A 260,281-nucleotide genomic window follows, 5' to 3' on the forward strand; every position below is an offset into this window, starting at 1 on the left:
CTGCAACAGATGAGGAAATGGTGGCTCCAGGAGTTTATCCAAGGTCAGGCCCAGGTCAGTTGCCACACCAAGCTTCCTACCCACATCTGTCCAGAGTTCACAAACATGTTGCTTTGACAAGTCCCAGGCCCTCTGCTCTGTGATTCTCTGTCTGTAACAGAAAGGGGCTGAGTACCAAGGACTCAGGGTCCCTTCCAGAAATAGCAAACTGTGATTCTAGGGTTTCACTGGTCCCTTAAAACTCAGTTTTAGCACACACAAACGCCACAGCGGTAACAAAGGGGCCCTTTAAAAGGATTTACCCACCTATAAAATCCATCGGGTTTTATTTCCCACTATGAGCAAAGAACAGCAAAATAAATGTGTTAGGACATCAAATCCCCTTTAAAATTTAGGACGGGGTGGGGGGCAAGGAGATTCTGGACGTGTTATGGGGTAGTGAGATGGCATCTGCAGCAGAGAGTGGTCCTCAGCCAAAGGGGGGGGGGGAGGAGGCTTTGCTTATCTGGAGTACTGGCCTCCAGGGCTAATTGCATTCTGACAATTGTTTAGACTTGATAAACACAGCAGTTTATCTGGCTACCGGTTCGGATCTGGACAGAAGTAGACAGAGGCTCTTTGCAATAACCTCAGAGATAAAGCTTTCCTATCTGAGGCCGTTGATCTCCTCCTTCAAGGGTCCTGTTGTCCAGCAACTGCCACTCTGAAAGAAGGAAGTACAGTGGGCCTGGCCTGTCTAGAATGTTCCCTCACTACTAACCCCTACAGGGCAGCCAGCCTAAGGCATCGGAGAGTTCAGTAAATCGAGCCAGGGAATGTGAAACTGGACCCCAAAGCCACGGTCACCTACCACAGGTCCCTTCACCTCAGGAATCTTTCCTCAGCTTGCTTGCACGGAGGAAAAGGGGAATGTTAAGCCTTAACCAACAAAACCAGGACGCAAACCATCCACAGCTCAGCAGGCACTGCTGGGCCACAAGCTCACCACGTGACCAAATGCAAGTCAAAGCTTTCCAGACCGACTTTTTGCCTCTGGCACCACGGTGGTCTGTGCTGAACATCTAAAACCTTCTGGACATATGGCATAGCCCTCAGCTGAACCCGCTGGGCCCTCACGTGTATCACAAGAGGCCAGAGGGTTCACCAGTAGCCGTTGTCCCTGTTTCCCTCGCCTTCAGGTCTGCTTTGTCCCTCCTCACGCAGCCTCTCATTTCCTAGCTACATCTCCATCCTCATTACCACGTGCTCCTTACCTTATAAAGACCAGTTCTACTGAGGGGACCCCTGAATACGTCCTCTGGGTTCATTGGACACCTATCTGCCACTTGTCATGAAGATGTGAGGCCAGACTTGGAGTGTAGCTCACGATAGCATGCAGAGATCCTGGGTTCCAGCCCCTACCACCATTGTTATAAAAATAAGCTGAACATAAGACACCATGGCTGGTCCCCTCCCTCCCATCTCCTGCCTTCCACCAGAAGCTCCTCAGCTTCCAGATGTCCTAATGGAGGACAGTAGGAGTTTTCATCAAACAAGAATGTTGTGGGTGAAATATTGAGACTCAGCTCCATCCCTCCTCAACCTCCAACCTGGGAGCAACTGTCCCCACTAGCAAAGCCATTAGTTCAACAGGATAGCAACCAAGAGTTACAGTCTAATCATTCCAAAATGCTGGCCGGACACCACCTCGCTCTTCTGAAAACCCTTCAGGAGAACTTTGGAGGCATGCGGCTCAGCGGCATCATGGGAAGAACAAGCGTGAAGAAAGCGGGTCCTGCAATGCGACCTTTCTACCCCAGGAAGGTCCAACTAGGAATCTGCCCTTATGTTCACTTCGGGTCAATGAGGAGAAGGAAGGGAAGGATTTCCATGGCAGGAGGCCTCCCAGTTAAAGTAATCCCTCTATTGGGGGTGGGCTGGTAATCATCACTCCTCCAAACTCCTGGCTGTTCGGGACTCACATTAGGAACTAATAGGTGCTGGCAAAGTGAGTGGGTACCAGTGCTGATGGATTTACACAGTGTGTGTAATTAAGGTTACAAAACTCGATGTCAGTCAAGGCTAGCCCCCCAACCCCACCCTTTAGGGAAGCCCTACCTCCCACTCTACCCAGCCTCTGGCAATGCCATCTGATCCCCACCCCCATGGCAGCCCTGTCCCTCACCTCTACACCGGTGTCTGCTTTCTGTCTTCCTTTTGGGCTGTGATTCATGGCAGATATTAGAAAGGAAATGGCGCCCTTTGTTCTTTCGGACCGATGCTCTTATCTTTACGGGGTTCTTCCAACTCATTTATGTGATGTCACATGGGGAAGTAGTGTTGCCAATCTGCCTCAGGCACTGACTTCAGTATAGGAAAGCTCCAAACAAATGCCAGTCTCGGAGCGGTATCTCTCGGGCGCAACTAGGGAACGCCTAAAGATAATGGGAGGTAGGGGTGTCCACTTCCTGGGGCAGGTGGAAAGTTCTTACCCTCTTGTCCTCCCAGGTCAGAGAAGTCAGATTCCTGCTGGGCACAGCCCCAAGGAGATGTCAGCTCAGGTCCTGAAGGGTTGTCCACAGCCAAGGGGATGGATGGTTATCTCTCATGTCCTTCAAAACAAAACAAAACAAAACCAGGGTTGGTTGCCCATAGCCCAGGCTGGCCTCAAAGTCACCATATTAACAAGCCTGATTTTGAACTTCTGATGTTTCTACCTCTGCTCCCGAGCACTAGGAATGAGGCATGAGCTGCTATGCCCAGTTTTGAAGTCCTTTTTGAAAATGTCATAAAAGACATGCAGTGTGCATCTTTCATTTCTGTTGAATACAGTTCAATTCCTATTCCTATTGAAACCAGGGCTGGTAACAAATTCTCTCTCTCTCTCTCTCTCTCCCTCCCTCCCTCCCTTTCCTCCCCTCCCTTTCTCTTTCTTCTTCTAGACAGGGTCTCCCTTTGCAGCCCTAGGTGGCCTGCAACTTTACCTGTAGACCAGGCTGACCTTGAAACCACAGAGATTCACCTGCATCCTCCTCCCAGGTGCTAAGGTTAAAGTCACGAGCCTCTCTGCCTGGTCTGAAAAGTTCTTTCTTCTCTTTGGACGGACACCCTCCCCATCCTCGTCTTCCTTAACCATGCTATCCGTGTGCCTCCAATGGCCTCAGAGTCCCCACACCCATCCCCCACCCATTCTCAAGATCCACCGAGCCAGTCTTCTGTTATTGTAGCAAGTGCGTGAGATGACCAGCTCAGAAGCAGAAAACATCTGTTTAGACTCGGTTTGGAGTATTGGGTTCATGTTTGGTTGGCCCTCCTTGAGCTTATGGTAGTACATTATGATGAGCAATCTAATTGGAATTAATTACTAATTTTTTAAAAGATTTTACTTTTTATTATGTATAGTGTTCTGCCTGCATGTATGCCTAAGGGCCAGAAGAGGGCGCCAGATCTCATTACAGATGATTGTGAGCCACCATGTGGTTGCTGGGAATTGAAATCAGGACCTCTGGAAGAGCAGCCAGTGTTTTTAACCACTGAGCCATCTCTCCAGCCCTGGAATTAATTACTATTGGCATGATGAAGCACCATGACCAAAAGCAACTTGGGGAGGAAAGGATTTGTTTGGCTTAAATATCCAGAGTCACAGCCCATTAAGGGAAGTCACAGTCCACTGGGGCAGGAACTCAAACTAGGCAGGAGCTGATGCAGAGGCCATGGAGGATGCTGCTTACTGACTTGCTCATCATGGCTTACTCAGCCTGTTTTCTATAGAACCCAGGACCACCAAATCTGGGATGGCACTAACCACAGTGGGGCCTCCCACATCCATCACTAACTAAGAAAATGCCCTACATCTGGATCTTATGGAGACACTTTCTCAAATGAGGTTCCCTCCTTTCAGATGGCAAACTAGCCAGGGCAGTGGGAGTGTGGGATGGAGCGATATTGCTTACATCATGGATAGCAACCAAACCAGAGAGAGGAAGAGACTGGCTTCCCACAAGCACCCTTTTGAGGGAGCACCCCAAGAAAGGCCTCCCACTCCACTAAGTCTGGTCTCTTCCCCCTAGCTCCCAATAACTCCAAGCAGAAACCAAGCCCGGACCTTGGAAGGACACTTAAGAGACAGACCTGTAACAGTCATCTCCTTAGGAAAGCCTGGGTCTCCTGCTGCTTACTCAGGTGGATAGGGACCATGCAGCCAGGTCTACAGACTGTGCTTGCAGGGACTGTTCTTTCACTGTGTTGTTGGGATGCTCAATGCTCAGCTTAACTGCCTTCCTTGGTGACTGACAGCTTTTTGGTTCTCTCTGTCTCTTTCCCTCTCCCTCCCTCCCCCCCATTATAATTGGTAATTAGAATATAACTATAGAAGTCACTTTTCTCTTTCCATCATGGGACACAGGGACTGAACTCAGCAGGTTTGGGTAAGTTCTTTACCCATCAAGTCATCTCATCAGCCTTTGAGAGGCTTCCCCCCACCCACACACAAGATGAGGTTTCTCTTTTGGATCCTGTCCTATAACTCACTCTGTAGAGCAGGCTGGCCTCGAACTCACAGAGATCTGCCTATCTTTGCCTCCTGAGTTCTGGGATAAAAAGCGCATGCCACTACCACCCAGCCTTTCAGAGTTTTTTACTGGCTAGCATCTCTTGGTTGAAGTCTAGGCTGATAGCCCCTCTGTGTTCCAAGAAAGAAGACGTCCTTATTGAAAGAACACTGACCCACCCCCTCCTCATCCCTGAATGTACTATTGACCCCCAAGCAAGGCCCTTTTGTTGAAGGTGGCAAAGGATGCAGGAGCTGGATTTCTGCGTCTACCGATGTACTTGCCTCCTAGGAACCTGTTCAACCATACTGGATGACCCTGGTCTAATCAATCACTTGATCTGAGAGTGGTACCTGACTTTGCCTGGCCTGTGACTTAGATTCCAAGACACCAGACTGGTTTTCTTTTCTGCTGCTTACTATTTATCCCTTGCCTAGCCACACCTACTCTCAAGGGGAAAACCTACGGTGTCTCTGCAGGCCCAATACTGCACGGAACCCTAACACAGAACCCAAACTGAGTGTCTGAAGATCCAGTACTCCAAAGAGTAAGAACACTCAGGCCAGGAAGAGGGCAGCTGAGGCTGAGAAGGCCCTGTTTCTTCCAGGTCTGTTTCTAACTCAGTTCTGGCTGGGCACGTGGGTTCATTTACATGGCTGGTTTGGAGCTTTTGGCAGATGAAAGTGCTGGAATAACTTTATATGTGTTGCTTGTCATTAAACCTCCCCTTCAGGCTTTCTTGCCGCCTTTGGTTTGTGTCTCAATCTGGAGCGAATTTAAGCAAAGTTTTGGGCCTCTGCATTTCCTTGGTTTAATTAATAATTCATAATAAAAATTTAATCAAGGCATAAGCTTTTGTTAAAGGTTATAAAACACTCTTATTTGCCCTGGAGATCAGAATGACCACTTTTAAAATCTGTGAAATGATGGGTTTTTCCCAAATGAGGAAATTTTACTCTCGACTGTAAATCTCAGCTGTTTGCCATATGTAACCACAGAGAATCTGTTTATTGACTTAGTATATTAGAAGTAGTTAGGCAGGAAGAAAAATAAGCCCAGACTCCAGACGGGAGAAAGTGGAGGGAAGGAATGAAGAGCTGGAGTCCAAGTTGCAGAAAACATGAGCTTCAAAGAACATCAAGAAACAGATGACAAGGCCACCATGAGGAGAGGTCGGTGATGGGAACCAGGGAGACCCGGAAGCTGCCGCCAGGTGATCGCGAGCCACTCACAATCTTAGCAGAGGGAAGCACACCTCAGTAAGTGGAGATAGGACTCAAAGGGGCCTTCATAGTTGGGGAGAGCCCTGGCTGAGTCTGTAAACACGGATGGTCAACACCTCCTCGGAACACCAGAGCGACCTGCCTGCCCATGGCAGAGAGTTGTCTAGACCAGTACTCACCCGCACACCCGCCATGAAAGCAATGCCAAACCACCAGGAAAGCTACCCAAAACAGATTCTTCAGCCTCCACTTGAAATATCTCTCATGTCTCTCTGGTGGGGAACAAGTCTGTGATCCGAGCCCTCAGGAAATCGAAGCAGGGGGGATCATGAGTTCAAGAGCAGCCTGAGTTACATAGGATGCCCTTGTCTCAAAAATAAACAACAAACAAACAAACAAACCTCAAAAGAAATGAAAAATAAATGACATTCACTGTTTTTCACATGGTGCTCCTATGCGGTCAGCCTTTAAAGTCACTGGCTCTGACCACATTTTAGGAGCCTTCAGCACTAACTAATTCTTTGGGCTTTTTAAATTTTTTTAAATAATAATAGGTGAAGAGAGAATCAGAGTTGATGTAGAAGAATGGGCACCAACCACATTCTCCAGAGATCAGGTAAAATAATGGGTGGATCTCTGTCTTAATCAGTGCAATGACATCATATTAAGTGTGTGGTTCCCCCACTCCCCCGGCACTTCATCTGTCAGCACTGAAAGAAGGGTACTCACAGTGTGGGGAAGAAGAGAGGTGAGGTGAGGCAGCCTGCATCCTGCATCCTGCCAGCAACATCAGGACCAGTTTTCAGACCGCAAATGGCAAATGCAACCCTTACAGCCCACAGACACCTGTCCTTGACCGAGGTCTTAGGTAGGAAGGGGTATGAGAAGAAGTCCCAGAAAATTCTGCTGCCACCAGTTCAGGGTTCTGAAGATGAACCAGCCCTGTATATAGGTCAAAAGGCATGGACTCCTCAGGGCCTGAAGCCACCATCAAACTCCCCATGTGGAAGAATAGCCCCAAGAAAAATAACTTGGATCTGGTTGGCTAGCATTAGCTTTAAACTTAAAACTGTTTGGGCACCTTCTCACTCAAGCTGTGCCTCCCATCTATAGCTCTGTCCTCAACCCAGGCGGGGGTCTCCAGAAATTCTGTGTATCCCACACCCAGATAAAAAGCCATTGTAGGAGCAGGTGCTGCCCTCGGTGGCATCCCTAAAGGACCTAGATGTCCCTGCATGGTTTCAGAGAGTCAGTAGTTTAGATCAGTACACATTAGGTTAAGAAAGTCTCTGGGAACACACCATGATCTGAGCAGAGAGACTTGAAATGTGAATGACCCCAAAGGCTCACATATTTGAATGTTTGGTCCCTAGTTGGTGAACTACTTTGTCAAGGATTCGAAGATACGGCCTTTTTGGAAAAGGAGTGTTGCTGGAGGTGGGCTTTGGGGTTTCAAAAGCCCTTGCCAGCCCAGTCCCCACCTTCCCCCACCACCTCTTTCTCCCCACAACTTGTGGATCAGGAAGTAAGTTCTTAGCTGCCCCAGCTCCATGCTTGCCTACTGTCATGCTCCCCGCTATGACGACCATGAACTCACCCTCTGAAACTGCAAGCACCCAATTAAATGCTTTCATATTATATAAGTTGGTCATGGAGTTTCTTCACAGCAATAGTAGCCCTAAGACAGCGACTTCATAGGAGAAGCATCTAGAAGAAGAGACTAGCAGCAAAGGTGTCTGCTGCCTGAGCCAGCAACAGTGAGGTCTAGTCATCAGGATGAACAAATGGGTGAGCATGCCACTGGCTCTAAGTAAGAACCCACTTTCTCAAGCACTAGGTCCAGTCCCCTAAGGCTGATGAATGAATTGAAATTTATGCCCTGGCCCTGCTGAAGCGTGCATGGGCAGCCTGTTTATGGTGGTTCTGCTGTACTTGTTCATATTGGGTTTCATGGTCTAAATTGATGAGGACAACTGACCAGGTCTCTTCCTCAAGAGGGCACCAGATCTCATTACAGATGGTTGTGAGCCACCATGTGGTTGCGGGGGGAATTGAACTCAGGACTTTTGGAAGAGCAGGCAGTGCTCTTAATGGCTGAGCCATCTCAAACCCTCCTCTATTACCAAGAGTTTGGGGGTGCCTTACAGAAAGGCCTACAGTGTGAAGGGATGTATGAGAATTATCAGTAGTTAGAAGTTAAAAGGGAAATGCTAGGCCTTAAACAGACTACAGAATGAAGAACGGGGCTGTGACGATGGCTGCCACCCACTGTTTCGGGTAAGTCACAGTTCTGGTTTTGTTTTCTAGTTGCAGTTTCAAAATAAATGAGTAGGGGAGGAGCAACATCTGATTCATCAGGGAACTTGGGGGCTGTAAGATAAAAACATAGCAGAGCCACAAAACAGACCAACTGGCAAATGCTGTGGGATTCCATCTACACAAGGCCTCTGGAATAGTCACATTCAGGGACAGACAGTAGAATGACAGCCCTAGAGGTCAGGGGCCGGGTATGAGCTTGGGGAGGGAGGAGAAGGTGTTGCCTGGTAGGTAGAGGCTTCAGATACCCACGTTCAGGTTGGGAAGAAAACCACGCTGGAGATAAGTGGGTGACAGCTGACAACTATAGCACTGTCATTAATGCAGCTGATGGACTAAAGTGGGGGACGGCCAACAACCACAGTATTGCATTTAATGCAAACTGAACTCCACATATGAAGAGGTCTAAGATGGTACATTGGACAGAATGTACATCTTTATTGAAATTTTAAAAACTCACAACTTAAAGATGAAAAAGACAGAAACAAACAAAAAACAAAATAGGACCCTAGGAGCCACTGGGTGACTCTGACTGTAAGAGGAGGAATTTCTCCTCTGAGCCCTTAGGAGGTCTGAAGTGATGAATGACAGACAGCACAGCCTCCACTGCTGGGCACACACCCCTTGGCTTCAGTGCAGCTGAGAGTCTCACACACGCATGTGCTCAGAGCACTGCTGGGGGAAGGGATGTAACAAAGCCGGGTACCACACTGATCACTCTGGCTGCTGAAAAGGCCATCATCTCACGGGGTGTAGAAGAGTAGTCTACCTATCCCTTGGTTTGGTTCAACTCAGTATCGTGCATAAAATCACCCATATCCCCACGTGAGTCTTGCAAGGATTCCCATGGGCTGTCGCAAGAGCTAACAAAGATATGATGCCGATAGTCCCATGGTTCCAGGCTTCAAGACCTGGCTCTCCCCTAATGCTCAAATAGTTGGGCACATTTAGAGAAGCCAGTCCGCGAGCATTCTCCTTCCATGTACCGATGAGGATTCCTGAGGCTCTCATCCACATGACAGAGACTGGGCTTCTTAGCCACTTGTCACATTGCCCTGGATGGTCCAGTGCCCTCTTCAAGTCTCTGACTCCTCCAGGTCGCTGGAGGGATCCACAGAATTAACTCAGATGCCTTCCTCGGTCTGCCATAAAAATAATCAAGACCAAAGTATTAATTAATACTGATTAAGATTTTTTTTCCTGTGGCTAGCAAGATGACATATGGTGCTTGATACCAAGCCTGATTACTTAAGTTCAAACCCAGGACAAAGATGGTGGAAAAAGAGACCCAACTCCTGGAATTTGACCTCTGACCTTCAAAGGCATACCATGGAGCACCTGTTCAACGTGTGTGTGTGTGTGTGTGTGCATGTGTGCGTGTGTGCGCACACATGCACACACATACAAATTAGATAATAAATAAATTAATTAATTAAAAGCCTTTTAAAACTTCATGGGTATAGAAAGGAATTAAATATAAGAGACAACAATCCTTAGCCCTGTGATAGGGGACCCTGGCTGTCTTTTGTCCTTGTCCCCTTTCGCTGTGACATGTCAGGGCCTACGCTCCCCACCCTCCCTCTTCCCCATTAAATACTTCAACATCCCCTCTACTCAGGACATGTTTCCCAATACCTTTCGGTGCCTAAAGCACATCAGACATATGTCAGACTGTGTCCCCCCAACAAGTGATCACAGCAGAGACAAAACTGAGCATTGAGAAATCAATGTCATATCATTGAGTTCTTCATCTCAAATATGCCCATAAACAAGATCGGCTTGCATGTGCCTCAATCCTCGGCTAAGTACTGCCTCCAAAGGAACCCTCCTTTTCCCTCCATGGTGCATGACAAAGTTGCAGTGAGTCTGTCCCCGTTCCTGTCCTCTTGACACAACTCCAGGCACCATATGAATTCAAACGCCCTGCCTATCCATTCCACAAGGGCGGAGCGGTGTGCTTACTCCCCCACGTGTACTCAATCCTTCTGGCACTGGGCAGGATGGCTTTAAATGGTTGTGGTTTAGTAATTTGGGGGCTCATTTGCAAGGCAAATGCAAACTACCTAAAATTAGGGGCTCCGCGGTGTAGAGCACTCACTGAAGATTGCTTTTGTTTGGTTTGAAAACCACAGTCTTGCTTGACAAGATTGTTATCACCAATCTGGCCAGAGACTCGGAGAATTGGGTCTCTTTGTTCATGGTAGAAAATCTATTCCATTCTTCTGAGTGACAGGGTCCTATGGGAAGAGACAATGGAGGTAGGTCACTGGCCAGTCACAGCTGAGAACAGGACTGAGCGGGAAAGGGCTGGGCCAGAAAGCTGGCAGCCCTGGGGGGTGGTGTCAGCAAGAGTACCCCTCCCAGCAGGGATGCATTGGGCTCCAATTCCTCTTAATGAAGTATGCAGCAGTGTTTGGTCAACTTCAAACACAGCTTCTTCAGATCTTTATTTCAGATTCAACCTGAGTCTGTTCCAAACTTGGGGGGTATAGGCGGGAGGGGCAACAGGGTGGTTCAACTTAGTTTATTCTTGGCAAAACAGATCTTCCTGAGTCTCGGAGGGGGGGGAAAGCAGTTTAGACAGATGTAAACAGGCTCTGAGGCCCTTTGGACATCAAATAACACTAGCAAAGCAACGTTTAGATGAGTTAAGTGTAAATCAATCAGAAACATATGGACTACATTTCCCTGAAAATACACAGAGGTTTACAAATTGCAGGCACAGGGGCTTGGCAAGACACAATGCTCGTTTTGCCAAACCTAAAGTGTTTGGAGAAGATTTAAAGAAAGCAGACTGACCCAGTGCCACCCCTGACACTGGTCACATCCCACACGACCGCAAACATTTAAGTGCATGGGTTTTAAGAGATTTGTGTGTTGGATAAACTTAACTACTCACAACAAACGGCGATTCCTTTCCAGATAACTGCCCACAGGAAGGTGAAACCGCCAAGAACGGGTGTTTACAAAAGGCAGGACATCTACCTGCGTCATGCTGAGCAGACTGACACATTGAAACAGAACAGAACGGCCACGCTGAGGTTCCACGCCAGCTGCATAGGTTCATGGAGGGCAGACTCTGCTGGCCCCAGCTTGGGTCTCTCTTTGAACTAGGAGGAGGCTGCAGCTCGGACTCACTTGTTTGGGGACAACACATTCACTGACACGGTCACTGGTATCTTGCATCAGGATTACAACACACGGCTGGCCTGGCGAGCTAAGACGTATTTCCAGCCCACAGCAAGGAGGTCTAAAAGGAAATGAAGCACCCAAGATTCATTCGTGTGCTTATGCTTTAAGATTCAAAGGTAAAGTCCTGGACTGGGGAGATGGCTCACTTATTAAAGCACTTGCCATACAAGCACCCACATGCAAAGCTGGTGGCACACACCTGCAATCCCAGCACCAGGGAGGAGGAAACAAGAGGGTCCCTGTGACTCGCTGGCCAGCCAGTCTAGCTGGAACAGTGAACTTCAGTGAGTCTCTGTCTCAAAAATTAAGGTAGAGGGCTGGGGGTGTAGCTCCATGGCAGAGAGCTTACCAAGAATGCATGAGGTCCTGGATTGGATCCATACTATGCCATAAACTAGGTAGGAGAGCACCTATAATCCTAGCATCAAGGGGGGGGGTAGGTCGAGGAGGGTCAGGAGTTCAAGATCATCCATAGCTACAAGCAAATTTGAGGCCAGCCTGGCTGATATGAGACCCTGTCTCAGGATGGGGGGCTGGGGGTAGGAAGAGGAGGAAGAGAAAAGGTGAAGGGCAACTGAGGAAGATTCTGGCTTACACACACACACACACACACACACACACACACAGTCAGGTATAGTGACACTCATCTATAGTCCCAGAAATGGAGGCCAAGTGAGACCTTGTTTCAAAAGGGGAGAGTTTGGTGCTATTAAAGATGAAAAGATTTTTTGGCTTCCCCCGAGATGGCATCAAATACTCAGACTGAAGCCATCCAGAAAGAGACAGCAGCTCAGGATAGCCATTGCTGGCATTCCATGGCTAGTGCCTCTTGAAGGCAGCAGGAAATGAGAAAGCCTCCAAAGAGATTCAAGGGTTCTTCTGTCCTTCAGGTGCCACATAGGCAGAAACACGAATTCATCCAGTACCTCCAGATCTGGAGCCTGAATCAGTTCCCTGAGTCCCCATAGCACTAGGGAAGTGCAGGAGGTCTCTGGGTCTTCACTGATGCCCAGAAGAATTGAACAAAAACTATCTGCTGTGTCTGATATTAGGATCAGTAAACAATGATGGGACTTGGCAGTAAGATCTGCGCCCATAGGCCACATACATCCCAAGATAGCTAGGAGCCAGCCATACACACCGTGAATGACAATGCCATGGTTGCAAGGCCAACAGTTTGAATATCCCTGGTAGACGTAGGAGGTGAGGGTGGGGTGACCTGGCTCAAAGGCCACTGCCCCCTCCTTCTCCTTCCTTTCTCTCTCTCCTCTCTCATCTGTGACAATAAGCCACCCAAAATGAAGGACAGCCCCAAGGCTTAAATATATAACCTAGTAGTACGATTATCAGGCTCTAGCCAGGTAACAGAGGACTAGGAAGTACATCCATCCCCTAAGAGAGCACACATCCTTGGCTACCCTCTGCAGCCCTTGCCTTCTCCTCGGGTACTGGAGGTTATAACGCTGGTTAGATGTGACTTGTCTTTTAGACCATCCTTTGAAGCAAAGAGCTTTCCCCACCTTATCCTATCCCAAGGGAAAAGGGACCTAGATGAGGTCATCAGGATGGGCTGACAAGGAAGGGGTGGGGAGGAATGCAGATTTGAAAGGAACAAAAAGATGGTCACTGGAATTGGGTGAGTAGGACATCTTACACTGGTGAGTGACTAATGATGGCAATGGGGGTCCAGAGACACTTGGGGGCAGCCAAATGCTTCTCATCCTGCCCTAGAGAAGGCAAGAGGGTCCCAGAGACAGCTCCCCAGTGTGAGGCCTGTGCACAGGCAAGGCAGGGTGACAGTCTCCTTGGAATCACAGTCCTCCCTCATCTCTCCCCACCCCCAGCCTGCCTCCCCCTCCCCTACCCCCTTTTGGAGTTGGCATCTGTTGTCAGAAGCCTAAGAGGCCCTTTTTGTACAGCACAAAGGGTGAGGGGGGCAGGCAACTGCCTGCATCAGGGGTGACAAGCACTTAGTCTTTCTTGCTATGACAGGGTACTGTTTGCTTTCCAAGCAAAGAGATGCAGATAATGGCAATGAAAAATACAAGGGATGTAAACGTGTCTCTGAAGCAGAGGTTCCCTTTGTTCTAGAGATTTCCTTCAGTGACACTCCTGTCAGGCAGATGCATGTTAAATGCCCTACCCTGGTCCTGACCTTGTGACGCTGGCTGGCTGTCCGCATGCAGAGTACAGTATAGACCCTGATGCTCCCAGCAGAGCATCTTCGGTATTTAATTCTCAGACAGGCCACTTAATAGAAAAATATCTGAAAGACTCCATTTTATACAAAATAGGAGCAAGGGGGGGGGGAAGGTGTGAACTTGAAAACTATGAGGCAAAACTCATAGAATTGAGCTCTTCAAGTTTTATATTTAAAGTAACCTAAATTATAATTATAAACACGCATTGATTCTTAGTTTGAACAAAGAAATACATCATTTGCTTTGGAAAATTTTAGCCAAGTGATTGCATAACATCATTACAGTCTTTGCTTTTACAGTCAACAATATAAACAAGGCATTTTAATTTCTTTCAACTAATTTTGTATGCATAGTATGTTAGTATGTGTTCATATGTGCATAACATGTATGTGTATGTGCAGATGAGACTAAAAGTCAACCTCAAGTGTTTGCCTCAGTCACTCTCTTTATTTTTCTCAGTATTTTTAACATGTAGAAGTATTTTGCCTGTATGTGTCTATGTGCACCATATGCATGCCGGGAGCCCATGAGGTCAGAAGAGAGCATCTAATCCTCTAGAACCAGAGTTACGGATGGTTGTGAGCTACCAGGAGGGGACCAGGACCCTGGTCCTCTGCAAGTACTCTTAACCTCTCAGCCATCCCTCCAGGGCTTCCATCTGACTTTTTGAAATACTGAACCTGAAATGCCAGGAATCCACCCGTCTCTGCCTCCTTAGACCTAGGGTTACAGACATGCACCACCAGCCCAGGTTTTGCACAGGTCCCGGGGAGCTGAACCCAGGTCCTCGTGTTTACACGACAAGCTCTTTACTGACTAAACCCTCTCTTCAGAAGGAGCATCTCATAAAGTATTCAAGAGCTCTCTAAATTTCCCCTACAATGTCTCTTGTTTGATTCATTTATTTTCCTCAGGGTCACTATTTTAATTTCTTGTTTGTCCCATTGTGACCTGGAGCTTCCACCATTTAGCAGTTTGCTGGGGGTTGAGCAGTTCTTCAACTTCAGCTGTCCTCAATGCCATGCCATTAGGTGTTTGGAAGATCTGAAACTGGACGAAATAGTTTGCGTTGTTCTGTCTGCCAGATGTTCACCGTATCCCACTCAGTACACAGGAGACTGGACTGAAAGGGGCTTCCTGAGGTAGGTGAGGGCGGTGACGGAGAGAGGATGGAAGCGCACACAAAACAGTTTTATATCATTGTGACTTTTGTTCCTAAACCTTGAAACTATGAGGATGTGGCTAATTCGTACTTGGATAATCTCTATCAATCCAGTTATTAAGACGGGGGAAGAATCAGGAAAGGAAGTTTTTGATCGACTGCTCTCTCCTTTCCTCTTCTCAGGGCTGCTCCTCGTGAGTTGTCCTCGGGAAGATGCTCTGTTTCACGTAAGGGCTGTGCACATGTATCGAATGGCTGGTGCCTGGACAATGTGCTATTTTGGGACATTCTAGGAACTTTAGGAGGTAGGGCCTGCGGAAAGAAGTAGACCATTGTGTGTCCTTAGATACTGTTCCTTGTTCCCAACTCCTCTTTGTCTGAGCTGCTTCCTCGTCACATTCTCCCACAGCTGTGATGTTCTACCTCATCATGGCCCAGAACCAAAGGAGCCATGGATGACAGACTGAGAGCTATGAAATCATGTCTTTACTCCCCAAAGTCGCCTTTCTTGGGTGTTTGGAGACATGCAGCCTAAAGATGAAGACTCTTTTGATTGTATTGCCTTTCTGGTCTGCTCCCCTTTACCTAGCTTTAAAAGAATTTTGTACCCTGAAATCCTCAAGGAGAATTGCTCTGTGTTCTAAGATGCCTTTGATTAATCCTGATTCCTTCCATAGAACTCACACCTCCCAAATGTTGATCCTTGAGTCGTGAGCAGCCCAAACCTAACTCTGCTAATATGCTTTCTTTTCTTCCTTCTTCATTCTTTTTCTTTCCTCTTCTTCTCCTCCTCCTCTTCCTTCTGCTTCTTCCTCCTCTTTCATTTTTTTTGGATTTGTGAGACAACATAGTCCTAACTGTTCTGGAACTCACTATGTAGCCTTGTACTCAAAGAGATCTGCGGGCCTCTGCCTCCAGAGTGCTAGGATTAAAGGTGTGCATCAGGCTCTATTTTTGTTGTTGTTTTGCTTTTTCTTTCTTCCTATTTTGTTTTGTTTGGAGATAGTATTTCTCTGCATTTCAGCTATCCTGCAACTCACTCTACAGACCAGGCTGGCCTTGAACCCAAGAGATCTGCCTGTCTCTATCCCCCACCCAAATGCTGGGACTAAAGGCGTGCACCACCACCACTTAGCTCTCTCTCTTTTTCTTAATCCTTAAAGAGAATATCAGCATTTTAAAGCTTCAGTCTATACCTTACATTTTCAGTTCAAAATAATTCTTAGATATTTTCATAAAGTCCATGGCATCCCAGAAGAATAGAAGGTGAAAAAAAATAATTTGAGGTCAAAATTCTTGTGAAAAATCATGTCTATTTGCTTTGATGCCAACATAGCTAAAAATACTGAGGAAGATCTGTGACACCACAAACACTGTCTTTAACTAGCAGACTAGAAAGGGTGTCATGATAAATGACTGCATGTACCTGTAGTCCTTGTTACTCAGGCTGAGGCAGGAGAATCACCTGAACATAGGAGCTCAAGGCCAGTCCAGGCAACATAATGACAACACTATCTGAAAGGAAAGAGAGGTGGGAAGGAAGGGAGAAATAAAGAGAAAGGGTAGTGGAGAAAGAACATAGGGAAGCAAGGAAAGAAGAAAAAAGAAGGGAAGAAGCGAATGAGGGAGAAAAGAATGAAAGAAGGAAGAAAGGGAGGGAGGAAGGAAGAAAGGAAGAAGGAAAAAGGAGGAAAGGAAGAAAGGAGGGAAGAAAGGAGGGAAAAGAGAGGAAGGAAGGAAGGAAGGATGATAGAAGGGCTGACTTTATTTGCTCAGCTCACACTGCCCAATCAAACTGACTGTCATCTAGCATGTCCCATAAGTTCAGGCTTTCAGACAGGTAATGAAAATTTTCCTCACTTTTGGTCATTTCATTTCTAACCACAGTCCAAGAATGAGCATATCAAGTAAGAATACTAATTAAAAAAGAAACAAAAACCCAACTGTCTTGGTTTGGTTTCTGTTGCAGTGGTAAAACACCAAAAATCAACGTGGAGGAGGGAAAAATTTTATTTTGTTGGGGTGTACTGTTTTCAGGTGTGTGACTTTTGTTTATGCTGCATTTGTTTAACTCTGTGAAGCTGTGTTACTGTGCCTGTCTAAAACACCTGATGAGCTAATGAAGAGATGAATGGCCAATAGCGAGGCAGGAGCAAAGATAGGCGAGGCTGGGAGGAGAGAACAAGGAGAGGAGAACATCGGGGGCCAGCCACCTAGTCACCCAGCCAGCCATGGAGAAAGACGCAAAGAAAGGTATTCAGAAACATAGAACAATAAATCCAGTAAGGGACAGACATACATAGCAGTCACACCCACTTAGCCATAACTTTACCTGGAGGAACTTCTGGTGGGGACCCTCTTCCTCCTCAGCCCAGCTGCCCACACCCCTCCCTCCTCTGCACTCGATGTCACACAGCCACCACCTCAGGTGCCAGACACACAGACTCCTTCTGGGCCACCCACCCAGTCCTATTAAGAGCATCTACTGTCCTACATGTTAGGTCTGAAGGAAAGCCTCAAGTACCCCAAAAGTTCACTGGCTACGTCCAAGAAGGCAGCCTTGGCTGAGTTCAGTCAGGACGGTGGCGGGAGAAATGCAAGGATTGCGGGTGGGTACTTTCAGCCTTCCCCAGGAGCCTGTGAAACTTCTCTCTGCCAGGAAGAGCCACTCCCGTCTCCCTTCCTCTGGGGGATGAGGCATCGGGATGACTACTGAAGTATACCTATAGTGTATGTCAAAGCCAACACTGACCGCCAAGCTGCTCAGGTCCCTACCAGGCTGCTCAAGCACCCTGAAGTTGCTTTTTTTTTTTCTTTCTCTACAACCCACAAGGTTTCTCCCTTGCTCCACTGTTCACTCTGCTTCTAAGACAGAGAGCCTTGGCCCTTGCCAATCTGCCTCTCCCACTGCTCTGCCCAGAGAGGCAGCCACATTGCTGTAGACTTCCCCCAAGGCCTCGAGCTATTGTCTTTCTCCTACCTATAATAAAAACCTTCTTCCCACCCATGGATCAGTCCTTTGGTGGCCTCCCTGCTTACACTGCATAGAAAGGGGAGGATGCCACAGACCAGGGTGTTCTCAGACTCACAGAGACCTACCTGATTCTGGCTTTCCAGGGTTGGGATTGAGGGAAAGCACCACCACACCCTGCCAGTTCATGCTCTTAACCCAGTGAGCCAACTCTCTAGCCGGCCTTGCCCTCTTTTTCTAAAGCTGATTTCTTGACTAATGTTGCATGCTTTGTCTCATGACCTCCTACTGCATCCTGATTGGCCATTCATGGGGCAGGTGGCCAAAATGTAATTTCAGTCCCATTAAGGGTTCAGCTGAAACTACAATGACAAGGGTCCAGCTTACTGGTGTTTTACAACAACAGAAATAGAAACCATAGGAGCTGTTCTCCTTTTTGCTGATGTGGCTAATATATAAGGAACTTACTCTTTCAACTCAGTTGATCATGAGGACAACCCCAACAGGTAGCTACTACTTTACCCATAGTCTAAAGATGCAACTGAAGTTTGCAGTGGTCAATCATAACTGTAGGGGCAAAATTAATCACACACCCTCCCCCCCCAGTGTAGGTTTAGACCCCGTCCAGGGCCAAAAGAACATCTATTCTTGAAAGCTAGGTTGGGAAAGGAAGCAGGCTAAACCACAGTTTTGCCTCGTTGCCTTCTGAGCTGATCGTACCGACCACACCTCTACTTACTAGCAGGATAGACATGGCTTAAATGCACTGGCGATGTGAGGGAGACACAGGAGGGAGGCAAGGAGCAGTGGGACATCCGGCAGTCACCCCACATGGGGATGGTGTTGTTGTCTGTCACTGAAGCCAGCCAGCTTACAGAATCTAGCTGCTTGGCAGGGACAGAGGGGTAGGCCAAGAGACAGGAGTTCTGAAATGCTGACCAGTGAGAACCAGAGTGGACAGAAAGCTCCTGCAGCCTGAAGAGGGTCCAGACACTGTAGGGAGAAAGCTGAGATAGTTCATACAGGTGCCAGTGACTCTGAGGGGGTCTTCCCTAAGAGTAGAGCATCACCTGGAAGATGATAGTCATCGTCAGGAGAATCCTTGGCCTTTGACCTGCTTACATAGTTCAGAAGAAGATTCAAGGGGACAGTTCAGAACACTTCCTGCTTTGTAGTTAGAAGTGTGGTTTAGGTTCATTGGGCCTAAAGCATTTGTGAAATTGTATCCAGCTTCAGACAAACATTTTTAAGACAGGGTCGCACTATGTATCCCTGGCTCGCCTGGAACTCACTGGGTTGATCAGACTATAAACCCACAGATACCTTCCTGTCTCTGCCTTCACAGTGCTGGGATTAGTTAAAGGTGTGCATGACTCCAGAGAACTTTTTTTATAGGTCTCACCAAAACAAATATGAGGGGAAGCTATGATAACGCCGTTCCCCCTTCACTCCTTTTCTGTGCCTTCCATAAAAACAGAACTACACACACTTAACACCTCTCAGCTTCTGAAGTCAGAAGACTGAGAAAAGGTTCCTGTGGGCTGGAATCAAATCTCGGTAGAGCTCATTTCTTCCTGGAAGCCTAGGAGAGGTGGTTTCATTGTTTGTCTTTTCTAGCTTCTAGGAGAGGAGATGCTCGCACTCCTCGGCTCACGTTTCCCATCTATCATTTCTCCCTCTACGAGTAAACTGCCCGACAAGAAGCAACTTAAAGAATGAAGAAGTTTGAGAGGCCACAGTCCTGCATGGCAGCGCTTAGTAGGGAAACATGGGGGCTGCTTGCTCACCTTTCAGAAAGCAGAGAGGCCTGGAAGTCTCCCTGAAGACTCACTTCCTCCAGTTCCTCCAGCTGGTTCTCACCACCACTTCTCCTCCTTCAGAGACAGGGGCTCTTGATGTAGACCGGGCTGGTTTTGAACCTATAGAGATCCTCCTGAGTGCTGGGATTAAGGGTGTGTGCCTCCACACCTGGGCTCTAGATCCAAATTCTTAAGCCAACTGTGCAACCACCTGGGCGTACACCAATGCTTGGGAAATCTGTACTGAAAAAGTAACACGGGCAATGCGCAGTTCCCATGACATCACTAGCAGCATTCTTTCCCCGACTTCTGCCTTTCTCTATAAACATATGCGAGTGCACACGCATGTGGAGACCGGAGGACAGCCTTGGGTGCCATCTACCTTCTCCGAAACAGGATCTCTCATTGGCCTGGAGCTCACCAAAAGGACACACTGGCTGGCCAATGAACCCAGGGAATCCTTCTGTCTCTACCTTCACAGTGACTCATTTTTGGTATCCTGGGGATCAAACTCAGGTTCTTTTTTTTTTTTTTTTGGTTTTTCGAGACAGGGTTTCCCTGTAGTTTCTAGAGCCTGTCCTGGATCTAGCTCTTGTAGACCAGGCTGGTCTCGAACTCAGAGATCCGCCTGCCTCTGCCTCCCGAGTGCTGGGATTAAAGGCGTGCGCCACCACCGCCCGGCCCAAACTCAGGTTCTTGTTGCTGAATGAGACATTACCCCAGTTCTCACCTTTGAAAGACTCTCACGGTTACACTGTGTGATCCAGGCCGTCTGGATAATCAAGGATACAATCACCATATCTTAGGGCCAGTTGCTAAACAGAGTTAATCCTATCCACAGTCGTCACTTGTCCTCACCAGTAACAGCACATTTGCAGCTTCTGGAGATCAGGTATGAAGTGTGCGGTTTTTTGGGGTTGTGGGTCTTCTGACCAGCACATTGCACTCAACCCAGCCAAGCAAGCGCTGTTCGCTATGCATGTGTGGCTACGCTCACGCACTTACTTCTACACACTCAGTGCTCCCAGACACAAACACGGAACAATGAGCACACTCAATTTCTCCGGCCTTCTGGAGTCACCAGATTTTGTCTTTCCTCTCTAAGGCTCTTCCACAGACATCAGAGAGCCTCTAGTACTGACTTTTCATCTATTAACTTGGAAATATTTCAGCCTAATGAGGAGCAGCGTATAGCGTTGAGTTCAGCAGCGGCCTTGAGCCAGGTGTTGGTTTCCACCAGGCGACAGCTGCCAGCCCAGTCTCCCTGCCGCCGCCGCTCCACCGCTAGAGCGGGCTCAGGAGACTCTGCCCGCCGCCGCCTCAGCAACAGCTGTAGTTCTCTGGGATGCTCCCTAGCACCGGAAGTGTTAACTGCATGGCTGAGATGATGAGAATAATTGTTTTGTATTTTTAAAACCCCACAGTTATCGATCTTTATTATAGAAAACATATGTGCTCCTCCTTCTGTAATAGACTGCTCCTGACTGGGTATATGTAAATCAAAATCTTTGTAAATTGAGTCATATTTTAAATGCCCCAGGGGAGCTGGCTATTTAAAGGGATCCTGCTGTGAATCTTTCTGTCAAGCCAAGAGGCTGTTTGTGATGCTAATTTTCACCCCTTAATTTGCCTGTTTGGTAGGTTCACATTTTCATAAGGTCCCCCAAATTCACAAGTCAAAGCAAAGCACACCTGGATCCTGGATTTCAAGGGTGTCTTTCCCAGGGAGCTTAAGAGCTGTCAGGTGTATTGTCTCATTTGTCTCCCTAAGGAAAGCGTTAGGGGCAGTCACTATTATCCTCAAAGGAGGTGTAACTGTCTCTCAGTGCACCTCACAGGGGGGTCCTTGAAAGGAGGAGTGAGCTCAGGGAGAGCTATTTATTTTCCAATTAACAATAGGTTCTGTTCCAGGAGCTCTCTTCAGAGCCCAGAATGTTCTTTTCTGCTTGCTTCTGAAATCACTGTCCAGATAGAGAAACCGAGAAATCATGAAATTTGGTGCTTCCATGCTTTATGCTTTTGGGAAGTGGCTGCCTATACAGAGATGATATTGAGATTAGACGAGGAATGTCAACGTGATCAGAACTGGCGCCCTGCCAAGCAAGTCATTAGTGAGACAGACAGGCAGGCAGGCAGGCACGATCCAGCAGGTGTGTGTAACCCACAACCACAGGTCGCTATGAATGAGACCCAACACAAAACCATAAACTTACTTAAAACATCAAGATTTTTTCTTTTCCTTTTTTTTTTTTTTTTGCCACGCATGGTGGCACGTCTTTAATCCTGGCACCAGGAAGGCTGAGGTAGGTTGATATCTGAGTTTGAGGCCAAACTGGACTACACAGCAAGTTCCAGGACAGCCAGAGCTACACACAGAGAGAACCTATCTCAAAAGATAGTACAACTAAAAAACAAAAGCAAGCAAAACTATTTTAAAAAAAAGTATTTTGTTTTATTGTTGTTACTTTTGTTTTGTGACTGGATTGTGAGGTTCCATTTGTTTGCTTGTTTTGAGAGAGGGTCTCACTGTCTTACTATGCAGCCCAGGCTGGCCTGGAACAGAGGCTCCTGCCTAGGGTCGAGGCATGTGCTATCAGGCCAGGCCAATTTCGTGGTTCTTGAGCATGAACTTTGTGGGTGATGATGTCATGTCTCAGCATCAACATGCTGGACGCCCTTGATCGGGAAGCATGCGGCGACACCATCACCGTAGGGTCCTTCAGCTCACCCACAGTTCTCTGAAGAATCTTACAGATGTGACATCACTCAGTCTGTTTATAAGGTCAAGTAAGGTTTGGTCTTAACTTTCTGCAGGTCAAGTAAACAAATTAGTGCTTTTCTAAAAGTGGCATGGCAGGTGAGTGACAGACTAGGGACACTGATCCAAGTCTGTCTCTTTTAATTGTGACATGTAAGGCGGCCCTTTAGAATTCACAGTGTGCAGCCTGGCATGTGTGCTTACATGTATTTCAATTATGAAGGATTTTCAAGTTTAGGTGTTCAGTTGGGAAGCTCAGTTTATGTAAATGGCACTCTTTCTCCCAACAGAAAGAAAACAAAGCCTTGTGGGCACTGCTCCCCAGATTGAATGACTGGGAAGGTCCTGATCAGACTTTCCTGGAGAAGAATCTCCGGCACCTCTCTTGCTGGGCATGGGAAGGGAGCTGGTCTGTATGAACCCTGAGATCTTCACAGATGTAGAACGGAGCATGGAGTCCGGCTCTTGTCTTTTAGACTGATGCTGCCTTTCCAGGCATCTGCCATTCTTGTTTGTCCTGAGCCATGTGACAAGCTGGGCTTGGGAGCATCTGGAAGGCCTCCACATGAGCAAGCCGGTGGGTTATGTGGTCATCAAACTGCCTTCTAAATACCTGTATTTCTGCCCAAGGTCAGTGCTACTGCCAGCTTTGGTCGGGGAACTTCTTTTTGCAATGGGTAACTATTCCTTCAGAGACTCATAACCTACCAAGATGCCTAGAAATGACTGTTGAGAGCACAACCCTAAACAGGACACACAAAATGGGAATGGCAGTAGAAGCAGAGACTATTTGGGAAGGGGTACAGAATCAGCAACAGTCAGAGGGAGACAAGAGAGGGTAATGAGGATGAACATGACCAAAAATGTTTGAAAATTCATAAAGAAACCTAGTTATAGAAAAATTAGTACATGCTGGGGAATTGGCTTAGAAAGTATTCACTGTACAGGCACAAGGACCCGGGTTCAAATCCCCAGAACCTATGTTTAAAGAACAAAAACAAAAAGCTGTGTGTGGTATCATGCATGCTTGTAACCCCTGCACTGTGAGGAGGTGGACACGGAGGGTGGCTGGGACTTGCTACCTCCAGGCTCAGTGAGAGTCTCTGACTTGAGAGAACGAGGCTGAAAGCAACAGAGCAGGATACAGGCACCATCCTCTCGCTCCTGTGTGTACATCCTCAGACATACTGATGTTGAACGCGACTTCGCAGGTCCAGTCATTAGCTCATCCAGATGCAACACCGAAGATGCTCAACTGCAAAACCACACAAAAGGATGCTAAAAGCTGAAAGGGGACAAGAAGTAACAAGAAAGCCTCTGGTTTCCTTTCATCCACCCCATTCACCACCCAGGTTTATAAATCTTTAAAGATCCAGCCCTGAAAGTAAGTAGGCCAAGCCATTGAAAGAACAGACTTGGAATGAGGTGTCTACTTTCCTTCAGTTTCTAATTTGGGGCCTATAGCATCATTCTTGCCTTTGTTAAAGACCTTGGGGCTGCTGGAAGAAAAGAAATTTAAGTACAAAAGCCATGATAATAGTACTGCTATTAGCAGGAGTGGCTTTGGCAGGAAGCCTTGGCCACCCGGACTCTAGAGGCCTAAGTGACTAAATGGGAGGTTTGAAGTGACTCAGAGGGATCAGAACTGTAAGCCAGAGAGAATCTGGGAAATTGCCATTAAACCCATAAAGGTTTCTGGGGCAGGGGTCCCTCCTACTAACTGGCCCCTGTGCCACCCTTCCCTGCTCTAGGATGCCTGCTTCCTGGACATGGTTAAATGTCTCCCTGCCTCCTTGGGGGAGGTTAGGTGGTATGGGTCTCTCAGGACTTCCTTCAGCACGTGACAAGACAGCATGGAGAGAGACAGCAGACACAGGGAGGGTCTCTGGACCGCAAGCACTCTGCTGGGTGCCCACACTGAAGCTGGGCCCAGTCTACTTCATGCAGTACCCAGGACCTCAGTACCTCCCAGCTCTGAGAGCAGCCTGGATATCCTCCTGCCTCACGACTGCTTAAGGTTAAGTTCTGAATATAGAGATCTGGATAAAACCGGAGCACTGGAAGAATCCTTAAACTGACCCTGGGAATCAGGAGCTTGGACTCAACCCCGCCCCCCATCTGGGTCAGCAGACTAGAGCATAGAGCCATTTCCCTGCCCTGACATCTTGGACAGCAGCAAAATAATGCTCTCATCTACTCACCTGTGGAAGATGTGTGACACTAGAAACAGACTGGAGAGAAGATGACAAGAAAATACAGTGCCCGCATGTTACGTGTTATCCTCCGGACTCCCCACTCCTTCCACCTGGAGGAGGACAATAGCAAGCGACAGCCCCAGCTGGAACCCATGCAACTAAGTTACCACAGCAATGGGTCCTAGTTCTGTGGCCAAGCCCTGTGGGGTTGAGGGGGAAAAAAAAGGCTTGTAGGAAGACTTTCAAAGCCAAGTGTCCCCACTGCACCTCACAGCTGTCAGAGCCTGTACGGCACAATAGTGAAGAGTTACAAATTTGCCGTCAGATCCTGGGTTTGAAACCCGCCTCCACCACTTCCTAGCGATGTGACTGAGACAGCGTCTGGCATTGTGCGAGCCTAGTTAGCCTTACCTGTCTAGTGCGGTGGATGCTGCATTCTCCTCAGGAGATGAAGAAGGTGGAGTGAGATGTGAAAGGCATGGTACCAGCACGTGAGAAGGGCCTACACCTGCTCAAACGCTGACGATACACACTGCTCCTGAGGCGGCTCGCCTCTCTGGGATCTCCCCTGAAAATGTGGAAAAGGGTGTGCTGGTGGAGTGGGGACAACTCTGAGTTACCTGGCAGCTCCTGGAGCTGTGGACTAAGCCTCAGATTGTAGGCTTTCATACAAGAAACAAAAACCAAAACAAAGCAGAACAAAAGCAACCGACCAACAACAAAACTAACCAACAAAAAACAAAGGCAGGTGAAATCTAGAGAACCAGGGAGCAGTGCTGTGTAAGCCACACAACTGTAAGACTCTCCTGTGACCAGAGCTGAGAACACGAGCAGGGGGACAGCATTTCCAAGCAGCTGTCAACTCAGAGCTCTATGGACATTGCCAAGACCAGGCCACAAAATCCACCACCATCAAACAGTAGGTACAGCCAAGGGACAACAGCCTCAGCCACCACAGGGAAGACATGGGTGTAATGTGCTTAGAACGGGGGGGGGGGGGAAGGGAGGGTCGCCGTATTCTTGGCTGTCTACCTGGCCTTCCACAGATGTACTAGACACTGTGTGGGGTCTATTCCAACTCATAAGAAAGGGTGAAACTTACAAATCACTCTAGAAGAACACAGAGATATTTTTATTTTAATTACTTGCTTCTTCTCCAGCTCGTGTTTTAGAAAGCCGGTGCCAAGAATGCATTATGTAGGATGGACTACATCTTGTTCAGCAGCCTTGAGATGGAAGCAGATGATTCTGGGGCAGACAGATCTGGGTTCACATCACAGCTCACTACCTCTGCTATGAGCGGTCTTACTTAACCAACAAAGTTAAGCTTGCTAAACTTTAGGTTTTCCCATTTGAACTGCTGTTTTGATCCAGCAGTTCCTGAACTTCAGCATGGATCAGAACCACCTAACTGGCAGGGTCTTCTCATGACAACACGAATTCCCAGGAGATGGTGATGTGGCCAGCATCAGAGCCCTTGCACTCTCATGGGTTGAACCTAACAAGCAGGGCAAAATCACCCTCTGTTTGACAGCAGTTGTAAAACAAAAAAGGACAGTGGAATTCATTTGCCATGAGAATGGATTGCAAGTACGTGAAAGTGCCCTGTGAGCTTATAAAGCTCCACAGAATCACACTGGAGTGAATATGAGGATTATTTAAACATTAAAGGGCATGGTGTAGAGTCTGCACTGCAGTGCCCAGCACATAGTAGGGTTATTAACACACAAAACCCACCAGTAACTAAAGATAGCCATTCGCTCTATGTTGGAGATGCCAGCTTTTGTCATATATTACAATAAAAAATGGAAATAAAGTTATAACACAAGAAGCTCATATTGCAATCGTGGGTGGCAGGGACCTCCTTCTCGGCTTCTGATCCAATTCATTATTCAAATCCTTTTACCACGGTCTGTTCCATGGCTCAGTGCGGAAGCAGCTGTGGATCTTGATAAGAGGAGAAAGGCAGACTGTTTCCACTTTGCTCCTGGCAGTCCTCAGGCCTCCAACAGAACTTTCTTGCAAAATGAATAGGGCTGGCTCCCAGAGAGACCAATCTAATCTCATCTTGTCCACTCAGAAGATCCATATCAAACATCACAGACTGTCTGACTGCAGGCTTGCAGCAGAGGGGGCATCTAATTCCATCTGGGTTTGCATCTGCCTTTCAATGACCATGCATGGAGCCGTCAGTGTGTAGGAGCAATACATAACCGGCTGGCGTTTAAACTGCTCCTGTCCACAGTGTTCTTTAAAGAGCCCCAAGACGAAATGATGACGGAAACAGAGCAAGTATGAGAGGTAATCACAGCCTCCTCTAAACGGCCCAGGATGGACTGACAGCCCGAGTTCCACTGTTTAGAGTCTCCATATTCTGATCAGATTACCATGCTATGCCGAGAGACCTAATTTACTAATTCCCGGGAGAACTTGAAATTACTTTAAATGGGGAAAAGTAAGTCCCTGGTTACTCGTATTTGAACAATACGCCATTTATTCCCTCTCAGCCATTTTCTGAAGGCTTGACCTACTTCAAATGAAATTACTGGTGAGGTTGGTTACCTAGCATTTTTTCACCTTTTTTTCAGCTAGTCAATATTAACAGAAGCCTAAAAACATGAACAGTATAGCATACCTAAAACTTCAAAAATATTCTACATTTCTTATGGCCCAATCTGGCTACATTATCCAGAGAACCTTCAGATTCAACACAATATTTACAAACTGACTGTCACTACCACACACGCTTTGAAACTTAGGGATGCGACATGAAATACCCAGTTAGGTCAACTCATGTTTGTGAAATTAACATTTGAACTGTTAGGTACTTTTTATTTTTCTTCTTTTTTTCTTTTTTGCACATTGGTCCTCCATGATTCTAACCATATTTTAACACCCATTAGCATATATTCTAAGTTGACTTGGTAACAAGGGGAGAAGCCTGGTCACCTGTGAGATTAGGACTGGGTATATTGCTTTGGAGTTGAAACTCCAGATGCAAGAGAGGTCTTGGTGAACCAAGGGGTTCATTGAGCTTACTTACAGGAACCTGGGAGACCAACAAACGGTAGTACCAGCTAAAAGTCCAACCCCAACACGGATGACCTTTCCAAGGCTGTGGAGTCTTGGTTCCCCCTGCAGATAACACTCTATGTCCCAAGTGTCCCACCATGTCCCAAGACTCCACACAGCTGGGGTGAGGAAATATAAGAAAGAGGGAGAGGTCAGACTCTCAGGCGAGGCTCTAGTTACCTTCTCTCTCCTCATTCCCTCCAAGAAGTCAAATTCAAAGTGTGACCTTGGGACTGGAGCGATGGATGAGGGGTTAACAGCACTTGCTGTTCTTGCAGATGGTCCAAGCTCAATCCCCAAGCCCCACATGGCAGCTTAGAACTATCTGTAAACTTCAGTTCCAGAGGACCTGATGCTCTCTCCTCAGACACAGAAGCACACACAGACACGTACACATGCACGCATGCACACATGTGCTGACATACAGACACATGCACAAAAGAAAACAAAGAAATCTTATTATTTCTTATTTAAAGGAAAGGTATTGGGGCTGGAGAGATGGCTTAGGAGTTAAATGCAGTTGTTCTTTCAGAACACTGGTTCAGTTCCCAGCATTCACAGAGCCAGGGGCCCTGATGTCCTCTTCTGGTCTTTGTGGGCATCAGGTATGCACAAGGTGCACAAACGTACATACATCCAGGCAAAATACTCATACATAAAAAGTCTTACTGCCAAAAAAAAAAAAAAAGAAAAGAAAAAAGAAAAAATCGGAGTATAGCTGGGCGGTGGTGGCGCACGCCTTTAATCCCAAGCACTCGGGAGGCAGAGGCAGACGGATCTCTGTGAGTTCGAGGCCAGCCTGGTCTACAAGAGCTAGTTCCAGGACAGGCTCTAAAAAAGCTGCAGAGAAACCCTGTCTCGAAAAACCAAAAAAAAAAAGAAAAAAAAAAGAAAAAAAAAAAAAGAAAAAGTCTTACTGCTGTGGAGCAATCTTTGTATACTGCAAAAATGAATTACTCTTAATGGTTAATAAAGAGCTGATTGGCCCTACAGCTGGGCAGGAAGATATTAGGCAGGAAAGCCAAATTAAGAAGGACCCTGGGAAGAAGGGTGGAGTCTGAGAAGTGGTCAGGAGACACCCAGCATGAGAGGCAGAGTGAGCAGGATGGGAAGTATGTACATGAGGTAGGCAGCACAAAGATTAATAGAAAGGGGTTAAGTCTTAAGTCTCTGTGTGATTATCTGGGAACTGGCTGGTAGGACACACAGAAATTCTGCCTAAATCTTACAACACAGCCTTGGCTGTTCTGAAACTCTCTATGTAGACCAGGGTGGCCTTGAACTCTCAGAGCTCCACCTGCCTCTGCTTCCCAAGTGCTGGAATTAAAGGGAATTAAAGTCATGCACCACCATACCAGACAAAATTAATAAATCTTTATTTTAGTTTTTGGTTTCGATTTTTTCAAGACAGGATCTCACTATGTAATCCTGGATGTCCTGGAACTTACTCTATAGACCAGGAAACTCAGAACCTGTCTCTACCTCCCAAATGCTGGGATAAAGGTGTGTGCCACTATGCCTTGCTAAAACTAATAAGCTTTAAAAAAACAAACAAGCAAAAAACCCCAAATGCCTGATCTTGTGAGGGTCTCTTGAGGTGGCACTCATGTTTTCAAGATGTGACAGCCATGTCATGCCTGAAGAGACTTCCACAAGTGCTGACCAGATTCACACACCCATCTCCTCTCATCTGAACAGCCTGCCTTATTTTACTTTTCTCTCTTGTTAACCACATACCTAAGTATACCTTATAAATTTCCTATAGGAAATGTCAACACCAATGACTAATAAATGCAGAGGCAATGTAAGTCAAAACACATAAAAACCTGTCAAGAATTAGACTGGGAACGCACCGCGGAAGTCACCCTGGAAGCTGTCGCTCACCATCAATGCAGCAGCAGAAAATATTTAGTCAGGACACCAAGCCACACCCCATCCCCACAGTTGATAGCTTTTGCTCCAGGTAGGGGGCTGGGACACTTTAACAGCAGAGAGCCGCAAGAATGCCGAGGGAAAGGGGGTTAACTCTCCAAGAGATATGAGAAGATGGTTTCAAGTTAGAAAGTCTAGCTAAGTGATAGTGGTGGGCCAAGAGGGCAGGGTGAGGCGAGCAGGGGATGGGAACAGAGGAGAGAGGAGGGACGTTTCCCCAAAAGTTGGGGGTGGGTAGGCACTGATTAACTAAGTCAAAATCTACCTGGTCTGCTTCATTAAAATGCACTCAACACTGATTTACAGACGCTCACACACATTTACACACGCGTGTCACACAAGCACTAGAATTCTTTTCTAACAGATCGGAACCATCAGGGTCTATTTCACAGACAGCACTGCAAAGGTCGCCACGTCATATAACCTTAAAGTATGAATCTGACCAAATGACACCCAATTCCTCAAATCCCTGCTCCAGGAGATTCCCGAGAAGCCAAGGTGGCAGTACATTTGGGACCCGGAGGCTCTCCTCTCAGGAGAAAGGCTTAGCAGCACCTGCACTAACACCATGACGCAGAAGTATGTGAACCTCCTAAACCAAGTCTCATGCACGGCTTAGGTACCAGAGAGTCCTAATAAAGGCTCCCGAGACCACAGCGATGTCTGAAAACGATGGCTGGAAAAGCTGGCAAGGTAACTCACCCAGACGGTCTCTGAGCACAATTTCAACATAAATTAAAACACCAGCTATATATTAGGGAACTAGGCTTCAGTTAAGCTCTCTAGTGCTTTCAGATTTTTAGAAAATTTCCTTTTATTAAAAAAGAAAGAATTATCATCTACAAACTACTTTGTTTCTAACTATGCAAATACAACATCAAAATACTCTGATAAATTTCCTGATGGAGCTAATGATTTTACGAATTTCCAACAGGACATATAATGAGGAAGATCAATAGTTCAAATTATAGGCATTAGCTGAATTTTCAGAATAAAAAGTAAAGCTCAGCATTTAAAAAATCTGCAATGTATAGTTTTGTGGGTCTGATAATTTGAATCCAGTCATCAGGAATCCAGAAGCAACAGGATGTCAGGGACCATAGGACTGTACTGGGGACACAAAAGCAGCTTCCATGCAGGACTTCAAGTGTTGCTATCAGATATATTTAAGTGACACTTTACAGAATAAAGCCGGTAAAAACCAAATATACCCTCCCACAGCATTTTAAACACAATGGTTTATCAACAGTTGCCACTTCACAGCAATAAGAAAACAGTTGGTACAAGCTGAACACAAAGCTACCTCTTGTCTTATAGGAAATAAACATAGATACAGAGATACATGTACACATATACATTACCTTCAAAATTCAAATCTGTTAGTTTGTTTTACTGTCATATAAAAACAATCTCCCTATGGTCAAATTACTGAAAAAACACAAAGGCTAAAAAAAGGAAAAGCACATTTGCCACATTTAAAAAATACACATCGATTCAGAGGTTCTATTTATTTGATTATAAAGTTATATACTCTAAGAACTCAGACTCCTAGGATTAAACTGAATCAACAGAAGTAAATCCACCTTTTCCCAGTCCTTGGAAAGGACACTCTGAACCCATTCACTCCAAAAAGAGATAAAAGAAATGTCCCAGTTTTGAACTGGTAAACTAGGAAATCGCGGTCACCTGGAAGCGACGGACATAAAATGGAAGGACCCATAGGTGAGACTGAGACAGAACGCAGTTCTTGGGTCGGAATCTGGGAGCTCTGGGTGCTAGAGAAACTCACTGGGAACTTGGGTCAGACACAGACACAGCTTCCCCGTGATGACTCCTCACAGCGCAGGGGCCTGCAGCTCATCTCCACACTCAGGCTGTCTGTTTTGTAAACGAAGGTTTAACTGGGCTGCAGCCATGGTCGTTGGTCTCTATACTGTCCGTGAAGTTTCTGCAACACTGAGAGCCAAGGGCTGCAACAGATGCCTGACGTATCTCCTCTAGGCTTTTACGAGAACATCTTACGGAATGCCCTGGCTAGTTTACTACGTGTTACCCTAATTACCTAAAAGATTTTTGCTACGACTCCCAAGAATAACCTCAGATTTACTCAACAGCCAAATGTATACCTGAAAATAGTTCTTTACCTTTGGGGGGAAAAAAAAGAAAAAACAAAATAAAAAAACTTTTTTAGCAGCTACCTGGAAACTTTCGCTGGGAAGGAGGGGTAGGGAAAAAAGGAAAAAATGCTGCTATGTTCTCTGAACATTTTCATGTTGGTGGGCAGGGCGACACTGTCATTCCTTTAGTCTTTTTAAGTGCTTTCTGATGCCGTGCTTTTTGCCCCTCTTATTAAACAATAAATAACCTTTAAAGCCTTCTGTTGAAAATGCTTTGTTTGATGGGGTGCTGTGCAGGAAAGTTTAAACATATAAGTAGGTACTCCCCTTTAGAAAAGTCTGGCTGAGAGGACTCTGAATTCTGAATCTGCAGAGGGAGAAGGTGAAGAATTAATATGGAAAATTTAACTCTACAAAGCATACTTTAGAAACCATAGGTGTAAAACAGCCACCATTTTTGAACAACAAGGTCAAATGAAAACAGGGATGTCTTTCAAGTTTGAGGACGGGTTTCCTGCTCCTCGTCAGCTAAGAAAGATCCTGAGTCGCTAGAGTTCACAGGTGTTTCACATTTCAATAGTTGCTAAAGCACAAAAGATAAAACACGGAGAGGATATTTGTCAAACAAAAACATACCAAGATAAAGGTCTTTTTTTCTCATAAAGCTTAAAAGTAGATTTTCCCTTTTGTTGTTAAAAGAATGGAAAGTATGAAACGATACGTTAGGGACAGTTCCATTTAAACAGCACTGGGCAGTCCTGTGCTCTCACCATGCCAGCCGAGTCCTCACAGCAGCCCTGTGAGGTAGACACGGCAGCCAGTAGAATCCTAATCTCAAGATAGGAAACTGAGGCAGAGAGAGGCCAAATGACTTGCCTAACAGCACACAGCTAGAAGACACGGAGCGGGAACCAGTGTTGAAAGGCTCAGGCTGTCCAGTACGCTTCCGTTATCGCTACTGCCTCGGGGTTAGTAATGTTCTCTATCAAAATTGGAAGGCTACGTTAGTTCATTTCAGTGACATCGTAACAGTAAAGTTAAATGAGAAATACAAGAATAGTAGGTCTGATGACTTTACTCGACATAATAAAATTGGTGCAAAACCACTTCTGTCTACTTACTTGTAACTTTTTGGTCCAAATACATAAAATATGCAATATTTACAGCACTTTCCTTTTTTCTTTTGTAAATGCAATGCTTTAAAACACATTATAAAGCACCGTAGTAAAAATAGTCTACAGGTAAAAGTCCAGAAGTAGGGAGTCCTACCGTGTCACAGCTCTCCGACGGATTGCGCACCATCAGGATCACCGACACTTCAGTGTACTGGGTACAGACAATTCATGGAGAAACAAATACTAAACTCACTTTTTGATAGTAATGTGTGGAAATCCCTAAGAAAGCTTCAGATAATGCCAACATTCTTAGAAATCGCACCCCAATATTAGATACTGGGGAGACAGGAATCAGGAATACTGCTTTAGCATTTTGTCTTTTTTTACAGTGTTATTCATGGTTTTAAGTTGATTTCTTTAACACTAATGATCATCCAAAATATAAAGCCTACATAAATATGGGAAAACCCAACTACAGCAGAAATAGTTCTGAGAAACCATGATCAAACACTCCAATAAACTTTGTGAGACCCAGTTCACAGAAACAAATCAGATAATGGCAAAGTTATTAGCACTATCCAGCAGAGGTGTGCGACACAAACCTCTAGGAGGTGAAGTGGCAAACAGATTCCTCTTCATCCAAAGAGAGGTGAAAAAAGGCTTTATCAAAGCAAGAGAATCATAGAACCTCTTCTGAAATGGTATTCGGCCTCCTGATTCAACTTGCATTCGTGTATTTTAGGTGATATGAGATCTCCCTCACCTGGAGGAGATTCTAATTATCACGGAAATAAAAACAAAATAACAAAAAAATATCAATGCCTTACACTTAAAAACTCCTTAGAACACTGACATCCCACTCAGTATCTAGTTTCTTGACATTCATGTGTTCCCTAGCTCAGCCCAACAAGAACGGGCTCGGACACATTATCAGCAAAGCAGGTGGGGAGCTGAGGACGAGGTGACGCCGGAGCCCAGTTCAGGTTCAAGACTGCTTTGGCCACACTTGTACTCAGTTCGACTTCGGGTAAATCTTTTCATAGAAAAAGTTCTGTGTCAGGATGTAGAGGTCTCCGTCCTTCTCACGGACAGCGTGGGCTCTGATGAATTGGAACTGCTCCAGGGCAAACTCATAGAACTCGTTCTCCATCTTCCAGATGTCGGACTGCTGCAGCTTTGCGATGGTTTGCTTGGTGGGCAGTTTCTTCTCTGTGGTTTTCCTAAGGTGGGATTTCTTTCCTACTTACAATGGAAAATAAGAAAAGTAAATAATTCTTATAGAATACACACAGACAATGCCTCTTTACTTGAAAAATGGCTTATGTTACCATGACACACTGAAGGGCAAGTAACACGCTGCTTTCTGACATTAATACAACCCAGCAAAAACCAGAAACTCAACATCAGCTGAGGCTTGCTCTGTTAGGGGGTGAAGAGGCAAGGAATGTCCACACAAAAAACACAGGCTCAACGCTCGGTGAGTGGAGGCTGTCACAGTGCTCTGAGGATCAACACTGGGTGAGTGGAGGCTGTCACAGTGTTCTGAGGATCAACACTGGGTAAGTGGAGGCTGTCACAGTGCTCTGAGGATCAACGCTGGGTGAGTGGGGGCTGTCACAGTGTTCTGAGGATCAACACTGAGTGAGTGGAGGCCGTCACTCACAGTGTTCTTAGGATCAACGCTGGGTGAGTGGAGGCCGTCACAGTGTTCTGAGGATCAACACTGAGTGAGTGGAGGCTGTCACAGTGTTCTGAGGATCAACACTGAGTGAGTGGAGGCTGTCACTCACAGTGTTCTTAGGATCAACGCTGGGTGAGTGGAGGCTGTCACTCACAGTGTTCTGAGGCTCGGGTCCTGGACTCAGCTTCTGCTGATCTAGGCATCTAACTCAGATCAGGCTCATGCAGCGAGAGCTTTCACTTGCTTGAGCCATCTTGCTGGCCTTTGTTTATTTAAAAACTATGATAAAACATGTATCACCAAACTCAGTTCTACCATCATGGAGAACCGAGGGCAGGTGTAAGCTCTAGGAAGACTCTCAGTGATGGCATGCTACTGAATTACTAAAAGGAAGCCATCAGTACAGGACTGACTCACAAAGGCCGGGAGGCACAGCATGATGACTGTTCATGTGTTCAGTATTCCCATCAGAGCCCATTCTAGAACACGTCTAATTTATTATAGAGTCAACTTGTAAACAAACAAGTTAGGATCTGCTTTAGAAAGAAACCTATTGTGTACATACCTGTACGATAGAGATCTGTAGCACCCCGGAAAAACCGGGGCAAAGCGGCCTCGAGTAACATGATGAAGTCTTCCAGCTCCTCAGTCACTCCCACCAGGAAGTACTCATTGATTAGGTTATACTTAGCTTGATCCATAGCCCATCTGCTTCCCACATTCCTGAAACCACAGAAAAAGAACTAAGCACTGGGTTGTGAAATGGGTTAAGTGTTCTCATGCTCCTGATCCTCCGTGTTATGGAGGAAGAAGGTGAACACGTAGCCCCAGCTACAGCAGGCATTACAACAGCATCTTAGGGAGGTACCAGTTTCCAATTTCCTTCCACATCCTGCTCCCGCTCCCATGTAGTTACTTAGACTCTACTACAGGGTTCTGAATATGAACACATTTTAAGGACAATTTTAAACATTCACGTTTGTGTTATATATATTCTCTTTTCTGACTTAGTGTGCATTCATGCTTTAAACTACTCTAAAACTTTGTTTATTCTGAGAGCCCCTACGGTAAAGGCGAAGCGATTTGTATTTAGTGTTTATCTGAATTTGTAAATTCTGTTTCTTTTCTTTCCATAAACTTTAGTATTTTCTGAAATACCAGAAAGAGAAAATAAGTAAGAAACAGCTCTACAAAAATCTCTTTGTTTACAGTGTCAGCTAATGCTTCGACAGGCTTCATCCCACACAGACTACACTTGTGGGATCTAATTAGCACTAACGCTCTTCCTGCTTTGCTCTAGCTCTGCGTCTTAAGTGCCAATGTGACCTGCGGTGGTGCCTTCACTTTTTGTTTTCTCAACTATTTGAAGAAAGTCAAAACCACAGATCAAGAAAGTGATGTGGTAGTACATTTCTGTCATCCTGGCACTTGGAAGGGAAGACAGGAGGGTCAAGAGTTCAAGGCCAGCCTGTACTACAAGAGATTCTGTCTCTAAAAAAAACTAAGGAGAGGATGAGGAAGTAGATTAGTTGATTTCTAAAATCTCCCCAATATATTTCATTGTGTATGAAATATATGAACTACCCTCTCTAATTAAAACAACTAAGCAATACTTTTTATTATTCAAAAGCAAGGCTGGCAAACTTTTTCTGTGATAGGTAGAAAGTAATGTAAATATTCTACACTTTGCAGGCTATATGGTTTAAATCATAATTATTGAATTCTGCTATCTCGGCAGACAGTAAATGCACCAACATTAGTGCTGTGCTCTAATAAAGCTTTATTCACAAAGAACAAGTGCTCAGCCATATTTAGGCCATAGGCTGGGTTCCTTTCCAGGGGAAATGTCTAAATCAGACACTTTTCTAATGCTCTGATTCATCTTCAACAATGACACTTTGGTCTACAAGCAGGACCTTAAACTTTATGTCAATTTCTGAGGCTCAAATAATTAAGAAATCCTTTGAATTTCCCAGTACAGTGTAAAAAAATACTAATTTTGAATGGACTTTTTGTTTCTCCATTTTCTATCAAAATAACTGAATAACCAGTTATGGTAATGCACTTCTGTATTCCCCGCACTGGAGAACCCGAGGTAGGAGAATCTCAAATTGAGGCCAGCTGTCAGTACTTGCCCAGCCTGTCAAAGCCCCAAATCTGATCCTCAGTGCCTCAAAACAATAGATTGACTAGAATAAATAAATATGCACAATTATTATAAAACAGAACATTCTGGGGAAAGTTTTTATTAGTAAAATCTTTTGTATTTCATGTTCACTAGCAGACTAAATAGAACTCTACTTTAAAAGAATATTGTTAGATACTCTTGAACTCAAAATAAGGTTTATGTAATGATCTCTTACCTTTAAGGTCTCTGCTGGAATACAGCAAAACAGAAGGCCAAAGCCAAAATAACAACTGCATTTGATAAGACGACACACTGTGAGGATGTGTACACAATATCTCTTAAGAACAGTTAAGGAAAAACAGAGCTAAATTTATGTGTAGACGACCACATTCCTGCTCATGAGACGTGGGTTACACAGATATGGAAGATGAGCACCTTAATTAAGCTTATTTTCCTACCAGCACTCTGAGCTGTGGCCACAGAAAAATGGGATCTGAAGCCAGAGCTTCTCTGGAGCGCAGTCTGAGCCGCCCTCAGCCACACATTCATCGAAGGTCTGCAGCAAAGAGAAAAAGAGCACGGTCAGCCAGAAACCCAAGTCTCAAGTTAAAAGACAGATTTTTAATCTCTGTATATCTATGTCTTTGAGAGTTTTCTATCTTGCTTTAGAATTTAGTATTTAGCCCACACTACCCTCCCTTTTCCTCCATTTTGGAATGGTAATGTTCATCCTGTGCCATTATATGTTGGAAATATGTGATCTGCTTTGATTTTGATTTTATAGGGGATTATAGTTAAGACAGTACATAAGTCTCACAAGAGACTCTGAACTTTTAAATAAGTCTGAGACTGTTATAGACTATGGAGACTTTTGAGATGGACTAAATGCATTTTGCATTATGTCATGGCTACAAGCCTACGAGGGCCAAGGAATGGAATGTGTTGGTTTGAATAGATATGGCCTCCATACTCATGTGCTTGAATGCCTGGCCCATAGGGCACTATTAGGACATATGGCTTTGTTGGAAAAGATGTGACCATGTTGGAGGGAGTGTGTCACTGTGGAGGCAGGCTTTGTGGTCTCAGAAGCACAAGCCAGTTCACTTCCTGCTGTCTGCTGATGAGGATGTAGAATTCTCAGATCCTTCTCCAACACTATGTCTGCCTGCATGCTGTCATGCTTCCCACTATGACAATAATGAACTAAATGTCTGAAACTTTAAGTGAGCCCCAATTAAATATTTTCCTTTATAAGAGTTGTCATGGTCATGGTATCTCTTCACAGCAATAGAAACCCTAACTAAGAAAGAGGGTGAAATTTTTTGTTGTTGTTGTTTTTAGACACGATCTCACTGTGTAGATCAGGCTGCCTTGAATTCTCAGAGATCTTCCAGCTTCTGCCTCCCAAGTGTTAGGATTAAAGGTGTTTAAATTAAGCTGGTCTGTAGCTATTCTTATGAGGGATTTTCTCTGCTGCATAACTGAGGTAGGAAGACTTGCTGACTACTGAAAGGGAGGGGAACAGGTACAAGGGAGGAAACATAAAGGGGAAAATATTACTTATTGAAAATAGACAAAGTGAGCTGAAAACAAGTATGAGTACATTAATTATTCTCTGCGGGTGACTAAAGACACTGAGTAGCTGCTTCCAGTCCCTGTTACCTTGACTCCCCTGAGCTTATGGGTCTGGTCTAGAACAATGAGTCAAGAAAACTTTTTCCCTTTAAGTCACTTTCATCAGGGCATTTTGTTACAGCAACAGGACAGAGACTAAGGCATTTTGAGCGAGAGATTTCCTGACCAAAGCTTACTTTTAAAAAAGTGGCTTTACCAAACAGGGTGGGCAGCAAGCACACATTACTTCTCCACTTATTTCTAGTAGACCCCAATTTTTATGAAGACTGTGGCTCAAGGAACTAAGTGCAACAGGTCAGGAAGTTTCTGATTTCATACCTCTTTCTAACAGGCCCAGCACATGGCGTGTTCCCTATAGCTCAGTAGAGGACTCTGCTTCTTCAGGCCTCTACCAGATTAGAGTGCAAGCCAGAAGACAAGTTACTAAATAAGCTCAAAATCTCCACTACTAGCCAGTGTGTGCACATGATCGTGTGTGTGAAATCCAAAGACATTAAAAAGATTGGCTTAAGTATAAGAAAGCAGCATGGTAGGAGACTGTAATATTAAAAGTTTCCATAATTTACTATGTATACAATGTAGACTATATGCAGACAACTCTGGGGATTTCATGCATACTATTTGAATTAAAACTGAATAATCATACCGGATGGCTATTTTAACTCAATTCTTTAATTAGCATCCTCCTGGTTCCTGTGTTCTTCAAGTATTTTAGTCTTTCAGGCAAAGAAAATTTAGAAGATCTTCAGATCTGTTTTTAGGCAGTAGCTTTAAAACTGCTATCAGACTCAGACAGACTAAAGTTACCACCCCAACTAAAGCCTCCATAGGTCAAACTGTCAGTGTCTCTTGCAGGGTCAGTGTGGCCATTCCACCACGGGCTTGCTAATGGACTGAAGGCAGAAGGAATGTGGGCAACTTTTGGGTGACTTGTTCAGAAGGAAAAAGCTTGCTTTCCCTTCCCTTTTCCCAATGGGGGAAGGTGGCCCCATGGTGGCCCAAGGAATGGCTCTATTCAGCAAAGACATGCTCTTTTGTCTGCCAGGGCTGCACTCCTGTACTTGATGGTATTTCCTTTGAACAAGTCAACTGTGCCACTTGAAAGGAAATAACTGAGCGTCCTTGCCTGAAGGCTGCTCTGGTCTTGATGGCATCAGTCATGCTTGGAGACAGGGTGAGCTCTCTATCTGAGGTCTGGAAGATGCTAAGTAGAGGCCGCAACCTCTTTAAACAGCCTCCAATCTACAGGAAGTGCACCGGATAAATGGCCAACTCCAGACAGAGAAATCTACAGTAGCCTGTGTAAAAGTTAAGTTTCCAAGTGAGAAATAACATTTTGGAAATGTGTATTTGACACCATAAGTCTATAAGCTGTTGCTGACAATGTCTGTAACTGGGTTAATAAATATGAATTTTTGATACTGTATGATGAAAATGCATTAACCCTTGGGAGCTCAATGTAACTGTAGGAAACAATGCAGGATGTCTGGAAACTTCCTGACTAAAAGGCCAATTTCATATACAGCATCAAACATATCAAAGGATTTTTACTGTGAAAAGTTCTTTGTGACTCCACATCCTACACTTGGACCTTCCACTTGTCTAATTCAGTGTCATATTAAAAATAGCCTCAATTTGGGGGAAAGGCTATTAAATTTTTCTTTTCAAAATACATATTTGCATATAGCTGGATTTCTTTATAGACTTTATCCAAAGGGAAAAAAAGTGCAACTGATTGGACTGAATTAAGAAATATGAAAATCAGGCTACTTTATTAAATTAGATATTGGAGGGTTTTCTGAAATGTAAAATGATGCCACTTTGTTTTTTTTTTTTTCTTTTTTGGAAAGATGATTAAACAAAAATATTCTTAGTTAACATAAGACAGTTTCCTAAAATGAACATTTAAAAACATTTTCTGGCTAATGAGATGGCTCAGCAGTGAAAGTGCTTGTCCCTAGACTGAGGACCAAAGTTTGATCCCGGAAACCCACACTGAAAGGAGAGAATCAACTTCCACAGCTGTCCTCTGGCATGTGCACCACCACCCAAAATAAACAGGAAAATAAAATAAGCTAAAATTTTCTATGTCAACTATGACACTTACTTATATTAGTAAATATTAACAAATGGCAACATAAACAAAAGTTCTCTGGGGTCCTTAATTTTCTTTAAGATGTGTGTATACACGTGTGTGCTTACGCACTCAGATGTGTGCACCAAACATGCATGCACATTGCACACACTTGAACATGTTTGCTGAGGCCAAGAGAAGGCATCTGATCCCCTGGAGTTGAAGTTACAAACAGCTGTAAACTGCACAGCATAGGTTCTGGGAACCAAACTGGGCCCTCCATAAGTGTTTTTAACCACTGAGCCATCTCTCTAGCCCTGGGAAGCTTGAAAAGAATGTGACTAACTCAGTCTGGGAACATCAGAGACAAATCCATGGCAGAGGTAACGACAAAGTTTGATCTTAAATGTAAAAAAAAAAAAAAAGAGCTTTTTAAAGAGAAGAAAAAGCACTCTAAGCATGAGGGACAACACGTGCAAAAAGTATGAAGCAATAATGAGTTCCACGGGCACGTGCATTTCACGTGGCTGAAACACTGGGCTGGGCATATGGGTAATTAAGCTACAGAGGCAGATAGGTATAAGATCATATTAGATTGTGTCTCCTAAGCCTTAGGTAATTAAATAAATTTACATTTATTTATTATTTGTGGTGATATGAAGGGTGTACGTGTGTTTGTGTGTGTACGTGCGCACAGTGAGAAACCAGTTCTGTCCTCCTACCATGTGGGGCCCAGAAACCAAGCTCAGGTTGTGAGGCACGGCAGCAGGCACCTTCACTGGCCAAGATATCTCTCTGCCCTTCCCTTACCTCAGGGGATGTGTGAGCATGAAATCTAGAAAGGTGTTCCACTAAAAAGGCACAGATCAGCGTGGTTCTGAGAACCTGACTCTGATGACACCACAGAGGACATGCTATAGACAGCCACACTTGCTTCACCCATCACTCTCTCCTTGCTTAAAGCTGGCTTTGTGTTCCAGAACAGTCTTCATAAACGGATGACACAAGCAAATGTAGACCGCCATCTGCGGTAGTGTGAATGTAACTGGCCCCCATAATCTCATAGGGAGTGGCACAATTAGAAGGGTGTGGCTTTGATGGAGAGGGTAGGCCTTGTTGAAGAAAATGTGTCGCTGTGGAAACAGGAGTTGAGGTTTTCTATGCTCGTGATGCCAGCCAGTGTCTCAGTCGACTTGCTATGGCTTACGGATGCAAGCCACATTATCAGTTGCAGCACCATGTCTGTCTGTCTGTCTGCGTGCTCCCATCACATGATGATGGACTGAACCTCTGAAACTGTAAGCTGCCACTCCAATTAAACGTTTTTCTTTGTAAGATTTGTCATGGGGCTGGAGAGATGGCTCAGCGGTTAAGAGCATTGACTGATCTTCCAGAGGTCCTGAGTTCAATTCCCAGCAACCACATGGTGGCTCACAACCACCTGTAATGAGATCTAGTGCCCTCTTCTGGCCTACAGGCAGGATACTGTATAAATAAATAAATAAAAAGATTTGTCATGGTCATGGTATCTCTTCACAGCAACAGAAACCCTAAGACACCATCATTAAGACAAAGAAAATATATACAAAAATAGATTCATCAACAATGATCCTCTAGAAGATTGTCAGTAAGTATAATGGTTAATATTGATTGTCAACTTAACTTAGAGTCACCTTGGAGACAAAGTTGGGCTTTGTTTGTGGGAGGCATTTCCAGAGATGTATAACTGAACATGTGTGTGTGCTCGCATGCGTGCTGAGTACAGCTGCCTCTCCCTCCCACTACCAAGCCTCCCGCCCGGATGAGCAGCTTCAAACCATGTACTGAAATAAACCATGACACAGCGGCAAGAACAGAAACTAATACAGCAGGGCTGTAATAAAATAACATGTATGTTGAGACAGTTCACAGCCACAGAATTGTGCCTGTTACATTTCACCATTGCTTCTCTGCAGTCCTGAGCTCCCTGCAAAATGCTAACACTGGACAAGGAGGACGCTTACGAGCAACAGCAAGCACATTACCTTTTTGTCTCCTTGTTTCCGTCTCCTTAGTCCTGGTCTGTAATCATCGCCAAACCTCAGAAAGTAATAGTAGGAAACTAGCCTCTCAATAGGGTCCCTGATGACATTAATATAAATGGGCTTCTTCTTCACACCGAACCTGAAACAGCAGAATTCCAGTGGTGAGGTCAGCATTTTCATTAGTGCAGGCATGCCCTGCAATTATATACAGAAGTCTGAAGTACTGATGGTATATGGAAGTAATAAAATGAATTAAAGTGAAATTGAGTATGTGAAAACTGGGGAATATTTCATATCTAGGATGCCACAAAGTAAACAAGGAACAATTCAAGAAATGATGGAGAATACCCACCTATGCCCTCAAGGAGTAAGGAGGCAATCTGTCCTGAGGGGCCCTGGAGGTGTGGATCTGGCAGGCCCTGTCTATGAGGGCTCTGCTTTCTGAGGAGTTTAAGCAGCCACACAGCCTGTGTTTAGACACTGCACAGTGAGGCTCTGAGAACAGTTCCTAGATGCACGAACTGGCCACTGTGACCCTTGGAGCTGATCAGTGTGGCACTCAGACACAGACACGTGCCCCAGCCACACCTTGACAATGCCAACCCCATGCTGCCTTAAGAACTCATGGGTGCCAGCCAAACGTTTGCTGGGCCTCATCTACACAGGCCTACCAGGGTGATGTTTCTACCATGTCATCTGTGGCAATGACGGGTATTCTATGCCTGAAGCCACATGCACTATACACAGATTACCAGGGTACCTGCCCCAGCCTTCTTAAGAAAACTGTATTCCATCGGCTCTATCTCATAACCTCTGCAGGACACACAGGGCAACACACATTGATTAGCTGAAATAGCAACATCAACACTACATTTAGAGTCTACCTAGAACTAGACAAACAGCCTACGAGACACACACCTTGGGACACATTGCCAGTAACAGTCTTACCCCGCAGAATGGGGGAGGGGAACGGACCTTTCCAGTATCCAGCTCATCTTCTTTCCCAACAACTGACAGTAATGCTCTAGTTGGTTTTCTTGTGTCTAACTGGTCTACCTCAAATACCAATTCTCCTAGCACACCATTTGCTAGCTCGCCAGCTCTTCAGAACCTGAAATAAACTTCACTGATAGCTGAAGTCAAAACTAAGCTTCTGGTATTTGAGGTGCAGCTTGGCTAGCATGTTCAGGGCCCCAGGATGCACTCCTAGCACCTCAAAAGTAACAATGGTGACAGCCTCACCCACCTCCTTGGTTATCTTACGTTGGTCCTTTTATAGCTTAGATGTCACCTTATTGTTTCCTTCAATTCTACTCAAGGCAGAAGCTTCCAGTTATAGGCAGGCCTGCCTTTGCACCACACCTCAAAACCCACACAGTCATCCTGATCTACAATGCTCGTCTTGTTTTTTTCCCCTCCAACACTTCTCTCCATTTGTGTGTGTGTGTATACCAAATGCATGCCAGGCAGTAATCTAGATTATACGGATACAGCAGTGTGTGGGGAGGGAGGCAGTGAACAGTATGTATCGGTGAGCTCAGAGGGTAAAGTGCAGAGACTAGTACTTCAGGAAAATGAAAGGATGCCAAGGGCAGGTGACAGACACACAGGTCATGTACCACCAAGTCACCACTGATGTTACATACAAAAGGGACACATCCAGATATGTGGGGGAAAGCATTCTGGAAGAGGAAATCTCAGAGGCTGAAGGTCTTGAAGGGTCTAGTGCCAATGTTGGAGACACAGAAAGACAGCTGCAGCATGAAGAAGGAGAGTAAAGGAAGATGGGAGCAGAGAGGCCGCAGGCTTCGGGGAGTCAAGCACATGGCCCTGCAGATGAGTCTAATCACCCATTTCTAGGAGACATGTGAGAGGGCCACTGGAGGGTTTCGGTAGAGACGTGCAATGAGTCATCTTTCAAAGGCAAGTGGCTGTTTCGGGATGAAGAGATGTGACACGCTCTTGTATCCCCAACACCCACTGCATACAAAGCTATCTGCTTTCATCTGACACCTGTGGTACCCATATGCTATTAGGCTCAGGTAAAATCAACTCTGAGCTTGTCTTACTAATCCCCCGCTGTATGAGTCTGAGGATCCATAAATCAGCAAGGTTTAAAGAGGAAAATGTGATGTTGCAAACATAGCAAGCACCTGATGAAAGGACTCAATAGAGGCTACAAAGAGGCTGCAGCTGCTTTCCTTCTCTGGAACTTCATCACCAGTGCCGAGGGCCCAGAGAGCACAGAGGCGGAGGTATTAATTAGGGTGGGCAGACTGCGGGCACTACCCACTTACACTGCTCTGTATAAGAGGGCACTCGGCAGGAAGGCACTGTAAAGCTCACATACCATTTCAGCTTAAGAGACTAGCGTAGAAGCTACTAGGAGGGGAAAGTGCATGGCACCAACAGCATCCCTTAGACTGAGGGCTCCCCAGAAACAGACCATACTTTCCATCAGCTGCTGCCCCACTGTGAGCCAGGCCCTCAGTGCTTCTGAGCACCTCTCAGAATGTCTGTGCTTTCCCTAGTCTCGGACACATGGGCCAGCAGGGCAGCAAACAGAGTACGACACTGTACAAACCTTTGCAGCACCTAGCGCACAGCTGTCTGTGGACACTTCGGGTGGCACTCATCATGTGTGAAGCGCGATTTTAATGAGCTAATCTGTGGGCTCATTCTGAAAATAGAAATGAGTTCTTACTTGTAGCTGCAGAAGGGCTATGGAGGCATAAAGGGCTGGAAGCAGGGGAGCGGAACAGAAAACGGGCATGATAAAAATGGCACCTGGGCCACACTCCACAGCTGGGTAAGAAACAAAGCTAACAAGTTCTGTTGGTTTAACTCTGCTAACCTTATAACCTACTGGGAGAAAACCAAATTCAGTAGTTGAAGACTTTTTCACGGGTTGTTCCTTAGGAAGACCTGGGTGGAAGGACAGGAAACCTGCTCCCGTTCAAGGAGAATAAACGACTGACTGGCGAAAGAGGTGCACACTTGGCGGGGTCTGCAGACGAGTATTTCAGAGCACGCTTAAGTCTACATCTAGCTGCCCACCAGCAGGCCTGTTAACAGATACTTTAGAAATCTATGCCATGTCACCATATGTGGTACAAAAGGAACAAACACTAGAATTACTTCTTTACAACTACATTGGGTGGAATAATCAAACTGTCTGAAGAACAAGGGGCATATGACAGGCATTTGTAAGGAACCTAATCTACTGGTCAAAGTCTAAAGGAGAGATGAAGAAACTGTGAAGAGGGGTGACAGTCTTTGGAAAATACTATACTTTGAGACTTCTGTAACATAGTTCCCATTTTTATGTAAGCACCAGCTTAAAAAAAATATTATTATTGCTGTTGTGTGTGTGCATGTGCCCTGTGCCTGTGTGTTTAGGCCAGAGAATAGTTTGCAGGAGAAGCATCTCTCCTTTATCATGTGGGTGGTTCCCAGGGGTCAAACTCAGGTCATCCATCAGTCTTGGTGATGTGCCTTTACCTGCTAAGCAATCTTGCCAGTTTGTTGCAGAATGTTTGTTCAACTATGCAAGTGTGTTGCATTTCTCTATGTTGCAGAATTATTTGTTTAACTATGTAAAGATGTGTTACATTTGTGTTGCAGAATATTTGTTTAACTACATAAAGATATATTGCACTTGTTTGATTATGTAAACATGTGGTACTGTTTTATCCTGCCTCCTTAAGGCACCTGACTGGTCTAATAAAAAGTGGAATCAATAGTGAGGAAGGAGTTATAGGTGGGATCTGTGGGCAGGGAGAATAAGTAGAAAGAAGACTTTAGGCTCAAAGAGAAAGAAAAGGAGACAAGTGCCAGACAGACACAAAGGAAGCAGGAAGATAGGACATACAGAATGAAAGAAAGGTAAAAGGTCCCAAGGCAAAATGTAGATGAATAGAAACAGCTTAAGTTAAAAGAGCTAGTGGGACAAGCCTAAGCTAAGGTCAAGCTTTCCTAATTAGTAAGTCTCTGTGTCTTTATTTGGGAGCCAGGTGGTGACCCAAAGAACATGCCAACTACACCAGCCATTAAGTCTGCATAAGTCTGGCCGTAGTGGCAGATCACCTTGGTTTAGTTCCAAAGAAGTGAATGACCTGTTGGCATCTGTTGGTCTCACTGATGACACTGTGGCATCAAGGACATTCATCTGTTAGGATGACTCCCAGTCAATAAATGCTACTGATAAATGAACAACATACATTTAAATAGAATGGTTATGAGTATTTTCAGTTTTCAAGAGACAAAATCTTCACTGTAGAAAGAAAGGGGATGTCAATGACCTCATTAGTCAAGAACTGCAGCTTATCAATTTTATATTCACGCTGGCATCTTGAAAATGTCCAACCTATATAATTTTAAAATAGAAAATATTGGAGCCAATGGCATTAATTTGTCATATCTAAACTATCTGAAAACTGTTCCTCATTAAGAAAACAAACAGCAACTGAGCACTTACAGGAAAAGTAGGACTAGGTAAAGTAATTTAAAAAATCAAAAAGGGTTAAGACAAAGGGTGGAAAATAGAACAAGAAATCAACTGCTAGATAAGAAACATTTCTTTTTTCTATCCTAAAACTGCAGAAAAATTGCAAAGCCAGGACTCGACTTGAGAGGTTTTTACGCAGAAGATGCGCACTCCTTACAAGTCAGTCTGAACTGGAAAGGATTTTTCACCTATTTCCCCACATTTTCCCTGGGTTCTCAGAAAACTCAATTATGCTTCAGTCTTTTATTATCTGGTAAAAAAACTGAAAACATTTCCACCATGAATTGACCATTGTTCCTCTAACAGCAAGTAATTTATGGAACTCTACCAAGCAGAGGATGATTCCAGCCAAGGACACAGGAGCCTGTTTTTGCATCTTTATCCTATTTTGAGGCCTTATTATTTTATGTGTATGGTGTTTTGCCTAAATGGATGTCTGTGCACCATGCCTGTGCATCGGATCCCTTGGAACTGCAGTGATGGTCATGAGCCACCATATGGATTCTGAAAGCCAAATCCAGGTTCTCTGGAAGAGCAGCCGGTACTCTGAACCACTTAACCAGCTGTTCTCAACCTGCAGGTCATGACCCCTTTGGGGGGTTGAATGAGCCTATCACAGGAGTTACCTAAGACCATTGGAAAACACAGATATTTACATTACAATTCATAACTGTGGTAAGATTATAGTTATGAAGTACCAACAAAAATAACTGTATGGTTGGGGGTCACCACAACATGAGGAAATGTGTGAAAGGGTTGCAGCATTAGGAAGGTTGAGAACCACTGGCTTAAACCATCTCTCCACCCCCATGGTGCCTTTGTTGTTGTGGTTAACAGGGACTGAATGAACCCAGGTCTCCCACCATAACTAGATGACATTCTCCTACAGAACCACATAATAAATTTGTTTTTAAACATTAAGAATTACCTGTTTGTTCTGTAAAATGAGCTGTGTGTGTGAACATGGGTGCATGTGTCATGTATGGTGGTTATCAGAGGACAGGCATGGATGTCAATCCTCTTTTCCATTTCCTTTGAGCCAGGGTTTCCCTGCTGCTGCCAGTAGGCTAGCTGGCTGCTGGGTTTCCAGGGACTCCACTGCCCCTCCTCCCCAACATGAGCACTTTTACTACAAACCTGGTTTCTCCAAAGATTTAGGGATTCAAACTTCGGTCCTCACAATTTTACCTACAGGGTCATCTTCCTAAACTCTCATTTTAAAATGTGAGAAGGGATATCGCTAAGTTGTCTGGGCTGGCTTCAAACATATAATCCTCCTGTACCAGCTCCCAGGTAACTAAAACTACAGCATTTGCCAGCATTCTCAGCTCAGTGTTTTGAAAAATAAAGTACTAAAATCAGCAAGTGATGTTTCTTACTTCCCTCCTTAGTCACAGAGTCTATGACTATCAAGCTAAGGGATAATCACATCTATAGAATTTCTTTACTATATACATTAAGATACATCAAACAGTTTCCTCTAATTGACTGTTTAGCTATTTTTTTAAAATGTTGTTAGTTTATTAAAATTTTCACAATATATTACTTTTACCAACAACATAAGCCAATATGAAAATATTCAAACCCAGAGTTGCTGTCAATATTTAATAAGACTATTCTTTAAAAAGCCTTATATACTTCAAGTTCAAGTATCTCAGCAAACCAGAGCTTTGCTCTACGTACAACACTGTGCCCAAAGCAAAAACACTCAATATATAATTTTAATAATGAAAACCTACAGTATTAGAAACCAGGCCATGGAGAGAAAAAAACAAATCATTTAGGTGAAAGGGTAACAAACACTCATTGAAGGATAATGCAGCCTTCAGGGGAAATATGCATATGAATAAAGTTTATGAAACTGGTTCAGTGCCTCTGCAACGAAAAATTTTAGTTTATTTTAAAGCTGCCTATAAAATGCTTTCAATATTGCAACATGAATTATTTATAGAAAAGTATAAATTTAACTTGAAAGTTTACAATTTTATTGAAGGATCTTAGGAATTATGAGGGGGAGTCAGGAATACATCACTTTATGTATGTAATATTTGGGCAATTCTTTAATTATATAATTTCCAGAGAAGTTAAGATTTTCTATTATCTGACCCAGGGGCAAACCTTTCTGTTCTTTTTCCTTCTCAGCCTTAAAAAAGGAGACTGAGATACTTCTTTCATTTTAAAATTTACACAGAATGGCTCTTAAAGTTGACAGTTGATAAACACATTCCTGTAAGACACAAGCTCTAGTTTAAAAACCAGGAACATGCCTCAAAATAGTAAGCCATTTCCTGATGTTCCTGAAGTTAACAGAGTATTATGAGCAGAGCGTTTGATGTGAGGTTTGCTGGAGTAGAACCACGTGTTCCACTGAGAACATTCAAACAGATGCTGTATTTAGACGACTCCTTTTAACCAATTTTCTGATTAGTCCTTAATGATGCGAGGGCTCTCAAGGGGGCCACGGAATGCTTGAGCATTGTTTGTAGTCTATAGTCTTTGAGCTTTTCTATTAAGAGAATTAAGAGAAAATTACCCTGACTTACACAATCACGTTCAAACATAAAATAAAATTCTTATTTTTTAAGACGTCTCCCCCTGCAGCAGCTCAAGGGAAAACACATTGCAGTACCAAAACTGAGTGAGAGTTTCTTTGTTTTCTCGGTCAGTGACCTGGAGAGGCATGGTGACTGACTAGGCTAGAACTTGGATGCTCCCAGATAGTCAGTCGGCTTCAGTTGTATATGAGAAAGTGCTCCATATCCCCTAACTTAACAGAACATGAATTCCTTAATTAGCATGAGAAGTGTCAATTTATGAACACTAGAGGGCAGTAAAGCACTGGAAGGAATATTTAAATTACAGGTTTAAAAGAGGTGTGTCAGTATATTCTTTTTTTAAAACCAAAATCCTAACATAATAACTTTAATGAAGTTATTCGGTTTTATGCTGATGACATATAAAGCATTCTTTAGTACATCATTTTGGATGCTACTTACTTTGCAAAATCCAAATAAGAAATGTGTCCGTGATAAAACCCTGGCTTCATCTCGTTCCAGGTGGTTATGTTCTTTACAAAGCGTACCTAAAAGAGGAGGGCACACTCATTACCTCACTGCAACGTAAAGGAAACGGTATCCGAGAACAGCAAAACTGCCCACGCAGAAGCAGGATCGAGTCCCAGAATTTCCACAATTACAGAGCTGGAAGACGCGTTTGAAGTAAAGGCAATGAGTGACATCGGTATGTACTAATTTACCACACCCAGGAACAGTGGAGTGCGCTTACACCGGGGGGGGGGGGGGGGGGGGAGGTGCAGGGGTAAATCATGGATGCCAACTTGACTAAATTGGAATCAACTAGTAAGCACAGCTGTAAGGGATTCTCTTGGCCAGCTTATCTGCAGTGGGAAGATCCATACTAGATGTAGGCAGCACCCTTGGGTGGCACCCAGACAGGAGGAAGATGGGGAGAAGGCTGTATTCGCCTTTCTGCCTCACCTGTTAGTTCATTTACCCTGTAGCTGTCTGTACCACTGCCACTACTGTAACTGCCTGTAGCTACTGTAGCTGCTGCCTTCTTTTGCAGATGTCAGAACCCAGATTCTTCGGGCTTCGAATCTGGACTGAAGATTAATTGCTCTAGGCCCTTAGGGCCAAGCTGGAACTCCTCGTGGACTCAACAGTTACAGGGTCAGCTACTCCAGGATTTAGACAGATAATGTTGAACTACTTGAGCAGCATCACATAAGACATTCTAATACTTGCTCTCTTTGATAGTTTATATGGTTGAATGGGTCTGTATCTATGTGTTTCTGTGAATATGTGTGCAGAAGCCATAAGAGGGTGTTGGGTCTCATGAAGCTACGGTTATAGGTGATATGACCTGCCCCATGTGGGTGCTGGGAACCAAACTCAGGTTTTCTGAAGAGGAGCAAGCACTCCTAACCAAAGACCCACACCAACACAATTCACTTCACTTTTACTATACATGTATATACATAAGTGTATGTGTGTGTGTGTGTGTTCATTTTGCTGATTCTGTTCCTCTAGAGAACCCTGGCTGCCTTAATTAGGGTTTCTACTGTTGTATAATATAAAACAGCACGACCATAAACATCTTCGGGAGGAAAGGGTTTATGTCACAGACATTTCCACACTACAGTCCATCATCAAAGGAAGTCAGTGCAGGAACTCAGCACAGCAGTAGCTGAAGCAGAGGCCATGAAGATTGCTGCTTACCGACTTGGTCCTTCTGACTTCCTTGGTTTGCTTTCTTAGACACCCTAGGACCACCTGCCCAGGTGTGGTGCTGCCCACAATGGGGTAGGCCTGCACACATCATCATGAATCAAGTAAATGCGCCCACATCCCCAGACTTGCCTACAGGCCAATCATGGAGGTGTTGTTCCCAATGAGCCTACCCTATGTCAAGTTGACATAAAAGTATCAACAATATCCCATCAACAACATGCACTGAAGTTTGCAAGCAACATTTATTTCAATGTAAGAAATTCAGTGGGGTGTGTGTGTGTGTAAATTTAAAAAGGGGGGATCTCATGAAACCAAGGTGAGCCCGAAGCTCATTGTGTACCCAAGGATGACTCTGAGTTCTTGACACTTCTGCTACTGCCTTCCAAGGGGTTCCAGTTGTTTTTCACCGTATCCTGCTCATTCCATATAGTAAATGTTTTCTTTTCTGATACATCATTCAAAAAGCAATTATAAAAAGACATTTCTATTTATGCTTCAACAAATTAAAATATGACTACCAAAATGATTAAAGATGATGATTATAAGCAGATTTTTAAAGACTGGACTTATGAACTAGTTCAAATTAAAACATTTAACATATCCAAATATCTAAGATGTCCTTTTAACTTTGAAAATGATGAGTGTATATGTGTCATTGCGTGCATCTGTGCGATGTGAGCGTGGCAGCAAGTGACCACCTAATCCATGAGAGGGCTGGATCTCCTGGAGCTGGTGTTACGTACTGTTGTGAGTGCCTGAGGTGGGTACTGGGAACTGAACTCAGGGCCTATGCACTCTTAACTGCTGAGCAACTCTCCAACCCCTAAATACTTCTTAATTTACTAGAATTGGAGGTACACAAAAGTTAACATGAAAAATTCTATAAGTGCACATTAATTATTTTTAAAAAATTGAGAAAACAACTGGTTAAAGGGTTTGAATGCCAGCAGCTCCACAATTTCTCAAAAGCAGTTAGTCTGCACAATAAGCCGGAACTGGTCAGGACTCCCTTCTGGAGAGGAGATGCTCTCCACTGCAGGGATGGCAGGTTGCGACACCAGTCCCGGAAGACCAGTGTCCGCACTGCTGACACTGTGTCAGCCTTTCGTCTACATCAGAGTTAAATGGCCCTATCCTACAGGATCTGCCCTTGGTGGCTTACCGGGAAGATTCTAACCTGCGTCCATCTCGGAGAGGAGAGCTATGGCATCTGCCTCACTGCCTTCTTCCTCCCAGCATTCTTCTGTTCTGTCTATTCCACCTACCTATGTTCTGACCTATCAGGCCAAGCAGTTTCTTTATTAATTAACCAATGAAAGCAACACAGAGAAAGAAGACCCACCTACATCAGGCAAGTGAAAAATGAAGTATTAGATAATCCAAAATCATGTACAACATGAAATGTGTTTATAATACTAATTATGTTGGGTCCTATGTAAATCAAATATTTCTACCAAAAATAAAGAGGGACTGGAGAGATGGCTCTGTGGTTAAAAGTACTGGCGACTCTTCCAGAGGAAGAGGAACCTGGCTGGATTCTCAGCATCCACATGGCACCTCACAACCACCTGTACTTCCAGTTCCAGGGGATCTGATGCTTTCTTCTGGCCTCTACAGTCACCAGTCATGCACATGGTGCATGAACACACATGCAGGCAAAACACTTAAAAAAAGAGGAGGAGGAAGAGCAAGAGGAAGAGGAGGAGGAGGATGACGAAGGGAGAAAAGAGGTAATTTTCCACAGCATAAGACATGCTCAGAAACTCAGATGTTTTCCAAAAGCAGAGCCAGATGAAATTCTAAGGAAATGCTGCTAGAGAAGGCAGATGTCAGAGAGAACCAGAGCACACAAATATGGAGAAGAACGTGTAAGAGACTCACAGAAACAGGAGTCAGACGTGCACTCCAAGCATCCACTCTTACCCCCAGACATTCCTGGTCACTATGAACCTGAGGCATTCTGAGGATAAATAACACGTCCCACCTGTGTTCTTTAACATGGGGAATCTCAGGAGGTTGGGTTGGATGGCTGTTAGTTTTCTCAAACTTGAAAAAGCAAACCAAACCACCCAGAATTACTGTGGAGATAGATCCCGATGCTGCAGTTTTGAAGTAGTGTCTGGAATTCTGCGTTTCTTCAGGAGGTGCTGTTGCTTGTCCGGAACCAGTGAAGAACAGCCTTTCAGAAGGGATGGGCTTAGGAACCAGCTCTTAACTCTGTTAATGTGGTGCTAACAAAGAAGGCCTGGGGGCTTCAGAAACTCTAGGGTAAGGTTATCCTCACAGTTACAAAACAATACACTGGAATCCCGCAGGTGTTTTGGTAATCACACCAGCTACGACAGTACATAAAACAAAGAGGGGGAAGAAGCAGTGGGCCCTGCCTACTTTGTACTCATTCTCTGTAACCCCTGCCTCTCCAGTGAGGGCTTAAGTCCACTAGAAGCACACATTTCACACACAGTTCAGATTAAAGTACTTCCAGTCTGTTAGAGGCAGGGGCAGTGAAAAGGCATGAATATTATGTTATATCCAATCCTGAACTTATTAGTGAATCAGAGTTTTAGAGGTAGAAAGGAACAAGGGAATCCTGTAGTCTTTACTTTTAAAGGAACACTGAAAACCACATTATCTTGAACCGGGGGTAGGGGTGGGAGGGAGGGCTGGCTCAAGAGGTCTGAAATGAGAAGAATTTCAGTATGTTGCTTAAAGATTGTTCTTGTGACATTTTGGTAAAGAAAGTGGCTGTCTTTTGCTCTTGTCAGAAGTCTGCCTGGGGCTAAGGTGAAGAGAGTTGGATTAATTCTGTTGGCAGAGGAAACCTGGCCATCAGTGGTGACTCAAATGAAGACTTACAGTGAAAAGGAGCAAGCTGAGAAAGGTAGAACATGAACTGTAAAATCTGAGGAGAAAAGGAGCACCAGGAAGTCAAATGGAGCTAAATTCTCTGCTCAAGGAGACAAACAGACTAAGAAATGTAATAAAGGGAGTATTGACCTCAGGGCAAGATCCTACCCAGCTAAGTTTCCAACATGTAAAAAGAATTTAAGAAAAGGTTTAAGAGCCAGGTGTAGTGCTGCATGTCTTTACTGTCAGAACAAATAAAAGTCTTCTGCACTCAGAAGGCAGAGGCAGGCAGATCTCTGAGTTCAGGCCAGCCAGGTCTACAGAGTGAATTCCAGAATAGCCAAGCCTAGGCCGGGAAGGCAACCATGGAAAACAGAAAGCTAGTGTAGATGCAACTGAACAAGGGGTCATGTTCCAGCCCCAGCAATCAGCAGAACTTGGTATCTTTGGCCACGTGGTTCTGACAGTAAGGATAGAAGAAAGGGGCTATGGAATTTGCCTTTGCAACTACGGAAAACCACTAAAGCCAGGCATGTGTCAGGGCTTTTCCTGAATAGGGGCCCAGAGAAGCTATTGTATGAAGCTGCGAAGTTGAAGCCTAGATTGCCCTGAAGAACCCAAGACGTTGAAAATGCCAGAACTGGGATACTTACCGAGGAGAGCTGCTAACAGGGAGTGGAACCAGTCCAACAAAAAAGAAGGGTGCTGCAGTCAACAAAGCTGAAAAGGGTTGGAGATCTGAAGAGCACTTTGACATCAGACATGGAGATGTAGAGTTTGGAGTGTGCCCAGCTGGTTTTTGGTCTTGCTTTGGTCCAGTATTTTCTCACTACACTCTCTCCCCTACATTTTGGAATGGTAATGTATATCCTGTATCATTATATAGTGCAAGTATGTGGTCTGCTTTTTGATTTTGCCTTTACAAGAGCATACAAACTGTTAAATAGTATAAGAACGCTATAGATGATGGCGACTTTGGAAGTTGGACTGAACGCATTTTTGCATTATGATATGGCTACAAGCCTTTGGAGCCAGGGAAGGGAATGTGGTTTGAAAGAAAATGGCCCCCAAGGGGAGCAGCACTTATGGGAGGTGTGGCTTTTATGGAGTAGGTGTGGTCTTGCTGGAGGAAGTGTGTCCCTGTAGAGGCAGTTCACTTCCTGCTGTTTTTGGATCAAGATGTAGAGTTCTCCAGTACCACGTCTGCCTGCTCACCACTATCCCTCCAACTGCCATCCTCCCTACCATGATGGTGATGGACTGGACCTCTGAAACTCTAAAACAGCCCCCCCCCCCATTAAATGCTTTCTTTATAAGAGCTGCTGCAGCCATGGATCTCTTCACAGCAACAGACACCCTAACTAGGACCAGGGCTAAGTGGTGCTTCCTACTCTCTCCTCTAACACAGCTGGAGCACGGGGGAGTGCCCTTTACACGGGTCACTTTCAACACCCCCCTCAAAGCTGTCTCGTGGAGATGCTGTGAGTAACCCATCAGAAAAGGGCAGCTTGGATGGCTTCCCTTTGAAAGTATCTGTCAAGCCGCTTTTCCTTTTAGCCATGTTTAATATTTAGCCCCTAGTTTCCAAATGCTTCCCCGTTTCCATCTCCGCTTTTCCCCCACCCACCTGGTCCCCGCTCCCCACCTATCATTTTCCGCCCTCTCACTCCTGCGCCACACGCTGGTTCTCCCCATTTGTTTTCTTCTAGCCAGGGCATGCTGCTCTCAGGGCCTGGCTGAGTCACCCAGTGCATTTTACAGATTCTTCCTTTTATACCAGGCGAAGGGCAATAAAACCCAACAGCATCAAATGGTGTTTAGGAGGCTGAAAACACTGGACACTGGCAGAGGGAGAAGAGAGAATACAAATAAGAGTTTCCACACTCTGACTGAAGCATGCTATCAAAAAGGATGGTTCGGAAAGGGTAGTTAGATACAGTACATGAAAATAATGTTTTTATGGCTAGCCTGCAGCAGATTCTACACTATGACTTCTGTCGGGTTTTATAACTCAAGCAGAGCCAGGCTAGCGAGTAATCACAAGACACCTTTAGGGAAAACACAAGCAGTGTAGGTGGCGGTACATGATTTATTTGCTTGTTGAATCAGACCTGAACCAATTCTAAAGGAAAGAGATAGGAAAGCACCTTTGCATGAACAGTATCTAGGCCTACATTCGCGACAGGCTTGACTTCACATCCTGATAGCCTGTGATCACAAAAGAGCTCCTTCTCCTATCTGAAGGAGTGGGGTATTCCTGAATGCCCTGGCATGCTTCCAACTTTGTAATTACTATCTATTGAGATGAAGACTACTATTAACTTGAGTAATTACTATTCACCAATTCCTACTGATAAATTTACTTTAAATAAACATTTCTTGTCTAGCCATAGGCATATTGTTTAAGTCTAAACCAGAGAGAAGGTTTTCTATGCTCAGGAAAACTAGTGAGAGGACAGATAAAACGTAAGCTCAGCTGCAACAGAGGGCACGGAGTCAGAGGTTCAGATCTGAACTGCTCAAGAGTCCTAAATCACCCAAGAAATAAACATCAACCTTCCATTAGAGGATTCACTCTGCTTATAGCTGGAATCATGGTGCTGTGGTCAGCTAAGGACTACTACCAAAATCTAGGCTGGCACATTTGTTTGCACATTCATCATTTAACAATGTATCAACTATCCTCAATGTCTTGGTCACCCATTTGAGGCACAAGGCATGAGGCAAACAGTGGACAAGCAAAGAGAGGGAAAGTTGTTTCCCGGGATGTTCTAAGACATGAATGCCGGCTTTCTTCAGTTATGTCCACGTAAAGCATTTTGGTGAGATTATCATCACTGATGTTTCCTCAGTTTCTGATTCTGTGTCTCAGGCTCTCAAATCAATTATACAAAACTCTTTCAAAGACATGCCCTGGCTTTTTATTTCACTGGTATTTCTCCCAAAGAATGTGGCACAATCTTCGTATGTATCACACGTTCAGTAAGGTAAATGACACACTTGAGAGCAAAGCTGGTAACTTTCCAGGATGGCTAGGAGGCCATTGCTGTCATCCCACTCAAGAGCTCTGTATCAGACTAAACATGCTTAGTGTTTTGCTTCTAAACTAAGAGAAAAGTAATTAAGCATGTAAGGAATTTACATGGTGCCTGGTACAGTACATACATGATGTGCAGTGCCGGACTGTGTTGGACTGGACTGGATTGGATTGGAAGAGCTCCATTTTGATACATGAGCATCCAAAAGGACCAGGGTCTCCTATCACAGCTTTTTTATGAGTCAATTGGGCTTTAAATGGAGGGTCTGTACAATAGCACTAAAGTCAGACATTGATTTGAAGCTATTTGCTTAGAAAGGACTAAAACCATCCTTAGTTTCTCCTTAATTTGCTGAATATTATGATATGACATTAAAACAGAGCAATAGTATAGAAAATGGGATACTTGAAAGCCGACTTCAGAGTAACATAGTCTTAAGTTTGCGTTCAGGTTGTAAGGGAAAGCACTCTAGACATGACATGCTAAGGAAAGAGAGCCCCAACATGGTTTGTTTTTAGAAAATGGCTTCTACACAGGAGATCAGAAAACATTACACATGCTGTATCGGAGGACACGTCTGTATAAGCCACTCCTAATTAGGACCAGGTTTTGAGTTACTGGCTGACATTTGGGATATGTCATTTAATGCTTTTTAGACCACTTCCCTAAAGTGTTCTACAAAGAACACAAACAAAAACCAAACAAACCTCTCAGTGCTGTTCATTATATAAGCTGACTGCTTTAGGCCAGCACGTCTGCTTCTCTGCGCAGTCCTTACGTATAAATACCAAGTACTGCAAGGAAAGCAGAGGCTGGATCCCATCCAAATGCAACTGGAAAATGCAGCCACGGTGCGGATAAATTTCATGTGCGCCGAGAGTCTCCACACTTAACATTTCATGACGGAAAAAAGCAAGCATGTCACTGCCAGATGCCTGGTAGCTGCCAGAAAACTTTGGAAGGTTGGACACAAAATAAGTAAAAATTGGACAAACAAGTGAATCATAAAAAATACTGCTGAGGAAATCTGACATTATTCTGACATGCTCCTTTTAAATCAAGGTAAAATATGCAATGAAACAATGCAAACCCACTACTCAGAATGCAAAATTATACACTGTCCCTTGAGATATATAGTGCTGTGAGTTTTTCTAAATAACCAACAGTGTAAAAAAGCTTGTGTTTCCTTTCATTTACGGAAAATTGTTTTAGCTAATAGACATATATTTTGGGTTCTATGAAAAATAAATTATCTATGGACAACAAAAAAGTAGATGGGTAGGTAATATGTATCTACCACTAGTCTTCAAAACCCTTATGAGTTTTCTTCCCTCCCTGTTTAGTATAAGGGCTATAGATGCACTTAACAGTGGGAAAATGTTGAAATCCATAACAAAACGAGTTCCGCTGCTTCCAAACAGCTGAAGCCCTAGCTGCAGAAAGACTCTAATGGATACCAGCCGGCTATTGAAGCTACTCAATGGTATCTGGGATTACCTAGGACTTTAGTTTCTTTTTATGATGGTCAAATACCCATCACCTTCAATATTTACATGAGAAATTTATAATTATAGTCATCACTGCACGTGTGTGGAAAAGTGTAAGCTACTTCTGAAAGATATGAATAAACTAGATTTAATTTAACAATCTCATGTATTTTAAAATACCATTTTATGAAGGTACCTATCCACCCGATCATCCAAAACTCCTGACAATCAAAAGATAAGATTTTGATAAAGACACCAGCCACAGTCTGTTCTCCAGGAGGCTAATTTGTGGCTAATATGTACATGAGTTACCAAAGATGAAACTCAGGAAGCTAGTAAAGAACTGCATACAAGTATCGAGCCAATACTTCCGAATCATTGTAAATTGGGACAATAAAGCAACTTCTGCTGCGGGCATCTTATCAAGTTTTAAAAAATAACAAGCACTGGGCATGGTGGTGCACACCTGCAATGGAGCACTTGGGAGGCAGAGGCATGAGGATCTCTGTGAGCTTAAAGACAGCCTAGTCTACATTGTGAGCTCGAGGAAGCCAGGACTACATAGAGAAACCTTGTCTCAAAACCACCAACAACGAAGGGATTCCATATGGAAGAATATCAAAACTGTGCCCAAAACTTCTAGCCATTTATCAGTTTGCTTATTTCACAAATACTTGACTATGGATTATATGGAAGAAAATGTGTCAATTATTTGGAAGATAATAAATTCGGAAAGAAGTTGGTTGTCCCTTCCCCACAAAAACTGCTTACAATTCACTGACAACAGGGCTCATCTCCCTTTTAAGTCACTTCGTCCCTGCAACACCAGATTTGAGGGGACACGAGAAAGCATTTTCGTGTTCCCTACGTGATAATTACCTGATCCTGCAATGACATTACTGGGTTGTTTTTGGTAGTGTTGATATGGAGAACATGGTATCTGTTCTTTGCACACAAGTCGTAGGCGATGTTGGTAAAGGAGGTGCTCGCAGTCTTGGGAACTCTGTTATAAATGATGACTATATCATCTTCTTCATCAAAAGTTGCATCTTGCCGAGGGCCATCCATTGTATGTCGTTGTTCAATTTCCCGGACTTCATGTCTTGCAATTGCCCTTTCTGTAAGGAAAAGGAGAGCCAAACTAAGTTCTTTACCTTTTTAAAAAAACACCTTACTATAAGAAAACTTACAAATTAAAAAAAAAAGCACACCAAAATTAACCATCACACCAAAGCCTGTATATCCCAATGAATGTCTATATACTTTTCACAGCTTTTCTAATAAACTAAGTTCTTGATAGCATGGCCCAATTATGAACACCTAACTTTTAACTACTATAAAGTGAGAGAAAACCATAGAAGAAAACAGACAATGAAAACAAAGAACCAAGGCTTATGGAAAAGAAAAACAGGCAGATCAAGCATTCAAGAGGATAATCTAGTTATGTTACAACATCTTCAGTTCAGAACACATTTTCCCTTCCCACGAACTGAGTAAGAATTGCTGTGGGACAATGGCCTTGTACCCTGTAAAGATTTCACTTGTATTATTTTAATAAAAAACGCTGATTGGCCAGCAGCCAGTCAGGAAGTATAGGCAGGGTGACCAGGCAGAAGTATAGGTGGGGCAATGAGAACAGGAGAATTCTGGGAAGCAGAAAGGCTCAGTTGTCATCCAGCCACAGAGGAAGCAAGGTGAGAATGCCTCACTGATAAAGGTATCAAGCCATGTGGCTAAACAGACAAGAATTATGGACTAATTTAAGATGTAAGAGTTAATAAGAAACCTGAGCTGCTAGGTCAACCAGTTTATAGTTAATGTAAGCCTCTATGTATTTCTCTGGGACTGAACAGCTGCGAGACCAGGTGGGATAGAAACCTCTGTAGAAAAGAATGGTTGTTAAAAAAAACCAAAACGTCAGAACTACTTCTTCATGATAAAAAGATGCAAAACAAAGCCAGGCAGTGGTGGCGCACGCCTTTAATCCCAGAACTGGAGAAGCAGAGGCAGGCAGATCCCTGTGAGTTCACTGCCAGCCTGGTGTACAGAGTGAGTTCCAGGACAGGCTTCAAAGCTACAGAGAAACCCTGCCTACAAAGACCAAAACCCAAAAAATAATGCAGAACAAGACCAAAAGAAATAACAGTTAAAAGTGTAGCACAGAATGGTACCCACAGTTCAATGTTACTACGTGTTCTCAAGTAATCTTCACACACACAACAGACTACATGTGTTGTGGTTGGACTAATGTCCCCCATAGGCTCATGTGCTTGAACAGTGAGTGGCACTGTTCAGGAAGGTTTTAGAAGGTTTAGGATGTGGAACCTGGCAGAAAGAAATGAGTGGATCCCTAGGGTTTCTACAACCAGGTCCCACTTTCTGTCCCCTCTCTGCTTCCTGAGCAAAGATGCCAATGTGAACTGTATCCTGCTATTCTGGTTGCTATGGTGGACTGTGTCCCTTCACACAGCAAGGCTTTCTGTCATAGACTGTGTCCCCTTCACACAGCAAGGCTTTCTGTCATGGCAGACACTAAGTTCAGGTATTTAGTCACAACAACAGAAAAAGTTTAAAAAGAATGCAGAAGAAAATACTAAATTTCACAGATAAAAATGTGTGAAAATAGAAAATAAATTATTTTATGAAGTCTTTTTGAAATCTATTTAGAATTTAGTTTTATTCTAGTTTATTAAAATTTGCCAGCAGCCAGGCATGGGAGCGGTATCACTTTATTTTTGGTTCATATCCAGTCACAATGTCCATAGAAATACCCTTTCTACTGCTTTCTGTCTTCATAGGTACCAGACACACATATAGTACACAGACACACATACAATATACAGACCCACATACAGTACACAGGCATACAAACAGTACACAGACACATATACAATATATAGACACACATACAGTATCCAGACACAATACAGTATACAAACATATATACAGTAGACACAGTACAGGCATACATACAGTATATAGACATACAGTACACACACATAGAGTACACACACATACAATATACAGACACAATACAGTGCAGACACACATACAGTACACATACATACAGTACACACACATATAGTACACAGACACAATACAGTGCACAGAGACACATACAGTACACAGACACACATGCAGGCAAAACACCCCCAAATGTAAAATGAACAATAAAAACTTAAGCAAATGGAAACATTCGAGCTAAAGTACAGTAGCTGAAGTAAAACCTCGTGAGTGCACTCAGCAGCAGGATGAAAAGTGAGAAACAGAAGTCGAGGGAATCAGCGGGGCCTGGGCTGTAATCTGACAGTGCTGTAACAATCTAAGAAATAAACGAGAAAGCAGACAGCTAAAACAGAATTCAACCAGCCATGGCTAAAACTAACATCTGGCAGGAGATAGAGACATTTAGAACCCCAAGTAAGATAAAACCCGAAGACATCTATCTAGGTCAAGACACATCATAATTAAAATCAACAACCAAAAAAAAAAAAAAAAAAAAAAAAAAAAAAAAAAAAAAAAAAAAAAAAAAAAAAAAAAAAAGCAACGTGAGCAGTCAAAGCCATTCCTAAAAAAAAAAAAAACTGTGGGGAACTATCAACCACACATTTCCCGCTACAGACCACAGAGTAGGCAGCAGAGTAATGAGAACCAAAGCGAGAAACCCTACATCTGGATAGCATGGTTTTCAAGCATGAAGAGGAAGATAACTCTCATAGGTATGGAAGGAAAAGAAATGTTTAAAACCATAGCTGATAAAAACAAACTTAAAAGATGGGCTTTAAAAAGTTCTCTAAACTGAGAGCAAGTGAGGAGACTCAGACAAATGTTCCCACTGCCAAGCTGAAGAGCAGAGAACTATTTCTATGGCACACAAAGAAAGAGAGAACTAACTCCTGCACGCTGTCCTGACACGCATGCCTGTGTCAACACCCAACAGGGGGCAAAAAGAAGACAGACAGATACAACTGAAAAAGAGTTTGAATTGAAAAATACGTAACAGAAACAACAAAAATGAAGGGAATAAAAATATCCATAAATACAATGGGCTTTCTTTCTCCAATTGAGTTTTTGAGACTATAAACAGCTAAGCAAAAACTGTAATACCATGGAATACCATAGACTACCCAAAAAATCCTCAGTACCAGGGCTAGAAAAATGACTTAGTGGTTAATACTTCCTGATCTTCCAGAGAATCAAGATTCAGTTTTCAGCATGCACATGGCAGCTAAGAATTTTCTATAGTTCTAGTTCTGGAGGATTCCATGCCTTTTACTGGCTTCAGCGAGCACTGCACATATGTGCTGACCAGACATACACAGAGGCAAAATGACCATACAAAAAAATAAAAATTTTAAAACTTAAAAAAAAAAGTATCAGGCATGGAAAGCCTCCCTTTGAGTTATTGGTTAGGGGATTCCTAAAGACTCCCCAAACAATGCAGGTGATTTTCTTTGCCCTTGGCTGCCTCCCAAAACTGAAGGTAAGACTTTACTTTCTGGAGACACCACACACTTCGGACATAGAACCTGGAGAAATGGAGCTGGAAGTGATTTGGAAGACTTCTCTGAGGATTAGCTTTTATAGTACCTGAAGTAGATACAGTTACCCAACTCTAAAGCTATGGACCACAATAACCAGCATGGATGATGTCTCCAAAGGTGCAATAGCGGCACTTACATCTTGAGGGTAACCAACAGCCATCACATTGAAAAAAGCAAGCTTAGTAGGAGGGAATTCATGTCTGACACTGTAAACACAGCCAACCACTGAGATGAAGTCATGGCCCCTAGAAGAGGACTTACTACCGATACTTTCTTAAACCAGTATAATCCATAACTGCATTCTAAATACTTACCCTTATATCCAAAGAAAAGTGTAGTGCTCACATTTCATCAAAGAAGCTTCTTTTTGAAGCAGACAGAGAACACTACAGAAATCCACACTACAGGGAAAAAAAAAAAAAACCTGACTAATGCCAATGATACATTTCCAACAATCCCTACACCTAAGGGAACAACACGGAACAGCAGAAAGATTCCAAGTCAGAGGACCAGGGCATCTATTGTGAGATAGTGTCTTCCATATATGACAGGGAAGATGTATCCATATTATCTAAAAAAAATTATGGTCACTTAATCAAGTCCTGCAGAATGACAACATCAATTAACATGCCACTGGGTATGGAGAAATTTCACCAGGTTCTACCCCAAGATGAAGGCATATATGGAAATTTATGGCTGCTAAGATGATGTGGGATTCCCTTCTGTATTCTGTTAATATGTTTTATTGCCACTGGTCATTAAAGAAGCTGCTTTTGGCCAATAGCATAACAGAGTAAAGCCAGGTGAAAAATCTGAACAGATGGAGAGAGAGAGAGAGAGAGAGAGAGAGAGAGAGAGAGAGAGAGAGAGAGAGAGAGAGAGAGAGAGAGAGAGAGTAGGTGGAGTCAGAGAGACGCCATGAAGCTGTCAAAGGAGAAAGACGCCTGTCCACAGGATCCTTGCTGGTAAACTATGAGCCTCATGGCATAATATAAAATACTAGAGGTGGGGTAAATTAATATGTAAGAGCTAGCTAGAAATATGCTTCAGCTATTGGCCAAGTAGTGTAATGAATATAGTTTCTGTGTGATTATTTTGGGTCTGGGCAGTCAGGAAATGAACAAGCAGTCTCCACCACACTGAGAAACCAGAATCAGTTTTCTCTAGTAATAAGCCCTAGATAGATTATCTAATTCCATGCTGTCAGCCCTAAACACACAAATGAGCAACATTAAATGGATTATGGATTCCAAAAATTTTGTGTGTGGGGGGAATAATTAAAGAGGTTATGAATTTGATAGGGAGTGGATGAACACAGGAGTTGGAGGGGGAGAGAGGAAAAGGAAGGCTGGAAATGATGTAAATATAACACTCATATATAAATTCAAAAATTTTAAATACAAAGTAAAAATTTGGCCAGTAAAAATATGGATAGTACTCCCAAATGGATAATAATGAACTCCCCTCCTGTTCAGTTTTTGAAAGTGTACTTAAGCAAGGAAGGCAAAAATTAAAGTATGAAATTTGGTTGGCAATTCATGAACAGCAAACACTTAACACAGTGTTATAAACAGAGAAGAAAAAGGCCTAAATGGAGCAGTGGTTTCTACACTTCCTGTGAATTTGCAAAATGACATCAATAAAGGGAAACATGACGTTTAAATAATGAAAGAGGTAACTCTGAGAAAAGCTATACAAAAATACTGTACTCGAAATACTCCAGGATAAAAGGTAATTATTAAAAAATTCACAACAATGAAGAAAACAGAGACACACAACAGTGTCCAAGAGTCCAGAAAACAAAAAACACAGAACAGAAAATAAAGTGCCAAAAGAATTTTTAAAAAGACATTTAAAGTGACTACAAATGAAATAAAGTGTCAATATTTGTGAGGTAAGATAGAACAAGAGTAGAGGAGAAATCTGGAGCTCATACATACACAAGAATAACATTTAATCAATAAAGACGATACACAAATGGAGATGCCCATAAAAAGATGCTTGGAACAGTCATGGGGAAAACAGAGTAAAAGTACAATGACATCCCATTTGGGACTCACTGGGTCAGCTGCTATTAAACAGTGTTCCTGAGGAGGCAGAGAAACCAGACAGAACACTCACTACATTCCTGGTAAGACTGCAAGTGCATTGCAATAAAAAACATTTTTACATTTCTCAAAATTTTAAGTGCAGACTATGACTGAGAGATTCCATCCCAGGTAGATATTCCAAGACAGTAAACAGAGGTAGTGCCTGTAACATACTAGATGTGACCTAAAGAACACATTAGATGCTAGTGGAATGTTCAGTTTAACACAGCTAATTTATGTGAATTTCACTTAAAAATTTATCATAAAAAAGTACAAAATGCAGTTCTTAAAATATTAGTTCATTTTAATAATATTAAAAGCAAAAACAAAAGGTTTCTAAATGCACTATTCTTTGTTTTTGAGTTAGGGCTGACCCTGAGTTTAAAATCCACCTATTCTCAAGGGCACACCTCTGTACTGGACCTGTAGTTCTAACCAATTCCCACATAAAGACATAGAGACTTATTATTAGTTATGAATGCTCAGCCTTAGCTTAGGCCTGTTCTGCTAGCTCTTTTAATTTAATTTGTTTCTATTTATCTACATTTGGACTTGGTGCTTTTTACCTTTCTTACATTCTGTATGTCCTACTTTCCTGGTTCTGCCTTGTTTGTCTGACTGGTCCCTGGCATCTCCCTGTTGTCTCCTTTTCTCCCCACCCCCATCCTAAATTCCTCTTCCTACTTACTCTCCCTACATGGAAGTCCCAACTATAATGCCTCCCTCATTATTCACCCTTCAGGTTTTAGGAGACCAATCAGGTGCCTTAGAGAGGTAAGGTGAAACAGTAACACATATTGGCATAATTAAACAAATGAAACACTTCTTTACATAGTTAAACAATATGCAGTAACATAAACAAAATGCAGCACAGCTTTGCATTGCTGAGAAATATTCTGCAACATTGCCTCATAATTTATTCTCCAAGAAGTTCATTATTATCCCCACTCAGTCAGGAAACTGATGTCAAGGACGTGACTGCTGGCTGATCACTGATGTAAGAACACAATTCCAGGTCAATCTGACCCCAGAGTCTGTGCTCCACATTGCGCTGGCTGAAATTTAGTATTTTTCTCACTGTACTTAGAAGAGAAGTGGCACAATTTTAGCGCCAAATCTTGCAGGACACAGTACAGAGGTATACTTTTTAAAACAGTGACTTACAGAAAACGCTTTTTACTTTGGAATTTATGAAGCATTCTGTGGTTATTTTAGTGAAACAGATGGACAGTACTCAACTGTTTTCTAGGAACTAAAAAGCAAAACATGCTGTAGTATCTCTGGAACTTCCTGCTAGTGCATCATTATTTCGGGATTTTTAATGTTAAAAAAAATCAAAGCCAAAGCAAAATAATTCCTAAATTCCTATCATTTTAACAGTCCATTAACTGCACAATATTCTAAGTACTATTCGTGAACTTTTATGAAACAAGTCAGTTTTCTCTTGTCGGTGGTAGATCACTACACGAACAGTAAAGACAGACAGTGTTTGTGGGGAAAAATAGCCTTTATTACCCTATATCAGTCAGTAATGCCAAGTACATATTTGAGAAAGGTAAAATACTGTGAAAAAACTCAGGTGCTGACCACAGTCACTGCTCTTTCCTCACTTCAATAATGTGAATACTCTGAAGCATAATGGAGTCCAATCTCGTACAGAGCTGAATGAATGTCGCTGGAACAAATGCTCTGAAAACAAAATACTTCCAAACCTGAGAACGGGGGAAAAGTGGTCTGCACAACACACTGAGCACGCTGAGCATGAAAGGATGGGGCTGCTTTCAAACGTGGTGATGACAAATGGGGGACAGCACAAAGCAGGGAGGGGTAGCAGTTAATAATACACATTATTATAATGAATACGGAATTACATAACTGCAGTAAAGAGAAGCAGCTGAAAAAAAATACTGCACTTACATTGGGGCCAGGAACAATTCCATGTGTTTAAATGAACACAAATTCATCTAATTTTCAAAAGAATCTGTACATGACAATACTGCATAAAGCTCTTCAAGAAGAATAAGTACATTCCTATTAAAATGCAGTAATTACTTTCTTAAGTCACAAGCAAGGACAGTTCTTAAGACATTTGTATTCAATGGCACAGGGACAGTGCGTGACATTTTAAGCCCACACTAAAGACTAAAGTACATCTAAGTGTACGTGAACTAGATTATCATGCTGCATACAGAGAGAGGATAAATGCATCGAGAAACACCCAATACTGTGAAGCAAAGGATGCCCCATCTCTGTAGCAGTATCCTAGGTGGACTGCCTCAACAGGAGGAGGTCTTTAAGGTCATTAGTATAAGCAAGCTCTCCAGGAGGTTGGAGTCGGGTGGAGTGGGGTAAAGCTGTTGGTAAATGTTGATAATATACAGACATTATCCTTGGGTGAGGACCAAAGGATGAAATAGAAAGGACTCTAGAACAGAGCTGAAACCAGGACTCTCTGGAGTAAATAAACACTAAATTCCACAAAGCTATGATATTCTCATAACAGAGCAAGCAAAGCAAAACAAATCAGAGATAAAAGAGGGCCCACAACAGCTAAGCAGGAAGGGAGTAGGTGCATAATGGTCTAACACATTTGTGTTTTATGCAGTGATATGAAGACAAGCTTGTCTTGGGACAATGTAGCTCGAGAAGCCACACTTCATGTCCTCCATTTGTCCCCAGTGCCCAGGCTTACATCTATGTATGATGGCGAAGATACAAAATAATACCACACTAGTTCAGAATTACGTATAATAAGGGGTTACTTATTTAGGGGAGACTTACAGATCACTGTTCTAGATCACAGTCCTCTGTGAGAACAGGACTAACAGTCGGACGCGAGAGCCGTAAGCAAGAGAGGGAGTGCATGCTTTACAGATGCATCAATAGTATAAGAGAACATGCCCAAGTGTATTGGTATCTTAAAGGCTATTGGCCAAAGGAGCTTCCACAGCATATGTATCCAAATTTGCCCCTTAATATATATCTGTATTTTGAAGAATTGACTTCATGAACTGAGCAGTCACAACATTTCTGTGCAGTTTTAAGTAGTAAGAATGCTGTGACCATTTATAATCAATCAAGTCATTTTTGCACCAGGTTTATTAACTAATTATCAATTCTTGAATATTGTTTCAGATTTTGGAGAAGAGCCCATGCTTGGGAAGTCTGATGAAGTTTACAACGAAAGCCTGAATGGGCCAGCACAGTTGTTAAGCATCTAGAGTCCCAGTATTAGAGAGGCTGAGGGAGGGAGCATTGCTTGAGCTCAGGGAGCATAAAGTCAGCCTTGCAGACATACCAAGAAACCGTCTATGAGAAAGTCTATGCAGCATGGGACAGAAGCTGCAAAAACAAGAAGGCTACATACACAAGGATCCCTAAGAGATGGCTGAGGGGGGAAAAAGGAAGTCCTTTCTGTGGAAGACAAAAGGGGTGGAGTGGGTTGGAGAAGTACTGAACTAACAATCTAGCCAAAAAGAACAGCATGCACAAAGCCCTGGTAATGGCTCTGAGGAAGCTTGGACATAGGGGAAGGGGTGAGAGCAAAGTGGGGTCGGAGGTTAATGGCTGGTTGTGAGAGCTATACAGGAATATGCTTTTTTGCTGTTTTGAAAAACAGTTCACACCTGTAGCCTAGGCTGGCTTGACAACAACCTCTCACACCAGGAGAGGGAATACACACTTGGTTAGTATATCGTCACAGAGGCATACAAAGAGGGTTCAAAGCGACAGAATACTCCTTCCACACAGGGGTCCAGGAACAAGACTGTTTCTTCAGACAGCACAGTACCAGTGCCAACAACGCAGTGTGGCCCTGCCGGCCTTTCCTCTCAGGGCCACAGCAAGGGGGATAATGTCTGATTAGAGGTAGATGACTTAACAGGTGCTGAGAGGCAGAGGGAATTCTGCTCTTCGTCACTGAAAGCACACATGAGATATCTCTGAAGACTCCATTTGAATGGCACTTTGATGGAGAAGAAGGTCCGGTGCAAACAGCTGTGCTCAAGACCAAGCGCAAGCAGCGTCTTAATGTGAACCAGACTCCATATACATTCTCAGGGTGGGTGGGCAACTGGATCAAGGGTTTAGATGAAGCGATTTTCACATAGCTGTGGTATGTTTGGGTGATAATGTGTGGCCATATGAATATATATGTCTCGGGATACATCTGACCAAGGCACAGAAAAGCAGAAATCACAACGCTGCTGCTGTCAAAGGAGTGAGACCAATGGCTTCTGAGCTGAAGGCCTCTACCTCTCTCACCACTACTGCTACATGATGTGGGATACCCCTCTGTATGTTGTGAGTACCATTGTTTAATAAAGGACTGCTTTGAGCCCATAGCAGAGCAGGGCAGAAAGAGCTAGGCAGGGAAAACTAAAGAGAATGCTGGGAGAAAGAAGAGCAGAGTCAGAGAGAAACCATGTAGCCTCCACCAGAGCTGGATAGAACTTTACCCGGTAAGCCACTGCCACATGGCGATACACAGATTAATGGAATGGGTTAAATTAAGGTGTAGGAGTTAGCAAAGAAGAAATTAGAGCTAATGGATCAAGCAGTGATTTAATTAATATAGTTTCTGTTTGATTATTTTGAGGCTAAGCAGCCGAGAACAAAACAAGCAGCCTCCTTACTACAAACTAGCACACCAATGTGGTGGACTAAGATCCACATAAAGCCTGAGAAAGCTTGGAAAGGAATCCTAGATACAAAAGAACAGAGGTAAGCATGGCTTATTCATAGCCAGCATTTTGTTGGTGGCACACTGCAGCTCCTTTAGGAGAGGTTTTCCTGATTCAGCGGAGGTAGGGGTTAAAAGCTGTAGTTTTGAAATGCTGGGTTTCTGGGCCTTGCTGCCGGCATGAACTCTGACTCTTTCTGGAGGTCCAGCTATGGATCACTTGAGTGGGGTTTGTGGGCTTGTATGCCTGCTTGGGAAAGTAGCTGAGACCATGCCCGCAGCTCAGTACCCCCAGCCTGGGCAGGTAGTGGGATCAGGACTGCTAGGAGTACACAGGCAGGAGAGCACGGCAGATTCCTGCCACCATACACAGAGATATTTCCAGGCTGTGCAATGTTCTCCATGCCATATCTAGTTATTACTCAGATAAAAAGGGTTTATGTGCTGCATGCTCATTCTCAGAGTTAAAGTGCTGAGTGTGGGTCCTACTTGGCGATCCCAGAGCTGGCAGTAATGGTACCTCTGCCATTTTGAAAGTGGAAAGAGGCGGAGCTAGCATACAGACCCGCTGTAACCAAGCTGCTTACCATTTTAAAAGCTCTTCAAGACAGAAAAGAATTTCAGATACACAATAGGACAGATTCAGACATGAAAAACCTCTGAATGGGTCACAGTGTTGGATAAATATATGTAGGCTTGGGAGAGAGAAGGAAAAGAGTAATAGAGAGTTATAAAAGAAAGTAATATGGTTTATAAAAAATTAGAAAAAAAGTCCAGAGTATAGACAGTCATAGATTAAAAGGAGTAAAGAAAAACAAGCCACATAAAGATGGAAAATTCACAGAGTATGGCTTATGTATATTACTGTGATTTCTTGACTTTCTTGACTTGAAGTTTTTGACTGTGAAGGAGGTAAGTACAGAGAGACATTTCACTGTATGAACTGCTAAGCTAAACCTACATATACACTTTAAAGGTATCCTAACTTCAGAATTTGGGTCTAAGGATATGTTGCTTTGAAAAAGAGGTTCTTCTTTTGTTTCCACAGAGGATGAGAACCTATGGAATCATTCCAGATTAATGTGGTTTGATGGACCAAGACCACCTGAAAGGTTGCCTTGAACACCCCTCAAAACAATTACTCTACCTAATAAACATCAGAAAGCAGTATAGAGAAGAAGTACACCCATTGTCTCAAATATTGTTTATACATGCGTGTTCACATTTAAAGGGTGATATTCTATAGAGATTTGCATTGGTATGAATCTTGGTTTATTCATACAAACTTAAGGCCAATTTTGTTATACTGTATATATGTATTTCTGGTCTTGATTAAGGTATTATATTTGTTCCGCTCATTTAAAAAGTAATGTATAATTAAGAAATAGAGGTTAATAAATAATCATCTATAATAATCAAGCTTCTAGTCATGGTAGATTTTCTAGATGGACAGATATGTATTTCAGATGGATAGGCGTTATTCAAACCTTTCAAAGACTACAGAATATGGCACTTAAAATGTTTTAAGAACTTAGGACTTTTCATGACACTGAGTCACATCTGCTCCTGGCAGCACCAATTACATCAAGAGGAAGATGGGCAATGAAGAAGCTCCTTATGGAGTTGGTTAGCCATATGGGCAAGAAACTGCTCTTGCCTGGACTACATAACTGAACATGCAGGAACCACAGAGAAATGACTGCTGAACTTGCCTAAAGGTGAGATGATTCTTCTGGGTTCCTGCTTCATGAAAAAGTCTGCCAGACATTCTGCAGGACACAGAAAAAAAGTAACTGACAAACTGTCAGTATAGGGGGACCTGTCTTTTAAATTTCCTGGAAAAGTTTGTTCGATACTATGGGCCTGTAGGCTGAAGATGGATGCCCCAATGGTACAGAAGAACTCTGGGTGACTGTCCAGGTAGCAAGATGTCCCTGTCAATTCTACAGTTTAGGAAGTTGTTTACAATACACTTTCTGATTACTCAGGTAATATTATATCCTTCTGGAGTATTTGATGGAGTTGAAGAATATGTAGTTATAGTTATTCTTAGTTATGAAAGATAAAGTAGATATAAATATTGCAACTGTAATTCTTGCTTGATAATTGTTTTATTATATGTAATTTTACTATGCTAAAGTTAAAACCTTCCTTTTTATTTAAACAGAAAAGGGGAGGTGATGTGGAATTCTACCTCTGTATGCTGTGAATACCATTGGTTAATAAAGGACTGCTTTGAGCCCATAGCAGAGCAGGGAAGAAAGAGCTAGGCGGGGAAAACTAAAGAGAATGCTGGGAGAAAAAGGGCGGAGTCAGAGCCAGACAGAACTTTACCCAGTAAGCCACTGCCACATGGCAATATACAGATTAATGGAAATGGGTTAAATTAAGGTGTAAGAGTTATCCAAGAAGAAACTGGAGCTAATGGGTCAAGTGACAAATGAATTAATTAATACAGTTTTTGTGTGATTATTTTGGGACTGAGTGGTCTCCTCATTAAATGGAACTGTTTAGAATACAACAAAATAAGCCCCGAGGAACGACCACAAGATTATTGATTACCGTAAGCAGTTTTTACTATGCTGTTCACTGGTAAACACCTATATTCAATATAAAGTGATAAATAAGCACCTGCAGCACACACAAGCTTGATTTATGTCTCATACTGGCTCTGAGTGTGTCTTGAAGGCACAGAAACTCTCACTACAACCCACTGCCCATGACTAATGTGAGGTTCAGGTAGTGAACCACTCCACTTGGGAGTGAAAATAAAGAGGTGAAAATGTAAAGGATGTGAGAAGCCCAAAATAAATAATGCTGGGAAGAAGACACTATAAAAAGTTGTTACGATGTGGTGAAAATACATAACACTGCGGATTCAATTAAATGTAACCTTTGTAATCTAGCTAAAATGTTAGCTTTGGTAGTAAAATGGCAAAATGATTCAGAGACTTCTGTCAATTTTTAGTGTACGTACAAATTGCCATTAAGTATATGTGCTTTGAGTGCTGAGATAAATACCACTGGAAGATTAAGGCTTTTTCAAAATCAAGAAGGAAATGCCAGGGCTGCCTACAAAAAAAGCTGCATTACTGTCCGCAGTGCAGCAGCTGCACCTGCTGCTCCACTCCTTGGTAAATAACAGGAATAAGGAGTAACCAGGACCCAACTGCAGCTGGGTTTGAGCTCATTATCTAGAACTTAATGCCACAGCTGTTCAGAACTGGAGCGAGCATGCTGCAAGCTCGACGTTTCGCTGGAGTTTGAAAGGCACCACATTCCAGGGCAGAGGTTCTCCATAGGAGCCTGCATCAGGGCCGCCTGAAATGAATGCTGCAGGAACTCATTCAGGACCTAAGAAATGGTCTCTCAAAGGCCCAGGTGAGGATGGGTTGGCACTCTAAGAATACCCAAGATCAAGGCCTCGAGGGAGTAATTATCAGCTTTAGGGCATCAAACGGTGCACTCTCACTTCTATTTCTCTGTAACTAGAAAGTGTTTGCATTAATATAGAGTCTGTGCTAAGGTTTGTTCATTTAAGCTAAATCTAAAAACAAGGCTACCCAACTAAGAGGTCAGGACATTGACTACCATTTTATACAAAGCTCTAATTTTGAAGCTATTTCATTTTATTTATTTTATATGTATGAGTGTATGCCTACAAGTTTATATGCACATATATATGCTGGTGCCTGCAGAGGCCAGAGGTTATCAGCTCTAGAACTGGAGTTACAGGGGGTGAGTTTGTGGGCTGTACCATGTGGGTGCTTAGAACTGAACTCAGGTTCTCTAGAAGAGCAGAAGGCAGTCTTAACTATTGAGCCATTTCTTTGATCCCCATTTTATTTTTAATGTAGGCCAGTTTCTTAAATTTGGGTGGGTGGCCTAAGATAACCTAGAATTAGTCTGAATATAACAAAGCAATCTTAATAAAAATTAAATTTTAGACATAAGATTATTTGATAAAAATTACTCTGAAGCAGCGTGGAAGATCAGCAGTTGGAATTTACCAGACTAGCTCTAATATAAAATATTCTTTAATAAAGGAAAGAAGGAGATCTTACAAAACCTGAGTTCCAGCGAGGAGCACAGGAAAAACAAAGAGGAATAAACAAGCGCACAACGATGGTTTATAGGCTATTTGGGGCTGGGGGAGGGGAGACACACCCCACAAACAAGGTGATTGGCTGAGCTTCCCCATCATTACTCAAACTTTTAAAATCTTATTTATAATTCTTAGATTTGACATTCATGCATTAAAAGTAAAAGGTACAGGCTACTCAGATGACTTGGTGGGTAAAGTTGCTTGCCACTTACACCCGAGGAACTGAGCTGGATCCCTGGGACCTAGACAAAGGTGAAGGCTGAGAGAACCAGAACCACCCTTTACAAGTTGTCTGCAGACCTCTACATCATGCGCACTCACAAACACACACACGTTTGTTTTGCTTTGTTTTGTTTTTCGAGATAGGGTTTCTTTGTATAACGGCTTAGTTGTTCTGGAACTCACTTCGTAGACCAGGCTGGCCTCAAACTCACTGAGATCTGCCCGCCTCTGCCTCCTGAGATCTGGGTTAAAGGTGTGTGCCATCACCGCCCAGCTTAAAAATTTTTTTGAGACAATGGTTTCCTCTATAGTTCACATTGGGCCCAGTTTCCCTATTGCTGAGATTCTGAAGAAGTATTTCTACAAGCGTATGCAATGAATGTTCTCCCTGGTCTTGTCCAGTTTACAACCTCTATAATATACAACCACCATTCTTAGTTACCCACCCAGGGATCAGTTCATGCATGTGAAGCAAAAGAAAATGACTACTTAGGTCTAACATAAATGTTAAGATAGCACACTACTCAGCTCACAAGGACTCTAGATCCTTTATAAAGTTACTGATCCTTTACTATTTGACTGTACATTAACTATTTTAAAGGGAAATTCTTAGCATGATGCCATGACAGTTTCTCACCAACAGAAATGAAAACCTTTAAACTTTGATATTATTTGAAAACATGACTCCGGTTTCTAAGAGACTCACTGTACTAGTCTGACACTAGAGTGATAGTTTTGAAAGTGTAGTTCCTTAAATAGTCACACGAGTTATCATATTTAGAAATCAAGAACTGCAGTCAATCTGAAATATTTAAATTTTAAAAATTTGTTTTAGCTTTATTTCTTTTAAATATAGAAATGTTCTGTCTGCATGTACATATATGTACTATGCTTGCTTATGGATGCTGTGAGGCACAATGCGGGTGATGGGAACCAAACCCGGGTCATCTGCAGGCATTTCCCAACAGATCCACTGGTTTCTGACATTTGTTTAACTCTGTGAAGCTGTTATCTTTGCCTGCCTAAAACACCCAAGGGTTTATTAAAGAGCTGAATGGCCAATAGTGAGGTAGGAGAAATGAAGGGGAAGCCTAGCCCAAAACCTTGTTTTGTAAGGCGTGTCCCCCTTGGTCTGAAGGCGTGCCCCCCTTAGTCTAAAGGCGTGTCCCTCTTAGGCGTGTCCCTCTTAGGCGTGTCCCCCTTAGGCTAATATTGACTTATAAAATCTTGCGGGCCTGCGGCCCGCTCTCTCTTTGTTTTCCTGCCCTCCTCGCTGGAACCTTGGATTTGTAAGTTCCCTTTCCTTTCCTTTATTAAAACTGACATATATATATATTAAAGCTTGTCTGGTGAATCATAACTGCCAATCAACCACGCACCTTCATTTGGCGTCCAACTAGGGCATTTGGGAGCCTTCAGCTCCAGTTCCCACACTGCGTGGCAGGGATTCGGCCTTGGGCTCTTGATTGCTTCAGAGCAGTTTCCCAGACTAGCCTGTCCGAGCCCCGCTTGTACGGAGCAAAGGACGTGTGTGTGTGTGTGTGCGCGCGCGGGTGACTCAGTCCGAGCTCGCTAACCCCTCAGGCAGCACCAGTCCCGGCTGAGTTCGGCCTGGGCCCTGACCTGCCGGAGACTAGCGGTTACTGCCGGAGTCCCAACATTCGAGCTCCGCTGGTACTGCAGACTCGGTTTGGCCGAGCGGTTATTGCCCTAGCGACCTACTGGCAGGGAACGGTCATTTCAGGTAAAATTTCTTTTGATTAAAAAAAAAAAAAAAAAAATGTCTGACCATATCACCGTTGAAAGCTTCTGTAATCTATTTAATTATACTATGGTAGAAATATTACAGGATACATATGATATTCCCATAACTTGGATGTTTATAGGGCTTGCAATTTTTCTCGTATTTGGTTTCTCCCTTACATGGTTTGAAAATAGAAAAATGATAAAGTCCTTACAGAATGAAACCAGGATTCTTAGGACAGAGGTTGAATGCTTAAGAAAGGGCACAACTGTTTTGAGTGACAACTTTAAGTCGGTCGAGGTATTTGCAAAAACAATTCAGACTGACACCAAGAAAGAGTTTGAAGGTCTCAAGGAAGGGAATAAGGCTTTGTCTGATATGACTCGGTCAAATGAGCAAAATTTAGAAAAACTACAGTCTGATATTAATGAGAGGTTCATTGCTGCGGAGGAGAGAACAGCTGATTTGGATCGTAAACTTCAGTCCCTGTCTGAAACATTATCAGAGAGAATTAAAACTGCTGAATGTGAAAATCGGATTTTGTCTAAAGGATATGACAGATTGGCTGACAGATTGTCAATACAAGAAGGCACAATTCATGCCATGAAAATTCTATCCAAGGATGAGATACTAACTCTACTGGACAAACTTCATGTTTTGGAATCCTCCATGAAGGCCTTGGAGCATAATTCTGGACAGGAGATCCAGGCCTTACAGAAGGCAATAGTAAGCAGATTAGAAAAGATTGAGGAAATTATAGAACAGGAGCAAACGGTACAAAGGCGAAATTTAACTCCGTCAATGAGTAAAACTCTCCGGGATAATTTCCGTAAAGTTCTACCTGCCTTTCCAATAGTAACGTCAGAAAAGGTGACTGGTTCCAAAAACCCTAAAGTCATCAAGGAATATACATGGGAACCCGTCCGTATGAATGATCTCAAAGAAATTAAACAAGCTATTATGAACTTTGGGCTACATTCGTCCTTTGTTAGAGAGATGCTCAAAACTTGGTCTATAAGCAATAAGGCAACGCCCCATGATTGGGTACAATTAGTATCAGCTGTTCTAGAGAGTGGGTCACAATTAAATTGGAAATGCATGTTCAGACAAGAGGCTAAACTTTTAGAACAGCAGGAAAGAGCAAAGGGAATTGAGATCTCCCTAGATCAAATTCTAGGTGAAGGACTTTTCTCCGATCCTCTGGAACAAGCGAATTATGATGAACACACCTTATCCATATGTACTACAGCAGCTTTAAAGGCTTGGGACAGGGTTCAAGACCCAGGACAGAGACTGGAATCATATATCAGAGTTAAACAGGGTCAGAGAGAACCCTTTAGTGATTTTTTACAAAGGCTAACTAAAGCTGTACAGATAGGGATATCTGACCCAGAAGCAAGACGTATAATAATTGAATCTTTGGCTTATGAGAATGCCAATGTGGAGTGTAAAAGGATCCTGGGGCCTTTAAAGATGAGATCAGCGCCCTTGGACGAATGGGTCTTACATACAATGAATGTTGAATCATTTGACTATGGCACTGAAGCATGGGTCGAAGAAGCAATTTCTAATGCAAAAAGGAGGCATCAAGTTACCAAATGTTTTAATTGTGGCAAGATGGGACATATTAAAAGGAATTGCAGACAACGGATTTTCAGAAATAATAATAATAATAATAACAACAACAATAATAATAATAATAACAATAATAATAATAATGCCTCTTCTAGAAATAACAGACGTAGGAGGACTCAGCCTTCAGGTATATGTAGGAGATGTGGAAAAGGCAGACACTGGACAAATGAGTGCAGGTCAACAAGAGATAGACAAGGCAACCTGTTGCCACTGGGAAACTCAATGGGGGGCCTCTCGCAGGCCCCCATGACGAATGTGGTCCAGTCATTTCCGGTTACTGCCGAGAACATGCCTCATCAAGAAAATTAGAAAGCCCCATGCCTGCTGTTAAAAGCAAAAATGGCCTGAAAGATGAGTTACGTGTATTTTGGCAGACTTTTATAAATGAACAAAGACCAAAGTTGAGAGTGTGTGTAAATGGCGTTTTTATTACTGGCCTACTGGACACAGGTGCGGATGTAAGTATCATTACTCCAGAATCTTGGCATCCGCATTGGCCTCTTCAGGATGTAAATGTTCAGTTCCTGGGAATTGGAACCCTATCTCAAGTAAGGCAGAGCACGAGATGGGTTGAATGCATAGGGCCAGAAGGACAAAGAGCAAAATTAAGGCCATATGTAGCCAATATTGCAGTGAATTTATGGGGCCGTGACCTGTTGCAGCAATGGAATACCCAAATTAACATTCCTGCTGCTTCTAGAGCCTATATCACCGAGGGAAATATTAAAGGATATTACAGAAGGCGGAAACCGGCTGTTCGGGCTGTACAAGAATGCAAAGCAATTGATGGCCCTTCAGAGATACGAACAGCACTGCCTCTAAAATGGTTGACTGAGAAACCAATATGGACAAAGCAATGGCCTTTAGCTGAGGAAAAGTTGCAGGCTTTAGAACAGCTGGTACAAGAGCAATTAGATGCTCGACATATAGAAGAATCTACCAGCCCTTGGAATTCTCCTGTATTTGTTGTTAAGAAAAAATCTGGTAAGTGGAGAATGGTGACAGATCTCAGGGCTATCAATAAGGTTATTCAACCTATGGGCTCTCTGCAATCTGGAATTCCTCTGCCATCTTTATTACCAAAAGGATGGCCTCTCATAGTAATTGATTTAAAGGATTGTTTCTTCACTATACCTTTACAAGAAAAAGACAGAGAAAAGTTTGCCTTCACAGTGCCTACTTATAATAACTCTCAACCTACAAGGAGATACCAGTGGACCGTCCTCCCACAGGGCATGTTGAACTCTCCCACCCTGTGCCAATATTTTGTAAATCAACCATTGCAAATAATACGCAAGCAATTTCCCAAGTCGATAATTTATCATTACATGGATGATATTCTGTTATCTGATTCAAACATGGCTACTTTAGAAAGACTGTTTGAAGAAGTAAAAATACTTTTACCTAAATGGGGATTGCAGATTGCTCCTGAAAAAATTCAGAGAGGAGATTCTGTTAATTATCTAGGTTATAAAATAGGTTTGCAAAAAATTAAGACACAAAAAGCACAAATTAGGAGAGATCGGTTACAGACTCTCAATGACTTTCAAAGGTTGTTAGGAGACATTTCCAGCTTACGACCAGCTGTTGGCATAACACCTGATATGATAATTCATTTAAATAAAACCTTGGATGGTGAAAAAGACTTAAACAGTCCCAGAGAATTAACAGCTGAAGCAGAAAAGGAGCTGAAAATGATTGAAGAGAAATTACAAGAGACACATGTGGACAGGGTGAATCCAGAGCTCAGTTGTATTCTCGTCATATTGCCTTCCAAAATTTCTCCTACAGGAATTTTAATGCAGAGAGATGATATTATCTTAGAATGGATCTTTTTACCCCATAAACCAAGTAAGAAAATAAAAACTTATGTGGAAAAAGTCTCTGAATTAATTATAAAAGGCAAATTGAGACTTCGTCAACTAGCAGGCATAGACCCAGCAGAAATTATAGTGCCTTTCACTGCTGATGAACTAAAAAAGTTGTGGGAAGATAACGAACCATGGCAAAGAGCTTGCGCTAATTTTTTGGGAGAAATCAGTAACAACTATCCGAAAAGCAAGAGGCTTAACTTTATAAAGAGAACTTCTTGGATTCTCCCTCGAATCATCCGTGATGCTCCAATAACTGGAGCACGTACATTTTATACTGATGCTAATAAATCAGGGAAAGCAGGTTACAAATCAGAAGATTTGAGTAAGGTGGAACAAAGCCCTTATGATTCTGTCCAGAAGGCAGAATTATATGCCATTCTTATGGTGGTAAGGGATTTTAAAGAACCGCTTAATATAGTTACTGATTCACAATATGCAGAAAGAGTAATCTTACATATTGAAACTGCTGAATTTATACCTGATGATACAGAACTAACCTCATTGTTTATCCAGGTACAAGACATGATCAGGAACAGGCTTTGCCCTATGTATATAACACACATCCGATCTCATACGGGTCTGCCAGGTCCTCTAGCAAAAGGTAATGCAGAAATTGATCAATTGTTGATTGGTAATGTGCTGCAGGCCTCTGAATTTCATAAAAAACATCATGTCAATAGCAAAGGCTTGAAGAAAGAATTTTCTATTACATGGCAACAAGCTAAGGAAATTGTAAAGAAATGCCCTACTTGCTCTTTTTATAACCAAACACCACTGCCTGCAGGGGCTAATCCAAAGGGCACTCAAAGGAATGAAATCTGGCAGATGGATGTGTTTCACTTTGCAGAATTTGGCAAATTAAAATATGTACACCACACCATTGACACTTATTCAGGTTTTCAATGGGCAACTGCTTTAAGCTCAGAAAAAGCTGATTCAGTAATCACTCATTTATTAGAAGTTATGGCCATCATGGGTATACCTACACAAATAAAGACAGATAATGGTCCAGCTTATGTCTCTAGGAAAATGAAACAGTTTTTTGCTTATTACAATATTAAGCATGTTACAGGTATACCATACAATCCTACAGGTCAAGCAGTCATAGAAAGATCAAATAGAACTATAAAGGATATGTTAAACAAACAGAAAGGGGTGGAAAATACCCCTAGAAATAGGTTACATAGTGCTTTATTAACCTTGAATTTTCTCAACGCTAATGAGAAGGGGACAACGGCTGCAGAAAGACATTGGATAATGGAAAAGTCTGCTGAATTAAATCAACCAGTTTATTTCAAGGATGTGCTGACCTCGCAGTGGAAGCCAGGAGATGTGCTGCGTTGGGGAAGGGGTTTTGCTCTTGTCTCCACAGGAGAGGAAAAATTGTGGATACCGTCAAAATTAATAAAGGTTCGGTTTGAAGAGAAGAAGCCCCTTGGAGAAGAAAAATAATTCATTCACAAGGATGATGATCATATTGATGGTAAGAAAAGCATATAGGTTGGGGGCAGGGTTCTTTTTTTATCTCCACAGGAAACCACTCATCTTCAAAGAACTTAAGGGACCCTGGATATTTAAATACTGATGCATGGACACTAGTTACAACCTAATATGGATCAACACAGAACCCGAATATGTTTAGTAAGTATAAAACATTTTTTTTACATATATACTGTGCCTTTATTTATATGTATATAGAGCTGGTTTTGGAGTTGGACTATGGCTCAGTCCTTCTTCAATTCCAAGCCTGTTTATAAGAGATATCTCAGAGTTTCTGTCTCAGGTCAGGAGCCATGAAATGGGACAAAATAATAATAATAATAATAATAATAATAATAATAATAATGATGATGATGATGATGATGATGATGATGATGATGATACTTGATAAACTTTCTTTGCCTTTCCTCATATCTGTCTGTCTTTATTATACCTTCCATCGAATATATATGTCTGTATATGTCTTTGTAGATAATGTTTACCTTTCCTGTAACAAACAACAAATTTTCCTTCAGTAATCTTTGAAGTTTCCAGGATGAAGATGGGGCCCCACAACATCAATTTCACCTGGTTACTATGACGTCATGTTTTTTAATAGCGCTAAAATTAGACCTTTTTTTGGTTTTTTTTTTTTTTTTTTGGTACCAACTACACAAGACAGTTTCAAATGGTGTACAATTTTGACAACACTCTGGCCGGACCTCCTCAAAACACTCAGAGGCTAGTTACAATTTCCTCGACAAAATGTTATTCTGGGAATTTTACCATCATTTGCTTTCATGGAACCCCCTGAGAAGAACGTCGCCCCCATGTCAGCTAGAAGCAATCTTAGAGGACGACGCCCCCTCTCCCAACAGAGTTTGCCCTCTGGTTTAGGGACATCATTTGGTAGATGGTATAGGGTTGAGGGGATGGGGGAGGTATTATATGGACTCAGGGGTGTTTAAAAAAAAAAGGGGGGGGGATTACCTGGTTTGATGGGATGATTGGTATTTGTGAATTATTGTTATTAGAAAATTGCATTGGTGTTGATTCTTGTATATTGAACATTGTATATGAATATGCTTCTACCTCTATTGTATGAGAGTATGCTTCTACCTCTGTTTAAAACAATTGTTATATTGAGATATTTATCATATTGCAATGTACATTTCTACCTCTGATATTATTTGTATAATGACATTGTTTACGTTTGGGGATATTGTCCTCATTTATTGCACAGTTGTTTTTCAGGTTTTTTAGATACATAGAAATTATATTTAGTATAGATAGTATAATCTTCGACCTCTTTGAAGAGCTGTAGAACATGGCCTTTAATCTAACCTAGAGTTTGGTACTTATGAGACACAATCACTCCTGGCAACACCACTCTACTCCCGAGAGAATGTTGAGCACCAAAGACACTCCACTGGGAGCTTGTCTTCTTCTTGGCAGAAGTGGCCTTTAGGCAAAGAAAAAGCCCATACCTCGACCACTGACAGAGTTTCAGAGTATCCGTAAATGGATAAAAACAGGATTGTCTTATCTTGCCAAGACAGGGTTGGACAGTTCTACAAAAAGTTCCTTGCCTTTGAAAAATGTTATGTCAGTTGTGTTAGGCCTTAGCCAAAGTTGGTTGCCTCAACATTGCAAAACGAAACTTTGGGTGACTGCCCAGGTAGTTAGTTGTCTCTGTCATTTGTTGCACATTTTGGAAGTTTCTTGTTTGTACTTCCTGGTTGCTTAAGTAATATTACTTCCCTTCTCAGATCTTTGATGGGGTTGAAGATTAGATAATTGTAGTTACCCTCTATATTATTTAGACTCCTTGAAATAGAATGCTTAGTAAAACTTTTGTTATATGTTTCTTCTTAATATTGTTTGTAATTTTATATTTATTATTTGTTCCTATTGAATATAGTTGTATTTGGTTTGGTTCTGTCTTATTTAGACAAAAGGGGGAGATGAAGGGGAAGCCTAGCCCAAAACCTTGTTTTGTAAGGCGTGTCCCCCTTGGTCTGAAGGCGTGCCCCCCTTAGTCTAAAGGCGTGTCCCTCTTAGGCGTGTCCCTCTTAGGCGTGTCCCCCTTAGGCTAATATTGACTTATAAAATCTTGCGGGCCTGCGGCCCGCTCTCTCTTTGTTTTCCTGCCCTCCTCGCTGGAACCTTGGATTTGTAAGTTCCCTTTCCTTTCCTTTATTAAAACTGACATATATATATATTAAAGCTTGTCTGGTGAATCATAACTGCCAATCAACCACGCACCTTCAGAGAAAGGCTAAGTGGGGTCGCAGGTGGAGAGTATAAACAGAAGGAGAAATCTGAAGGAGGAGCAAGGAGAGGAGGACGTCAGGGGCCAGCCACCTATCCACCCAGTTAAACAGCCAGACATGGAGTAAGAAGGAAAGAAAAGGTATATAGAAATAAAGATAAAAGCCCCAAGGCCAAAGATAATTGGGATAATTTAAATTAAGAAAAGGCAAGAAACAAGCCAGGCTAAGGCTTGGCATTCATAACTAAGAATAAGCCTCCATGTGTAGATGGAATGGCGGAGGGCCGCTTCCCACCACCCGGCTAGCTTTACCCAAAATAATTACACGGAAACTGTATTCTTTTAAACACGGCCTGGCCCATTAGTTTCAGCCTCTTATTGGCTAACTCTCACATCTTGCTTTAACCCATATTTAGTAATCTGTGTAGCACTACGAGGTGATGGATTACCAGGAGAGATCTTAACCTGCGTCTGTCTCGGAGAGGAGAGGCATGGCGACTGCCTGAAGCATCTGCCTGACTCTGCTTTCTTTCTCCCACAACTCTGTTCTGTCTACTCCGCCTACCTAATTTTCTGTCCTATTAAAGGGCCAAGGCAGTTTCTTTATTAATGAATAAAAGTAACTTATAGACAGATGACCCTCATCATCCATCATCCGTGTACAAGTTTTTTGGAGTTGGGTGGAGGGCCCCCCCAAAAGTCCAAAGGAATAAAACATCACACAACAAGCATTCAACAGGATTCTTGAACTTCATCTGCTGTTTTGATTCCCTTGAAAAGCAGTTACGAACAAAATGGCATGAGCCCTGAGATTTGCCGCAAACGAGTACAGGTACAAGTGAAACATGACCTAGCTTGAGCTGATGGCTGCCACGCTTGTGAGAAATATGCAGAGATCCATTTTATAATTCTATTTATGTCCTGAACATATCTGTAATGGTTCTTAAAGATGTAATGAACTCAGTTCCTAGTATTTATTAGAACATTAAAAATGGCATTTATCATTATTAGTTTTCATTCTAGAGGCCCATCATGATTATAAAACAGGATTATAACAAACAAAATAGATTAGAAAGACTGGGAATGAGTCAGATGAAAGGAAGAAAACTATTTTTTACAAAGGACAGTAATCACAGATGGCCAAACAGAACCAGCTGTTCATCCAGAATACCCATGAGCACTGACTTTAATTATACGGGCTTTTCACATGTATATTTCATGTTTTTGGTTCTCTTGTCTTATTGGGCCCACCTTCACATACCAATAACAGGTTTGTCAAAAGCAGTTAAAAGAGAGCATTATGCAATCTTGTCACTAGGACATAGACACAAAAGAATTTCAAGTTTGAGGCAACCCTGGAGTATCCTGTCCAGCAAGTCTGAGGTCAGCCTAGACTACACAGACACAGCAAGACTGTTGTACAATAACAAAACCAGACAGCAATGAGGAGGATGAAAACAATATAAATTACTAAAAATAAAAACTTAAAGTAGGTGAACAGTAAGGAGAACCATGCCTTCCAAATCACAGACTTAGCTTAATCTTTATAAATCCACTCTGCTCTAACTTCAACAGACTAAGGCCCACACTTGTAATTTTGCTCTCATGATAAACTTAAGGCAGCAAAAAATGAAGTTCTATTTTAAACTTGATTTGTTACATTTTGAAAATCTGACTTCCAAAGCAATGGGAATGTCTGTTTTCTCTAACACAAAAGCTGTGTTGGTAATTTAAAAAATCATAGTATGAGAGCTAAAGAATCAACATACATTTTAATTGTTTTTATGTAAGGAAAAATTATCTTTAAAAATACAAGTTGGCTAGAGACATGGTTCAGTGGTTAAGAGTACTGGCTGCTCTTCCAAAGGACCCAGGTTGAATTCTGCACTCACGTGGCAGCTCCCAAGTGTCTGTAACTCCAGTTCCACAGGACCAGACACCCTTTTCTGCCATAGGTACAAGGCAGGCATGTAGTACACAGACAAAACATTTATACACAGAAATAAATCTAAATTAAAAAATAAAAAATTAAAAATATAAGTATCTGTATTTGCCACTTATTTTAATCAACCAATTATATGACAGAGACCCTAAATTCAATCACCTGCACAAACAAATGTACAACTGTTCTTTTTTAATCTCCCAAAGGAATGCTGCTAAGCTTGTGTCCACTAGCCCATCCCACCATTCCCATGCACTGCCTCACAGCATGACAGTCTACCTTCTAGTCATCATGTGAACCTGGACACCACATACTAAGCAGGGCATCACTCTCTTCTGTTTTAAATTACATCTTTATTTATTTTGTATGCATACACATCCTGAGACACACATATAGAGAGAGGTTGGGGACAACTTTGAGGACCTGTTTATCTCCTCCACATAGGTCCAGAGCCACCTGAGTTATTAAGCTTGGTGCTGGTGGCAGGTGCCTTCCCCCGACCACCTCCCCACAAAGACAGAAGCATCTATGCAGACACGAGCGTGAGATGCTTGTGCTGGCACCAGAGGAAAGTACATGCTTCTGTGCAGACCAAAGAAATTAGATGTGACCAGAGTTCTTTTTGATAATGGGAACTGCTTTTATTTGACACACATAAACTTTCTCTCCCAAGAAAATCTGCCAAAAATTACAATGTCATATGCCAAAATAGGATCGCCAATCCTACTGCTACAGAAAGTGCAGACAGCAATGCTATGCCAGTACAAAGTTAAGGGTATTCACGTTGACTTTAACAACTCTCTGACCAACCCACTTCCATTACTGATTCCCACACAGGCAGCAAACTGATGGATTTCTATTAAAGTCAGGCAAGTTTTTACTGTTGACAGCACAAACACTCTGAAGAACAGATGCTGCCATCAAGTTGAATGTTCAGCTATTCTACTTTGAAATTAAGTGAAGCACTTGTTTAAAAATGTTTTCTCATTAGAACATACAATGATCATTTTAAATTCTATCTGCTATAATAGGATATTTCTATGACATTGCAATCTGGACTATGCCATAAACACCATTGTACTCGAACAGATGGAAATCATAAAGTGATATTTAGCTACAGATTTTGTCACACAGTTTTGCAAACTGAAGAAGAGAGAAAAAAATCACCATTTGCAACCAACTAGAAACACAATAGCATCTAGTAAGCTAAAGCGATTGCAATGTGATACAGAATACAAATGTCTTCATTTTAATGCACTGCGCCGTTCAGCAGGAAGAGAAAATATTAAAATGCAGCTTCAAAGGTTAGCCATGACGTGACAGAGCAGGGCCGAGAGAACAGGTAATGTGCAAGGCATCTTCAACAGGCACAGTTGTTACTGCATGGGCGGCAGCCAGGGCCTCATCCACGTCAGGCACTCAGATAATGCACGGACACTTGCAACATGTTCTATAAAATACCAGCAGAGGTGTTTTTAACAGTTAAGATCACATTATTCATGTACAGAAATAAAATCACAGGCTCATATTCAGCAAGCTAACTTTATTCTGTTATATGCCCTGACTCATGTGCTCAAGAATACCAAACATTTGTAGTGTGGATTCTGGTACCAGCATCCATGGCCTCACACATGCTAAGCACATACTCCATCACCCCCTACCTGTTAGGAGAAAAAAACCAATTGGTAATTTACATGCTTAACTCCAGATATTTTGTGAACCCACAATATATCAATTTAAACACTAATAAATAATTATAAGATGGACAGATCATTGGAGTAATGAAAAGACTAGCTACTAAAGAGAACAATAAAGAACAATAAAGAAACATTGGGGAACATGCAGACACACACCCTAGGTCCACAACAGCCAGCAAGAAAGAGGTCCTATGCGGCTCAGGTCCAGACTCTGTGGAGAAGGTCGCAGCTACATAGAGTGCATATGTTTACTCCACAGTCCCTCACTGAGATCTGGACGTTCCAGGAAAGGTGTAACATCCTATTCTGCAGGGAGCTCTGTCAGCTCGGGCGGTAAACATCCCCTTACTATGTTCTTTCTTCTAAGTAACACCAATGAAGCTCATCAAGCTGGACTTCGGTGGGATCCTCTAGTCTGTTAGTGCTTCCCTATCTAGGTGTGAATACAAGTGTACATCCATGTATGTATACTCATACCTCCCTAGGAATCGTATCGTATAACATACGATTTTCTGTATGACACCAGAGTTTCTGACAGATCCATTGCTCATTTCCTTCTGATGTCCTTCTAGAAAGCATCCATGAGAAACAAAGCACAGAAATAATAAAGGCGTATAATATAGATGTTCCAAACAGTCATTTCACAAAACAAACTTAACAGTGGCAGAAAAGTCTGCACTTAGATTCCAATGAAAACTAAAAGGTGAAATACTGATAGGAAAATAACCCAAAATTCAGGAGGCAAATTCTACCACTTAGAAACATTGTTGGTGGCTTCTAACCTCAGAGCAATGCAAGACAATACTGTGGTGGGAGGCATTAATTAGTTATGACTGAATGACTGCACACACTCAAGAAATACTCAGGCAATCATGTTATTATGCAGATTTAAAAGTGACTGAGTCAGATTCAGGTTAACCCCCACCAGCCACTAAGACAAATTCCTTCTAGGTATGCTTTCCTTTCGAGAAACACACATACAGAAGGAACTTAGAGCATCAATTTCTCAAAGCACACATCTTAGACCAAAATCTGTCATCTTGACAAACTACCTTGGTTTTGGACAACAGTCCTACTAGAAAGAGAGAATTCTTGTCTACATGGAGAGGGTGCTCAGTGTGCTATTAAGATTTAAACCATGCTGATCCTGTTAGATAAGACAGATGGCTGTCTCATGAGGGAGGAATATGCAATGCCTTAATTCTTTTATTGATGAGCAAATTGAAGGATGAAAAGGAGAGGTAATATGTTTATACAATCAAGCCTTCAAGTAGTATTAAGAACACCGGGGCCAAATTTTTGACAACAATGACTGAACAAAAAGATAATGAAATCTGCTTTCCTATGAAGGAAACTCGGGATCTCCAGTGTGTGTTCAGAATAATACTGTTTATTAACAGGACTGTTTTTCTGTAACAAAAGTGAGGAAACAAGAACAAGTTTTAAGCGTGGTGGTTTGAATGAGAAATGTCCCCCAAGGGTTTATCCATTGAACAACAGGCCCCAGCTGGTGGCACTGTGTGAGGAGGTTATAGAATCTTTAAAAGGGAAAGCTGGAGGAAGTATGTCACTGGGGGAGGGCTTGGAGGTTCAGAGCCTGACCTTGGCTTCCTGTTTGCTCTCCCCACTTTCTGTGTATCCTGTCAATGGATAAAAATGTAATCAGCTAGCTTCTTGTTACCATGTTGTGCCTTACCATGCCTTTCCCAACATGATGGACTTTTGTCCTCTGGAATCGTAAGCTAAAATAAACTCTTCCTTAAGTTGCTTTTGGTCTTGATATTTTAATACAGCAAGAGAAAAGTAACTAACAGAAGAAATGTCACTATTTTTACATCTTAAACATGGCTTTGGACATAGTAACTGATATTTTAGTTTTACTTGGCTACCGCCAGGACTAACCTAAACTTTTTCTCCAAAACCTGAACATCCTTAAAAGGTGGGCATTATTTTCATCCTTACTTGATGCGAGATGTTCTTCTGTATATGTTGCTTTTATTGTTTTTTTTTATGAATAAAGCTACTTTGGCCTATAGCAGGGCATAATATAACCAGGCTAGAAGTGATATATAGAGAGAGTAGGTGGATCAGGGAGATGTCATGTAGCTGTCAAAGGAGAAAGACACCAGAACAGAACCTTACCTGGTAAGCCACAGTCTCATGGCAATACATAGATTAATAGAAATGGGTTAATTTAAGATGTAAGGGTTAGTTAACACGAAGTCTGAGCTAATAGGCCAAACAGTGTTGTAATTAATATAGTTTCTGTGTGATTATTTGGGTCTGAGCAGCAGGGAAATGAAAGAGCAGTCTCTGTTTACACTCACTTCATCAATAAAGAAGTGTACCAAGGACTTTGTTCAATATGACACAGCTGGCAGCGGCAAAGCAGAGAAATAAGATGTGTTCTTTGCCATTATCCTGCATCATGGTTTTCAATGGCAGTTTTCTAGGAAAAGTGATAGATTTATATAATGAAACTTAACAGAAAACAGATTTTAAATTATACATGACTAGCAAACATTTCGATACATTTCTGTACAACCTGGGACTCTTCCCGCATGTGGTCTCAGCTGTCTGGGACGCACTAACGTGGGAGATGTGCACAGCTAGGTGTTTTGTAGGGGCACGACAGAGCCAGGCATGGCAGCATATAGTAAAAGAAAAGCTTTTGCTGCTAGCGACATATAATTCAATTAATCTGGGTTCAAATACTAATTCAGAGTTTATTTCGTTCTCTGCTTTCTTTTATTTTGAAGGCTAACAAAATGAAAATAAGGGCCAGCAGCTGAAATGTGATATTCTGTAAAACTTCTACCTTGGGTGTCTTAGGATCTCTGCTGTCACTGCTCTCCCACTGCCTCTGTTCCGCTGTCTCTAAGAATCCCGTAGCTCTACCCTGCAGTGTCTGTGCCGTGCCTTGCAAACCTCTCCTAATTCCCGCTTTCATTTTCTTAGCGGTTCTTGGCTCACTCCTAGTCTATTTTTTGCATATATAAGGTTGCTGCCACAGTGACACTTTTTTTTTCATCCGTGATTTGAATTTTGCAACCGGTCCACTGAGAAGCAGTAAATGTTAGTCATTCCCCATAGGAGGACTAAGATTATTCCTTTAAACACATATGGAGAGAAACAGCTGTGTTTTTTTCTTTATCCTATTTAAAAATAAACCAAATCATATCCCCCACCACACCCCCACCAATGCCACAAGACAAACTCTAAACTTCTTAGCTTAACAGATGACTCTCTGTTGTTTGAGACAGGGTTTCTCTGTGTAGCCCTCGTCCTTCCCATAACAGAAACACAAGTTTGAACATCAACATTTGCAGCAAAATAACTTTTTTAGAATTCCCAAGTCAAAATAAGATGCTAGAGTATCCCAGGTGAGCAAAAAGCCAAGGACTGCTGTGATGAAATAATTCACTTTACACCACTATTAGAACACAGTATGGATATTATTTGAAAAAAAAATGGCACATATAATTCCCATGTGACTTACCAATACCATATCTGGGCACTCAAAGCAAAGGAACCAGAGTCTCAAAGGTATCTGTACTTTCAGGTCCACTGCAGTATCACTCACAGCAGCCAAGACATGGAACCTCTCAAATGCCACCAACCAGCAAATGGGTAAAAAAATGTGCTATACCCATACGGTGTCCTACTAAGATGTTTGTCGTTTGAGATGACATAGATGGATTTGGAGGACATTACACTAAATAAGACACAGAGAGAAAGACACGTGCAGCAGAATGTCAATTACATGTAGAATTTAATTTAGTCATCTCAGCACTTAGACACAGGGTATAGAATTGTGGGTGGCAGGAGCAGGTTGATTAAGGAAAGGGGGAGTTGACAGAATCAAGGAGGACAGGGTTTCCGTCATGCAGGGTGGGACATTTCTAGATCTCATGTTTAGAGTGACAAACACACAAAGTTAGCTTTGATCGTGTATTGGGGAAACACCTATATGTTAAGCTGGGAAAAGGCAAAGAGCCCATGAGAGCTATCAGTACAGGGCACTAGGACTTACATTCTTGGATGAGATGGTGCGTACAGATGTGCAATATAAACTATAAAGCCAAAAGTTACTTATCAAGAGTTACAATTAGGCCTGCCAAACTGGTGCAACAGGAAAAGGCATGTGCTGTGCAGGCCCGGTGACCTGGGTTTGACCCCACAACCTGAAGTGGAAGGAGAGAACTGAGTGCCAAAAAGTCGTCCTCTGAACTCCATGTGCATGCCATGTGCATACACACACACACACACACACACACACGATAATAAGTTTTCAAAAGGATTATAATTCTATGATAGACTTTGATAATACTGATGCACCATTAATTTCTAATGTAAACCTTAAACTCTATTATTTTGACTCCAATAATCTCAACCATCCTGGTATCACACATCAGATTTTCATACAGCTTCTGTTTTGTGGACAGTAAGGTGAAGCTTACCTGTCCAGCATTATGTTCTAGTTGAACTAAAATTTTATTTATCTAATATTTAATTACTTTTATATAGGCTATGGATACATATTCTAAACCAAACTTCCCACAAAATAGTTAAATTATTGAACACAGAAGAAGAGGCTCAACAAGCAAAGTTTATCATGGTGTCATTCTTTAGACCATCTCGTATCGTTTTGTAATTTCAGAACTAGAACTGAAAATCTCTAAAATCATTGGACTCTAAATATTTAGGATTGACATATAATTCTAGGTAGCACAGTTAAAAATAAACTTTTCAATACTTAATAATGCAAACTGCCATTTAAACATTTCTGGACACCGTTTTTGTCATCTGCCATGACTGTTTAGTAAAGCACACATTCTGTTTCTTCCCTTCACCTTTGTCGCACTGGAGCACAGATTTGTGATCTAGACTCCTTCCCTACAAGTTCTTCTTTGTATACTAAAGTCACATCAACTACAGTAAACTGTTGTGGGATAATCTTTTTGTACACTGTGAAGATTTTGTCACTCAGATTGGTTTAAGAAAAAGCTGAACGGCCAATAGGTAGGCAGGATTTGGGGGACAGAGAGGACGAAGAAGAGCTGGGAAGAAGGACGACAGAGATGCAGAGAGTTGCCAGCCAGACACATAGGAAGTAGCATGGATATTACAAAGGAAAGGTAACCAAGCCATGTAAAAGAAAATAAATGAAAAGAAATTGGTTAAGTTATAAGAGCTAGTTAGCAACAAGCCTCAACCATCGGCCAAGCTTTCATAATTAATAATAAGTCTCCATGTCATGATTTGGGAGTTGGCAAGAAGGAGAAAAAAATCCACCTACGGTAAGCTGAAAATTAATTTTCACAGATATTTTGTAAACTGGATGCTGTTCTGCAGTGATGCAAAACAAGTGGAAATGGAGGGCTGCAGAGCAGGAAGAAAACTGAAGGCATCATGCAAACAGTGCCCCTGGAATGGAACCCGGCAAAATGTGTCTGCATCATTTTAACTGAAACAACGAAAAAAATCCCCAACAATCGCATACTTTAAAATGTGGTTTATCAAGGCTACCTCTGATGCGCCTGACTTGGTTGTCTATGTACTCCAATTATTTTGAGACCTTTCCCCCCTCTAAGCTGAGAAACTGCCTGAAAGGCGAGACACATGAGCAGGATTTTGTCTCACGGAAAGATGGGCAAGCAACGAGCGAGGGACCCTGCCCCATTTCTGTTGAGTTCTCTCTCTTGTTGCAATGACTCCTGGCGACTGCCCATTCAATGAGCAGACTCCTCACTATTTGTGATGTTCTGGTTCACAGACTGTTCCTGCCTGGGAAGAACTGTGTCTCCTGAGCGTGTCAGATAGTAAATACCTCCATAAGTGTGACCATGAAGGTTTGTGGTGGTCTTATACATTATTAATCTAGGTTCCACTTCAGATATAAGCTTTTAGAATTTGATGACATTATTTATAGCCCTACACCTCTACATGAGCTGCTCAAAGTACCTCAATAAGAGCTTGGCAGCTTAGGTCTGAGACAATAATTCCACATACAAGTTTCTAGTACATTTGTCTCCCCAGTGTAAAAGGGAAAAGTACTTCTCTTGTCTACACAGATGAAGGTATTTACTATCTGACACGCTCAGGAGACACAGTTCTTCCCAGGCAGGAACAGTCTGTGAACCAGAACATCACAAATAGTGAGGAGTCTGCTCATTGAATGGGCAGTTCTCTATAAGGCACTTTGGAAAGAGTCTACCTTCCAAAAACCACAAATTTCTTTAAACCAAACAAATGCAGACCACACAAATTTAAAAAAATCTGCAAATAAAAATAAACTTGAGATATACAAACTAGATAAGAGAACATGAGTCCCCCCCCCCCCAAAAAAAGAAAAAAACACTGAGAACTCTTCTAGTGCTGGAGCTAAAACCCACAATCCACAAGCAAAGCAGACCCCTAACACACTGAGATATAGTGTAAGTGCACTTCTACAAAGATGTATCTATAGTTATCCCAATAATTTCCAAGGAATAGTGGTTTTGGATTCTAAGCTGCTAAATCTGTGTGGCAGATCTGTGCACCCACTGGAATTAGAGAATCATCTTTTAACAAATATAAGAACAAATGCCTCATTAACATTACATAAGTACTCCCATGCCTATAAGGAAGAGGGAGGGGATAAGGTCACTATATGCAAACTCAGCTCGCGCTCAACATTCCTACAACAGTCTGTACTGACCACAGAACGCATCTTTTGAAGAGCAATACAAAACAAAACACTCAGAAAAAAACCAAGATGTATACTGTATATTACTTCATCAAAATGAAAACATTTAGGTCTGCTTTTATTTTTATGTTTTTACTGCATGTAAAGTAAACAAGACATCTTACTTCATAAGCACTGAAGCTCAGCGTGGTGGCCCATGCCTGTAACTGCAGCACTTGAGAAGCGAAGGGCAGAGGATTGGTGCAGTTCAGGGCCAGGCTAGTTTACAAGTGAGAAAAGTCTAGGGCAGGGGAGGTAGAGCAATGCTTCAAAGAATTTCAAATTCACAGCCAAATGAACACAGAGTATGCTAGCTAGTTTTCTGCCAGTTTGATACAAACTAGAGTCACTGTGAAAGAGAACACTCCTGGTTTACGTTCCTGCCCCAACTTCCCTCAGTGATGGACTGTCACCAAAACTCCTAACCTTTTCCTCCCTGTTTTCGGTCATGGTGTTTTATCATAGCAATAGAAACCCCCAGACACAGAGGACCTAGTTTTAGTCTGCTTACGACATATTGATCATGAAATATAAACAATGTGTCATTCAAAATTTCCATTTTGGTTCCTTAATCATATAATGTCACTCTATAAAAAACAAGAAATACATTTTCTATATTTCTGCCAGCCTACTTTTGCATCAATTACAAAAGGATACTGATGTAAGATTCCCCTCTGTATGTTGTGAATACCATTGGTTAATAAAGAAACTGTCTTAGGCCTGCATAGGGAATAGAGGTAGGCAGGGCAACTAAACTGAATGCTGGGAGAAAAAAGGAGGAGTTAGTGAGAAGCCATGGAGCTGCTGTAGCCAGAGACAGACATGCTGAAACTCTGCTGGCAGGCCACGACCTTGCGGTGATGCACAGATTAATGAAGATAGGTTAAATTAAGAGATAAGAGTTAGTCAGTCAATGAGAAGCTAGAGCTAATGGGCCAACCAGTGATTTAAATAATATAGTTTCTGTGTGATTATTTCAGGAGTCTGGGCAGCTGGGAAATGAACAGTGGCCTCCTTACAACAGGACCAGCATGGATATAAATGCTGTCACTGATTTAAATGTTCCCTCGTATTTCCTGTCCTACGTATACAGTAATTAACAAGAAAATTGAGATTCATATAAAATAATAAACAAAACAAGCTATTTCTCCACTACAAACAGGAAAGGCAGGTGCAGTACACAGTGCTCTGGAAGATGGGAATTTTTTTTTTTTACCATGTGACAGATTGGATTAGCATCCTACGCTTTGCTCCTCCTATACTGGGTCTATTCCTGTAGAAAGGCTACAGGTCTGACTTTCACCACCCTGCTTTTACCAGCCATATGCAAAAGTTCTGTGTGTTAGTTCCAAGTAGAACTTTAAGAACTCTCACTATCTACCACCATAATTTTCCTCTCAGCCTGTTATCATACTGAAAGACATACAAAGACCACAGTGAATCCACTGAGTACTGTACACATAATATGAAAATACACAAGCCACTGAAACCTGAGTTCTCTGCTTCTGCTATGGCAAGTAAGAGAAAACACTGGTATTATAAACAGAACAAAGATCACAAAAGCTGTCTATGTGTATATGTCCATGGCAACTGTTGAACATAATAAAGTGCCTATCTGTGTTCCTGTGTGCTGAACAATTTATGGGGGAGTGCAGGGGAATACTGAGGCCACTTAATCCCCTTTTCTTAAATGTCCGATGTCTGAGGCTGCAGCTAACTTGAGCCTACTTATCTTTGCTTCCAACTGCTTCCCAAGGACCTTACCTGCTACATTGTATGTTTAACAGGGATGAGAATGGGTACCCATGAGGCACATCCCGGACTGCAGTGGTATTTAGGGAGCAAGAGAATTCTTACCCAATTTAAAGTTTTTTAGATGTTACCTGAAAAGTATGCATTTCCTACAATAAAACTTGTTAAGCCTTCTTAGGCTACACAGTTAGTAGGATATAAAGTCATTATGCCCACTCAAAGGTAAAAATCTACCCTCTCTGTTTCCTACACACAACTGTCACTACTATGTGACACATGGGATGGAGCCAGAGCCTTGTGCACACCACTGCTCTACCACTGAGTTCCAGCCCTCCTCAGCCTCTAAGGACTTATAAGACATTAGTTATAAACTGCACTAAAGGTTACTTGCTGCTGACACGTTCACTTGAGAACCGACTGAAGCCTCTAGAAGTGACAGTGGAGTTGGTGAACTAAACAAAGCTTTTACATGTCACTTTGCCTAGCAATTATATTTCAGAAGACCAAATCATATATATGTTTTTCAAAACACAGCACCAACAATCACCCTTCATTTTTGCTGAAGTGCTATGCAATTATGAAATCCCCAATATGAGCTATTAACTAATAGGATATGTCTTTTAACATGTCATATATTATTTTGTTCTAAGATCATGAGTAGTGAAAAAAATTAATAAGGCAGAATTTTGCATAAGAGTTGTTGAAATAGTCTTAGAAGATTCTTTCAACACATATTTAGGGAAGAATCTAGGCAAGATGAACTTGGTTTCTATGATATCTAACACAGAAAACATTCTACTTACATCATCTGTCAGAAAGACTATATATAACAAAAGCAATATCTAAAATTCCTGACTTAGGAAATGTTCTATTACTATTTGGTTTCTCTTCTTCATAATTCAGAAATTTTAATACATTTTACCTGTTATGCTACAAGATAAAGTTGCAAATATTTTCTTTAATTTTGTAAATAAGGTTAGAAGATACAAATGATTTATACCACTGCGTTCCTTTGAAATCAAATATATCAGTTGGGAATGCTGAAAGTTTTAAAATGAATATAAAGGACCACACAGAAAACAATAAACAGAATTCATTGCATGGTTCAACTGAGAGATATGAGCACTAAGAGAGCAAAGCATTAGCACTGTGCATAAGTGATAAGCTATGTCACATGAAAACAAATGGTTTAAATACTATAAAGTCATGACAACTGAACAGGCCTAGTAAGGAAATGAACTGTAAAGCTATGTGTTTGGAGATATCAGAGAAATGCTAAGTGTCTTATGGTGGAGAGAAAACCTGAGCAGAACACAGCCTAAGTGTTATAAAGTGAAGAAAAAAGATGCAGTTATTTCCATGACATCTGAAATACCCTATTACACTGGCAGGGCATGGCTATCAGCACAGCTCCCTTGCAGCACCCGACTTTACATGTCTTTGTGCATTCTCTAGAATACCCAGAGACCAAATCCAATCATGGTGGGATTTGATCCCTCAATTTGAATCTCTGAAGCTATTTTTAGCCATATGTAAAGAAGTCAAGGCCCAAGGAACATAAAGGTAAAAACCAGACACAATGGCACACACCAGTGTGCAGCATTTAGGTAGGTAAGGCACAGGACAGCAAGAATAGCAAGTTGCAAGCTAGCTAAGGGCACCAAGTGTGGCAATGCTTTTGGGGTGGAGGGACCTCAGTATAGTTAGAAAATATACACGCACAGAAAGACATGTAGTATTTGGCATTTATGTGGCTGTATGTCGGGTAGTATGAACACAAAAGGCTATTCACGAATATAACTTTCTTTTTAATGCCTAGAAGTCTTCTACAAAATGCCAACAAATCCAAGGTTTCTGTGTGACTTTCATCAGCTTCTTTGCGACTGACCATAGAACTGCAGAAGGGGATTACAAAGCTATTTAGCCACATCTAATACAGAACTTGATCAACAAGCTATTGCTATTGTCAAAAAACAAGTTCAACCCTTTTCCCCAATTCCATAGACAGTATTACATCTGTTCTGCTTTAAAACACCAGTTCTGGCCAGGCGGTGGTGGCGCACGCCTTTAATCCCAGCACTCGGGAGGCAGAGGCAGGCGGATCTCTGAGTTCGAGGCCAGCCTGGTCTACAAGAGCTAGTTCCAGGTCAGGCTCTAGAAACTACAGGGAAACCCTGTCTCGAAAAACCAAAAAAATAAAAACAAAAAAAAAACAAAAAAAACAAAAAAAACCCACCAGTTCTGGGGGCTGGAGAGATGGCTCAATGGGTAAGATTACTGGCTGTGCTTTTAGAAAACACAGGTTCAATTACCAGTATCCACATGACAGGTCACAACTATCTGTAACTCCAGTTCCAGGTGATCCAACCTCCTTCTTTCTGACCTCCACCACTACAGGGCACAGAGGTGGCGCACAGACAAGCAGGCACGCAAAACACCCATACCCATAAAAAATGACAATGATACATTTAAGAAACTAGTTTAAATGCCTTCTCTTTATAAAATTGCCATTTTCCCAATTTAATACTTTGGACAAAAAGTACTGGCAATCATAGTAAAAAGACGAGAAGAGCTATAAACAGAATGTTAATAATGTCTTTAACTCAGAGTGAACAAAAGTTATTGCTAAAAAAGGATTAAGCAAATATCTAACACTAGTGAACACTCGAAGGTCAATTTTTGATCACAATTTTCTAATACTGAGAATCATCTAAAAGTATTTAAACTCTAGTTGGAATAATCACAGCACAATTTGAATAGTAATCTTAAGCTTTAACAGCTTCATATATAATAAATCAATATAAAATTTGATTCATTTCATTAAAAATTTTCACTTGACTAGGGATGAGGTGGCTGAGTGGTTCAGTAACAGATGACTGTCTAACCATTTTCCTTAGTCACCTGTGTGTAGGGTTACTTCTTGTTCCCTTCAATATTTCAATCTGTAGGCATAGTCTATATATGCAAACCATGTCCCCTAGACTGCTAAATGCTCTGTGCACTATTTACATTGATGCCTTTCCTGCACGTATCTTTGCTTTATTTTTTAATTACCCTGTACATATCTGGCTTGTGCTGTGGACAATGAGCAAGCTCAGCAACGTGTACGGTGAGGAGGACCACAAATGCCTGCTTCTGAGTTTCTTGACAGATAAAAAGGAAAAAAAAAACCTTAAAAGCTGAGTAGGGTATAATGCTAATGCTAAAGCTTTTTTGTTTTTGTTTTTTAAATTCATTATTATTTCTAGGCATCAGTAATGAATTTAACATAATGGAAAACATTATTTAAGAAAAACAAAAAACCTCAATAAACACCTTCCTGAATCTCACTGGGATACTAAATAGCTCATTACAGCACCACTTGCCAGTTGTGTGTGAAGAATTTCATTAAAATGTTTATACACAACGGTGTCTTCCTAATAGACTTTGACAGGAGTAACACCTTGTAGCTAACATTTAAATATTATTAAGCCCTATTTCTTTTTTTCACAAAATTTAAGGTTGTAAAAATACATCTTTCTCTTTATTTAATTATGTGTGCACTAGAATTTTTTTAACATTGAAGAAGTAGACACACACAAGATAAGGTATCAGCAATGCTCTGGCAGCTGCTAATAGAAATGCCCCCTTTCTGTAATTACACTCATCCCAAAGCATCCCAGTATAGAGCCACTTCAACAAAGAAGCACGGTTCCAGACACACTGAACTCCAGTAGGGGGATGGAGGACAGGAAGCAGCATGTAAGGTTCCCACTGCTCTTCCAGACACCTCAGTTCTCCTCCACTAAGAGGATCTCTCAAACGTGCCACACAGCATGGAGGAGGCAGCTGTTTGTAATGCGTGAGCATCATCAGGGATGTGTACTTAGACCCACAGTGTGAGGAAAAGCGCAGTAAAACACCAGAGGCAGAGAACTTAAGATTTCTGTACACCTGTTCCTTAGTTTATAAGATTCTCCCCTCAGTTTCTACACATCTTTCTGAACTCTTCCTGGCCCCAGTTTTTTCCAGCTTACTAACAGACGCTACAAAAACATTTTAATTCATCTTTACTGAACCTACCACTGCTATAGAATCATCATTGTATAATGTATTTTGTCAAGGGTGCCAATCACTGACATCTACTTAATCTTACGATTTGATATCACTTAACTTCTGTCATTTACTGCAGAAATGCTTTCCTAGCCGCCCTGTGTAGCCTTGTTTATTGTGATACGATTTACAATAGCCAAGAATGAGCCTAGGCGCCTGTCATAAGATTATTTGGATTACAAAAAATAAGTGTGGTATACACAACAGAATTTTACTTAGTCACAAAAAATAATGTAATTTTCTGAAAAGTACATGAAATTGACATCATGCTAAAGAAAACTTAATAGGCACAGAAAGATTAAGAATTGTACATTTTGTCTTAGGAGAGAAAGAGACAGACACAAAAAGAGACAGAGACAGAAAAGAACCTGAAATAGAAGGAGGAGGGAAATCAGGGATATGGACTGCACTCACAGCACAGTATAGCTATGTATGCAAACATCACTGCCACACATTAATCTGTATGTATAAAAGATACCAGGGTTAACCTATTTCAAACTCAAATTGCAGAAGCAGGTAATCCATAGATCTAGGCATCCAAAATTTCTATCAAGACATAAAACAAGAAACAAAATGACAAAACCAATTATGCTAGCTAGTTTGTCTTTTGTTTGTTTGGCTGGTTGGTTTGGGTTTTTTAGTACAAGGTTACCCGAAGTTGCCCTGGTTGTCCTGGTACTAGCTCTGTAGACCAGGCTGGCCTCGAATTCACAGAGATCCGCCTGCCTCTGCCTCCCGAGTGCTGGGATTAAAGGTGTGCACCAGGAGAGCTGGCTAGTTTTAGGTCAATTTGATGCCAACTAGAGTCATTTGGGAAGAGGATAACTAATGGAGAAAACACCCTGAGCACATGGGCCTGTGGGCAATACTGCAGGGCATTTTCTTGATTGATGATTAATGGGGGAGAGCCCAGCTCCCTGTAGATGGTGCCACCCCTGGGGTGGTGATCCTCAGTGCTATGAAAGGTAGAGTGAGCAAGCCCTGAGAAGCAAGCCAGAAAGCAGCACTGCTCCATGGTCTCTGCTTCAGTTCCTGCCTTGACTTCCCACAGCGATGGAGTGTGTAACCTAACAGATATAATTTAAAATAAACCCAATAAATGCTTTTGTCATGGTGTTTATTACAGCAACAGAAACCTAATATACCAACAAAGACAGAATACGATTTTGCCTCTCAGGAAGCAAGAAGAATTCAAACAATTTTAAAAATCCGTCTGTATTTGAAATTTATAGCAAAGATACTGACTTAGAGATGTTATCACGGGGGACAAATCTTACAAAAAAGAAGCGCACTAAAACACATCAACTGTCATCCTGTGGAAAGCCAGATTAGACTAGGCTGGAAATGTAGCCCACAGTTCACAACCAGGACCACACCGAGGACAGGAAGAGCTGCTGCTGCTCAGCTGTCGCTCGCAGGAGTTGAAGTGGGCTAGCCTGCTCTCTAATAGCATTCCCACTTCTAAACTTTTAGAGAGGACTAATGTCAGATTGCTAAAACAGTATGAAACCGGCACCTGTACTGGTTGAAAGCAAAGGCGCCATTGAACTCTCAATGTGACTCTGACTATCCTTTGAATACCTGAGGTTCAAGAGCACCTTTACTGTTTACCATTAACAAACTGGTGATATTGCTAGAAAGAACTCTCATATTCGCTTACCAACCCACTACTGAGTTAGTTCAAGAAGTGCACACTGGAATCTAATTTTATTTTTTCATTCTTCGGGCGAAAATGGCACCAATATTGAGTAAATACTCATTTCACAGGAGTCTACAAATTATATTGGGTCCAATATAATTATTAATTATATTGGCTGAGGGACCCGAGTCCCGGGAACCTCCACACTGGTGCTGTGGCATATGCCTCCACCTTGGATGTGACAAGGAATATGTATGGAGCAATCCATCCCCTGACAACCATCTCCTCAGCAAGAAGTGACACACATCATGCACTTCACATTAAATGTTATGATGTACAGTAAGCAGTCAATAAATACTTTGCATTCATTAGTGAAAAACAATAAAATCCAGGAATTATTCTTGGTGACATAAACACTCTCTTTAACCACACACTGAGAAGTTCATTGCTAAGAACCACAAAAGATTAGCTGCTGACAAAAAAAAAAAAAAAAAAAAAAAAAAAACCATAAATTCAACAATGCATACAAAGGTAAAAACAGCAAACAAAATACAAAAGACTATTACTTAAAAATGAGCTATCAAACTGAATTTTTGTTCTAAAATCAACTCAATATATTCTTACGTGCATTAGATAAAATCAATCAATGATAATTCGCACATTTACCTTCAGAACTCTATGTCAAGGCTGGAGAGCTGGCTCTGGAGCTAAGTGCTCTTGCTGCTCTTGCGGAAGACTGGAGTTTGTTTCCCAGCAAACTCCTGTGACTGTGGCTCCAGGGGAATCCTATGCCCTCATCTTGTCTTTCTGAATACACGTTATCATGTGTGTACAAACATACAATTAAAATAAAAAAATTTAAAATAACCTGCATTTGAGAGAGAAGAAAATCTCAATGACTTGTTTATGAACTGTGTGAGATCAAAATTTCATCATTATTATTGCTTTGCCAGGGACTGAACCCAGGGCCTTGGATATGATATGCAAAAACTCTAAAACCAATCTACATCAAAGCCTCTCAAGTTTTCTTAAACTTTGTTTTCTGCATATAAAAATCTCACTTTGTGTGAACGCTAATTAAATTTTTATCCATTATCAATAGTATATAAAATTAATTTTATCGTAAATCTTATCTCAACCAATACAAAACTTACACAACACATCTCAGACAGCTTTTGACTTAAAGATGATTATTTCTAGAAAATCAAGTCTAAATAATCAAGGGTTCCTTAAGCACACAGAGGCAGCAACACCCTGCTGTCCCCGTTGAAGGCTCCTTGCTTCACCTGGCCCATCTCTTTCTAAGGAGACACTCCAGGCTGGGCTGGGATCCAACTGGCACACACGCTCCTTTGCTCACAAGAGCAGACGGAGCCCAAACACCACTTCTGCTTTAAAAGAAGTGCAAGTGTACGAGCCTTACATTTGTACATACTGAACAGACAGACTTGAGTGAGTTCCATTGCTAAAAAGCTGATTAGTTACTGCTGGAGTCTACATCCAATGCTGAACAATTATTCCAAAAGTGTCTCAGATGACCCTTCTTCAAATCAGGAGTCAAATAAGAATTTTCAGTGTTCAGGGCTGGAGATGGCTCAGGGGTTAAAAGTACTTACTCCTTTGGTCAAAAGTGGACCCGGTCCCAGTACCCATATGGAGGCTCCTGAACTCCAACTGCAGGGGAATTAGGTGTGCTCTTCTGACCTGCCTAGGCTCCCGCACATGTGAAATGCACAAATATCCACCCAGACACACACATAGTTAAAAAAATCACTTTTAAAAGAAATTTCAGGGCTGTTAGTGACCAAACAAGAGTAAGAGACAAGCTACTTGGTAGGAAAAAAAAAGTGATAATCATTTTCTATAAAGAAGTAGAGGAAAAATTAGAACTTTTGAGTAGAAACAGTGATTTTATGAGATGCACAAGTTTTAACATTTCAGAGTCTAAATGGTAGATACTGTAAGCCCCGCCAGGTGTAAGTAGCTAGGTCCCACCCCCTAGACTTCTTGGGTGCTTCCAGTTGCACGAGGAAAGAGTGGGCAGGCCCCATCCTACAGAAAAAAATCCCAAGATCAGGCCACAAAATCCCTCCAATCCCAGGTCATCCTGGAATGCACCCACGCCGGCCCCTACCTTCTCAACCCCTCACACACACCCTCTGCTGAAACCCTATGTAAGCCTACCTCCTGCTCAGTTTCCTGCTGTTTCTCAGCCAAGCTGAGGCAGCCACCATTTTGTGTTCTCCCAATAAATCTCATGTGTGAGGTTTGTTGTACAGTGTAACTTTGTGGTATTCCCTGGCTCCTGATGGTCAGGATACCTTTCTGCACAGAACTGTAAGACTTCTACTGGGGAAACCTTTCCCTCAGAGCTGTAACACAGTTTTGAAGTAGGTGATCATCTACCAAGAGATTTAGAAACAAACATCTAAGAGCACAGTAACAGGAATGGGACAGCAAACTCTCTTCCCGGTGGTCCTACTATTATTGCACATTGTCTTTCCGGTTCTCTCATTTCATCAGCTGCAGAAGGTATTTTCTCTTCACTGTGGGAGAAGCATGGAACCGAACTAGACCCTCTGAATGTGGGTGACAGGTATGTGGCTTTATATGGCAGTGGCACCAGGACCTATCCCCAGATTCATGAACTGGCTTTTTGAAGCCCATTCCCGATGTTGGTATATCTTGCTCAGCCTCGATATAGGGGGAAAGGTTTAGCCCTACCTCAAGTTGGTATGCCAGACCTTGTTGACTCCCAAGGAAAGCCTTACTCCACTGAGGAGTGGATGAGGAATGGAAAGAGGGGAGGTGGAGGGGCAAAATGAGGGATGGGAAATAGAGTTCGTATATAAAATGAAAAGTAAGTTATTTTAATAAAAAATATGAAAAAAGAAAAAAGTTTTTTTTAAAAAAAAAAAAGACAGTGTTTCTCTATGTATCCTTGGCTGTCCTAGAACTCCCTCAGTAGATCAGGCTGGCCTCAAACTCAGATATCCACTTGACTCTGCCCCGAGTGCTGGGGTTAAAGGTGTGCGCCACCACTGCCTGGTAACATTTTACTTTTATACGATGCATCCCAACCACAAATTTTACTCTAAGAAACCTGTACTCAAAAGAGGAATAGTGGAAACAGAGTTGCATTAGAGACATGAATTCTGCTGCCACCTCATACAGAAGATATAAAAAGGATTATAAATGAGAGAAAGATGAAATGACTATATACTGGAACAGTTTCCAGAGGACTCTTGGAGAATGAGACTTTCCTGGGCCTAACAGAGATAATATGATTACCAAGAGGTGGGAGGGCCCACAGTTTGACAGATGATGTTATATTCTACTTTGAACATGATGAGTGTCATCAATGTAAAAGCACAAGCAGAGACATTAAGGCTACACCTAAGTTATGTATTAAGGTTTGCAGACGTACATAGCAAATTTCTGAGAGCTGAAGATGGAAAACTACAGAAGATGAGACAAAAGATGAGGACATACATGCTGACATGATAGAACCACCAGGAGGAAAATTAGTAATATTGTCTTTTAAGAAGCATGGTCACATGAGTCCCTGAGAGATCCCTTGGAAGCTGAAACAAGATTTCATGGGTGACCGACCACTGCTGCATACTTCCCAAAGCAGAGGGCCCTTTACCTTTAAGGGCTAGAGGAATACAAGCACTAGGGAACAGGTTACCAGAGTAAGATCAATGCTTCTCAAACTTTAATGTGTGCACGAATCACTTGAGCTTATTGAAATGCAGGTATGAATAGGTCTGGGTTGGGGCCCAAGAGTCTGTGTCTCTAATACTTCTCCAAATGATAGCCAAGTCTAGGGTTGTATATGAATTTCTAACAGTGGCCTGGATATTAAACTGTGTTTTGGTAAAGAAGTAACCAAATAGTTTTTTGTGTGAATTTCAATTAACAATTCAACACATATGCTATCAACAAAGAAAAAGGATAAATTCTAGTTTAAAGGGCATTAGTTTTCAAACATTTTTAATTGGTGGGAGCACAACATGAGCCATGGCACATATGCGGGTCAGAGAGAAGATTTCAGGGGTCACTTTCTCTTCTCCCATCACAAGGTTCCAGGGACGGAACTCAGGTTGTCGTGTTTGTACAACAAGCACTTTTATCCACTCAGCCATCTGGCTGGTCCCAAAGGCCATAGCTTTCAAAAAGTCACACTGAATGCATGAATGAGAACAGAAATGCAAGAATAAACTGAATAACTTCCATCTCATTTTTAAAAATCTAGAATTAATAATTCTCACAAAAAGATGACTTGTGCTTCCTTGGTAAAACTACCATGCACAGCAAGAAAAACAGACAGCACCCGACACAACGGCAACTCATTCAGCTTTGCTTTGTTGATTCCTTAGCTGTTCTCTAGTGAAGTGCACTTACCGACTTCAACGAGCATATCGAGAACGTACTTTAAAAGTGATTTTCAGCTCTGAAGAAAATCCAGTGGCCTGTGTAAAGCATGCTCCCATGCTGCTGTCTGTTCTGTGCATGTTAAACGCATCTGGCCATGCATTAAGTACACTGGTCGATCCTGAAGACAGGTTAGTACTTACATCAGATTACCCTAACCAGTTAAAAGTCAGATGCATAGAGAAGCACTGACACTGGAAACCTTTAGCAAGGTGAAAACACAGCTCTGACTTAAAGAACTAAGTGTAGAGCAACACAAGGACATTTCCCACCGCTAATAGATGCTGGTCTCCTGCACAAAATAGCACAATGACTGAGAAGTCAGCAAGAACCATGCACTGCTTCATTCTGATAACAGATGCATGCAGGGTATATTCACTTACATAATCTCTAATACTTAGACATCATTTGTGTTTAGGGAACACCCTAACTCCTCCATGTATTTATTAAAGAGTCCATTCCCTGGCCTATTACTGTATTTCTCTGAAGAGATTCTCTTTCATCTTTAGCCCTTAGGAACAAAGCAATCGTGTACAAGTGAACATATCCTGAAGATGTAGGTATCTGTTCCTACTGTATATAGTTGTATTGGTTTTGGTTCGATCTTGTTTAGACAAAAGGGGGAGGGAGATGATGAGGAAACTCAGCCAATCACACCTGGCTAGGGTGTGGCCGCTTGGAGGCCAGGTAGAAAAACAGTAGAGAAAGGTGTGCGCGCTCTCTCCCTACGCTGTATCACGGGACCATTTCGGATTTTGGACCTCTCACTCTGTTAGCATGAGTTTCCCCGTTTTTCAATTATTAAAAATATTATCGTTGTTCTTGAGCTGGTCTGGTTACTCATCGCACCGACAGGATACGCAAACGCTTACACCTGGGAAGCACACAGAGGAAGGAGAAAATCTCTGCAAGTTCTCCTTTGACTTTCATGCACATGCTTCCCAGCCCCTCCACCAACAAAATAACAATGTAAGAAAACATTTTCAATACCCCACCATCACAAACTCTACTGTGTATCCCTCAAGGCTATGGGAATTAATTTTGCTCTGGATCTAGAGTTCTTCCACGCTTGGAGGAGACATTGTATGTAGACATTTTGTGTAAAATATTCAGATCCTACCGTTCTTTTCCCTCCAGCACAGAGTTTCAGTTCCTATCCTTCTGGATTGAGCTACATAAAACTAGGTTTTGCTTAGGGTTCACCCAGCACTAGGAATCATAAAATCTCTCAGGGAGAAAGTCAAAATGAATAAACAGGGAAATCACTTTAGAAGCGTCTCTTTTTCAAGAAGCCAAGCTCAAGTCCAGCCTACCACAGTGGTTCTCCAATCCTTTTACAGAACTATTTTATAATTATGGGTCAGCTAGCTGTTATGGTATTTAAGTAGAAATATTCATTTGATACACACTCAAAAGAGGCAGAACCAGAAGGCTCATTCGGTTGTAGTTATAATGGCTTTCATTTCTTAAAAAATGGGAGGGAAGAAGGATATAAAGGAGGGAGGTGGGGGGACAAGACCAGTCTTGTCCAGGGATGAGCCTCTATAAGTTATACAACCCAAGCAGTCAGCATTAAACACATACAAACAACACTAAATGGATTCCGCAGGTTTTACACACAGGCATGTGCACAAACACACGCACACATGCAACAGTAACAATTAAAGAAAAGGAGGCAAAAGAGTAGAGGGAACCTGGAAATGATGCCAATACAGCACACGAAGAAAAAACGCTGAAAACTCTTTGCAGTCTCCTTCAGGTTTCTCTTGTGTAAAGGTCGGCTATCTTTCCAGTTTGCTTTTAAAGCACAAAGAATATTTTATTCAGTATGTTTCATTAGTTTCTGAGAAAAAGCTAATGTAATTCAGTTTAGCATTTCAAGAAAATGACACTGCAGTGTCTTCTCATCATCTTGATGGCCACTTTTTCAGACCTTCCCTGTGCAGAATCTGAAGCAGCTCCCAGTCAGGCTGCATCACCCTGCAACTCCCTCACAGCACCGCTTGTTCAAGAGCTCAACCTGGGCTCTTGTTTACTACGCCTGAATCCACTGTTCCGCTCCAATGAAGCGGGAGCATGCCTGCATTCATGTCTATGATTTTCCCATAGGATTTACCTAGCATGGTTATTGACAGGCTTAATTATTCCACTAGATATTTAAAAACATACTAAATCTGTAAGATTATAAATCTAACATTGCCATAAGCACTACATCTCCCCAAAGTCTTTCATCTAATTTTCTCTCCTTAAACAAACGTATGGTTTCTAACACCTTAATCCTTAGTGGCTAAATCTAATTCCTGTCTTCATGCTGTTTACATAATAGAAACATTAAAATGCCAGTCTTTCTGCATGGCATCCAGGAGAGCGGTGGTAGGGCTAGAGGGGAGTCCTCCAAGTTCAACCGTTCCGTAGCTCCGCAATGCAGTGGGGGGTGGTGAGGACAGTGCAGGAGGCATCCCAGCGCCCCACTGCATTCTTGCATGAGCCCCCTTGAGACTGCTGCACACCACGCGTCACTATCCAGACTCAGCCCAAACTTCTGGGTTTAACAAGCTTCTATGCCCTTTGACCTTTTCAATGTCCTACAACTTCATCCTTTTAGCTCCTAAGGGCCCTCACAGGTCCAGGCTCTAATATGACAAATGGTGTTCCCTTTAACTGTTTCTTTACTGAAGGCATGATAAAGTATCCAGGAGGGTACCTGCACCAGGGTGATGGGGGAAGCCCCTCTTGTGTCACAAGCCTAGCAGTAGTAAGGTTGGTTACTTGTCAATCTGTCCTCTACTGTAGCCTGTATACCCCACAGAGGGAACACGGTATCAAGGTGCTCACCGAGGTTTCTGTCCCACCTGGTCCCACAGTTATTCAGTCCCAAAGAAACACACAGAGATCTACATTAATCATAAACTGATTGGCCTATTAGCTCAGGCTTCTTATTAACTCTTTCTTACATCTTATATTTGCCCATTATTCTTGTCTGTTAGCCATGTGGCTTGGTACCTTTCATCAGCAAGGCATTCTCATCTTGTTTCCTCTCTGTCTGGGTGACAACTGCAGACTGCATCTTTCCTCTTCCCAGAATTCTCCTGTTCTCATTGCTCTGCCTCTACTTCCTGCCTGGTCGCCCCACCTATATTTCCTGCCTGGCTGATGTGGGAGTCCCCTCTGCGTGTTGTAATTACCATTAAGGAATCAAGAAACTGCTTTGGACCTATAGGAGGGCAGAACTTAGCTAGGCGGGAAAAACTAAGCTAAATTCTGAGAGAAGGAAGGTGGAGTAGAGAGGCGGCATGTAGCCCCACCAGAGACAGATGCTGGAACTTTGTCAGTAAGCCACTGCCACCTGGTGATACACAGATTAATAAAAATGGGTTAAACTGATATGTAAGAGTTAGGCAACAAAAGCTAGAGCTGATGGCCAAGCAGTGTTTAATATAGTTTCTGTGTGGCTATTGTGGTTCTGGGCGGACGGAACGAATATGCGGCCTCCTACTACACCTGGCTACTGGCCAATCAACATTGTGAACAAGTACAAGAAACAAATCTTTACAGTGTAAAACCATTATCCCACAGCATCAAGGGGCCTGACTAATATTTTACCAGAAGTAAACAAATGACAACTGCTGGCTATTACGAGTTTTTGAACAGTGGCTCTGGGAAACAGAATAAACCCCTAGGCCGAGATCTACCAGGAATAAGAATGCTATTCTCTGTCAATATGTGGCACTATTCAAACTATGGCTGGGCTGTTAGCTCAGTGACGGTGTGCTTGTCCAGCACATCCAATCCCTGGGCTGATCTTTAGCACCACAACAAACAGATACAGAAATAAAACTATCTGCAATGTTTTTCAATTATGTGGGGTTCAGAAAAAAAGGTGTGGCCTGTCCATCTCAAACAGTGCACTGTGTAAATACCAAGCTTTGGTTCTTGATGTCTGGTGGATCCGGATGAAAATGAGACTTGGGCCCCAGTTCGTGAACTGTTTAGGAAGGATTAGGTGTGGCCCTGTTGAAGACCTATCACTGGGGGTGAGCTTTGAGGTTTCAGAAGTCTCCCCCAGGGTTAGTGGCTCTTGGCCTGCTGCCCGTGGATCAGGATGAGAAGCTCTCAGCCACAGCTCCAGCACCGTACCTGTCAGCTTCCCACCGAGATGATAATGGACTAACCCTGGGAAACCTGAGCAGGCCCCTGATCCAATGCATTTTTTTCTAAGAGTTGGCTTGGTCATGGTATCTCTTCACTGCAGGAGAACAGTGACTTAGACAGTGTCATATACCTGACCCCGAGCTCCTCTACACTGACTGCTACAGAGCAGGGCTCTGGATATTCTCTAGAAGAACTATATTTAACTCTTGCTAGTTATATTGTGGGCTTCCATCCCTCAATAAATGGTTACAAAACCTGTCCGTGGTTAACTGTAGGACTGACTCATTTTGTCAAGTGCTATAGAGCCCTCCCCTCCATAGAAGTGTCTGTCTCACTGACCCAAGCGCCTTCCTGTGGGTACTGAAAGTACCACCTTGGAGGCTGTAGCCCTTGCATGTCTCAGAAAACACTGCAGACAAATAGTCCTCCACAGTAATTCACTAGAAGAAAAGCTATACACACCACATCTATATGCTAACTGAAGAACATTAAAATCCAAAATATATAAAATGACATTATCTGTGAAACATTATCATTCATCTCAACAATCACCAGTTTACCAAATTGCATTATGAGCAAATGCAATCACATTGAATAGATTATATGATTGTAAAATGATTCAATTAAGTTTTCCCTCTTTGTATAATTTGGCAAATGTGAATTTATGTAAATGTGTAATGAAGCTTCACAGACACAAATTCTCACAGAAATGGAAGAAACTATAAAACATCCTTCTTAGAACATTCACTATTAAGTGTCAATAGCACATTCTCTTTAGTGCTGTTAAGATACAATGACAGCTGCCTCCCCCATCATCTACTTGATTTTTACACTGAAGACCTGGCTCAGCCATTAAAAGCACTTGTTGCTTTCAAAGAAGATTTTTTTGTTTGTTTTATTTGTTTTTACCAGCACCAACATGGTGGTGGCTCACAAACATCCTTAACTCCAGTTCCAAGAAATTCTGTTGATACTAGGCACGTACATATACATACAGAGAAGTAGGCAAAAAACACTATACACATAAAATAATATAATCTTTAAAAGATACAGTGGCACCATCTACATAGAATTTAAATGGGTTACATAGAATTAGCATTCATTTTAGTGATAAAACTGTATCTATAGCCGGGCGGTGATGGCGCACACCTTTAATCCCAGCACTCGGGAGGCAGAGGCAGGCGGATCTCTGTGAGTTCGAGACCAGCCTGGTCTACAAGAGCTCTAAAGCTGCAGAGAAACCCTGTCTAAAAAAAACAAAAAAAAAAAAAAAAAAAAAAAAAAACTATCTATATCCTCTAAGAGGGTAGGATCTAAGAAAAATTAAAATTATCTATTAAGATAATAAACACCTTATACTATACGTTCTGGTGGACACATAAGAAGTCCCTTTAAAAACACTGCTATATTTCTGCAAAGGGAAATAGATTTGATTTTAGCACTAGACAGGAATGTCACAGAGAGGAACATCATCTACTTCCCATCATCTACTTGGCTTTTAGATTTTTACGTATGCCTATATCTAATTTGTTTTCTATTGCTGGGATAAAACATCACAAACAAAATCAACTGGGAAAGGAGAGGGTTTATCTCAGCTTACAGCTGCAGTCCATCACTGAGGGAATTCAAGGCAGGAGCTGGAGACAGGAACCTAGAGGGAGGAACTGAAACAGAAAGCATGGAGGAACACTGCTAACTGGCTTGCTCCTCACAGCTCAGCCTACTTTCTTACAGCACCCAGCAACTGCTGAGAGGTGGCACCACCCACTGTGGACTGGACCCTCCCACATCAATCACTGTTCAAGAAAATGTGCTACAGACCTGCCTACAGACTCTCGCGGGGCATTTTCTTTCTTTTTTCTTAATATTTATTTATTTATTATATATACAATATTCTGTCTGTGTGTATGCCTGCAGGCCAGAAGAGGGCACCAGACCCCATTACAGATGGTTGTGAGCCACCATGTGGTTGCTGGGAATTGAACTCAGGACCTTTGGAAGAACAGGCAATGCTCTTAACCTCTGAGCCATCTCTCCAGCCCCCTCGCGGGGCATTTTCTCAACAGACGCCTCCTTTTCCCAGATGACTCGTGCCAAGCTGATGAGAAACTCCCCAGCAGCAGACACGGTAGAACATGCCTTTAGTCTCAGCAATCAGGAGACAAAGAAAGTGAGCGCTCTGAGTTCTGGGCCACCCTGACTCAAAAAGCCAAACCAAACCAACCTACACCCTCACCCCCATCAAACACAAAACTACTAACCAGTATGGCCTGCACAGAGTAACAGGGCCTCTAATCAAAGGCTCTGGGATGAAAACCAGGAGAAACCACGCTTCAGTTGCAGGAATTTGAGAAACAGCATATATCCTGACTCTCCTTTTGACAGAGTTCATCAGACTAACCCAACAGCTCTTCTGTCATCACACACATAAGGTGACCTTGTTTACTTTTATATAAAGGCATTTAGCTAGGGGTTAAGCCTGGATAATATTTCTGGTAAATTTTACGTTAAATCTTAGTTATAAGCACTTTTTATTGTCTATGACTTCCCTTAAAATGATTAAAGCTTTCAAAACTTGGTGAAAGTGAGGGTATTGCCCATCTGAGGGGACTTCTTTCCAGACATGACATTTAAAGACAGCTGAAGGGGTCTGTGCATGTACCATCCGACTTGGATGTGAACGCACTGTGTGAACACGGCTACCAGCTTAGTACCATGGAGATGCAATCCTGCTCCTTCCACACAAGCCACAGGAACTGTCAATCAAGCAGTCGCTTCTTTGGTGATCTCAAAAGCTGTCTACCAGATGCTGTGGCTGCTTTAAGAGCCCCACAGCTGCTCACAGACACTTGGCTCTCGCTGAAGATGCCCTGGGGACAACTACTCACTCCACTCACAGTAACCACTGCAGCTGTCAGCCAACACGTGTACCCATCTCTGCTCTAGAGGCCCTACATAAAAAAGCCTGCCTTTTAAGAGTTAGTTTAAGCCACAGATGTTCCAGGTGACCCAGCCCCCACCTGCCATGGATGCAAACATTCTCCTTGCATAAGTTACTACTCTGCTGGGGAGGGCTCCCCCAGGCTCTGACAGTAGACAAGCAAGTCCAGTATTCCCCCAACATGCTGATATGGTTTAGTAAATGGTAGTGAGCAATCAAGAGTCTAGGCATGGCTATCCAGATAAGGACCCCTCCTCTCACTCCCATCAGTTGGTCTAGGAGACTACCCCCTGTACAGCCTCTCTCTGTTCTACAGCACAGGTCTCCAGTTAAACCATAGCAGGCAGAGTGAGCTGAGCTGGTTGCATGGGGATCAGATAATAACTGGGGCTGCAAGCCCCAAGCCTATGAAGCAGCTAAAGGGCAGCTGGAAAGTTCCAGAGGACCGAGCAGACTGCAGTGGATGAAGAGCAGACAGCAGAGAAGTGCGCTGGTGAACGCTCTGGAGGCTGCGAGACCTCTAGAGAGCTACCAGTCACCAGCTGTCCAGGAGCTACCTCCAGTGGCTGCGGCTGAGCGGCTATTAATGCCTTGGAAACTACACTTGACCTATCCGTGCTTTCTATTCATATCGAGTGAAGGACCTTCAGCTGAGGGGAGACACCTACACATGGAAGAAAGAACTAGCCTTACCTCCAAAGACGTGTGTCAAGAGGAATGTGAACTAAGGGGACTACGTAAATGCCTGTCTATGACACTATGTTTACACAAGGACATTCTTCCATAATCCTCTACCCTAGTCAGACCTAGCACAAAAACACTCAGTTTCAGATACTTCTTAGAAGAGATTCAAAAGAAGTTCCCGAGTCACATAAAACTTATGCTTTTCTCTCATGAACTGTCTTTTAATGAACCTAACTCATATAAAAACAAAGACATTTCTTACACACACACACACACACACACACACACACACACGAAACAGAAAATGATAATATTGGAAAATGCTGAGTAGCCTGAACTTTCGGGCAAGCGTCACTCAAGACAGGCGAGTTTTCAGATAGCTAAAACTATCTTCAAGTTGTAAACTATATTTAATCATTTTGATTACCAAGATTTACAGTCTTTCTTAGAATATTTTGTATATATTTTTTCTCTTCTATTGACACTTTAATGTGACTATTAAAGAGCTAAACTACTAAGTATTTTAATATAGTTTCTCATTTATGTCATAAAACAACTCTATTAGATAGGTCTTATCTCATTTAAAGATGAGAAAAGTCTTGAAAATTCGTAGAATTTTCAAAGAAATTAGTATAAAATTTAAACCTAGTATGTTTAATTACAAATATATACAAGTTCTTTGATTTGACAAATAAATTGCTTCCCTGTTTGTTAAAGGCACTATTAACATGGCTTGTCTCTGACACATACTTACAGAGACTCAATAGTGAAGACCCACTCTATGTCAAGTCAAACTCTTTAGAGGAAAGACACATGATCAACTGTTTTAATACTTCTTTTTAAAACAGTTTCATGAGGTCTATTCATTGTTCTTCTTATTGCCTGTGCTTTTGGTTTTCTGTTCACGGAGTCTTCCCGTGCTAACAAATTCAAGATTATTCCCCACTTTCTCTTTTATCAGGTTCAGTGTATAAGGCTTTACGTTGAGGTCTTCGATCCATTTCGACCTGAGTTTTGTGCATGGTCATAAGTATGAGTCTATTTGTATTCTTCTACATGTAGCCATCCAGTTTGACCAGAATAATTTATTGAAGATGCTGTCCTTTATCAAATGTATATTTCTATATTCTATATAAAAAAATCCAATGTCCATAGGTGTGTGGAAGATCAGTGCCTATTTTTATGCCAATACATTGCAGCCAATAATTTCTAATATTTCTCAATGTAAACACAAGCTAAGTGTGTTTATAAGGGGCTGGAAAGAGTTTCAGCAGTGTAGAGCACTGGTTGCTTTTTTAGAAGACCCAGGTTCATTTCTCAACTCTTGTATAATCCATCTCTAGCTCCAGTTCCAGAGGATCCAATGCCTTCTTCTTACCTCCACATCCAGGCATGCTCATCATACACATACACAGGCACATGCACACATACGAACACTCACAAAATTGTAATGATTTTAAAATGTATTTGTGATGTAACAGTGTAAGTTACAGCTGTCTCAACAATCTGCATCCCAGAGAGCTGTAAACAGGCCAGCATCTGAAACAGAGTACAAACCAAACAGCCATAACTCACACGTGGAAGGACTAAGAAGGTTGGAACAGAGTAAAGGGAACAAAATGAGGAGTGGGAAAGCAGCCATACGGTTCTTTAAAGGCTCTCTTCCTGAGTGCTAGGAAACAGTAAGAGCAAGGTCTTAGATGAGAAAATCAGGGCTCTCAGGGCTCAGGCAAAAACCATTACACGCAGTAGAGGCTGTAACTCACCCAGCCCGCTAGCTTGGTTTGCTGGCCTACTGAGATGTTGTTTGTCATTGCCCTGCAGTTTTCTCCTCTTACAGCAGGTAAAGCAGACAGTCTTAAAAACAGTTACAAGGATGCCTGCTACCAACTCAGCATCATCCTTAATCCACTTTGTTTTGAATCTCAGCCATCAAAAGATTCAGAAGACTTTTTGGAAAATCGAATTTCTACTCACTTGTGGGGGTGTACATAAGATGTCCACCGCAAGCTTGGGTATTTGAGCACTTGGTCCCAGGATGGCACTGACTGGGGAAGGTGAGTTGGCATAGCCTTGTTAAAAAAAGTATGTCACTGGTGGCTGGCTTTGAGATTTAAAGTATCGTGCCACCTCTAGTTTCCTGTCTTTGATTTGTTCTTGAGATTCTAAATGTGAGCTCTCAACTCCCTCCTTCAGTCACCATGCCTGCTGTCCCCACCACTACGGACTCTAAGCCTCTCTAACTAAACGTCTAGATAAACTCTTCGATAACAGCCTTGCTCACAGTGTTTCATTACAGCAACAAAGAAACAAAAGACTAACTGATACAAAGTTACCAAGTCTCAGTCATCAGAAGATTTAGAAAGTCTTCTCTACAATGTTTCTTCTATCTATTTGGTGTGACCTTAAATGGAAAGCATTGATCTTTTGGGCTGTCAAGATGGCTCAGTAGGTAGTCACTTGCCATCAAGCCTGACAACCTAAGTTTGATTCCCCACATGGTAGAAGATAGCTATTCTGTGACCTCCATATGTGTTCTATGGCATGCATGCATGTGTGTACACACAGAGAGACAGGGAGGAGAGAAAGGGGGAGAGAAGGGAGAGAGAGAAATGAAATAATGTAAAGAGAAAGTAATTAATCTTCTGACCTCCACTGCAAATGAAGCTGGGGTGACAGAAACTGGCAACCTTTATTTGTAGCAGTGATTTGGAAGTGATTCTCTTCCTGGCAATCCAGGATGATTAAAAGTGACCCATGGCCATAGAATCAAATCGGCCAATATGGAAGTGGCAAGGGTAGGAAGGGAGTGGTTGTCTGTGCTAATCTGAGTGATCACATGCTCAGAAGCTGGGCCAATGAATCAACTGCTCCAACAGCTCTGGAGATGGACCCCTGAGAACAATCTGTTAAGTCTCTGCAGAGAAGGTGGGGTAGCATGGATACATCCCACGGAGAAAGACAAGCAGGGGCTCAGAAGAGAAAGGTAAAGAACAAAACAGCACAAATAGGCACACTTGACTGAAGTGTGAGCAACATCTGTTCTGTGGAACACATCGAAGTTCTGCTTGAAAATGTGTCTGGAAAGATTAAAAGTAACATCTATTTTATAAACTTCAAGCACATAAAGCAGGACTATTAATTTTGAAATTCTTACCTCATGACACTCACTGTGATTTTTTACAGGAGACCTGATAGCTACTTGGAGAAGCCAAACTGTGGTCTAAATGTTCTTAACAATGTATTCAGCATTAACCACTTTTAACAAAAAAAAAAAAAAAAAAAAAAAAAACCCTGACGTTACTATTATCTAGCTTTGCACACAGTGGTGACTAAGAGAGAAAGAACAGTTGGTGCTCTTTCCTTTGAGTAGTATGTGAAATAAATAGCTCTCGGCACCAAATACTTAACTATTTGGTACATGTGGTACTTCAGGGAGACTGTTTCCGATCATAATTCTTTGGCTCATACAGATAGCATTGCTTACAGGGCAAGCAGCTCTTAAGAAAATAAACAAGATAAGGCAAAGTGTTCCCTCAACTATAGAATGCATAATGGGCAAAAACAAATGGGAACCGGAAAAAGGAAATGAGGTAGAATATGAGACAAACATTTTCTGTAACCAACTCAACTGTCCATGGTAAGGTAGAATAGAATTCTAAAATTAAAAATAAAGAAAGCCCTCTAATTCTGACCAATGCTTTTGAACGCAGCACTCAACCTTTTGTTAAAATTGCTTACAAGTTGTAAGGCTAAGATTGCCTTCCAATTACCATCTACTCCTAACCTCTGAAACAGTGTGCATTCAGCAGAAAATACAAGGAAGAGTTTCTATTTTTAAAAGTCTACAGTTTGGAAGGCAGTCTTCAAATGAACAATGGTCTACTGAATTTGTATATGAAATGAGTTGATACTGTTTAATTTTACTTCAGAATAAGCAAACAAGTGTTAAAGGATATCTACATCTAATAATGTACTTTAAGATGCTCTTGAAATGTATCAACTGCTCATCTTAATTTTGAACAATTTTGAGTAAATAAGAAACACTCCACTAACAAGAAGGAAATTTACACAGTTAGTGATCACCATGTGAGGAGACTGAGAAGTGACCCCATGCTGCTATGCAGACGGATTTAACTGCAGAGGGTATACACAATGTAGCTACGGAGTAAAACTCAAAGTGGGCCCTCTAGCATGCACGCACAGTAATGTTCTGGTGGGTTCTTTATAGTAATAGTCATTTATCTAGAAAGTATTTAAGTACTAAAGTGACATCCAATGAAAGTTCTGTTTGGAATCAAGAATCTTAATAGATTTATCAAGGTGTTGGGTCACCATAGCATTTCCAATTCTTGAAAACCAAAACACTTCAGGGGTATGTGCTCACTCCTTCACCAGATCTTTACAGAATGTCCAGAAGGGCCTGACATGGTTCTAGCATCCGACATTGTGTGAAGGAATAAAAATAACCACTAGAGTAGAATGAGAGTTAGTAATACCCCAAGTGAGCCAACTGCTTACTAGATGAAAAGATTAACAGCAGAAAGCACAATAGAGCTAAGAGAATTAAATGTACTCTGATGGCTAGTCAAGACTTCAGCCATAGTGTCATGTGACTGAAGCACTGCAGGGAAGAAGCACATCTCCAGGTCATCAGAGAACAGGGTCCCAGAAATACATGAGCGCGTCAAGTGTTGACTGCAAGAACATGGCGACTGTGTTCAGAACCAGTTCAAGGACAGTCAGTGCTCTTATACAAAAGTATTCTTTTCATTTTTTAAAACATTTTTCCTGCTAAGTCACTCTCTTCTGCAAGAAGAGATTAAAAGACAAGACTGATCTATGAAAATCTTTATGACAAGGGACCAAAATTACTCCCAAGCAAGAGCAGGACACATCACCTCCCAGATGAGGGCCATCACCTATGACTTGAGGCTGCACGCTGGAACAGAAGGAACCGCCTCAGGGGAACAGAGCGCTCCAGAGTGGTGGCACACCCATAACAGCTTCTCCAGAAGCCCTGGCAGAACCAGAGCTGAACGGCCATAGCCACTTAGACCCTTGGCCTAACCCAGAGCACCCAGCTGTCACCTGTGCAAACCACAAGCCTTGTCTGTTTCTCTTTTCTACAAAATCTCCAAGTTTCTCTCAGCCTCTCAAAAACAGACTTGATATCACCAAAACTCTAAGAACTTTAATCTTGCCTGCTATTAATTCCTTTTATCAGGTGACAAAACCTATCTGCAAATCCAAGGACCACAGTTTAGATATCTTTGTGGGACGGTTATTACGTGGATAAGGGTCAAAACACCGTCTGGGAAGCAGGGGACACAACACCGTGAGTGTCAGTAAGATCAACCAGAAGAACTAAGTCTGAAATTAACAACCCAAGCTGAGTTCAGAACACAAAGTTCAGGAAAAGCCATCTGTCTACAAATTTATTGTACTGTTCTCTTAAGCAGCCACAGTGATGCCTGCCTGCCACACCAGCCCTCAGGAAGGTGAAGAAGGATGGCTATCCTTAGCAAAACCACTCAATAGAATGGTTTTCTAATGTTAAACAAAAGTTACCAAACATACCAGAGGAAATAATCTTTTATTCTGAGAAATTAGGTTTGTTGTTCAGAAAGCAAGAATGAGTCATGTAACTTTCTTTAAAACAAACAAATGAACAAACAATAAAACATAAGCAGGTGTTAGCTCTTCTCTTCATGTGGTTGGATTCTCTTTCTTTGTCACAGACCCAAACTGTGCCTGCTGTGAACTAAACTGACAGAATTAAGGAGGAGCAAAAAGCTGGGGGGGGGGGGGCGCAGACGGGGGGGGGGGGGGGGGTTATGGGTCGGGAGCCAATACCGAGGGCTAAAGCTGCAAAGTCTCTTGATGCTTCAGCTCTATTTCTTCCCTTCAACTTGTAATTCATGAGTACAAAAAAAAAAAAGATGAAAGGATATCAATAGTTACAACACTAAGGAGGTTTCCCAGCATCTTTAAATCTCCTGTAATTCTTACAAGATACTTAAAAATAGTTTTAATCAATTAGATAAACCACTGCTTGTAAGAAATGACATGGTATAACCTATTTCTTCTAAACATTTGGCTCATGGGAAGCTACTTAAATTCCCTAAGAAAATAGGATTAGGCTGATTATATCTTCCACCCCACTTCCCTTCCTTTTCTTGAGTGCTTACACAATAAACCCCAAGACATCTTCCCTTCACCCTCTCTTCACTGCACCAGGGAAAGCTGGAAGCTTCTTCCTAGGGGATGGTGAGCGACAAGATGAATTCAAAGACTAGCAAATTGTGGAACAGGCCATTAGGCCAACATGTAGCTATTAATTTTACAGCAGAAGTTAAAATTCTGACAAAGCATCTGTCCCCAGGCCTTCCTAGAAATCACCCTTAGCTCCTTTCTTATCAATCCTTAGCCTCAAGTACAGGAGGCGACTGGAACAATGAAGTGACTTCTGGGGCTGTTTCTTGTCTGTATTACTGTCCGCTTTACAGGATCAGAAATGCAGGCTGCTGGATCAAAGGTGAACAAAGTGTAGCAGGAACACCTAATCCAATAGTCCTCAGCATAAAAAGGGATAAAAATCCACTAGGCATGGTGGCTATAATGCCAGCGCACAGGAAGCTGAGGCTGAAGACATCATGAGTTCCAGGACATGCTGGGCTATTGAGTGAGAAGCTGTCTCAAAATTCCCAAGCTCCAAAACAATACAACATGAATGGACCCTAAAAACAGCACGCCAGGGAAAAGAACATGTGCCGCATGACTGCCCTCCACAGAGGTACCTGGAAACATTATATGCACAGACACAGAGAACATAGTATTTGCCAGGAGCTAGGTATAAAAGAGGGGGTTGTTGTTCAGTGAGTAGAGAGCCCCTGTGGGGCACAGTGAAAACTCCTGAGAATGAAAAGGGGTGACGGCTGCTAGGTCAAAGGACTTGGTGTCAGAGAAGCGCTTAATGCAGCTAAAAATAAACTAACAAATTGAACACAGTTCTCAAAAGATGAAGTACAAATGATCAATAAACATGAAATAATATTCTAGCTATTAAAAATGCAAATTAGAACTATATTGAGATCCCATCTCACTCTAGTCAGAATGGACAGTTAGAAAACAACAAACAGCAGAAATGCTGGAGACAATGCAGGGCAAAGGGAACCCTTATACACTCCTGCTGGAAATGCAAATTCATCCATCCATATGGAAATCAGCATGGATTTCCTCAAATAACTAAAATTGGACGTATCATAGGACCAAGCTATATCGCCTTGGGCATTTATCCAAAGGACTTTAAGTCAGTGTATCACAGAGATACTTACACAACTGTTTATTGCAGTGCCATTCAGCATAACTAAGTTAAAGAACCAACCTGGGAATGGACAAAGTTAACAAAGGAATGAATAAAGAAATGTGGCACGTACACTCACTCACACTTGCTTGCAGGGGCGCGAACATACACACACACACACACACACACACACACACACATACACAGAAATTTTATTCAGACAAAAAGAACAACAAAATTATGTTGCTTGCATGAAAATGGAAGCAACTGGAGATTATCATCTTAAGCAAATAAAGTCAGTCTCAGAGAGACAAATATTGCATGTTTCTCTCATGTATGAATCCTAGGCATTATAAAGATACATAGAATAGTCAGGTGCTGCATGCCTTTAATCCCAGCACTCAGGAGGCAGAAGCAGACAGATTTCTGTGAGTTCGAGGCCAGCTTGGTCTACAAGAGCTAGTTCTAGGGCAGGCTCCAAAGCTACAGAGAAACCCTGTCTTGAAAAGACAATAAATAAATAGATAAATAAATAAATAAATGGTACATAAAATAATGTAAGCAAATATGACATAAAGGTAGAAGTCAAACTAGGAGAATGAAGAGGACTAAATGGAGGATGAGGGGAGAGGAAGGGAAGAGGGGATGACATGAGAAGTAATATATACTTATATGAAAACGTCCTATATATCACAGTATACAATGACTCTATGTCAATAAAAACACTCTGTATCATTAGAATGAAATACTTGAATGACTTTGCTACCTAGATGAAAAGCAGTTCATAAACACTAAAAATTATTTCTGTTACCACGTAAACACATTAGAGACATAAGTGTCAGAACAGAGCTGTATCCAGGAAATTCTTTTAAGAATGGCTGAGAAATGCTTCACTCTCTATTCAGAGACCCCAGAAGTATGAATTATACCCCAAATAAGTGTACAATGAAGGGACCAGGAACCAAGAATTAAAGACATCTTTTCTTTACTAAAACTAATAACCATTCCCTTAAAAACTGCCTGAAAATAGTAAATGCATCTTTTATCATAATTTTTAAAAGGTAAATGTGGCTAAAATTTAAGCACAAAACCCTAAGAGTTAATATTTCCCAATGAAAACATTTTGAATCTCAGACAAAAGTGAAGTGAGGTAAACTATATTTCATAATTATTAATCACTATCAGTTAAAGCAATTCTGAGATAATATGCATTTGTAATTATGTAGTTTCCATATAACTATAATAAAATATTCTAAACATGTAGGTATCCTGCAACATGCAAAATTACACAGCCATAGATTTATTCGACATTTAATTTAACTACAGTATTTCTGGTAATTTAGACACTAGTCTACATATGCAGCCAATCTGACTCATGGCCACTGACGCTAGATGGCTGACAGGAAAAGAACAGCCTTCAAACGTCAAAGCCTCCCGGGATTTAGAGCTAAGAAGGCAGAGGGTGATGCCCCCTCATCTGCAGTAAAGTTGTTCAATAAAAATCATTTATGGTTTTTATTCCTATTTTTAACTGACACAATTTTGTATGTTTATGAAGTATAACCAGAGACTCCTGACACAAAATGATGAACAAGTGAGGACAGTCGTCTCTCCTCCATCACTCCCACATGCTCGGAAGGTCTGTACTCTGCTGGGTCTGAACTGGCTGTCTACCCAGAACCAGTCCCTCATAACTGCTTGAGCTCCTTCTGTAAGCTTCCCTCCCCACACACTCTTCCATACGTCCTATTCTGGAATGATCTCTTTTTTCCTTCTGTACAATAAATGGTATTTGTTGTTCAATGTATAGCTTATTTAATATGAAGTCTTATGGTTCCATTCACTTAGGCATAACAGTAGAATTTCATTTTTATGGCTGATTATTCCATTATGTTTTAAAAAGCTAGCTGTCACTTGATGGACACATTGGCTACTGTGAACAATAGCTGCCATGGCCTCATTTCCTGTGGATGGCAGTGAGAACAGACGCTGTCAAATGTTCCATCTCACAGCACTGTCTGATATCTAAGTGAGCCAAATAGGCAGAGACCACAGAAATAATTAACTAAAATTCTCTAAAATGCTAGTATTTTTGATTCGCTAAGATTTTTTTATTGGTTTTCATATATGTGTTAAAGCCACAAAAATCAATGCCCTGCACTTTCTGTGAGTTCTGTTTCAAATTCTTTATGTTCTCCACCCCTCTGGATTTCTGGATTCCTCAAATCAAATAGGTGCTGGGGTGTTAAGGTGTATCTAAGTGAAACAGCACTTAATTATAAAGTAACCAGCCATAAAAACATTAGTAAGTAATTGGTAGCGTAGAGAGATCCTGCTGAGAGTTACGGTGCTGTCGTGGAAAGTTCCTCCTAATTGCTGTTGACATCTCAAGTCAGAATCCTCTAAAACAAAACTTCTTTGATCCGGCTTTGCGCAGGCTCACATGCTCAAGGATTCGGATTCTGTCTCAGTAAATGTCATCACGATGTCTGCATCATTCCAGGCTATGGCACTGTAAATCTGCACTATGTCTTAACTCTGCCAAGTCAATATGATATGAATATATCTCAAAGTAATCAAGGAGATGTCAAGCCTTATACTACAGCCAAACAGTGCACACAGCTCAGGATATACATTAATAGCTAAAGACACACAAATAGAGGGTATGTGGCAAACAGTAGTAGTCATTTTCCAACACAGTCCTCCCAAATTAAAGCACAAATAAACTCATTGCCATTCATAGTACTAAGATGAATGTCCGTAGTTGTGCATTGTCTAATGATAAAATCAAGTAAGGAAAGAGTAGGCTTTAGTTCGGGGTTAGGGTCCAGAGTCTAATAAGAGATGAATTATTATTCTTGCCATAAAGAAATTTAATGCAGTGTGTAGTTTTTGTTTTAGCAATCATGAAGGTGGTTGTGGTGAGCATGTTTGTAATCCCAGCACTTGAGAAGAGAGGAGCATGAGGACTTCAAGGTCAACCTTGTAAATTCAAAGCCAGCATGGGTTACATGAGATCCTGTCTCAAAATAGGAGCTGGAGAACAAATTCAGTAGTTCAGAGCACTCGATGCTGCTGCAGAAGGTCCCAATTTGGCTCCATCATCTACACCAGGTGGCATCTAACAACCTGTAAATTCAACACAAAGGCATCCAACCCTTCTTATGGCTTCCATGGGTGCATACATGTGAGTATGTGCAAGAGCGTGCACATGTGCATGCACATACACAAAAATAAAAGTAAAATCAATAAACACACACTAAAAATTAAGGAAAACATGAATTAAATTATTTTCTAAAATCATTTACATCCTGCATGGTGGTAAATGTTTACAACCGCAGCACTGAAGGCCAAGACAGAGGGATTGCACATTTTGAGACCATCCTGATCTACACAATGAAACCCTATCTCAAAAAAGAAAAAACCAGAAAAACAAGGGAGGAATATCAACCAGATTATTACGACATGGAACCACTTGTTCCTTCCGCAGCTGCCCAGACTCCTGAAATAGTCACACAGAAACTATATTATCTAAATCACTGTTAGGCCAATCACTTAGGCATATTTCTGGCTTACTCTTATATCTTAAATTAACCCATTTCTATTAGTTTGTATTTTACCATGAGGCTCATGGCCTACCGGCAAGGTTCCAGCTAGCAGCTCGTGTGTTTCCCCTCTGGAGACTCTCACTGACTCTGCCTCATTTTTTTTCATTAAGTTTAGTTTTCCCCACCTACCTCTATTCTGCTAAGCCACTGGCTGAAACAGATTCTTTATTCATTAACCAATAAAAGTCAATACATAGACAGAAGGACCTCCCACACCACCACATGGTTTTCAAGAGAATAAATGAAAAAAAAGAACAAAGAGGCACTAATCATGTTACTTTCTTTTAAAAAATGAATATACAATTTTATAAAAATAGAATCAATTCCCAAGTAGTCTCATGCTGTTGAAATAATGGACTAACTCAAATAAGCTCTTTTTCATAGCATGTAGTTTGGATACATTACTCATTTGGTTTGTTAAAAATACTGTTCAACTTTTTGAGATTTTCTTTTTTCTCCTTTCCAGATCTTTCAGCTTCATCATGTCTGCTCTTAATCAAGAACTGATTCTAACCACGCTTAGTTGAAGCCAGTGGTCTCAGAAAACCAGTCCAGCTTGCCTCCCACCAGCAAGCACTCATCGTCCTAAGGAAAGCTTCCCAGCAGAGTGGTCCAGCCTCCCTCCTGGGAATAGCCAGACACATCACTTCATGGCAAAGATAAGAAGAAATGAGAAGTTACTTTGCCATGGCAAGAACTTTAAAAGTTCTAAATAGATCACGTTCTTCAACTTAAATACAAATGTGTTCTAAGGCAGCTGCTACAATGGCTGACAACTGAGTTGCTGACTGAATCTATCACCAGGAAAAGTCTCTTGGTGTAATGCTTAACATGTGCTCCAGAAGATTCAGGCAGGCATAAGACAGCCAATGGTCTGAGCTACAAAGGCTCAGTCACCTCCCCATAGATTATGTATGTGGGTTTATCCAAGAGAATTAGGACCAAAACATTCCCCAAATACATTCATCGTAACAGTTTTAGTCTCAGAGCTGGCAATCATCAGACCTTTTTAAATCCTCCAATTTAGCCGGGCGGTGGTGGCGCACGCCTTTAATCCCAGCACTCGGGAGGCAGAGGCAGGCGGATCTCTGTGAGTTCGAGGACAGCCTGGTCTACAAGAGCTAGCTCCAGGACAGGCTCTAAAAACAAAGCTGCGGAGAAACCCTGTCTCGAAAAACCAAAAAAAAAAAAAAAATAAATAAATCCTCCAATTTACAGGCTGAGGATGGAGACCTTTAGTTAACAGTCCCGTATTCCACCCTAAAGGATTCTCACAGTAATATATGCTGAGAACATATTCTACCTATAGTCCTTCCTTCCTATCTTCCCTACCTCACCTAACCCAGGCATCTTTAACCTGATATACAGTCCTGGCTGGCATGGAACTTGAGCTCCACCTGCCTCGAAGGCATTCACAAGAGTAACATAAAGGGGCTAGAAAAGTGGCTCCAAGTTAAAAGTAACTGCTGCTCTTGCAGAAGACCTGGGTTCAGTTCCCACCAGCCACAGAATGGTTCACACTGTCTCTATGTCGATTTCCAGGGGCTCTGATGCCCTCTTCTGACCTTTGTGAACTCAGACATGCATGTGGTACATACACATATATACAGGCCAAACATAGCCATCTAAAACAAGAATATTATCTACAGCATTTATTTACAGAATAAACAATCCCTTAACTAGACACTCCTGAAATTTGGATTAAAGCACACATTTATAATGTATCCAGAACAATTGAAGATCATCTTGAGATCACCAACAAAGTTTTGTTAAACAGGAACTACTGTGCATCAAAAGCTCTGCCCTTAGCTTTAAACAATATAATTTAGCAACTTACCCACAACTGAGATTTTATTGCTGTTATTGTTGTTGTTATTATTATTATTATTATTATTATTATTATTATTATTATTTTGTAATCTCTTGGAGAGGCCCTGTTTATTATTATTATTATTATTATTATTATTATTTTGTATTCTCTTGGAGAGGCCCTGCTGTATGGACCAGGATGTGCTTGAACTGTGGTCCTTCTGCCCCAACCTCATTAGCATGTGCTATCATGCCATTCAGAATTCCCATATAAATATTACTTCCCAAACTACAATATGCCATTGTTCTACCTTCTCCCTTTAGCCTTTGATTTTTCTAGGGCAAGAGACAGCAACCAATTTCATATCACAAAAAAGAAAAAGTTGACTTTTATGTGATCAATTCATATTTTGAAGAATATTATACAAAATTATAACCATACTTTTCTGTCTACAATCAAAATAGGAAAAGCCTTAAGAAATAAAGAAAAGCTGAAGTCTGAAAACACTGATCACCGTTCCACATGTAACTGTCAAATCATGTGGAAAAACAAGATGATTTTAAAATACATGAATGGAAGTCACTTCTCCCCCAAAGTCCTTACAAACTCAGAAGAGAATGAATTGAGCAGAGAACTTACATAAACAGGAAAGTAAGCCAACAGGATAGATCTTATCTCTAATCCCCAACCACTCGATTCCAAGTATCACATTCTGGGAACTTAAATGAAAAGCTAGGTTCAAGGAGAAGCATGCTGGATTTTAAAACAACCCATATTGAAGCATAATATATACATAAAAAAGGATATAGCAATGATGAGTTTGACAGAATATTTAAAATACAGTATTTTTTTCTGTGTATGTATGTGTGATACATGTGTCTCTTTGCAAGTGTGTGGTCACATGCATGTATGTGTGCATGTCAGTATGGTCTCTCTTTGAACCAGGAGCCCATCTTTATTTGGGCTAGTTCATTAGTCTGGCTAATCTTCCTCGGGGGACTGAGCCCCCATCTGCTGGGATTCAGTTCACCTGGGTTTACAAGGATTCTGGAGATTACACCTCTGGTCTTCAATTGCCTGGTTAGGCTTTACTCATTGATCCCTTTCTCCAGGCTTAAAATACGGCATTTTCTTAATCTCAAAAAGGTCCATTTAAGTTAATGTCCCACCCAGACCAAGACAACCAACAATGCAGATTAGAGTTTTCTTTTGTTGAATTTCATTAAGGGTAACTTTATTTACATCTTCATGGTAATCTGGGGCTCAGAGTAGTTAAAGTGCACAACTTAAGAGGGCTGCAGGAAGCAGGTTTAGGATTTACTTTTACTTTTTAACTTTCTTTTTATTTATTCTTTGTGTCTTTCACATCATGCACCCCAATCCCACCCATCTTCTATTCCCTTGCATCTACCCTCCACCCCTGCAACCTTCTCCGGCCCTCAAAATAAAATTTAAGACAGAAAGGGGAGAAAAAGAAAAATAAAGGGGAAGAAAGGGGAAATCTCACCATGGAAGCTGCAGTGTGACACAGTGAGCCATGCAGTAACCCCTTTCATCACAAAGAATCACGGTCTGGTTAGAAGGCCCCTGGTCTCAGCTGCACCATCAATAACGGCCCTCACTGGGACTCTTCCTGGACATCCCACTGCAGCCCTATGTCATGGAGACCCTGTAACCCTGGGTCCACAGGCTGACCTGCCACTCAAGCTCTAGCAGATCACAGCTGGGGTGATGCTGGTTCTGGGCCTGGGCAGTTACAGGGTTGGTCAGCCAGCTCTCCCATCTTCACCATCAGGGTGAGCTCTCCAGCATTGCCCTGGCTAGTTCACCCCTGGCAGAGATGAGAAAGGAGCAAAGGGTGGGGTCAGTTCTCCTGCTTCACATCCTCAGAGTCAATTCTTCACACCCACACCTTTAGGTCCAGCTCAACGGTGTTGCCCAGGCAAAGTAGAGGGGCCACTTTCCTGTGTTGTAGATGATGGGGAGCAGGGACAGCTTTTCCACTCTTAAGACCTCAGGGCCAGCTCTCCCACCTGAGGTTAGGGGAGATTCCTCCCCTATTGGTGGAGGCTACTTGATTGTTCCCTGGCCACTAAGACCCAAAATAAACACACAGAAACTATATTATTTGCAATACTGTTTGGCCAATAGCTTAAGCATTTTTCTAGCTAGCTCTTATATCTTAAATTAACCCATTTCTATTAATCTGTGTATTGCCACATGGCTGTGGCTTACCGGCAAGGTTCCAGTGCATCTGCCTCCTGTGGCGGCTACATGGCGTCTCACTGGCTCTGCCCTCCTTTCTCCCAGCATTCAGTTTAGTTTTCCTGCCTAGCTCCGTTCTGCCCTATCACAGGTCAATGTAGCTTCTCTATTCATTAAGTAATAAAAGCAGCACATATAGAGAAGGACCTCCCACACCACTCCCCAGCCCATGCTGCCACATGACAGATGAGAGATGGGGACAGTTCTCCCATGCTCACATTCTCCCAGGCTGGCTCACCTGTACCCTTTTCAACAGAGTCAGCTCCACTGTGCTGCCCAGACAAGGTACAGGCTCTGGCAAAGGGGTCAGCTCCCTTGCTAGCTGGAAGGAATAGAAGAAAGGAGGGAGGGCATCTTTCCCTTACCCCCAGCACCACACTGCAGACCAGAGAGGCAGTACCAGGTATGCCCCTCTCATACCTCAGGGCTGATTCTCCCATGCCCGTGTATATAGGGTCCTGTGCTGCCCAGAACAGGCGCAGGGTCTGTTCTGAGTGCTGTAGCTGGTGAGAGGTTGGGTTTAGGATTTAGTTGGGCCTTCTGCATGCTATTGTTAAACCAAAGCAGCCCAGCACAGAAAGGCAAGTGCTGTGTGTTCTTGATCAGATGCACAATCTGGGCCCAACTCATTTTACATTTGCATAACGAAATGAACTCAGGGAAACAACTTCCTTCTCTACATTGCTTAGAAGCAACTTGACTAGTGTCAAGCATGTTTCACAGTAACGAGATTAACATATGTTCTGCAGCTTTGGATTATCAGTCCACTGTCAACCCAGTACTGCCTTTATGAGTCTGGCTTAGTTCACTTAACATAGCAATCTCTAGTTCTGTCTACATTGCTGCAAATGACAGAATCTGAGTTTCATTGCTGGACGATACTCTACCATGAATCAATTTCATCACACAATTTCATCAGTGACAGCTACAGGCTAGTCCATTCCTTAGTGTGGATCATGCTGCAGCAGACATACAAATCCAGGTGTCTCTTTCACATACTACTTCAGTTCACAAAGCAGTGAGGAACACCTACTTCATGTCCCTGTCAGCTTCAGGGCTTCAGTCATTGTAACAGGTGCAGAGTGGCCTCTCTGGTTTTAGTTAGACTTTCTCTAATGACAAGTGTTGGGCTCATCATGTGCTTATCTGCTATCTTATGACCTCATTAGTGAATTGCTATTTGGATTGCTTGCCTCTTTTATGTGGACTGTTTGTCATCTATCAATGAAGGTTTTTGTTTGTTTTTTGGAGATAAGGTCTCTCTGTACAACTCAGCTGTATTTGACCTACCTCAGACTTCTTTCTGAGTGCTGGTCTAAGAGGCATGTGCTACAATGCCTACCACTTATTGATTTGATGTGGGATTCCCCTCTGTATGCTGTGAATATGTTTTATTACCATTGGTTAATAAAAAAGCTTCTTTGGGCCTATGACAGGGTAGAATAGATCAAGGCAGGAATTCCAATCAGAAACAGAGGATAAAAGAAGGTGGAGTCAGAAAGATCCATGTAGTTGCTGAAGGAGACAGATGCTGGAACATTACCCAGTAAGCCACAGTATTGTGGCAATACAGAGAATAATAGAAATGGGTTAATTTAAGATGTAAGAGTTAGTTAATAAGAAGCCTAAGCTAATACAAGCAGTGTTTTAACTAACATAGTTTCTGTGTGATTATTTCAGGGCTGGGCAGCCAGGAATGAACAAGCAGTCTCTGTCTATCTGCCTACACTGATTTTTTTTTTAAGAGTTAGAAATATATCTTTATTCAAAACTCTGATCTACCAAGTTAGCGTTTTCCACCAACTCGAGGAACAGAGACCTTCACAGGCTTCACAATCTTTTGTTTAGGTGCTGCTTTTGTTGGGGCCTTGGCAACAGCCACTGCTGTCTTCTTGGATGCCTGCTTAGCCTTTTGGCTTCCCTGGCAGCTCTGATGGCCTGCTCTCGCTGAGCTGAGGATCCCTCCATACGTATCGTTGATAAAGGCCTTTAACAAACATGCATTTACCAAGATTCTCTAGCAGTCTGGCCTTTTTATACGCACGTGTGTCTTCACCTGGTGATGAGCAGGTAGATACGACCTAGTAGAATGCATTTGGAAGAATCTCCTCATCTACATTTTGGAGTAAGGGAAGAACTAACGTTGATTCTTCTTTAGAAAGGAGGATGGGGGTCCTTGAATATTTTCTGATTCTCAAACACAATTTGATGTGGGACAGTGTTCTGTTTGTGTTGATTTCATTCGCTAATAAAAAAATTGCCTTGGCCAGCCCTTAGGTGGGTGGAGTAGACAGAAAAGGAAGAAGGAAGTGAGGTAGATGGCTCAGTCAGTTGCCCTGCCTCTCCTCTCTGGGGCAGACTGCCATGCCTCTCCTCAGAGAGAGATGCGATGATGCCAGCCACCAGGTCAGATGTCCTGAATCTTTCCCAGTAAGACACCGCTCATGGTGTTACATACATTATTAGATATGGGTTAGTCAAGATGTGAATAAAAGGTTGAAAATAGTGGGCCAGACAGTGTTTAAAAGAATACAGTTTGTGTGTTGTTATTTTGGGGCATAAGCTAGCCGGCGGCCGAGAGCAGGGCGGTGGGAAGCAGCCCACAGCTCATCACTACAACAATTCATAATTTGCAATAATGAATACATTTAAGCCAATCTCAACACAAAACTCTACATGATTAACTTTGGCTATTTGGTCAGATCAGAGCGAAATGTTCTGCTATGGAATGCATATTCCTCTACTCTAAGATTGGAACTGTAAAGAAAAAACATGTATTCAAATCCTGCATCTTTATAGCCATATTTAGTTAGATCTAGGAGTGGACACATAACCTAAGCTAACCCCATCATAAAACCCCACTCCTGATTCAAATCGCACAGCCTGCGGTTCAGATGTTCTTCTTCGTTTCTACCAACCATTCCCAGACCTTCCAGTTTTTCCAGAAACCACTTTGTAAAGAAAGTCATTTTATTTCTTCCATTTTAGAAATTAAGTGGTAAACTATCTTTCCCTAAGCCGGAGGGAATGGAAAACTGGGATGTGGCTGCTACAAACGGACGCCGAGGAATGTTAGGCTCACGCGTGTCCTGGACGAGGTGCTGAGTACGCAACTGAAGGACAATGAACGAGTATCACCTGCAGAAGTGCAAGGCCGGGTCAGGAGATGAAGCGAGCATGCTCCAGTTCCAGGCTTCCAAGCCGCTGCCTCAGAGAGAGCTGGATGGGGACAGGGCAAGCAAGACTCCTCGGGGGGATGTCGGTCATAAGTAAATTTCTATGTCAAATGCCTAGCGACATCCAAAGACAAAAGAAGAGGAGGCGAGACTCCCAAAGCAGAACCACAGTAGAGAGAACAGATGAGAAAGGCCTGCCAGGGCTCCCTATACTGAATTTATCTGCTGTTCATCACAAGCTGGGCTTTTATGGGCAAACAGTTTTAAAGACTACAAACATTTGAAAAAAAAAAAGCAAAGCATCAAAATAAAAAAATAAATAAAAGAAGCAGACATGAAAGAACAATCAGAAGTCATAATGGAAAAACATAAAATAACTGAAAACAAGTCTGAATTGAGCCAGGAGTAGTGGTATACACTTTTAATCCCAACACTTGGGAGGCAGAGGCAGGTGGATCTCTGTGAGTTCAAGGCCAGCCTGGTCTACAGAGTGAGTTCCAGGACAATCAGAACTACATAGTGAGACCCTGTCTTAGGAAAAAAATTTAATTAGATGTAGTAGAGAATGAATTAGACACATCTGAAGAGATGTACTGAAGAAAAACTACAAAAAACACATAGGGAATGGAAAGGGAGAGCTAAAATCATACACGAGATATAAACGATGAGATCCTAATACACATTTAAGAGGCGTTCCAGAATCAAAGCATACTAGAGGCAGTATGAGAAGAGATGCAGAGCCTTCCATGGGCTGAGGACTGGTTCAGTGGAAGAACATCTGAACAGCGCACAAGGCTTGGGTTCAGGATCCAGCACAACAGGGGACAAAAAGAGAAGGAAAATGCCAGTACCCCAGTTCTCAATCGTCAAACACCACCTCGCACATCCTTATCTGCACCAGAAGCAGTTAATCGGTGTTTGTTCTGCCTTTGGAGTAAGACAGGCTGAGCAACAGAAACAGAGATGTTTGTATTAACAGAAGTATTGAAATAATCTGATAAGGAGGAAGATAGCAGGGAGATGATGGCTTAAACAAGAGAGAAGCAGGGCCTGTTACCTAAGGAAAACATACATCTAAACATCACATATCTGGAACAACCTTAAATGCAATTAGTGCAAGGAGTTTAAGAAAATATTTTTTATTACATTCCTTCAGTTTAAAAAGTTTATAAATTATTCAACTGGATAATTGCTTCATATCCTTTATGCAAATGAAAGAGAATGAAATGGGTCCAATAAAGTTGAAATTAAACTTCCAAACATACGACTCTTGATATTTGTGGTGCTGAGATGAAACCAAAGCCCTTGCCTGTTTAACAGCTCTCGACACCAAGGTACATCGTCAGCCCCAACCAAATAATTGCCGACATCTTAAGTTTTACAATTTAGCATGCAAATTTATTTATTTTAAAACATACAGCAGGTATCTAAAGTCAACAGACATAGAGGAGATTAGAAGAACCATATATGCTTCAAATATTTGAGAATTAAAATAAGTAATCCAAAGATAAAAAGAATAATCCCAAACCCTATAAACACCACTGTCTTAACCAGAACTTCCAAAACTACACACACACATGTATATTTCATTAAGTTTCTTGTGAAAAAGCACTAACTTTTCACTTGAGCCTACAAGGGGACTTTAAAGGGCAAGATGAAGCCTGGCATCTCTGTCATTGACTCTGGATCAGACTCCTGCTTGACTCCATACAGCCAAAAGAATCACAAGAAGTGTCTACCAACATATCACATCCCTATCCTCATCTCAACAAGGCTGAAGGACAGACACAAGACAATCAGCCTGGTGTCCAAGCAGACCACATCCTCATGGGACAGACCCTCTCACATGGAAGGAATTGTCCCTGAGGACAGAGGAGCAGCAGCAAGCACATTGTGGGAACCAGACTGATCTTTTCATGTGATGAAAAATAAAAGGATTCTTCGGGCCTCTTGCAGAACCAGAACTAATACTCAACTAGACTATACTCTAGCAACAACTGCTTGATTATGCGTATGTGTACCCAAATTCTGAAACCTAAAGCTCATGTCAGTACCCACAGACTCGATTAGGGGGCACTGGACCACTTTATTTGTTCTTCCCAACGCATTAAATCTCCATTCTCTACTTTTCAGCAGAGACCATCCCTACATCTGATGTTCTGGGAGAATGGGCCATTGTTCCCATTCTATCACAGTCCAAGAAGGAAGATGTTGGCATGAGTGATTTATGTACTTCAAAACACAAAAAATAAAGGGTTGCCGGGCGATGGTGGCGCACGCCTTTAATCCCAGCACTCGGGAGGCAGAAGCAGGCGGATTTCTGTGAGTTCGAGACCAGCCTGGTCTACAAGAGCTAGTTCCAGGACAGGCTCCAAAGCCACAGAGAAACCCTGTCTCGAAAACCCAAAAAGAAATAAAAAAAATAAAGGGTTAAGACTCCATAAAATTAGAGTCAACTTCCCTCAGTCCTGACTATTATAAATACTGTTGAGAGTTCCAGTGGGGTCAAACCAGCACAGGCAAGCGCATATGCCATGGCCCAAGTTGGCAGGTACCATGTGGGCCTTTCTTTCTGCCTGAGCTATGTTTCCTCCTGAAGAACGTGGAGTCCCCCATACTCCTCACCTTTTTCCTTTTTGTCCGTGGTATTCTCAAGTGTGAGGACTATAGCTAAGCAGCACAAGTCCTCCAGGCACCCAAGGACTGCCTATCTTATGGTGAGATTTTAATCACTGGCTGGAGGTTCTTATCACTCAAGTGTTTTGTTTTTGTTTGTTTTAAATATACCAATAACCAGCCTTCTTCCGCGAATTTAATTAAATAAGAATCTCTAAAAGTGGAAAACTATGTTCAAAAGAAAAATTCATCTAAAAGATTCTCACAAGCAAGTCATACTTGGGAAGCACTGGTCTCTCCAAGACACCAATGGAATTCTAGAGATTTAAAAATATAATTGGCTTAAGGGCAGCCTAATAGGAAGCCAGAAGAGGGCAGCAGGTAGCTATTCTGGAAAGCTAAACATGCAAATACATAAACAAACAACAGGTACTATGTGGGGTGTGTTCTCAGGGAAAGGCCCCAGTGATCAGAGATTCTCAGAGTTTGCCTAGTTCCAGGAAGAGTTAGATGCAATCAAGGAGCTGTGACAAACCCGGCAGAGCTGGGCTAGCAAGTGGAGTTAGCTGCAGAAACCACAGAGCCAGGAAGTAACAGGGGAGTTTCTCAGTGGACCAGAGTCCCAGATTAGAGCCACTATCTGGCAGAAGGTGACCACAAAAGAGGGCAACTGTAGAACAATTCCTGAACCTCAACCTTCAATAACAAGCCCAGCTGGACAGCGAAGGGGAGACTATGCAGAGCTAGTTTCTAAACTACGAGTGAAATAACATCGGGAACAAACAGTGTTTGATATCAGAGACATTCCCAATAAAGGACAGATCCTCATTTTAAAATAAAACTATGGAACTTCATGATCTTGACAATGGAAACATCTTAATATTCTAGAGCAGTGGTTCTCAACCTGTGGGTCTTGCCCTGTTTGGCAAACCCTCTGTATCCAAAAGTATTTACATAGCAATTCATAACAGTAGCAAACTTACAGTTATGAAGTAGCAACAAAATAATTTAACGGTTGAGGGTGAGCCCAGCATGAGGAGCTGCTCTAAAGGGTGGCAGCGTCAGGAAGGTTGGGAAGCGCTGCTCGAGAGAATGCTGGGTGTGTGGAGACAGCTGTGACACAGGCACTCACCTACCATGATCGATCTGTAGACATTGTGTCCCTTAGCACTACCTGTAAATCTGTCTATTGTCCCTGGGTTTCTTCTCAATTATTCCTGACTTCCTCGGTTACACACCTTACTCTGTTATTCAAAGACCAGATCCAAGATTGGTTCCCAGAATCCTCATCAGGTACCTTACAACCGTCTGTTGTCTGTAATTCCAGCTCCATGGGGATCCAACTCTGGTCTCCAAGGGCATCTGCACTCATGTGTATGGTTATATATACATACCTATGTACAAATAAAAATTAAAAATAAGCCTTTAAAATATGGCCCAGAGCTTTCTAATCTTTGTTATTGGATCATTTAGTACTCTGCAAGCATGAGGCACAATGCTACAAAGAGATGTTCAACAGAGTCCATCAGTACAAGAACACTTGTACGAATCCATCCTGACAACCACAAAACAGCTCCCTGCACACAAAGTATTGTCGCTCTTTGTATGGCTTACACAGAATCTACTGCAAATACTACTACCATCCCTAGCCATTCAACACCACCACACTGAACTGTCTAGTTGTGGCTTTACATTTAGACAAGTGAACCCATTTAAACTTGTCCATTCTGGGGGAGGGCTGAGAGAGAAACAGAGAGAACAATTATAGAAGATATTCTGAAATATATTAGCCTTAAGATTGTTGAGCACATATATTTTTACTCCTCCTTCCCCCCAACCTTTCAGAGATGGGCCCCAAGTTTTCCACCTTGTAATCTCAGCCATCCTGGTGCTAGCATTAGCAGCCACATGATATAACACCAGGCTGTACTTTCTCTGGCACTTTTCTCTGGAGCTGAGAACAGAAATACACCCCCAACTTTAGCAGTCAGTTGCCAATCATCTGCAATCTCAGATCTGGCCACCTCGAGCCCAACTGCTAACCAGTCATCCAGTGAGCCTGATATTCTTCGTGTACTGCCATTGTTGGCTGTGTGTGCTCTGCTGGGCACAGGACCTGGCTTGCCCAGCCTTGTATATGTCAAACAAGCATCTGCTAAACCTTCCCATGTGGAACTTCAAGTGGCAAAATTGGGAATGATTTCAATATCTGATGCTAAATTCAAGGCATTCTTATGCCCAGAGCCTCAAGGGAGAAAGAACATCTCTGAAGACAGACTAGCTTATGATAAACTCCAGTAAACATCAAGACATAAAGGTTTTGTTTCTCTTTTTTTCTGTTTTTCTGGTGTGAGAGTCCTTTTGGTAGCAGCCTTTAAGACAAAACAAAATATAACAAAAAAATTTTTTTTCTAACCAAATAAAGTTGCTCTCCAGCTTACAAAGATTGATGTACTATTTCTAAGTATTACAATGGTGCATTCGGTAAAAATCATCCCTCAAAATTTGAATAGTGATACAGGGTAACGACAATAGGCAGCTGTCGGTCAGCTGATCCTCGGGGTAAATGATCCATACTCAACAGAGTGCTCTTGCTATGGTACCTAGGAAGCTGGGCAAATTACACAGACTTCTTACTTACAAAGAGTTTTTCAGGACAAAACTACATCAAAAGACAAGCAGCAATTACATGGCGTTTTCTAAAGTACACCAGATCAAAGTAGCACAAAAACAAGGTAACCTGAAGGGAAAATTACCTCTCCCATTCATCTCCTTTCTGTGCGAGTTCACACAGCTCAAACCAGATTCTCATCACATATAGGTTTCTACAGCCAAGGTGGCCACATGGAAACATTTACTTTAAACTTTGCAGCTTAAAGTACAGAGGCCTCAGTATGTTGTCAAGAATTTTAAGGACTTGACCGATTCCTTTCCAGGCACTGATTCGGATAAACTGTCCCTTAAAAAACAACTGGACTAAAAAAAAAAAAAAAAACAACTGGACTAACGTAGGTTCGCAGGTGGCCCACTTTCCCCTGGATGTGGGGCAACCTTGCCAGACCAGGTGTGCTCACTCCCACAATTCCCAGCTCTGAGGTCAGGGTGGAGGACTGCTGAGAGCTTCAGGTCAGTTTAGGCTTCAACTATAAAATAAGACCCTGTCCATCCATCCCCCAAAATAAAAGCAGAAAAGAAGGCAGGAAGAAGGAGGGAAAGAGGGAGACAGAGGGAAAGCTCAGCACGAGTGTAGTCAGCATGCCTGACGTCAAAAGCTGAGTCTACGGGCTAAGGACATAGAGATGTAGGTTAGCTGTATGAGCGCTGGGATTAGAAGGAAGGGTGGGAAACCTGAGATCAATTCAAGGCACCATAAACAAAACAGAAATCTTTTTCTTAAGTCTTAGACTTTCAAACAAGGAGTCAATATTACCACCTGCTTGTTTCTTAAGCAACAGATCCACCTTAGTAAATAACTCTAAAATATTGTTACTTGCGGCCTTTAATTGATCAATTTTTATCAAGAAATACATTCAAGGGCTAATGAGATAAAATGGATAAAGTTATTGACTGCCAAGACTGAAAAATCGAAGTTCAATCCACAACCTGAGTTGCAAATGTGACCCACATGGTATAAAAGAGACCACACCCCCAAACTGTCTTCTGACCATTACATGCACATATATGCTGTGGAACATCTTTGTACAATGTAAATATGCATTACTCTCATTGGTTAATAATGGTCTATAGCTGGGCAGGAGAGATTGGGCAGGAGACCCAGACTAGGAGAATTCTGGGAAGAAGAAAGAGGAAGTCAGAAGAGTCACAAGCCATACACAGAGGAAGCAGGGTGGTTAGAAAATGAGGTAACAAGCCATGAATCGTGTGGTAGAACTTAGATGAGAAATATGGGTTAATTTAAGTTGTAAGAGTTAGCTAATAAAAAGCCTAAGCTATTGGCCAAGCATTTATAATTACTATTAAGCCTCTGTGTGGTTACTTGGGAGTGACTTGAGGGACAGAAATTTCCACCTACACATATGTTTACTCAAGAGCCCAAACAAATATTTTAAACAAGAAATACATTCAAAGAAACTACAGGCATCCCTGTGTCTATATATTGTTAGATAGTATATATATATATACATAAGCACATGTATGGAAAGACTGATAATTTACTGGCACACTTTGGTGGTTTAAAAGAAAATGATCCCTAAAGGGAGTGATACTATTATAAGGTGTGGCGTTGTGTAGTAAGTGTGGTCTTGTTGAAAAAAGTATCACTGTGGAGGTGGACTTTGAGAGCTCACATATGCCCAAGACACAGCGTCTCAGACTACTTTCTGTAAGTCAAGATGTAGGACTCTCAGCTACTTCTCCAGCACCATGCCTGTCTGCATGCCACCATGTTGCACTATGACAGTAGACTAAACCTCTAAAACTGTAAGCCACCACAATTAAATGTTTTCCTTTATACAACTTGCTGTGGTCAGTGTGTGTCTTCACAGCAATAGAAACCCTAACTAAGAAACATACCTAGATGTTCTTGCTGGATACATATTATTACTGAGCCCTTTACTACCACTAAAACTGGCACCTCTACGGCAGGACCTCAACTTTTACTTCAGATATGCAAGCGAACAGCTTTGTGATAACTCATGACTCTACTCAAGAAGTTAGCACTAAGAAAATCCTGGGTCCCTCCAAGAAACTGGTGGGGTTTATTTTTAGCTTCACACAGATGGAAATTCGGAACCAAATTCAAGCTGTACACTTAAAATATGTACATTTTCCTCAAGACAAATTATAACCTAACTTAAAAATAAAAATATTCAACTTGTAAATGACTTAGTCTTCCTAACTTAACTCTACTACTGCTTTATCACCTAATCATTTTAACTTGATATTTTTTTCCCACTGAGATACTGAAGAAAACAACAACAATAACAACAAAAAATTTACAATATGCATAAGAAAAAGGAATAGTCTGAAATTTTGCTATATTAGGTCCTGGAAAATTAGTTATTATCATCAATTTCCTAGACAAAGGATGTTCTTGACACAGCTTCTTTTTGTTTGTTTCAATTTGTTTTGCTTTTTCAGACAGGGTTTACTTGTTGCTCTGTAGACCAGGCTAGCCTCAAACTCAGAGATCACCCTGATTCTGCCTCCCAGTGCTAGATAAAAGATATTTGCACTAAGAGGGATTGTTAAACTCTAGTCTGCTTGAGAAACTTTTACACAACCTGAACATATAAAACAGGTAATCAAATCAAACACCTGTGGATAATAAATGATTAAAAATTAAAATTTTTGGATAAATATAAATTTTTTTCAGTTTATTATAGATGGAAGCAAACTTGCATTCTAATGAGATGGGTATGTTTATTTTTGTTACAGAAATTAAAACTTGAAAATATTGGTTGTGCTGGACCTTTACTATTTTTCAAATTGATCAATATTTTGATTTTGTAAGTCTCAATGCTGAGAACACTACTTCACATAAATATGTAGTACAAAATGAAAGTTTAGGACTATTTCAGAAGTTGCTAGAAAATCTGTCCTAATCCCAAGCCAAAATTTATTCAATGGTTCTATGAAAAGCAAGTCAACAATACAATAAAACAGCAATTTAACAATGTAACATTCAATTTAAAACAAAGTTCAATCTAATGATGTACTAATTTGATTCTCACATGCTGAATGTGATGACAGAAAACACTAACTTTGTTTTCTGTAAACAAACCTTTAGTTTCTATAAACGCAAAAACTCTCATGTCCAGAAAAACACACTGCAGCTGTAATACATAAGTCTTGAACTATATGTTTCCCAGCCTGTCTTCCCACTGGACAGCAGAACCAACTCACAGCATCAGACATTCAGCTCAATACCTCCTTGTCCTTTCAACTCTGCAAAAACTCACACAAATTCTTCCCATGGTAAGCACACATTAGAGAAGAGAGAGGTGCATCTCCAGGAACTCCTGCTGGGAAGACAGAACAAGGGACTACTTCCCTCCCAAGTTTTTATTTTGAAAAATTTAAAACCTAAAACAAAAGTTGGGGGAAAGAGGCAAAATGAAATACAGCCTTCACATAAGTCATCCCCATCACGAAGTGTCAGTAAGAACAACACTGTCCCCAACTGTTAACAATCCGTCACGATTTCCACCTCTCGTTATAGCCATAATTCTTTTTGTTTGAATTATCTGGAAGTTACTTTTCGGTCTCGACATTTCACCAATGTCAATACACCCTCTTAAAGTGTGGGCTTTTCTTAGATAATCACTGCAGTGCTCACAAAGCAACAGTTGTGCATATTCTTGTTACGAAACACTGTCCACTATACCTGGCCCTGTAAATAGGTAATTCAATTTAATTGATATTTTCTTTGCTTTGTAATATCTAAAATACTTTCACAGTAAAAGTTTTGTTGTCAATTAATTACTTTGTCTCATATTTTATGTTGGAAGTCCCACCTGTTTCCACACTAATGAAATCATCTAACAATTAAAAAATTAGAGCACTTAGCAGATAATAACCCAGAGTAAAGGAACAAGCAACTTTCCTATGTACCCATGCAAATGAACAGTACATAGTATCTGGAACTTGACAGCTGGAATTAAAATAACACAAGAGATAAGAATTTTGGCTAACCCTGATGTCCTGGATATACTATATATTTCTTAGTCGATCGGACTAAGAAAGGAGGCTCTGCCTTTAAAAAAAAAAGTAAAAAAAAAAATTCTTTATATTATTCCATTTAGACTAAGAGAAAAAAAACACCTTAGTTTACCTGTCATAATAAGATGCTTCCAGGGAAGCAAGCATGTACTGACTGGTCTCATATTTCTGCATGCCCTGTAAGCTAGGTACTGAACGCTCTTTGTTCCACACTGCCTGATCAAGGTGGTCAGACAGCAACCACATTGGAAATTGCAAACAGTGTCTGCAGAGCCAAAAGGCAGGCTCCCTAAACTCAGAGTTCTTCCTGGGTAGTGCATGTTATACAAGTACAGTGCCAGCCAGCCTACTTTCTGTTGTGGTAGGGTTGAGCTCAGAAAACTGGTACAAAATGCTGTCTCCTTGACAGAGACCCACATTGGAGCACCAGACTGAGCTCCCAAGGCCCAGATGAGGAGCAGAGAGGGAGAACATGAGCAAGGAAGTCAGGACCACGAAGGGTGCATCCACCCATGGAGACGGTGGGACTGATCTAATGGGAGCTCACCAAGGCCAGCTGGACTGGGATTGAACGAGCATGTGATCAAACCAGACTCTCTGAATGTGGCTGACAATGAGGGCGGACTGAGAAGCCAATGATAATGACACCGGGTTTTGATTCTACTGCATGTACTGGCTTTGTGGGAGTCTGTTTGGATGCACACCTTCCTAGATCTGGATGGAGGGGGGAGGGCCTTGAACTTCCCACAGGGCAGGGCACCCTGACTTCTCTTAGGACTGGAGAAGGAAGAGGGGGAGTGGGAGGGAAATGGGAGGATGGGAGGAGGTGGAAATTTTTAATAAATAAATTTTTAAAAATGCTGTCTCCTTACCACTATTTATAAAAAGGACAGTTAAGATTGGTTTGCAAAAATATTTCAGACCCTTCGCAGTTTTGAAAAGGGGAATTATAAGAATATAAAATTATGGTTTCACATTTTTAGCATTACATTTTAAAAATGTATATAGTAATCAAATCAGATGTGTGAATACTAGAAGAGATGTGGGTGAGGCTACCACTAGGCTGTCAGGTAACACACTTTCCAGATACCTGTTTCTAAAATGTAAGAATATTCTGCATGTTGTTCAAACCACAGGGCCTCTGCTTACTGATTAAAGATGCTCTTGATGTGATGGCCTCTCTAACTAAGTGGCTTTCAATGAGGGGTTGGCATGTGTATTTGCAAAAGAATCCCAAGTGATTGAATCTATCTCAGTCAACTACAACCAGAGCTTCAGGCAAGTCAGCCTCATAACCGGTTAGAGACTTGTGTGCTATTAATGTAGTTAATACACCAGAATAATAGTTTGGTGACAAAGCCTTCTAGCCTAGTTCTAATAGATTAACTAAATAGCTCCAGTCTCACCCATCTAGTGCAGTGCTGCATCTGATCATACCTGGTCTTAGACTTATTCGTATAAGACTTCACTAGACAATTACTATAAGTCAAATCTAAAGTTCCCTTTAATGCACATTCTTATCAATGTGTATAATTTGTGTAGCTCCATACATGTAGCTCTGAACATTTGAAATACAGGCTTTAATTTAAAAAAAGCAACAATTATTGGTTCTAGACACTGAACCTGGATCTTGTAGCTACAAGGAATCTACCGCTGAACTACACCACCATCCTTGAACTTGGTTTTAAAGATCCTCAGAGGCTGGGGACATAAGGTACTGGCTCAGCATTTACAGAGTCCTTGGTATGAGCTCTAACTATATAGAAAAAGATAAAGAGCCTCAGACATCAAAATAAAAGCAGTCTTCTTTCTCAGGTTTTTAATTCATGTTACTGTAATGACAGATTTATGGTTGAAATTCTTCTGAAGTCTGACGTACTAATAACCATGCTTCTTCCCTAATACAACAGTCCAATATTATTACAAGGGCAAATTTAAGACTGTTTAAGGGTCTTTTGTCAAGTCCAGAGGTCACAAAAATCAATGGTCAGTTAGACAGAGGTACCAGGGACCATGTTTAAAGAGATATGAATTCAAATGTAACTCACTGGTTCCTTAAATCCCAAGTAGTCTTCTGAAACTATCTGCTTTATCGACTGTTCTTGTGAAAACTGAATGAGACTTTGTCATGTAGGTCTCAATGCGGCTAAACATGTAATAAGCACATCTGTCTTCACTACATGACAGTGCACATTACCAAGTAACTTGAATGTATTTCATGATCCTTACTTCCTCCATCTTTCCAAGGGTACAAGCGAGGACAGCAGTCCACACGTCTATATCCCACCACATCTCTCACACAGAACACCCTGAGTGCCTCCTCTTTCATTCCTTTGGTCATGCCATCCTCTCTATCTTAATTTTCCTTGTCAAATTCCTACCCACTCTTAAAATCCTTACTCAAATTCCACATTCCTGCAAGAGCATTTCAAACTCTCCTCTTCTCCGATGCCTGCTCCTTGCTGGTGGTACTCCAAAGGGAAGCACACCACAACCTCACAAGGGTATTTAAGGAGCTATAAAAGATAATAAGCACTGGCTTTGTAGAAAACAGACTGCAGCAGCTTGGATACCAGAAATACATCAAAGAAATAATCTTTAGCTGGAAGCTAAACTTATAATAAAAAGTGACGCATAGACAACATTGTCCAGTAAACATCTGAATTAACGAAGATAAGACAAAGATGTGGCTCCAGGCCCACCTGGGTTACATTAGACCCTATCTCAAAGAAAAATACTTGGGAGGTTAAAATATTATCTCTCATGATTTATGATTATACAGATTCAGAAACTGAGATCATTTGTTCTTGTTGCTGTGAAGGCTCATGATGGCCTTCGCTGTCCTTGCACAAATATCTCTACTACCATTTTAAAATGTTAGTTGGGGCTGTAGCTCAATGATAGAGACTTGCTTGATATATATGCTGGCTCCCCAGTATCAGCCAAAGAATTAACTTTCAGCTGGGTACAGTGCCTCCTATCTGTAATCCTAGTACCAGGAAGGCTCAGGCAGAAAGCTCATTAACTGGAGGGTAGCCTAGTCTACACAACAAGTTCCAAGGCAGTCAGCGAGTCATACACTGAGACCTGTTCCATCAGCAAAATGAGACAAGTTTTCACTATTCATCAGAGATTATTAACATACAGGATATATCAAGAACTCAAGAAGTCTGACAACAAAGACACCAAGAAATCCAATCAGATACATGATTAAATGACCTCAAAAGTATAAGCAGTTGATAAATGTATGAAGTAAAATGCCAAACAACTTCAAACATAAGAGAAATGCAAATGAAAATTGTACTGAAGTATTATCTCCTCCAGTTAGAAGGGGTATAAATAATTTCTTCATTCTAAAGTTTTACTGCCTTAATTTGTGTGTGTGTTTAAGTATTTGTGCATAGGTGTGTGTGTGCCACAAGACGCATGTGGAGGCCTGCAGAACAACTTGCAAGAGCTGCTTATCTCTTTCAGCATGTGGGTCCTAGGGATTGAAATCAGATCAGCAGGCTTGGAGGCAGGTGCTTTTACCCACTGAGCCATCTCAATGGCCCTATGAATACCAAGAAAACAAAGTATGTAGCCAGGCAGTGGTGGCACACGCCTTTAATCCTGGTACTTGGGAGGAAGAGGCAGGTGGATCTCTGAGTTTGAGATGAACCTGGTCTACAGAGCAAGTTCCAGGGCAATCAGGGTTACACAGAGAAACCCTGTCTACAGAAAAACCAAAAAACAAACAAAAACCAAAAAAAGGTAAAATAGAAAAGAAAACAAACTATCAACCAGAAAATAACAATGCTAGCAAGAATGAATAAATACAAGTAGTTTATACACTGTTGGTAATATAAATTATAAGTTAATATAGCCACATTTGAACAGCAATCTCTACTCCTGGGAATTATATAACAGAAGGAACTATAACATTAGCAGAGATGTTGTATAATGTACTTAATGTAATACTGTTCACAATAGGAATCAACCTCCATGATCACCAATGGACACGTGGACGAAGAATATATGATGTACATATAGCCAATGGACTATGACTTGGCAGTAAGAATGCAATTTTATCATCTGCATATAAAGTTGTAATGTATGGAATGAAAATGTATAGCACTAGAAGACCTCATATTGGACAAAATAAGTAGAGGGAAAAAAGTTCACGTGTCTATAACGTCAGTACTCTAGACATGGACAAGAGGATCAGAAGTCACGTGTCTATAACGTCAGTACTCTAGACATGGACAAGAGGATCAGAAGTCACGTGTCTATAACGTCAGTACTCTAGACATGGACGCAGGAGGATCAGAAGTTCAAGAATATTCTTGGCACATAATTCGTTTGAAGCCAGCTCATGATACACAGTGAATTTTAGGTCAGTCTCGATTATATAGCAAAATCCTCCTTAAAATAAATAGATCCAAAGCTCAGAATGAGACATTCAAATTAAAAGTATTCAGCAATTTGTTTGTAAGTAAATAAATAGCACAGTTCCTCACTAAGCATGAGGTTATGTCTCTCTGAATCTTCACCATCTTCTCATTAGGGTAATCTACTCTAAAATTAGCGCGTTATTTTCAAATTTTATTATTTGTAGTCCTTTAGTAAGCCTTTAATTGTACATTTTACCATTTAGTTTTAGAGCTTAAAGACCAACAATACATTTAAAAGGGACGAGACTTCCTGAATGCCATTCCTGATATGTAAGTTGGTTAAGACACAAACTTAGGGGTAGAAGAAACAATGGGGTAGAGCCCAGAAGTTTAGTAACTAATATGTAAATAGAGCAGAATCAGAGATGACCTGAGTTTTCAAGCCTGACAGCTGAGAATATTTGCCTTTGGGGGGTGTGGGGTGCAGTGTTGGGGCCAAAACCCACATGTGTGTGCACAGGCACACACACACACACACACACACACAGCCACCCTCCCACAAAATAGATGGATACATTAAGAAAATACTAACTAAGGAGAACTCGGGTAGGATGCTAATTTAGGGGGGAGAGCAGATTAACAGTCTTCTTGTTTTTAAATAAACGACACTAACTTTACCTTATAAAGAAAGGCATATTTATTCTTAGGGTGGCAGGGACAATGGTTATTAGTCATGGCCTCAACTAACATCAGGGAAGTCTCAGTTTCCACCCAGCACATGGATTCTTTTTCAGTGGTCATAAACAGTTAAATGGTATCAAAGAAAATCACAATCTCTCTCAAAGTTGATTTTTTCTTAAAATAAAAAAATCATTATTTCTAAAATAATTTCTTATGGTAGGATTTTAAAACTGCTTATAGCACCTTTTATGCCCTTCAGTATTACTTCAGCCCTTTTTTATCTGAACCAAGCGAACAGGATAAAGACCCTATTTAAATGGTGCATTGTAAATTACAACCGAAGTGAATTCCACTCATTACCTAAAATGTAAAGGGACTGGTGTTTGCGTCCACAGAGATAAAAGAGTTGGCTGGGACAGTGTTGCTGGAGTGCCACCGTGCCTGCCAACTTCATTCTCTAACACTGAGATCTGTCCACCCTAGGGTTCCTGCCAACAAGAGCCAGTCACAACAGGACACATTCGCAGAATTCACCTCCGCGGCCCTTACAGTCTAGGTTTACAAACATTTACATTACAAAGAGAAAACTCTTCAATAGTACTCAACATTCAAATACAGAGGGAAAAAAAGACCGAGATGCAAAACTGTTTATCAACTACTTAAACCTCTAAGTAGGCCTTTAGTTTCTGCCCATAAAATTTCCCTCCCAAATTTTCACTAATTTTGATTCATTTCATTACTAAAGAGACTGATTTGGAAGAAAATGTTTCTTCTGAGAGATAAACACAGTGGTTACCTGTAAAAGGAAGAGAAAGAAGCGGGTCAATGTTAACTATCAGGGCATTTCCCATGTGGAGAAACACTTCGATATTTAATAAAGCCATGACACAGACACACAAGCTTATGGTAACCATATAATTGAGGGGAAAATCATATAAGTCACCTGTCTACCTTTCAAACAGAAACGGAAACTCCATGGCTAACAAAATAATTTAGTCAAAGAGGAATAAATATTCCGAGCATACTGTGTATGTCACAGAAAGGTAAATCTGGGTACGTTTATACAAGATAAAACCACTACATTAGAAAAAGAAAAATAGGTACGACTCCTGAAGCCAGGCAAGCATAAAAATGACCAGTGATATCTCTCTCCGTCATAAATTATAAAAATGACTACTGTTAAAATTGTTCTTGGTGTCTCTTCATGATCTCCAGCATATTGCAGGTGTTAGGGTCATAAGCTTTTATTTATGTTGTTTGGAAATAGCTTTACTACTTCACGGTGTGCTTTAAAGCCATTATTTTCCAAAATATATGAGAATTTAGACTTTATTTTTATAATCTAAACATAATTAAACAGGGTAACTCTCCCCAACTAGAATCATTCTGAGTAGAATATCAAATATCATGTTAAATCTAACAGGACATTCAATTATAGCCCAAGAATTTAAAAATAACACATGAAGTCACCTAAATAGTAATTATTATAATGATGAATCTATTTTCATAACATAAGCACACACAACTTCAAATTTTTATTTCTGTTTTGAGAATGTGAGAGAAAAAGTATTGCAAAGAATATGGTAAAGATAAAAAATCCATATGAAAAATGCTGCTAGCAGGAAAACAAGTTAGTGAGAATTTCATTTGTCTCCTAAAAATATCTCCTAGCTAAGAAAATGGCATTTCTTTATCAACTTTGCTATTTCTCATTACATTTGGAAGAAAATGACAGCTCAATATTAAATATAGGTTAACTGTTGCACTTTTTATTGTTTAGTCTTTGAGTAAAATGTGGCAAAAGTTTTCAAAGTAAATGTAGCATTTAAAAGGTGCATTTTAATTTGTATCTATTTATTATTGTGTTGTAAGTGGTCACACAGCTGTGTGTGTGCACAACAGTATATGTAGAGGTCAGACATCAACTTCACAAGGTAAGTTCTTTCCTTCCACCTTTATGTGGGGGTCCAGGGCTAAAACTCAGGTCATGAGGCTTGTGCACCAAGTGCCTTTACCCACAGAACCATCCTGCTGGCTCCCAGAGCTCACAAGACTATAATCACTACTGTACCTAACTGCAAACGGTTTAAGTTTACCCTGGAGTAAAATGAGACTTTCACAGAACTATAACACAGGGAAATGATACAGGAAGTAACACCAAAAACTAAAAAAACTAAAAACAACAAAAAACTATGAACATCATCTCTTGGGAAATTTTCTTTTCTTTCTTTTTTTATTTTTGTTTTTCTCTTTTGAGGCAGAGTTTCTCCGCATAGCCCTGGCTGTCCTAAAAATCGCTCTCTAAACCAGGCTGGCCTCAAACACTGAGATCCTCCTGCCTCTGCCTCCCAAGTGCTGGGCTTAAATCTATGCACCACCAACACCAGGCCTCTGAATTTTGAATTTTCAGTCAACTTTTAGAAAATGTAAGGTTCTGGGCATCATTGTCCACCTGTAATCCTAACACACAGGAGGCTGAGAAAAGAGGACTGTGAATTCAAGGTTGTCTAGGCATGATGGCAAAATATTATCTTCAAAACCAAAAGACCTTGAGAGAAAACTACAAATGCCTCCAATACTTGAAAAGATAAGTGATTTCTTGTTTCAAATTAGGAAGACAAGTGCATTTGTCTTAATAAATTTTATACTCATCAATATTTTTAAAAAGTCCAAATAGTAATAATAAAAATGGTTCGCCCCTATCAAGAAGTTAAGGCGAGCCTTCAAAGAGCCCTCCTACACATTTTATATGTCAAGAAATTTAAATTGAATCCATTTGCATAAATACTTCACAACTGTATTTTAAAAAAACAACACTTGAGTTTTACATATGTTCAAGCAGGAACCCAGATACCGAATAAAACACCATAACAGAATCTCAGTTCCCCCATCTCCTTTAAAGAGCGTTCTCTTACCGTGAATTTTCAAAGCTAGTGATCAGTCATCTGCATGCATAGCGTGACGTTTCCTGGGCTTTCTAACAACTAATTAATGCATCCAACACCTCTGTGGGGCGAAGGCTAATCAATTATTCACACTTTATCTCCAACCTTTAGTTCTCAAAGAGACCGTGTGAAAAATTTACTTGTAAAAAGTTACTAGCATGTACACAAAAGAATAAATATCTGAACGTTCGCCAACATTCACTGCTTATTTATTTCTTCACTAATCCTCCCCATCACAGCCCTCCAAAGAGAAAAGTTATAGCATGTGAACATTTATCCCACTGTCTTTATAACAGAGCAATCACAAAAGCCATGCAGGGAGCTTTGCCTCCCAAAAGAAAGCAAAGTAATAATGCTGCCAAAAGAGAGAAGGGACAAATAATTAACTAGGGAGGGAAGAAAGGGCGGAGGACATGAAGAATTATTCACAGCAATGTAATTTAATTGAAAGTGATTGGCATTTTAAGTATTAGAAAAAAGTCCATCATAAATCAGAGAGAGAGAGAGAGAGAGAGAGAGAGAGAGAGAGAGAGAGAACACAATGCTGTAATGGTGTCTACCAAATTCCTTGTCCTCATAGAAAAGCCTTTGCATGATTTCTTTCAAAGCTTCAAGCAGGTGACTTCTGTAAGAAAATAAGCTCAGACACTCAACCTCTGTAGGACTCGGAGCCCAGGTGAGGGGACAGGTCTCTCTACACACACTCCATCTCCAAGCATGAAGCGGAAGTTCAGCAGCCTACAGATGCTGTTCTCCAGGGAGTCTCCCCTTTGGAAGAGGACCACAGAGTGCCAACAGCCCATGGACAGATCTGTTGTGGGCGAACAAGGGCTGTCAGATGCTAGGCAATGACTACTGTCTACGTGCAGGCATGAACGGCTACACATTTCGTCAGTGACAAAAGAATAATAAATCTGATAGGGTTTATTTTGAGGTTAAGTTCCAGAAGTGCAAGTATGTTTGAGTCTTAGGTTTTATCTGATCTGTTCCTGATGTAAGAAAGCAGGGTTACATGTTACAACCTTGCCCTACAAGCTACCCAGAAAGCTGAGGCAGGAACATTCAAAGTTCAACAAGTGAGGAAAAGGAGGTCAGAGGGAGAAGGAAGAGCAAGAAGAAAGGACTGGAGGGGAAGAAAGCAGGCTTAGCATTATAATCTCTCACAGGTAGGTGTGTACTTTGGCACATCTATTACAACACTGAAGTTTTCATCTCTACACAGTATTTAGCCTAACTTACTCTACTTTAGAATGCAATTTCCAAAAAAAAATGTGAGTGCCCAAGACACAAATCCATCAAACTAGCCTACTCCTTTCTACAGTCACAGAAGTTAGAATGAAAGCATAGATAAATAAAAAATGAATAAAAATGTGGGTGTAGGCTGGAGGGGCAGCTAGGTTGGTGGTATGGGACCTAACTTTAATCCCCCAAACCCATGGGGCTGGGGAAGAGAGAGGAAGCCAGGTATGGTGGCCCATTCTTGTGACAGGAATACTGGGGAAATAAGATAGGAAGATCCCAGACCAGCCAGTCTAACCTAATTGACAAGTTCCAAGTGAGTAAGAGACCTTATCTTAAATAAACAAACAAAGGCAGATGGCACCCAAGGGGCAACAAGATGATCCTCTGGTCTCTACACACATTCACACCTATGTGTGTACATATGTGTGTGTGTTATGTGCACACACAAAATCTGAAGTGTGAATTACTTCCTTGCTATGTTAAAGAACCTAACACAATTTATTCATGTATAAACAGAGATAAAGCTGACACCTCAGAAGATTGTAAAAAATACAATAATTTATAGCAATAAAAATTCATAAAACATGGCAAAAGCTTTCATTATATATTAACTATTTTTAATAGACATTAGAGAAACCAGCAAATAATACAGAAAAGATCACAGCATTAACAATAGTTACTTTCTGTCCTGTTGTTTTCGGAGCACACCATAAGTATGTCCCTTCCCTTAGAACTATGCTCAGAATCCCTCATAATCCTAAATTATGAAGTCGGGTGCACCGGACTGACTTATGGGCATTCTTCTGACTTCTTGCTTGAGGAGCCTGCAGAGGCAGAGCTCCCATGTCTGACAGTACATGTGCTGAAGTGGCTCTCCTGCTTACATCCTATCTCTAACACTAACATAGGAAGAGGACCGGCAGGTGACACAGTTTAAATCAGAAACCATAACCTCACAAACCATAGATCAGTCCGCATCATTATCGCCCTGCCCTAAAACGAAAGCTAACGCTGTGACATTCTGGCATCGCTTCATTCAGCCAGGTGCTACGGTCTACACAGGGTCTACACAGGGTCTACACAGGGTCTACACAGGGTCTACACAGAGCTCCTGCACAGGCTGCATGCTGACCGGAAACCTTAGGAGGCGGGGCCTAGCAGGAAGAAGTGGGTCACTAGATCATCCCCCTGAAAGCTGCATCTGTCCGCTATTCCTTCGTTTTCTCTGCTTCCTGCACTCTTTGAGGTGAAGACCCTCCTCATCTACATGCTCTCCGTTATCACCCAGGGGCCTAGAAGAAAAAGCCAAGGACTAAGGAGTGAAATCTGAGACCGTGACCTAAAATGAATCTTCCTTTTCCTTTGCCATAGGTTAGAGCTAAGCATACGGGAGGGACACACACCAGGCAAGGGTTCAGCGGCTAGTGCTCTGGTGGTGAGTGTGCTACTAGCCACTGAACACTGTTGCTGGGTGCACCGGCACACATCTTCAGGAGCATCTAGAGCTATAGAGAGTTCCGGGCCAATCAGGGCTACACAGTGAGATCCTGCCTCAAATAAGTCAATATATGAACATTGTGTTTAGTATACTATGGAAGACATGAGGAACAGTTAAAAACCAACAGCCATCATAAAATTCTGTCTTTTACTTATGCATAAGCAATTTCACCTTTAGTATTTAACCTTCAGTATTAATCTAGTAATGTGTGTTTTAAATATTTTAAAACTATATCTTACAATAGTCAATTTAAACAAAGTTTTCTTAGCAATCATGGCTACATAAGTAAGTTATGAGTTATTTAAAGATGTTCCTAAAATTAAAAATAAATCAAGAAGCAATGCACTGTTGTTTGAATCTTAAACAGAAGCTAAATGTACTCTAAAAGATTACTTATATTTCATAATTCTTTCTAAGTAATAACGTGGTCTTAAACTGTTTGTCAAAAGGTGCTCAACAATCATTCCACAGATTTTTCGATATGACGGATCCTACGTTAACAATGACTCACAGTCGTCAGCATTATAGCGAGAACAGTGACATCACAAGTCATTGCTGCAATATTCTCACTCCTCATGATTAGATGGCTGATCTTTCCAAACTATATTCAATATCACCTAACTCAGTGGTTCTTAAACTGTGGGTCACGACCCCTTTGGGGGCTGAACGACCCCTTCACGGGGTCACATATAAGATATTTACATTACGATTAACAACAGTGGCAAAATTACAATTATGAAGAAGCAATGAAATAGCTTTATGGTTGGAGGTCACCACAACATGAAAAACTGTATTAAAGGGTCCCAACATTGGGAAGATTGAGAACCACTGATAAAGCTTATTACTATGTGTCTCACATTATAAGCAAGTTTATTTATGAGAAACTGTAACCTATTCTTACTGTCTCTTGATTACCTCTCATTACACAGAATATTTTTATGGAGATAAAAATATTACTTTCCATACTGCCTGGTGACTCTTAAAAATATTATTCAATATGCTGTCAACTCTGATCTCACTAAGTCTGGAAGCCTTCCTCAGATCTGCCTCCTGCATTTCTACCAATCCAGCACTACCACAACCACCTAGCTGAACAGAACAAGGAAAAAATACTCAGTTTTTAGCCTTTGAGAAATGGTTAATTCATGCAAAATCATATACACTTAGTCAGGAAGGGAAAGTTTTCAAATTGCATTGATGATTCGACATATAAGAACAAGGAAGAATGATTTTCCTACAACACTGCCTAAAAGAACAGGCAAAAAAAGTAAGCCTTTACCCCCTGCAACATATATAAATGTAAGAAAAATCCACTTGGAAAATTATAGGGCGTCTTTGCCCTAGAGAAGATAACACCCAAAACTCAGACTACCAGATGTTTTAAGTTTTCAGAACAGAAATGAAAATTAAGACAGTTTCCAGCAGAAGGTACTAGATTTCACAGGTACAGGGGAAGAGTGGCTAGAAACACAGCTCAGTGGCTAAAACCACTCGTGCTCTTGCAGAGGACCAGGGCTGGGTTCCAAGCACCACCCAGCTTAAATAATTCACAACTCCAGCTCCATCAAGGCATCCAACACCCTCTTCTAACCTCTGCGGTCACCAGGCATGCATATGGTGCACATTCATACATGCAGGCAAAAAACTCATTCACACAAAATAAAGTCTAAAAAAAGAAGAACTGAGGAGGGATAGTTTAAATGTAAAAGGTCCACAGTGCTTTTAAATCCTGCCATCCTCAATTCTAGATTGGTAAAGTCACTAAGAAATGAATTTTCCCCCTTTTTTGGGCTGGCATGCACAGCTCAGTGGATTCAATCCTCAGTTCTACCAAAAAGTCTTAAAATATAATCAAAATATAGCCAAAACTCATGCTAACACAGAACAAACTACGCTCCTCTCCCAAGGAATCTGCACTAAGTCACTTTTACAAGGTACCAACCACAAAACATCAAACCAAACCAAACGACATTCTATTCATGAAACTATGTCCTGCCACCATATAGTGAATCTTCATTAAGGGTGACCAGTACCTAGAACTACGCTATAGTGACCGGAAAAGCAGCAACAAAATTAAAGAGGTGATCACACAGCTTATCTCTTACAACCTCTAGTGTTCTTATCTTCCTTCCCTCCCTTCCTCCCTTTTCTTGCAGAGAGGAGGGGTCACACTATGCTTCCTGGCTAGTCATGAACTCTTAGAATCAATCTTCCTATCCCTACCTCCCAAACAGCTAAAGCAAGCCCAACTATGACAGACAGTCTCCCAAATTTTCTGACTTTAAATTGGAAATTAAGTGTTTACCTACCTAATAGTTTATTATAGTACTTTATTTTTTTGAGAATTTCATACATGAATACAATATATTTTGATCATATTCATTTCCCACCTCATCCCAATTTTATCTCTCTCTCTCTCTCTCTCTCTCTCTCTCTGTGTGTGTCACACACACACACACACACACACACACACACACACACACCCTATTGATCACAAGCTGCACTGCTCAATTACTCTGAGGTGTGAGGCCATTCACCAGTGCATGGTTGACCAACCAGAGGCCACCTAAGAAACTGACCGCCTCCCCCAGAAGCCATCAGCTGTGAAGAGTTCCTCAGCTAGAGGTGGGGGCTTATGGGTCCCATCCCCTCAGTTGTTGATTTTTAAAACTGTAAGATTTAAGAATTTTGTTTGCTCTGTAGTTACATAATTTTGGCAATGAACATAATGGTACAAGTCAGGCAGTGGTGGTGCAAAACTTTAATTTCAGCACTTGGGATTAAACTTGAACTCACTCTGAGTTCAAGGCCAGCCTGGCCTACAAGAGCTAGTTCCGAGACAGGCTCCAAAGATACAGAGAAACTCTGTCTCAAAAGACCAAAAAGAAAAAGAAAAAAAAAGAATATAATGGTACAAGCTATGACCTTCTGTATTTGTGCGAGAAGTTGAACTTCTAACATAAGGCACAGAACACTCTGAATCAGACTTTCTACGAGACAGTGACAGTGTGTCACAAGGGGAACCAACAGCAAACTGAAGGACTAACTCACCGGGCCTTTCCAAGAAACGAACCAGCCTGGGTTTCTCTCTCCTTCCTTTAAACTAAGCTATCATCAATGCTTAAAAAAATGAAAACACCAAGGAATTATACATTATACATACATATATACATAACAATTCCTTTGTCACAACTTCTAATTTATAAAAATCTATCCTGAAACTGTCAAGTAGGAAACAGTGATGAGAATTTAGTAATATTTTTAAAGGTTTTTCTATACTATATGTGAAAAAATATTAGTCATTAGGAACAAATAATGACATGAATTACCAGTGACTATTACTTCTGCCTTAGAAAAGCAGCGGCTAATTAATGTCCAATCAGGCATTTCTGCAGCATCATCTCTTATCTGAATATCTGCAGAAGTTACAGGGCCCTATGGGTGGGGCACTGGGAGAGTCTATACTGGTAAGAAATGTAAAATATAAATTACAATGACCCATGGAAACAACAAGAGGAAAGAGAAAGTACTGGCGCGCTATTCTGACCACATTTAGTTATTTATTGAGGAGGAAAGGGAGCATGTGCCCTGCAAGCATTTGGAGATAAAGGACAGCTGAGAAAGTCGGCTCTCCCATTCCACCAGGTGGGCTCCAGGGTCAAACTCAGGACCTCAGGTCCTTAGAATTGACAGTGATATGCTCACACCTTGCTCCAGCTCGCTAATTATTAGTAACAACTTACAACTATATTGTTTCATATTCTCAAACGTTTTCACGTTCATTATGTAATCCGAAGATCATTTATCTCCAGAGTAACCCCAAAGAGTAATGCTTATGTATATTAAATGAGGAATATAGTACATGTCTGGACCATGACAGTGACCAATTGTTTATTATTCTGTTACAGATAAAGTTTCAATGGTCCCAGTAGGGAAAGCTGGAAACCAGTTGAGAAAAATGAGGCAGGTGTCAAAGAACAAAGCGTTACAACAAGGAAAAGAGACCAAAGGGAAGCCAGAGAGCTATGAGGATGACTGGTCATAGTCACAGGGCTAATCCCAAAGTTCCAAGCATGGACAAAAGGAAAAGGGCACAGTAACATCCGACCTATCAATCATCCCAGACAGGCTGATTACTAAATCGGAAAGACATTCTCACTACCAAGTGCCAGCGTCAGCGGCAAAGGTCACACACACCTCTAATTTTCCATGCTATGAAACCTATTCGAGGACGCTAAAATATCACCACACAAGTCTATTTGCTTTTTCTATTTGTTTCAACCTTCAAAACATGAGCATTAGTATTTATGTCCTTGAGTGCAATGGTGAGTGGTTTTTATTCGAGCCAATTTAATACAATGAAGAAGCTATTAAAACACACCTAAGATCATGACAAGTCAGTCTTCCTAATTAGCTCTTCTATGGGAGAAACGATTAGCCTAACTTGGTATCCTGCCAAAGATATATAGTACACTAAGAACAGCCAACATTTTATGAAAGACCTGAGTATGTTTCATTAAAAAGCATTAAAACCTGTGTTGCAACTTAAAATGCTGGCAAATGGAGGCAGCTTCTCAGCACCAGAACACAGAATGAATCTTAGTGTCAAAACTGATTGCAGATCCAATGTCCACAGATAAAACAGTAAGTCACATGGAAGGCTGTAGAAGAATCCCCTCCCCCATTTTCTTTTATTTTTTGAGGCAGGGTATTGCTATGTAGCTCAGGTCTGAACTCACTGTCCTCGTGCCTCAGCTTCCTTCCTAGTACATGGATTACAGACATGTCACACTAAGCTCTATGATTTATAATTTAAGCCACTAATTCAATTTTAACTCCAACTTCCAAAACTCATGTCAATATTTCTCATCACTGAAACTTAGGAAATAAATGCTTGTATCATACCTTATGACTTGAAGGGACAACAGAGACTCAATGGCTCTTACAATGAAAACAGAATTTCGGTTTTCATGGATACTGAATAAAATGCAGTAATGCAGTAAGATTTCTGGAATGTTTATATTAAACAGCTAGGTTTTTTTTCTTTTTTAAGGCTGCTATTAACTAAAAGTCACACTACGCCATAAACTGTTTTGAAAACACAGTAGCAAAGGGGTTACTTATCACTGAGTTCATGGTGTAAAAACCAGTCATGGAGATTCTGACGCCAAAACCTATTCATCTATTTAGCACAAAAATACTTGACTGATCAACTCATTTCTTACAGTGTTTTCCTTCAAAGCAGTGAAAATACATACCAGAGTATAACATTTCTAAATTTATACCTAGAAATAAATGTGCTGAGTTAGTTTGAAACTTCATATGACCCGAACTGCAAATTCACAGGCACAAGGAACAAGCCCTAAACTGTTTTCCGACGGGAGTCCCCTTTCCCAACAGACATCTGACAAGTCTCTCTAAAGCTACCTGAGGGCTAATTGCTGGCTATGTCACAAATGTAGGGGAAAATAGGATAATACTGATGAATCCAATCTAAACTGTATTGGGCTGTAGGACAGCATACTTTCCCAGAACTTCAATCTTAAAACTGCTACATAAATATCAAAACATCAGACAACTTCAAACCCCGCCTTCCAACAACGGGATCCAACAGTACTGTCCTAAAAAGCACTGCCCTTGACACTATCAGAATCATGTGTTTGATACAATCTAACTATCTTTGACCAGGGTCATGTCACAAAGTTGAGCATCTGAGCGCTATAATAAATAATATTTTCCTTAAGAGAGCCTATGTGTGTTTTCAATAAGTACAATATATTTGCTATAATTACCACTATATAGCATACACATCAGTTACAGTGAGCACTGCATCCTCTATGCTTCCCTACCCTACCACTTACCAGAGAAATGCAGAAAAGCCACCTCTGAAGATACTAGTCATTCACCCATATCCTGCAAACACAAATTAGCCCAAGAGCCACTCTCACAGGAAAAGCAGAAACGAAACCTCATCCTGACCCAGGTGCTTCACTGGCTAGCCTGAAAGCCTATTATCTTAGACTCATCTGTGTCTAAAGAGTACAATTAAGCTGGTTCTTGAGATAGACTAAAACACTTATATGAATTAACTCGTGTTCAGTTGATAGTCTCCTGGGAAATGAAGTTGGGTTATGAGTAAGTCTTGCCTCTGCCTCTAGGTTAGCAACACACAAAGGACTTCACCTCAACACCAGGCTTGGATTATGAAGAGACAGAGAGGTCTTGAACTTGCAGTGTCAGCTGTAGATGTAAACTACAACACTGATTAGCCTGCTTTACTACTTTATCCTAGACAACCTGGGAAAGTACCGCTCACCAAGTCACGGGGCCTCTTACTTTAGTGAAGAAGAATGACAGTTTCCAGACAGTAGATATTAACAAAAGATCAGGGCACGATGTGAGCTCTCAGAAAAGGGAAATGAAGGGTCCTATGAGAAGCCTGGGAATAGTTCCCAGGCCACAGTACAGGAGGGAGAATTAAACTTAGGCAGTTTGATGTCGCACGAGCCCACTGTCTGCATCACCAGGCAGGGAGGGTCTGCTGCAGCTCTTTACAAGACACCTAGTGACACGGAAGGGAGAGGAGGAGGCACCTCCCTTTGATCTTTCTGTCCGGAAGCTCTCCCATCTTGAGTCTGCTTGGAAAGAAGCTCTATGACTGCCCACTCCTACCAAACACACTGTTCAAAGACTCCACTTATCACAGCTACAGCATCTGACCTACTACGCTGGGTCACAAAGGTGACCTCCTGCCCCGTCTTCCATCTTCCCGGATCCCAATGCTCCCCTCATCTCTACAGGTACACTGGGAAAGCCTCTTTTATCTGCCATCTAGGCAAAAGCATGAAATGCCTTGGGGCAAATCACTTCTATTAAAGTAAATTTTCAGGTAAAAGAAGAAACTAAAAGAAAAAAAAAATAAGAAAAGAAGGGAGAAGAGGAAAGCCAGAGTTGGCAATTCCGGGAGACCATGAAGGTTTGTGTGCTGGTGGAGTACGGAAGCCATGATGCAGGCTGAGGAAGGCCAACAGTGTGGGTGTGAAGAACTAGGGAAACACTCAAGACACAGGTGGAAAGTCTTAGCATGGTGCCTGCAGCCACTGGAAACCACTAATAACAGGACACGAGAGAGAACTCTGAGGGAAGTAACAGATACTGCCTTGGCTGCAGAGCAGAATCAGCTGTAGACTAAAAGCTACAGAAATCCCCTCTACAAAATCAAAAGCCACCTCAAAAAGATAAAATTGTTTCTAGGTAATATGAACATGTCCCAAAATGCAGCTTAAGAGTATTTACAAAAGTATGGAAACACACAAAACGTAACAGAACACAATTTATAATGCCTGGCTTCCGATTAAAAATCATCTGGGTAATTTGTATAGAGGTAAGGAAGTCTTGGCCATAATAAACGGAAATGTAAATCAATAAAAGTAACTCAGAAATGACAGGGATGGCAGGATTTAATAAACAAGAATATCAAAAAACTTATAACAAAGTTCTATTTGTTCAAGAAAATATATCTTAAGGATGTAAACAGCACGTAATTTATTGAACACCCAAACTGAACTTCTAGAACCGGTGGCGGGGTGCACTGACTGTGCCTGAAGACAGAGAATGCAGTACAGAAATAGAGATGACTGAAGACAAGAGCAAGTCTGGGCTCTAGACAAGTTCACACAGCCTAATATACATGAGTTTCTGAAGGGGAAGGGAAAGAGCACAGGAAAACAATTGGAAGTACAATAGCCCAAATGTGCAAATAGAATCATAACTATAAATCCACAGATCCAAGAAAGTCCAACAAACCCCAAGGGTTTTTTAGTCAATATGATCTTCAGAGAAGCTTTGCTTATTAAAATACATATAAAATATCACTACAGTCAGCTTTGCTTCATTGTGAAAAATCTGTCAGAGAAACAAACTCAAAGATGACAGGATTATCTTGGCTCAGGAGTTCAGAGGTTTATAGCCATGATCAGCTGATTCCATTCCTTCTGGGTCTCGTGAAACAGAACATCAAGGTGCAGGCACAGGTGGACAAAGCTATGGACAATATAGTGGCCATGGATAGAGGGAAGAGTCAGGAACAAGGTCATACTTCAAGGCACACACTAACCCCACCCCACCCTCTCCCACCTCGTCCACTCACTCCAATGAGCTTGACCTTAGTTCCCACCAGCTCCCAATACCTCCATCAAATCTGAAACCATCAATGGATTAACCAATTAACTAGTCATGATCTAATCACGCCCCAGAAGCTGCACCTCTAAACACAGTTCTGGGTACTAAGTCCTCAACACATAGGCTGTGGGAGAACATTTCAAACCTGATCCACAAGATGCAACAGCAAGGGCCAATATAATCAAATCACTTAAAATCTAGTGGAAAACCATAAAGGCCACCAACAAGAGAAAGAGATGCAACACACATAGTGGATCAAAAATACAAATCATAGCAGAAACCATGGAGCCAAAATTGTCAAAGCTCTGACAAAAAACATTAATGTGGATTTTTATATTCAGCAAAAATACTTTCAAGCATCAAGGCAAATAAATGCTTTTACAGGCATACAAAAATGAAAAGAATTCAGACCAGATTTTTCAGTATATATAATGATATATAAATCTTACAGGATGAAAGAAAAAGAAAAATCTGCATAAACACAAAGGAATCAGAAACACCAAAATGGTAAAATACACAAGTAAAACATAAAAGACTTAAAGAATGTTTGCATTTCCTTAAAAGATAATTGGTTAGTTAAAAAAAATAATAATGTACTGCAAATGTATAACAATTATAACAAAATTTATGGTACATGTTATATACCATAATTCATAAAGAAACCACATTCACATGCACAAAGGACTGCTAGTGTCTCATCCAATGGGAAAAAATTGGGCGAAGAAAAAAAAAAAGACCTGCTTTCAGCCTAAAAGCAGAAAAAGTAAAAGAACAGATGGAACAAAGAAACCAAAGGCAACTCAGAGATTTAAAGCCAATGACATCAAGAATTACACAAAAAGTAAACACTTAAAACATTCCATTTACAAAGGAGATTATAAAATTAGATGCAAGATTCAACTACATACTGCCTACAAGAAATTTTTAGTAGCTGAAGTGTTTCAACGGGTAAAGTGCTTACTGAGAACGCATGAATACCTGAGTTTGAATCCCAGTACCCACATAAAAGTTGTGCGTAGCCACAAACATCTGAATTGCCCAGCACTGGTAAGGAAGACAGGCAGAGCCCCAGGGCTCACTGGTTAGACAGTCTAACAGAAACATAAACCTACAAATTCAGTGAGACAGCCCGTGATATGTAATCTTGGTTGTCAACCTGACCACTTAAGGAATCAACTAAAACCCAAGCAGCACAACTGTGAGGAGCTTTTCTTGATTGGGTCATTTGTGGAAGAAGAACCACCCTAAAGCTGGGCCACACCCTTTGTGGCAGCCCACATAAAAGGACATGAAGAAGAAAGCTTCTACTCCAGGCCGGCTTGCTCTCACTCTACTGTCAAGTTCCTCAACCCCACTGCAGAGGCATTCCTGCGCTGGGATTAGAATCCCAACACATACTGAAGACCAGCTGAGACATCTCGCCTCATGACCGACTACGGGACTCTTGTCTTTTTCATCAGGAGACAGACATTGTTGGACTAGCCAGACCACAGCCTGTAAGTCACTCTAATAAATCCCCCTTTAATACATAGATATATATGTATTATATATGTGTGTGTTATTACATATAATACACATACACACAAATGCACACACACATTCTATCAGTTCTGTTCCTCTAGAGAACCCTGAATGCTATAGACCCTGACTTAAAACTAAGGTGAAGGCACAAGGAGATGGCTCAAGCAAGAAGACTAGAGTTGAACTCACCCAGAACCCGTGGAAATCCTGGATAGACATGTTGACCCACCTATGATTCCAGCCTTCAAAGATGAAAAGATGGATGAGTATTAGCGCAGGCTGGTGAAACTAGCTGGGCATGTGAGCTCTAGGACTGAGAGAACCTGCTCCAAAGAAGCAATAGACAGTAGAAGGCAATCAAAGATTCTTGACATTAACCCTGGACACCCACATGAACATGCACACAGCCTGCATGCACACCCACACACATGCAAATATAAATGCACACAGGCACACACAGCACATACTCAGACATAGGAAAGAAAGAATAAAAAAATGTTGAGAAGTAAATGACAGACATCCCACCATCACCCTCTGGCCTCCATTAACAAGACAGGGAACCAAACCATACTGACACCCGTCAAAAGAAAAGCATCTACATTAACGTCACACAAAGCAGGCATCTGGCTTAGACCATTTTATGTCACTATAATAAAACACCTGCGATTAAGTAAAGGGAAATTTACTTCCATAAAGTTGTGAAGCCAGCATGGTGAGGGAAGTGGCAGGAAGAAACTACCTCCCAATACTGTGCCCTCGGAATTGAGTCTCCAACATACACTGTCTTAGATATTAACAAGGATATTAACAAGGATGAAGTGAGTTAACTCATCCCCAAACAGGCTATGAAGACATCATGATCCTTAAACATTTGCATACCTCACCACAGTGCCTCAAAAGAGATGAAGCAAAAAACTGAACTGAAAGGACAAACAGTAATCCACAGAATTCAAAATACAGGACAAATAAAGCAGAAAGAAAAAAACAAGAACAACAGCATCCAACCAGACATGTACAGCACACATCACCCTACAACAGCAGAATAAACTTTTTTTTTGTTTTGTTTCTTCGAGACAGGGTTTCCCTGTAGTTTCTAGAGTCTGTCCTGGAACTAGCTCTTGTAGACCAGGCTGACCTCGAACTCAGAGATTCGCCTGTCTCTGCCTCCCGAGTGCTGGGATTAAAGGCGTGCGCCACCACCACCCGGCCAGAATAAACTTTTTCACACTCACTTGGAACACCAAGACAGTTTACCATTTTTTTTTAAATAGACTCTCATCTATATATTTTGAGACAGAGTTTCACTGTGTTGCCCATGCTGGCCTTAAATTCATCTTAAGCAATTCTCAAGTGTAAGCATCCCGAGTATATGGGACTACAGACATGCACTAACATACTAGACTTTATGTATATTTTTAATTGACAAATGCAACTATATATTTATTGTGTAAAGCATGTTGTTCTAAAATATGTATGCACCGTACAATGGCTAAATCAAGCTAACAAACCACACGCCATACTTCACGGACTTATTTTCTATTATGACATACTTGGTTTATTCACAAATTTGCAAGAAGACACCACCACTATAGTGACTAGAATGGTTAGTACTGTCAGCTTGACACGGTTGAGAATCACCCTGGAGACAGGGCATGCAGACAAGGGATCATCTAGATAGGATTAGCCTCTGCCTGTGAGGGATTATCTAGATCATGTCAGTTTCTTAGCTGCCTATGAGGAATTGTCTAGATCAGGTTCCTAACTGTGAGTGCTACTATTCCTTGAGGAATCCTGCACAGAATAAAAAAGAGAAGGCAAGCAGAGCACCAGCACCATTTCCTGGCTGTGGATGGCATGTGACCAGCTGCCTCCAGCTCCTATAGCCATAGCTTCCCTGTCATGACTGGCTACCTCAGACTGTGAGCCAACACAGTCTTAAGTAGCTCTTCTCCCAGCAACAGAAAAGGTAACTGATGTAGTTACCAGGCTGTAAATAGAAATCTGAACTTATTCTTCCAATTTATGTAAATGCTTGTGTTCTTTAAATATATCCCCATCTCTTTTCCCTCAAATTCCAATCCCTGGTAACCACCAATCCACTCTCTGCTTTGCCTAAGCCCAAGTTTCTTAGATTCCACACATAAGTGAGATCATGAAGTACTTGCTTCCTGTGCTTGGCTTATCCCACTTAACATAATTTCTCTAGGTTCTTTTCATGGCAAAGAAGCATTCAATTGTGCATGTGTGACAAATTTTCTTTATTCATCCATCCATGGACCCTAAGGCTGACTGTGTATTTTGGCTGTTGTAAATAATTCTACAATCAACAGGATGGTGCAGACATTTTTTGACAACTGACTTCATTTTCTAGGAACCTTGCACCAGTAGTGGAACTGCTGAGTTACAAGGTAAGTCTAGTGTTTATTTTTTGATGAACCTCCATCCCATTTTCCATACTAACTATATTAAATTACATTTCTATCACGAGTGTAAAAGGTTTCCCTTCTCCACATTTTTCCAACACTTATTGTTTTCAAACTCTCTGGTAACACCCATTCTAAGTTATGAAGGATAACATCTCATTCTGTATTTCCCTGGCAATTAGTAATACTGAGTGTTCTTGCTTTTACAAGAATTGGCAATTTTCTTTTGAGAACTGTCTTTTCAGATCATTTAAATCATATTATTTCTTTATTACTGAACTGAATTCCTTAAACATCTTAGACATTAACCTCTTATCAGATATATGTTTTGCAAGTATCTTCTCCCATTCTGTATGACAAGATTTGACTCAAATTTCTGGCTGGGTATGTACTCAGTTGGTAGCCTGCCTTGATCACAGGAAGCCCTAGGTTTATTTGATTCCTGTATAAGTCTGGGCTCAGAAGCATTTTCTGCAATCCCTGGTGGAAACAGGAGGATCAGAAGTTCAAGGCTACTGTTACACTGAGCCACATAAGGAGCTTGATGCTGGCCCAGGCTACTTGAGACCCTGCCTCAAAAGAGTAAAGATTTGTCTCATTTATTTCTGTTGTACTGAAACAGGGAAGCCAAGTGTAGAAGCAGAGAGATGAGTGAAAATAGAGCAGTAATCCAAGGAAGAGATGAAAGTATCTTTAAATAGGGTGAGGACGTCAAGTGTTGAGTAACAGGCACAGTCTACAAATATTCTTAACATGACGCTAATGAGACATTCCTGACATATTAAATTGAAAGTAAAAGACATAGAATCTTAAAAGATGGGACTGTCACCATCTAAAATGAAGAGGACAGATGCTGGGTTTGGGTGAGACAGGAGAAGAGGTCAGACAATCTGTTTTGAAGATAATAATTGAGAAGCCTGTTGACACACCTTCCACCAAAATGTCGGTGCAGCTGAATTACGTAAGTCTAATGTTTAGAAAATGGGCTTGAACTAGAAATAACTTGTTACAAGTTGTCAACATATAAGTCACCAGCTGAAAGAGAATAAAAAAAGCTCTCAAAACTAAGCAGTTAGGAAGAAAAGGGGCATCTAGCACCAGAAACAGTTCAGTAACCAGTCCCAATAAAGTCTGCGAAGGAAGAAATGATTCCTTTGTGTCCAATTCTGTTGATACAAGAAGCTGGAAAACAAAAGACGACAAAGGCATTTAGGAAGTGACATGTACTGGTGACTACTGTAGTTAAATGTTTAGAGTCTGTCTGCAAAAGAGACTAGGTCTATGGCACAAGGGCTAGCTGGATGGTGTCTTTCTTCGGGGCTTGGAGAGGAAATATGTTCACAAAGAATCGGGCAGAATGTGGGGGGGATGATTATGACAGAATGACAGAAAGCTTCTAGAACCATGTTCTGAGCTAGAGGAAGGTAGGATCAAATACACAAGTGACCCATCAGGAGCACTAATAATGTAGGCTCTTTTCATTTGCTTGTTTTGGGGGGGGTTTGGTTTAGTTTGGTTTTTGGAGACAGGGTCTTTCCGTGTAACAGTCCTGGCTGTTCTAGAACCCATTTTGTAGACCAGGCTGGCCGTGAAATAACAGAGATCCGCCCGCCTCTTCCTCCAGAGTGCTGGGATTAAAAGTGTGTGCCAATGCTAGGCTACTGACAATGTAATTCAACAGGCAGAAAGGCCAAGGGCATTAAGTACAGGTATTTGTGGGTACAAAGAAAATATTTTCAGCCCTATCAATTCTTTATAAGTATGCTCTTCTGAAGTGGTATTTCACGAGAAAAGTATTTGAATATTATCATCTCAATTTTACTAAATGCTAAAAAAAACAAGCAAAAATATTAGAAAGTTTAATGGGATGAGAAATAGGCATCCTGGAATTATTCTAATTGAGATAACTTCTTCAAGTGATGACTGTACAGCACTGGTCATTCTATTCAATATGCAGTAAGTGACGTCAACCAGCATTTCTAAATTTCCTGTTTTCCCATTAACCTAAAGTCCTCTGGACAGTAGCTGCTGCTCTATTTTCCTACATATGTATCTGCATGCTTTCAAGCATTTGGCAAAAACCACCAAACTGCAAAAAAGTAGTCTGGTCCTGGAATCAGTTCTTTGGTAGTTTTGAGAAAAGAATGATTAACAATTTCCATCGATAAAGACCACTGCATAATCTAGATGGAGCTGCGTTGCTCGTTTACACGAGCACAACCTAACACAATCGTAAACTCACAGTGGTTTCATAAGCATGTGGTTGATACACATCATTTAAAATGCTTAGGTCCTATAGGAAATAGATCATTAAGTACATAATTCTAACGCCTGGGTAAGAACAGCAGCCTTCAGTATACTGTTCTATCAATCAGCAGCGACAAGCATGCGCTTGAGATTCCCAGCTTTACTTTTCATCAACAGCAAACTCTAATACCTACAGTTCTGAGTCACTGCTAGGATAATTTTCACTTGAACTCCGTATCCTCTCAGATTTTCATTGAAAATTAAGTATGCAATCTACAACCACACCATCCTGAGCATATCTTGCCAGAAAATTAGGTATGCATTTTTAAGACTGAAGTTTGCAAGTGAAACTTCCTAGAGAAAGTTCTTCATAACTAGGGCGCTTATCTTGTAGCTATAACCAATGAGTCTAATGGTATCATACACTGTAATGAGTTATTCTCTGTCTCGCCATCCAGTTCCCAAATAACCTCACAAAAACTTAGCGATTAGGGCTGGAGAGATAGCTCAGTGGTTAAGAGCATTGCCTGCTCTTCCAAAGGTTCTGAGTTCAATTCCCAGCAACCACATGGTGGTTCACAATCATCTGAAATGAGATATGATGCCCTCTTCTGGCCTGCAGGCAGACACACAGACAGAATATTGTATATATAATAAATAAATAAATAAATAATTTAAAAACAGCGATTAGCAAAGCTTGGCCTTAGCTTAGGCTTGTCTTTAGCTGTTATAACTTAAATTAACCCATTTATATTCATCCTGTCACATACCCTCGTGCTTCCTCTATGCCTCCTCACCTCTCTCTCTCTCTCTCTCTCTCGCTCTCTCTCTCTCTCTCTCTCTCTCTCACACACACACACACACACACACACACACACACACACACACACACACACATGCCTAGATTCCTCCTCCTCTTTTCTCTCTCTGCCCAGAAGTCCCACCTAGACCTCCTGCCTAGCTATTGGTTGGTCAGATTTCTATTACATCAATCAGAGCATTACACCTTCACATAATGTACAAATATCCCACAACAGCACATTATTATAAAGAATACACTCACTTCGTTTACCATGAAATATCTACAGGCTGAAACAAAAATCCAGAACCTTGTTTCAAATGGCAGGCTATTCTCAGATCTGAGAACGTTTACAGACATATCTTAAGAGATGGAACCCAAGTCTCAACACAAAATTTCATTACTGCTTCATATGTACCTCAAGCGCCAGCCTGAAGCTGATCTTAAGTTTCCAATGTGCCTGGATTTGGAAAGTAACCCCATTCTGTAAGTGTTTACTGGCAGCAGCGTATAAGCACTCAGAGTTTGACCTGGAAGCCATGGTTTTCAGAAGTTCTGACTAGGATGTATTAAATATTTGTGATTTTTATTTTTTTAACCAGTACAGGGAGTCATATCATCCTTTATAAATGTGATGAGAACTACACAGCAAGTTTTACTAAAGTCAGACATCTTGATGTGTGTGTATGTATGAATATGTTCTTGAAGTCTAAAGAACTTCAGGTAAGTGAAAAAGACTGGAGTATAAAACCAGCTGAGCTAAAAGAACAAAAACTGTAGCATATGAATAAAAGAACTTACATGGAAAAAAACGGGTTATTTACTATATTTGCCATACATGGTTATTCATCAAAAGACATAATAAATCTCTGCACATAAATAAATGACTTGAGTAAATGACAAAAACTATAAACTATTCTAATTAAGTATAGAGAATATATACCATCTTGATTCAGGAAAGTCTTAACATGAATGCTATTTGCCTAAAGTGATAAAATTTATGTAAAATTAACATTTCTGTATAAGCAAAATACACCACAGCTGAGGGACAAATGCAGACTCAGAAAAAAGCAGAAATAAGAACAAATTATTTACCTTAATATTTAAAAACCCAAACAACAAAAAAGTATCCAATTATCCCAATAAACAAGAACAAGTAAAATGCAATAAACGATGTAAAGATTTCTAATGAAAACTTTAGGAAATAGAATTTAACATGTCATTTCACAGCCTCGGAGTAGCAGCATTTAAACCTCGGCACTTCTAGCACTTGAGTTTCTGGCAATAGAGATTACTGTACCTTTGGGGATAGAAACTGGCAAGTAACATGTATTCTTTGACCCAGACATCCCCCTAGTGAAAAAATGACATTAGTGGATAAAGAGAGGCACATAAAGATTTATTCCAACATTGTTTATAATAACAAGAAAAGAAGCCTTAAAAGGAGGGGAGGTGTGGAAACACAATTACTACCTACCACTGACAGAGTAAATTAGGATTTAGTAATTTAGTAATGCATAGTTCGAAATACTATACAGTCATTAGAATGTGTCAGATTTCAGTGTGTTGACATGAAAAGAGGTTTATAATATTTAATAAAAAACAAGCTGCAAAATAATATACAGTAAGATATAGGGATATTTGCTTTAAGGAAAAAACAACCTATACAGTGGTAAACTGTAATATTGGGAGCTTTAGGAATTTCTATTCAAATAATTTCCTAAGACACCAGCGAATATACTGTATTTTTTAATATACCTATTGCTTTATTAGAGATTTCACAATTAAGATATTGTTGACTTTAACCAAGTCACATTACAGTCATTAACAGACATTACCATCCTTTGGAATCTTTTACAGCAAGAAAAACAAACAATAAAACTACTTTTAAGGGCAAAATGTTCATTAGCAAAATAGAAAAAAAACAAAATGCTTTTTAATGTTGCAGTTTTACAATTACAGCAAACAACCAAAGATTTTCTTCTCCAACAGCAGAAACAAGCTATTTCAGTCCATTTCATTGAGTAATATAATTATGTTCATTGCATGGATATAAACAAGGGGCGAGACATTAAGCCAATCCCTTTGTGCCAGAAATTGAGTTTTCTCAGAATGATATTCATTCTCAGCAATACATGCATTGATAATACAATTTATAAATGCTATTCAAACAGCTCCATTGTAGTACAATATCACTAGAAAGTCTGAAATTGCCTGGTGTAATTACAGGAGTCCTCAACTAGGAATCAAACATACCTGAGTTCCAATTCTGACTCTGCCACTTACTAGCAATACAGTCTTGGGTAAATTATATAATTTAAGGATTATCCTGTATCTGAAAGGTAGTTATCTCTGTTCTTGGGAGACTAAGAACATCACTGAGGAAAGTTATCTAGTGATAGCCTGACCCTTTTGTCTGTCTTTGCTAAGGAGCCAGAATAAAGCACACTGTCTCTTCAGTACTGCCTTTAAAACAATTCTCAGTCTGTGGGAGTGGGAAGGAAGCAGCGTGAGGGCATCTACAGTTACTCTTCAAGGCTGAGGAAGAACATCAGAGGACAGGAGTTCGGGTCCAGTCTGGACAACCCATAGGCAAATGCCTGTGTCGTTTAAAAATAAAAAGAGGAAAAAAATCTAAACAAGATTAATGAGCTGACATAAAGGCATATATTTTCTCTGTGTGTCATGTCTACATCTCCAGATACTCAGGTGTTTCACATCTGACAGCTGTCCTTTTTCTTTTTCTTTTTCTAAAACAGAGTAGTGCAGGGGAGCAGCACAGCGCAGTCTTGAACCTACCTACCATCCTTTGGTGTCAGCTTTTAGAGTGCTGGAATTACAGGCCTGCCTGAACCCCATGGTCAGCCCTGGATTATTTCTCTGAATTACTTATTCTGGTAGATATTTGCTGTTTCCTGCATAGCTATCTATTTTGATGCACAGTCTTTATTCCTGGCAGAGGATTTTCTGTCATACATGGAGATCATGAGGAAGCACAGCATTCCACCTGTGGCATTCTACAACTTCAGGTAAGTTTACTTCTAAAATAATGCAGGTGGCATATAGAAACAACGAGCAAGTGTGGCAGAAAGAATGTTAGGCAAAGAGGAAAATCTGCAGCATTTCTAAGAAAGTACATCTAGAGAGTCCCGAGTAACAATACAAAAAAGAATAAATACAAATTCTGGTTTGAACTAACTTTTAACTTATTGTAAGATGAGTCACTTTTCTTCCTATAAAACTGGATCGTGACTGAGGCCAGACTTGACTGTAAATGCTGTTGGGGGGACGGAGCCATAGAAAATGCAAACGTAAAAGGTTTAACCTTTAATATGTAAAGTGAATAACTTTCAGCCTACAGAACCTTTTTTAATTAGAGTAAATAAATTCTATAGCTCTTCACATTTCACTCTGGAAGCTTCGGCTCCTCTTTCAAACTTAGCTGTACAACAACCAAATGTATTTAACGTTCTCTGATAACATTATTCTTTAAAGGCTTTTGTAAAATCTACTAAAACTTGCAAATAGCGACTACCTCTAAAATTTAAATTATTTTCTAGTGCTTTTATTAAAAATTAATTCACACTCCCACTTACATGTAGCTGTTCCTCAAGGTAACTTTAAATCGCATTTAAGAAGCTGGCTAGGTGAAAGTATGTGGAAAAACCGCTTCCCATATTCAAATAACATCCCTTGAGCTGATTTTTTTTAGTGCCATGCACATTTTTAAATCAAAACGCACCAGTCATTAAGTCTCCCTGTTTCCAGAGCACTTCCAAATTCCAAAGTTCTCCACTATCCGGAAACACGGGCTATCCGAGCCTTCGTCCGCTATTGCACAACTTCACACTCCAGTTTAGTGTTTCAAGCATCTTTACCCGTTCCAGCACTGACAGAACGCTTTAAGACACCCATATGGTTAGCTTTCCTCACTCTATTCCTTCCACAAGGTAAACGCAGCAATTCCGAACCTTCATCGATGCCCGCTCGTACAAGCAATCAACCTACACTTACGACCTGACTCTGAAGCCCAAATCAAGCGATATAGCGCCACTCATAAAGAACTTCAGTCCCCCAGACGCCTCGAAACGGTACCGTCCGATCTTTTCATCTGCTCCGCTGTCCCACATGGCCAGTCTACCTATACAGTCAGCTCTAAGGTCCCTTGCTGCCCTCAGCTCAGGAATGTCATTCACTATAGTGAGCGGCTTTTCCTCCTCATCGTTCCCGGAGTCTCTGTCCACTACTGCCCATCTCCCTCGACGAACCTCCCGACGACCACCATCCCCACACGATCCTGTGCCCAAGCGCCCCTCATTCAAATTCCAGTCCCCATCGCAGCACAGAGCGGGGGGGCTCTCCGGAACGCCTCGGAAGAGACGTGCAGACTTGGGTCCCCTCTCTCCGTGGAGGGCCGACGGGGCAGCCCTCTGGCCGGAGACCTCGCTTGTGCAGCTCATCCCTGGTGGCGGGAGCTAGAGGTGCCTGGGTCCCAGCTCCCGGGACTCTCCGAGACCCCTGCGGACGCCCACTTGCTATGCCCGACCATGCCCACCAGATCGACCAAGAGCCTCACCTAGCTTCGCCCGGGACTCCTCCAGCTTCTGGATCTGGTTCTCCAAGAAGAGCATCGCCACTGCGAAGGCCACCACCGCCAGCAGCTGCAACTTGGGCGGCATCATAATCCTGAGGAGCCCCATGAAATCCGCTGCTCGAGATCAAGACATACCGCGAGGGGGCGGGGAGCGGGGCCCCGCGGGCGACCGAGGCGCCGGGAGGAGACCCCGACCCGGGAGCTGCACGGACTGCCGCGCCGCAGCGACCCCCCTCCTCCGCTCCGGTCTTCCGCCAGCGGGAGCCAGCGCCGGCCGCCCGGTGCACGCTTCTCCTCAGCCCACCCGACGGCCCTGGCGCCCTGCTGCTGCTGCCGCTGCCGCCCGGCTCAGGGACCCCGCGGCCGCACGCCCTCTTCCCTCGCTTCCTCCCTTTCCCTCCTCGGTCGCTCGCGGCCGCGCGCTCCTCTCGCAGCGCTGCGGCTGCGGCTGCGCCGCCCTCGGCCCGCCCCCTGCCCTCCCCCTCAACCACCACGCGCACGCCTTGACGCACGCTGCCAGGCAACCAGAGGCTCCACCCCCACCCTCCCGTACAGGGGCGTTCATTGGTCCGAAGAGCGGCCGCTGAGCGCCCTTTTGGTTCGATTTACGGTTGGGTTCCTTGACAGAGGACTCAAGCAAGGCGGTATGTGATTGGGCAAATTCGACAGGGAGGCGGGGCTCGTCACGGAGGCGCTGGGGATTCGTAGATAGCCGACAAAATGTCGTGAATGAGGAGCACGGGTGTGGGGAGTTTAAGTAAATGCCTGATTTGAATCTCTGAGAGAACCAGACTGCTTTCCAGTAATCGATCACTTTCCGCTCCTATGGCCGCCTGATTAATATTCGCCTCTGAGGGATCATAGGTTTGTAGCGCTGGTCTTTCGCGGCAGGTTTCGTATCAGGCATTGCATTGGACGTCCCCGGACCAGCGGTCCTCGAGCTCCTGAAGATTGACGGGGGTCTGCAGGGATGGCGGCCGGGCAGGGTGGGTGGCTGTGGCCCGCTCTCGGGCTGCGCTTGCTGCTGGCGACTGCGTTTCAAGCGGTGAGTGTTGGTCGCCCCCGTGGCTGCCTCAGGGCCGGTCGGAGGGCTCGGATGGGGAACATCAACCCCGCGGTCACTCAGGGGACCGCCCATGGAACGGGCTTCCTTAGTGCCGCTTCCATCCGGGATGAGACGTGGCAGGCGGAATTCCAGCCGGAGCTCTAGAGGCGATGGTCGCTCACCTCAGGCACATAAAAATCGATTTTTCAAGAAAGCAGTGGGCACATAAAATCAGTAATGCTTAGAAAGGAGGGAAGTTTCTCTTAACGGGACAGAAATGAATGAACCTACCATTGCTTACGACAAGACTCCCAAACCTTAAAGGGACATCTTCGTGGCTTTCTTCATTAACAAAAATGCATGGATTCTGAATCTCTTAAAGGAAAAAGCCTAATTTTGACTTATTTAGCTACTTATGAGACTATTGGTAAACTCCTTTATCGAAGTTTGCAGTCCATACTTACATGTCTTCCACTTAGGGTATTTGATTTGTCCAAGATTTGGAAAGTTAAGATTATGCCATAGGTCTGTAAATACTTAGACTTTTTCATACAAAGAAAGTAATTTGCAAACTTTGTGTCTTCTTTTGTTACTTTGTCCAAAGGATAGATTCTTGCCTTCTCACACTGCAATACAGTGTTGTTATTCAAGCACTTGGTGCTTAAGAAATTGCCCGGCGTTGGTGGCACACTCCATTAATCCCAACACTCGGGAGGCAGAGGCAGGCGGATCTCTGTGAGTTTGAGATCAGCCTGGTCTGCAGAGTGAGTTCCAGGACAGGGTCCAAAGCTACAGAGAAACCCTGTCTCGGGGAGAAAAAAATTACTTAGGCCCTCATTCTTAGGGAAACAACCGTGGAAACTATCCGTAGACTCCTGAGATGAGTGGATTGTTTGTTTTTCCTCCCATCATAGGCCATTTGAATTTGTTAGCACCACCACAAGTCATAAAGAAGTAATGTTTCAAACTACCTTCTAAATCTCAATAGACAAGGACTTTGTAAGAACTCCTCACCCCCAAAATCAAAAACCCGAAATCAATGTTTTAAATGTAACCATCTTTTAGGTTGGTGGAGCAGTTCCATCATGTATGCACTGATTTGAGCTAGTCAGTTAATTTAATGAAAACTTCTAAAGCTACCATAACTCATAATTAGTGCCATTAGCTGGGACCACATAGTTCCTCTGCTTCTAACCTCTCATCTCCCACTAGACTAGACCTCCCACTAGACTAGACTACCTTCTTTTTCACAACAAGCTCAGGGCAACACTTCGAAAGAGCAAAAGCTTACAGTCTCTCTTAAGACCTCGCCATGGAAATCACATAACCCTCCTGGGAGACAAAGGCTAAAGATAGAAAGCAAGATGTCCCACTGTCTAAACTCCATCAGGTTATACTTGTCAAAGGAAGTCTCAAGAGAAAACCACGGGTAAATAGACTCCACTGCCGTATGAGAGAAGAGACAGAATTGCATTGCAGATGAATGTTCAGACCAGGAGCAGGATAGGAAGAGTTTGCGTCTCGTGTGCCATAGTGACCACCCACCTAATCTAACTCAACACTCAGAGTCATTTCTGACTCCTTCCTTCCTTTATGCACCTCACATACTAGCAGTTACCAAGCCTTACTAATTTTTACTTCCTACATATGCCTGAAAACCAGTTTGATACTTATTAATCTTTCAGTCACACCAAGACCTTTCTCCTAAGAAGGAACAGAATTGCCTTTTACTATATTGAGAATCTAAAGAAAATTTGCCTTTACCAGCTTTCTAATTGCCCAAGCCAAAAATGTGTTCCGTTAAATTCTTGGTATTTTCACTCTTTGGATCGAATTTGTCATTAAGACCTTAAAATGTTCCAAGCCAGTCACCTTAGTTTTGTTGCCACAGGTAATTCAGGCCAGTATATCTGCGTACCTGGAATTACTGCAAGAGCTTCATTAACTAGTTTCCTTATCTAATGTCTTTCTAATTCCACCCAGTACATCTAGAGTTCAACTTCCCTAATGCTGCGACCCTTTAATACAGCTCCTCATGTTGTGGGGACCCCTTACCATAAAATTATTTTTTTTGCTACTTCATAACTATAATTTTGCCACTGTTACAAACTGTAACATAAATTTTTTTTCACAGGGGTCATTCAACCCTCAAAGGGTCATGATCCACAGGTTGAGGACCCCAATCTAGAGTAACATTTCTGAAATCTAAATCTGTTGTCCTTCAAACTCCCACTTGTTTTTAAGAGAGTTTGCCTTAAGTGTTCCTTAGCAAGTCGGTCGTCAGTCTACCAGCTTTTTTTCCCAATATTTGTTTCTTCCACTCGGAGAAGAAAGGGGTGAAGAGCTGGTGACAGCTTGCTCCAGCAAATGTCATGTAGTTGGGTCTCTTTCAGTAGCGCTTTCCCCTATGCCCATAAAAGTATGATTGTCTTCTACTTACCATCTAACCCTTCTTCTATCATGTGGGTCAAAGGTGTGATTTAGGAATCCAACTCAGGTCCTTAGACTGGCAGCAAGCACCTTTACCCTCTGAGCCATTTTGCCACCCGTCAGTTTCCAGTTAAGAAATTCCTTACTCCAGGACATCAATCTCTACGCTCAGACTTGGCTAGGAGCCATTTTATATATCAGTGCGATCACTACTTCATCTCTCAGGTACCTTTCAGTCTTCTATTGTGATGAAATCTGTCGTTTTCCCACTGGGCTGACTGGCTCTCTCCTTAAGGAATGGCCAGTTCCTGGTTATCATTTGTCTACTGGCAGACACAGAAAGGGACGCAATACCTTGAAATCTAAGTAACATAGTTGATGAGCGAACTAGGGAATCTAGATGCTAAGGTCTGATAGTGCCGACAGATGACCCCCTGTGAATTATCGACTACCTGTTCCAGTTAGCTTTCTATAGCTCTGTCATTGCAGTCCCAACTGGATGTGTTGTTGACAGCTGATGGTGCAGGTAGAAGTGTTACAGAAAATCCACCTTTGTTCACACTCAACTTGCCTGGTAATTACATGATCCTTGATACTAAGTATATACTAGGCTGAAACCTTTTAATGACAGGTATCAACTCCATTCTATTCTTTGGTGAATGAGAATACACTGTTTTACAATAATAATCTTTAAATTAGACAACTATATCATTCCACTTAGGTATTCTCCAAGCCATCTTTTATAATCAAAATCAATCAATTTCTCTATAAATTGATAGATAGGTATAGATAGACAGACATATAGATATGCATATCTATATATGTAGCTATTTATCTCCACCCACTCTGTAATACTATGCTATTTAGAACTTTAGGTAAATGGGTCTTCAAATTTTAACTTTTAATAATTGAGCTGCCACGTAGAGGTGGTGCATGACTTTAACCCCGGCACTGGAGGGTCGGGGGAAGTGGATCCCTGTGATCAAAGCCAGCCTGGTCTATAAGAGCTAGTTCCAGAACAAGCACCAAAGCTACACAGAGAAACCTGGTCTCAAAAAACCAAATAATAGGCCGGGCGGTGGTGGCGCACGCCTTTAATCCCAGCACTCGGGAGGCAGAGGCAGGCGGATCTCTGTGAGTTCAAGACCAGCCTGGTCTACAAGGAAACCCTGTCTCGAAAAACCAAAAAAAAAAAAAAAAAAAAAAAAACCAAATAATAATAATAATTGTGATTGATTTGCTCTGAATCTTTATTTTCTTCTGTTGTTCTCTGTGAAGTGACTAACTAGAATGTAGTGCTTAACTTCATCTACTTTACAGACTTAGAAAGTCAGAGCCAGGCATGCTGGTACCTCCTGAGTCTGAGCTGCTACTTGTAATCACAGCATTCAGGAGGCTGAAATGAGAGGGTCAGACATTTGAGACTAGCTGGGGCTACATATAGCAAGTTATGATCTAACCTAGGCTACATAGCAGGACTGTCTCAAAGGAAGAACCAAAAGGCAAAACTTGAGTCAAAAGTAATTTCTTCCTCTTGTATACTCTCATACTAGCTTATACCCCGTGTTATGTCATACAAGCTTATACCCCTTGTTTTGTCATACTAGCTTATACCCTGCATTACATCATACAAGCTTATAACCCATGTTACATCATACTGGCTTATAGCACATTACATTTACCCTAAGTTCTTAACAGATCATAACCGGCCAGATCATAGCTGCGCAAGTGTCTGTCCATCTATTTCTCCTGCCAAAGTACTCGCCAAAAGAATACAGGGACCATGTTCCTTTAGTCTTTACTGTATCTAGTGTTTGCTCACTTCCAGCCTCGGAAGTGCAAATGACCTCCCAGTTTCTCCCTGCTTCTTCCCATTGATATTAGCGTGGCTGCGGCTTCTGCAGAGTGGTGATGAACCATAATCAGTCCCCAAAGTTAGAGAAAAGCTTACTGCCCAGAATCCTGGTTAAGACCGTAGACATGTCACCCTTGCTAAACTAGAATGCCTTGGCTCCCTGTCGTCATGACACTTGCTTTTTGCAATGACTAAAATCCTTGGCAATGAAAGGGGTGTATAGGATTATTGGAAACACAGAAAGAAGTTAGACTAATTCTTGGGTTTTGCAAGAGGGGAGAATACCAAGCACAGTGGGCACTTGTTACAGTGAGAATCACAGCTTTAGAGCTTCTTGAAGGAGGAAAATAGTAAACTTGAATTTCTTGGCACCTTGAAGTAGAGACTTAGCTCATACTTTACTTACGCTAGACAAGTTTGAGAATTGTTTTAGTGTCTGCATCTCCAGGCAGCTGTCATTTTAAGTCGGTGGCAGTGCATACTTAACCTAGCTGGGCTAACAGCAAATAATCTTGTGTAAAGATTAGAACAGTACATTTTAGTGTGGTCTAGAGGAGCTCTTTGCTAAAGTTCCTCCGTGCTGGTATGCGCTCCTTTGTTCAGATCGTATACATCTCCATGTTCACCTTCTTCTTTAGTGAAAAATAGAATAGAATGAGCTGTGCGTAGCTGATTCCAAAACACTGTTATCACCAATCTGGCCAAAGATTAGCATCTCCTTCAGTGGATGGCATAATTATAGTTGTCAGTATTTTTGTTGTTATTGATCTGTCTAGCAGTGGTGCATCCTGAATTCCCCACAGTAAGCTAGGCCAGGTTGTTTAATTTGTAAAGAACCGTGTTTTGGTGCACAGTCTGGAGACTACACAGTACAGGGCTAGACAGCCACATCAGATGAGCACACCGACTACTAGTGGAGAAAGAAAAAGCTGCAGATAGCAACCTCCCCACACAAGAACCGCATGAATCAACTCATAAGACCCTCCATACCTCTAACTAAACCCCACCTCCCTACACTGTGTTGAGGAATTGGGCATCTACCACATGGATTTTGATGAGGACATACCCTCTTGCTGATTGCATGTGTGCGCACATGCATGCAACTACGTGTGCTTGCAGAGGCCAGAGGTAAATCAACAGGTGTTATCTAGTGCTCGCCCTCTTTGAGACAGTCTTTTACTGAGCCAAGAGCTCAGTGTTTGGCTAGACAAGATCACCAGCAAGCTCCATCCAGCCCTCTGTACCTGAAGTCATGTCCTTACATTTATGTGGCATGCACTTTACCAACCAAGCCATCTCTCCATTCCCAGCATTAAATTTTTTTTCTTGTGTAGTCTTAGGTTTTCTTAGTATCCTGTCTGTTTCCTTCCTGAGTACAGCTAATAGTAAATGGGGTGCCACTATAAAGCACTTAGCAGGCTGTCTGATGGTTTGTAAGGACTTCCAATAATGGTGATACCTCTGGCCTGCATTTTGTTAAGATTCATTCTCTAACCCACCTATTTGTCGCCAAATTTGAAATCTGTTCAGAAATACATGAGAAACCCATGAAGTTCCTGAGAGTAAAGGTTGAGGAAAGTTGTGTGTGTGTGTGTGTGTGTGTGTGTGTGTGTGTGTGTGTGTGTGTAATTGGTGGGAAGAGACTACACCCCTCTATTATGCACTTGTGTACATGTGGAAGCCAAAAGTTGTTGTTTGTTGGCTTCATATCATTTCTTCACCGCATGTTTTGAAAAGGTTTTCTCACTGAATCTAAAGCTCCCCTCATCACCCTAGACCCCAGTGAGGCCTGGGAAGCCAGCTGGCTTTTCTCTCCGTTCAGTGCTGGAGTTCCCATGTACATTGCAGCCCCTGGCTTTATAGGTGGATGCTGAGGATCCAAACTCATGTTTGTTCAGCAAACACTTTACCCTCTAAGCCATCTCTCTCCCCAGCCCCAGTTCCTGCAAGTTTTTAAGCAGTTTGCAGTTTTCAAAGTGAATTTGCTTTTATTACATGTTTCAATTACTGACTGCAAGACAAATTTGCATAAATGCAGTGGTGTAAAACAGTTTATTTTGCTTTCAGATTCAGTGGGCTATCAGTTTTCAGACTGGCACAGCAGGGGCTTGTCTGCTCTGAGGTCCCTTGAAAGGCTGGAGTCCGAAATCTGAAGGCTCTTCACTTGAATGTTTAGTAGTTGATGATGTCGGCTGGGGGCCTTGCATGATCTCTGCATGGTTCTGGCCATGCTGTGCCTCTAGTTTAGGCTTTTTTTGCAGCATGGTAACTTAAGTTCTGAAATTAATGCTTGGGGGTGGAGAGTTCATGCAGACAGACACTGCACACACACACACACACACACACACACACGTTCTTTGTTGGAGGACTGCCAGTCACATTGTAAGAACATATGGGGGGACATGTGCATATTGACACAGCTGTCTCCAAGCCATCATGCTGCTGTCCCTGATTTCAGATTTCCCTGTACAGTAGATCTTACAGATCACTTTACTGGTAGGAAGTTGCAAGAAGTGTCTAAGCTAGAGAATTGACCACAGAAAACTCACTAGTGACCTCATAGGTCCCTCACACTTAGTTGGGATAGTTAATTAGTTTTGAAGATGATGTACGTTCCCTATTTATAGAGGTAGGGGAAAATACTTAGGAGATGTCTGCTTAGAAGACTGACTGATAAAGACCAATAGGATGGTCAGCATTGTGTGGGAATGTACTAGCAGTATTTTCACTGAGCAATGTCAGTGGGTTTTACTCTTTCTGATTAATTTAAAAGAAGGCTGACAGACTTCAGCTGGTGTGCCAATTTCAGCCAACCCTGACATTTATTGGAACACTCATATCTGCATTGTCTGTGGTTGCTTTTGTGTGGCAATGGCAGACTTGAGTATTTATGAGAGGAACCATTTTTCTGCCAAAGCGTAATTGCTCCCTGGCCCTAAGAGGCTTGCAGACCCTTCCTTGTTGTAGAAGACTGACCAAATAATGTCAGACATTTCCCTATTGAGACTGTGGGTTTACCGAATCATCTGTTTAGCAAACAAGAGCTCGCATTGGCGCAAGAAATAGAATCAACTTAATGCCTGTCATCAGAATCACTCACACATGCAAGGCAGAATCCCCAGGTTTACACATGCAGTATTGTTGAGTAGGTCTGTTTCATGGCTAAAGGTAAGTTACAGATATTACAGAGGAGGCTTCCTAGAAGACGGACACTGATTAGGTTCTTGGAAATAAGCTTAACAAGGTAAAAATGGTAAAAATCATTTTAGAACGGTGGTGTGAGGACCAGGAGGGTTCATAGCTGGAAAGTGGGAAAGAGAGAAGTGGAACTGACTAATAGTGAAAGCTGCAGAGACAGGAAAAGCCTTAGAAGCCAGGGGGGTGGAGGGATGGCTCAGCAGTTAGAGCGTGTGCTGCTCTCACAGAGGACCCCAGTTCAGTTCCCAGCGTCCGTGTCTGACTTGGAACAACCATCAGTAACTCCAGCTCTGGGGGAATCTGAAGCCTCTTGCCGCCACAGGCATCTACATTCATGTACATATACGCACACAAATAATTAAGAATAATTAAAATGTTTTTTAAAGTTAAAAAATTGTAAGATTTGAGAGTTCCTCAGAGAACACAACTGTGAAACTATTTTTTTAGCTGTGAGATGGTGAAGAACCTAGAGGGCTTTGGCCTAGCAAACGAGTTAACCAGGGAAGTAGTACCATTTTTAAGATGTCAAGTGCATTTGGAAGGCTATACTTACAGAAACAAAGATAGACTCCATCATAGGAGATTTTGAATTTGCAGCATCTGATGAAAATCAAGTGAGCTGTTGACTTAGGAAGCCTGAACTCAGGAAAAAGGAGCATTCAATAACATGGTATTTGAAGTCCTGGATAAAAATGCAGCATCCCAAAAAACAGGGAACAGCACCTAAGTGCATGGGCCAGGCTGTGAACCCATCCACTCAGTAGGATGGCAAGTTTAAAGCCTGTCTGGGCTACAGACTGAGTTCAAGACCAGCCTGGACAACTTAATGAGGACCTGTCTCAAAATGTAGAGAGGGGACTGGAGAGATGGCTCAGCGACTGACTTGGCTACTTTTCACTGCTGTGATAAAACATTGTAACAGAAGGAAGGTATTTTGAGTTATGGTTGAAGGGGCCCGTAATGACAGGGACAGCTTGGCAGCAGACAGGCAGCGCAAGATGCTGAGAGATCAAACTTGGAAATAGGGTTATGGTCTCTGGAAGCCTGTGACGTACTTCCTCCATCAAGGCTGTACAACCTTACCCCTAACAGTGGGCCACCAACTGGGCAAATTTCAAATGCCCAAGCCTTATGAGGGATAGTTCTCATTCAAACACACAGTGGCCAAGTGATCCAAGTGCAGTTCTCGGCACCCACATCTGGCCCCTGACAACAATCTGTAGCTCTAGTCCCAGGGAATTATCTTCTAGCCACAATATGCATACACACAAAGTCACAGATGCATACACAGAAAAATAAATCCTAAAGCAGTTCAGTCAAATACTGTATTTTTGTGATGCTCGGGTTTGAACTCAGGCCTTGAATTTCTAAAGCAAGCTAGCATATTGTTACTTGCTTCAACAGTGTCGAAATTAAAGCTTAGGAGGCTAGCTTCCCCAGGATTACTCATCTGGTAAATGGTGGGGCTGATTTCTCAAACCAAAAGTATTTTTCCTTATGAAAAAATTTCTTTTTAATAAGCTACTGGGTAATAACAATAAGAGATGTATAATAGGTACATCACTGAAGTTATAGTTTGTATTTTTTGTTAATCCACATTTTCACTAAAGTAGTCATATTAGGTCCAGTGTTACAGTACATGCCTGTAAGCCCAGCACTTAAATGGACAGGAGGACAGGTCTTCTTTCTTCAGCATATATCTAGTTCAAAGCCATTCTGGAATATGAGATTGTCTCTAAAAAAACAAAGCAACAACAATAAACCAAATATGTAAAGCTGTGGAATCCAAAGTACTTAAAAATTTGTCCCCACATGAAACATAACAGCACCTTGTCTCCATTATGTTCAATATTAACAACTCCATTTTCTCTTTTTAGGAAGTTCCTAAACTTGGAACTGTGTTTTATTCTTTGTTTTCATTTTCAGGTGTCCACTCTTGGGGCTGAGTTGTCATCAGAGGCATGCAGAGAGTTGGGTTTCTCCAGCAACTTGCTCTGCAGCTCTTGTGATCTTCTCGGACAGTTTAACCTGCTTCAGCTGGACCCTGTTTGCAGAGGGTGCTGTCAGGAAGAAGCACAATTTGAAACCAAAAAGGTCCTTATTTCTGTTGTATATCTTCCTTTACATGCTTTAGTTGAGATAGTAGGAGACAGATTGTTTAATCTATTTAAACAGCAGTCTCTAGCTTTACAAGTTTTAGAAAACTCAGTCAACACTTGTCTGGTCTACTATATCAATCAAAGGAAAAGTGCTTCCATACCAGGATCCTTTCCACTGTGGCTATCCATCAAAGGCGGGGAAGATAGAACACTCACCACAGAATGACCATAGCAAGACTGTATCCCATCATGAGCTAGATTTCCTTATCTCTGGCCAAATTAAGGCAAGGGCCAATTAATTACACTTTGGTTTCTTTTTAATAATAAGCCAGTTGTACAAAGAAATCTGAGATGGTAGCATTGGTGCAAAATGTTGGGTACAAACGTGATTAACAGAACTGGCGCTGTCTATACCGTTACTGGAAATTCCAGATACCCATAGCCTTGCCTTTCCTATCTGAGAAGTCAGTCCAGGGTAAGAAGCTCTGCCCCCCAAAATCTGTTGTTTTGAATCCACTGTTCATGTAAGTGCTCAGGGTACTTGGTTTGCATGTGTGGGTGGTTGGCAGTTTGAAGACAATCTCACTGTAGAACTGGCCATGTAGCCCAAGATGGACTTGAACTCATTGCCCTCTGGCCTCGGCCTCCTTGAACCTGAGTAACAGAGTGCTCACCTATGATGTGCACAGCTCTGTCTTCAGTGCTCATCACCGACACAAAGCAGATTATATTAAAAGTCACTTAGTGCCAGGCAGTGGTGGTGCACACCTTTAATCACAGCTCTCAGGGCCCAGAGGTGGGCAACTCTCTATGAGTTCGAGGCCAGCCTGGTCTACAGAGTGAGTGCCAGGACAATCAGGGCTGTTTCACAGAGAAACCCTGCCTCAAAAAAAAAGTGACTTAGTGAGATTTCAAAAAACAATGTCCCGTTACTTTGTTGAGTTCCTTGTATTACTCTTTCACTTGTCGGTGCTGTACTGTGTGAGGTGTAAAACTTTCAAATAGTAATGCTTTCTTGTGACTAGATAAAGTTTACTTCTAACACTGTACATATTTATTTAGAGTTTTAGAGGAAAAAATAAAGCGCATGTTGTTAAAAGACTACTCTTTTGTGCTAGCTAGCCTTAGCACTGATCCCTCCATCTGATGACTTGAAGTTCCCAGTGTTCCAAGTGAGCTTACAGAGTCCAACATGCTCTTTGCTTTCTTGGCTGGATTAAATCCACAGTTTTTTTGTGTTCAGATTCCATACATATAAGGAAGTCCCTATATATGTATAAAGCTAAGCACTGAGTTTTAAAAGCTTGATTTGAAAAGGTTTAAGACCAGATTTAACTGGTTTGTTGTGACTCCCCTCTGCCTTAATAGTGAGATACTCACATGGGACAAATTGCTAAGGACTTTGTGAGTCTTATCATCATCCAGTGGCTGTGCCATTATCCAGCCTGAAAAGATATCACTAATATCCCAAACTTAGAAAGCTGGGATAAGAAGGGATGGTTGCATTAACAGTGTTCATCTCAAAAGCCATTTCATCGTTACAAAATATGTCTGAAATATAAACAGTGCATAGAAGACCTGTTTCTGCCTATTGCTTTTTGTCAGTGTTCCTTCAAAATGCCCATTTTTAATACAGTTTTTGTGAAACCAAATTTGTATCTCATTCCTCTAAACTTAATTATATAACTGTTGAGTTTTTACTACATATGGAACTGTGTGTTGTACCTAGACAGTTTTCAGCTGCTACAGTTTAGCAATATCAGGCAAAAGTAGTCTGCCAGTTACTATTAGCTAATTGTGGCTACAGTGTTTTATATAGCCAAGGACAAGTGAGTCTGTGTCCTAATAACCTTTTGTACTGAGTTTAGTGCTTTCTCTTTGCTCCAGCCTCAAGTGCTAAGCTCCATTTCCCATCAAGCATTTTCTAGCGCCTTTCATACAAAATGAAGGAATATTTTTAATAGGTGCAGTGAAAACAAACCAGAAAAAAAGTACTTAGAAGTACAACTGGAGCCATGACATTGGCGTGTGGAGCGAGCCCCACAGACTTTGCTGTCCCGTCCAGTAGAAAGCAGTGAGTGCCACAGCTCAGCACAGGCTCACTGTGTGCAGTAAATACCCGTCCGTCTCATTCGACTCAGGCCTGCACTTAGCTTCTAAGTCATTGTTAAATTTGATATGCGCTTGATAAAAATTAAATTCTCATATAAAATTAGCTCTGCTAGAAGGTTATTTATTTTCAAAATGTTTTAGGTCTTGTTTGTTTTTGGGTAGAATCTGGCTATATAGTTCTGGCTGGCATGCAAACACCTGTATTACTTTTCCAATTGCAGTGGCCAAATACCTGACAGAAGCAGCTTCAGGAAGAAAGTGTTTATGTTGGTTCACGTTCTAGTCACAGTCAGTCATGGGAAGGGAGTTGAGGCAGCGGGAGTACAAAGGAGCTGGTTACCTGCCCCAGTCAGAACGAAGAGAACAATGAAGCACAGTGCTCAGCTACCTTCTTCCTTTTATTTAGTCCAGGACTGCACTCCAGAACCTGGAATGATTTGCATACTTACCGAATGGATCCTCTCCTCCCACATAGCCTAATCAAGACCGTCGTCCATGGCATGCCCCAAAGCCTGTCTTCCTAGTCATTATAGATCCTGCTAAGCTGATAGCAACAATAACTGTCATGCTGTCATCATTAACCAGCCCATAGAGATCAGGCTGGCCTTGATCACATAGCCATCCTCCTTTTTCTTCTTAATGGTAGGATGATGTCACCACATCTGGCTATTTAGTCTGTCTTTTATAATACAATTTCGAATGTTGGCTTTTCTAGTTCCATGTGTTGTAGATCTATCCAAAGATGAGGCCAGTTGTTTTTAATAATGATCAAATTTTTTTGTTTAAAAAAATTACGGAAGCATATAATATCTTGAAGTCCTTTGAAATTTATTTTGTTATTTGCTTATTTGTGTTTTCTTTCTCGTTGGTCTGCCCAATGCATTTTAGCAATAAAGGACCTACTAATGTTCTCAGGTATTGCTTAGAATAAGTATTTTGTTCAGGTGTTCTGTTACTGTTTTAAGTAGCTTTCAAAGCTCACAACTATGGTTTCAAACAGTAGTCAGGAGATTAACTTAACTGGAGAAAGCATACAAAGCATAATTTGTAGCTTAAAGAAGAATGTAAGCTACTAAAAGTTGAATTTCAGTGGAGTTCTGTGCAATTAGTATTTACTTAGCACAAATGACTTCAGCTTTTCGTAAAGAGTCTTAAGGTGAAAGGGAAGGTATTGAAGATATGTCCTTTCCCACTGACTAAAGCTCTTCCCATTGATGTTTTACTTGATCCTCCTTGGCCAGTAGTCTCAGCTACCTGCTAAGAAAGGAGTGAGGTTTTTAGTCATAAACTTCAGGTGAGTATTAGCTGGGATTGGGGATGTCAGCTACAAACCATATGGGGCTGGTTGTATGTATTGTCTTTCTTTTGCTGCACCTTTGCATGTTAGTTCTGTTGGTTCATTGGTAACTGCCCTTGCGCTAGGAAAGCACAGTGACTAACTGTCCGTTCCTGAGTTTGCCACCTCCAGCTCCTTCCCCTGGAAACATAGTTCCTGTACTCGTATTACTGAGCTATTTTAAATAGAGACTTACCAGCTCACGTATGACCAGAGGAGGCAAAAGTTGGCTGGTGAGGGTCAATTGTTAGCCATCGTGTGGCTGCTGGAAATCCAACCCTGGATCCCCTGGAAGAGCAGTGAGCCATCTCTCCAGCCCTTACTCTAAGGTATTAACTGGAGTTGGTAATAACAAAAGAAGCTATTAGCTGCCGGGCTGTGTGGAAAGTATGTTGAAACCAAAAGATGGAGCTGTCTCACTCAGGTAAAGAACAGAGGTAGAGCTGGATATGATGATGTACACCTGTAATTACAGTGCTCAAAGGACTGAGGCAGGAGGATTGCTTTGAGTTTGCACCAAATATAATTAAGACCTTTTTCAGAGACTGAAGAGAACAGAATAAAATACTAATTAAGACGTCCCACTAGTAAGTTTTTGTTCCATTCTTACAGTAAACCACTTTTTCTAGAACTGTCTTTTAGGACTTAATTCATCTCCTTCCTTGTCCACTCTCATCACCATCCCCAAGTCAGATTAGTGCCTCCTCCCTGTTCCTAGAGTGCTTGGCGGATAATTTGGCTGTGCTGTTGTTCCGATTATTTTGCCCTTTATTGTGCATAAATTGAGCTCTTTAAAGTCTTAGTTTTATCATGTATTTCTAAGACCCTGACCTTTTGAACATTGACTTACAAGTCTTTGTACTTGAATGAGTCCATTTTCACTGAAAACAAATTAGATATGGTGGGTTTGGGGTTTATTTCCAGTTATTTTAAGAACACGGGCCTTAAATTCCACCACTTGGGAGTCTGAGACAGGAAGACTGAGTTTGAGGCCAGCCTAAATAGCATAGTCGTGGCCAACCATTAAGAATACTTAAAAATACAATAGAACTTTACCTTACGACTGCTTTTATATTCATGTGCTTCGTATATGTATGCTGAAGAATAGTAAAAGCTTTGAAAGAAACAGAAACTTGTTTTCCTGGTGGCAGTTGCCCACTAGTAAACCTCGGTAGTATTAGCAGCAACTCCAAATCTTTCATTTCTACATTTTATTTTTAAGGATGTATCAAAAATGGATGTGTTAATTGTTTGGTACAATTTGCTGACCTTCAGCCGTAATTAATAGTGCTTATTTATTAGAGGGTCTCACTCTGGCCCCTGCTGTTTTTAAGCTCACAGCCTTCTGAGCACAGGATCAGCAACAGGCACTGCTACTCCAGCCAACAGTGGACATGAGCATGAGATTAAGAATAATTACATTTTATCTTAATTTTGTTTTTTATTAGATTAATTAAAAATAATTTTTAAAAATGTTCTTGTATTTTCCTGAGGATAAACACAAATCAGTTGTTCCTTTTTTATTCTGAACGTCTGTCTTCTAAGGCTTATGTGGTCATGCCACTTCTGTCAGTCGCCAGTCTCCTCCTGGGGTCTGTTGTCTTCATTCCTGCTCCTGTGGGTGGATTCTCCTTGATGCGGGCCCTCATCTTTGGAACCCCTGGGGTTTCGTGGGCTTTTAAAACATGGTTTATTTGGTTGATTTCCTTCTTCTATCTTTAAAATAGCTTTGGTTCCCCGGTTTTGCACCTTTGCTCCTTTCCGTTCACACTTGCACTCCGTCTGTTATCCTAAAGCCACACCTGTCAGCAAAGCAAAGCCTTCTAAAACTAGAATGTGCTTAGCTAATTACTCATATAAAACAATACTTATATTGTTTGAAGTTCATCTGCAGTTTGTTTCCTCTTGATTGACTCTACAGGGAGTTTGGGAAAGTGGTTGAGAGCCTGGTTTTGGCACTCAGGTTGCTGAGTCCAGCGCTCTGCTGCTCAGCTGGTGTCTTGAAGAATCTGATCTTGTTGCCCGCCCCCTTCTCTTTGTGTGCTCCTTCCTGCCCTGTGGTTGCTGTAAGATAAAAAGAATGAATATTCACACAGAGCTTGGAGTTGTGCTTGATCTGCAGGGGCCTGCCAGATACCTCTGCTGTTGGCAGTGATACACACTAGGAGTATGGTCTACAGGGCATGTGTGTGGTGTTTAAGCAAACAAGGAAAAGTAGAAATTTGAATGACTCTAGAAATACCACAGCAATGATAACTGTTGGCAGAGTACAGGAAATAGATAGAACATGAATCGTTAGATTTGCTACTGATAAAAATGTGCAGCATAGTGTTATGTTCTCTTTCCAGCTCCTCTCTCAGTTGGTGCGGGAAGGACCATATTGTGATAACGGAACAGTGATGTGAAAACTTTTAGTGTTTGCAGCTACTTGGTATGGTGTCAGGGTCTCAGTGATCGCCATGGCCACCAGAGTCACAATCCTCAGGAGGCAAGAAGACAGTTCAGCTCAGTATGATCAATACCCAATGTTGGCTCAAACTTCAGGGATCTGACCCCTAGTAGTTTTTTTTAGGCATATTTAAACACAGCACAATTCAGTGAAAACTTTCCTAGTGATAATTAACTCATTCCTGGGTGCACAATAAAGCACACATAAATCTCCTTGAGAAACAAAGTAAGCTAAATGAAGATCAGACGTGACTACATGTAAACTTCTGTAAAGTACATATAACACCTTCCATAAGATGTGTTCTATAGATTGACTACATGTGACACCTTCCATAAAGATGGGTCCTAGAGATTAGCTGATAAACAAGCTTGAGATAAGAGTCTAGGAGGAATCTGATTATGGTCTCCAGCACACCAGGATCACAAGGCTGTTCACTATGTCCACCTTCTGGGTAGATAGCAGGTTATTCCTTTGAAGGAACAACCTTGTGTGTTTAACTGTCCAGGTTCCCTTAGTTCTTATCTGTAAGCACAAAGAGCTCGGTACCAGGTCCTACCACGTGGAACAGAATGTGTGTACATGATATCAAACCAAATCCTTGAGTTCAATGCTTTCAGTCCTGCCAGTGATTGGATTTTAGTGCAGAATATAGTATAATTTGACCTTTTAATCATTTTATCACTTAAGACCTTGCATGAAAGATATGAGGGTTTGGGTGGTACTGCTAGAAAACTGTCTTCAGACCATTGCTGTGGGAGTCAGTCTTTAACAAAACAAACATAATTGAGGGCGGCCTGCCCAAAGTGCTGGGGTGTTTATTTAGGTGTCAGAGCATGATCCATCACAGCTTGACCGCTGAGCCCAAAGTTCTAAACCACAATACTGTTCGATACCATCTTGAAAATGTTGACAGCAATTCCTTCTGTACAAAGTTTCTGTAAAAACTTGAATGACTTAAACATGAAAGGCCTGAATGGCCTTCTTAAGGTCCATCCCTGCTGGACTTCAGTTCAGTATACAAGAACAACTAATAGAACTCCATTACTACTATTTACTTAAAATTATTAAATCTTTATCTTTCTGTTTACCCACAGACTATGACTCCCGTTAATTTGGTGATTTTGAAAAATATACTACCTGTTCTTAACTTTAGATAAGGTCCAAACAAATGACATAATTTTTATTAATTTGAAAAAGGGGGGCATCAAAATAATTTTTATATACATATATATATATATATATATATCCCATCCACAGATTCCTCTCTCCCTTCCCCCATAATTATTTTAAATTTTAAAGAAATATAAACTATAGCCAATTTCAGCATGATTCAGAAGTCCACTTGAGCAGCATTGTCTAGGTGGCAAGCTTAAGCACTAACCTGCCAGAGACACAGTGCTGCTACTGTGTAAAACACAGAAGGCTGAAGAGGAAGCTGTGCTTACTGTGCATGGCATTGTAATCACTACAGAAATTCCATGCTGCTTAAAATAGCCTCGCTTTTCTAGCATCCAAAGTCTCTACAGAAACTGATTTCTTCAAAGGAAACAAAACAAGAACATGATTCTCAGTGTAACATTAAAGCGTTCTTCTCAAAGGAGTTTTTACATATAAATAAAGTTTGGCAACAGTTCAGATCCAGTGTGACCATTACTAAACCCACCTCTTGTGTAACAGAGTACTAACTAGAGGTACAACTAGATTATAATACCTTGTAATAATGGCCACTTGCATCTGTTAACTTGTTAGTATATGAAAGCACTCTTCCAAGAATTTTAAGTTGTAGGCAGTGGAGGCACAGAGGCAGGGAATTTGAGTTCAAACCCAGCCTAATCTACATAGCAAGTTCTAAGCCAACCAGGTCTCTGTACTCAAAATACTTGTATCTCAAAATACTTGAAGCAAATTGATTTCTATAATATCCTCATAATCACTATCATACTAGTAATTTTTTACTTCATAGTTGAGACCTAGGTAACGTCCTGTCTAAGATCACAGAGCTAAATAGAGGATATGTTCGTGTGTGTGTGTGTGTGCGCGCAACAAGGTCTTAAAGTTTATTTTATAGCTATTTATTTGAACTGAAAATATGTGTTTTTACACTTGCCTTTAATATGGAAAGTTGATGCAGCCTTTAAGAGCTTAATAAATTAGCGTCAGCTCTCTAAGCATACGTTCAAACATTCTATCACAGCTATAGCTTCTACTAAGAAGAGTAAACCCTGAGAACAGTGCTCTCAACCTTCCTAATGCTGTGAACCCTTAATACAGCTCCTCATGCAGTGCTGACCCCAACCATACAAGTATTTTCATTGCTACTTCATAACTGTAATTTTACTAGTAATGAATCATAACGTAAATATCTGATATATAGGCTATGTGATATGCGACCTCTGTAAAAGGGTCAGTCAACCTGCAAAAGAGTTGTACAACCCACAGATTGACAACTGCTTCTTTGGAGTAATTGAATCTACCTTTCCCAAGCACAGCTACTGTAGACTCTTAGGCTCCTAATTACCTTTGCATTTATATGCTAAATGTTTCTCCTTGAAGTGGGCTCTGTGGGTGCCAAAATAAACCCCTAGAACAGTAAGGAATAGAAGATATTGGACTTGCATAACTGGGCTGAAACATAGTATCTGAATTTAAGGTGGTAACCACTAAAAAGAAAACAGAAATAAAATATTAGTAAAAATAAATACTAGAATAAGAAGGAAGTTGGTAGGTCTCTCACATGCCAAGGGATCCCTGCTACTGAAGAGCCTCAACCCAGTGGTTGGTAACGTAGTCCTTCTGTCGATACAGCCATGTGGAATTAGCCAGTGGGGAACCGACAGCAAACTGTTTAAATGTGTCTTGTGGAGGATGAGATACATTTGGGTTTTGATTTCTTATCTTCTTTTTAGACTGTTGTTTGTTTGTTTGTTTGTTTGTTTTAATATGATGTCAGGTGCATTATTTTTTTAAAAATGTTTTTTAGTGTGAAGGGTGCTGTGAACACAGTGCACCTGCTGGGTGTTGCATTCTTTTGAGTACAGGTAACCTTCCTGATAAGCTGTCACTTTGGATGGGAACAGGGTTTACTCTGGGGAAGGTGACAGCACACAGCAGTGGGTTTTTTTTTCACACAGCTTTTGCTGTTGTACACTATAGCTTCAGGTTCGCTCTTCAAGGCAACTGAACATTTGAATTTTGAATCATCTCATAACTGATTTTCAATTCTTCAAGTTAATGGGAAATGGGTTATATTTTTCAAATGTTAGGAGCTAAAAGTCATTTCTTTTTCTTATTGCATGTGATATGGAGAATAATTTACCATTTTCTACAATAGTTTAGCCTACTGCCAAGCTAGCTGGTGTCGCTGAAAAACTGCTTAGATGTCCAATCTCCAAACCACATATGCTAATGCTTCTGTAGTTTTGAGCTCAGGGAAGTAGAGTGACCATATTCCCCTTTTCTCAAGTTACTTCTTTTCCTGGGGAACATCAGGAAGATTGAACACACTGATGTGGATTCAACCTTAGAGCACTTAGACTTGCTAAGCTGGAGTTTGTATAGGCGGCGTGTCTGTTAACATGAGCTCTACCTGAAAGCCCCGCTGTGACAGTGATCTTCCCTGACAAGGGCATTCTGGGAAGAAGGGCTTGTTTTGGCTCCCAGTTTGAATGTAGTCTATGGTCAGTCGTGGTGAAGTCATGCCCACAGAGCTGAGGAAGTCAGCAAGCAGATGGAATGGTGCTGGCGCTCACCTGGTCTCTTTTTCCTGCAGTCCCAGACCCGCATCGTAGGTTGTCTTTTCCCACCTCAGTTAGCCAAATCTACATTACCCTCAGGCTGGGGCCGTGATGACTCAGCTTCTGTTGAGTTAGCATGATTACCATTAGCCCATTGCACACTCCTGGCGTTTACAGGCAAATTCTGTCCATTGTTTCCACAGATCCTACTCATCACAGTAGGAAGGGAACCTAGTCCCTTCCTCCATAGCTTACCTAGCTAAAATGTAATGGTGAGGAAACATTTTATGTTATTTTTATTGAGCTTTTTAGTATTGATTTTCTGAACGATCCCTCCTTTGGAGCTATCTTAAGGTAAATGCTAGCTTCTCACTCTCCTTGCAGGGCTGAAGACACAGAAGGACAGGTCTGCTTGGTGTAGAGTGCTTTAAATACCACAGCGTCCTAAACAGAAAGGACCAGCAGATAATAAAAATGCACATAGTTAATCTGCTTACCAACTTAGTATACTAAGGTGACAGACAACCCAGCTTCTCTCCCTGATCTGTGTCAACAGATGTAGTTTACAAAGTTTTTAGTGTGTTTGGTGTGGTGCTTCTGCACAGCCGTGCCTGGGATGAAACCCCAGAGTCTGCACGTGCTTGGCCTGTGCTCTGTCCTGAGCTCTAGCTCTAGCTCTGTAAGGCTGCTCTGGTTTATAAGTTTTCTGGTTTGCATTTTACAGCTGTATGCCGGAGCTATCCTTGAAGTCTGTGGATGAAAATTGGGGAGGTTCCCTCAAGTCCAAGGTATGTAACAGTCATTAAAATTACTGCTTGCAAGAATAATTTCACTAAACATTCCCAGGAATGTGGATTTTTTGAAGGACACTCTGTAGAGGTATATGAATGTTCTCCATTCTTCTTTCCAGAGGTGGAGTTTTAATAGAAATAATGCCAACCAAATTATTTACTGTAAACAAACACCACACGTGAAAGTTAGGTTTAAATTGGAGAGCATTAACCAGGCAGTAGTGGCACACACCTTCAATCCCAGCACTCAGGAGGCAGAGATAGACGAATCTGTATGAGTTCAAGGCCAACCTGGTCTACAAGAGCTAGTTCCAGGACAGACTCTAAAGCTACTCCAAAGCTACCCTGTCTTGAAAAATCAAAAATAAATAAATAAAATAGAGAGCATGAGATGATTCTTTAGAAAGATAATCTTGTCAGGTGTAAATTTTAGGGTAGCTTTTTTTTTTGCAAATAGAAATAGAATTCCTGTAAATAACACATCCTAGTATACCTTTTAGTGGAAGTTACAGAACATTGCATTAAGATAAAGAAAACCACCAGGCGGTGGTGGCGCACGCCTTTAATCCCAGGCAGAGGCAGGCGGATCTCTGTGAGTTCGAGGCCAGCCTGGTCTACAAGAGCTAGTTCCAGGACAGGCTCTAAAAAAAGCTGCAGAGAAATCCTGTCTCGAAAAACCAAAAAAAAAAAAAAAAAAAAAAAAAAAGATAAAGAAAACCTATGCAGCATGACAAACCAGCAAGAAGAGAATTAATTACCACAGATTTTAGAGAGTCATTCTGTGTATGTCATTGCAGGGAATTTTAGTGACAAATATGTGAAACCTATGCAGCATGACAAACCAGCAAGAAGAGAATTAATTACCACAGATTTTAGAGAGTCATTCTGTGTATGTCATTGCAGGGAATTTTAGTGACAAATATGTTACGAAGAAATTGTCAGAGTCTGTTCCTGCAGTTTACGTCAAGCTGTGATGGAGCCTCGCAGCTCCAGGAAGCCTTCACTGGCGGTTTTCTAGTTCAGCCTTGCGTGTTTACCATGAAAATCACTTCATAAGCAGTCAGGGCATGGTGACGCACACATTGAATCCCACCACTTGGGAAGCAGAGCCAGGTGGGTCTCTGAGTTCAAGGCTAGACTGATCTACAAAATGAGTTCCAGGACAGCCAGAGCTACACAGTAAGACCTGGTCTCAAAATCACCAAAAAAGAAAAAAAGAGAGGAAAAAAAGAAAATCAGATTTATGAAACAAAAGCTTTTGGTTTTGGTTGGCACTTTAGGTCGGGTCTCATGGTAGTCCAGTAGACTGCATGCTTGTGTGAGTGGCTCCTGTGTGACCCTATGGAGCTGGAGTCACAAACATGTGCCAGCATGGCTGGCTTTCTTCTGAAGTTGAAATATGTTACGGTCTTTTTGTGTGCCTAATATTTTTGGCACAGACTCAAGTCCTCCACGTCTGCCTCAGCCTCCTGAATCTGCCTGCAGTTGTCCCCCACCGTCTCTAACTCAGTCCTCCCTCACCTGCTCTCTCTCCCCCACTGCCCAGTGCCGTGCTCACAGCTGCGTGCCCCGTATTTCAGTTCCTGTAGAGGTTCTTAGTTTACCTTTCATCACTTTACTTTATTACTAAAGCACAAACTGAGCTCACTGATCCCAGGTAGGAAACGGTGGGCCCACTATTTTCCTTATATTTTAAAATATATTAGCTGTCTTCTTCCAGAATAAAAAAAAAAAAAATAGAAAAGATCATCTTGAAAGGGTGCTGTTGTCCCACCATTTTCATGGGCTTCACCTTCCGTTTGCATATTAACAACTCTAGCACAAAATGTGACTGTAAGGTATAATAATTAAACCTGAGCATACAACATATAACAATATTACAGATTCAAGTGACAACCATTTATAAAAACTCCCTGTCAGGATTTTGTCAGAACTTGCAAAACATCCTGAGACTTCCCTGCCTCACTCCTGATGAGGTGCTGTATTTATATTGGTGGAGTAAAGTACATTACTGGTTGAAGAACTAAGAGAGAGACTCCAACCATGAACTTGGAAAACTGTCCTTTTGTTCCTGACTGGTGGATCGAACTGTTTTGTTGCCTTTTTTAGCATCTTTTTTCCTGTCTGTGCTTAGGCCTAGGACCTTCTACATGCCGTGCCAGCATTCTGTTGCTGGGCTATGCCCCCAGCCCTCTGCGCGTGCATTTTAATGTACTTTTTCGGTTTACGTTCTCCATCAAAACATGTGGAACTGTTTTGTCTGTTAGAAAATGTCAGATTTAGTAATAAATTATTTTACATTAGAACAGGAAGAAGTCCTCTTGGAGGTCTTAAATTATTTATGTTAAGGAAAGGGCACTGTTTTATCTTCAGGTGATTTTTTAAATTTTTCATTTCTTTTATTTTTGTTACTCATATCTTTGTCCCTCCAACATAGTGAAATCTTCCTCTCAACTCAGAGTTCTTGTTATCTATCGTTAATGTAACAGCATTTGGGCTGGGGTGTATTTTAGTGGTGGAGTGACTACCCAGAGCACCAGTCTGAGATCTTGCTGGGTTTGGTCCTTGGCATCAAGCAAGGTAGCGGAGAGGGAGAGGATGAGAATATTAACATGTATTTGTCTTGGTGCTGAAGATTGAATCTTAACCCAGCAACATGGTTTTGCTTTGCTTTAGTTTTCATTGCATGCAGCACCGGGCTGGATAACATTTTCATATAGGTATAACATAACTTTGAGCATGTCTCCATCCCCAAACTCCTCTCCCCTCCCTTCTGTCCCCCTGGTTCCCCTAGACAGTTTCCCTTCTGCTCCCATGTCATGTACATACACACTTGTATACTGTCTACAAAATCTGGGAGCCATGATGAGAGAAGCCCAACAATGTTGGTCTTCCTGAGGCTGACTCAGCTCACTCACTGGGACATTTTTTATGAGTACCTTAATCTTTATTTCTTGGAGGTCTAAGAAAGCCATGGCCTTTATGACATTAAAGAACCCGTGCTGTTGTGTAGTCCGTGCAATACAATGTGTATATAAATTCTCAAAATTGTTAAAAGCTCTGTTTACTGCCTGGAGGCATGACTTGCCTGTCACAATACTTGCCTCTTTCCAAGTTGTGCTTCTGGATCTATGTTTAGCAGAAAAGAAACCCTACTGGGATTGATCATTAGTGATTCATCATGCCGTTCCTTTGAAGCCTGTTCACTCAGTCCCGCCCATTAGAAAGGCATTTGAATGAATGGACATTATTAAATAGGCTGACAGCCCTGCTTGGTATATAGGAAAGATTTTAAATAGTCTTTTTCCCATAGCGTTTCTAGCATGGTTGAAAAGGTGGCTGGAAGAGCTGGAAGTGTGTTGGGTGGTATTTGCCAGGCATGCATGTAGTTTAAGATGCAGTGCTTATTGGCCACATCTCATTTTTATTTTCAATCTGTTTGCGGTTTTGGGGTTTTGTAGTTTTTTGGTTTTTTTTTCTTGTAAGATCTCTTTTATATGTTAATTTGCAGTTTTTATTCTTTTTTTCATTTTTACTCTTGAATTTTGTTAATGACAGTGTTATGCTGTCCTGGCATTGCTATTTTTATGTACCTTTGCCTTTGCTGCCTGGAACATAGTAAATATTCAATGAATATCTTTGCAAATTTAAATTCTTACTCCGTCTGTAGTATAAGGTGATATAGGTCCCTGGATTTTTCTAATATTTGACAGTTTCCCATTGAATAATCCACACAAGCATATCCCTCAAGTGTGCCTGTCCCCACCACTACCAACACCCCTTGCTTCTCTTTGTAATTTTGTCACTTGAAGATTCTCACTTGTATTTCTGATCCAGCTTAACTCTTCTAGGATGGGGTCACATATAGGGAAACTGATTTCTTTTGTGTTTCTTTTGAACTGCCCCAGCTGGTCACAGCTGAGCTGTGCTATCATTCTCTCAAGCCCACAAAACTACGGTTGGAATCTGGGGTGCTGATGAATCTGAAACCATGTCTTAAATGTTTAGATAGGGGTGTCTTACATTTAGTCATCATCCATTTAGATTTCCCTTAGTTTTCACCTAGGACGTGTTTAGTGTTGGGTTAATCTTCATAGCTAGTTTGGATTTAGACATGGCCCATTTGAATCTTTTTTTTTTCTTTTAAGCTTTTGTCAGAAGTGATAAGCCCAAACTGTTCAGAGGTCTACAGATCAAGGTAAGCAGCCATTGTACAATCTTTGAACATACTAGACATTTATAAAGTCTAGTTTGTAATTTGCCAAAAAAGCTGTCAAATATTTCAATAGTGTTTGACCCTGCTCTCCCACCCTGAGATTGGAAACACCTTTCTGTTCTTTAAAGAGCCTTTTCATGGTGCGTTTTCATATTTCATGTAAGCTTGCTCTACAGTGACTATAAGCCTGAGCTCCAGCACATGGTTTGCCTTCGCTGTAGGTAGATTGTGTGGCTGTGTCCCATGGTGACTGAGCCAACTGTGCCTGCACCAGCAGTCAGCGCTCGTCGCTGGCCTCAGAAGCCATGACTGGTGACTGTGCTGAAGCCATTTCATACTTAATATCTCTGCCCTTTGTTTTGGGGGTTTGAGTGGGTGGGTTTGGTGTTTCGGTTTCTTTTGGTCAAATACTTTTTATGTATCTGTTGCTGTGGTGTTTCTTGTCTTAGCAGTCAATAGTAAAGTAGTGCATTAATTTCTCAGACGTTATACCAGCCTTGCACATGCTGTGTCGAGCTCCTACCTCCTCTCACACCTTATTGGTTTGAGTTGCTAATAATTTTGTTGAGAAATTTCATAACTGAATTATAGTATGTATAACTTACTTGGTTTTTTTGAACAAAGAATAACTTGAAGTAAACATTTAAAATCTTAGAAGTAGTATATGTAGCAGCCTAATCAGAAATGTTTAGGTATTGTTCTCAGTGCTGTCAGTATCCACTCTTTAGTTAAAACACCCGCCTGCTAGTGATTGGGAATAACTTAATGCTTAGCGTGAGCAAGGATCTAGTGCCACAAAAAATAAAAAGATGGCATCAGAACTTACCTCCATGGCTAGAGTTAAACCTTTACAAAGTGAAGCATCTAGGCCCTAGAGAGGTAGCTGACAGTTAGAACACTTTGCTCTCACACAGGACCCAGGGTCAGAACACCTGTATGGCCTCTCACACCCATCTGTAGCTCCCAGTTCCAGAGGATTCAGTGTCCTCTTCTGGCCTCTGAAGATGTTGCATACACACCCACGCAAAATTAAATAAATCTTTAGAAACAAACGCATAGTGCTGGAAGGAGCTACCTTACTTATTGCTGCTACGTTTTCAGTTATTTTACATAATTTGGAAACAGATTTGATCTTAACAAATGTGTTGAATTTATTGTCATAGATTGTTCTGCTTTGTCTGTCACTACCATTAAGTGTTAAGTTCACTAGATTAGAAAGAGCCATGTCTGTAATAAGTGCTTGCCACATTCAATAATAGGCCTTAAAGTTCCACTTAAATTATCTCTATACCAACAGATGCTTTTCTGTTTGGAAGTAACATGTAGTTTTCTTAATTCTTACAATTTTGAAATCACATTCAAGTCTTTGCTGAAAAAGACTACCTGTTGATTGTGATGTCTCATGTAAAAGCTGTTGAAATTATTAGCACAGTTAATTCAGCCATTTTGATCTTGGTTGAGAGCAAAAAGCCTCCTTCTAAGTGGAAAATGATGCTGTCTCTGGTCTTTGTAGTACGTTCGCGGTTCAGACCCTGTCCTAAAGCTTTTGGACGACAACGGGAACATTGCTGAAGAACTGAGCATCCTCAAGTGGAACACGGACAGTGTGGAAGAGTTTCTCAGCGAGAAGTTGGAACGCATATAAACCTTGCTTGCTTGTTCTTTTCTTACTCATCCAATCAACTATCACAGCACCTAGAGAATAATTTAGTTTTGCATGCTTACATTGATCAGTCTTTTTATGTACGCCATTAATCTTCTAATTAGAAGTTGAAGTAACAACACAGCCCATGATATGTAAGGAGCTGGCAAGCTTAACAAAATCCTTTCTTAGAAATTTCTATTCTTCTGAATTAGTTGATATCACTAATGAAATGCTTTGTAAGAGGGTTCTGGTTAATTATGCAAATACGAACTTGTACTAATTGGCCCAGTTTTATAAACAACAGAATCTTAAATAAGGGAGTTAATAAAGGAGATGCCTCCTCTGCTGTCCCTTCTGAAGGTGGCTGCCAGAAAACTACAAAGCACGTAAGACGTACTGAGCCTCAGCAACACGGCTGCTCCTCAGCGCACTCAGATCTTTTGTACTGCCCGGCTTTCCTTTTAGTAGAAGTGTTTGTGCCATATAAAATTTTTGTAGCCTAATTGTTGTGGAACAGATTGAAGATCTACAGTAAGAATGTAACACTCATAAAGGTTTGCATTAATGAGGATTACACAGAAAACCTTTGTTAAGGATTTGTGTAGATCTGATAATTGGCAAATTTTTATGTTTTTAAATATTCTTACAAAAGAATTCCATTGAAGAATGTTTACTTATATGATCAAAATATAAATAAAAACTTCCAAAAATGTTTGAATTTGAAATTACTGTGGTTTATCCTTTTTGTTTCTCAATGCATTCCTACTTTTCATATAAGCTCCTTTTTAAGCCAAAATACAAAAATGACTGTACTCTTTGGAACTTAATAGCTTGTAATTGCAAACAATCTGTAACATCTGAAAGAAGCCTTTTTAAAGTCAGTAAGACAATGAATACAAGCTTGTATGACTTGGCTCATCAAAATAGTATGGGATCCTGGCAAAGGGCACCGTGCTTTTGGCCATCTGCAGTTTGACCGTCCAGGTCTTGGTGGATGTGCCCCTGACCCTTCCTTAGTGGTTACTGCTGTTTTAGAACAAGAGGGAGATTAAGCCAGTTGTGAACAGAGAAGCTGCCACCACAGACAGAAGAATAGAGGTATTGAAGATGGAACTTCAAAAAAGAACTTCTGGCATTGACGTAGAAAATAAATTGGACTGGCTTCTGGGAGGAAGAGCCAGTTAAATGCGTGTCTGCTGTGGGGAGGTGGGGGCGGAATGAGATGTTTAAAAAGAGGCCTGAAAAGTCCGTTGTCTTCTAGTGTCTAGAGATCAGAGAAGCCGAGCCTATATGTAGTCTGCTCCATCCTTCATTTTAATTGGGAGTTTCAAGTTGATCAGCCAATGCAAAGTGGGTTTTGCCAATTGTAATCAAAGAACAGCTTTTGAAAGGAACAAAGCTACTGATTACCAAGAAAGGGTATATGTTGTGATCTAAAAAGCGCCATCTCATACCCAGTTCCTGGTGCTTGATTGAGCTTATTGAAATTCACAAATGTAGTTGTGACTTTTCTCTGCCTTCAAAATTTTGTTACTAACAACTTTAACTGTTTCAAGATATCTCTAAATTTGGCAGAGGTTTTTAATAAGGGCTTGTGAGCAAGAACTGCCTTATCCTGTTGAGAGGACTGAAGCTTGAAAACAATTCTAAAATCAAAAGTAGATATTCTAAAGAGGAACACTGTAACATGTATGTACATAGGCTGACAGGGGTCTTGCTCATTTCTCCCGGAACACAGGTTCCATATTCACTGATACTACAGAACATAGGAACTGCCATGAGGGACACTTTTCCTGAAATGGAATTCACATCATGTAGATGCATTAGGAACTTCATTCTCCACTAAATGGTCTTCAGGGTGTGTTTAAATCTTTGCCTGGTGTCTGACCGGCCCTTTCTTCTGTTACTTCAGTCAGGGACCAGAATGCTTCACACAGGACTGTGGTCACTCTCCAGTCAGAGGCTCACAGCAGAGTGCACAAGGATGAGTAAAATAATAAAGAGCATTACCAGGAGAAAATTATGAAGAGACAGATGTGGTTAGGAATCTTGGAGAATGTGACAAATTGACATCTCAAAGATGAACAAAAGGGGTCAAGGGAAAGTGGTTGGAAAGTCAGTACAAACAACCTCCTAATCCAGGGGAAAGTGTGCGTGCATGCCTGTGTGTGTGTGTACATGTGTGCACATATTTGTATTGGGTATACATATAAATGTATGCAAGGAGAGACCAGAGGTCACTTCTTCCCCAAACCCCTAGCTTTTTGTATTTATAGTCAGTCTCTCGCTTGCCTGCACTCCAGGTAGACTGCCTCTAAGCCCCAGGGATCCTACTGTCTCTGCCTCCCCTCCCGGCCCTGGGTTTGTAAACCATACCACCAACGCACCCACGTGTTTGTTTGTTTGAACAAGGTTACTGGGGATCAAACTCAGGTCCTTGTTCTTGGAAGTCCTTCACCAACTGAGCAATCTCCCCAGCCCCAACTCTAGCCTTTCCCTCACCCAAAAGATGATCAACATGTCTGACAGCCCAGGGAATCAGGAGAAAAAAAGAATGATCTATTATTGGACTAAAAGGCAAAGACCACACAGCTCTTGCCATCTTAAGAATTTAGCTGTATTTTAAATTCTCAGAACAAGGAAAAGCCTCAAGTAAGGGACTGACAAAGTAAGGTCAATTCTGCAGGTCATTTATGCCTCTGTGCTCTTTCACTGAAGGTAATCTCTTTAGGATTCTCAAATGTAATATGCTCTTTTTTCCAATTTGCTTTTTAAAACTACTCAATTTCCTTTGAGGGAAAATAAAAACCTGAGCATAAATGTTAAATGAGTTTTCGGTGTATATGCTCAGCCCTTAGAGTATTTATTCTCTATTTTGTGGAACAAAGGGAATTATCATAGTCCTCCTTGTCTTTTCCTGGATGGTTTTGGTAGGGTCCCTCTTTGTTGTCCATGCTGGTCTTGAATTTCTGGGGGTAAGTGATCCTCCTGCTGCAGCCTTCTGAGTCACTCCAGACCAACATGAATCTCAAATCTAGCTCTTTGTAGAACCAGAAAGAAATTTATGTAAGTGTCTCACTTTGTAGGCCAGGCTGCCCGGGATCTTGGAATCCTCCTGCCTCAGCCTCCTGGGAGCTGGGATTACAAGGATGAACCAGCCATCACATCTGCCGTACAGCCCGTGTTTGACCCAAGATCCCAGGTTTAATGTGCTTTAGATCATTCCAGATCTAGAACTCTAGTCTAGCCTGCTTGTATCTTGTTCCTTTCTTCCTGACTTGAGCATCAGGATAATGACCTAGAACCCAGACTCTTGTTAAACTCTCTAACTCTCCTGCCCAACATGATCCTATAACAATGGCTTGAACCCCCCTCACCAGACTCCCTATAGCCAGTTTTCTTTTGCAGCAGCAACACCCCAAAACCTAATCAAAATGATTGTCTTACAAATCTGTAAGTAGGGCTCCATGGGAGCAGATCGTCTCTGGTGAGGCTCCTCTTCCAAGCTAAATCCTTAACCTAGCTGGCTCAGGACACTATCAGTCCCTTTCCCTTAGGCAGCCTGAGTTTCCTTCAAAGATGGTGAATGAGCTCCAAAAATAAGCACCCTAAGAGGGCCACTGCCTTTTTTAATGCATGGGTCCAGAAATGCCGCATCCACCCAGGTCCAAGGGAAAGAATAGGCACTCATTGAAGGAATGTGGTTATTAGCATTCTGCCACTGTGACAACAGAGCTACCAACTTCTAGGAGAAAGGGTGTTTGACTCACGGTTTCACAGTCTGTGATCCACAATGCTTGGCCTGTTGCTGACAGCAGTATATCATGGCAGGAAACACCTGGCAAAAAATGCTGCTCATCTCATGGAGGCTGGGAGGTAAAATAGGAAGCATGGGAATCCAACATTGCCTTCCAGACATGTTGCCGATGCCTGGCTTCTCCACCAGGCCTCATCTGAAGGTTCTACCACCTCCCAAGAGCTAAGAACCACCCTTCAACACGTGGACTGTTGAGATGTTCAAGATCCAAACTGTACTGCAGGTGTCAAGTTTTGCAATTATGTTGCAAAGTATGTTTATATGTGGACAGGGGTACCCTCAGAGTTCAGAGGAGAACACTGGATTCCCCTGGAACTGGAGTTACAGGTAGTGTGAGCTGGTCATGTGAGTGATAAGAACTTAACTTGTGTCTGCTGCAAGATCAGTGAGCCCTCTCAACTGCTGAGCCATCTCTCCAGCAGCAAGATTTAATTTTCTCTATATGTATGTGTATGAGCCCACATGACTGTTTATTTACTCCATGTGTGTAGGAGCTCAGGGAGGCCGATGGAAGATGTCAGATTTTCAGGTGGAAGTAAAGGAGGTCGTGAACTGCCCACACAGGTGCTGGGAGCTGAGCTCACGTCCTCTGTCACTGATAAGACGTCTGTCTCTCTGGCCCCATCAGGCAGAGTCTAACATCTGCTCGTTCTCCATCTCCAGCCCAGTACAGCATTGCGGGGTGGGGATAGCATTTGTTTTTCTTTTGCCCTCAGGATTTTTCTTCCATGTGGGACTTTGAGAAACCCTGAATCTTTTTGTTTCTATTGTTTCTTGAGACATGGTTTCTCTAGCTTTGGAGCCTGTCCTGGAACTCACTCTGTAGACCAGGCTGGCCTCAGACTCACTGAGATCCACCTGCCTCTGCCTCGCAAGTTCTGGCATTAAAGGTGTGTGCCACCACCACCTGGCGAAACTCTGAATCTTAGCATGCAATGCCAGACCAGTCCATGTGTTAGACACTCTAGTGAATCATCTGGAAACATGATGTTGCCTTTCAGCTCTCTAATGTAACAAAGCAACTTAATCAGCTTTGAACTGCTGAGGAAACTTGCAATGAGCTCAGTATAAGGCACTCACTCAGCCTTACAACAGGGCAGAATCTGTGGGACATCTACTCACTTTCTCTGCACAGGTCAATAATTGTGTATATCTGGTCACTTTATCTGTAATTTATATAAATGAACACTATATTCTGGGATACTATCCATATTTAATAATTGAACATCTCTTCTGCTGTCTCAACTTGGCTAGGCTATAGTACCTGATCTCTTCAAACATTGGAAGTGGCTATAAAGGTACTTTCTGGGTGTGATTAGCATTTATAAAATGATCTCTATAATGTAGGTAATGATTTTAAGATTGATGTGGGATGCCCCTCAGTATGCTGTGAATGTTTTATTATCATTGATTAATAAAAAAGCTGATTTGGCCAATAGCCAGGCAGAACAGAGCCAGGCAGGAAATCCAAACAGAGATACAGGGAGAAAGAAGGTGGAGTTGAGGCAGACACCAGCAGCCTCCAGAGGAGTACGATGCCAGGAAGCCATCAGGCATGTGGCAAAACACAGATTATTAGAAATTGGTTAATTTATGTGTAGAGCTAGCCAGTAAGAAGCCTGAACCATCGGCCAAACATTTATAATTAATATAAGCCTCTGAGTGGTTATTCGGGAACTGTCAGGCAGGAAAGAAACGTCCAGTTATAGTTGATAACCTCAAGCAAAGATAAGGTTTCTGTACATAGGAGTCCGTGTTAAGTCTGCGTCATGGGTTTCTAGACTGCTGGCCTTCTCTGTGAATACCTGACGTAAGACAGCAATATTGTTCTGCTAGGCTGCCCTGTGGTAGATTTCAGACTTCCGGACCCTTCCAGCTACATGAGTCAATTCCTTAAAATAGAAAAGAAATAAAAGTCCACAGAATTTACATAATACATTCCATTGTTTCTGTTTCTCTAAAGGACACTGACCCACTCCTTGCAGTAGTGTGTTCTCTCGTGGGTGATTGACAGCCTGCACTTACAAGGGTTTACAGAGAAAAAGACAGTGTACATGTAGACTATTGTGAGGCTCCATGTACAGTCTGTATTCCAAGACTGGCCGTCTGTGACTTCAGCTCCTCTTCAAAGCCACCTACCCAAGGTATCTTTACAATGGTTATGTTTTCCTCATTCAGAATAACACATGAGGTTGTGTTTATGTTTAACCATACACAGAATATACTGACAGCTGATTAAGCAGTCAACAGTCTGCAAGGAAAGACAACAAAATCTTTTTTAAGTCATCCTTTGTGTGAAAACAATAACGTCAGTTGGCTCAGAAGTTTTGTAGGTAAAACAATAGTGTAAAATGTGTTTTGTGATTGATTTGCAAACAGACATGGAAAAGTTACTAGGTAATACACGAGCCCTGAATGAAATACCTCTTTTCAAATTGATGTACTTTTTTTCAACAGAGTTGTGTTAGAACAGGAGAAGGTGATAAATATAATGTCTTGAGTGTAGCTCAGTATTTTATTCTGCCTGACGTTACAGAGTTGTTTGTAAACTAAAGAAAATATAATCAGAAACATTTGAGAATGTTGAAAGATTTGTTCTCAATAATTTTCACTAGATCACTGTCAACATAAACCAAGCAAGTGGCATCTCCTGGCTTCTGTTATGATGTGGCTGTTGCTAGAAGAATCAGCCCAGAGGAGAGATGAGGATGTCGACGGATACGAATTGTCTTACTCGGTTTTCCCATTGGTGTTTCTGCTGCTGCTACTGCTTTCTTATCTTTATTTGGGAGGATCTCACTGTGCAGTGCTAGCTGGTCTGTAACTCAGAGAGACCCTGCCTCTTCCTCCCAAGTGCTGGGAGTAAAGACATGCATCACTACCACCAGCCCAGGGCTTAATTTGTTGCTTCCTCTCCCTGCCAGTTCTGGAGTGTACTAGAAATTTGCTCTTGGGGTTCACAATTGTTGCCAAACTTCCATACAGGGCATGCCTCTGCTTTCATGCCTGGTATCTTGCACATGCTGATTTTCAAGAGAACATTAGGCTTTTGTCTCCCAGTGCCCTCAGAGGAAATACTGAAACTTCTCTAAGTTGGAGCTGAAAGACTTCTTTGGAGTTTTCCAGTCCTTTTCTTCCATTGCCATGAATGATGCTCTGTTAGTGTTAGTTGGTGCCACGCTAAGATTGCCCACACTTTCTAAACAAAGAAACTAGAAATGAACTACTGTCTTAAAAGACTCTTGATGGAAAGGCATCCCATCTCTACAAGCCAAGGCCTGCAGAGTTTACAAAAGGTCAGTTCAATAAACAACTTTTAAGGACTAATAAATCCATAACAGTCTTTTTTCTTTCTTTTTTTTTTTTTTTTTTTTTTTTTTTTTTTTTTTTTTTGGTTTTTCGAGACAGGGTTTCTCTGTGACTTTGGAGCCTGTCCTGGAACTAGCTCTTGTAGACCAGACTGGTCTCGAACTCATAGAGATCCGCCTGCCTCTGCCTCCCGAGTGCTGGGATTAAAGGCGTGTGCCACCACCGCCCGGCTAATCCATAACAGTCTTGAGCTGTACCCCTTACAGATCAGTGATTCTCAGAATTTAGAGTTTATTAGAATTCCCAGTGGAAGTTGCTACAAAGTACAGAGCATGAGAATGACTCTCTCTCTCTCTCTCTCTCTCTCTCTCTCTCTCTCTCTCTCTCTCTCTCACACACACACACACACACACACACATACAAACTTCTGGTGCAATAAGTCTGGATTAGGGCAAGAAATGCCTTTTCTATCTTATGTGTATGGGTGTTTTGTCTGCATGTGCATGTATGTATCTATGTATCTTTGTCTGCTGTGTCTGGTAACAAGAAGAGGTCACCAGCTCCACTTGGATTAAAGCCACCATGTGGATGCTGGGAATCAAATCTGGATCCTCCGAAAAGCAATCAGTGCTCTTAAAAGCTGAGCTGTCCCTGGGCGGTGGTGGTGGATCTCTGTGAGTTCGAGGCCAGCCTGGTCTATAAGAACTAGTTCCAGGACAGGTTCCAAAGCTACAGAGAAACCCTATCTCGAAAAAAAAAAGAAAAAAAAGCTGAGCTGTCTCTCCAGCCCCAGTAACTGTAGTGTTAACAGTCACAGGCTGAGGCAGGGCAATAGCACAAGCACAAGCAAGTGCTTGCACACTCACAAAATTGGCCAAGACAACCTGTCAGCGAATGAAAAGCACAGTAACTAGTGACACACATGCCTAGCCAATCACAACACGCCAGCAGTGACTGCCAATTTCAAAAGGACCAACCAAAAATGTTCCTGCAGCATCTTAATTTCCCTAACCTCATAAAACCCCTAACCCTTTTACAATAAAGAGACTTTACATTGGAATCTTTCAGAGGCTATGTCATTGCCTCTGCATCTTCTTACCCCCTGCCCTCCCTCCCACAAACGGGCATCGCACAACAGGCTGCAGCAACAAGCCCACAACAACAGGCAACCATGGTATGAAAGCAGTGCCAGTTTCAGAGAAGAAAAGCAGAGTAAAGGGGCCCAAGGGAGGAAGATGGAAAGGCAGGTGTCAGTGCCTCACTTCATATACAGAGGAAAGTCCCAAGGGTAACCCCAGCACTGGGGAGGTGGAGGCAGATAGATCAGAAGTTTAAGGGCAACCTTGGCTAAATAGCAAGTTTGAAACTAGCCTGGTCATGAAATTCTACCTAAAAAATTGTGTGTGTGTGTGTGTGTGTGTGTGTGTGTGTGTTTATGTTTGCATTCAGTATTATAATAGGATGGTGTGAGTTGAGTGAAAAATGTCCACTCATTTACCACTTAGCTATCCCCATACAGATTGTAGAAGGCTCTGTCTATTTGATCTTGAGGTTAAAAAAAAATGAACAGATATATTTGAACACTTGGTCCCCATCTGTTTGCAGAAGTACAGCCCTGATGAAGGAATACATCACTGAAGTGGATGTTAAAGGATTATAGTTCTCTCTTGGTGTCCCCTCTCTCCCTCCCTCTCTCTCTTTCACTCCCTCCTCCTCCCTCTCCCTCACCCCCTCCATCTCTCCATCAACAGGACCAGCAATGCAGTTTTTACTACATAATTGTGGTGCAGACTGGGAAGCCAAGCCCTCACCGACAAAGAGCATCCCCAGGCTTATACATTGGCAGAAAAAATAAGGTTTTTGTGGCAAGCTATAGCTGAGTTGTTATCCTGACTCTGGAGCTAATGGGAGGATGTTAATCGAGGGTAGTGAAGCCAAGCTGAAGTCATGCTAATTCCTCGGAGTTCTAGAAGCCTCAATGTGTCTACAAGGTTGTTTGGTTTCATGAAATCCTGCCTTGCTACTTCCAAAGAATAAGAAGTAAAGACTGGTCTCAATTTCCTGTCCAACAAACCAGTTTTTAGATCACTCCTGGCAGCAATATGTCTCAGCCTCCTGAGTGTTGGGATCACAGGCATGCACTGTCACACTCACCTTAGAAGTCAGCCCTTTGCACCCATTCTATACAGTATTGGAAGACTCTGTTCTTGGGCTTGGCAACCACATCATGTGATATCAGTGTGGCCAGTTTAGTTCTTGGGCCAGTGAGATGTCTTAGTGGGTAAAGGTGCTTGTGCCAAACCTGTCAGTCTGAGTTCCATCCCTGGGTCTTACAGGATAGAAGGAGACAATTAAGTTGTCCTGTGACCCCTACATCCCACGGCATATGTAATTTCCACTGTAATGGTCTGTCCTGTCCCTTTAAGAGACAATCCCTGCCCACTCCCTCCCCTGTCTGCTGAGGCAAGCAGATCTTCCTTCTGTTTCTAGCCTGAGTTCTCGTGCTCTCTCTTTCTCTCTCTCTCTCTCTCTCTCTCTCTCTCTCTCTCTCTCTCTCAAAAGTAGCTTCTGCCTCTCTCCCTTCTTCCCACTTCTCCCCTTCCCCCTTCCTCTCTCTATTTCTTTTTCTCTCTCTGCTCTTCCCCCTTCTCCCCTTCCCCTCTCTCCCTTTCCGCCCGTAACTACTGAATAAATACCACTTTCTTTGAATGGCATGCCTACCGTCTCTGTCTCTCACTGGCAGCTCCTCATAGAGGTCTCTCACCTGCTGCACAACTCCCTGCCTGGGAACTGGCCCATGGGGCCAGTGCTGTTTTATTTTTACCATTTACACCCTCCTCCCACAATAAATAAGTTAAATGTAAAGAGAATTACAGACTTTCATCTAGCAGCAGCACTGCCCTGGGTATAGTAGGAATGAAGTTCTCGGGAATAGACAAAACCAAAAGGGCAGGGTTCACCCTTTCCTGACATTCCCATCCTCACCGACCTGTCTTTCCCTTCCCACCTGGCTGATCCCTCTGGTGTACTGTATATTAGCGTGCTGACTTCCTCCACAAGTTGTGCCTCAAGTTACACCGCTTCCATCTTCCCCAGCTCACTGGCTGCCCCTCCCTCCAACCGACCTCTAGCAATGGACACAAACACAGTCTTCTTCAATAGGTGGTGGTGTCTGCACCTCCTGTAGACTGCAGGTATCCCTAGAACTGAACTCTGTCCTCATTCCTGCTGTGATTATGGGGCTCAGTCCATTGTTTGGCACAAAGGTGCTTAATAAACCCTTATCTAATGCAGTGACTTGCTTATCCTCAGGGCCAGACCATGGTCCCAGTAATCCTTTCCACTGGAAACTTCCTTACTCTTTTTTAGTCCTTCAAGAGGCCTTCTCAATGTCTTTCACCCACATCACTCCCCTCTTGTAATGAAGACAGTATTTCAGATTTGTACCATGTAATTTAGCTCTTGATTACAACCCATGAGGATGTTCTTTCCATCCTCAGGTAAAGATGCTGGTGACTGTCCTCCGCCACTCCTAGGGCACCTGGTGGCTCAGTAAGCACCAGCACTCCTTAGAAGCCGATCCTTAATTTTAATATCTGCAACTTGCTGTCAAGAGCTCTTCCGAGCTTTAGAGACGAGGGGTGCAGTGTTCAGCTTTCACATAAAGCAGCTTAATTCCAGGAAAGTCTGAGTAACTGCAGGAAATTAGAGAGCTAGAACAAGCAGCCTTGATCCAAGGAACACGAAATCTTCCACACAGCAAAGTCATTTCTTAAGAAGGGTGATAAATCCCACTGACGGGAACATTCAGGCCTGTCTCTTCCAAAGATCCCGTCCTTTCCTGAACATAGCACCCCTTCATCCCCCTTTTATGATAACGGGAGAAGAACCTCTCCAATGGGTTCTTAAATATTTGAAGATGACAGCTCCTGGGATCATCTTGTCTACAGTGATTTACTGTAGTCTCCTGTTGGGCTGCCTGCTTCGAAACTGAGACCCAGGCAGGTGCTTGTGCTGCGACGGGGAGATTTAATGGCAGTTAAGTTTCAACTTCCTTGGCAGCAACACATGACCTCAAACACTCGCAACTACAGAATGAATTGTAGACAGAGCCTGCTCGTTCCGGGAACAGTCGGGAAACGAACGAGCGAGCGGCCTCCATCTACAACAGACTTAGAGAAAGAATGTCCCCTCTGAAGGTTTCCATTTGGTAATAATAGTGATGAACTATTTTCTCTGCCATTATGTAATCTGTGATATGCCAGATTAATTAAGGTCATATTTTATCAAATTGGAGTTTGTATCAGGGTCCTAATCCAGAAAGGTCAGAGGTATCCCTAATTGAAGAGTCCAGTGGTATCCAGCTTTAGGGACAGCCTCAGACAAGAGAGAACATTAGCCCATCGCCTGCTCTTTTTAAGATTAATAATTTTCATTTACGAATGTATGTGTCTGCCACACATGTAGGTACCTTCAGAGGCCAGAAGAGGGTGCAATATCCCTTGTAACTAGGGTTATGAGCCTCCTGGTGTGGGTGCTGGGAACAGAACCCAGGTCCTATGGAAGAACAGAAGTTCTCTTAAGCCCTGAACCATCTCCCCATGCCCTGTCATCTGCCTTTGTAAATAGTTTTAGTGGCACAAAGCCAGATAACTTCTTTTACACGCTGTCTGGGGCTGCTCTCAAGCCATAATGCACCGAGTCTCTGCAGGAATCATCTGATATATTTATGACCTGGCCTTTTCCAGTAAAAGCTTGCCAGTCCCTGGCTCTGGGGTTTGGATGATGTCATCAGGATTCTTATGCATCCATTGACTACAATCTTTCTCCCAGATGACCTTGCTCTTGACTTGATGCTGTTCTGATATTCCTTCCTGCAAATAGCCTCGGCTGAAAGATCATTTCTTTTCTGGTAACCCTTTGAAAAGCCCTTGAATTTACTTTCAATTGGCAACTTGAATGAGATACTCACCCTTCAATTGATGACCCTGGGAGGAGGAATTGTCCCACATGACTTGGCCTGAGTTACCCTTCTATCCCTGGTGGGGTTGGGACCAGCCATATCCAGGACACGTGGACAGAGAATGATGCCGTGGTCCTCCTAAAGGAAAGATGCTAACAAGGCAAAAACCAGCATCTGCAGTATGAAACCTCTTCCCCTATCTCAAGGCTGGGCACATTCTATCCTTGGACAGTTCCCAGGGTGAGTTAATGAGAGTTGGATGTGATCTCAGAACCAAGGCCATCCCAGTAATAACAATGACCTGCTATCGATGAGTTTGGATTCCAGACTATAGTAAGCACTTAATTAGCTATTATCTTGTGTATGCGCCAAACAGCTATAAATTAATTTTAATTTCTACTTTAACCAATGAAGTAAGTACAAATAAGAGGTTTAATAAAAACTTGCTCTAAGGAAGTGGGGAAACAAAACAATGAGAATGAGAAACAGTACAGCTTTATTATGGTTATTAGTGTTATCATTATTAAAGACAAAAGTAAGGCTTTTGAATCTGACCAACTTGATGTCAAGTTCTGAATCTGTTCTCAACGCTTGGATTCACAGCTAGGCAGTAAATTACAGGAAGTGAGAGATCATATCTACTTTTAACCCTGCGCTAGTCACTATGGCCCCAGAAGGCAACAGTAAACACCTTAACACATTAATACTAGTGACTTAAATTTTCTAAGCCTGAAAATTTAAACGTGAGATGGTAAAATACACACCCTTAACTCAGGAAAGGACTTCATGGTACAGCACCCACAGAACTCTTGGCTTGGTGCGGTGCTGTTTACCGGCGCTTAGTAAGCGCCCAATAAATAGCAAGAATTGCAACTCTTTGGACTGGTTGCCTTGCCCTGTAACCCCCGCATATATTGGTTCATCTGATGCTCACACCCTCTCCACTTTACAAGGAAACTGAGTCCCTATTCATTTTGTTTTGTCACAGAGCCTGATGACGTCACGCCCCCCCGAACTAGTGAATCCAGCTCTGTCCACTAACTCCCAGGACTCTCGAGGCATTTCATTCCAGTTCTGCGACAGAAATGGCTTCTCTTTTTCTGTTCTACATTATTGGAAGAAATAAAAGCATCTTTCTTTAAAAGCACAACGTCAACTTTTCTGTAAGCCCTCCTCCTTCCCCCATTATTTCCAGAGAGTGGGGACAGCTGGCAGGAGATTCCCTTGCCTGGCCAGAGCCTGTCATTCACAGAGAGCCAAGAGCGGAAAAAGCCTGGTGCTGGCCTCTCCACACCTCCCGGCTCCTGTGGGCCCTTCTTTCCCAGAATTGCCTGCTGCCATCTGCTGGCTATATTGTCTACTAAGTTTCTTTCCTTTTCTTTTTTCTTTTTTTAGTTCTTCAAACTTATTCTTTGTGGATTTCATGCTGCAGGCTGCATTAAGTGGGCTGGCTCCTTGCTGCAGGCTGCATTAGGTGCGCTAGCCGAGGCAGTGCTGGAGAGCTCACCTAGTGGCGACAATGGTCTACTAAGTTTTCTTTCAGCTTTTCGAGGTCTTCAGAGGCTTCTGGTAGACTCTAGTGTTCGCAGACCAGCCAAGGTCCAACGGGAAAGTCTCCAGGTGAGCTACTCATGCAAACATGACTGGGAAGGAGAACCTCACAGCTCACATCAGGGAAACTCAAATCCTAAATCCTCCTCCTATCTGACAAACATGTTCTCTTATCTAGAGCCACCTGATTCTTTTCCACCCCCATCTTCACCCAGCAGCACCCCACCAAGAGCCACACCAACAGCTTGCACAAGCTGTATTACCATGACAATCATACTACGTGTGTGTGTGTGTGTGTGTGTGTGTGTGTGTGTGTGAAACAGTTTCCTATGGAAAAGTTACATAAATAGTACAAAGAACTCCCCCATGTCCTCTGGTCAAGCCCACTTAGGTTTTTCCAGTGGACTCAGCAGCTTTTTATAAACAGGGAACTCAAGCCAGGGTCACGGGTCTCTCCACATCTGGAACATTTCTGACTTCTGCTTCTATTCTAGACTTGAGGCTAGGACATGAACACTGTAAGCAGTTCCATGCATGCTGTAGAATGCCTTCAGTCTGTGTCTGGGACGTTGTCTGGCCAGTTACTGGCTAAAATGTAGCAGACAAAGGATAGCTTCACTGAACCGACTCTGGCGGCACATACTGTGTTTCTGGTGGTCCTGCTCTGGATCACTTTAAGATCCCTGTGTCTGCCACTTGCATGACTGATACCCTTGAAGGTCAGAAGAGGTTGTTGGATGCCCTGGAACTGGAGTTACAGATGGTTATGAGCCACGACTGTAAGGGTGCTGGGAATTGAACCCTGGGTCATCTGGAAGACCAGCCACAGCTCTGAACTCCGCCCCCCCAGTCCTATTAGCGTGCTTTTAAAACAAACATTGAGTGCTCCAATATTAATTAACCATCAAGACATGCCCACTCTGATGATCCCAGTATGGTCCCGGCAATCCCTCAGACCCTCAGGTGAGAGTTCCCTGCCAGCTGCTCTAGGCTGTCAAGGTGACAACTAAAGCTAGCTAGGACATTAGTCTCCCATAGCTCATGGTCTTGCTGAACCACTGCCTCTTCTACCTGCACTGTTTGACCTTGCCTGATGCCTTTCTCAGGTTAGGAGTGGGGGTAAAGAGGGAGAGAAGGAGGAAAGACAGACTGTTAAGAGAGAAGATAGGGATGTTCATGCTTACTACTGTTGTTATAAATTATTTCTCTTCTCCATGGAAGTTTACACTTCCAGAAGACAATGACCATGTCTGCCTTGCTCACTGTCAAGTACAGCTCCAGGGACCTAATGCAATGCCTGCCCCTACTTCCTGCCTTCCCACCAGAACGCCAGGATTACAGAGACAGACTGCTGAGCTTGGCTTTATGTGGGTTCTCGGATCTGAACAGAGACCCTCACACCAATGAGCTGTCACCCCAGCCCAGAGTTTATTTATAATCATTTATGGATCTCTCTGTGTTAGGGAATTTATTTATATTGTGATTTAGAGCCTGGAAGGTAAGATCAGTGCCCAGCAGACGCTGTTTCTGATGTGTTCTCTCTCTGCTCTGGGGATGGCACTTTCTGGAGGTCTCCTCGTGTAATGCAAGGGTCAAGCAACCCTTCCAGGCCTCTTCCATAAAGGCTCTCATTCTCTTCACGAAGTCAAAGACCTTAACTTTTTTAAAAATTATTTTATGTAGTTGTTTGTGTGCACCCAAGTATGTATGCACACTACATGCTTGCAGGAACCCATGGAAGCCAGAAAGGGGCAGACGATTCCCTGAGCTGGAGGTACAAGTGGTTGTGAACCACCATGAAGGGGCTCAGAACCAAATCAGGGTCCTCTGCAAAGAGCAAGAGCTCCTAACCTTTGAGTGGTCCATCCAGTCCTCACCAAGCCCTTTAGACCTTTGAGAAAACCCGCCTCTTAGTGTCACAAGACTGGGGGTTAGATTTCAACATCCGCATCGGGGACCAAGCATTCAGACTCTAGTGGTCACATAGGGAACAAAATGGAGTATTTCTGAGCTCTGCAGTGCGAAAAAAACTGCTGCTGTATCTAGCAGTGTGCTCCGAGGCTGCCTGGTCGCTCCTGTGCGAACAGTTTTTTCTAATAGGTATAATTATTTGGCCCAATTTTGAGCAGCAAACGTCAACATCCCCTATCCTAACATCAAGCCCTAATGCATCTGTGCTTTCTTCAAATGAAAGGCATCCTTTTCAGGACCTGATGGAAAGCAACAGCTGGACCCTTTCAGAGGACGCGTTTAGGAAGTGATGGAGCACTCAGGAGCGCAGCTGCTACAGGGATGAAAGAGTCTGCGCAGCACAAAGGGCTCCAAGCATAAAGATGCCCGCCTCCTCCCTCCCTCAGAAAAACCTATCTCGAGAGTCACAGCCGCTCTGTTCAAAAGATGTCAAAGTGCCGCTTTTTGCTTTGCCTAGAGGAGTCAGGGCACCAGACTTGAACAGAACTCTGGCTGCTGCAGAGGCTGTATTCTTGCTAGGCCCTGCGGAGAGGCCCAGAGTGCTTGCAACCACATCCTGCTTTCCTAACGAGAGCCCCAGCTACAGCCATGGTTACCTGCTTCTGCAGACCCTAGAAGGGGAAGAGGTGGAGAACTACCTCTGATGTCTAGAAAAGGCAGTTGACTGGCCTCCTCTCTTTTACTCATCCCATCTGCAGTCAGCTTTTCCAACCCTTTGGCATAATCTAGAATGGTTTTAATAAAAATATTATTGCCCAGGAAACACCACCAAAGACTTAGATTTAAGTTTAGGTGGTCAGGTAGTCCATTCAAAGGAGTCCTGGTGAGCTATCTGTGCATCCAGGGCCTACATCCCCACTCGATGCCCCAAGGGTCACTATCCCTTGGTCTCACCCATGGTCACAGCAGAACCACCTATGGGTTTTCTAAAATTCCACTGTCAGCTGCTCACCAAGAGAAACATCACCATCTGGGGTGTTGCCATGAGCTTTTTAAAAGCACTCAGGTGATTTTAAATGGGTCACCCAAAGCCGGGTATAGTAGTGCTCATCTGTTACCCCAGGGCTTGGAGACTGAGGCAAAAAAATCATGAATTTGAGGATTAGTTTTAGCTACATAGTAAAACCTGTGTCCACAACCCAAATAAATAAACGAGTGAATGAATGCATCGAGTGAATTACCCTCAAAGTCCAGATCCCCAAAAGCATCACCACAAGACCACATCCAATGCAAAAGCAAAGAGTACCGCGAGTTAACTTGGGTCCCGCTGTTCAAAGCAGCAGCAGCAGGAACAATGCAGGAGAGACTCCACACGCCCCCCAGTGGTGAAAAGAGGGGGTTTATATAGGGGAAGTGGCTTGGGGAATTTCAAGCCTCTGAGCTTGTGATTGGCTGCCCCCAAGTGGGGTGAGGGGAATTCCAGACTCCCAAGTTTGGGATTGGCTGCCCCCTATGATGGAAAGGGATTTCCAGGCCTGAGGGGGATTCCCAACTGCCAGTAACTGCCTGGGGAAGTGGGGGGGGGGGAGAATTCTAATCCTCTAGGGGCTCAGTGATTGGTCCTTTTTCCCTGCTCAGGTTTTGTGTCAAGGGCAGAGATGGCTCTGATTCTGGGGCCAAACTGTGTTTCTTCGGTTCTTTTTACCTTTTTGACTCCATAATTTTGGGACCAGGGTGAATATCTCTTCTAGGCTCTGAACCTAGGGTCTTAGTGCATTCTTTTGGTCCTGGTTTCAGGGTCCAGGGGCTTTTCTCCAGCTCTAGGCTCAGGAACAAGTGTCTCTTCCCCTGGCTCTGGTCCCATTTTCAGATTGTGTTTCTTTCCCTGGCTCTGAATACAGAGCCAGGCTGTTGGGGTTGTGTTAGGGCTACGGACTCACTGAATCTGTGGGGGTCTGGGCCTTCTGGAATGAATGAATGAATGCCTTGAAAGTCATGAGCTACCGTGTTTCCACAGCATCTCCTAGTGAAGGATTCAACTATGGTCTTTCTTCTTTCTAACCATTCAGGTTTGTTGAGACATTTGTAAAATACAATTAAAGTTACCAGGAAAATGCAATTGCAAAGCAGACCTACAAGATATAAATCTAGATATTTTCATTATTAGATTCAAAGAACCTGAGTTTGCTGTAAAAAAAGTTTCATTTTTTCTCCTCTAGCTACAAAGTAAAACTGTTACATATTGTGTTTCCTCTGAGATTGGAACATTCCACCCTGCAGGGAAGCTTCTTAAGAAGGAAGGTAAACAATTCAAAATAGGAGCAGGAAGTCCCTGAAACTGACCAGATTCACTAGGCTCTTCCCTCCCCACCCCCCAGCAAGGAAAGCTAGGAGTCCCTCTCAGAGAAGCTGAGCTGCACAGAAGAATCAAGAGGAGAAAAGCTGCAAAAACTCTTTAACTGGCCAGAGTCCCTTCATAGGCTGTGCCGTGTGCTCCAAGGTTCCCAGCTTTTGTGAGTTGTTATCTAAGCTGGAGTGTGGAAGGGTAGGCTTTGGTGATGGATGGAACTGTCTGGAAGTCATTTCTGCTTCTGTAAGGTAACCCCAGTAAAACTCAGTGGCTCACCAAGTTTGGACTTTGGTTGAAGGGACTCTGGCCAGCCCAAGCAGCAAAAATGGCACTGGCAGGCCTTGCCCTGCCCCCATTCCCTCTGCCTTGCTAAAAACCGTTAGATTACATTCCTAATGCTAGCCACCAAGGTTTAGTCCCTTATTTGGCCTCTTCCTCCTCCTGAGGCTGACTACAAAGGTCCAACTCTCAAGTATTGAAGTTCAGCAATCAGAAGCCCCCTTAGGCTCACCTAATTAACCTGTCCAATCAAAACTAAACACCTCATCCTAACACGGGTTATAAACTATGTGTCTGTGTGTCACATCAGTCTTCTCCCTATTCAGAGGCAGTCCTTTATCCCTCCGGGACAAGTACCCCTGTCCCCATCTCCTTTGTCCCCTTCCCCTTCTTCCCTATCCTCTGTTGCCTGTCTTTGTCTCTTATTCCCTGGGGCAAATAAATCTCCTTTGTGCTGAGAACTTGGTCTTGGGGTATCCTAGAAGTATCAAGTGTATACTGGTCCCCACATTGGTGGTATCTGTACTTTGTTCTGTCCTGGGTTTCCTATCTGGGATGGGTTGACATGTGGTGCAGATATGTTTGCCACACAACGCTGGGCTTGCTGTCAATTTGTGAACGCTTGCTGGTCTGTGGTGTCTTCTTGGGATAACACTGTGCTGAGAAACATAAATAAGAGAAATATAAATAGATGTGTGTGCTACTGGTACGGTTGTGTGGGGTGTCAAATAGATTCAATAGACACACTTGAATGAAGTTCCACTTAGGTAAAGGCCACCAGGCTGTTAAGGCTGTGAGAAGCTCTGAAGTAACAGAGACTGTTTAGCTTCATTTAATTCACTATTTCCGATCTTGTAAAATGGTGACATCTTCCTTCCCTGATTTCCTATTGCCACTTCTATAAAATTTCTGTGTAACAATTTACTCTCAGTCTCATGAAGCAGAAATTCACTGAGCAGAAAGATGCACCTCTGCAGATTGTTCCCTTGTTCTGTCCTTAGTACCCAACACCTGTCTAGCACAGATAAGAACAAACTTACTGAATGAATTAATAAGTGAATGAGAAAATTACAGTATACCGTTCCATATCTGAAACACAGGTACTTTAAACACTTAGCCCTTGGAGGACATTCAAGTATTCCAGAAAATCCTGTCTCTGCCACAAGCGTCCATTCTCAACTTTGTCGCTAGCCTGGTACCAAGCTCTCTCCACTTTCCATTTCCAGAATTTTGCCTCTGCATTCAGTTCCTGCAACTTGCTGCCTCATGTGGATCATCTGCCTAGTTTGTAGTTTGGTGTGTAATTGTGGTGATATTTTGTTTATGCTTTACCAAATAAAGCTTGCCTGATGATCAGAGCGTGGAGCTAGCCACACTAGTTAGTCATAGAGGCCAAGCACACACCAGCACTCGGCAAAAAAGAGTCCAATAGATCTCTGTGAGTTCAAGGCCACCCTGGGCTACGTGAGACTGAATCATTCTAAAAGAGAAACAGAGCCGAGCGGTGGTGGCTCACACCTTTAATCCCAGTCCTCGAGGAAGTAGCGATGGGAAGTGATATGGCTTGGGCGGAGAGAAGACTATAAGGCAGTGGGAGACAGGAACTCAGGATCCAGTCATGTTTCATAGAGATAGCCTTCAGTCTGAAGAGCCTAGAGACAGGATTGCCCATTTGCTCTGAGAACTCAGGAGAGGTAAGAACTAGTTAGCTGACTGCTCTGCTTTCCTGATCTTTTAGCATTTACCCCTTGGGTTTTTTATTATTAAGACCAAATAGAAATTGAGCTACAACTACCAGCAGGTTTTATGTTAACTTGGCATAAACAAGAGTCCTCAGAAAGGACGGGCCCTCACCTGAGAAAATACCTTCATAAGATCCAGCTGTAAAGCATTTTCTTAATTCATGGGCGAGGGCCCAGCCCATGGTGGGTGGAGCCACCCCTGGGCTGCTGGTTCTAGGTCCTATAAGAAAGCCAGCTGATCAAGCTATGTAGAGCAAGCCAGTAAGCAGTATTCCTCCATGGCCTCTGCATCAGCTCCTGCCCCCAGAATCCTGCCCAGTTTGAGTTCCTGTCCTAACATCCTTTGGTGATGAACAGCAATGTGAAAATATAAGCCGAGTAAACCCCTTTCTCCCTAACTTGCTTTTTGCTCATGGTGTTTCGTCGCAGCAATAGAAACACTAAGACACGGGGGTTGCTTCTTGTTTTATTTTTTAAAAGGCTTTTGGAATAAAGCAAACCACCCAGAATAGCCTCCCCAGTGCCTTTGTGAGAGCATACCATTGCATTTGGGTGGCTCTTGCTCTCTGGAGTCTGCTTCTTATGAGAAGTATTCCCATCCCAAGGGTCATCTGTGTTGGGAATGTTTCCATTTCCCAGAATTCGGCTTTCCTGTCGGATCTCAAACCAGGGACAAGCAGCTGAAGTGCCTATTTGACCTGGCTGCCAGGCTCTCTCAATATCCTACCTGTTACAGGGTATGGCTGGCATGCCCATCTGCCTACCCTAAACTCCTCAAGCCCAGAGTCTGGGCTGCTCTTCTCCCACTTGCCCTTCCCTATATAATCCAGCCACTTTGGTTACTCAACTTGTTAGGGGCACAGAGGTCCTTGTATTCACAAAGAAGCACGTTAATTAGGAAAACAGGTATTTGATTTCCTCCCCTGAGGAGAGAGGCCACTGTGTGTTTAATGTTTTTGGTTTCCCCTAATGATTCTCTATGAGTACAAGGACCTCTGTGTCCCCAACACTGGCCCTGTTCCCTTTTGGTCTACCCTTCACCCTCCTGGCCAGCTGGTCTGGCTCTCTCTTCTCTCTTTACGTGGCTCTGCTCAGGGTCATGTTCACCCTGGACCGTCCCAGACGTCTCTGCCTCTGGCTCTGCCCTCCCTTTTATCTACAGCAAACGTTCTCCTCCACCATACCTAGGAGCAGTCATGTCCTTCCTTTATAATTCTTTTTGTGTGTGTGTGTGCATTCATTCCCTTTTTCCTAAAAGGAATTAGAGTGCCTCTTACCACATGGCTGCCCCGTCCTAACACAACTTCCATCCTGGTGGAACGCCCCCGCCCCCGCCACCACCCGCTGTAAAGTGGCAGACCTTCTGACACATTTGTGGTTATAAATTTGCTGGCTTCATTACTCTGCCCCTCTCATTCTTCACAGCCCCGTGCAATACGCTGGCTTCCTGCAGTATGATTTCTGGCTACACCTAGCTAGCAACACACACCCCAGCAGGAAATGAGTGGTCAGGAGGGGAGAGAAGACTGGAGCACCTTCCAGCACCCAGTGTGACAGCTGCACAGCCAGGCCGCCTGCTTACCCACCCATCCTTGAGAACAGGATGTCTGGAGGTCAGAAGCTGCTCTTCGCAATCAGAAGCTGAAACCACCCAGATCCAAAATGGCCACTCAAATGATTTCTACAAGACCTCAAACTTCATCATTATCTCATTTCATGCTAAGTGCCATACCCCCTGGCCACCATCACAGGAAACCCCAGACAGTGAAAGCATTCTGGGAAACACCCACTTATTTCAGGAAAAGGTATAAATATTCTTCCCTTTCACGAGTCTGTCCTTCCCACGTATCTTTAGTTGGCCTCATGCGCTGAGAAATTGACTTGTGAGCTAGGCTCCCATTTCTTTCTTTGAACACTAATAAATCTGTGTTATTGTTACCCAGGCTGTTTTGTGCTTTGGCTTTGTGATACAAAAAGGTAAATTATTCTTTTGTGAAGGTTTCTCTCTCTTAAGAGAAGTCCCCACAAATGACTGCCTTGCTTCCTCTCACTCTGCTGGAGTCTGTCCAGATTCCTCTGTTAGTGCAGCTCCTTTGGGCTGGCTTCTCTTCCGGACTCCACCCACTCCCTGCGCTTGCCCATCATGGGCAGGGGTGACCGTGGCTGCAGTCATGAGTCACTGATGCTTTGCTGTCTGCTGATGACCCCCTCGCTCTGTCTGCATGCTATGGGTTGAAGCCCATGTGTTCCCCCAAGTCTGTACGCTGAAGCCTTGCTAGTCGGTCTGTGATAGTGTGATGGAACTTAAGAGGTGGGTGCTTAGCTGGAGGAAGTTAAGTTTTGGGGGCTGTGTCCTTAGAGGGGACATGGGAATGCCAACTTCTTCCTGTTCTCCTTTCATTGCTCGTGGCCAGGCGGTGAGCAGCTTGCTCTGGCAGTCATTCTCCACCTCGATGGTTTGCTTTTCCACAGAACCCATGGCTGAAGCCTCTGGCATCATGAGCCAAACAGCCTCCCCTCCTCTTGAGATGGCCTCTCAGAGAGCAGGAGTTAAAGTGGCTGTACCTCTGAAAGCTTTCTCCTGATGAAGCATTCACTCCTTGAGCAGCACGCCACCTGTCTTGCTGGGACCGCAAGTAGCTCAGTCCCTTCTTTTCACAAGGTGAATTTTGAACAGTAGCTCTGAGTCCCCCTGTGTTGCCAGAGGCTGCTTCTTCGTTTCCCAGCTGCCCAGACCTGAAATAATCACACAGAAATGATATTATTTGCAATGCTGTTTGGCCAATAGCTTAAGTGTATTGCTAGCTAGCTCGTACATCCTAAACCCATCTCCATTAATCTGTGCATCACCATGAGATGTGGCCTACCAGCAAAGTTTCGGTGGGCTCCAGTAGGGGCGTCTGCTGTGTGACAATGGTCTTCTACCCTGGAAAGATTTGTTGCTTGTATTGCTTTGATAAAATGCTGATTGGCCAGTAGCAAGGCAGGAATCATAGGCGGGTCAACCAGGCAGGAAGTATAGGCAGGGCAACCATAACAGAAGAATTCTGGGAAGGGGAAAGGTTCAACTTACAGTTGTAACCCAGACACAGAGGAAGCAAGATGAGACTGCCTCACTGATAAAAGGTACCAAGCCACATGGCTGACACAACAAGAATTATGGGTTAATATAGGATGTAAGAGTTAATACGAAACCTGAGCTAATAGGCCAACCAGTTTATAATCAATGTAGATCTCTGTGTATTTCTTTAGGACTGAATGGCTGTGGGACTGGGCTGGATAAAAACCTCCGTCAACAGGCGCCTGTTTCTTGTGGCGGCTACATGGTGTCTCTCTGACTCTGTTTATTTTCTCCCAGCATTCAGCTTAGTTGTCCCACCTAGCTCTACTCTGTTAGATCACAGGCCAAAGGAGCTTCTTTATTCATTAACCAATAAAAGCAATATATATACACAGAAGGACTTCCCACATCACCCCTGAATGACCCCAGGAATCTTTTTATCCTATGTTCACTACCTCATTATAGAATCCAATATCAAACACATAATAGTAATATTAAGTAATCTATCATTTGACATTTTCACACATTGAAAGTGTTGTGTTCTGTTAATCCTTACAGGAAGCTTGTGAGGCAACCCTGTCTGCAATGCAGGCTTTATTTATTATCCTTGTTTTAAAAACAAACGGTTTAGAGCTAGAGAGATGGCGTGGCTGTAAAGAGCACTTGCTGCTGAGCCAAGTATGGTTCCCAGAACCCAGAGTGAATGGCTCACAATTCTCTTTGACACTAGCTCCAGGAGATCTAATATCCTCTTCTGGCCCCTGAGGGTACTCACACACATGTGCATATACACCCCACGCCAGTGCCCAAGGCCAACTAACAAGAGCTTCAGGTTTCCCAAAGGGAGTTAGACTAATTCTAGGATTTTGGACAACAGGGGAGCCCCCTCAGCTGCCGCGCATGCTGGGTGCTCGTGCTGGATGCCATGGAATGGATGGAGTTAAAATGCACATGTATTTGTACCCATGTCTCTGGTTATGGAAATGAAACCATGAGCCTTTGAACACAGAAAGACCAGATTTCTCGCTCTTGTTGTTCTCTATTCCCTAATTAGCCCCAAAGTGACCAAATCAATTCTTTTGTCCCTTATTTATTCTCCAATAAGTGTTAGCAATCTGTGTTCTATTTCTTCTGAGCTTCCTTGTGAATTTTAAAAAAAACTAAATATTTTGCTGTCTTCATTTAAAATTTTTTTTGTGGACAGTTTTAAAAGAGACAAAATATTCCAGAAATAAAAATTACTTTTAATCTCACTGCCCATGTGTAAGTATTAGTTGCATTTTGATATATGATACAATTTTTTACTAAATTCAGAGAATGTGATATGAACAGAACTAGTCTACAACACCCAAGGGAGCATAAACAGTCACCCAAACACCCCTCTTGGATTACAGCAGACCTTCAAGGCCCTCTATGATATAGGTTCTTCATAAGATTTTAAGTATCTTAAACCATGCTGTGTAAAGGGCATTAAAAACTATGCCATATTTGTAATAGCTTCATAGTATATAGATAAGTCACAGTTTGCAAAGCATTTACCTAAAACTCCATGGGGCCTAAATACAGTGAGATGGCCAGGAGGAAACAATAAAGAACTGCCAACCTGAGGGAATGCCAAACCGTCCCCCACAAACCACCCCGGTGTATAACTTGATACAGTTACATGCCAGCTCTCCGACTGGTCCCCACGTAGTCAACACTGTAGCACCTTGGTTTCTGTTTCCTCAAACACGTGACTCAGGTCACTTCAGGATGAATAAGCATTTGATTAAAGGAAGCAATGACATGTGACAAATGCCTGTAGCATTGTGCTGCTCCTGAGGTCTGGACTGTGGGCAAGCCCAAGATACTTTCCTGTGAAACAGTACTTGGAGGGTTTTGCTTTGTTTCTGTTCTATAGAAAATGAAAACTATTTTTCCAGAATGAAATTCTCAGCGTCAGTGGTATTTATTCAGGGTAAACAGAGCCACAGACCAAGAAGATGGACAGCATCGTAGTTTGCTTCCTGTTCTTAATCACCATGGTCAACAGCAATTGTGGGGAGAAGGGGTTTACTTCATCTTACAGGTTGCAGTTCATCACTGAGGGAAGCTGGAGGCAGGAACTGAAGCAGAGGTCATGGAGAAACGCTGTTTATTGGTTAGCTACCTCTGGCTTGCTCAGCCTCCTTATACAGGGCAGGCTCACCTGCCCAAGTATGGTACCACCCACACTGCCAGCTCCCCTTCATTAATTAGCAATCAAGAAAATGTCCTCCACACACATCCACAGGCTGATTTGATAGAGGTAGATCCTTGTCCACAATCCCCTCTCCCCAAGGTCTGTGACAAATTGACCAGTATAGGTCAAAAAGTAACCAGTACAGGCGTGGGGTTAGACCATTTTCCAGGCTGACCTCATCCCATGCCTTACCACCCAGCATGCACTACAGTCCCTCAGTCTGTTTCAGTGGAGCCCTGAGATTCAAAAGCACTGCCTCTCAGAGGGAGCAGTCTTGGAAAACAGAACTCATGTGTGGTGAGCATTCCTTCACACCTGTGGGAAATAGTGAACACTACACACGTAGAAAGCAGTGAATTGAGCAGGGAAAATAGGAAGCCACAGCCCTGGTTAAATAGCTTTCCCTTGTCCAGTTCTAACGCAGGGCCTGTGGGAATCTCATGGACAGGCCTCCCAAACACCTAGTCCTGAGGTTAAAAATGCTTCCTGACCCATTCCAGTGAAGAACATTTTATCTGTAGAAGTCGAGTTCCTACATCTTTCCTTTTTTAAAGTGACAACGTTCTCTTTGTCATTCCAGAGTTAGCACTTTTCCCACTACTCACAATTGCATGCTGATTGCAAAGCTTTAATTCTTTTTTTTTTCCAATATTGGTTTCCCTTTAATTGTTCGTGTCAGACATAATATTTCTCTAAAATGTATAAAACAAATTTGAGCTGTCAGAAAAAAAAGCCTCTTTAAAGTCCAGATATTAATTTACTGCCTGTTCTCTGTGTAAATGCATTTTCTTTTGGTCGCCAGCTCACTGCCAGCCAACCTAGACTAATTGTTGTGTCCCAGGCTGCTGAGAGAAACCCTGTCTAAAGTAGGAAGGAAAGAAAGAGGAAGGAAGAAAAGAAGGAGCTCCATAGCTCCAGCCCCGTATTGCGGCACACCACGGCCCGTCAGCGCTCTATGCGCCGCCATACAGTTCGTGAGCCGGGCAAGGGGCTGGAGATTGAAACACACAAAGACTCACAGAGAGAGAGAGACACAGGTCATCCTTGAAGCCAAAATGCCCCCTTTATTGTCTTCAGGGGCAGCTTATATAGGGATAGCCACGCCACAGCCAAACGCACCAGAAACCATTTCCCTGCCATCAGGAACTCCTGAGGGTCTCGTGCTCAGAGCAGCTGTAGGCACTCAGATCAGGGAAAACAAGTTGTTTACAAGAAATTCAGAATCTAGGGGTTCACAGCTCCCAACACCGTGTACTAAAGATTTTTAAAGAGAAATAAGGGCAGGATGAGGTGTTGTACTGGAGAGTTTATTCTAGCAGAAACGTGCATTCCTGGGACTGGTTGCTCTTGACTGTTGGGGTCCCTTAGGTGGAGCCATGGCAGTCAGAACTGAGGGAGTGGCAGAGAGAAACAAGAAGAAAGTTGTCTATGACTTCCATCTCAGCACAGACCCTGCTTTGTTTAGGATGCTTCATTGAATGGTTGCCAGATGACCTAGGATCTAGACTAGTCTCCAGCCAGTGTGTTTCTTGCTGCTTTGGTGATGAGGATAGAGGGCAGACTGGGACATTCTAGGTTGGGTCAGTGACACTGAAGCATTTTCTCCCATGGCTGCTTGCAGCTGTTGAATCTCCTGATGTGTCAGGGAACACTGCGTGGTAGCTCAAAACGAAGAGAAGCAGCACTGTGCCCGAGAGAACATTGAAGGAAGGAGGAGGAGTGAGGGGTAGTACAAGTTTCCCTCCTAGCTGCCCCCCTACTGAAGAGAAATCTAAGGAGGAATTTCCTGGGGCATCTCTATGAGACTTGGATGAGGGGTGAAGGCTGTTCATAGCAGAAGGTGTGGGTGGGAGACAAGCCGGAAGCGAAGATCCTGGTAGCTGCTGTGGGTATCTGTAGCTGGTAGTGTTTCACGGGCCTGTTGGTGATTATCGCTTTTTAGAAATACCTGGAGGCAGAAGAAGGAGATTGAAGGGGAAATGTGGAATTCTCCCCCTCTATGTGTGTGTTTGTGTGTGTGCGCACGCACGCATGAGCAGGAGGTGTTGAACACAATTTCATAAACGTTTGTGGCTGTGTACTTTGGACACTTGTAAACAACAGTCACTCACAACACCCATGTTCTAGCTGTAAGAGGAAAGCCTGTAAGGCCTGGTGGTTAGAGTAATCTCGCGTAAAGAAAACAGAAGAGAAGGTATTGAACAAACATATTGAACAAACATTTCTCTGTCCCGCAGCACTAGAGTAGGGGTATCTGTGCTCATCCTCTGGGTCCATGAGATATCATATCACCATACCCATGTGGTCCCAAAGGCCCCTAAGGCCTCAGGGCACCATGCAAGATCTGCATCACTGACTCAACTCCCCCAGGCTCACAGTGGTATTTCGTAAAAACCAGGAAATTTAAGTTTCTTTTTAATTAATTTGATTGATGCACCCATCTATCTTGTAGTAATTTAGGAAACTTTGTAAAAGACACTGAGAAAGTTCAGACATGAGAAATGCCTGATGCTGAAATATCTGACCATAAATTTCTACACATGGTACAGAAGGCCATTTACCTTCTTCTGTAGTCAGTAAGTGCATTTCTGACGGCAAATGTACCACATAGGGACCTCTCAGATTCAGCAGGTAAGTATTCCTTTTAGAAAGCTAACTTCATTGTACTTTGAGCAGTCTGCATTTGTGACTGCTTTGGGAGAAATATTCTTTGGTGAAAATATTTGAATCTAGATATTTTGCCACAACAAGAAAGAGTCCGTCTGTTCTATTTGGAGGGCAGTGCATGTGAGGTATGTTCTGCCACCCTAAGGACGCCATCGTTTCCCAGGACATGGGAGCGCTTTGTTTCATTTCCGTTTTCAATAGACCTTCAGCGCCACGTCCACAGCCCCTGGACCTTCAGCGAGCTCCAGGATTTGGAGTTGCCTGTGTCTTGGAGTTCTAGAAGGCACTCTAGCCCTGGGAAGAGCTATCATTTACCTGACAGGAAGAGCTGGCAGATTTGAACCACCTAGGAGCAGTCCTTAAGGTGACTGCACAATTGGGATGTGTCAGATCCAAAGACACTCAGGGCAGATGGCTGAACTGTGGTCCTGTTAGTATACACCAGTGCATGCTTGGCCGCCAGGCTTGGCACGGCAGACACCTGTTCCAGAGTCTATGCTGGCATCCTAGGTCTTCCTGACTCTTTTCACCCCGCCCCCCTACCCTAAACTTCTCCCTCTCATGGGCTTCCCTTCCCCTCTGTTTCCCATTCCTTTAAAAAGCTGACATTTTGGCCATGCTGTCTCTGGGTCCTGTTGGCTCCTTCTTTCTTTGTCCCCTCTCTTCTAGACTCTTTTCCCCCTGCTCTGGCCCCTCTCTTGGTCTCCTTTATCCACACTCCCTTCTCTCTCTCTCTCTCTCTCTCTCTCCCTCTCTCTCTCTCTCTCTCCCTCTCTCTCCCCCCCCCTCCCCCCCCCCCCCCCTCCCTCTCCCCCCCTCCTTCTCTCTTTCCCTCTTTCCTCTTATGGCCTGGGTCAGTCTACTGGACAGGTTTAGTCTACTGCTTTCTCTCCCTGCTCTGGATTCTTCCAGGTACCTCTGGCTATCGTCTTCCTCATATACACAATAAAGACCTTCTCCTCGGCCATCCCTTTGGAGCGGTATATATTTTCTGCATCTTCATACATCTGGTGTATAAATCTCACTTTATAGATTTGGTGCTGACCCCCCCCCCACACACACACAGTATGTAAGTATTCCAGCTGCTGGTGTGCTCCACACTGGCAGTTTAGCTGTGGGACTGGACGTCACTGTCACCTGCAACGGCAGTCGGCTTCTGCTAGCTGCCTTCCATTCCTGTGTCACTTTTCCACACCATTTTCAGGAGTCTGTGGATCTCGAAAATCAGTTAGTACCCTTAAATTCCTGCCTCAGGATTTACTTCCAGGGAAGCTGAACTAATTAATATTGGTTCATTTGTTCAATATAGGGATCCACCTGGTGTTTCAGTTTGGTTAAAAGCTGGTAGTGTCGAAGCACGATGTCCAAACTATCAAGACGATAATTCTTAGGCAAATAGATGGGCATATGCCAAATCCAAATCATTATGAGAGAATTAGTAAATGAGAAAGCAGACACAATGTATATAGTTGGTGGCTGAAGGAAGGCTGAGACACGTTCAGTAAACTGGTTATCAGTCTCCAAGGTGATAGCATCATTACTATGCTTTGGGTCTGAATTGGTACCTGGGAGGCTTAGTTTCTGCTCCAGGTGCTACTGCAAAGTGATGGACGGAGAAGGAGGTTGCACTGGGTTCTTTTCTCATTGCTTTAGCCAAATGCTTGTTGGGAAGACCCTTAAGGGAAGAATAGTTTTACCTGGCTCATGGTTTGAGGAGATATGGCCTGATGAGGGGACACAATGGCAGGAATATGAGGATCACATGTATCCACCATTAGGAAGCAGAGAGAGACAAACTCTGGTCTTCATCTCTATTCTCTGTTGTTGTTGTTGAGTCTGGGATGGCAACCCGTAGGAAGGTATAGCCCAAATTGAGGGTGAGCCGTCTCTACTTGGCTAAACCCTTGTGAAGACAGCCCCACATACACACAGAGATGCTTTTCTTGCTTCATTCCAGATTCAGATTCAGAGAAGCAGACTAGATTAATGTCAGAGGTCTTTGTCACTGGGAGTGTGCCCTAAAGTGGGTTAGTGGGACCCCTTTCCTCTTCTTCTCTCTGCTTCCTCACCACAGAAGACAATGGAAATGTGCCCCCTCTACAGTCCCCAGTATGAAGGACCATCCAGTCATGGATAGAAACCTGCAAAACTTTACTCTTAAAAGCTCATCATCTCAGGTTGTTTGTTATAGTAATGGAAAACTGGCCAACACAAACCATTTTTATTATATTATCACTTACAGGAACAAAAACCATCACATAAACTCAAATTTTATAAACTTCAGAAAAGACTGGGGCTTCTGATAATTAGTAGTCATGAGTCAGATAATGTTAAACCCTCAAGAACCCTGTAGAGAACTTTTTTTTAAAAACACTTATTTATTTATTATGTATACAATATTCTGTCTGTGTGTATGCCTGCAGGCCAGAAGAGGGCACCATACCCCATTACAGATGGTTGTGAGCCACCATGTGGTTGCTGGGAATTGAACTCAGAACCTTTGGAAGAGCAGGCAATGCTCTTAACCTCTGAGCCATCTCTCCAGCACCCCCTGTAGAGAACTTTAAGAAGGAAAGGAAAAGAGGAAAAAACACAGCCATTTAGATCAGTGATCTCTGAGAACTGTTCATTTTTGGTTTCATCCTAAGAAATCTGTGTGGATCTCTTTAAGACTCTTGTATCTTTCTCCCTCTAATCAAACTGCGATCAATAGTGTTAGAGATGAAAAAAAGAGCATTTCTTCCTTCCTCTTGTACTGCGTTAATAAGCGAGAAGGGCTGTCTCGTTATTAACTAATGCGGCTTAATCTGCTGCTGCCTTGTCTTGTTAAGCGCGCCATTTGAAAAGTCAGCACTGGGAAGTGAGGCGCACCCCACTCTCTAACATAGCCATTTGGAGCCGAGAGGACTGCATATCACTGGGAATTAAGACAGGCGGTTTAAGAGATGTTCTCAAAGCACAAGTTCAAATAGCTCCTTCCTCCCTGCTCTCTTTGGAAGACCAGCAAACCCTGAAAGCAGGCAGGGGAAGGGCGAGTTGTCTCCTTGTAAATGGAATGACCTGATTTTTATCTCCAGTTGGATTCCAGGAGGAAGCATGATGTCATTCCAGCCACTGGCCAGAAACCTTCTTGCTTAATGAGCACTTTGAGCTTGCTGGCAGCTAAGGGAGCCTTTGTTTACTGTGCTCAGAAGCTGGGGTCAAAGATTCTCCTGGCTCTTAGGAACAAAGGCATGGGCTGGCTAAGCAACCCATGTCTGTAAGTATAATGTAAGATAGAAAATAATGATAGATGGAAAATACAGCCAGCTACCCAAAGGTTCTATAGCCTGGGTGGTCGATAGGACAGGAGAGAGGGACAGAGACACCATGACTAGACATTAATAATACAGTGTTTACGCTATCCTTTTCTGACCCCAAGTGAGGGCTGAGTTTTAGCCAGGTTTCCGGTGACAGGTGTGTGCCCCTCTTCCAGCCCACCCTCCAGCATTCCTCAGCTGTTGGGGCAATTGCTCTTGGGTCTGGACTGGCTCCACCTACCAGCAGCTGTTGAGCCGTATCCTGAGGGTAGAAACAGATGTCTAGAATACTGGCTACTAGCTGCAGAGGTCAATACCAGGAACATAGCTCAGGGGCTGATGTCAACCCAGGGTGCATAGCAAGTCAGATTTGAGGCAGAAGGTGGAATGATGAGGAAACAAAGTAACTTCTATTCTCCTTTTGAAACGATGTATTCTCCTAATGATTTTCCTTTTTAAAAACTCTTTGTATCTGGCAGTCAGTGAGCCGCCTAAGGTTACAGAGTCCACTGTGATGCAGACAGGTGAAGAGTTCCTCACCAGAGTGACATGTGATACACATCCAGGAATTACGACAAATAAGCCACTCTGGGGGGGAGGGGGGAACTGTCGCTAAGGGGGCGTCATGCATGTGCAAATGACAATCTTTGGACCTTCTTGATTATTACAGGAACCTGATTTTGTGCTAAATATAAAGCCTTTTATCCCCTAAAGGGCTAATAAAAATGTGGTGTTATCTCAGTCGGGATTAGTGGTCCCCAGAGCTTCCTTTGGATGCTCTGTAATCCCTAGTGTAAGTAGCACGGCCAGCGCTGGACACACACCTCTCCCCATCCAGGTGACGCTGTCGATGCAGAGCACGGCTCGTCCCAAACGGAAGAAGAGAGACATTTTTCCTGAGCCGAACATGAATTCCATGGACTGGAAACACAGATTAAGGTTGCCACAAAAGATGTGTTCCACCATGGAAGCAGTTACACCATATTTTATTCATTACAAAATACAGAAAGTCATTATCAAGGAACTTACCAGATATGCTGCTAGTGGTCACAGGCAGGCAGCCTGCAGTGAAACAGGGACTATGCTGTTGTAGGCTTTAGATGCTGCCTGCAACATTGGTAGCATGTGGATGGGTGGGAGTTCGTGTCTGCTAGGAATGCATTTTATTTGTTTGTAAATATCTATTTATTTTAAGATACATTTTTATGTGCATGAGTATTGACCTGCATGTATGTTTGCATGCATGTATTTATGTGTACTACCTGCATGCCTGCTGACCATGGAGGCCAAGATAGGGCATTGCATAACCCTGGAACTGGAATTACTGGTGGTTATGCACCACCAGTGGGTTATGAGAACTGAACTGGTTCCTCTGTGAGAGCAGTAAGTGTTCTATCACTGAGCCGTCTCCCCAGCTGCACGCACATACATATTAGTCTTATATCTGATAGCCAAAGGATGTTAGCTTGGACATGGGAAGGTGGTTAATGCCAATAGAGAGAACTAGGGTAACTTGGTTTTGGATCTGCAAGTAACCCTTTTTAAATTTTATTTTTTTAAAATCTTGTGCATGTATATTTGTGTGGGAACATATGTGCCATGGTGCAGGTGTGGACGTCAGAGGACAACTTGGCTGGAGTTCTCTTTTCACCTCATGGATCCCAAGGATTGAACTCAGGTCTTCAAGCTTGAGGGCAGTACCTTTACCCACTTAGCCATCTTGTCAGCCTTGTGCAAACAGCTCTTAAGGAACATGAAGTTTTAATCCATTATTCAGACTTGTAGAATCTTCAACACGGGTATAGCCTTTCCCCAGGAAGCTGATCTTATAATTCTTCATGTCTAAGTCATAAATGTGTGTAGGTGGAGTCAAAATGCTTTACCCCATGGTACCAGAGAGGCTCGGGCTCACTTCAAGGATCTGATGAAGACAGAGCTGACTAAGCAGAACAGCAGCCCTCAGGACTGAAAAACTGTATGGTCAAACCATCAAGGGAGAAGTACCTGGGTCATGTCAGCATCTTCGGCCACCACAGTCGGGTTTGTTGTGAAATATTACTTAACTATATAAAGATGTTGTCATATCTGTTTATGTTGCATTTGCTTAATTATGTAAATATGTGTTGCTGTTGCACCTTGCCTGTCTAAGGCACATGACTGGCCTAACAAAAAGCTGAACAGCCAATAGCTAGACAGGAGCGGGATAGGTGGGGCTGGCAGGCAGATAGAATAAGAAGGAGGAGAAATCTAGGCTCAAGAGAGGTAAATAGAGATAACAAGGAAGGGAGAGCAAGGGAGTAAGAGAGGGAGATGCCTGGAGCCAGCCAGCCAGGCAGCCACCAGACAAACAGACATGGAGTAAGGCATGCAAAATGAAAGAAAGGTAAAAAGCTCTGAGGCAAAATGTAGATGAAGAGAAACAGATGAAGTTCTAAGAACCAGTGGGGCAAGCATAAGGCTGAGCATTTATAACGAATAATAAGTGTACGCCAAATAAACCCTTCCCTCCCCAACGCGCTTTGAGTCATGGTGTTTCATCTTAACAATAGTAACCCTAATTAAGACAAGGACTTTAGACATAGAAGGCACATTTTATACGTAGGAAAAAGCGAACTCAGAAGTCACAGGTAATTAAAGAACATCACCCATGCCAGGGGTGAGTTACCTCCCCACTGACTAAGTTGTTGACCAAGAAGGCCCTGAAATCCTACAAACATAATTGCCACTGTTGCACAAGGATTAGAGCTAGATGACAAAGTCCCATTGCCAAAGACTTTATACTCCTTAGTTGTGGGATCGGAGAAATCAAGCTGGGACTCAGTTGGAAGCCCCCTCCCTAGTGGCAAGCTTTAATAGTGCAAGAAGGTTCTATGGAGTCTGGTGGAAAGATTTGACACCAAAAGTGCCCTCAATTGTAGACCCTGCACACTACACTATCAATGCCAGGTAAAATGAGCCTACCAGGGCAATAGTAACGGTATCATTACGGGTACAACCAACTGATTCTGATCAAATTTAAGGCCAGCTGCACATGAGGAGTTCATGCTTGTTACTGGAAGACAAAGCCTAGTAGCTGGGAAGATCATGTGACTGCTGTTGTTTTGTTAAATGGATACGATGTGCCTACGGAATGCCTTTTACACACGTATGTTTACGCTCATGTATTATTGCTGCCTTTGGCCTTGGTCAGTTCAGGGAGGCTCGAAATTCATAGGCTGTCAGAATGCTGAGAATGGGAGCAAATCAACACCAGTGCCCCTTCCTCCAGGACTCTGAGAACACCATGGAAAAGAGACAGGAAAGAGTGTAAGAGCCGGAAGCTGAGCGCTGTCAAGCTTTTCCTTAAGGTATGACTTCACCTTTGTCACCCTGAACTCCGGACACCCTCACAGGTTTAGGCCCACTAACATTTCCTTGTGAAGGTAGGGAGGGGGCTGACTGTCGGTGTACTGGGCAGTGTGTGAAGCAGTTCATGAGGTCACTCTCAGCCCCTAGGATGTAAAAGTGCTTAATAATTGTTGGGTTTGGAGGAGATGCTCTCTGGAGGTGTAGTTGTCCGTATGTTTCTCATACCCTTCTAAATAACCCCTAACTCACGATTCCATAAATAACCCCAATTACAGTCATGCATTTGCCACTTGGATACAATCATTGCTGTGGTCTGTCATCGGTACCGTATCAGGATGAGTAGATGTTTGATCAAGATTTCTCAGGAAAAGTAACTCAATAGCAGCCCTCTGGAAGGATGATTAGCAGATACTCTATGAAAACGGTTAAAAAAAGGAAAAAGAAAAAGAAAAAGGGAAAAGTGGATATACTTCCCTGAGAATGAGGGACTACGATAAGAATAAATGATTCCTCCCTAAAAAGAGTGGTTATAAAATCAGAGTCCATGGTCAGTTGCAGCCTGGTTGGTAAGCTTTACAGAACTGGAAAATGACTTCCCAAACAGCATTGTGAGAGCAATGTGGCACCGACACAGCCGTCTGCTAAGCCCTCGCTGGGTAATCAAAAAGACAGAAAAGCACCATTCTTGCCCTCAGGGGGCTCCCGATTTAGTGGGTGATCATTGGGATTTATTCTCCAAGTTAAAAACACGGCATGTGGGACCGATAGGCAATGAAGTGGCCCTCTGTAGCCATCCACTTTCCAGACACCATGATAGCCATGTGAATATCAGTATGTTGTTTCCTATGGAGACGAATGGCACGCTCGGTGGTCAGTAGCTCTCTTTACCATAGCAGAGATCTGGATAGGAAGTGTCTTTCATGTCTGGACCAGGCAAGAGGGACTGTCTTTGAGGTGAGGCCTTCTCTTTAGTATAGATTAAAGAGAAAATCTGATTTATAACCTAAAGGCCAGTTAAAGATAAGGGGGGTGTGGCCAGGGAGACAATGGGAACCACAACTTTTTAAAAATAATTATTTTTTAATTTAAAACAAACATTTTTTTTATTCATTTTACGTACCAATCCCAGTTCCCACTCTCTTCCCTCCTCCCTTTCCCTCGACCTAGAGTCCCCACTTACCTCCTCAGAGAGGGTGAGGCACTTTGCTTTGGGGAAAGTTCAAGGCCCTCCCTACTCTATCTAGGCTGAGCAAGCTATCCATCCAAAGAGAATAGGTTCCAAAAACAGCAGTAGGGATAAATCCTGGTGCCACTGCCAGTGTCTCTGCAGTCTGTCCCAGCCATACAATGGTCACCCACATTCAGAGGAACTAGTTTGGACCTATGCTGTTTCCTTCCCTGTCCAGCTGAAGTTGGTGAGCTCCCAGTAGCTCAGGTAGACTGTTTCAGTGGGTGTCCCCATCATGGTCTTGACCTCTTTGCTCATATTCTCACTCCTTCCACTCTTCAACTGGACTTTGGGAGCTCAGCCCAGTGCTCTGATGTGGGTTTCTGCCTCTGATTCCATCAGTTGCTGAATGAAGGTCCTGGGCAGATGTGCTGCAGACACTAAGAAACCACGGATGCAAGCCCAGACTACTATACCCAGCAAAGCTTTCAAACACCATCAATGGAGAAAACAAGATATTCCATGACAAAACCAGATTTAAACAATACCTATCCACAAATCCAGTCCTACAGAAGTACTAGAAGGAAAATCCCAACCCAAGGAAGCTAACTGCATCCACAAAAACACAGCCAACAGATAACCTCACACCAACAAAACCTTAAGAAGGCAAACACACATACCATCACCGAAAAATAACAGGAATTAAGAATACTGGTCATTAATATCTCTTAATATCAATGGACTCAATTCACCTATAAAAGACACAGGCTAAGAGAATGGATACAAAAGCAGGATCCAGCCTTCTGGTGTTTACAAGAAACATACTTCAACCTCAAAAACAGAACTACTTCAGAGCAAAGGGTTTGGAAAAGATTTTCCAATCAAATGAGCCTAAGAAACAAGCAGGTGTAGCTATCCTAATATCTAACAAAATAGGCTTCAAATTAAAATCAATCAAAAGAGGCAGAGAAGGACACTTTATATTCATAACAGGAACAATCCATCAAGATGAAGTCTCAATCCTGAACATCTATGCCCCAAATAGAAACATTAGTAAAGTTTAAATCGTACATCAAATCCCACACATTAATAGTAGGAGACTTCAACACCCCACTCTCCCCAATGGGCAGGTCAACCAGACAGAAACCTAGCAGAGAAATAAGAGAAATAACAGATGTTATGACTCAAATGGACTTAACAGACATTTACAGACCATTCCATTCACACAAAAGAATATACCTTCTTTTCAGCACCTCATGGCAACTTCTCTAAAATTGACCACATACTCGGTAACAAAGCAAACCTCAACAGATTAAAAAAAATTGGAGTTACCCTTGTATTTTATTGGATCACCATGGTTTAAAATTAGAATTCAACAGCAACATAATTTCAGAAAACCCACAAACACATGGAAATTAAACAGTGCTCTACTGAACTGGAAGAAATCAAGACAGAAATTAAAGACTTCCTAGAATTCAATGAAAATGAAGGCACAACGCACCCAAACCTATGGGACACTATGAAAGCAGGGCTAAGAAGAAAGTTCATAGCACTAAGTGCCCACATAAAGAAAGTGGAGAAAGCTCACACTAGCAACTTAACAGCACACCTGAAAGCTTTAGAACAAAAAGAAGCACTCACCCAGGGGACCCACATACATTTCATATACACTCAAAGCCTGACCCCTAGAGGCAGCTGCCTGCAAACCCGCTGCGTGAGATAGGTCAGGGATGCGGCAGAAAGCCTGCAGGCTGCTTGTAACTAGTTTCCAAGCACCTGGCTTCCATTGTTAGGTTAAAAATGAGTCAGTCAGTCTTGGCCTTTCATTAATTAATATTGACACATGATCTGCTTGTAACTAAAATCAATCTGAAGATGAACGAGTGACAGAGACTTTAAGTGGTCACTGAACTTCGGGGCACACAGACGACAGAAACGCAACGATCTATTCCTTGGCTGACAAGATATGAGGCAAACAGACATAATCAGCACAGTTGGGTGTCAGCTCTTCCCACTGTAGTGTTTCCTGTATGCAAGGCCACCCAAGAGTATCTCTTAGCCAACTACAGTGACAAACTAAATGACATTAAACATTTCCTCCCCCATTCATCGAAGGGGTGGAGTACTGCTTTTGTGTTTAAGGCCTATGTCATTCTCTGAGGAGGACCATTTTGTGTGAATGCCAATAAAAACTACAAGAAGAAGGTTCAGGGTACCTGGTTCTTTCTCTTTTCCAGGGTGCACTGTCTTTCAACAGTGAATCTCTTTACTTTTACTCTACTGAAAGAATGACTTTCCCCCGCTTTGATCTTCTTTCCTCAGCTCCTTACCCTGATGCTCATGACGGTCTCACTCCGGGACTTGTATTCTGGGTCTATTCTGGGTTGATAGTTTTTCTTTTTGTCTTTTTTTCCCAAGTTTTTCTGTATAACAGGCCTGGCTATCCTGGAGCTAGCTTTGTAGACCAGGCCGGCTGGCCTCAAACTCACCGAGATTCACCTGCCTCTGCCTCCCGAGGGCTGGAAATAAAGTTGTGGGCCGCCGTACCCAGCTTTTGCAGAATGATAGATTAGACATTTGGACCTTGGTATTATGACTCCCAATATTGGGCTCTTCTTACCACAACATCCATTTCCAGCTTATTGTATGTATTTTGTATTTATTTATTCACTCATTTCATCTGCTGGACATGAATGTTGCATTGTATCAACCACATCGCAGGAGCCGTTCTAGGGAAAGAACACAAAGAAATGAACAGGACCCAGCCCCATGTTTTAGACACTAACAGTGCAAGAGGCAAGACTGAGAAGCAGAGAGCAGGATAAGATGGTAGTTGCTTTCATCTGCCACAGAAAGAATGGGCTGGGAATGATACCGTGGAAACAGGCAGGAAGAAATAGTCAGTGTGGTCTTTGGGGTTGGAGAGATGGCTCAGTGGTTAAGAGCACTGGCTGTTCTTCCAGAGATGCTGAGTTCAATTCCCAGTGACAACATGGTGACTCACAACCATTTAAAACGGGATCCAGTGCCCTGTGCCTACATTCAGATGAACGTGCAGACAGAGCGCTCAGACATAAATAAATAAATCTTTAAAAAAAACTGTAGACATTTGACTTTCCCTTCTCATGGGGCCACACCTTTCGCTTCATGCCTACAGGTCTTGTCTTCTCCACTCTATGAACAGACACAGTGGATCTGCAGATTGTTGAATGAAAGCCGGGACAGAACTACGACTGAGGTACCATAGCCAGTGTTTCAGGACCAAAGCCCCGGCTCTGGCAGCCCCACCAGGCTAGGCAGCACACCCACCTAAACACACCAGTTACCGAGACAAGGAATGATGGAAAATCAAGCTAGGCAGCTCAGTCACTGGCCACTCTGAGAAGGAAAGATAAAGGGACACAGTGGCCTGAGCTCTGCCTTTGGAACGCTGGCATGAGCTTTGGGTTGAGGGAGGGGAAGAGAAGAACTGGGGCAAGGGGCAAGGGGCAAGGGGTGTGCATGATGAAGCCATCCTGGTCAAACTGTGATTCTGGTCACTGTCTCACTTCTGGTTTTGCAAGGTGGTCTGTAGTAGGCCTGATTGCTCGAGTAGATGGTTTGCTTCTTCAGTGCGGCCTATCCTTTGCTCCAGAGGGCAGGTTCACCATCATGAATAATTAGTCTCACCTGAGGATCTGCCTGCCAGCTGTGCTCTTGCTGGGATTCCACTTGGCTGCCCACAGGAGGTGGCTTATCTCTTCGGTGCCTTCGCCTTGAAGGAGGGAGGAGATGGGTGAGGTTGACAGACGCTTTTGGGTGATTAACACGTCAATGCTGAGTCAGGCAGCAGAGATATACCAGTAGGAGTAAAGGAGACACTTAGGGTGGAAACAGAAATTCCAAGCTTCTGCCTTGCTTTCCAGTTATCTTGGGAATCCAGGAGAGTGTTCAGCGCTCTCTAGCAACGACAGTTTCTGAGTGTCTTCTACAGTGTATTGTGTGACAAAACTTTCCCCAGGGGGACACGACACACATGTCTACTCACCCCAGATAGGGAACTCATGTCAACCCAGAGTACAGATGCCTCCAAGGACAACTTGACGAACCAATGCGTTTTCTTGGCGTTTCATACAGGAGTATGGGTGAGGGGTTCCCTACAGGAATGACTCAAAGACAGCTGCATCACCATGGCCCACCCCTGCATGAGTGACAGCTCACAACAGCTAGGAAACCTGGAGCACACAGCACAGCCTGCGGACAGCTCAACAGGCTGGAGAGTGACCGTTCCAGGGGCCTCTGCGAGTCTAAACCTCTCCAGGCCGCTGATTTCTGCTGCTTCCAGGCAATTGTCTAGAGTCAGGTTTTCTCCTCTGGAGTCTTCTTGGCAGTTCTGTTCTAGCCTCAGAGGAACTCTCGGTTTCTATTGCTTACTCTGGCAGGATAGGACTAGAAAATCTGGTCAGTTTCAGGGATTTCCTGGAGCTATTTTAAGTTGTTAACCTTCCTGCTTAAGGAACTTTGCTGCAGGATGGAAGGTTTCATCTTGGAAGACACAACACGATTGCCAAAGAATCCATGCTTAATTCATACATACAATTTCAATTCATCAAACAGATGGTTGATGATTCTCCATACTGTGATAATTGCCAGTGTTAGATATTTGCTTTTTCCTTTGTAAGGGAAGACACTGGGCTCCAGTAATGGTGAGTTCCATGTGTAAGTTCAACACATTCAGCAGGGACTGTTCTCTGGGCTCACTTTTGTGGCTCTCAGCATCTGACTGTAGCCCAAGAACAGTTATAGATAGAGCCTGCACTCTGTGTGAGAGAAGAGGCCAGAGAAGTCCCTCCACTGCAGAGACGCTAATGGCTCAGAGAAGTACACACACCCTGGAGACACTAATGGCCCATTAGGACTTCACAATTCTGGCAGCTTCTTTCCTTGCTAATGATTACAATTAGTTAGCCACCTTGGTCTGACCCTGGGAAACCTGTCAGGTGTTGTCCAGCCCTATACAACAGTCATTTTGCAGCCAGAGAGAAAATGTCTGGTTTTTTTTCCCCTCTGAATTAATCAAGAAGAGGTTGTTCTTTCTAATGGGTTTAGAATCTGAACTTTCATAAAAGGCTCCTTATCTCCCTGGCTTTCTCATATGTCTTCATCTGTTCTATTGACTCCCTTTGATGGAATATACCAGCAGGCTCTGCAAAGTGCTTTTTAATACTTTAGTAAACAGTTGAGAGAGAAACCTCGTTACAGATAAACCAAGAAGTGAAGTTGGACAGCCCATTTATCTTCCTCAAGATGAAATAAGGGCTATTGTTCAATTAGGCTAAAATACGATCTCTCGTGTTTCCTTCCTAATGTCTTGTTTGGGAGCAGGGGTGGGGGAAGTGAGTGGCAGGATGTGTAAGTGTCTGAAATATCGCCCGGGAATGTGCAACAGAATGTGACCTGGTGAGGGAGGGCCCTGGGCCCAACAGCTGCTCCTGCAGAAGTTGCTATGCGTCAGCTTCCGCTACAGGAAGGCAGGCATGAATCCCGACCTAGGGATCCCTGGGAGAGAGCACACTGGACTCCTTCTGCAATCCCAGTAGGAAGGCGTTTTTGTTAGTCCGCCTTAGAAGGAGAAAGGAAGGAGCCGGTGGTTGGTGCCAAGTGTGGCTTGAAAGGAAGAAGAGTTGGAAAGTCTGTCTGGTTTCCACCTCAGATGCCTAAAGATTACCCATCTGCCCTTGCTCTTTACCCATCAAGCGCAGCAGCTTTTTTGTTCATTTTTAATGGATATGGAAGAAGAGAGGTGCTGGGTCAGGCTGGGAGAGGATGGCACAGGAGGAGGGGAGAGATAGACTTTACACCTTGCTCTTTCTCAGTCCCCTGGGCTGGCTAAGGACATGCTTTTCCTTGGATTCAGATTTATTTTCAAAGAATAGGCCAAGCCTGTGTTTTAGACAGAATTTGCTAGGATGCATGTGTTTTGTATTGGTTTGTGAATCAGGTAAGATTTACCTTGCGATGTCTATTAAAAGTTAAACAAAGATAACCACGAGAAGAGTTAAAGTTCTGATTCATCCAATGTCAGACCTTCTGGGTACAATGTGGTATTTATGATCATAAAGTCTGATGTGTTAGCCTTTGCACTGCAGCTATAGTACTTTTAAAAACATGTATTTGGACTGAAATAGAAGATGGTTCATTCACCTTTTTCTTTGTGATGTGTGTGTGTGTGTGTGTGTGTCTGTATGAGTATGTATGTGTGCACACATGTGGTGGCCAGCGATCAGCCTTGGGTTTTGTTGCTCATGGCAGCTGTCCTCCGTGTGCCTCTGAGGCAGGAACTCACTCTCTTACTGGGACCTGCACCTCACATATTAGAGCTGGCAGCTTGGCCCGCGAGCAACATGGATCCTCGTTGTTCCCACATCCCCAGTGCTAGACACAAGCATGTGCTACCAATGTCCAGCTTTTCATGTGAGCTCTGGGGATCAAACTCAGGCCCTCATGTTTGTAGAAGAGAGAGGGACTGAGTTATGACCTTGTGGGAGTCTCTTAAAATTGAAATGTGATCAGAGAGCTGCTAAGCCCCACTGTTCACCTCCCATCTACATGTGGAGGTAGACTCGTGGTTCCCAAGGGCCTCCAGGGGGCAGTGGTCTTCAGCCCAAATGGAACGCTGGACCCTTGGAGGGAAAAATGACTTTCTCGGCAGCCTTTAGTTAATTTTAAGGGGAGTATTTTCTAGATGCTCAATTCTGATGCTCTCCTAAAACTAGTTTGTCAAGTGTGTGGCTGTCTGATTCACCCTGCTCCATCTTTCAAATTCCCTTTCTTGAAGAATAAATTTCACTCCTGCCTTAAAAGTTTATTAATGTGCATCGCTCCAGGGCAGCAAACACAGAGACAATAATAGGATGCCAAGGCAGGACCAGTGCCAGCAGGAAACCCAGATGGGAGCCTCCCCTTTGTCATCCCAAAGATAAACCCTCGGCAAGGCAGAGTGAGGACTTATCTCTCCACCCATCCATCCACCCATCCTTGAATCCGAATTGAAAAGTGAGATCATTGTCTGGGTGGACGGCCACATGCTTATCTGAATTGAAAAATGAAGTCAGACTTTCTGACACAAAGTAAGTCTGGTTTTGATGACTGGTTCACAATGAGAAATGGATTTGCCAAGTTTATAGTTGATATCCTGTATAAATGGAATATCTAAGCCTACATTTAGAAAATATTCCAATAGAAACTATGAACTATGTTGAAAAGTAGACTTAGAATGAGCATTTTAGATGTACATTAAAATTCTGCACAGTGCACATGGCTTAGTTTGAAGCATAACATTTTGAAGCCAGCTGTTCCAGAGTCTGTAATTGATAGGCTGTATGGAAGCAGCCTGAGGACACGTTTTGAAGTGGAAGGACCGAGCTTAGTGCTAAAGAAGATAGGATTGGTTAATTGTAAAAAAAAATCAGGCAAAGGCTACCTGCTCCACTGTCAACAGCATGTCCAAGAACTTTCAGGTTGTCCCAGCACTGACGACAGCATGTGCAAAAGTTTAAGGTTGTATCTGCAGGTCACTGTCATTGGCAGTGTGTTACCAGCCTCATCTTGGAACGACAAGTAGTGGAATGTCAAGGGTATTAACTTTGTCATCCGTCTAAGCTTGGCAAGAGTTAACATTCAATTTGTTCAGAAGTTGAGGCAGGAAACATTGGACAGTTGAATAGGTGGTGAGAAAGTTGAAAGGTTTTTCAAACCCCGGGATGCAATCTGGATTTAATCCACCTCTCTCAGAGTTTCTAAGTAGAATATGTTGCTCTTCCTTTGAATTCCTATGAAATGACTTTCATTCTTTAACTATAGGATATCTCCCATGCCGTGACATGGAGACACATCATATATGGCATATTTGTTTATATATTGGTCTCGTCTAATATATAAAGTCTTCAAGAACACAGGCTGTCTCTTCCATCTTTGTAATTTCAGTCCCTAGGGCATCTTCTCTCTCATGACAAGATTATAAAAAGTTTAGATTAATGATGAAGGAATAAACAAAAGAAATTCTAAAGGAAAATGAAGAGGGGAGGGCTGGCAGAGAAAAGAACTCGGCAGTACTGCATCTTCCCTGGTACCAGGGACTCTTGATCATCAAGCTAAGAAGTTAATAAAAATCAGTTTGTTGGGTTATAATCATCACTGTGAAAAGGGGGTGGAAGAATAAATGGCATTAACTTTTGTTTTCAGTTACGTGTGTGTATGTGCATGTATAGGTATGTATTTTTTATTTGCTCTGAATAACAAATGGATTTCTAATTGCGGGTCATGGTGAAAACAGTTGTAGAAACACCGGAGCACACTTTGTTGCCCCATTAACAGAGACTATGGCCTGGCAGGCGAGATCAATTGATAGCAGCAGGACAGACAGTTTGAAGCAAGAAGACGGACTTGACATCTGATTAGCCAAAAGATCTCCATGACTTAATCAGAAGATAGACACCAGCAAAACCCTTGGAACAACCAAAGTAGCAGGTTACCAGTCTGCTCACGCATTCTTTCTGCTTGCCAGTGGTCACTGGGTGGGCTGATTGGTCTGGATCTTCTGTGCAGGTGGGGTTATGTGATGTGCTTGGGCCAAGGAACCGTGGGTCAAATGGACACGTGTATTCTATGTTGGAACATGAAATGTCTTATGTGAGGCCTTTTAAAAATTCTCGTTCCTGCCGGGCAGTGGTGGCGCATGCCTTTAATCCCAGCACTCGGGAGGCAGACGCAGGCGGATCGCTGAGTTCGAGGCCAGCCTGGTCTACAAAAGCTAGTTCCAGAACAGGCTCTAGAAACTACAGGGAAACCTGTCTCGAAAAACCAAAAAAAAAAAAAAAAAAAAAAAAAAAAAAAAAATCTCGTTCCTTCTGGTGGAATCTAAATATTTCCCTGTGAGTCTGAGGCCTGGAGCGAGGGGATTTGGGGCAATGCTCCTTGGCCAACCTCTGTTGAACAGTGGAGGATGAGCAAGAGAGAAACTGTCTTAGCATCTGAGAGCTGGAGATTGCTGATCATCATGGCCTATGTCACCCAGCCTAACGAAAAGATGGTAGTGTCCTCACCAAGTGGAGGGCACTGTTTTCTCCTTTGGTTTCTGAGGAAGTTCGTGGCTAGTGAACAAGATCTAAGGTATGAGGTGACTATGAATTAAGAACCCAGAGAAAAATCCGTTATTCAGGAACGCTAGACCCAGAACTGTCACAAACAGAAGGATTTGCCCTTTCTCCTCTCCAGCTCTGGTCTCTGGCCTCTTGGCTGTAAGCCCTCTGCTTGCTTTCTGAGTCAGGCAGCCTTACCCCGCTGCCACCGGCCATGTGCACATCTCGACTACCCTGAGAACAGGGCAGCTTTCCACTGCAGAGGCAGTGGGAATTTTGCAGATATTCTTAAGGCTAAGGATTTGAGGTGGGGAAACCGTTCCAGACTGCCCAGGATCCAGTCTAACCACGTGCATCTTCTGAAATGGAACCAGAGATGGCAACATGGAAAGGGCTCAGCACACTCTAGCGGGTTGAGATGATGGCAGAGAGGATGCCAACCAAGCAGGCATAAACCCATGGAGAGAGGCAACAGTTGCGCTTTCAGAACTTTTGGCAATGGACACAGCCCTGCTAGGCCTTGGCGTTAGCCTAGCGAGAGGCAGGTCAGACTTCTGCCTTCCCAACAACCAGGCATTTTGTATTTGTTAAGGGACCAAGTTTATGGTCACTTGTTACAGAGCGAGAGGAAACCCAACACACTGCCCTGCTCCTGTGTAACACTCCTCATTCCGTCTCTGTGTGTGTCTTGTTTCTTTCACCCTCCCAATCTGACTGCTTTCCAGTCCTGCTGATAGGCCTGTTTTCAAAGCTCAGCCCCAGTCCCACTCCGTGGAGTCCCTTAAGTACCCCCAGCTGTCAGGGAATCCTTCTCCTCCAGCCCCTTATGCTCCGCTCACATCTTGGCATTTCCAGCCTGGCGTGGGCTCTCAGTTCCATGGATTTCCACCATCTCCTTAGGTGATTTCCAGCATGTCATCTGCGTGACTCACACATGAATGGCGTGCAGAGGTGACAAAGCCGCACTGTCGGGAAGCAGAGAGTCGTGCAACCATTGCAGCTGCTGGAGGACATTTGCGACATTAGTCCGACAACAGCAACATTTGATCCAGTTAATTGTCTCTGTACCTGTCTGTCCTGGCTGTGAAGTACTTGCCCATGCACACTGCTGCCTACACACCAGTGCCTCTTCTTGGTTTCTTGGTTTATAGAACCCTGACTTTCTTTTTCTGTTACCTGGGGTTCTGCACCCTTCCCTGCTAGGGGTGGGATAGATCTTATGGGTCTAAGTTAATTATGGCAGTCCCATTCCCCTTCCTAGTGGTTGGTTTAGAAATGACCAGAGGAAGATGAACTAGAAGGCTCTTTATAGGACGAGATGGCAGAAGCAGCCAGATTTTGTTTTAAGGTTAAATACAATTCTAAGTGAGGGGAGGGTGTTCTTAAGGGCGACGACCGTGCAACGATAAAAGCAGAGTGTTTTTTTTTTTTTTAATGTTAAGTCAGTGAGGTCAGCGGGGATCTTAATTTACTTCTCATGCTTTGCTTAGACAAGATAATGCACTTAGCACTGCTTGGCTGGTCTCGCACGCTTGGCCGCCTCTCAAAGAGCCTTTGGTTTGGGGAAGGGATAGAACAGGGCGTTCCCAGGCAGCCTTATCAGTACCAGACAGTACTTAGGCTGCAGCCTCAATTGTGCACATCCTCTTTTGTGAGACCTTTAAAAGGCTGGATCTGCTTACAGAGCCATTAGCTGTGGGGTCCCACAGGCCACCTTCCAGGGGTGGCTAAGCATCCCTCCTAAGTGCTCACCAGTAGAAGCAGAAGCTTTAGGACTTAACCATTTCCAACCCAGAGGTATTTAGTGGAGGCAGGAAGAGTGGATCAGGTCATCAAAGTTGACTGCTTAGGGGACTAGGCTTCCCCAGCCGTTCATTGGCCAGAAACTCAGCCTTTCCCAATAGGGGCTCCTTCTCTGAATCAAAGTGCACAAACAGTACTGTGAGTGACTGTGTTCTCTGCTCCTCCAAGGCAGTCGGCACCATTCTGGAAGCACAGGGAAGAAGGTAATCCGTATGGTGGATGATAGGGTGTAGGGCTTAGTTCTTCTGTGGAACTCTAGCTAATTGGTTCAGTACATTTATTGAGTGACTATTATATGACTGTTACTCTAGCAGGTATCGGTTATACCATAATGTACATGTGAAGTCATGCTTTAATGAACCCTACATTCTAATGTAGAATCCAATACACACACACACACACACACACACACACACACACACACACACGAGAGAGAGAGAGAGAGAGAGAGAGAGAGAGAGAGAGAGACTTAAAAGCTCTATCCATTGATATTGAAGAAAAGATGGGACAAACCTATCAGAAGGGGAAGCTCGCTTGATTTGGGAGGGTGCGACCACATAGAAATGAACCTGAGACCTAGCTGCTTTCTGCTCTTTACCCATATAGGAAAGCCTAAAAAAGCAGGCTGTTCTCAGGTCTACTGTGGAACCTCACGATCTCTCTATCTCCCTGGGCCATGATCAGGGAGTGCCCCAGAGCAGGTAGTCTTGAAGTCATTAAATAAATAGGAAGATACTAGGAATTTGGTGCTAGGGATCTCAGCCTATTGGAGGGATGGACTCACCTATAGAGTGTGATCTGGGGCATGCAGAGGGGTCCTTTGTTCTGCAGGCTCGTTCCTGAGAGCATTTAAGTCACGTCACAAGTTGCCCCTGCCCACTGTTTAGGCTTGAGGCTTAAGTTTCCAAGCTGCCTAGTCACAGAACATTGACTTCCACCCCCACGGCTCCTCTAAGGCCAAAGAAATCTCTAACAGTTGTGTTTATTAAGTAGGTGAATCCAAATAACTTAATAGCAGTAATTTGTGCACAGCCTGACAGATGCCTCTGTGTTTTCCTTGGAATTTTAAAAATACCCCAAAGCGCCCCTGTGAGTTCACTATCAAATGCTTAGCATGGGCTCATCCTTGTGGGCTTGAGGCATAGAAAGCGCTATTACAGTACAAATGGCCCTGAACAGAGATAACTTATCATCAGCCCTGAATGCCACATGCATCCATCTGGTCTGCTGGAGAGTGGGCTGAGCCTACAGAGATGGGAAGGAGGGAGATTCAGTTCTGGAGGAAGATGAGGTGAACGGCAGGTGTTGAAGTGTGCCAGGAGTGACAGAGACCCGTGCGGGGCAAAGGCTGCCTCTGGGAGCAGGAAGAAGGCCTTAAGCCCTGCGGAAGCCCTCACAGCCCTGGAAAGGGAAGGAAAGAGGATGGTGATGCAGTGGTTACTAGGTTACCCGTTTCCTCCTGGTTCGAGGCTGGCAGTGTGTTCACAGTCAAGTGTGAGGCACTGCACTGAAGGGCTCACTTGGTTTCCTCTGCTGCTAAAGCGTGCCCGTGTTCTTGGAATTCTACAGATGGTCTCCGCACCCTGCCTCTGTCTTTGCTGGGGCTGTTTCACTTCCTCTGTGTGCTTCCAGGTCAGGCAGGATGGTCCACCCTCCCAGCTCACTTACCGGATGAATAACCTTGACCAGGCTCTATCCTGGTGCTGCAGACACATGAGAAATAGTGTCTGTTTTTGTGAACTCGGTGCCCCAGTACCTGTCCAGAAAACCTTCTGGTCCTCCTAGTCTCTTTGATTTCATGGCTGGGGTCATATTCAGGTTTGTCATGCCTATTGTGAGAATTCCTTTTCCCAGGAGACATAGAGAACCTCTACTCTTCCTTATGAGGCCCCAGCCACAAACAAAAGTACAAGTCCACCAATGTTCACTTTAAATCAGTGATCTAATCACACTTGGCAGCAGTGTTTCTTGTTTCCAGAAAAGTTAAAATCTGAAAGACATGGTGTGTCTGGGAATGGATGAAGTATGATAATTGAGTAAGCATCTATGATGGTTTGGTATTCAGCTAGGCATGATTTACATGCATCGCACTTAACCTGCCTTCTGTACTTACACCTAGTGATAATTTCTGCAAGACTAATACATGTTCAGAATTTTGTTGCCTCCCCAATGCATTAATCTCTTAGTGTAAGTTTCTCCAAAAGCAGGATGTACAGGGATGTACAGAGGGATGCTGTTATTTGTAAGGTGGTCTGGAGCAGGTGTGCTGAACAGGGAGAAAGCAGAAGGAATAAGCTAACCAATGTAAAGGATGAGGTTACCACTTTAGACTATAGGGCTTTAGATGCTGTGGGTACCACTTAGTCTTACACAATGGTTTCCAGAGTAGTCTATCCATAGGGCATTTGTCCAGTGGTCTCATTTACCTTCAATTAAGAGTCATCCCTGAAGATTTTAGCCACTCCCTTTTTCTGGATGAACTGTGTGCAGGCTGACAGCAGTTCTACAGAAAGTCAGGAGGTAAGAGAAGGGCACACTTGAGACTCCTTCACGACTGTAGCCTTGGATGGGAAGAGGAGATACAGAACCACAAGGACCCAAGCCAAGCCTGTGAGAAACCCAGGTGAGTCTGAGCCTTCTCTTGTGATGAATTGAGATACTGAGGTACGTTTCCATCACTTGACGTACCCAGATTTTGCAGCAATCCCACATGCAGTGGCCCCGGGACGATACAGACATAGAGACATGCTGGCTGCTAGTCCCAGTTTCTCGAGTCTCTAGCCTCATAACAGGGATCTGAGCCAGAAGCGCCCAGCCAAGCTCTTAGTACATAGTCACTTTGAGAGCTAATTGCTCTTTGAAGACACCGAATTTTGGCTTAAATTTCTTTATAGATCCTATGCCTGTCTCTCAAGTTAATCCTAACCATAGACACAAAGTCATTACGTACTTCTGACATTGGGTAGTAGAGGGCCCCAGACCACCAGGGTGGTCCTCAGATCACACTCCAGGTGAGTGCACATCTCCTCACGTGAAGGGCTCCAGGCCACCAGGGTGGTCCTCAGACTCCCACTCCAGCTGAGTGCACATCTCACGTGAGGGGACCCAGGCCACCAGGGTGGTCCTCAGACTCCCACTCCGAGCGAGTGCTTGTTACTTTTCATCGCACAAGTGTTTGTTAACGCCTGCTCTGCACGTGGGATTGTACTAGCACTAACTGAAACTTACATCCCACCCACTGATCTCAGGGAACACTGCATGATGGGAGAGACCAACATGAGACATATAATCAGATCGTGATGAAAGAGTTGGGTGCGTTTAGGAAAAAATGAACAGAGGGCAGGCATCAATTTGATGGGAGGAGAGTCAGGGCAGGGTAGCCTGAGGAAGCAATGTGTAGGTTTAGACTTGGCTAGAAAAGGAAGCAGCTTTAGCGCAGCCTCGATGCTAGGAAGAACTTTCTAGGTGGAATCTCACTCTGCCTTGCTCTGAGCAGTAGCTGTGGTCTGGGGCTGACCCGCCTGCCTTTTCATCTGGTCTCAACTAGAGCTATTAGGGTCAGCTCTTCTTGTGGTGGTGCGCTGGAAGCCTCAGAGGCCTAGCTTAAAGGTGTTGACACACTAGAAGACTCTGCTTCTCATTCTGTTGACATGCCTCAGGGATTGGTCACATAGCACTTAGTCCTAAAAGGGATCTTGATCCAGCCCCTTCCCTCAAGGCTTGGGGACCTATGTGGAAGAGTATGCGGGCTGGAAGAGCCAGAAGGGGTGGGTGAATCCCAGCACAAGAAGGGGAAGGGACACAAAGTCCCTCCCCTCATGGAGAAGCTGTTTGTCATTGATACCTGTTGTGGGAACGAAAGTCAGTTTTCTCCAGTGGAGTGACCCTGGGCATTCCAACCACACTCCAGGGCGAGCCCCATGCTTAAGAGGAGATGGACAGCACCAATAGATGCGACGTTTTATGTGTGCTTTTTGTTTTGTTTTGGTTTTTTTTTTTTGTCTTTTTAGCTTTTTTTCTGAGAGAGAGAGAAAGCACATGATACTGGGCAGGTGGAGAGGTGAGAAGGATTGAGGAAGGGGAAATAATATAATCAAACACATTGTGTGAGGTTTGTATTTTTAAAAATGGAGAAACGACGAGATGTTGCCCATGTGCTATAAGTCTGGTCTCCAGCACTGCGGGAAGGAGAGATGGTGGTGCGTTTCAGACGTGGGGTCCAACACTTGATTGGGTCATGACTGACCAGCGGAAAGACTAACGCTGCTGACCAAGTGTCAGGGGTTCTGTTAAAGCAACACAAAACAAACTAATGTACTCAAAATTTCATTGTGCAAAGGAAGTTGCAATGAGCCTATACTCAACAGGTAGGGGAGGATACTTTGATGGTGATGGGGGAAGGGCGCGCTGAGAGTCTCTTCAGCGGGGGAACCTAGCATGTCTGTTGAACACAGCACATCCTCAGCTATTCGAACTGTTTCCCAGAGGCCCACATTTTACGCATGTCTAGTGCCTTTCTACAGTGTACCTGACCAACTCTTCCCCACCCTACCACCCGGGTTGCGTCCCTTCACCCACCCTTCCAACCGTGCCTGTTAGTTCTTAACTGTCTCCTTACCCAGTTCTCCATTTCTGTCTGCCTCATTCCACAGCACTTAGCTGTCACCGCGGCCTGTACCCACCTGTGACAAGACAGTTGGATGAAATACAGGGATCTGGCAAAAATTTATTCTATGGAGAAAAAGTAAAATCATTTAGGCTAATTAAAACACTGAAGCATCATTGAATTGGAACAGGGACATAGAGCTCACTTATCTTATTGGGATGTCACGAAAACTACCTAGTCGGTATTCATGGCTTGAGCACAAAAGACAAATTGCTATTGATTTACATATAATCTCTGTGTTGCGTCTTCCAAATGCCCCTGGAGCTTCTATACATCAGCGGAGGATGAAACCGAATGTCAGGCCTAGGGTCCATCTATCTTGGATCTATTTTTTTTTTTTTTCTTGGATCTATTTAAAGCAGAGAAACCGAGCAAAGAATAACGCCGGAGCCAGCAAAGAGAACAGTGCTTCTCTGCTCTGGGATGGAAAGGAGTGACATCTGCCTCTGGAGCTAGACTCATAAAGAACCACAGTTTAGTTTGCAAACGCCATTGCGGCCACAGAGTGTGGGCCATTAGATTTTTTTTTTTTTTTTTTTTTTTTTTGATGAGCGCCCTCAAAGGGCATCTGTTTCAGCTCCTCTGGCTTCCTGGTTTGTTCTTTGTTGTTTTGTTTTTGGCCTAGCCCCCACCTCCCACACCAATTAGAGACGATCTCACAGTAAATTCTGGACTGCTTAGGTAGGCAACTGCTCCCTTCCATTTCTATGCCTCTTACCCTCAGCTTCTAAGTATAGTAAAGCAGAAACGAGAGGAGGGCTGGGTCCATTTGTTATGTGTCTCATTGGTGATGCTGGTGAACAGAGCTGTGAGCAGAGGCGAGAGAGCTTCCACTGGAAGGTTCTTCCCCCCATCATGCACCAGTGATGTCAGCTGAGAAGAGTTTTCCTCTGGCTTTGGCCTTGTTTTTAGAGTTCAGGGATATGGTAGTTAGAGTGTGATAGTCACAGGAAGACGCGCGCAGGGGGAGGGTGCCAGACAGAGCTAAGTACTCCAGACGTCTCATTTCGTTGCCACAAGTAGGCTGCAGGTGGGGATTTGTATAACCCTTGATTATCCAGATGTTATGTAACTCCCATCAGTCCTGCCAGGGGAGCAGGAGAAACTTAACGGAGGAGCTTGCTCTCCGGTAGAATGAACCCCATCATCCCTTGGGGTAACCCCACTGAGGCCTCCTGTGCTCTGCCCCCTTCCTCTTCTGAAGGCACAGAAGCTCGTGTATAGAGCATTATTCTTTGCCATTTGAAAGGAACAGAGGGATGCTCCAGCCAGTTTATTTAGACAGCATGGCACGGATACAGAAATTGAGAATGGCCGACGCTAGACACCTTGGTGTTGTTAAGTCACTGCAAACTGACCGATGTCATGTGTCTGGGGGACCCAAAAGCAAGCAGCGATGTAGTCTACTCTAAATTCCTTCCAGGAAAAGCGCTACTTTTGTATGATTGAGGTCAAAAGGGTGTGCCTTCAGTTTCACTTTTTGCCTTTGCTAGTCTCTGTAGGGCTGTGCGCGTTTATCTCTACCTGTGTGCGCGCCTGCATGCATGCCTATTCCATTCATGCTGGCACTTGTGTATGCCTGGATGCCTGTCACCATCTGCCTGCCCAGCAGCCCGTGCTGGTGAACAAAGTACATCTTTCTTGTCTACTCACATTCTCTGCAACCTCCTAGGGTCCCCTGACCCTCCTTCCTTCATGATGTGGGGTTTTGGACCTCACTCAACCTTTATGGAGCTCCATGTAACCCCCTTGGCACTGCTCGTTTGAGGGATTCCCAGTGTGCACTATGGGAGTTGACTACACAGCAGGGCCTCCCCCAGACTCAGGTCTTCCCCACTCTCCTAGTTAGTAAAGCCACACAGTATAACTGTTCATCACACTGGCTCAGGGTACAAAAGTCTGGACGCTGTTCCTTCTGCCACTTACTATTTCTCGGAGGATGGAAAGTCACTTAACTCTTCTGTATCCTTTTTTTTTTTTTTCCTGTGTGTGATTGTGTATGCAAGTCTGTGTAGGAGCCAGAAGGCAGCCTGGGTGCCATTCCTTAGGAGCTGCCTGCTTTTTTGATAAGGGCTCTTTCAGTGGTCTGGCCCTTACCAAGTAAGTAGGCTTGCCGGCAATTAGCCAAGGGACTCACTTGCTTCTGCCTCGCACCAGTTTTTGTTTGCTTGTTTTGTTTTCCCAGGTGACAAGGCATGGCAGCAGGGACCTGAGCTCAGGCCCTCCTGCTCTCCTGCTCTCAAGGCGAGCGCTCTCCTAACAGAGCTCTATACCTGGAGCTCCCTGCCCAGACTCAGTTGCTTGAGCTTCATATTATAGTGGCCACCTAGAGCTACCGGGAGGTTTGGGTGCGACACTGCATGTGGAATGCTGTCACGTGTTTGTTAAGTGGTCACAAATACCATCTATCCCATGTTTGCACAGATCACCCTGGATAAACCCCCTGGATCACAAAACAGCTCAAAAAGACGTGAATGTGCGAAGAGGATTTGTAGGCAGGAACAGGGATAAGAGAGGAGGTAGACATAGGAAGTGGGGTGGCAGTCATCTGAATGAGCTGTGTGCACGGGTGAAATTGCCAAAAAAAAAAAAAAAAAAAAAACCAAAGAACAAGTTGAATAAAAATTACGAACCACTCTCATTTCCTACTATATTCTTGTCATTTCATAGACTTGGGGGAGTGAAAGGGTTCAGAGGGATTGGAGGGCCTTCCAGAGCTCTCTACTCTTCTTATTTGGCGTGCACACGTCCCCATTCACACTCACATACAGATGATAAAAGAAGATAAGACTTTAAAAAACAAGCCAAATCCCAAGGTCAATTCAACTCAAATTTAATAATCTAACGGACTGCCTGCTGACCGCTGTGCAGGACAGTGGGGTAGAAAGGGTGTTTGCAGATTTAACTACCACTTGCTAAAAGTCTTCCTCTTGACTGAACACACCTTCCATGGTCCTCTTTGCTAGGTGTTCTCTGTCATGGTCAGTATTGCTTTTGAGCCCGTTCCCACATCTTATTAAGTCATTCTTCTATATTGTTGCTTCTCTTCCTTTTCTTTTCAGGGACATTTTTGTCCCGTAGTTCCCATGCATCCCCAAGTCTCAAGATTCCCTCTGTATCAGGTTTTTTCTCTTAGGCCACCAAGTAGCTCTCAAATCATGACATGGGGACTCATTATTAGTTCTGAATGCTTGGCCAACTTAGGCTCATTTCTAACTAACTCATTTAACTTAAATTAACCTGTTTCTCTTCATCTACCTTTTGCCTTGGAGCTTTTTACCTTTCTTCCTTCTGTGGATCTTACTTTCATTGCTTCTCATGTCTGGACAGGTGGTGGCTGCCTGGCTTCTTGCCCTGGGCATCTCTTTTTTCTCTCCTTAATTTTAAGCCTAGATTTTTTCCTCCTATTTATTCTCTCTGCCAGCCTCACCTATCCCTCTTCTCCCTAGCTACTGGCTATTCAGCTTATTATTAGATCAGTCAGGTGCCTTAGGCAGGAAAGGTGAAACAAATGCAATACATCTTTACATAATTAAACAAAAGCAGCAAAAGAAATGTAAACACACCTTTACACAGTTAAAGTAATATTCTGCATCATAAACAAATATAACGCATCTTTGCCTAGTTAAAATAATATTCCATAACATTTTCCCTTTTTTAAATAAAAAGGCTTTAACTTTAATATAGCAAGACTATATACAGTAAAAGCAATTATCAAGTAAGAATTACATTTACAATATCCAGTCTATTTGTATTTGGCAAATTCAGAGAAAACATTCCATTATTTGTTCTACCTTGGTGAGTTTAAAGTTTCGTACCTAATTTACATTCTATCCTAACTAAGGAGTGTTTTATAGATGTATTCTGGCATTTATCTTTCCTAGCCATCCTGGTGAAGGTATGCACTTCTGGAAGAATTAGCTTTGTGTGTGTGAATCTAAGAGCTTCTCTACTGAGTTGTGAGAGCCTTTGGCTGAGCAGAGGAAGGGAGAGACGTGGCTCTCATGCCTTGATGCTCTAACCTCCACCAGTCTGAGGCTGTAATGAACAGGCACTGAAGGCGGTATGCAGCAGGGAGCGAGGGGTTAGGTTAGAGGGTCTGTGAGAAGCTATGTGTGGACTAGGTCTCTGTCACTATGAGATTGCCATGGCAGTGGGTTCCCATTAGTGTGTATGTGTGTGTGTGTGTATGATATATATGTGTTGTGCAATACTATCAAAATATGTGTTACATTTGTGTATGCTGTGGAACATTTGTTTAATGCTGCAAAGATGTGTTGTATTCTTTTATGTTGCATTTGTTTAACGCTGTGAAGCTCTGCTACTTTGCCTGTCTTAAACACCTGATTGGTCAAATAAAGAGCTAAACAGACAAAAGCAACGCAGGAGAAAAGATAGGAGGGGCTGGTGGGCAGAGAGAATAAATGGGAGGAAAAATCTGGGAGAGGATCTAGGAGCAAGAAAAGGGGGGAGGCCATCAGGGACTAGCCACCCAGCTACAAAACCAACAATGGAGTAAGAAAGAAAGGTATATAAAATACCGAAAGATAAAGCCCAGAAGCAGAAGATAAACCAGATAATTTTAGAAAAGCTGGCTAGAAACAAGCCAAGCTAAGGCTGGGCATTTATAAGTAGTAAGACTCCGTGTGTTTCTTTTGGGAGCTAGGTGGTGGGCCCCCAAAGGAGCCAAGAGTAAAGAGCCCAAAGAGATAAAAATAATAAACCAACCACATATATGCTATGTGTTCTTGTATGAGACGTGTGCCACAATGACTGTGGAGCTCAGAGGGCTTGACCTTCACTCTGGGACAAGGTCTCTTATTTTGTTGTTAGCTGCTGCAGGCCCATGAGCACATGGGGAATCTCTTGTCTTCACTTCCCATCTCACCACAGAAACACTGGGATTACAGACGACTGCTACATTTGGATCTGAGTGACTCTGGGGATTCAAACCTGGGTCCTCAGGCTTGCACGGACATTTCACCAACCCTATCCAATTAATCTTTCATCCGCAAGAAAAAGAATGCTACTAGGTAATTCAGGAAAAGTGTTGACCAGCAACTTGATTTCCTCCAACAACACGAAAATCACCTTCTACACTCATTTATTTATTAATTAATTATGGTTTTTCAAGACAGGGTTTCTCTGTAGCTTTGGAGCCTGTCCTGGAACTAACTCTTGTAGACCAGGCTGGCCTTAGAACTCACAGAGATCCTCCTGCCTCTGCCTCCTGAGTGTGAGTGCTGGGATTAAAGGCGTGCGCCACCACAGGCCGGCTCCTGCACTCTCTTCTTTAGAACACTGTGAGGCTACTGGTGTTGTTTTGCCAACTTTCAGCCCACTCCCCAGTTTCACTGCCAGTGACCACAGGACATTTTGAGGTAATAGGGCAGGAATGTGAGATGGGTGGAACACCCCTCCCCACTAGCTGGAAGAGGGGAGGAATGGTCTGTGGATATACACAAGTTTCCCTGGGGACGTGCAGATGAAGGCACTCTTCCAATCACTGTCAAGTACAGGCTCAGTCGTTGTGGTTCAGGGTGTAATGGAAATCATTTGTGCTTGCTTATCTGTAGTCCCAGTTTGGTGAAAACCTCAATGTGCAGTCAAGTAAACTGGATTCTTCTAGTGAAGGCAACTCCAGCTTCCGAGTTCAGCCTTAATTAATGTACTTAATGCCCATGTGCTCTCCATGTGCTTCTGAGGGACTGTTTCCTGAGCAACAGCAGGCTGCCACATGTGAATGGCCAATCTGAAGTTTGATCACACTTGTGTCCTAGAAATCTTAAGATTTGGCCATCAGCAAATTGCAACTGAACAGATTCTTGACATTTAATTTTTCCCTGCTAAGTGGTGCTGTTCACCTAACACTTGAAGAGAGGACCATGCAGACACCATAATGAAGTACAGTGGAAAGAGGTACAGAGGAGAAACGGAAGATGTAGGTAATTTTACACAGAACAGCTTATCAACAGAAATAGCTCAACACCTGAGGTGACTGATCCTAAATTTGAAGTGCAGATGTAACCAGCAAAGTCCATTCTATAATAAATTATTGTTTGCAATGTTTAAGTTAGTGATGAGCATGTAAAATAAGTGAGTCACTGGGAATGTGGATTGTGGGGTTTATTCTTCTAAAAGTAAGTATGCTTTGACTGTATACATTTGAAAAAGTCTGTTTCTCAAGCCAAATACACATAGTAGCAGCTAGACAGAATCAGTAGCTCTTTTATGTAAATTGGAAGACTGTAAGGATTTATGGGTATACTAGCTACTTGGGGATACAAAGTCCTTGTTCTTGAGGTTCAGCAAAGTTTACAATTTATTGAAGTGTGTGCCACAATGGTGTGTGTGTGTGTGTGTGCATATAATTTTGCCAGAGGGAATCTAGAACATCTTAAAGTGTTGAGTTTACTCTTGACAAATGCGGTTTTCAAGCGGAGACAGCTAAAAGTGATTACACACAAAAGCCAACACATATCAAAGTACATGCTGTTGGGAAAGACCTGGTACACAGCTCAGTAGAGAAAATGTCACTAGGAAATGAGACAAGGATGACACAGTAGCCCTAAAATGCTGTGTGGTGGGCTCTACTAAGACAAGGCCTCCTAGAACCATCAGTCCAGGCCCTGAGCAGTCATTTATCTTGGCCTCATAAACCTCAAGCCTCCGTACAGCTTCCCTTCTTTCCATGCCCCCTAAAAGTTCTCTTATCACCCCTCATCGCCGAGCAGTTTGGCTCATAACCAGCAAACCAGTAAGCTAATTTAATGGTATTGGATTCACCCAACTGTTAAAATGAGTTGCTTCTCTGGGCTTTATCTATACCGCAGTTCTAACCCTAGAACAGGAACCTTTCTTGAAATACGGTCAACAAGCTAAATTCATCAGTGCAGGCTAATCAGTTCTTCTATGTGTTCTCATCTGCAGAGATGATCCTGCAGTTAGCTAACTAAAATCACCTCCACTCAACAGAGTCTTCGGAGGGCCAGTTTTTCACAGCATACAAGCAGGGCAGCCGCAGTTAGAAGTTTGGTAGGCTAATGTACTCCCTCCCCTTAAGAAGACCACTGCTACTCTAACCCACTGCTGCAAAGGCATGGTTGTGCTGGATGTCCCACTAGACACTTCCTTGAGATTATTCTGAGTGCTTGACTGGCAAAATGAGCCAGGAATGTAGAAGCCGACTGTGTAGGTACAGTAGAAACATACAAGACAGCGTTCAGTCAGTGGGACAACTGTCAGGGAAACTTTATTTACAATGACTGATACTTGACAATAGCAAATGTTCTGATACAACTTATTTGGAAATCTGCTAGTTATTTATTATATATTGGGTACCACCAGCTCTGTTTATAATGTAGCTGTGGTCTTCAATCCTGCCAGGTTGTTTCTATTACTTCCATTCTGGAGATGAGGGCTCTAAGAGTTCTAATGACTAACATCAGACAGCCAAGGGGAAAAGCCAACACTGTCTACCTTTCCAAGTGCACTTGGTGATGCTCTCTAAACACTGTCTCAAAACTACCACAGATTCCAGCCTAAGACTGTTTCTTCCTATCACCTCAGCAAAAATAAAAAAAAAAAAAGGTGCATCTTCCAGGAGACTGAGTAGACACTACAGGTAGGTTAGCAGTACAAACATTTCCAAAGTATCACAAAGCCCATGGCAGGAGAGAGAGAAAAACGAAGACCGATTACTATTGACTTTCTACTGTCTTTTTCAAACCAATGACACCGAAAAATTCAGCTGGAAGTCCCTCCCCCATCATACCCTACCTGTATCTACTGCATTCCCTCATACACTGCTGAGAAAGAGCACAACGGACTAAATGTCTTCTAGGGGGCACGGCATGGTGGCAGGGGCAGGAGCATTTACAAACTGGTATGCTTTTTCTACCAGCAACTTCACTTCATAACACTCGAGGAAATAATTAGAAACACAAAGGGTTAATAGCACAATGTTCTTCAAAGCAGTTTATTAGTGAAAAACTGGAAACCTAAAAATTCAACAGTAGTTCAATAAAATGTGGCACATATGAAGAAACAGCATGCAGTCATTAAAAATATGTAGAAATACATATGACACAGCAAGATCGTCATGGTACTGTTGAGTGAAAAAGTTACAAAACAGCATGGACAATTGATCCCATTAAAAAAAAAAAATCTCTAAACGTGCAGTCTGGAGGCCACACGCCTGTCACAGCACCTCTCCTCAGATGGTGAAATCGTAGGCCATTTTTCTATCTTTACCTCTAATTTTTTTCTTTTTGTCAGCATTTTTGACTTGTATTAATAAAAAAGTATTAACAATTCTTAAAAAAGTCTGTATTTGATGTAGGAATAAGTACAGCTTAGCAACCTGAGGTACAGAGATGTAGATACGTTAGCCTATACTGCTTTACTGGTTTGTCTGGGTGTTTTGATGCTAAACACCAGTTCAAAGGCACTGTGTGGAAATAAGGTGGTTAAAACTCATCTTTCTGTAGACCAGTGGTTCTCAACCTTCCTAATGGTTGCAAAAGACCCAACCATAAAATTATTTTTATTGCTACTTCATAACTGTAATTTTGCTGTTATGAATTGTAATGTAAATATCTGGTATGTAGATGGTCCTAGGTGACCACTGTGAAAAGGTTGTTTGATCCCCAAAGGGGTTGCAACCCACAGGTTGAGAACCGCTGCTTTAGACAGATGGGTCCACATTCCTAGAGACCTTACATGGCACCCAGTTCCTGGCATTCTAAGCAATACTTGTTACTGACACCAAATGCATCCTTCCACCTGCACGCCCACTTTTAAGACTGGTCTGAAAGTACCTCAGCCCATCAGAGTGGTGGCAAGGCTTACAGACGGCAAGGGGACGTTTTCAGGATATGACAAACTGCAGGTGCCTGAGGGTGGAAGGCCTGCTGTTAGCTCTGCAGTGTTTCTCAACATGACTGCAGCAGGATCACACGAAAGGCTTACTGTACAACTGGGGGCCCTGCTTCCAGAATCTGGCTCAGTAGATCTTCTGGGGTAAGAAACAGGTATCAGCAGTTTTTCCCTTTTACCCAACATGTATTCATTGAGCACATACCAAGAGTCAGGCTGTGTGCTAAGAGTAATTTATGATTAACAGAATTAAAGTCGCTATCTTAGGCTACATTCTAGTGTCAGGTACATGCTAAATAAATAAATTATAAAAACAACATAATTACAACTAACAGAACATAATAAAGAAAGTAAAATTCCTTTTGTCTTAAAATATTTAAAAACCTGTCACAGAGAACGTTAACACTACTAATTCCACAGGCCCATGTAGACAAAAGTATAAATAAGGTAGGATATTTGAAAACAGCAATCAGCATTTTGACACGGTTCCGGGCAATGCTGATACTGCTGGTTTGAGGTCTTGTACTCCAGGACAAAGTGGAGAAGGGAAGCCTGGCACTTTCCTTAACTTCAGAGTTTCATGGGGAGAGGAGTGCCATGCAGCGAAGGAGAGCCTGGAGCAGAGCTGGCTGGCAGCTGTTCTCCTCTTGACAGTTCTTCACTCTGGCTTGTGCAACTAGGCAACTCATTGCAAACTTTCAGGTATTGGAGAGATAAACAAGTGGATTTCCAGGGACATGTGTCAACAAAGTGTAGTACTCTGTGAAGACTCTGCACAACAAGTCTCCTGTCTCACCCTGTCATCTTCTCCCTGCTACACTGTACCTGGGAAGCAGCCTTCCAACACTAGTCCCTTTGTTCCTGTTAGCTGAAGGTTAACCCCAGACTGGAGGGCAGGCTGGATCATACTGGGGATGCTGGCCCTAGGAACTTCCCTTATTCCCCAGAGTGAGGTGCATTCTCACTTTAGGAACCTAATCTGCAATATGAATTTTTTTTATTAGCACCATGAAAATGTTTTAAATATAACTTGTGGGTTATATTACTTTAAGGACAAAGGTGGATAAAATCCATTTCTTTTTCAGTTTGTGGAGAGCCTATAAATACCTCCTTGTTTATTATTTCATGAATATATGCACCCTTCACTCAATACTGTGTTATTGAATTACACTCAGGGGCCAACGGTTTGTTTACATAACTCTGAACTGCACCATGAATTAATAGGCTTCCCAAGAGCTTTATTCTATGCCTAACAATCTCCTTGGGCCTTTACCTGAGCAAAAACTAAACGTGTAACTTTAAACCAAAACCAAAATTAAACAAAACACCCAACCAAATAATACAACCTCATTAAAAAAACAACAATAAAAATAGAAGACCATGCCTAAAGAATATGGTGGACTTGTGGTACACAAAGGGATAAGGAGCCTCTGATCCTTTAATGCCACCATATGAATTCTATGGTAGCTGGGTGCAGCCCCAGGTGCCAACACTGCTGATGGAAAGCAGAAGGCCCCACTACAACCCTCACTCTGAGTACGGTGGGGAGAACTGGATCTGGCTGGATTTGAAGTGGGTGGAGAGCAGACTTGACAGGGACTAAGCACAGAACAGGTGTGAGAGATATTTCTCTAGTCCAGTCACAAAGCCCACACACTATGGTGTCAAGAAGCTAGCCAGCTACAGGGACTGGGAAGCATCATCTGTCTTTATAAAATGTTTACTATGTGCTAGGTTTTCACTTAAGAGCAAAAGATACAAAGTGACACTTGTGAAAGAAGTCTCCTGTTAGGTGACATAACTATTACCTCAATTTTACCTTTAAAAAAAAAATGGTAGTTAGGAATCTGAGTTGAAACCCAAGGAGTGTAGTATGTGAGGAAGGTGGGATACAAACCCAGGATCAATTCATTCCACATTTACATTTTCTTCTGTACTGTTCTATTTCCCCAAAACTAAATTTGCTGAACTAAAGATGCTATTTAAATTCACCCTAATTTTTATAGTTCCTTAAGACCTAAATTTGGACAAATCTAACAGATGGTATTAAAAAAAACTTCACTTGATCCTATCCTGAGCAGCTTTTGGAGTTAAGTATGTAACTCAGTGTGAATCAGAGCCTTACCCAACTATAAAACTTCAGAAGAATGAATCTTACCACATAGAAATAAAGGGGCTGTTAAAGTTGGCACCAAGAACTATATTATCCATGTTTACCGAACTCTTAGGCACTCTTAGCACGAATGGATGTTTACAACTGCCATTTAAATATCCACCTTCTTAGAGTTGAAA

General features: G+C 42.5%; 2 protein-coding genes across 5 annotated transcripts; one reads left to right on the forward strand and one right to left on the reverse strand.

The window, feature by feature from the left end:
- Positions 1–30,492: 30,492 nt before the first annotated feature.
- Hs2st1 (heparan sulfate 2-O-sulfotransferase 1) lies at positions 30,493–171,312 on the reverse strand. 3 transcript variants are annotated; one of them, XM_038311923.2, is made up of 7 exons: positions 170,911–171,312; positions 59,133–59,371; positions 49,628–49,713; positions 42,125–42,263; positions 36,850–36,947; positions 34,829–34,986; positions 30,493–33,821 (listed from the first exon to the last, which is right to left on the reverse strand). In XM_038311923.2, exons 1-7 carry the CDS (start codon positions 171,032–171,034, stop codon positions 33,595–33,597), a joined length of 1,071 nt encoding a protein of 356 aa, XP_038167851.1. In that variant the 5' UTR covers positions 171,035–171,312; the 3' UTR covers positions 30,493–33,594. The 3 variants fall into 3 exon arrangements, with proteins under 3 accessions (XP_038167851.1, XP_038167850.1, XP_038167852.1); XM_038311922.2 differs by having other exon boundaries at positions 30,493–33,824; XM_038311924.2 differs by lacking the exon at positions 170,911–171,312 and adding an exon at positions 90,038–90,253 and having other exon boundaries at positions 30,493–33,824.
- A 319-nt stretch (positions 171,313–171,631) lies between these two features.
- Positions 171,632–198,563, forward strand: Selenof (selenoprotein F). 2 transcript variants are annotated; one of them, XM_038312033.1, is made up of 5 exons: positions 171,640–171,973; positions 181,383–181,550; positions 191,911–191,974; positions 196,126–196,175; positions 197,707–198,563. In XM_038312033.1, exons 1-5 carry the CDS (start codon positions 171,899–171,901, stop codon positions 197,836–197,838), a joined length of 489 nt encoding a protein of 162 aa, XP_038167961.1. In that variant the 5' UTR covers positions 171,640–171,898; the 3' UTR covers positions 197,839–198,563. The 2 variants fall into 2 exon arrangements, with proteins under 2 accessions (XP_038167962.1, XP_038167961.1); XM_038312034.1 differs by lacking the exon at positions 196,126–196,175 and having other exon boundaries at positions 171,632–171,973.
- The last annotated feature ends 61,718 nt before the right edge of the window (positions 198,564–260,281 follow it).

The sequence above is a fragment of the Arvicola amphibius genome, chromosome 14 (assembly GCF_903992535.2).
Source record: "Arvicola amphibius chromosome 14, mArvAmp1.2, whole genome shotgun sequence".
Lineage (NCBI taxonomy): Eukaryota > Metazoa > Chordata > Mammalia > Rodentia > Cricetidae > Arvicola > Arvicola amphibius.

Excerpts from the sequence above, each read along its gene's own strand:
- Hs2st1 (XM_038311922.2), bottom strand. The coding sequence starts at position 171,034 with ATGGGGCTCCTCAGGATTATGATGCCGCCCAAGTTGCAGCTGCTGGCG. Across the intron at positions 59,372-170,910 it reads GGAGTCCCGGGCGAAGCTAG|AAAGGGCAATTGCAAGACAT; the intron begins GTGAGGCTCTTG and ends TTTTCCTTACAG. Across the intron at positions 49,714-59,132 it reads TAATGTCATTGCAGGATCAG|GTACGCTTTGTAAAGAACAT; the intron begins GTAATTATCACG and ends CTCCTCTTTTAG.